A 288,358-nucleotide genomic window follows, 5' to 3' on the forward strand; every position below is an offset into this window, starting at 1 on the left:
TATTCTTTGACACAGGGTCTCTCACAGAACCTGAAGCCCTCTGTTCCTGCTACGTTGATTGGCCAGTGAGCTCTTGGGATCTACCCCTCCTCCACTTCCCAATGTTGGGGTTACAGGCTATCTTAGAGTTTCTGTTGCTGTGAAGAGACACGATGACAACAGCAATGCTTATAAAGGATCACATTTAATTGTGGTGGCTCTCAAGTACAGTTCAGAGGTTTAGTGCATTATTGTCATGGTAGGAAGCATGGTGGTATGCAGGCAGACATGGTGCTAGAGAAGGAGCTGAGAGTTCTTACATCTCAACTCACAGGCAACAGGAAGTGGTCTGAGACACTGGGTGGTATCTTGAGCATATATGAGACCTCAAAGCCTGCCTCCATAGTGAAATACTTCCTCCAACAAGACCAAATCTACTCCAACTGGGCCATACCTAATAATGCCATTCTCTATGGGGGCCATTTTCTTTTAAACCACCACACAGGCCATGCAAAGTTTTTATGTCAGTGCTGGAGATTTGATCTCATGTCCTCTTGCTTTCCCAGCAAGTATTCTGAGGTATCTTTCCAATCCAGATTTTACAGATTCTAAATGACTGGAGAACTTAGTGCTTTCTGTGAACCTAATATTCCATGTTATGTAAAAATTACATGAAATTATTGGAACATAGCTATACTATGTGCTTTCTTTTTGATTTTCTTTTGGGTTGATTTCTTTGTTTGAGACTGGCTCTAATTAAGCATAACTTAAAATATCTCTTGCTGCTGTTTGGTACAGATCTGTAATTCCAGTACTTGGCAGGAAGATTAAGATCAGCTTCAGCTACAGAGTCTTGTCTCAAAAAGGAAAAAAAATACCTCTTGGTAATTCTTTAAAAATATGACCATTTTGGTTTCTCTGGTCATGATAGAGCTAAAACAAGTGTGTAAGCTCAGAACGACAAAAAATGTAAAGAAATAATCTTCAAAAGGTTCTTGTGAAGGCTGGGGAGATGGATCAGTGGGTAAAGTATTTGCCACACAAACATGAGGACCCACATAGAAAAGCTGGGCATGATGGCACACATCTGTAACTCCAGCACCGGGGATGCGGAGACAGGAGGATCTCTGGAGCTCGCTGGTCAGAATCTAGCTGAATCAGTGATATCCAGTTTCACTGAGAGACCCCGTCTCCAAAGAAATAAGGTGAAGAGTGACTTGGGAAATACTGAAAATCAATCCCTGGCTGCTACATGTGTGTACACATATACAGAAACAAACACATATACACACACACACAAAACCAAACCCCTACAATAGGGCTTATTTAATGTTACTCAGCCTTATAAACATGTCTACGTTTCTAGTTTCTACGTTCTTACTTGTGTTTATTTTGAGGTTTCCTAACTATTTCTCCTATTTAGAAAATTATTGTAGAAATAAAGTACAATACTTGACATTCTTAGAAAAATATGTTTAACATGAAAGTCTCATTATGTAGCCCAGGCTGGCCTAAAAATCTATATCTTTCTGCCTTAGCCAGTGCTGGGGGTACGGTCATGAGCCACTGTGTTTGGCTTAGTAAAAACATTTTTTTTTTTTGGTTTTTCGAGACAGGGTTTCTCTGTGTAGCTTTGGTGCCTTCCTGGATCTCACTCTGTAGACCAGGCTGGCCTCGAACTCACAGATATCTGCCTGGTTCTGCCTCCTGAGTGCTGGGATCAAAGGTATGCGCCACTACCGCCCAGCTGGACCCTGTCTTAATTAGAGTTTCTTTTGCTGTTAAGAGACTCTATGACCATGGCAACTTTTTTTTTAACTTTTTATTAATTCTTTGTGAATTCCATATCATGTATACCAATCCCATTCATCTCCCTGTCCCTTTGGTATCCACCCTCTGCCCTTGCAAACTTGCCTCCCAAAATAAAAGAAAAGAAAATTTAAAAGAAAAAAAAAGAAATCTCGTTATGGAAGTTGTAATGTGACACAGCAAGTCACACAGTACGCCCTTTAGTCTATACATCTTTACTTGCAAGTGTTCACTGCAATGAGTCATTGGTCTGGCTCGAGGCCTCTGGTTTCTGCTACACCATCAATAATGGGCCCTCACTAGGACTCCTCTTGGCTCTCCAGTTGTTGCTCTGTGTTGTGGAAATTCTGCAGCTGTGGATTTGCAGTACTAGCCCCTTCACATGCTCTAGTAGTTCATAGATGGGTTGGATGCTAGGGTGAGCCAACTCATAGCCCTGGTTCTGGGCCTGGGTGGTAGCTGGATTGGGCAGTCTACTAGCTCTCCTGACCACGGCAACTCTTATAAAGGAAAACTTTTAATGGGGGCTGGCTTACAGTTGTAGAGGTTTAGTCCATTATTGTCATGGAGGGACATGGTGGCATGCAGGCAGACATGGTGCTAGAGAAGCAGCTGAGAGTCTTACATCTTGATCCACAGGCAGCAGAAGGAGAGACTATATGTTCTGGGCATAGCTTGAGCATATATGAGACCTCAAAGCCTGCCTTCACAGAACCACACTTCCTCCAACCAGGCCACATCTATTCTGACAAGATCACACCTCCTATGCACCACTCCCTATGGGCCAAGCATTCAAACATATGACTCTATAGGGATCATACCTATTCAAACTACTGCAGACTCCTTCTGATTGTGTCCCCTGGACGTTGTTGACCAGGATCTTTCTTGTATCCTGGAGGCTTGCATCAGAGGCTTCTCTCCCATTCTTTCCTCACTTATTACTTTCTTGGTGGCAAGTCTCTGGTGTGCCTACCTTTCTCAGGATAACACTTTCTCTCCCTTCCCTCCATTGTCCTTTCAATTTACTCTTCCCAGTTCTACTCAGTCTCAGAAAACACCCATTGTCTTGTGGAGCCTTCTTGGTTTAGCGCTGGTTTAGCATTTTTCTAATTTCCAAACTCCCACAGTACTTAGCCCGGGGTACATGATTTAGCACTTAATTATATATTGTCTCTTATTTATTTTTGTTTGTTGTGCTAGTTTTTGCCTTTTCTAGTGAGGTTGTTGACTTCTTGAAAGCAACGTATCTTGTATTTTTTTTAAAATTCCTTGAAGCATTCCAGCACACACACTTCCTGCCCTACCAATAAATGCTGATTGTTGGGGCTGGAGAGATGGCTCAGCGGTTAAGAGCACTGGCTGCTCTTCCAGAGGTCCTGAGTTCAATTCCCAGCAACTACATGGTGGCTCACAACCATCTGTAATGAGACCTGGTGCTCTCTTCTGGCCTGCAGGCATACCTATCATTTATAATGGGGTTCTGAGGCCCTGTTCTGTCTGATGCCCTGTTCTGTCATTTAGAATATGCAAATAGAGCACTCATATGCATACATAAATAAATCTTAAAAAATTACTGATTGTTTCACTCATAGATTGATAGGCACAGATGTGAGACTGCCAACTTATGCAGTATCTGCTGCTTGATAAATATTTGTCAGCTTTATTAAATTGGCTTCAATAATGAAGGAAATGAACTTCAAATGTGGTATCCAGTTGGGCAAATCATACCAGCTTTACATTCATTCTTTTTTTTTTTTTTTTTTGGTTTTTCGAGACAGGGTTTCTCTGTGTAGCTTTGCGCCTCTCCTGGAACTCGGTAGCCCAGGCTGGCCTCGAACTCACAGAGATCCGCCTGGCTCTGCCTCCCGAGTGCTGGGATTAAAGGCGTGCGCCACCACCGCCCGGCTCATTCTTTTTTTTTAATCTGTAAAATGAAGCTAAAAACGTCTTCTTGCTGGTCATAGTGACTGTATTAGTTATTTCTCTGTAGCTGTTATAAAAATACCATGGCCCAAAGCAGCTTACCAAGGAAAGAGTTTATTTTGACCGACAGTTCTAGGGGGATAAGAGTTCATCATGGCAGGGAGGCATGGAAGCAAATGGCAGGCAAGGCAGTAGGAGCCAGAAGCTGAGGGCTCACAACTTCAACCACAAACATGAAGTAGATAGTGAACTAGAGGTGGCGTGCAGCTCTAAACTCTCAAAGTCTGTCCCCAGTGATATACCTCCTCCTGCAAGGCCACACCTCCTAAACCTCTCCAAATAGTGCCACCAACAGGAAGCCAAATGTTTAAATATGTGAGCCTATGGGAGGCCTGTCTTATTCAAACCACTACAGTGGCACATACCTGTAATCCTAGCATTTGAGAGGTAGGGGCAGGAGGATCACAAACTTGAGGTTAGCCTGGTCTACAAAGTGAGACCTTTCATCTCAAGAAAATGTCTTCCTGCCTCGATGTGGTATTGCATGCCTGTAATCCCAGAACTGAGCAAGTGGAGACAGGAGGATCAGGAGTTCAAGGCCAGCCTGTGCTGCATGAGACCCTGTCTAAAACAAACAAACAAATAACATGTATGTATGTATGTATGTATGTATGTATGTATGTATCTATCTATCTATCTATCTATCTATCTATCTATCTTTTTTTGTTGGTTTTTCGAGACAGGGTTTCTCTGTGTAGCTTTGAGCTTCTCCTGGAACTCACTTGGTAGCCCAGGCTGGCCTTGAACTCACAGAGATCCACCTGGCTCTGCCTCCTGAGTGCTGGGATTAAAGGTGTACACCACCACCACCCAGCGCTATCTATCTATCTATCTATCTATCTATCTATCTATCTATCTATCTATCTCCCTAATCTACCTTAGAGTTATGGTGAGGCTCATATGAGATAGTGTGCACAAAAATATCATGTAAAGCTTTTTTTTATCTCGCCTATCCCCTATATTTGTTTTTACAGGAGTCCTGGGGGAAATGGAGTTTGTTTCCTATCACACAGAGTGGACTACTCTGTTACAGAGCTACTCTCCAGGAAAGCTAAGAACAATTGGAAACGTAGGAAGAGAATTACCTATCTCTTGGCGCCCATGTTCCTGAGAAGGTCCAATAGTCATGGAAAGTGTGATGGGATTTTGGAGTAGAAATTCTCTATAGCTGGACGGTCTCTGCTGTCTCTCTACTTCCTTCTTTCTGTATTGATGCCATCTTCCCTCCCAGCAGTTATGAAGCAAAATGTGGAATAAGGAATCAAAGCTTTGAAGAGAGAAATTTCTGTCTTTGTAACCAAACCTGGGTTCACCTCTTGGGGAGTGCAAAGCTAAGACAACAAGGGCAGGGCAGGACATAAGAGTGGCCAAATGTTAATAACTGTACCGGGTAAGGAGAGCCTGGGAGTTATGGCAAAAGCAAGACCTTCTGTGAACAAAGGAAGCATGGGCATTTTATTCTGTGAGCAGACACACATGCATATGGGAAAGCCCTTTAAGGGTGGGCACATTCCTGAGCATGCTCAGTAAAAGGTGCTAGTCCAAGGAGAAGAAGAGACACATTTCTGGGTATACTTAGCTCAATGTCATTTAGCCAGTTTTCAAAAAGCTACAAAAGGCAGACAGCACTTGTGGACTTGCTCAGTTTGCATTATAAAGATAACAGGAATGCCTCTGTGCATGTTCAAATTTCATGTTGACGTTTCATGAAACCTGAAAAGAAAAAAAAATGACAGGACATCTTGAAGGCATATTACATAAGAGATTGTCTAAAAGTTCACTGCCTCACTTAGCTGCTAATGTGTTTGGGCTGAATCTTCTGTACTTTTCCTTCTCTGGTACTTGGTACTGGAGGCCATACTTGTGCTTGGTGCATGCAAGGCAAATGCTCTGCTACTGAGTCATATCCCCACCATGGGTCTTCTGTATTTGATTTCTCCAGAGTCCAAAAGGGAAGTATAACTCTGGCCATCATTGAGGTTAACACATTTCTTTTTTCTTCCATGCATCTCTTTCTTCCCCTTTCCTTTTTTAGTTTTCCCCATCTCGTGACTTCTTCCCTCTTCCCCCCTTCTTCCTTCCATTGGTCCTTATTTTAGATGACTATAATATCAAAGTGTATTTGTTATCATGGATAGTATTTCTCATGTTGTCTTTGGTTTTTGCTTTTTTTGTGTTGTTACTGTTCTTTTTCTTTCTTTCTTTCTTTTTTTTTTTTTGAGACAGGGTTTCTCTGTGTAGCTTTGCGCCTTTTCTGGAACTCACACTGTAGGCCAGGCTGGCCTCGAACTCACAGAGATCCACCTGCCTCTGCCTCCCAAGTCCTGGGATTAAAGGTGTGCGCCACCACCGCCTGGTGTTGTTACTGTCCTTGACAGTGGGTCTTGCCACTGCCTCTGGAGTGCCAGAATTCCAGGCATGTGCCACATCTGGCGGCTTCATGTGTTTTAATTAAAATCAAACTATTTGGGATGGAATATTCCTCTCTCTCTATATATGTATGTATATAAATAAAACTATATGTACACACACATATATATTTCTCTCTCTCTTCATGTGTTTTTCTTAAGACAGTGTCTCACTATGTAGCACTAGCTGAAATGAAACTCACTATGTAGTCAAGCTGGTCTCAAACTCACAGAGATCTGTCTGCCTCTGCCTCTTGAGTTCTGGGTTTAAGAAGGTGTGTGCCACCAGTTCCAGCTCTAACATGCCCTTTTATTAGTATTTAACCATGAACAGTTTTCCCCTTTTTGGGTTAGTGTTTTGCAGTGAGGCATGTATGTATAATGGGTACATTTGTGCAACTCTTTTCAAGAACAACAGCACTTAAGATTTTTCTTTTGGAGCCCAGGATGGTGGCACATGCCTTTATCCTAGCACTTGGGAGGCAGACAGGGAGATCTCTGTGAATTGGAGGCCAGCCTGGTCTGCACAGTGAGTTCCAAGACAGCCAGGGCTATGTAGAGAGAGATCCTGTCTCAAAAACAGAGATTTTTCTTTCGGAAAAAATGCAGCTGTACAATACTGATGCTGAATTTTGCAGTGTTGTTGTGGGGCAGACCTTTTTCTTCTAGTATATTATTTTGCAGACATTTTTTTCTTTTTGCAGACTTGCTTGGAACTCACCATGTAACCTAGAGTAACTTCAAAATTTCAGGGATTCTCCTGCCCCAGCCTCTTAGTGAAGCAGCAGCCACCACACTTAGCATAGACTTTCTCTTCATAGAGGCTTGACTAGAGAGCAATAGCCCTAGGGGAGGAAGCCCATTTGAAAAAAAAAAAACACATGGGCTTTGTAAAGTTCTGGGTTCTAGTGTTAACTTTTTTGGTAGGAACTTGAAAACTTTTGTATTAAAAATGTGCTTGTTTTCCTGCCAAAAGAAGTATTTCAGAGCCAGATGTCTTAAGGAAAGAGCTTGTCTGAAAAAACAAACAAACAAACAAACAAACAAACAAACCAACCATCTTTTCAGAAGGCGCGGATTCTGTGTTTCAGAGGTCAGTACTTTCAGGACTTAATAAGCATACATTTTCCACATAGTGCCTTGCAACTGTTTCCCAGATTTCAGTAGAGCACTGAGCAGAATGGACCTCACATCTGCAAAACAAGCACCCCACCTTTCCTCTAGGATTTAAGAGTAACTTCTGGCATTTCTTAGTAAGGCTCAAATCCAGATCCGAGCCATACCTGAGAAAGTGGCCTAACCCCAACACCATCTTCAAAGTTGTGGAGAGGCGCTGGGACCTCATTCGTAAGAACATCTCTGTTATTTAGCTTTTTAGGACACAGGCGATACTATTATAGAGGAAGAGAAACCTAACTTTTCGTGCCTGGTCCCTTTTCTAAGTGGACACCACTTCTGTTCCGGACTCCAAAAGAGAAAACATCTCAGTTTACCCCATCCCCTGAAAAGCCCTCTTGTTCTTGTGTGTGTGTGTCCAGATGTTCCCTTGCCAGCCAGGGTGGAGAGCCCGAGATACCCCTCAGGAGCTGTGTGGACTTGGAGTGGCTTTGGCAGCCACTCGCCGCCGGGTCTGACCTCCCCCTCGGAGCAGGTGAAAGGCTTGGGAGGGCAGCTGCTGGAGTTGTACTCCTTACCTGGCCAAGGGGCGGGGCGAGGCGGCCATCGGGGGTGGGGCCCAGGTGGGGTCCCGGGCTCTGATTGGTCGGCGCCGCGCCTGTCTCCATGTGCCGCGCAGCCGAGGCACAACATTCAAGCCCGGGGGGCGGGGCTGGCGCGCGCTTGGAGGAAGCGGCGGCGCTGCAGCTGCGGGGCGTGGGGGCGGCGGCTTCGGAGGCCGAGGCGGTGGTGGTGGCCCTGGCTGAGACACCGGCACCTCGACTGGGGAAAGCGCTCGGCCGGGACCCCACAGAAGGCCCTATGGAGGTGGCTGCGGGTGGAGGCTGCGGCGCGGCACCGCCGTTGCTGCTGAGCGATAGCGAGCAGCAGTGCTACTCTGAGCTCTTTGCGCGCTGTGCGGGCGCTGCAAGCGGGGGCCCGGGACCTGGACCTCCCGAGGCTACTAGGGTCGCCCCCGGCACTGCCACTGCGGCCGCCGGTCCAGTGGCCGATCTGTTCCGAGCGTCGCAGCTGCCACCGGAGACGTTGCACCAGGTATGTCTCTGCGCTCTTTTATCCCTCGCGGGTCTGTGGGGACAGTGTCTGTGGAAGAATGGGGCGACGACGACTATTCCTGGGGATCTGGAGGGCGGCGGTCAGGGCGGCAAAAAAGGGGGGGCTGTGCAGCCGAGGATGGCGGCGACGCCCTTGTCCCCAGGGACACCAGCCTCCTCTGCAGCTCATCTCCTCCTCGCCCAGTGCTTGGGTGCTGCCTTCGTCCCTTGAGAGACTCTAACGCCCCTGTTGTTCCTGGGGGTTCTACAGCCTCCCAGACCCAAAGTTTGCCCTGTTCTGGAAGTGATGTTTGTTTTGGCTGCTGTCTGCTTTAACCTCTGTTCCTTGCTCCTGCCCCTCCCTTTGTTGACTGCACACTCAGGGTGCCTTGCTGGGATTTGAACTTGAAGGGTGTGTACGTGTGTGTCTGTATGGCTCTTGGCCTAGGACTACATGTTGTCCTCTCTTTATATTTGTGATATGTATCTGCTACATACATCTGTTCACGTATTTCTGATTATTAGTATGAAACTGGAAAAATCTTAATGCCCAGTTGTAGAACAGGGTCTCGGGGCTGCAGGAAAAGAGCATTGGTCAAGTCCAAAGTTAAGTTCCCCATCTGGGTCCAGGGGTGGACTTAGAAGTCTACAGCTGTAGTTTCCTATTTTATTGTTCCTTGACTTTGACATGGAGTTATGAAACAAAGGGTGTCTGTCATAGCTTCTTTCTGCCTGCCCCGTACCTGGAAAGGAGGAAGGGATGGTTCGCAGCAGGTGCTGGTTTTGTTTTGTGCTTTCCTTGACGCTTGGAGAAAGACTGCTTGTTAAGCCTTTTGTCTGTCATTTGTTGTCACCAGCAGTAACTGGTGATACAATTGTTAATATAAAGCCCCAAATATGAATCTTTACTTAAAAAGCACTAGTGTGAAGGTCATTAACACCAACTGAATAGTTACAGTGACGATCAATGCTTTAAAATGTAGTTCCTAGGGAGTACTGAGGGCTTTATGGTTCACTTGCCAGATCATTGCCTTTGTGGGAGTTTTCTTTTTTCTTTTTTTGTCCCTGGAGACTGTTTTATACTGCTGGAGTATACATATATGCTCATATATTTGAGTGTAATTTTAGCCACTTGGGTCACCTTTTCGAATTTAGGATTTCTGAACATGATTAGTAGTCACAGAATTTAGCATGGCTGTTTGTTCCTGTAGAATTCCTTGATGAGAAGATAGCTCGGCCACTGCTGCTAAGCAGTTGAGTTGCACAAGGTGATAAGGAAGTCAGTGTTCTGAAACAAACTGTAGCTATTACAAGAACCTCAGGATACTCCTGAGCATAATGAATTTACTAAAATGTCTGAGGCAATGCACCAAATAAGTGGGCTGGGTATCTGGCAGAGATTATTTTGTGGTCAGTAATACATCAAATGTGATAAGAGGAAGGGGCATATGAAAATTGCTTGAGGTTTCCTCAGGAATTGGTGAGGGGGCTTTCCTGTGTGATAACAGATGCTTCCTTGAAGTACACATAATTTTTAAAAGAACTCAAGGCACAGGGACTTAGGGTGGAAAACTGCAGGCAAAAGACCATTTCAGCTGTTAGCAAAAGGGGCCATTCCTAGATTGCTTGTAGTAAGTCTGAGCTTTACGTTCTCTTCTTAAACTCGGAGAAATAAAATACACCCATTAACTTAGTAAAATTAGAATAGCCCACTACTCTTTGTACAGGTAAAAATTAACATGGAACTGGGGAAGGTAATCAAAGTTGGCATCTAGTGGCCATATAAGTTTTATCCATCACTGGTGATATGTGTGTGCTCAGTCTGATTTCATTTGTTTCTCCTCATTAGTGTATTAACTTTTTAAAAAAAATGTAGAAAATTCCCCCTTTCCCTTCTAAACAGGAACTTGTAAGTTTAGATTTAACTGGCCCAACAGGTATGACTGCTCAAATCATTGAGATAATAACCAGATCTGGTAGTTTCTATGATTAATGGCCAGGTTTTCCTCTTAATAAGCATACGATTAAGATTATTGTAATCTAGGGCTGAGGATTTGGCTCAGTTGGGAGAGTGCTTGCCTAGCATGCACATAATATTGGGTTTAGTTCCCAGCACTGCATAAAATCAGGTATGGTGGCACATGCCTAAAATCTCAGCACTCAGGAAGTAGAGGCAGAAGGGTCACAAGTTAAAGGTCATACTCAGCTACATAGTTAATTTGAGGCCAGCCTGGGTAAATGAAACCTTGTCTTAAAAATGATTATTATTATCTACTAAGAAGGAGGAGAATTTTACCAGGAATAAATGCCCTATAAAAATATATAATTTTGCTGGGTGGTGGTGGCACATACCATTAATTCTAGCACCCAGGAGGCAGAGGCAGGTAGGTCTCTGAGTTTGAGGCCAGCCTGGTCTACAGAGTGAGTTATAGGACAGCCAGGGCTGTTACACAGAGAAACTCTGTCTCAAAAAAATGAAACAAACAAACAAAAACCATAATTTTATTTTCTTTTTGGAGCATAAATAAACCACTGCATCTATTATTTAGTTTTGGAAGTAAGCCTACAAAGTTATTGTAGGGTTTTTCTCCAGTTGATTTAGAAGTATTTGTATATACTTATAAATTATATGCATAAAATTATATATATGGGATTTATATACCTATACTCTTATAAATTATCTATAAAAATATCAACACTTGCTATGGTTTGGCTAAGAGTCTCCTAAAGGTCCACACATTAAAGGGTTGGTTTTCAGGATGCTATCTCTGGGAGGTGATTGTGACCTTGAGTGGGCATAGTAGGAGGTCATTAAATCATTGGGAGAATTGTAGCATACAATCGCTACCTCCAAATGACAAAGTTTATATTTGACTCAATGAATTAACAAACATGTAGACTACTTTATAATGTCGACTTTTTAGATGATATCACTCTCTAGAGATGCTGTGCATGTTTCAGGCTATAGTTATAATTGATTTTCAGTTTTATGGTAGGCCACTCTTGGACATCAATATTAGTTATAAAATGCTGTTCAATCTATATTATCAGGAGAAATCATTGAATTGGGGGAAAGCCTAATAATTAATATCTGATTGTCAGATTATGGTAAAGAAGCATGTCCAGGCTGTGAGAAGTTGTTTTTGTTATTTTATTATTTTATATGTATAAGAATTTTTTCTGTATGCATGTATGTGTACCATGTGTGTTCCTGGTGCCCACCAAGGTCAGAAAAGGGCATCAGATCCTCTTCAGTCTGTAGTTACAGACAGTTATGAGCTGCCATGTGGGTGCTGGGGATTGAACGCTGGTCCTTTGCAAGAGCAGCAAGTGCTCTTAAACATTGAGCCAACTCTCCAGCTCAGTTGGGGATGTTTTTAAAATCTCTGTTCACAATCTCTTCTCTGAGAGGTTGTTAAAAATTTCAACTCAAGGTCTCTGATAGCCCAAGCTGGCCTCAAATTCACTATGTTGCAAAAGTTGACCTTGAGCTCCTGCCCCTACCTCCCAAGTGCTGAGATTACAGATGTGTGCTACCACAAGCCACTCATTTAAAAATTAAAAAAAAAGTCTTTGAAGAAACTGCTTAGTCATTAAGGAAATCAACAAAATCCGTATCGGGAAGATTTTCCTGTTATGAGTGAGATTATTAGCCGGAACTATTTATTTCTTTTAATTTTAAAATTATTTTTATTTTTGGGGTAATATAATTACATTATTTCCCTCTTCTTTTTCCTCTGTTCAAAACCTCCCATATACTACTCCTTGCTCTCTTTCAAATTCAGGGCCTCTCTTTAAATTCATTGTTGTTGCATGCGTATATGTATTATTTATATATACATATATCTTCCTAAATATAGCCTGCTTAGTCTGTATAATGTTACTTGTACGTATGTTTTCAAGGCTGACCATTTGGTATTGGATAACCAATTGGTGTGCTCTTCTCCAGGGAAGACTCCACTCAGCATCCCTCAGTTGCTTTAGTTCTTTGTATAGGGTTTAGGTCTCTTGGACTCTTCCCTCATCTGTGTATATTGCTGTTGTCTTTGATCAGCTCCTGTTGAGGTAGTCATGGTGATGTAGCTTTGGAGAATATTAGGAGACACACTCTCACAGTAAACTCCCTGGACCTCTGGTTCTTAGAATCTTCCCACTCCCTCGTCCACAACGATCCCCAAGTGTTAGGCATTGGGGTGTTTTATCGATGTATTCATTGGGACTGGGCTCCACAACTCAGAACAATGATTTGTGGTTTTCTGTAATGGTCTCTATCTGTTGCAAAGAGAAGTTTCTTTGATGAGGGATGAGAACTGCACTTGTCTGTGGGTGTAAGGAAAATTACTTAGAATGTAGTTAGGGATTATGCTAGCTTAGTAAAGTAGGGGTTGTAGGCTTTCATCTAAGATCCATGACTTGAGGTAGTTGTTTGGTTAGGTTTCCAGTACCAGGCATGATTTTCTTCTTGTTGAGTAGTTCAATTAGAGACTTGTTTTGGTTACCTCTAAGGTATGGCTATCACTACTGCACCTTTGGGGTCATTGTGCCATGCTGGTTATTATTGTGGTTCATAGCTAGCCAGAACTAATTTTTAAAAATGTAAACAAGGGGCTGGACAGCTGGTTCAGCAGGTAAGAACTGTTTAGTTCTCAGCACCCATATTGGGTGGCTCATGACCCCCTATAACTACAATTCTATTGGATCTTATGTCCTCTTCTGGCTTCTGTGGGTACTATATTAATGTGCACCCTCACATATATACCTACTGTAAATTAAAATAAAATCTTTAAAATGTAAATGAAACAATTTATTCCTTTTGGTTCTTTTAGATCATGCTGTTTTATAGCTAGCATGCATTTTTTTGAGACAAGTTTTCATTAGTAGTAGCTAGCCCTGACTAGCCCAGAAGCTAGCCTTTAGCTTGCATCAACTCTCCTGTCTCAGGCTCTGGAGCTCTGGGATACAGTTGTGTGTCACTGTAACATATACTTGAGGGAGGTAAGAGGGGAACACACTAAAAACGTAATGTTATAGTACTGTTTAAGAATACTGTTTGAACTAGTGTTCATTGGATTTTGAGACAAGGTCTCATGTGGCCAAAGCTGGTCTCAAACTTACTATGTAGCTGAAGATAACTTTGAACTCCCAGTCCTTCTCCCTCTACTTCCCAGGGTCTGGGATTATAAGCATGTATTACCATGCCAAGTTAATTTTTTAAATACTGCATCAGCAGATATAATAAGTACCAGGGATTCAATACCAGATTCAAGGCACTGTCTGGTTAAAAGGATATTTGAAGTATGGTGCAGGTGGAGGCATGCCTGTAACGCCAGCTCTGGGGAGGCTGAGGCAGGCTAGCAAATTTGAAGTCAACTTGATCTGCATAGTGAGACTATACTTAAGTATGCATGATTTAAAATTATTTTCTATTTTTGTTATATACATAGGTATGATATATATGATAAATAAAATAAAATATTTTTATGTTATTTCAGTTTCAGATGAGACATATTGCATTCTACACAACCTTCTGCAACTTGTTTTTCCTCTCATTGTTATTTTTTTTGGAATTTGTCCTTGTTGACACATGTACTGTCAGTTCATTTATTTCCTTTTGAAAACTTTATTGCCCGCTCCCCGTCAGTTCATTTATTTCCTTTTGAAAACTTTATTGCCCGCTCTTACAGTGAGTCATCATTGCCATGTTGTAGAGATCTTTATGCCAAAGGAAAGTAAGTGACCTTCCTGATTTATGCACAATGTCACACAACTGGGTCATTGTTCTAAACACACATGAACATTAACAATACCCCATAGGTAGTAGAATGCACATTGATATTCTTGAGGGTCACAGTGGCTTTTTAATCTAACTAGCCTTCCTTTTTTTCTATTATTTAGAGAATACTCTATTAGTTTCTGTGATCAAACTCACATCAATAAGACTTTACATATTTAATTCAGTATATTACCCCTACATAAATGGAAAAACCTCTAAGTTTAACATTTCTAGACCAATAGGGCTATTAATTTCTGTACAATGCTAATTCAACATGGCAAACTGGGGTACTTTTTTCCGTAGTTGATAGTACAACTAAAGTTTCTAAAAATTCAGTTTCACACATGTGCACACTTATGCATATATATGACTAGTAATATTAGTATGTTATGCATCAGTAGCAGCAGCAACAGCTTTTCCGGGTTATTCAGTTATCTGAACAAAATTGTAGAGACATCCAGTACATTCCAGTAAGAAAAAAGAAATGTAGTGATGCATGCCTTCAATCCCAGTACTCAAGAGGCAGAGGCAGGCAGATCTCTGAGTTCAAAGTCAGCTTGATCTACATAGTGAGTTCCAGGCCAGCTGAGGCTGCACACCAAGACACTTGTCTCAAAAACAAAAACAAAAACAAAAACAAACCACACGCACGCACACAGCATAGTTCTGTTACTGTTGTGGTATATGGCATTTTGTTTTTGTTTTTGTTTTTGTTTTTTGAGACAGGGTTTCTCTGTGTAGCTTTGCGCCTTTCCTGGAACTCAATTGGTAGCCCAGGCTGGCCTCGAACTCACAGAGATCCGCCTGGCTCTGCCTCCCGAGTGCTGGGATTAAAGGCGTGCGCCACCACCGCCCGGCTGGTATATGGCATTTTTATTTATTTTTAAAATTTATGTCATTTCCATCCCCCTCTTCAACTCCTTCCATATTACCCCTTCTTTTCAAATTCATGAGACCTCTTCTTTATTATTGTTTTACACACACACACACACACACACACACACACACACACACACACATACACACACCCCTGAGGGAATTAGTGTTGCCCATATGTACATGTGTTTAGGGCTGACCACTTGGGATTGGATAACCTATCGGGGGCTCGTCCCTGGAGAAGACTGACTGTAGCTCTCCTCCTTGCTTTTGCTCTCACTGTTGACCTCTCTCAACAGCCATTACTTGCTTGTAGCTCTCTATCTAGAGGTGGGGCCTTGTGGAATTTCTGCCATCCACATTAGAATGTCAATTGGTGTCATTACTCAGGTCTTGTTTATGCAACCAAAATCTTGAGATTTCATAGTGCAGTTCCTCTCTCACGTAGAAGAGAGTGTCAGCAGGTGTCCCGATCCTCTCTCTGGCCCTTTCAATCTTTTCATCCCTTCTTCCTTAATTTTCCTTGCACCTTAGGTGTGGCATTTGTGTTATAGTCATACCAATTGGAGTTGGCACCTTGTAGTCATTTATTCTCTGCATTTTGGCCAGTTGCAGATCTCTGTAGTATATTCTCTGTCCTACAAAAAGCAGCTACTTTGCTGAGGTGTGAGAGCTACACTTATCTGTAGGCAGGCGGTAAGCATTTGGAAGACAGCTAGAAATTATATTGGTTGAGGAAAAATGGCAGTAGTAGGTTGTCCCCCAGGATCTGTGACTTCTTCAGCCATGGATAGTTGGCTAGGTTTACAGTACCACACATGAAATCCTTCATATTGAGCATCCCTTAAGTCCAATTAGACAGTGTTGTTAGCCCCAATCTAAAAGTGCTGTTATTGCACCTTTGGTGAAATCTTGCTGGGCCAGTCATTGTGGTTGGGAGGCTTTACAGCTGGCTAGGACTATTGATCGCTTACCTAGCACCTTCTGATACTATGAAAGCTAGTCTTGGTGGGGGAGGGGGAGGCTTTCTGGTAAAATCCAGCTCAGGTGTTCGGCAATGGGGATTTATCTTCAACTTCTGGGAGGCAACCAAGGGCAATAGCAATAGCTTATGTTGTTCAGGTAGTCTCTTGGATTTCCCTGACCAACAACTAGAAGTAAGATTTTTCATGCCTGATACTGGGGTTTTTGTTAGATATCTATGGCTCTTGCAGGGAACATTATCACTCCATGTAGCACAACTCCATCTAAATGTTCTCTCTGTCTCTGTCTATCTGTCTGTCTGTCTTTCTGTATGTACCTGCATACACACATATCAATATAAGTTATATATTTTAAGTAGGCTTATAAAATGTTTCCTTATGGCTTTTTATAATTTTTTTTTGAGACAGGGTTTTTCTGTGTATTCCTGGCTGTCCTGTAACTTGCTCTGTAGACCAGGCTGGCCTCGAACTCACAGAGATCCACCTGCCTCTGCCTCCTGAGTGCTGGGATTAAAGGCATGTGCCACCACCGCCTGGCTCCTTAAAGTTTTTAAAAACATCCTTAGTGTTATTTATTTCCTGCTTCCCTGCTCCTCTGTATTACTTTCCTTCCTCCATCCCTAGTTAGACCCCCCCCCCCATTTTTCTCTTTCCCCCTTCATAGCAACTGTGTCCTACTTTCCCCTATATGGAGCTCCTTCCCCGCTCCTCTCATGGTCCCTTTCTATTTTCTTGGTTTCTGCAGTTACTTCAGGTTATATACTCAGATCTAAAGATTTGGAGTTAAGATACACATATAAGAGAGAATATTCGATATTTGTCCTTCTGGGTTTGGGCTCCAGTTATATCCATTTAACCTGAAATTTCCATATTTCTTTACTGCTGAATAGAATTCCATTGTGTATGTCACATTTTTAAAAACCCCAAATCTTGCTTGTTGTGGTGGGGCCTGCTAGTAGGCAAATTCTGAAAAGGATGCGAGGCATGAGGATTATGAGTTTCAGGACTGCCTGGTCTACATCTTTTCCTTTTTTGTTCTTTATTTCTTTTTCGCTGCAGGACCTCTTGCCAAATAGGAGTCAGCAGATACACACAACCCCAAACAACAACAAACCCTACAACAAACCCTACAAATCTCAAACAGATAGATACAATAATATAGTAGACCTCAGTGGTACTTAATGACTAAAGATCAGCACCATTAATTACATTTCTAACTTTGGTCCCTTCTTCCTATTATTGTAAAGCAAGTCTCAGACATATATTTGATAAGTTTTATCTTCAAGAAATGAACCTGGGAGTGGGCAGGAGGAGATGGGAGCATACAGTGGTTTAAGATGGGTAGAAAACATACCTATAGCCTGTGGTTAAATGGTAACACTGGCAATGGTTTTCTACATCAAGCTATTGGATGTGGGGTAATGGTGCTTGAGAACTGATTTGTAATAGTTGGGGACATATAGGCAAAGACCTCAAGTCAGAACACCACAGAGCTAATTACACATTTGTGTATACTGCTGTACTGTTCACAATAGCCAGGAACTGGAACCAGCCTAGGTGCCCACCTACAGATGGATAGATAAAGAAAATGTGTTATATATACACAATGGATGGAACTGGAAATCAGTGTGGTAAGAGAAATATGCCAGACTGAGAAAGAGAATATGTGTTTTCTTTCCTGTAGAATCTAGATTTTTTTTTTTGTGTGTGTGTAGGGACCAAGAAGGGGTAAAAAGAAAGTAATGGAATATATGTGGCATGAAAGCAGAAGAAATGTAATCTGTGAGGAACAAGGAGACCAATAGGATGTGGGCAGGGGTGATAGAGGAGGACATTGGGGAAAGGGGATGACTAAGAACAAAGTATCTTTTTATACATATCTATGAAACATGCAGTAATGAAGCCAATTCCCTTGTATGGTTACTTGAAAAATTAATAAAGAAGCAGAAAACCTTGGAGAAAGGAACAGGGAGATGAAAAAGTAACCAAGTGAAGTCCAGAAATAAAAGAGCTTTGAAACTGTCCCAGTTCCACACTCCTGATTTGGGGCTGGCCTGCTTTAAGGGCATAGGAAATTGGTTTGGAGGGAATCATGGGTTAGTTTGCTAATTATTGAAATTTCCACAAGCTAGTTTTGTTCGTTTCTAGCACCCCCCGCCCCAAATCCTAGTTTTCTATAGTCAAGTACCCTATATTTTCTATTTATAGAATTCTGTTCTTTTTGCACGTCTACTGGCAGGCAACTGGTCAGCCTAAGCCACTCAGGACTGGGGGGCTTCCTGCTTCTGGAACTTAGGGACTTCATCCAACCTCCCATAGCTGTTAGTAGAATGCAGTTGCTGGTGATTTGAAAGTTACTTTCAGTACTTGGGATGGAACCCAGAGCCTTATCCATGCTAGGCAAGTCCCCACCGCTGAGCCACAGTCTCAGCCTGCTCCTCAAGAGGATTGGCATGGCCTTCTCTCTATGTAATTCACAGCACAGCTGTTTGCTTCTCCAAGGCTGGCAGGAGACTGTCTCTCCAGCCAGCTAGGATAAATGATGTCCCATTACCTTTGATGGTAGAAGCAAGCCACAGGTTCTGTCAGTACTCGGGAGAATACTACCAATAGGAAATGAGAATTTTGGGGGGATACCTTAAGGTCTTTGTACTATGCTTGCTTTCTATGTTTTATCTGAAATAGAACACTATTCTTGTGATTAGCTTTTTATTAAAAAAAAAGTATTTTTGAATCAGGGTTTCCCAGTGTAGCCTAGGCTGGCCTGTGTAGCTCAAGGTATATTCAAATTCATAGTCTTCTCTTAGACTCTCCACATGTTAGGGTTTCAGGCATGTTCTAAGTTATTCAGCCCGGCTAGCTTTTTTGGACCTATCTCAAACACACACACACACACACACACACACACACACACACACACACTATTTAGTAACTATATTAGAATTCATCTTTTTTTTTTTTAGACGACGTTTCTCTGTGTAGTTTTGGTGCCTGTCCTGGATTTCACTCTGTAGACCAGGCTGGCCTCGAACTCACAGAGATCTACCTGGCTCTGCTTCCAAGTGCTGGTATTAAAGGTGTGTGCCACTACCGCCCGGTTTTATCTTTTTTTAAAAAAAACTCTGCCAGGCATAATTGCTTAAAAAAAAAAAGGAGGGAAGGAAGGAAGAAAGAAAGAAAGGGAGGTTGATTCCCCCCACCCTTTTTGACAAGATCTAGTGTAACTCAGGCTGTTAATGAACTAACTATGGCACTGAGGATAGCCTCTTCTTCCTGAGTGCTGGGTTGTTTTTCATATATAATTGTTTTTTTAATCCCAAGTAGAACTGGTAAGTCTATATTCCTAGATATTTTCCGTTTTACTCTTTAGGTCAGTTGTTTTTCCTCTTAACTCAAAGGAGGTAGGAAAAAGAAGTAGAAAAACATATGTTGGTACAGAGAATGCTACTCAATGGTTGAGTACTTTCGTTAGCGTGTGAGAGGTGGGTTTGACCTCTGCAAAAAATTAAAAAGCAAAACTTTGGGTCCAATTCAAGACTTTGTCAATTTGGATGTTGAAAATAGTACATATTTTGAGACACAGTCTTGCTGTGCTGTCTTGACTGGCTGTATGTAGTCATGGCCAGGCTGATACTGTCTCTATAGCTCAGGCTGGAGCCAAAGTTAAGGTAATTCTCTTGCTTCAACCTCTCAAGTGCTCAGATCATAGGTTTGTACCACTGTTCTGGCAACTCCCCCACATCTTTATTTTTATCAGCCTCCCCAACGGAAATTGAGCATTTTGTTATGCATATGGCCAACATATCATAATAATGTCAGTACTTTTATAGAAGTAGGATGCTTAACTGTGTTTGGTGGCTCATATATTTTATAAGCACATAGAAGGCTGAGGCAGGGAATTGCCATGAGTTTGGAAACTGCCTGGGTGACACAGTTAGACCCTGTCTTAGGGAAATGGAAAGAATTTTAGATTATGCATTTATCAGGGATATATCAGGAATGGATTATAGTAGATAGACATTGGCTGATCTTTTAAAAAACTAATTTATTTAACTTTATTTTATGTGCGTTGGTATGAAGGTGTCAGATCCCCTGGAACTGGAGTTAGAGACAATTGTGAGCTGCTATGTGGGTGCTGGGAATTGAACCTGGGTCCTCTGGGAGAGCAGCCAGTGCTCTTAACCACTGAGCCATCTCTCCAGCCCCAACATTGGCTGATCTTATTCATTGTGGTAAAAACATGTATTCTTACCACATATTTGGTTTTTATTGTTTTGATGGTTTATATTTCAATATAGTTTTCATTGTATTATATGTTTCATTGTAAGTGTTTTATGCATTTAAAACGTTATTTTTAAAAGACATCTACATACCACACATGAAAGTATCTAGGGAAAACATTAAACATTTCAAAAATACTGCCTTTAAATAAATTTTTGATGCAAAATTAAGAAGCCTTGCTCTGAAGAGTTACATGGTATTAGGTGTAGAAATATCTGTTCTTTCCAGCTTACTGTTGTCCAAGTTGGGAGCGAGGTTCTGCAAGGCTGTTGTGGTCCTCCTGCTTCCAGGCTCTCCTGCAGGAAGCTTAGACTGAATGGATGCTCAGCTGCTTCCTCAGGTCCCTGGCAGTCATTGCAATCCCATCTCTGAGTTGTGCTCCTTACCTTTTGTCGAGCCCTCTCAGATGGCTTCATTGTGCAGGGTGAAGGACAAAAGAGTTAGGACAGACTGTGGAGAGCCACTCTGGAGCAAGTGCCAGCTGCTTGCTGGGCTTATTTTCTTTATGCTCTCTATGTGAGAGCCCTTAGCTCTAACAGACTGGAAGGCAAAAATCATTTTGACAGGTTTGAGAAACTCGCCTATCCTCTGCATCAGTGGTTCTCAACCTTCCTAATGCTGTGATCCTTTAATACAGTTCCTCATGTTGTGGTGACCCCCAACCATAACATTATTTTTGTTGCTACTTCATAACTGCAATTTTGCTACTGTGATGAATTGTAATGGAAATATCTGTGTTTTTGGATGGTGTTAGGTGACCCTGTGAAAGGGTCACATCTGATATGTGACCTCTGTGAAAGGGCTAGTCATCTCCAAAGGGGTTTTGACCCACAGGTTGAGAACCACTGCTCTACATCACTGTCATTCAGGACCAGGAGAGACTCTTAACTTGAAGCTACTGGGAGGTGTTTGTTTTGACTTAATTCGTTGGTAGCATTTTGCTGTTGTTTTGGAGAGAATAGTTTGGTTGTCAGCTTGGGGTTCCACCTGCATGAATTTCCTGAATAACTAAAGTAAACCCCATAAATCATCAAGATTTGTTTAATGAGCCGGGCGGTGGTGGCGCACACCTTTAATCCCAGCACTCAGGAGGCAGAGCCAGGCAGATCTCTGTGAGTTCGAGGCCAGCCTGGGCTACAGAACGAGTTCCAGGAAAGGTGCAAAGCTACACAGAGAAACCCTGTCTTGAAAAACCAAACCAAACCAAACAAAACCAAACAAAACACAAACAAACAAGAAGATTAGTTTATTCCTGGGCAGTAGTGGCACAAACCTTTAATCTCAGCACTCAGGAGGCAGAAGCAGGTGGTTCTCTGTGAGTTCGAGGCCAGGCTGGTCTACAGTGTGAGTTCCAGGACAGCCAGAGCTACACAGAGAAACCCTGTCTTGAGAAACAAACAGGAAGGATTTGTTTATTAATCGAGGCCTGGTAGTACAGATATAATCTTGTAACTTGGGGCATTGAGGTTGGAGGATGGTAAAGTCAAGGCCTCCATTGGCTACATAGTTTAGGTTAGCCTGAACAACTTAGGGAAATTTTGTCTCAAACATTCAAAATAATTTTTTTAAATAGTAGGGGTATAGCTCAAGGGTAGAGTGTTTGTCTAGCATGTGCGAGGTCCTGGGTTCAGTCCCCTGTATTGCAAAAAATTGATTTAAAGGCACTCTTTTTGCAATGTGTATGTTTGCTCCAGATGCTTTCAAAAGGACATACTTAACACAGTGATCTCTTTGTCTCTCCTAGTTCAGAGTCAGTCTTGTGAAAAACAGATGTCAGTATGCCTGCAGCTTTTGGCTATCAGAGGCATTTGGTATGCTCTGTTTTTTGAGTTTATCTTTGGAATTATATTATTTTTCCTCTTTGAAATTTGTATATATATATATCTGTATCCACACACAATATATATTGTGTGTGTGTAGGGTCAAAGGATAACTTAAGGAACCAGTTCTCTCTTTCCATCACATGAGTCCTGGGGATTGAACTCTGAATGTTAGGCTTCTCAGTAAGTTCCTTTACCCACTGAGCCATACCACTTGCCCTGATTCTAGTTTTTTTTTCCAGGCAGAGTTTCACGTAGTTCATGTTGACCCTGAGTTGGCCTTGGAGTGGAGGATGATCTTAAATTTCTGGTCTTCTAGTCTCTTCTCTCCATCTTATAAATGTAAGCACCACCACACTCAACTTGGAAATGTTTTATCATCTCTCCTTTGCACATATTCTTGTACTTTCATAGTTCTAATATTGAGAGATGGCAATAAGAATATTCTATGTAAATTTCAGTGTGTGGATGTTTTAGCTTCTTAAATTATTCTTTGTTCCAAGATCAAGGTTTGTAAATCTCAGCTCTCCAGACACTTTTGGTCTGAGAAGTTGTTGTGAGGGGTTGAGAGGGCTGTCTTGTGCCTGTAGAATGTCTGGCATCTCTGATTTCTTTCCACTTGATGTCGTTCCTGATATTGTCTTAGAGGAGGAGTTATTGTTTTCATATCGATTCTGTAGATGTTGGATTTCTTGCTTAAAGGCATGATTACATGTGTGTATCTCAGTAAAGGCTGTGACCTGTCTCTCTCTTCCCCTCCCTTCTTCCTTCCTTCATTATGTTTTAGAGACAGCATCTCATTCTGTAGCTCCAACTGGCTAGAAACTTCCTGTGTATACCAGGCTGGGCTTGAACTCATGGTAGTTCTCCTGTTTCAGCCTCCCAAGTGTTGGGATTATAGGCATGAACCACCATATCCTTTTGGACCATTTACTTTGTTTTCCTGTTTGCTTGAGACATGGTGTTCACTCTGGACTTAAATTCACGTTGCAGTCCAAGCTGGACTTGAACTTGCTGCCTCAGCCTCTTGAGTAGCTGAAATTACTGGCAAGTACCATGATGCCTATTTCTAATTCTTTCTTGTTTTTGTTTTTTTGAGACAGGGTTTCTCTGTGTAGCTTTGGAGCCGTCCTGGAATTTGCTTTGTAGCCCAGGCTGGCCTCAAACTCACAGAGATCCACCTGGCTCTGCCTCTTGAGTGCTGGGATTAAAGGCATGTGCCGGGCATGCTCTAATCCTTTTTAAACTCTTCTAAAATAGAAGTAAAAGGAGTACTCTCAAGCTCATTTTCCTGGGTCATTGTCACTCTGATACCAAAGTCAGATGCAGGTACCACAAGAAAAGAAAACTAAAGGTCAATATCTCTCATGAACACATACACAGAAATCTTCACTGAAACACTACCCACTGAATCTAATGACATATTCAAAGAATCATAAACTGTAAACAAGTGAGGTTTATGTTGAAATACAGGCTTTCTGTAAATACACAAAACAATGCAATACACTATACTAACAGAATGAAAGGTAAAAGGGTAAATAGCAATTTCGGTAGATGTTTAAAAAGCATTTGACAAAGTTCCACATCCTTCCTGATAAAAATTCACAACAAAATAAGTATGGAAGAAAAATTTCAACATAATAAAGGACATTGATGGAAAAATGTCTACAGCTAATATCAAAATCAGTGTTGAAAACTGAAAGCTTCCCTTTTAAGATTCTATTCAAGGCAAGGATACCCATTCGGTGGTGGTGCATGCCTCTAATCCCAGCACTCAAGAGTCAGAGGCAGGTGATCTCTGAGAGTTCGAGGCCAGCCTGGTCTACAGAGTGAGTTCCAGGACAGTCAAGGCTGTTACGTAGAGAAACCCTGTATTGAAAAACCAAAAACTGGACGGGCAGTGGAGGTGCACGCCTTTATCCCGGCACTCGAGAGGCAGAGGCAGGCAGATCTTTGTGAGTTTAAGGCCAGTCTGGTCTACAGAGTGAGATCCAGGAAAGGAGCAAAGCTACACAGAGAAACCCTGTCTCGGAAAAACAAATAAAACAAAACAAAACAAAACAAAACAAAAAACCCCCCCAAAACAAACAAACAAACAAACAAACAAAAAAACAACCAACCAACCAACCAGTCAAAAACTACAGTATGGAAAATTACTAGCAAGAAAAGTAAGGCAAGTCAGGGGTGATGGTCAAGCCTGTAACTCTGGTGCTTGGAAGGTAAAGGCAATAGGATCATAATTTCAAAGTATTGTTCAACTATATAGCAAGTTAGAGGCTAGCCTGGGCTATATAAGATCCCATTAAAAAATAGGAGTGGGCTGGGGAGATGGCTCCATAGTTAAGAGCACTGGCTGTTCTTCCAGAGGATCCAGGTTCAATTCCGAGTACCTAAATGGCAGCTCACAACCATCTGTAACTTCCAGGGGATCCAGGGCCCTCTTCTTGTCTCCTTGGGTACTACATACATGTGGTACACAGACATACACAGGCAAAACAGTCATGCACATAAAACAAAAATGGAAAACATTAAAAAAGAGCAATAAGGGGAAAGAAAGAGATATAAAAGGCATGTAAATTTGAGAGGAAGAAGTAAAATTGCCCCAATTTTCAGATGACATTATTTTCATTATTTTCAGATGACTTTTTAGAACTAATAAATGAATCTGATAAAGTTGCTAAATACCAAATTAACCCACAAACTCAGTTGCACTTTTTTGAAGCAGTGCTGGAGGTCAAGCCCAGAGCCTTAGGAATGCTGGGTAAGTGCTCTTTCTACCACTGAGCTATATCTCCAATTTTTTTGAGACAGGGTCTCTCTATGTGACCATGACTGGCCTGGAACTCACTATGTAGACCAGGCTGGCCTCAAACTCACAGAGATCTCCCTGTCTCTGCCTCCCTAGCGCTGGGATTAAAGGCATGGGCCACCATGCCTGATTTATATATAGTTCTACTTATGATAATCTTAAAAAGAAAGAAAAATCAGGAATGAATTTCCCTGGGGAAGTGAAAGATGTAGCTGCTGAAAACAATAACTATTGATGAAAAATTAAGAAGACATGTAAGTAGAAAGATATTCTGTGCTTTTAGATGGGGAGAATTACTATTGTTAAAATGTCCACATTAGCAGGGCCTGTATGCCCAGTATTCAAGAGGTGGAAGCAGAAGGATCAGGAGTTCAAGGGCATTCTTATTTGCATAATTAGTTTAGGGCTAGCCTCAGCTTCATGAAAGCCCTTCCCCAACAGAAAATCCAAATAAAATGTCCATACTATCCAATGTGATTTATATATTTAATGTAATCCTATAAAAATTTCAAAGACTTGTTGACAGAAGTAGAAAAAAACAACTCTAAAATTCATGTGCTGTATATGAAGACCCAGAATAGCCAACAGAGTCTTCAGAAAGGAAAGCAACTACTCTTATGTTTTTCAAATTATATTAGAAGGAAACAGGTAATCAGAATGGCATAAAAACAGACTTGTAAGTCAACTGAGTAGACTAGCAGGTCCAGAAATGAATTCAAGTATATATCGTTAAGTTTTGACAAGGCCACCAAGGATGTATATATAATGAAAAGGAATATTTATCAGTAAATTATGGCAAAAATGAATATTTACATGTATTATAAAGAAGGAAACCAGACCCTCATTTTATAACATATATAAAAATCATTTTTTATATTCAAAAAAACAATCAAAGTGGATAAAAACTTACAGAAGAAAACATGGGAGGAAGGATATTTGATACTGGCTTTGGCTATTTGTGTTTGATACTAGAGTCTTACTGTGTAACCCAGGCTGCCTCAAACTCTAGACCCTTCTTTTTCTGTCTCTGGAGTACAAAAATTATGGGTGTATATCACCACATCTGGCTCTATTCCTTTTTATATAAAAATATTTTTCTTTTTGTAGTATCAGGGATTGAACCAAGGACTTCTCATATACTAGATAAGGTTTCAACCACTGAGCTATATATCCTTAGCCTAACAGTGATCCTTTTGCATATCATGACCAATGCACATACAACAGAAGCAAAAATAACAAGTTTTGTTGGTGCTGGAGAGATGGTTCAGTGGTTAAGAGCACTTGCTGCTCCTCCAAAGGACCTGGGTTCAATTTCTAGCATCTACATGGTAGCTCACAACCACCTGTAGCTCTAGTTCTAGGGGATCTGATGACCTCTTCTGGTATCTGCAGGTACAAGGCATGAATGTGGTGCATATACCTACAGGCAGATTAATAATTCCATAGATATGAAATAAAGATAAATCTTTTAAAAAACAACAAGTTGCTCTTCTCCACCTAAAGGACTTCCTTACTACAGAACAACAAAATAGACAGTTTATGAGGCCGGATATGGTGGCACATGCCTTTAATTCTGGCACTGGGGAGGCAGAGGCAGATGGATCTCTGTGAGTTAGAGTTCGAAGCCAGCCTGGTCTATATAGTGAATTCTAGGACAGCCACAGCTACATAGTAGAGAGACTCTATCTTAAAAAAAAAAGAGAAAAGAAAAAGACAGCCTGTGAATAGGGAGAACATATTTATTTATGAACCGTTTATATGATAAGAAGTTCATATAAAAAAACGAGGACTCATACAACTTACTACCAGGAAAACAAGCCAATTAGAAAAACAGACAAGGGTCTTGAGTAAACAATTTTCCCCCAGACAACATACAAATGGCCAATAGGGATGTGAAAAAGCATTCAGCTTTAGTAATCATTAGCAAAATGAAAACCACAGTGAGAAATCACTTCACAACTGTTCTGAAGGGTAATTATCAAAAAGACAAGTGATAACACATTGGCAAGGATGTGTCGAAAAGGCAACCTTGGTAGATTGTTGCTGAGAGAGTAGGTTAGGATAGCTGTTATGGCAAGGAATATGGGGCTTCCTGAAGAAAACAAGAAAGGAGATAAGAAAATGGGGCTGGTGGTGTAGCTCAGGGGGACAGCACTTCCTTAGCAAATACAGGGCCCTGAGTTTGATGTCCAATACAATACATATGCACACACATGCACGTGCGTGCGCGCACACACGAACTGCCACATGATTCATCAATTTCTCTTCTTTGTGTTTAAGAGAAATCTGCTCTCAAATGTTCCTGCAGTTTTTTCACAATGGCTGAAATACGGAAGCAACTTAAGTGTCTGTTAGATGAATAGACGAAGAAATTATGGCACACACACACATATATATGTACACAATGGACGATAATTTAGTCTTTCAAAAGGTTATGTTATTTGTGACAATATTGGTGAATCAGAAGGACATTAAGCTAAGTGAAATGAAATTATCTAGACACAGAAAGAAACCTACTACATGATCTCATTTATATGTAGAATCTGAAAAAGCTGAGTACATAGAAACAGACTACAACCACGGCTAGCAGAGCCAGGGAAAGGTAGGGAATAGGGAAGAGTTTAGGTCAAAGGGTGCCACAAGCTTGAATTTATGTACGATAAATAAGGCTCTAAGTCTAACATACAGCAGGATTTTGGTTAAGAATGTGTTGTGCATTGAAAATTTACTGAGAGCATAAATTTTTTTTTTTCAAGACGGGGTTTCTCTGTGTAGCTTGGAGCCTTTCCTGGAACTCGCTCTGTAGACCATGCTGACCTCGAACTCACAGAGATTTGCCTGGCTCTGCCTCCCGAGTGCTGGGATTAAAGGCGTGCGCCACCACCGCCCAGCCGAGAGCGTAGATTTTTAGGCATTTCCACCGTATACACTTATCTATGTGCGTGCACACATACCAGCATGCACACATGCTACCACACACAATTGTAACAATGAAAGCTGATGGAAATGTTAAGTTACTTGACTCTAGTTATAATTTCAGTATGGATATGCATGCCAAAACATCATCTCATATGCCTTTAATTTATACAATAAAAATATCTGTAAATGTGTATGTATATACTGAGGATTTCTTTTTATCTTCCTTAAGCCCACTAAGGCCCCAATGTCACATCTTCATATATTTTAAAAGCAAATGCAAAGAAATAGCTTTGTTCTCTTTTGCATTTTTTACAGATTAACATATCTTCTGGAAAACTTGTTGTTGCCATGGCAACAAGTTTTATCTATCTCTGTAGTGTACTGCATAAAAATAGCCCTTTGTGTTGGAGAATGATGCTAGTGACAGGTGGCTGGGTGAATGTATAGCAGGATGCTTTGTCAGGAGCAGTTTCCCAACATTCCATTGTTTAAAGTTGTGAAATCAAAATGAGTATTGATTTTTTCCCCTCTCAAAATGTAACTTTATCTAGCAAATGCAGGAGCTGGTGCACTGGCACTCTGTTTAATTATGAATTACAAGCCTTTCTTTGTAGGTCAGGTCAATATGATGATTGAAGCTACCCCATGGTGATGAGTAACCGCTTTCCCCTTCTTTTGTTGGTGATATAGGGTGTGGAACATAAGGTTGCTGTAGAGGGCCAGGAGGGGCAATTTTTTCCCTCGAGAAGGCAGCTTCTTAGATAGTAAGTCGCAGCCCTGGATGGGGCTGTGTAACTGAATGTGCAGTAACCCAAAATTAATTCAGAATCAAATATGCAGCGAGTCGTAGGTATTTTTGGCAGCCTTCACTGCAGTCCGGGTTCTGACCACACAGTGTGCACCTTGTACTCTCTAGCCCATCACACAGCCCTAACGAGTGCTGCCTGGAGCACTTTGGCTCAGATTTGAGACCTGCATGTCATGAATTGTGGTGGATTCCCCACTGTAAGTACAAAGTGCTCCGTGCTTCTAGAAACAGTAGTTTAATTATGGAAAACAAAGATTTAAAAAAATATTTTCCTACTACCATTACTGGGCATGTAAGTATCAAATTAATATAACTTTGGGTTGTATTGTGTTAGAATGTTTGACATTTAAGCATGGAGCAGTGGCTCATGCCTGCAATCATAACACTTGGGAAGTAGAGGAAGTAGGATCAGAAATTCAAGGTCATGTCATTCTTGGCTACATAGCAAATTAAGAGACCAGCCTGGCTACATGAGATCGATTTCTCTCTCTCTCTCTCTCTCTCTCTCTCTCTCTCTCTCTCTCTCTCTCTCTCTCTCACACACACACACACACACACACATATGAAACATATGAATGAATGTTGATTTTAGAAATCGAATTGCCACTTTGAATTGCATAAAAAAATTGTCCAATGAATTTTGGCTTGGATTAGGGTAGAATTTTTAAAAATTTAAAATTAAAAAAAATTCTGAAATTTCTTTAACATACCTTTTCCATGTTGTATTACATTTTTATGTATTCTGCATTCTCAGAATTGACAATAATCATCTCTGTAAAGTGTTAAGGTGCTCTATGTCCTATAGTATCAAATATTCCTCCAGAATTTAATTTTTATGTAAAAACAAGTATATCCATTGCATTAGTTTGCTAATTTGCTTTTGTCTTGAACAAATGGTAGAATTATGAGTATACAAATAACTATTTTAAATTAAGATTACTTGTGATTTATTATCAGTGAATCTTTGAATTGTAATACTATTTAGTATACCTATATATTTGGGGTTATGTAAACATTTCTTGGGCAAAAAGGTCATAAGTGGCAAAAGTTCAAGAAGCCCTGCTCTAAGAACACAGGGTTCTGCCTAAGCACTTTGCACTTCTAAACCAAGAAGTAGGAACTGTTCAGGTGGGACAGATGTGCTTTGAGATGTTATCAAGCAGTAACTTCCGTGGCTTCTGACATGGAAGAGCTCCTTTGGAAAGGTCAGCTCTCCCTGATGATTTTAGTATTGGCTTCACACATTCAGCCAAGGTTGGAATCTGATCCTAATCTTATTTTTTCTTAAAAAAAAATCCTTTGGGCAAATTCTTAGAGTAGCACCATGCGAACAATTTGGCATTTTCTTATCTTTCTTTTAGAAATTTGTCTTATATGTAAACAACAGCTTCCTGGTACTGAAATAAAATGTACTACAGTTTTGAGAATTTTAGAGACCTTCTGGAGAAAATGCCAAAGATGGGAGTTTTGCACTAAAAGAAGCAGCTCTAGTTCTTATATGCACTGCATGACTACAGAGAGAATCACCCCTTTTGTCTTTTCTGTTAGAGTCAGTACACATAATGCTTTGTTGTTAAGAATATAGAACATGGGGTAGGAGTAGGGCTGGAGAGATGACTTAGGGGATAAGAGCACTTGCTGCTACTGCAAAAGACCTGGGTTCGTCGATTCTCAGCACTTACAACCATCTATAATCCCTATTCCAGGGGCACTAAGCATGCACATGAAATGCATATGTACATGCAGACGAAACATTCATATACATAAAATAAAAATAAATAGATCTCAAAAATAACATCAGAAAATTGGTTGACTGGCTTTCTGTGTATGCCATACTACTCTTAGGACTCGTGTGTATTGTCATTAATTCTTATAAACATTTCGTCAGTATTTCCTGAAGGAGACATCCTTGCTGTTTTGGGTAAGTTTTTTTTTTTTGAGTAAGTAGTTTTGTGCAGTGTAAGACTTGGTTGTGTTGAAGTGTTTGTTATACTGAAAGTCTAAAAATATTCTTCTATCAGGAGTTGGAGAAATACTGTCTGTGGGCCAAATTCATCTGCCACTTATTTTTCCATAGTGGTCTGTGAGTCAAGAGTAGGTCTTACATCTTAAAATGATTCTTTTAAAAAATAGTTTTAAAATATTTTTTAAATACTTTATTTTTATTTTATGTGCATGGTGTTTTGCCTACACATATATGTCTGTGTGAGGATGCCAGATCCCCTGAACTGGAGTTACAGACATTATGAGCTTCCATGTTGCGACTGGGAATTGAACCTGGGTCCTCAGGAAGAGCAGTCAGTGATCTTAATTTCTGAGCCATCTCTCCTGCCCCTTAAAATTGTTTTTAAATTTTGTAAGCAAAGTAATTTGTGGCATGTGGCAATTAGATGAAATCTAGATTTCAGCTTTTATTTGCAAAGTGTTATGGGAACATAACCACACTCATCTGTTTCCATATAGCTCACGGCTGCTTTTGTATGATTGTGGCAGAGTTGAGTAACTGTGGCAGAGACCAGAAAGCTAGCAGGGCCTGAAGTGCTTTCGGGAAAAGTTTGCTGCTCCTACTTGGTAATCTCCATCTAGAATGGGAGGTTGTACTGAAGAGTCAAACAGATGATGTGCATTTCATAAGTACATACGTTCTCATTTGGTCCATTTTTCCCTTTCGTCCAATAAACTTAGTTCTGTGTACTATGGCCTATCTCAAATAGGCTTGGTTTCACTTTTCTTTCTGTATCCATATTAGCTTTTAATCATAAATCTTCACTACCCTCCCCAGTGAGGCTGAGAGTAATGCACTTTATCATCTCGCTAGTTAATATGCTTCTTTTGTTAGAACAGTAATTGTAATCTCTTCACCTCTTTTTATTTCTAACCATATTGCTTTCTGCTTTTGAGCTTTCAACCAGCATATAAACATTGACAGTTTAATAATCTGAATTAAGCCACCTGGACTGAGGTGAATTTTTAATTTAATAAATCACACACATGATTAAGATGACATACTTCCCACTCATCAGATTGAACTTAATTTGCTTGACCTAATTAAATTTGGAACATCTATGCAATTTAAAATATTTTTCTCATTTTCCATTGAAAAATAACAATGCTATTTTGAGTTGTAACCCCTATCTCATAAAACTTGCACATTTAAAGTATACAAGTCAATGGTTTTACTATAGTCACAGAGTTGTACAGCTGTAACTACTATTTAATTCTAGAATAATTCCATCACTCCCAAAAGAATTCCCAGAGTCCTTAGTGGTGACCTCCAATCCTACTGTCCTAGACAGCCACAGAGGCTATTTAAGTGTCTATGTATTTGCCTATTCTGGACATCTTATAGAAATGAAATCATAAAGTTGAGCAAAATGGTGAAGTCATGATCTCAGCACATGGGAGACTGAGGCAGAAGCATCATTACAAGTTTGAGGTTAATCTGGGGTACATAGTGATTTCAAGTCCTTTTGGGGATGTAGAGCAAAAGTCTGTTTTAAGAAAAACAAACAAAAAGAAATGCAGTCACATAATATATAGTTATTTGACACTGACCAGCTCCATGTAGCCTGTTTTCAAGGTTCATCTATGTTGTAGCATGTATTAGTATTTTGTATGACCCAGTCATATTTCCTTGTTATAGATATATTACATTTTATTTGTTGATTCATCAATTGATGGACATTTGTTTTAGTTTTACCTTTTGGTTGTTGTGAATAGTGCTGCTGTGAACATTTGTGTGTGTTTTTGTGTAGACATGTTGTTTTGAAATTATACATGGAGTAGAGTTATATCACATTCTACCTCTGTGGATACTCTTTTGAGGAACTCCCAGACTCTTTTGCAAAGCTGCTGTAGCGTCTTAATTCTCACCACTCGTGTGAAGCTTCTCATTTCTCATTTCTCCACATCCTTGTTAATAGTTGTTATTGTCTGTTTTGAATTTAGCTAGCCTACTCTGTGTGTAATGGTAGGTCATTGTGCTTAATGGTTTTGGAACAATGTACCTCTTTTGTAGACCAGGCTAGCCTAGAACTTGCAGTGATATTCTTGCTTCTGCTTCCTGAGTGTTGGGATTATAAGCATGCACCACCATTCCTGACTCATACTGTCCCTAGATGGCTTCCATTCCTCTTTCACTTAGTTGTTTTGAGACAGAGTGCTGTGGGATGGTCTGTATGTCAAGTGTGCTGCTGATTGGTCAATAAATAAATCACTGATTGGCCAGTGGCCAGGCAGGAAGTATAGGCGGGACAAGGAGGAGAATAAAGCTGGGAAGTGGAAGGCTGAGTCAGAGAGACACTGCCAGCCGCCACGATGACAAACAGCATGTGAAGATGTCGGTAAGCCACGAGCCACGTGGCAAGGTATAGATTTATGGAAATGGATTAATTTAAGCTGTAGAACAGTTAGCAAGACCTGCCATGGCCATACAGTTTGTAACCAATGTAAGTCTCTGTGTTTACTTGGTCGGGTCTGAGTGGCTGTGGGACTGGCAGGTGAGAGAGATTTGTCCTGACTGTGGGCCAGGAAGAAAAACTCTAGCTACAACAGAGTTTCATAGTGTAGCCCATACTGGTCTAGAAGTCACTATGTACCTTGGGCTGTCCTTGAACTCACAGTAATACTCCTACCTCGGCCTCCTGGGTCCTGGGATTACAGGTGTATATCACCATACCTAGCCTTGAGGGTCTCCTCATATACTTACTGGCTACTTATATATGTTCACTTTTTTTTTTAAGACAAGGTTTCTCTGTGTAGCTTTGTGCCTTTCCTGAAACTCGCTTCATAGACCAGGCTGGCCTCGAACTCACAGAGATCCGTTTGCCTGTGCCTCCTGGGATTAAAGGCGTGTGCCACCACTGCCCAGCCATATGTTCACTTTTTTTGAGATAGTGTCTTATGTCTTCCAGGCTGGTCTCTAAAGCTAGCTGTAGTAGAAGATGGTCTCAAATTTGTGATCCTCCTGCTTATACCTCCCAAGTGCTGGGATTTCAGGTGTGCACCATCACATCCGATTTATGTGGTTCTGAGGATGGAACCCAGGGCTTTGTGTGTTCTTGGAAAGCACTGACTGAGCTACATCCCCAGCCTTGTATGCATCTTCTTTAGACATCTATGTATTCAGATTGCTTGTCCATTTGAACAATTGTATTGCTTTTCTTTATTGCTTGAATTGTAAGGCTTGTAAAATATATTCAGATAAATGATTTGTAAATTTTTTCTCCCATTCTTTAGTTTGACCTTTTCTTTCTTTCTGGTGTCCTTTGAAATAAGAAAGTTTTAAGTTTTGATGAGGACTTAAAATTGTTTCTTGTTGGGGTTAGGGATTTAGCTCAGTGGTAGAGTGCTTTCCTAGCAAGCATAAGGCTCTGGGTTCGGTTCTCAGCTCTGGAAAAAAAAAAGAAAAATTGTTTCTTGTCCTCCGTGTTTTTAGTGTCTTCCTTAAAAACTTTCTTTCTTTCAGGCTGGAGAGGTAGCTCAGTGGTTAAGAGCACTGACTGATCTTCCAGAAGTCCTGAGTTCAATTTCCAGCAACCACATGGTGGCTCACAACCATCTGTAATGAGATCTGGTGCTCTCTTCTAGCCTGCAGGTATACATGCAGACAGAATACTGTATACATAATAAACCTTAAAAAAGTTTAATAAAAAACTGCCTTTCTTTCTTTTTCTTTTTTCTTTTTCTTTTTTTTTTTTTTGATTTTCAGGACAGGGTTTCTCTGTGTAACAGTCCTAGCTGTCCTGGATTTCACTCCGTAGACCAGACTGGCCTTGAACTCACAGAGGTCGCTTGCCTCTGCCTCCCAAGTGCTGAGATTAAAGGCATGCGCCACCACTGCCTGGCTCTTAAAAGCTTTCTTAAAAACACTTAAACTCTTAAATGTACCAGTCATTCTTTTGGGCCACCAACTAGCTCTCAAATCATGACACGGAGACTTCTTATTAGTTATGAATGCTCAGCCTTAGCTCTATTTTTAATTTGTTTCCCATCATCTAAGTTTTGCCTTGGGGCTTTTTACCTTTTCTTTCTGTATGTCTTACTTTGTGTCTGCTGGCTGGCAGCTGCCTGGCTGGCCCTGGGAATCTCCCTCTCTTTCTCCCCTGTTCTCTTCGTTCTTCTTCTTGAGCCTAGATTTCTCCTCCTATTTATTCTTTCTGTCCACCAGCCCTGTCTATCCTTCTCCTGCCTAGCTATTGGATGTTCAGCTTTTTGTTAGACCAATCAGGTGCCTTAGGCAGGCAAGGTGAAACAGCAACACGTCTGTATATAATTAAACAAATGCAACACATCTTTACATTGTTAACAAAGGCAGCAGAAACAAATGTAATACACCTTCACATAGTTAAAGTAATATTCAGCAGCATAAACAAATGTAACACATCTTTGCCTAGTTAAAATAATATTCCACAACACTTAAAGAATTTAAATTATATTTATTTATTTGAGTGTTGGGAAGGGTACACATGCAGAGATCTGCTGTGGGATGGTTTTTCTGTATACTATGAACATATGTTGCTTCCATTGGTTAATAAATAAAGCTGCTTTGGCCTATAGTAAAGCAGGATAAGAGCCAGGTGGGAAATCCAAACAGAGGGACAGGGAGAAAAGAAGGGCAAAAGAAGGGTGGAGTCATGGGCAGATGCCATCCAGCTGCCAAGGAACAAGATGCCAGCAGACTAGTAATGCCATGGCCACATGGCAAAATATAGATTAATAGAAATGGGTTAATTTAAAGTGTCAGAGCTAGCTACCAATAAGCCTGAGCCATAGACCGAACTGTTTGTAATTAATAATAAGCCTCTGTGTGTTTGTTTGGGACCAAGTGGCTGCGGGACACAGGAAAACTTCCGGCTATAGAGAACAGAGGACAATTTTCAGGAATTGGTTCTCTCTTTCTCTCATGTGGGTCCTGGGGATCAAACTCAAATTTTTAGGCTTGGTGGCAAGCACCTTTACACACTGACCCATCATCTCACTGGCCTTTGGTATTATGTTTAAGAAACCATTGCCTAATCTGTGGTCACAAAGATTTACATCTACTTTTTTTTCTGTGTGTTTGTAGTTCATGTGTTGAAGTTTTTTTTTTAAATCCATTTTGAGTTAAATTGTCTATATTCTGTGAAGTAATGGTTCAGATTTATTCTTTTGTACATGGCCCTGTAATTGTCTTAGGACCATTTGTTGACTTTGTTATTCTGAATCTCATGTATCCCAGGCTAGCCTTGAACTTGCTTTGTAGCTAAGGATGACCTTAAACTTCTGATCCTCTAGCTGCCGCCTCCCCAGTGCTGGGACTTGAGAATGTACCACCACCCCTTGTTCTATCATGTTCTTTTGGAACCCTGTCTACAATCAGTTGTAAATGTAAGTGTATATATTTGACTGTGAGTTCTATCTCATTGAGATATATTTCTGCCATCATTTGAGTACCATAATGTTGTGATTTGTTTCATTTATTTATTTTTGAGAAAGAGTTTCAGTATACAGTCCCAGCCCACCTGCAACTCACTGTTTAGAACAGATTAGCCTTGAACTCATAGAGATCCACTTAATGAGGTGGATGTTACAGAGGACAGAACTGCCACATCTGGAAATTGCCCATTGTGCATCCAAAAGGTGGGCAGATGTCTGATTATAAATGTGAATTTAGAGTTGTAGGAAACCTTGAACACTTAGTTTTGCTTATTTCCCTTTTAGTGCTTGGGTGCTAAATGCTAGGATTAAAGGTGTGTGTACTAACATGCATGTCCTATTTTATCTATTCAAAATTTCTTCAAATTTTGAGGCTTTGAGGATTGATCCCAGGGTCTTGCACAAACTAGGCAAATGCTCTGCCTCTGATTTATTATCTCCAGCTTGGTTCATCTCTGAATCTTGTTAGCTCATTTCCCTCCTTTTGTTGAAAATAGATTTTTTTTTTATCAAACAGTATACTGGTTATAACTTCCCCTCCTTCTCCTCCCAGTTCCTCCCCACCTCCCCTCCCCTCCTGATGCACTCCCTTTCTCCCTCTCATTAGAAAAGATAAAATATAATGAGATAAAACAAAGTGGATCTCTGTTCTTGTGCCTTCTCTTGGGCTCTGTTCCTTCTGTTAGTGTGATTTTGAGACAGGATCATAGAATGTAGCCCGAGGCTGGCCTCAGACTTGGGCAGCCCTCTTACTTCTGCCTTAGAAGTCCTGGATTTACAGGCATTTGCCACCAGACCTGATAGTGTCACCCATTTTGAATGCAGCCTGCCTCTCTACAATTAGGATGTTTCCTGATTTATGATATCTTAATTGGCATTGAAGCTTTCAGACTGGCTGTTAGTGGCTTGAGAAAAGATAGCAGCCAAGGGTCTGGGTGTATGGGGAGTGGGGATTGAATTATCAAGGTCCAAAGCAGATGTCAAAACAGGCTAGCTTTACATAACTGTAGAGCTGAATACTGACAGTTCCAGTTGCTGGTTATGGATGCTGTTAAGAAGTGCTGTGTCACCCACTCAATGAGGTGGATGGCAGGAGGACAGCACGGCCAAGTGTGGACATTGACCACTCCGCATCCAAAAGGTGGACAGATGTCTGGTTCTAAACACGAAGCATTGCTAGGAAACCTTCAACACTTAGTTGGCCTTATTTGCTTTTTAATGTTTGAGTGAAAAGGGAAAATCTAAGCCTAAAGTGGCTCCTTTAGTAAGAGTAAGAGATTTGCTAAGTGGTAGTGGGGCTGTGTTCCCAGAATGCTACCTAAAATACTGATGTCTTAGGTTCATCCTTCTGCCTCCAACTCTAACTACCCCTCAGAGAGGTCTGGATACTCCCCCCATTGTGTTGTATGAATTAATCATCTTCCTGTCACCTTTATATGTTAGTTTCCCAGCCATATAATTTGCTCTCTGTTTCCTTCTCTTATGCTTCTAGGTTTAAGATTTTTTTTTTTTTAAAGAAAGAGCCCTGTATTACTATTTCTAGTGGAGTTCTGAGTGAGGGTACAGATGAACATTCATGTATTCACTTAGTCACTTAAGAGATGAGTTTAAAGGAAATGACCTATAGAAAAGTTGTAGTTTAATCCACACTTTACTTCCTTAGTGTCAGTTCTGTATATAAACATAGCACCATTATCAAGAATGAAAGAATTGAGGGGCAGGAGAGATAGCTTAGCTGTTAAGAATGCTTACTTCTGGGAGGCAGAGCCAGGCGGATCTCTGTGAGTTCGAGGGCAGCCTGGGCTACCAAGTGAGTTCCAGGAAAGGCACCAAAGCTACACAGAGAAACCTTGTCTCGAAAAAAAACAAAAACAAAAACAAAACAAAACAAAAAAAGAGTGCTTACTTCTCTTGTAGAGGCCCTAGGTTTGAATCCCACCACATATATCAGTTGGCTCACAACCACCTATAGTTCTAGTTTCAGGGGATCCAATATCCTCTGGCCTCTAAGGGCATCTGCACACATGGCACACAGGCACACATATATACACACAAGTACATAAAAATGAATCTTTAAAAAAGAGTAGCAGATTGAACTTGTCTTAGTTACTTTTTACTGCTGTGACAAAGCTATGACCAAGGCAATTTACAGAGGAAAACATTTAGTTGTCTACAATTTGAGAGGGTGAATCCATGACCAACATGGCAGAGAGCATGGCAGCAGGCAGGCAGGCATGTCACTAGAGCAATGGCTGAGAGTTTACATGTTGAGGCAACAACCCAGGAGGCAGACAGAAAGCTCACTGGAATGGTGTGGGGCTTTTTTTTTCCCCAAGATAGGGTTTCTCTGTGTAGCTTTGTGCCTTTCCTGGATCTCGCTCTGTAGACCAGGCTGGCCTTGAACTCACAAAGATCCGCCTGCCTCTGCCTCTCGAGTGCTGGGATTAAAGACATGCACCACTACCACCCAGCTTGGGCTTTTTTTAATTAAGAGATTTATTTATTTATTTTATATACCAATCACAGATCCTCCTCTTTCCTCCTCCCACCCCACCAGCCTTCCCCTACCTACCCACCCCCATTCCCTTCTACAAGAAGGTAAGGGGCCCCCTGGCAGTAGGATCAGAATCTATCCCTGGTGCATGAGCTGGCTCTTTGGAGCCCACTATCTAGGGTGGGACACCTCGCACAGCCTTGAGGCAGTGGGAGGGGCTTTGACCTGTCCCTACCAAATGGACCAGGCTCTGGTGTGGGCTTTTAAAACCTTAAAGCTAACGCCCAGTGGCACACTTCCTCCAGTAAGGCCACACCTCCTAATCCTTGGCGAACAATTCCACCAAATGCAGACTAATCTTTTAAATATATGAGTCTGTGGAGCCATTCTTATTCAAACTACAGCAGAGCTCAAGGCAAGGTAGTGCATGCTTGGAATCTCAGTACTCAAGAAACAAGGACAGGTAGATCACTTCAAGTCTGAGGCCGTCCTGCATGGTGAAACCCTAATAACTTATCTCAAACAAAAAAACAAAGCAAAACTGGAAGAAAAAATAGCAGTTGGGGTGGCATTGGTTCATTACTACATAACTGCATTTGAATTTCATCAGTTTGTCTTCCTTCCTTCCTTCTTTTTTTTTTTTTTAAATTCTTTTTAAACAGGATCTTTCTATACAGCCCTTGCCTGTCCTGGAACCCACAGTGTAGACCAGGCAGAGCTCTTTCTGTCTCTTCTTCCTATGTGCTGGGACTAAAGGCATGTGCCACCACACTTGACTTCATCAAATTTTTCTACTGGTCGTCTATTTCTGATGCAGGATCCTGTCTGGAATTATTGCATTTAGTTTTAATTTGTATTTAGTCTTGCCCAGTCTGTAACAATTTAATTTTGTATTTCATGGTATTTTTGAAAAATATGGGCCATTTATTTTTTTAGAATGTCTCTCAATTTGAGTTTGTCTGATTTTTTTTTTTTTACATAGTCTGACTCATGTAGCCCATGCTGGCCTCAAACTCACTATGTAGTTGAGGATGACCTTGAATTCTTGATCTTCCTACCCCCACCCCCTGAATGCTGGACTTACAGTTACAAGCCACCATATCTGGCTTTGTTTGATTTTTTTTTTGTGGTTCAAATAAAATTGTGCATTTTGGGGCAAGAATAGTAAAAAATGATGATGCATATTTTTTAGCATATTATTGGGGATATGATTTTGGTAGGTCTTATTACTGGACATATACCTTGATTCCTTGTTTAAATTGGAATCTACAGTTTCTTTACTGTCAAATTGCTACTTCTCCCTTTATAGTTAAAGTATATTAGGAGAGATGCTTTGAGACAATGCACATATTCTATTTCTCCTTGAAATTTGCTCATTCATTTTAGGGTTCATTTGTGGTTCACCCCACCTCACTTTGTAGAGTATTTATGATAAATATTTGACTAAGATAAATAGAGCCATGCCCTACTAAAAATGATCAATTATGACTCTGGCCACTGTGTTCCCTAACTTTCAGGGATCAATACAGGCACTTTTTTTTTTCTTCCCAGTATGAGCATTTCTGGTTATATAAGTGGTGTCTGCCATGTAGTGACTAAAAGCTTCAGGCTAACATTTTACTTTGAAGTAATTTCAAGCTTGTAGGAAATAGCAATAACACCAAGATGTCTTATATGCCCTTTGACCTAGGTTTACTTAACATTTGTCACAGTGGCCCTGTTTCTCCCCAGCCCCTTCTCTTGTCTCTGTCTCTGTCCTTCCCCACTCCTCTGTTTTTTCGAGACAAGGTTTCTCTGAATAGCTTTGTGCCTTTCCTGGAACTTTCTCTGTAGACCAAGCTGGACTCGAACTCACAGAGATCCGCCTGGCTCTGCCTCCCGAGTGCTGGGATTAAAGGCGTGCACCACCATGTCTGGCCATCTCCTCTCTTATTTTATATACTTGTATTTATATAACTGTTTCTCTCTACAAACACATTTGAAATTAAGTTGCATATATCATATTGCACCTTAATATATAAACCTAACAATATGTTCACCTGTCCAATTCTAGTATATACATGAGGTAGTTTGAGAGTTGCAAACCCAGACTTTTTCAAGAAGTATGTTCATAAACTAGATTATAGCATTTATATGCAGCTCTTTTTTCTTTAGCTCTATAATATCTAGTGAAGATATGATTTTCACAGTTTTCCACTGAAGCTTTAAGTTTGAAACCTATATATGTATATTGTTATTCAAATATAGGAAATTTGGCCTGGTGGTATAGCTTAGTGGTAGAGTACTTGTCCAGTATGCAACAACAAAAAAGAGGAAATTTAATATTAATGCAATACTTTAGTGTCTGATCTGTATTTCAAATTCATTAGTTATTCCTAAAACAGTCTTTGTTGGAGTAGTTATTCCCTGTTGTAGGCCATAGCCAAGATGACATATTGAATTTATTTGTCATAGCTCTTTCATTTCCTTTGATCTGGAATAGTTCCCATAAGCCTTTCTCTGCTCTGTCCTTTTCTTCTATTCTGAGACAGAGTCTCACTACAGAGTCCTGGCTGATCTGGAACTTGCTTTATAGACTCTACTGGCCTCTAACTTGTGGCAATTGTCTTGCTTTTGCTTCCCAAGTACTGGGATTCTGGGCATGTGCCATCATGTTTAGATTTTTTTCTTTGATCACATAGACATTTTGAAGAAGATATATCATATCATGGCATTATTTTATAGAATGTGCCAAGTTTTTTTTCTGTCTAAATTACCGGGTAAGTGATGTACATATCCACAAGGTGTCTTATTGCCTCTTATTGATAATTGTAATTTTGATCATTTGGTCAAAGTATTATTTAGATCTGTAGTATTTTTAGATATGATATACTGGAATGAACAATACCATGGAGCCCCTTACATTAATGTTTTAGACTGATAAATTATGACCAAAAAGTTTTCAAAACTGTTCAGATCTAAAGCTAGGACTGGTGGTACTGGCCTGTCATCCCAGATACTTTGGTGGAGACAAGTGGATTACAAATTCAGAGCTTGATTGGGCTACAGAGTGAATTCAAACATAGCCTAGGAAATTTGTGGAGCTACTATTTAAAAAATTTAAATAAACAGAAAGTGAGGGCTAGGGATAAAGCTGTGCAGTGCCTGCGCATGAACATGGCTCTAGATTTGCTTTCTAGTATGTCAAACAGATAGACAGACAGACAGATTGAATATACCTAACATGAATTCTTCTTTTGCACTATAGAAATGTGAATGTACAATTTAGTCAACTGACTCTCCTTCCTTCCCCCTCTTTATTTCCTTTGTTTTCATTTTTTCCTTTATGGTCTTTTTGTCCTCCTTTCTTTGAATCTTTTTATTTTGTTTTATTTGCATTTTTGAGACAGGGTCTCACCATGTGACTCTGGCTGGCCTGGAACTTGCTGTGTAGATCATTCTGGCCTTGAACTCACAGAGATCCACTTGTCTCTGCCTCCTGAGTGCTGGGTTTTCTCTGAACCTTTCTTTCTCCCTCACTTTCTCTCTCTTCCTTCCCTATCTTCTATTCTACCTTTCTTTCTTCTTTTCATAGTTTCATGTAGTCCAGGTTGACCATGAACTTGCTATACAGCTGTGGCTTAGACTAGCTATACAGCAGCACCTTCCCATGTGTTATGATTAAGGACTATGCCATTACACCTGGCTCTATTTTATTTCCTTATGCAGGCATTTGTCTTCATAAAGATTTTTTTAAATTTCCAGATCTTTTTTCTCATATCTTAACTAAATGTTTTAAATAAGTCTTTTTATTATAGTAAAATATATATTGAATTGCCATTTTAATCATTTTAAGCCTACAGTTCAATATTAAACATACTGAAAGTATTACACAATCATCACTAGCATCTATTGGCACCTGGATATTCTTTTTTCTTTTATATCTTTTTTGATGTAATTTTTTCTCTTTTTTCATTTTTTTTAAATTAAATTTATTCATTTATTTTACAGCCAAACACCCTAATTGTCATGCTAGAAACCTCATCCAACCACTGAGGGATCTGGATGCAGAGATCCATGACTAGGCCCCAGGTGGATCTCTGGGAGTCCAATTAGTGAGAATGAGGAGGGTTTATATGAGCGAGAATTGTTGAGACCAAGGTTGGATAAAGCACAGGGACAAATAGCCAAACGAACGGAAACACATGAACTATGAACCAATGGCTGAGGGGTCACCAACTGGATCAGGCCCTCTGAGTGGGTGAGACAGTTGATTGGCCTGATCTGTTTGGGAGGCATCCAGGCAGTGGGACCGGGTCCTGTGCTCATTGCATGAGTCGGCTGTTTGAAACCTGGGGCCTATGCAGAGTCGCTTGGCTTGGCCTGGGAGGAGGGGACTGGACCTACCTGGATTGAGTCCACCAGGTTGATCTCAGTCTGCGGGGAAGGCTTTGCCCTGGAGGAGATGGGAATGGGGGGCGGGCTGGGGGGGGGAAGGTGAGGGGGCGGGAGGGGGGAGAACAAGGGAATCCGTGGCTGATATGTAGAATTGAATTGTATTGCAAAATAAAAATTAAAAAAAATTAAATTTATTCATTTATTTTACAGCCTGACCACAGTTTCCCCTCTCTCCTCTCCTCCCATTCCCTCCCCACCTACCCTCTGCCTCCACAATCCACTCCTCCTCTGTTTCTGTTCAGAAAGGGGCAGCCTCCCATGGGTGTCAACAAAGCATGCCATATCAAGTTTCTGTGGGACTAAGTTCCTCCCCTCATATTAAGGCTTGGTAAGGCAACCTAGTATGGAATAGGTTCCCAAAAGCTGTCCAAAGTCTCAGGGACAGGCCCTGCTCCCACTGCTAGAAGTCCCACAAGTAGACCAAATTATACAAATGTCACATATATGTAGAGGGCCTAGATCGGTCCCATGCAGGCTCCCTAGCTGTCGGTTCAGAGTCTGTGAGCTCCTATGACCCCAGGTTAGTTGTTTCTGTGGGTTCCCTTGTGATGACCTTGACCCCTCTGTCATTAGTGTTTTTGATCTTAGCCATTCTGACAGGTGTAAGACGGAATTTCAGAGTTGTTTTGATTTGCATTTCCCTGATGACTGAGGTTGTTGAACAATTCTTTAAGTGTCTTTCAGCTATTTGAGATTCTTCTGTTGAGAATTCTCTATTTAGATCTGTACCCCATTTAAAAATTGGATTTTTTTGATGTCTAGTTTCTTGGAATTCTTTATATAGTTTGGAGATCAGTCCTCTGTCAGATGTGGGGTTGGTGAAGATATTTTCCCATTTTGTAGGCAGATGATTTGTCTTATTGGCAATGTCTTTGCCTTACAGAAGCTTTTTAGTTTCATGGGGTCCCATTTATTAATTGTTGCTCTCAGTGTCTGTGCTACTGGTGTTATATTTAGGAAGTGGTCTCCTGTGCCACTGTGTTCAAGGCTAGTTCCCACTTTTTTTTCTATCAAGTTCAGTGTATCTGGATTTATGTTGAGGTCTTTGATCCACTTGGACTTGAGTTTTGTGTATGGCGACAGATATGGATCTGTTTGCATTCTTCTACGTGTTGACATCCAGTTATGCCAGCACCATTTGTTGAAGATGCTTTCTTTTTTCCATTGTACAATTTTGGCTTCTTTGTCAAAAATCAGGTGTTTATAGGTTGCAGATTAATGTCAGGGTCTTCAATTTGATTCCATTGATCCACGTGTCTGTTTTTCTTACTATAGCTGTATAGTAGAGCTTGAAGTCAGGGATGGTGGTGCCTCTGGAAGTTCCTTTATTGTACAGGATTTTTTTAGGTATCCTTTTCTTTCCATATGAAATTGAGTTTTGATCTTTTGAGGTCTGTAAATAATTCTTTTGGGATTTTTGATGGGGATTGCATTGAATCTGTAGATTGCTTTTGGTAAGATGGCCATTTTACTATGTTAATCCTACTGATGATCCATGAGCATGGGAGATCTTTCCATCTTTTAATATCTTCTCAAATTTCTTTCTTCAAAGATGTAAAGCTCTTGTCATACAGGTCTTTCACTTGCTTTGTTAGAGTTACACCAAGATATTTTATATTATTTGTGGCTATTGTGAAGGGTGTTGTTTCCCTGATTTCAGTCTCAGCCTGTTTACTGTTTGTATATAGGAGGGCTACTGATTTTTTTTGAGTTAATATTGTATCCAGCCACATCACTGAAGTTGTTTATCAGCTGTAGGAGTTCCCTGGTGAAACAAGCAGCGGTAAACCTCTCATCCCCTGTAACAGCATCGCTGCCATCAACACGATGAAAAACAGCCACCACCTCCATGGTCCCTATTTGTATATTGCCCTGGCCACAGCTTCTCCTCAGCAAGCATTCTAGGCTGGCCTTGAACTCGGGATCCTTCTTCCTTGGCCTCCTTCAGCAAATCCTACTAGCATGTGCCACCACAACTGGCAGCTTGGGCCTGAGCTGGGGACTGCAAGGCCACAGGCAAGCAGCATGATCTTGATCTCCTTTTGTTGTCTTATTGTTCTAGCTAGAACTTCAAGTAATTCAAGTACAGGGCTGGAGTGATGGCTCAGTGGTCAAGAGTACCAACTGTTCTACCAGAGGACCCGGGTTCAACTCCCAGCACCCACATGGCAGCTAACAACTGTCTGTCACTCTAAAATCTGACACAGACATACATGCATACACCAATGCACATAAAAAATAAAGATAATAAATTGTTAAAAAAAAGAACTTCAAGTACCATATTGAATAGGTATGGAGAGAGTGGACAGCCTTGTCTTGTTCCTGGTTTTAGTGGAATTGCTTTGAGTTTCTCTCCATTTAATTTGATGTTGGCTGTTGGCTTTCTGTAAATTGCCTTCATTATGTTTAGGTATGTTCCTTGTATCCCTAATCTTTCCAAGAATGTTATCATAAAGGGGTGTTGGATTTTGTCAAAGGTTTTTTCAGCATGTAACTAGATAATCATGTGTTTTTTTTCTTTCAGTTTGTTTATATGGTGGTTTACATTGACTGAGTTTTGTATGTTGAACCATCCCTGCATCTCTGGGATGAAGCCTACTTGGTCATGGTGGATGATCTTTTTGATGTATTCTTGGATTGGGTTTGCCGGTGTTTTATTGAGTATTTTTGCATCAGTGTTCATGAGGGAAATTGGTCTCTTTCTTTGTTGGGTCTTTGAGTGGTTTGGGTATCAGGGTGACTGTGGCCTCATAGAATGAATTTGGCAGTGTTCCTTCTGTTTCTTTTTTGTGGAATAATTTCAAGTGCATTGGTATTGGCTCTTCTTTGAAAGTCTGGTAGAATTCTGCACTAAAACGGTCTGGCCCTGGGCTTTTTTTGGTTGGGAGACTTTTAATTACTGCTTCTATTTCCTTAGGGGTTATTGGTCTATTTAAATTGTTTATCTGATCTTGATTTAACTTAGGTAAGTGGTATCTTGGGTGTGAGGCTTCCCTGGAGTATGATCAACCTACCAGGTGTCATACCTTTAAAGAAAACTGACCTTTCTTCTCCCAGTAACTAATAATTGCCATTAGCTCCACAGCTAGGGCTGGAACATCCTTCCCACCCCCACCCCTGGCTCCATGCTGGGATTTTGACTGTCTTGAGCTTGTGCATGCTGTCAGAATTGCTGTGAGTTCTTATGTGCAACTGTCCTGTTGTGTCCAGAAAGCACTATTTCATTTTATTCATCCACCACTTTTAACTCTTACAACTTTTCTGCCCCATCTTCTTCAAACATCCCTGGGCCTTGGGGGGAAATGAGTATGATATAAACATCCTATGTAGGGTTGAGTACTCTGTAGTCTCTTATTCTTTGCACATTGATTAGTTGTGAGTCTTTGTTTTAATTGCCATCTGTTGCAATAAAAAGCTTCTCTGATGAGAGTTAAGAGATGCACTAATCTGTGGATATAGCAACACATCATTTTAGAAGTCGTTTTAGTACTGTGTCCATTTAGCAGAATAATACTAGGTTTCCCATGGGTCCTGTGACCTATCTAATCATGGGTTCTTGGCTCTGATAATGGTGTCAGATATGGGTTCCATCTCATACAGCAGTCTTTAAAGTTGTTGGTTACTCCTATAACATCCATGCCACCATTGTACTAGTGGGCAAATCTTGCCAAGACAGTCATTGTTGTAGCTCATAGCTTCACAGCTGGGTAAGACTGATGATTATTTTTCTCATATGTTAGCATGCATAGAGCTTCTAGCACTATGAAAGCTAGCCAGTAGGTATAAAGCTTCCAGATCAGTACTCATCTGAGTTCTCTGTTTTGTGACTCAGTATGTAGTATGTTCAGCAATAGGCTCTCCTATCAACTTCTGGAGGATAACCAAGAACAATGACAATAGCCTGTAATATTTGGGAGTCAATTGGATCCACTAGCCAACAAGTCCAAAAGAGGTATCCTATTCCTGGTACTGGGGTATTAGTTTGCTAGCATATGGTGTCTAGTTGGGATATTGTTTCCCTGTTATTTGGTAACCCCATTTAAATTATTTTATATATGTGTATATATATGCATTTCAAAGACCTTCTCCAGTAGTAGGTTTCCATGACTTTTTAAAAAAGCCTTTAGTGTGAATTATCTCTCTCCATATTCCTTCTTCTTTCCCGTCCTTCCTTCCTCCACCCCATTTAACTCTTCCTGTTCTGTCCCTTTCTTCCTTTATATTACTTTATTGCATATCCCCTCCCTTGAAAGCCCACCCATGGCCCCTTACTAATTTTCTAACATCTATGGGTACTCCCCAACTTCATTTCATTTAAAAAATAATCCACTGATTCCAATTTGTGCTTCCCATATACTCATAGGTATGGGGCTATCCACTTGAGTGTGGTTGACCTACCAGGATCCACACTTTAAAGAAATCTATCCCTCTCCCAGAAGTAATCAATTGTCCAAAGCTCTCAGTTAGGGGTGGGAGCTTGTAAGCCCTTCCCTATTCCATGCTAGCTTGTTGACTGGCTTGATCTTGTGTAGGACTTGTGTAGGCAACCACAACTGCTCTGAATTGATGAATGCAGGGGTCTTGTCATGATCAGGAGACATTGTTTCACCTCTGCCTTCCCCAGTTTCTGGCTCTTATAGTCTTTCCACCTTTCCGTCAGTGGTCTCTGGGCCGTGTGTGTGTGTGTGTGTGTGTGTGTGTGTGTGTGTGTGTGTATGTGTGTGTACACGTGCGTGTGCGCATGCACGCATATGCATGATATAGATCTCCCATTTGTGGCTGAGCACTCCACAGACACTTGTCATTTTCTTTTGTTATAAACCAGTCAGGATAAAAACCTAAAGGAAAGAAGAGTGCTTTACCTTCTCTGCTGTCTGTGTGGATGACGCGTTGTTCAAATAGCAGGGGCTCAACTTTTGGCTTGTTTTGGATTACTGAGCACCATCCTTCAGAAACAATTTCCTTATGCTCTCTCAGTCATCTGGCATGAACACAGATCTTTTACTCAATAAAAACAAGCTAATAATAATAACAAGCTGAGAGATCTTTATAATAAATACATTTGTACAGCTTTTCAAATCCTAGGTTATTGAAATTCTGTCAGCTTTGGCTGGTTTCCATGTTCCTTCTGCCCTTGTGTTTTCTTTCTTTCTTCCTTTTTTTCCCCTTGAGCTATTCCCGCTGACTGTAGAAGGATGCTTGGCACTCTAACAGGAAGAGTGGCATTGCTGGGTGCAAAGTGGTAAGGGTAAGGTCACATTTGATTATGCTAATCCTCCTGAGGTTTTGGTAGAAGAGTGCCATGCCATCTTAATGTATGTTTTACAGGTAAGGCAGAAATATAAAAACATAAAGATAAAATGGCCTCTTAAAGGTCAGTGTCTGATTCTCTACCTTCCCCACCCTAGTAACAATTGATAATATAAAACAGATGTTCCTAAGACAAGAGCGAAATAGTAGAGCTGGATCTTTTATGACTGTGTGTTTATTATTTGTAGTGGTGGGTTTTTTGAATCGGAAAAGTGATGCTGGTTCTAATTAGAAATTGTGAGGAATTTAAAATGTGAGGCAAAATTATCAGGAAAGGTAAGAAACAAGTGATTCATAGTTTCCAGCACCCTCTCTTCTATGGGGTAAATTAATAAATAGTTTTTGCTGTCATGAAAGTGCAAATTTCTGATAGGCTTTGTCCAACTTCATACCATTTACACAACAGACAAACTACTAAATTTACAAAGTGTTTAATCACATCACAGATCAGGGTTTTGAGTGCCTGGAAGCAATTCCCTAGAATTATTTTGAATGGTCAGATTAGAAGGTTTCTGCCATGACATATATTGTATTATCTCGTGTTTCAAAATTCTTTATATGGTGTTAAATATGTGGGAGGATTTAAATAAATTCTCCTCAGTGCTTCATGGGATGAGATGATCCAATGGGAGCTGACTGTTTTCAATTAGGATGTTTCCATGGATACCATTAAGCATGCCAAAATTCATAGCCACAGGAGGTTTTTACATCTTTCAATATTGATTAAGAAATCTGAGAACAATTTCAAGAAATGTGGGATGTAGGTGGAGGCTAAATTCTGAGGATAGTATAAAATTTGCCTTTTCTCCCCTGGTTAAATGATAGTCCAAAAATACTCTAGGCAGTCAGCCAAAGTCTAACAACAGGTTTCCAACAAGAGTTAGTCCAGAAGAAAATGGAACGTAAGTTACTTCTTTATTCATTAACATTTAGTTAGTTATTTATCACTTATTTATTAACATTAGCTTTCTTATATGGCAGGCATGACACAAACAAGAATTGCAACCCTTTGTATGTATATTGTTTGTGAAAAACACATCCTAGATAGTGTTAGCAGATGTCTTCACATTTATATCTGTCTTGGAAAGATTTATATCTTAAAATACTTTTTAAAAAAGACAATAGTTCTTCACTTTAATTTTCATTTCTCTAAGGATCTATGGAATGGAGTTCAAGGGGCCTCTGACTTTGAATGGAGAAAAAAAATATCATTTTGAGTAACTATGGCTGTTCTGTGTTTTCATCAGTCAGTGTAGTCAGCAAAGGATAGTGCATAGCTCTAGCTGTGCCTTTGTCATAGTAAATGTGGTTTGAATGAAAATGGTCCCCATAAGCCTATAGGGAGTGGCACTATTAGGAGGTGTGGCTTTGTTGGAGTAGGTGTGGCCTTGTTGGAAGTGTATCACTGGGGGTGGGCTTTGAGGTTTCAAATGCTCAAGCCAGGTCCAATGTCACTCTCTCTTCCTGCTGCTTGCGGATCCCACTGTAAACTCTCAGCTTCTCCAGCACCATGTCTGTCTGTATGCCACCATGGTTTCTGCCATGACAGTAATGGACTTAACCTCTGAATCTGTGAGCCAACCCCAATTAAATGCTTTTTAAAAATAAGAGTTGCCATGGTCATGGTGTCTCTTCACAGCAATAGAACAACACTAAGTCAGTAAACCACGGATATTTTCATATTGCACCACAGCTTCTGCAGATAAGGTTTTGAGACACATATTCTTTTTTTTTCTTGTTCTGTAGTGCAAGCTAGCTTGGACCTTGCATCCTCCTCCTCCTCCTCAGCTTCCCAAGTGTGTATTATAGACATGTGCCACCATGCCCAACTCTGCGGTAGATACCTTCAGTTATCATTTTTGCTAATCATTACTTTGAAGATTTGGAAGTTATTACATTAGAATTATTGGTAAATCTTGATTCTATTTTTTTTGTTTTTGTTTATGAGGCAAGGTCTCTCTGTGTAACTCTAACTGGCTCTGGACTTGCGGTGATCCTCTTGTCTCTGCCTCCCATAGTTTTTAATTGTCATAATAAAGAACACATTACTGTATCATCAACTAGTATTTTATAATATTTTAATGAGTATTTTAATATAATTTGCTTCTTTGAAATCCTATTTTTTGTATTTTGAGACAACATTCAGAAATTTTTTTGGTATGTATTCATTTGTCTGTGTGTGTATGTACATATAGGCCAGAGGTCAATCATGAGTATTGTCCCTCAGGAACCATGCACTTGTGTTTTTGAGACAGGGTGTCTCACTGGGACCTGGGGCTCACTGATTAGGTTGGGATTGCTGGTCAGTGAGCCCCAAGGACCCTTCTGTTTCTGCCTCCCCAGCACTAGGACTATAAAATGTGCCACAACACATCTGGCTTTTTTTTTTCTGTGTGTGAAATAAGTACTTTATTGATTGTCACCCTGCATGTAGAAACGTTTTTTAAAAGAACTCTAACAGCTTAAGGGAGTTCTTTTCTGCTGTGTGGGTCCCACCAAGAAATGCCTTGCAGTCTCCACACTTGACTTTCCTCTGAGAATTTGTCTTAGGTGGGTATTATTACCCTGAATAGAAATGTAAGGATAAAAGATATCCAAGTCTATAATGGGTGGCATTCAGCAAGATGCTGTAAAGTGCATAGGACGAAGAAAAGCTCTGTTTGGTTTCATGTGGTAGAGGTCTGCCACTCTCACAGAGTTTCTTCAGGCACTGTCACTTGCTACTCCCTTTCCTCTGCCACACTACTCTATGGAGCAGATGTGGGGGACTGACTGTCTCACAGACATTGGAACTCCCAACTTCTTCTTGTAGAGCCATTCTTTAGCTTAGCCTGATGGGAACTCATCTGAGGTTTCTCTGTGAAACCACGAGTGTTCATGGAAGGAACTGAGAATGCAGAAAACAGGCAAACTAATCACAGAGGACGAAATGTCCTACCTGGCTTTCTCCCAACACATTGTTTTGTAAAAGGTAGCAAGTGCTTTGCTGTGATGTGAGAGTATCTTTCTGGTCTGTTAATTAACGGAGTACACTTTAAAGTAATCTTAGTAGAGTTTTTTTCTTAGCAGCCTTTTTATTTTTTTTGAAATTTACACACACACACACACACACACACACACACACACACACACACACACATATAATTTTTCTCCCTTCCCCTTCCTTCCTTTTAATGTTTGCTGGTGGAATGCTGAAAGAGTACATACTACATAATTGGTATTTAGTTCTGCAATAGTTACGAGTTATTTTATAAACTGGTATTTTTTGGTGAAATTAAAAATTTGTTTTTGTTTCTTACAAGGTTTATGAATCCACGTGTTTCATTTTCTTTTGTTTCTGATTACATTTTCTTCTTCCTGTTGAGGTGTAGGTCTTCAAAGTATGGGCAAGCATTATAGCTAAAACCTAATTGTTTTTGCTGGGAGTCAAGAATCATGTCTTGTAGATTTTACAGAGATCTGGGCTGACAATATGATATACACATTTATTTCTATTTTGGCAACTCTTTTGTTAATTATTTTATCACCAAACAAGTCAAATTCCACTGTTCAAAGGATTAATTCAGGGATTTTTAGTCTAATTACAAAATTGTGTTGCTGTCAGTGCAGCCAAATTGAGAACATTTTCCTTACCCTAACAAGAAGCCCCATACCTCTTAATGGTCATGCGTCAGTCTCACCCAGTTTCCTAATGTGAGATTCTGGCAACCACTAATCTATTTTCTGTATATGAGGCTTTGTCTCTTCTAAGTGTTTCATATAAACGGAAACATATAATATGTAGTGTGATTGGCTTCTTTCATTTAGCACAAATATATATTCAAAGCTAGAGTCTTCCACATGCTAGGCATGTATTCTGCCATTGAGTTATAATCCTAGCCCTAAAAAAAAGTGTGTGTGTGTGTGTGTGTGTGTGTGTGTGTGTGTGTGTGTGTGTGTTGTTTGAGACAGGGTTTCTCTGTATAACCTTGGCTGTCCTTGAATTCACCCTGTTGACCAGGCTGACCTCAAACTCACAGAGATCTACTTGCCTCTGCCTCCTGAGTGCTGGGATTAAAGGCATGCACCACCATTGCCCAGTAGCCTCTCAATATTTTTAAGGTCCATTCATATAACAATATGTATCAATATTTTATTCATTTTCATGGCCAAATGACATCATGCATTCTGGATATACTATATTTTGTTATATTTGAGTTGTCTCACTTTGAAGCTATTATGAATTATACATAGACATTTGTGTTGTTTCAATTTTAAGCTATCTTGAATGATGCTTCTATGAATATTCATGTATAAATTTTTTCTGGACATATTTTCCATTCTCTTGAGTACACTCACAGAAACAGTATTAAATACTATTTTAAAATTATTATTTTATATGTATAAGTGTTTTGCCTGCATATGTGTGCATGTAGCAAGTACATGCCTGGTGCCAGAGGAGGCTAAAAGAGGGAATCAGATGCTCTGGAACTGGAGTTACAGATAGTTGTGAGCCACCATGTGGATGGATGATGATGATTGAACCCTGGTTCTTGGCAAGTGCTTTTAATTTCTGAGCCCGCTTTCCAGTCCCCTAAATACATTTTTTAAAGCCTAAAATATTGTTTGAATTAAAAAAATTTGGAATTGCTGAAGCACTTTTAGAAATTGCTTACATCTCTGGAACCCAAACTAGTGTTGAAGTGGAGAGAGTAGTTTTGTGTGTGTTGGGTAGATAGGAATTGGATTCTTGGTTTATAATGTGTGACACATATTACCAGTTTTCTTCATGTTTGAAATGTTCATGCCTCTGGATTTTTCAAGGGTGGCTAGACTGCACTGCTCCTTAAAAATCACCTGTCCCATCTTACTACTTGCTTTGGCTATGGCTTTGCCTTAGCACGTGGCCTGTGAAGGCTAAAGGTGTTTGTCTTCTTCCAGGCAGAAGCTTTTCTTCTTCAGTGCTGGGGATGCAACTCTGGCCTCATGCATGCTAGACAAGTGTCTAACTGTGAGCTACTTTCTCAGCCCTAGGCTACAGCTTTAAGCAAGTGTTTATTTCTCTTCCTTTCTGCTATGACAACTGGTGATGTTGCAGGTGGACACAACTCCATCAGTTTGGGTACCAGAATGATAGTGATGTTAGTCAGAACCCCAGTAAGTTTTGTAGTGTGAGCAAGTACATGATGTTATTTTAAGCCTTTAAGATTTGGTGACTATTTGATGTTTTAACATGGTAGTCCCCAAGCAGAGACTGTTTAGTCCCATATACATTGAGACATATGAGACTGTCTGCTGATATATTTTTTGGATATCACAATTAGGGAAGTGACACATATGTAATGAGCAGAAAGTCCAGGGCAGTTAGTTCCCCAAATAAAGAATTATTTAACTCCAGGTGTCAGTAGTGGTAAGGTTGAGAAACCCTGCATTAATGTAACTTAGTTAATAATGCAAGGGTGTTGAAAAGATCAAATGGAATAAATTATATAAAGCTTTTTAGCACATGGGGTGGCCTTTTGTTTTATAACTGTGTGGCAGAGCCTGGCAACAGCTTTGAGGTCTTCCCTTGCTTTTATGGAAAATTGATCTTTTTAGACTCTCCTAAGGATTAATATTATTTAAACACAGTTCTTGTGTTTATAAACCAAGGCTCTTAAAAAAAAGAGAAGTCACTTATCCATCTTAAAGACTGAGGGAATTGGCTGGGCATGATGATGCTTACCTATATCTAAGCCCTTAGGCAGGAGGATCAGGTAGTGCGTTTTTGGCCATCCTGGGCTATGTAGTAAGTTCCAGGACAGCCTGAAAAGGAGAGAGGGAAGAAGTGTATGTGTGCCTGCATGTGTGCTGTGTGCTGGATGCATGGGGGCGGGGAGAAGCGGTAGAGAGGGAGGAGAGAGGGAAGAAGTGTATGTGTGCCTGCATGTGTGCTGTGTGCTGGATGCATGGGGGCTGGGAGAAGCGGTAGAGAGAGAGGAGGGAGGGAAGAAGTGTATGTGTGCCTGCATGTGTGCTGGATGCATGGGGGCGAGGAGAAGTGGTAGAGAGGGAGGAGGGAGGGAAGAAGTGTATGTGTGCCTGCATGTGTGCTGGATGCATGGGGGCGGGGAGAAGCGGTAGAGAGGAGGGAGGGAGGGACACTAAAGTGAAATGTTTTAGTAACAGGTTCTTTGTGTATAGCTTGAATTTTTTTTGCAAAGCTCTTTGAAATTGGGTATTCTCATTTCTACCTTGTTTTTGTTAAGGAAATAGGAGACACTTGCAGAGCTTATGTTTGGTTGGCCTAGGATTTGAAGTGTATTTGTCTGCCTCCAGATACCTATTCTTGCCATGCTGTACACTACATTGGTTTCAACAATTATGGCAACATTGATTTGTAACAGTTGCATGTTGTCTTAGTAAGAAGTTACCTTAAAGTTTATAGGCTTAAAAGAATGAACAGTTATTATCTCACATCATTTCTGTGAATCAGGACAGGAGAAGATAATCTGGGGTTGCAATCAAGTTGTGTTCTAGGGCTGCAGCTATCTGAAGGTCTGATTGGAGGTTGAGGTTTCATCCACTTCTGTGATGACTCAGTCATATGGTACTTGGCAACAGGCCTCAGTTCATCACCATATGGGCCTTTTCTTATGGCTGCTTGAGCGTCTTCAGTCATTATGACATGACTGCTGTCTGCCCCCAGAGTGAGGAATCTGAGAGAGATAGTAGGGCAGAAGTTCCAATTATCTTTTATGATTTAACGTCAGAACTCATATGTCATGACTTCTGCCCTCTTCTATTGGTCACATTCCTGACATAATGTATCATGAATATCAGGAGATAGAGATCACTGGGCTCTATGTTAAGATCCTTCTTGCCACTATTATCAAAACACAAATTGTATTTCATTTTTACGTTCTATAATTCCAAACACTTATTCTATGCTTTAAAACATTCAGATTGGTCAGGTGTAGTGGCACACACCTTTAATCCCAGCACTGGAGGTGGGGGAGCAGAGGCAGGCAGATCACTGTGACTTTGAGGCCAGCCTGGTCCACACAGAGAGTTCCAGGACAGCCAGGGCTACATAGAGAGATCCTGTTTCAAAATATTCAGATTATTTAAAATATGAGTGAAAATATAAATTAGTTTTGTAAATATTTAGCAAATGGGGAAAGTAAAATATTTAATATAAAATTTATGGTTAAAATACTTCATTTGTGGGATTTAAAATATATATATTTGTTTTAAGTTGAAACATACGCAGTGTTACCTCAGTACATATATATAGTGTGTAATGACAAGATCATAGTTGTTGATGGGTCTGACATATTTATCATTTCTTTGTGTTAGGAGCATTCAGAATTCTCTCTCTAGCTATTTTGAGATGAACACTTAATCACCAACAGTTATAGTTACTCTACTTGACTCAAACATTGGAAGTTATGACTTTGGTGCAGCTGCATCTCCAGACTGATCAACCATTCCCACTCTGGTACAGGATTCAATGAGGTGTTAGTAGCACAGCCATTGAAAATGAAGCTAGGTTTTGCTGTGTAGTCCTGACTGATTTCAAACTCTTGGCATTTCTCCTGTATCAGCCTCCCAGGTGCTGGTATTACAGTTGTTTACTACTATGCCCAGTTTTATGTGGTCTGGGGATTGAACCTAAGGTTTTGTGCATGCCAAATACTCTACCAACTGAATTATATTCCTAGCCCTTTTTACTGCTGATTTGACGTGCACTAATGCCAACCAAAGTATAAGGTGATTTGTAGATGCAAGGCTGGGAGGCATCCACTTCTAGTTAATGTGTGCTGTCTGTTAGTTCAAGTGGCTCTTGGAAAAGGACTTTGAACAATTAGTACTGAAATTTTCCCTATATAGCTTGGAGATTAAATTATGTTTTTCTGAAAATTGAGAATGACAACTGGTACTTTTCCTGACTCAGCTGAGCTACACTTTTGTTTAATATACTTGGTTTTGAGCTGACAGGAAATGGAGAGCTCTAACAGGGTGCAAGGCATATGGATTTACTGTGTCTGATCATGCACCCACAAAATAAAAAGGTTTCTGCTTTAGGAATAAACAGGTTGCTTCCAACCATTGGGCAACGCAGTGGCTTAAAACTTTTTGCTTCCTTCAAGCATTTTCCTTTCCAAATTGTGTTCAGTTGGCCGTGACCAATTTTCCCCGGGCTCTGGCTCTCTCGCTTACCTTCTTGACTCCTGCTGTCCCAATGTCTTTTTTTCATTTACACAGTGATAGCTTTTCTTGATTTTTATTCTTGGTTTGACACCCTGTGTGTCATATTTCCTTGCTTAGACATAGGGGAGATTGAAAAAAACTCCATGATTTGAAGAAAACTTGCAAAAGCAATAAGCACTGTGAAAGACAGTTTTGATTTTAATTTTCCCTGTAGCTAGAAAGGTGAGTTCCTGATGGGAAGACCTGCTTTCTCATTTCACACTCTCTAGTGTGGGTGGCCAGAGCAATCATTGTCAAGCAGGATGCCAATACCTCTTTTGTTTTAAGTGTAGCTGGGTCCAACATGCTTACTATAATTCATATAGGTTAGAGTAAAAACAAGATATAATAACGTAGTTGTCTATGTAGATTAGTGGTGTAGGAATAGAGTTGGTGCCCAAAATTTGAAAATTGGGAAGCTAGAGGATTTTATAATTTAAAATTATTTATTAATCAATCTTAAGAATATTTTTGGTCATCTTAAACACTTGGCCAATGCTCTTTTCTGATACTGAGGTTTTATGGGCAGTCTTTTTGAAATGAGCTAGGATGAGGATAAAAATTAATTATGAACATCCATTTGAAATGCTGAAAATGTTCTATCCCAGAAAATTGACTGCATATACTGTCTTTTTCCTTTGCAGAGTACCATTCTTTTTTTTTTTTTTTTTTTTTTTTTTGGTTTTTCGAGACAGGGTTTCTCTGTGTAGCTTTGTGCCTTTCCTGGATCTCGCTCTGTAGACCAGGCTGGCCTCGAACTCAGAAAGATTCACCTGCCTCTGCCTCCCGAGTGCTGGGATTAAAGGCGTGCGCCACCACCGCCCGGCGTAGAGTACCATTCTTAAGAGCTGACTTTTGCCTGGCAGTGGTGGCACATGCCTTTAATTCCAGCACTCAGGAGGCAGAGGCAGGCAGATCTCTGAGTTCGAGGCCAGTCTGATCCACAGAGTGAGTTCCAGGACAGCCAGGACTGTTACACAGAGAAACCCTGTCTTGAAAAACCAAACCAAGCCCACCCGCCCCCAAAGCTGACTTTTATTTTGGGCTTTCTGATGTGTGTAAATATGGCAGTTCATAATCGTGTGTGTGTGTGTGTGTGTGTGTGTGTGTGTGTGTGTGTGTGTGTGTATACTGTTATGTTGGGAACTGGGTGGAATATAAATCTTTTATTGGCCTAAATCTGAGTCTAATCCTTTGAATGGCTTTGGGAGAAAATCAATTTCCTCTGCTCTGTCAAGATTTTTCAGGTCAGCGCTCTTTGGAAGTCTCCCAATTCTCTTAGATTAAAATAGATTTTGTTTCTGTGCTACATACTGGTATCGGTTTGTAGGACACTGGGATCTAAAAAATGAGAAAACAGAGCCTGACAAGGTATATGTGCACTCTTGTATTTCAGCTAACTTTTTGACACTTCACCTTGGAGGAGCCAAGGAATGTATGTGCTTTCAAAGACCCCATTTGGGAAAAAGTTGTTATTGCCGCTTGGTAGGTGGGAGGCTCAGCACTTGAATGAGTTCTGCTTGGTGACTTGCTCACTTGCTTGCTAGAATTGACTTGCTCACTAGAACTAACCTGTTCACCAGAAGTGAATGGCATAGGATCTCACTAGTATGGCCTTTTGGAAGTAAGAGGACCAAATCGAACTTTTATAGTTTCAGCTCTGCAAATTCCATCTCTCAGGACCCTAGCCCCCAGTTACAAGCAAACTAGCATGGTGTGACCCCACTTGCAATGGAAAGCAAAGGGTGGATGGTTTTGTACTGGTGAGTACCCTCGTGGATGTTTTGAAGAGGGATTTATCATAGATATGTAGTTCCTTGCTGTCTAGTTGTGCTACAGGGTGAGTGATTTTGTTGTGATTTGACTTAAAAAACAAACAAACAAACCTAAGACCATATATTTAGGGGATATTTTGGTAAAAACAAAAGTATTAGCACTAATTTTTATCTTTTTTCTGGAGAATGCAAGGATATCCCCCCATCCCCAGTGCTGGGTGGGTATTGAGCATAGGGCCTCTCCCACATGATAGCCAAGCACTCTATCACTGAGCTGTATTTCCCCTGAATTAGGGTCTCATGTAGCCCAGACAGATTTTTCATTGTGTAATTGAGGATGACCTTGAACAACTGATCCTCCTGTGTCTACCGTGCAAGTGCTGGGGTTATAGGTGTTCATCACCATGCCCAGCTCTCCCCTTTTTTGAAACGATGATCTCACTATGTTGTCTAGGCTGAGTTTGAATCTTCTGATCCTTGTCTCTGACTCCCAAGTAGCTGGGATTACAAGAATGGGTCACCACGCCCAGCTCACAGGGACTGTTAACTTTACCTATCCTTTCTACTCAAGTTATTTGATTTTTGTCTTATATTTAGTACTCAATATGACATTATTATTTTGTGCAGGCATTTTTCTTTAGACTAGAGTTTAGCATTTTTTTTTCTGTAAAGGCCAGATGGTAAATATTTAGTCTCTGCAGGCCATATGGTCTGTCACAACTGTTCAACTCCACTATTGTAGTGCCAAAGTGGCCATGGAAAATATGCAAATGAGTTTGCATGCCAATTGTCAGTGAAACTTATTTATACAAACAGACGGTAGGGCAGATTTGGCCCATAGGACAATTCCTAATTTAAAGTCATTGATCTTTTTTCCTTTCCTTTTCTTTTTCCTTCTTGTTTCCCCTTACTTCTCCCTTTTATCCTTTCCTTTCCCCCTTCTCCCCTTTAGGCTGACCTTGAACTTGCTCTGTAGTGCAAGCTGTCCTTGAACTCCTGTCCTCCTTGCTCTTCCTCTCAGGTGCTAGGATTACAGATGCATTCCACTACACATGGCTCTTGTCCTTTATTTGTTGCTACACATTTGAATTTCTTTCTAGGATCTTTTATTTTGGTACTTAGGATTAATTCAGATTCTCACATATACTGAGAACATGCTTTACCACTGAGTTACATCTCCAGCCCCTGGAATAATTTTTCAGGCAAGAGTATCTGTTCTCATCATTGTTTTTCAACATTATGTTGTGATTCCTAGCCAGTTATGATAATAAGGCAAGGGAAATAGAAGGCATACAGATTAGAAGGATAAAACAACTCTCCCTATTTACAGATTATCTATGTAAAGAAACACATGAAATCCATAAAAGAATTCCTCGAACTAATAAGTGTACCCAGCAAGGTGTGAGATGCAAGATAAATGTTTAAAATAAATATATTATATACTAGCTATGAACACATAAACACTAAAGTTGAAAAAAATATACTACTTGGGCTGAGGGTATGGTTCAATGTACTATCTTAGCATGTATGATGCCCTAGGTTCCACAATCAAAATACATATAATACCACTTACCATCAGTCAAAAAGTACTGAAAAGTAAATCTAGCAAAGTAGTTGCTGGACATGTGTTGAAAACCACACTGATGAAATAAATCTTAATAAATGAAAAGACATATCATAGTAATGATTACAAGACTCAGAATAATTAGAGTTTCAGTTCTCTACAGATTGAGAAACAGGTTTAAGATAATATTATAAATATTCTAGCAAGATTACTTTAATATATATAAATTGTGGGAGGCCAGCTCCCACCTTTTAAAAGGGTTCCTGTGAGGAGGAGAGAGGTATAAGAAACTTTTAGATAGAAAGATAGTGAAGAGGAAAAAGACAGAATCACAGGATAGCTTCAGGAAGATCTGGATCAAAACCCCATGGTCCCTTCTGCCTCTTAAAAGGGGCCTTTTATAACAATGCCAGGGGGTGGGGCGAAAGACTTCCATCTTACTAGATCAAAGCACACTGCACAGCCAAGTGTAGACCCTTCCAAACACCTGGTAACCATGCCCATGGTCAAATCATCCCCTTATGCAGCCCTGCTGGGTAAAGCAAGCTCAGATTCTCGGACCCTGAGTAAGTTCTCACTAGGAAACCTCTGTGAGTCTCTACAATAAATATTATTTTTTAAATTTTTATTTATTTATATTTTGTGTATGAGTGCTCTGCATGTATGTCTGCATGTCAGAAGAGGGCATCAGATCTTATTATAGATGGTTGTGAGCCACCATGTGGTTGCTGGGAATTGAACTCAGGACCTCTGGAAGTACAGCTAGTTCTTCAGCTGAGGCATCTCTCCAGTACCAAGTATTTTTTATCTTAAAGCATATATAGGCCACAACAATAAGATCTATATGAAGCGACAAAGGATGTGAACACCTAATGGTATTTTACAAAAGAAGTATAAAGCAGGAGGAATTAGTCACATGGTTTCAAAATGTACTGCATAACTACAGCAATCAAGACTGTTGCAATGGCTGAACACAGATAAATGGAACAAGACAAAGAACCTAGAAATAGGCCCAATTATTTTGATTTCTTGGATGCTGGTGCTGGACTGTTATCCCACTGCCTTGTGCTTGCTAGGCAAGCACTCTACCATGGAGTCCTCACCACCTTTATTTATTAATTTATTTTTGAAATGAATTCTCATGTTGCTAAGTATGGTCTTGAATTCCTGGGCTTAAGATATTTCCTTTCTAAGCTTTTTGAGTAGCTGATACTACAGGCACACACCATATTACAAGGCTCTTTTAACTTTTTATTAACACATTTTTTTTTCGAGACAGGGTTTCTCTGTGTAGTTTTGCGCCTTTCCTGGAACTCACTTGGTAGCCCAGGCTGGCCTCGAACTCACAGAGATCCGCCTGGCTCTGCCTCCCGAGTGCTGGGATTAAAGGCATGCACCACCACCGCCTGGCTATTAACACATTTTAATTGTATATATTAGTGAAGCTCAGTGGTGTGTGTGTGTGTGTGTGTGTGTGTGTGTGTGTGTGTGTGTGTGTGTACTGTGAATTGATCAAGTCTAACCACTCCGTTTCCACCACATCCCCACTATATAGTAATTCCTATTATATTTTCAAGTTGACTTTAGTGTCTATGAAAGGAAAAACATGCAATGCTTGTCCTTCTCTCTGACTCATTTTACTTACTATAATGGCCCTCCAGTTCTGTTGTAGTTACTTTTTGTCACTATAATAATAAAATACCATAACCAAAAACAACTTAGGGGAGGTAAGGGTTTATTCCAGCTTATAATTCCAGGTAACAGTATGTCACAGAGAGAAGTCAGGGCAGGAACTCAAGTAGTACGTGAAGCAGAAACCATGGAGGATTGCTGCTTACTGGCTTGTGCTTTCTCTCTATCTCTCTCCCTCCCTCCCTTCCTCCCTTTCCCCTCCCTCCACCCTCTCTTGCTTTTTAAGACAGGATTTTTCTGTGTAGGCCTGGTTGTCTTAGAACTCACTCTGTAGACCAGGCTGGCCTTGAACCCAGAGATTTGCCTTCCTCTGTTTTAGGGAGGATTAAAGGCATGCGCCACCATACTTGGCTTCTGGCTTACTCTCTTATACAGCCCAGATCCACCGGCCTAGGGATAGTGCTATCACTAATCAAGACAGTGTCCTACAGATATAGTCATGAACCAGTCTGATCTAGCCATTTTGATGCTTTGCCCATTTTAAATTAGAGTATTTTGTTGTTGTTGTTGTTGTTAGTTCTTTGAGTTCTTTATATATTCTAGATTGTCTCAAAATGTAGTCAAGACTGGCTTGGAACTTACTGCGTATTTTAGGCTAGCCTCAAAACTCATGATCCTGAGTGCTGAGATTGTTGGTGTGAGTCACTGTGCCCAGCTTGTGCTCTGGATATTAACTTGGTACCAGATGAATAGCTGGCAAATATTTTCTCCGATTCTGTAGATTTTATTTTTGCTATTTTGATGGTTTTCTGTGCTATTCATAACCTTTTAAAGATTTTGAACAAATTTGAAAAGCAATTTTAAATAGAGAAGAAGATAGCCTTTTTAACAATTGGTCCTCATTAACTGAACATCAGCAGTAAAACCAAAACCAAAAGCCTTTGACTTGAACTTCATGTTTTACAGCAAAAACAACAAACAAACAACCCCTCAACCCCCAATCAAAAACCAACCAAAAATGAGTCACAAACTTAAACGTAAAGCTTAAAACTTAATAAATAAAATGGTATGGAGATGTGGCTCAATACCCAGAATAGGAAGGAAAAAGTAAATCCTCAGGACATCGGTTTGGGCATCTCTTAGATCTGATGCTAAAGCTATAATTCCAAAAAGGAGGAAATAGGCCTCAAACCAAAACCAAAACCAAAAACACACCACTTACGTTGAGAAAGTCCTCCTCAGAAGATGAAAGACAATTACAAAGTGAAAGAAAATATTTGCAAGCCACATATCTAGAGTATAAAAGAACTTTAAAAAAAATTCAACGGTGAAAACTGATGCAGTTCAATTAGGAAATAGGCTAGAAATACAAAGGGATATTACATTGAGTACAATATATAGAGGGTGAAGAAGCACATGGGAGGATGCTCAACATCTTAGCATTTAAGGAAATGAAAATTCAAGTCACAATGAGATACAGTTGCATATTCTGACACATACCAATTTGAATGGCTAAAATGAAAAGTAGAGACATTATGAAATATATTGAAATATATATACACACATATCTATCTATCTATCTATATCTATATATGCATCTATCTATATCTATATCTATATATCTATATCTATATATCCCCTTCAAAAACAGCTCAACAGTTTCTACAAAACAAACATGCTACTAGCATATAATTCAACAGTTGCACTTCTGGGAATTTATCTCAGAGAGAGGAACATTTTTGTTTATATAGTAGAAAGTTTATAGAATCTTTATCTATAATAATGTATAAGTGGGAGCTAGAGAAATGGCTCAGCAGTTAAAAGTACTTGCTACTCTTGCACAGGACCAGGTTCAATTCCCAGCACCCACATGGTGGCTCACAACTTGTAGCAGGCTTTGTTTGGGCCACCAACCAGCTCCCAAATCATGACATGGAGACTTAATATTAGTTATGAATACTCATCCTTAGCTTATGCTCATTTCTGGCTAGCTTTTTTCTTTAACTTAAATTAACCTGTTTTTCTTCATCTATGTTTTGCCTTGGGCTTTTTACCTTTCTTTCATTCTGTATGTCCTACTCTGTGTCTGGATGTCTCACAGCTGCCTGGCTGGCTGCCCTGAGCATCTCCCTCTTCTTTTTCCTCATTCTCTCTTCTCCTCCTTTCTCTTTCTGAGCCTAGATTTCTCCTCCTACTTATTCTCTGTGTACAATATTATTTTAAGATGTGTAACATTTGTTTATGCTATGGAACATTTGTTTCATGATGCAAAGATGTGTTGCATTCTTTTATGTTGCATTTGTTTAACTCTGTGAAGCTGTATTGCTTTGTCTGTCTAAAACACCTCATGGTCTAATAAAAGAGCTGAATGGCCAATAGCGAGGCAGGAGAAAGGATAGGCGGGGCTGTCAGGCAGAGAGAAATCTGGGAGAAAAGGAAGAACGAATAAGAGAACAAGGAGAGGAGGACATCAGGGACCAGCCACCCAGCTACCCAGCTACACATCCAGACATGGAGTAAGAAGGAAAGAAAAGGTATACAGGAACAGAGAAAGACAAAAGCCCCAAGACCAAAGATAGATGGCATAATTTAAGTTAAGAAAAGCTGGCTAGAAACAAGCCAAGCTAAGGCGAGGCCTTTATAATTAATAATAAGCCTCCATGTGTGATTTATTTGGGAGCTGGGTGGTGGGCCTCCAAAAAGAGTAAAATATAACCAACTACAATTCTCTCTGCTGGCCAGCCCCAACTATCCCTCTACTGTCTAGCTATTGGATGTTCAGCTTTTTATTAAACCAATCAGGTGCCTTAGGCAGGCAAAGCAACACATCTTTACATCATTAAACAAATGCAGCATAAACAAATGCAACACACTTTTACATAGTTAAAGTAATATTCTTCAATATAAACAAATGTCACACATCTTTACATAGTTAAAGTAATATTCCATACCAACAACTGCCTATAACTCTAGTTCAAGGGGATCCAATGCCCTTTTCTGCTCTTCAGGTACAAGACATGCATATAGTGGACAGACATACATGCAAATAAAACACCCATATATAAGCTTAAGAAAAAGCTCATGATTCAAAACACAGATTTTTTTTAATGGGTGAGTGGATGAACTGGCACCTCCATAGCAGGGAATAGTACACAACAATAAAAATAGAATTAACTATTAATACATGCAACAAACAGGATGGATCTCCAGAGAATTATGCTAAGGAAAGCCAATTTTGAATAGTTACATTCTGTATGATTTTGTTTATTAAACATTTATTTACTTATTTATTTTATGTGTATGTGTGTGAGCCTGCATGAGTATATGTGTGCAGGAACTCAGGGAAGTCAGATGATGAGGTTGGATCTCCTGTGACTTAAGTTACAGGTAATTGTGTGCTGTCATGTGGGTGCCAGGAACTGAACCTGGGTCCTCTATGAGAACAATAAGCACCCTGAACCACTGAGCCATCTCACCATGTAGCCCTGGCTGGCCTGGAGCTCACTATGTAGACCAGGCTGGCCTTGAATTTACAAAGGTCTACCCAACTCTGCCTCCTGAGTACTAGGATTAGATGTGTGCTACCACACCTGGCTTATTTAACATTTTATTTTATTTTATTTTATTTATTTTTGTTTATAAAAGAAATCATTTAATTGGGAACTTGCTTACAATTTCAGAAGGTGAGTCTATGACCATCATGGCAGTGACCATGGAGGCAGCCAGCAGACAAGTTTAACACTAGACAGTATATAAGAAGTTATAGATTGATCTGCAAGTTAGAGGCAGAAAGAGATAGAGCCTGACATGGGTTTTTGAAACCTCAAATCCCACCTCCAGTTACACACCTCTTCCAACAGGGATACACCTCCTAATTCTTCCCAAACAGTTCCACCAACTAGGTACCAAGCATTCAAATATATGAGCCTATTGGAGCCATTCTTCAAACCACCATATTCCACTCCCTGGCCCTGATAGGCTTGGAGCTATATCATAATGCAAAAGGCATTCAGGCCAACTTCAAAAGTCCCTGTAGTCTTTCACAGTCTCAAGACTGTTTAAAAGTTCAAAGTCCAAAATGTCTTTGGAAACTCATGCAATCTTGTAACTCTAACCCCAGGATATGGTATGTACAGTCCAACAATGGCCATCTCACACTGGAAAGGCCAAGAATCTGGTAGTTGTTTAGTCCAGGAGGCTAGCTGTTTCTTGGAAGTCCCAATCTAGTGCTGAAGGCCTGGAGGATTCCTTGAGAGCTCCTGGTCTTCAGTCTACTTTGGAATCTTGAAGAAGTAGATTCTGACATCAGTGAAGGAATGTAGCAGCAACAGGATAGATGGATTTGCCAGGGAAAGTGAGGGCAAGCAGGCAAAAAGCAAAGTTTCCTTCTTCCATGTCCTTTTGTTTTCTATTTAATGTTTTAAAAACTATAGGCATACCAAGTTGGGACAGGACTATAAGTTCCTCCGCCCTGCATCAAGGCTGAGTAAGGCATCCCACCATATGGAATGGGCTCTAAAAAGTCATTTCATGTACCTGGGATAGGTCCTGGTCTCATTGCCAGGGGCTAGCCTGTGTTGACTACCCAAGGGAGGTCTTACCGCTATGAGGAGTGAATGGGGGATGAGGTGGAGGGGAGGTGGAGGGAATGCGAGAAGGGGAGGGAGGGGGAACAGTGGTTGGTATATAAAATGAAAAAAAATTAAAAAAAATTATAGGCATGGTGAACATATTAGTGTTGACAGGGGCTGAGTGGCCAAAGGCAGAAGGGAATGAGTAGCTAAAAGTGGGCATATTGAGGTGTTCATGTGATGGGAATAGTCTGTTCATGAGTGTATCAATGTCAGTACTGTGGCTGTGATACTGTACAGTAGCATAGTAAATTATCATTCAGAGAAAAGTAATAAAGAGTACAAAGTCTCTCTGGATCATCTCTTATAACTGTATGTGAACATATACTTCACAATGAAAAAATTAACTAAGGAAGCATGTACAGAAACAAAAGATCCTTGGATCTGCAAGGATTAGAGTGTGAGAAGTGCAGATACTAAGGGGTATCACTTTTATATCTGATCATATTCCAAATCTCTGGCTCAGTATTTTTATGAGACAGAGCCATGTGGGTTCATGTTATTCCATGTGCATAGGTGACTTCCTTAAACACTGCATATTTGGGGGACTCTTCCTTATGTGTCCATTGTCTCTTGCTTCTTGATTTTTTGTTAGACCTAAAACAGATTGCTTCGTTTCAGTTCCAGGATCTTTCTTAAGTATGGGAAACTTGTCATGTCATGATTAACTGTCATGATTTCCCTTTTGCAGTAAGTTTTCATCAAAGAGTCAGAGTTATTTTTTCTGGGTGATTTTCTTTGTTGCTTGTGTGATAGAGATTTCTGGTTGTCCCCTGACTTTCATTCCCTTCCCTTTTAAACAGAATTTCCCGTTTTGAGTTTGGCCTATGACTGCCCATAGTAAAGGTTGTACTGCCCAGGTTTCATTGTAGCTATGTGTGAGTCTCTGATCAAGTAAAGACATTCTATTTTGATTGAGCTCCAAAATAAATGGAGCTATCAATTTACTTAAAAACAACAGTTGTGAATAGATCAATAAAATACTTTCTGTAAATGTGGTGTGTTCTGTATTGAATTGTGTCTCTCAAAAGATATGCTGATATCTTAACTCTAGCGTCTAAGAATTTGGTCTTCTTTGGAAATAGGGTCTTTGCAGAAGTAATCTAGTTAAGATGCACTCATATTGAAGTAGGACAAGTATAATCCATTGTGAGTGGTGTTCTATGACAGTCACACAAAGACCGATTCAGGGAGTGTGCACGTGATGCATCTAAGCCAGTGGTTCTTAACTTGTGGGTCGTGACCCCTTCAGGAGGATTGAATGACCCTTTCACAGGGATTGCTTAAGACCCTCTACATATCATATAGTTACATTATGATTCATAACAGTAGCAAAATTACAGTTATGAAGTAACAATGAAATAATGTTATGGTTGGGGGTCACCACAGCATGAGGAACTGTATTAAAGGGTCACAGCATTAGGAAGGGTGAGAACCACTGGACTGAGCACCAAGGAACATCTGGGGCTAGTGAAGCTAATGGGAGGCATGGAACAGATGCTAGCTTAGAGCCCTCTGGAGGGAGGAGCCCTGCTTGCTGATACCTCAGTGTTTGGCTCCAGCCTCCAGAACTGTAAGACAATAAATAGGGGTCTCTTAAGCCATGTAATGTGCATGGTTATAACAGACCTATGAAAGTAGTACAATGCTTTCACAGTTCTTTGGGGGTGCTTTGTTCTTAAGTGTGTATTATTAGGTGATTAGGTCATGAGGATGCAGCCGTCATGAATGGGTTTAGTATCCCTATTAATGAGACTGAAGGGAGCTTGTTTGCCCTTTCTACTGTGGCAGCAAGGAAGTACCATCTATGTAGGGGAGGAGTGAAGAAGGTATAGGAGGAGAGAGAAATACCCCTGCCCCTCATACCCCTTACCAAATACTCAATCTGAATCTGCTGGCATCTTGATCTTACTTAGATTCCAGAACTGGGAGAAATAAATTTCTAACCTTAATGCATTACCCAGTCCAAGGTAGCTTATTGTTAAAGCCCAAATGGATTAAGTCGGGGTGTATTTAAAAATGGGCTGGCCATGCAAAGATTTCTTAATTTGAGTCCTGAGACATTTGGACTGGCTGTACCTTGTGTTTCTTAGGAAAATCTCACTGTACCAAACATGGAAATTGTTCGTTGCTTAAAAGCCCTCTCTTCCAGCTTATGTATGCTTTTACCAGTGATTTGATGTGCTTGAATGCCAGGCAAAGTGTAAAGTGAATGGTAGATGCAAGGCCTGGGTGGTTTCCATGGAGACCTCCCATCCTTTGTTCAGCAGTTGTCAGGGAAACATTTAGTTTCAGTTTGTGGGGTCTACCTATTTCCACAGCTCTTGGAAGAGGTTTTGGTTAAATCTCTCAACAGCCTAATGAATTTGGAGCAGAATTTGTTTAGTTCCTTTAGAATTATATTACATTATCCCGCAACCCATGGATGTTAACTAATTTTCTGTCTGAAGTGATCAGACTGCTCATTTATGCATATGCAATAAATGTTTTTTTTGAGCTTTGGGAGAGAAAACCGAGGTTCATAGACAGAGAAGCTAACTCCAGAAAATCGATGCCACGTGGTTCTAGTCCATGTGGGTTGTTTTTGAGACAGGATCTCACACTAGCCTTGAGTGGCTTTGAACTTTATATATGTAACCAAGCTGGCTTCAAACTTACAGTAATCCTCCTGTCTCAGCCTTAAAAGTTCTAGGATTTACATGTACTAGCCATTGTGCCCCCTAGTCCATGTGCTTTAACTTTCCCTATGGTATGAGAGAGCTGCATAAAACTGTTTACAGGCTGTTAAAAATGGCTAGCTCAGCATGTGTGTTTATTGGTTTTAGTTAGCTCTTGAATCAGTAGCTGGAGCTGGTAGTGGTGAGTGGAAATGCTGGTGACAGCACAAATTCTAGGCATCACCAATTCAAATAAATGAAAGTTTTCTAGAGGGTTATCACTATTGTGACAACTTCCCCATTGTTTTCTTTCCAAATCAGTCAGATGAGGTAGATTGCAAAATGTCTTCCAATGCTTTGCAACTCTTTCCTTCAAGAGGTGGAGCCCATTTCCTAATCGTTAGCATCTTGACTGGCCTTGTAACTTGGGTTGACCATAGACTACAGTAAAAGTGACCTTGTGCGGGCTTTGAGCCCAGGCACAAAGAATAACTACAGTTTACTGCTTTGGGAACTCTGCCACTGTGTGGAAAAACCACAGGCGTGGGCTGCAGGAAGGGAGTCCATGTGAAGGAAAATAGTGGTACCAAGCCAACCAAATAGCATAAATGCAGAAGCCTATGTAAGCCCACCTGAGATCAGTGGCATTTGGCCCATATCAGTATAGTTGCCTAGCTGAACTCAGCCCAAATTACCAAGCCCCAGAATTTTGAACTGAAGTATTGCTTTAAGTCACTTAACTTTGGGGGTGATTTGTTATCCAGTGATTGATAATTGATATAGCCAGGTTTGGAAGCTTTTGAATGATCAAGGCTCACCTGTAACCTATTTTCTGTTACTCCCAAAATCCTTACTAACAGCATCTAGAAATAATTGTGGCTAATTGAAGGAGAAAAGATGCTATTAGCAGGAATTTCAGTAGTTCCACCTCTTTCTAGGAAAGCTTCAGAGGAGATTCGAAAGATTCACAGGCAGAGGGCAGTAGGGCCAGAACTACTACAGCCTGATCACACCATAGAATTGGCCCAGTGAGGGTACTGGTATTCTAGATACTGAAGATTGGATGCCCTAACTACAACACAAACATTTCCTTTATTACACAGGTATTCGACTGTCCTTGGATCTGGGTGTTGCAGTTATCCACTCTTCATACTTTGCATCAAAGATTCAAATGCCCATATCTATTCAAATCCTATCAAGTTGACAGTCAAGATTGACTACCACAGTGGCAGAGTGCTTCTCTAGTAGGCATAAGGCCCTAGGCCCTATCCTCCCAGCACCACAAACCAAACAGAAAAGAAAAACAACTGTCACATGAACCAAGTTCATTGTACAGCTAGTCAACCTATAGGTTCACTAAGGTATGGGTGATATCTGGCCAAGGTTAGTCCTGTGCCCAGACCTTGACTTTGCAGAAATCAGGAAAGTATTTGTTTGGATTGAGGATGTGGCTTGGTGGTAGAGTGCTTGCCTAGCATGCAGAGGGCTGTGGATTCTATTCCCTAGCACCACACACACAAAAGAAAGTATCTGACATTTGTAGCTTATTTAATTGAAAGTAGGTGGACAACTTCATGAATATTGATAGGATTCTGATGCTGGGAAGCGAAAAGAAAAATGGCAAATGTTCGTTAGTTCTATCCTGTATGCTTGCTGTTCAACTCAATTCCTTACCACACAGGATGAAGCCAGATTTTTAGTTTGTTTCCATATTGTATTGAGAGGAAACAGTTCTGTACCCCAGCCTTTGTTCCCTTTCATAGATGTATGCTTGTGGGCATTTGGAGCTACTGGGACCAAAATTGCATATACCTCTGGCTACTGAGGTATGAACAGCACATCTTTCAGTTGCTGGGCCCAAAGATTCTCCATTCATTCCATAGTGTCCTACCCATGGGAATTGAATGATTGATACCTTAGTGAGCCTATAGGTTGACTTGGTTCATGTGACACTTGTTTTTCTTTTCTGTTTGTTTTGTGGTGCTGGGAGGATAGGGCCTAGGGCCTTATGCCTACTAGGGAAGCACTCTGCCACTGTGGTGGTCGTTCTTGACTGTCAGCTTGATAGAATTTAGAATCGCCCAGGCAATTCCTGCTTTCATCTAGCCCTGCTTCCTGACCATGCAGGCAGTGTGACCAGTTGCCTCACATTCCTTTAGAAAAGGACTCCCTGCCACAATGGATTGCACCCTCAAATTCAAGCTCCAAGAAACCCTTCCTGGAGTTGCTTTTGTCAGAGTATTTTGTCATAGCAATGAGACAAATAATAGATGAATTTAATGGCCACATTACACTGACTAATCTCTCAGTCAATAACCAAGCCAATTCCATAACCAAATCCCCTGTGGCTTTGCTCTCCTTTGTCTATGTGTCCTGCACCTCACGCTTAGCTGACACTTCCCTGGTGACCACCTCCCTAAGATTAGATCTCATGCCACTGAGCTACACAAATCCATGTGGCTATGTCCTGGTGCTAGAGAGGACTGGAGTATACTGCTTGTCATGAAAGAGACCCTGCTGTTGGGGGAATGACCCTGAATATGGAAGGGTTCTTATCCAGATTCAGTGCCCTGGAGTAGGTAGCTTTGGGTGCCGCTGGGCTCTTCAAGGGGGAGGTAGCCAGGATGGCAGGAAGTTTGAGAGGTGTGTTTGTTATTTTAACTACTGGATAAGGTCTTCATTGGAACTTGACAAAGAAACCAAATAATCAAAGTCAGATTGCTTAGTTCACCCAAGGTGGGTGTTTCTGGAATAAGTTTAGCTCCGTTCTAGAAGCCTCCAGTCTATTTAGATTTTGAATCTAGAGTAGAACTCCAGTATGATCTAGGCTGAACTTTCATTTATTCATTCCCCCAGCATGCCAAAGACCTTTGTATAATACTAGTGGTCCACTTAGTAGAAATGCCCTGGTTCGCCCCATTGTTATAAAGGTATTAGTTTCTTTAAAAAAGAAACGTGTGCCTAAAATATTCTGCACAAATATAGAACATACTGAAATCAACTCAGGAAAATTCTAAATAACCTGAAACTATAGTTTTACCCTTTTTGATTTATTATTTCAAGACAGGGTCCCATTATGTGGCTCTGGCTGTCCTAGAACTCATTTTGTAGACTAGGCTGGCCTTGAACTCACAGAGCTCCATCTGCCTCTGCCTCCAGTGCTGGAAATTAAATTAAAGGTGTATGCCACCATTTTTGTTTATCTTTTGAGACAGAACCTTATTCTGTAGCTTAGGCTACCCTGAAATTTACTTTGTAGCCCAAGCTGGCCTCCAAATTGTGGTGATCCTCCTATCTTAGCTTCCTGAGTGCTAACTAAAGGCATGCACCACAGGCCTGGCTTTTGCTTTCGAAAAGCACTAAAAATGTCAGAAAACGAACTATCGGCAAAGCTAATCTTTTGGCTTGTGAGTTAAATCTGAGTTGCCAGAACCAGCAGAAGCTTTATATAATTCTGGCAGTTCATTTGTGTTCACCTGAGGTTTCTCTGCTTCCAGCTGCACAGAACTTCTGTGATTTACAAAGCCCTGAAACTTGGGCCAGAATCCTGAAAGTAATTTTCTCCTATAATCTGTGCTGTAATTGCATTTTAATTCAGTTCTAGTGTCAAGACTGCTTGTGTGTATGTGTCGTGTTTCCTTCATTTCATTAGTTTCTGCTATTTAGGCCAGTGCCTGGCACAGTCTAGCCTTAGTAAATTTGACTTCTTACTGTGGAGCCTGTTCTTCTTTTCTTCTAAATGGATGGAGAGGGCCCTTTGTGACTTGGCAGTTCACTTCATGGCCCACCTCCTCTCTGCTGACCTTTGTGGTTTTGGATCCCTGTTTCTTCTCAGGCATGTGCCAGCTCTGAGGAACCCTTGAACCTGTGGTGATGAATACCCACATGATTGCAGCCATCTGGGCAGCTTGGAAAGCCATGACATTGGCTTGTCAAAGAAGGCCTAGTTGAAAAAAGTCACAAGAGATCAGCATCATCAATGAAATCATCACACCAGTACTAATTCTCCTCAAATTTAGGTGCATAATAAAAAAAATTACCATGGAGTCAAGCATGGTAGCTCACATCTGCAATCCCAGAACACGAGAGGGAGATGAAGGCAGGAGTTTCAGAAATTCAAGCCAGCCTTGGCTACATGAGACCATGTGACTGTCTCAAAGACTGTATTGGATAAGTGCCTGGTGTCCACCGTAGCTGTCTTCACTTTAGTAGCTTCCTTGCTTTGTATACCAGGGACGTTTGCTAGCCTTGCTTAGCTTTGTAGTCTGTGAGCTGTGCAGGTTCTCTCCATCCTTCCACGACCCCCTTGCTAGTGTCTCCCTGAAGTAGCTAGTATCTTGCTGTGGAGGGTCTTCCAAGGATGTTGGGAGTGTGGGGGGTGATCACTGCAATGAGATCTACAGAGAAGGGGAGCTGTCTTCTTACTTTCAAGAACTTGTAATATTAGCCAAGCTGCTGGTGGATGCAGTTCAGAGTTCTTAGGTTCTACAGCAGCAAGTAGCAGATACTTGGCTCCAGAGCTTGATCCACCTGCTGACTTCAGACTCATGAGTATCAAGCTGCAGTATTATTCTCAGTTGATGGAATCTGCTCTTGGCTCTGAAGGTGAGGGTTGTGCACTTCACAGCTGAGCTAAACCTCATGCAGCCTGGACTTTTAGCTTGTTGACATATGGTCCTCTAACTCCCTATAACCACTTGTGGTCTCTCTCTCTTACCCCAGGGATGTGATAGGCTAAATTTGGGGTGTCTGACTTGTTATTTTCCATTTTTTTTAAAATATCCCTCCAGGGTAGCGAAATTTTAATCGGAATGTTCTCTCTCAAGATGGCACCTGGCTACATTGCCTTCCAAATCATATAGAGTACAAAATAGGATAGAGTACAAATCCTATAAGGTTCAAAATAGGATTCCTCTCCATTACCGACCCATCTGCTGAAAGAACCAGTTTCATCAAAACCTACAACTAGACTTGAGGCTTGTAACTTGTCCTATGGGTAGGACTGCCAACTTCTTTTCCCCAAGGGCACCTCCACCTGACTTACTTGTGGATGAGGCTTCTGCTTCCCATCCCCTGACATGGGAGCCATTTGATTGGAGCTGTGGAGCTTTTTTTTTTTGGTGGGGGGTTATGTTATTTGCAATGTTTACCTTTCCCATCCAGATAGCTAAGAATAACCTTGACCTCCTGATCCTCCTGTCCCCACCTCCTGAGTGCTGGGATTAAAGGGAGATACAACTCTCGGCTTGCCTGTCGCTCTTGTACTTTCCTGTTACTCTAGCACTGCCTTTGTGAATTTCTATAGCTCTTTAAAGCTTCCTTTGAAAATAGAATTTATATTTTCTTTATAATCTATGATCAGGCAGGATTCCAGATCCTTTAGACTATAGAAAATTTGTTTGTAAATCAATTCAAAATTTGTTAAAGACTTTTTTTTTTTCAAGATAGGGTTTCTTTGTGTAGTTTTGGTACCTCTCCTGCATCTTACTTGGTAGACCAGGCTGGCCTTGAACTCACAGAGATCCTCCTGGCTTTGCCTCCTGAGTGCTGGGATTAAAGGCTTGTGCTACCACCACCGCCCGGCTCAAAATTTGTTAAAGACTTTAATGTGTAAGACCTGAAACTGCACCTGGGCTTGGTGGTGCACACCTTTAATCTCAGCATTTGGGAGGTAGAGGCAGGCGGATCTCTGTGAATTTGAGGCCAGCCTGGGCTACAGAGTGAGTTCCAGGATAGCCAGGGCTATATAGAGAGACCCTGTATCAACAAACAAACACCCCCCCCCCCATATATCCCAACCAACCAACCAACCAACCAACCAACCAAACGAACAACCCTGAAACTCTGGGAATGCTGGAAGCAAACATTTGAAGACAGAGGCAGACATATGTGTTTTCTGAAAAGCACTTCAGTAGCCTAGGGTATAAGAACAAGAGTTGACAAAGGGATTGTATGAAATTAAAAAGCTTCTGCAAAGCAAAGAAAATAATCCGCAGAATGAAGAGACAGCCTACAGAATGGAAAACAATCTTTTCTAACTATACACCTGACAGGAGATTAATTTCTAGAATCTATAAACACTTCCAAAAATTAAACACCAAACTACCCAAATCATTGAATCAGCAAATAGGCAAGTAAATAGGTAGTTATCAAAGGAAGAAACACAAGTGAATAAAATAAAAAAAGTATTCAAATGGAAACATTGAGATTCCATCTCACAGCAGTCAGAGAGGTAATAAAGAAAACAAATGATAATACATTCTGGAAAGGATGTGGTAAGAGGAACTCTTATTTACTACTGGAGGGAGTGTAAATTGGTGGTGCCACTACTGTGGAAGTCAGTGTGGAGGTTCCTTAAAAAGCTAAACATGCTTTCTAATCTGCCATCTGCAGTGGATTTCATAAAGAACCTCATGTGGGAGGACTGTAATGCTCAATGTTGAACCCTCAGACCCTATAGAAAATATAAAGGCCAAGGTTCAGGATGAGAAATGTATTCCTTCTGATCAGCTAAGGTTGTTCTTTGCTGGCCAGCAGCTGGAGGATGTTGCACTTTGTCTGACTACAATACTCAAAAGGAGTCTATCCTTCATTCTGTGTTAAGACTTCATGGTGGTGCTGAGGAGAGGAAGAAGTCTCACACCACTCCTAAGAAGAATGAGCAGAAGAGAAGTTAAGTTGGCTGTGCTGAAATACTATAAGGTGGATGAAAATGGCAAAATGAGTTGCCTTTGTTGAGAGTGTCCTTCTGGTGAATGTGGTGCTGGAGTTTTCATAGCCAGCCACTTTAATGGACATTACTGTGGCAAGTGTTGTTCGACTTCAACAAACTGGAAGACAAGTAATTGGGTATGAGTTAATGAAACAATAGGAACTGAAAGAAAACTATGCACTCCAAGGAATCTAAGTCAGTGTTTATTGCTGAACTATTCACAATAGCCAAGATATGTAATCAGCCCAAATGTATATCAGCCATCAGCAGGTAAATGGATAAAGAAAATTTTTTTTAGCCATAAAGAAGAATCAAATTATGACATTTGTAGGATGGAACTGGCAATCATGTTAAATGATCCAAGCCAAACTTAGAAAGACAATATGTTTTTTCTCATATGTAGAATCTTGATTTAAACACACACACACAAACACACACACACACACACACACACACACACACACACACACACACGATAAAACAGGAGGGACTATTTTGGAGGTGGTAGGACACCAGCAAGGTGGAGGGAGGAGGTATGGAGGAGGGGACTGAGGGCAAGTAAGAACAAGATACAATGATACAGATATATGGAAACGTCATAATCAAAAACCATTCTTTTATATACTAAGTAAAAAGCTTAATAAAATATAACTTCTAATTATATAAGTTACAAAAAAGGAAAATTTATTTATTTGATTAGGTCGATAGTCATACAGTTCACTATCCAGAGATTCAAAACACCATATATTGGGTTTTTCATGCCATGAAGAATTAAAAATGCAGTTAGTATATTTATTTGGTGAGCCAGACAAATTAATGGTATGAATACTTTGGGGAAGGGAAAGATGATTTTAAAATGCAAGACATGGGGACAGGAAGGTGTTTCACTGAATAAAATCACTTAATGAATAAGACTGATGACCTGAATTCAGTTCCCAGAACCCTCATAAGGGACTGGATGCAGTGCCAAGCATCTATATTCCCAGCATTCTTAAATGGAGATGGGAGGTAGCAACAGGAGAATTGGCCAGAAGGCCAGCTAGTCTGGAGGATCCAGTGCAATGCAGAAGCAACAAGAGAGACTCTGCCTCAGAAAAAAGTGGAGGTGAGAATCAACTCCTGAAAGTTGTTCTCTTACCTCTGCAAGATACACGTGCATACACACAAAAAAACCAATTAAAGAGACTTCCATCCTTGTAACAGATGTACTGAGATGCACAACACAAGGTGGAGGCAGTAAGTACCAGAACAAAAGGTTGAAACCATCCTTTTAGATTATACTCATGGGCATAGAATGTTTGGGGAACTGGACAAAGCCTTACAATCCATCTAGTGTGAATGCTTTGTTCCAATAGATGAGATCTGAACCCACAGGACATCAGATGCCTCCTCTACAGTCACCTGGCTAGTTAGTCTTTAGTAAAGGCTGTTGCTTTGCTCTGTGTTGGTAGTTCAGAGAAAAGAGCCCCATGTTTGTGAGTTAAGTCTGGGCTTGGTGTGTGGGAACCCTTGAAGCTTTGTCCTGTTGGACACTTGGTTCTGAAATTGCACTTAATACCAGATGGAATGGCAATGTTTCTGGTGTACATCTATACCGTTTCTTGCTGACATGATGTGTAGCTGTGTCTCTTGCTCTTTATACTTGACTAAATTGTGAAAATGCGACCCAGAACTGTATAAGATATGAAATAATACACAGTAAATTGCTGTTTCCTCCTGTGCTCTTGTTTCTAGAGGCAGTCAGCAGGTTTGTAAGCTTCAATTTCCAGAGATGGCTTATCTCTAAACTATGTGTATTCACACCCTGCAAGGGAATGATACCCACTGCACGGGAATGTCACCTGCTGAACACCATGGTTTTTTTCATTTTCTCAGTTCATCCTGAGGTAAACTGAGGATCCTGAGTACTTCCTCATTCCTTGTTAATTGGTGGTCTTTTACAGAAAACAACAGAATCATTCTAGGGCAAGCCAAAAGGGGTTGAGGGTTTAAGGTAAGTCACAGGATCATTTGGAGAGCTGGAGAAACAGGGTGGGTGGGTTCTGACTTGTTGGAAGCAAAGCTGGGAGCCGCACATACTACTCATGGCAAGTAGAAACCGTATGTCCTGATGCCTTGATGACCTGCATACACCAGGGATCTGACTGATGATGACTGTTTCTTTCCCCACTCCTCTACCAGAAAGGCAAAAGTAGAAGCTCTAAGCAGAGTCCTTTCCTTCCATGTCTCTCTTCAAAGCAGATTATTGTGGAAATGTCACTAATGGAGCCTAGGTGGCCTGTTTATATCTCAGCTACATGGGAATCAGAACATTTGATTTTCAGCTTTGGAGCTGGGAAGTGAAACTTGTAATTTGTGAATTTCCCTCAAACTGTGTGTGGGGTGTGAATGTGCCTGTGTGCATGTGGAGTCCAGAGGTTGATGTCTGTGTGTCCTCTCGTTCAGATGTCTTCCTTGATCACTGTCTATGTATTTACTGAGGCCACATCTCCCCTGAATTTGAAGTTCTCCATTTGGCTATTCTATAACTATATGGGCCTGAGAACCCCCTGTCTCTGCTGTCTGAGCGCTGGAATTACAGGCAGGTCATTTACATGGGTGCTAAAGATCTGAACTCGGCTTCTCAGGCTTGCAGAGCAGGCGTTTTATCCACTGTGCTATCTCCCTACCCACTGAATAGGTTCCATTCACATTTGCAGTATGACATGTACTTGTTCCAGTTGGTTTCTGTGGAAGTTAATAGTATATAGAGGTCTCTACTTAAAAACTTATGAAAATGTAAAGTAAATGTATAATGAATGAATGAATGAATGAATGGATGAAAATTGGGGTCTGAAGAAGAGGGTGAATGCATGTATTTTCTATGAATGAAAGTGTTCACAATTTAAGGGGCATTCACTTAGTGTAACTGATTAATTCAAGAAAATCCCCTCTCCACATGGCTATTGAGAGTACATGAAAGGATGTAAAATACAGCTGATTGAGGCACTGTGTTGTTATGTATGGGCTTGATATTCCTTTCTGTAAAGGACCAGATGGTAAGTATTTTGGGATTTTTGGACTAAGTGGCAAAATAAGGCTATTATATAGGTGCTTGTATAACAAGGGAGAAAGGAACTTCCAAAAAGTGTTTATTGACAAATTTTAAAAGATTAAACTTTTTTTTTAGTTTTTGTGATAGGATCTTATATAGCACAGACTAGCCTTGAACTCACTGTGTATCCCAAGATGACTTTGAGCTTTCAGTTCTTTGCCTTTGCCTCCATCTCGTGAATGCTAGGATTACAGGCATATGCTAACACACACACAGGGTTTTTTTTTATTTTTTTTATTTTTTTCAAGACAGGATTTCTCTGTGCAACAGCCCTAGCTGTCCTGGATCTCACTATGTAGTCCAGGCTGGCCTCAAACTCACAGAAATCTGCCTGCCTCTGCCTCCTGAGTGCTGAGATTAAAGGCATGGACCACCACGTCTGGCTACCACACACAGTTTTATGTGGTACTGGGTATCTAATCCGAGCTTTTTCATGCAGACTGCCAACTCTACCCATAAAGCTGCATCCTCATTCAAAACTACTTCAGAAAAATAATTCACATCTATTTGTAAGAAGAATAGAATTAATGTTTCAGGGATAACATTTTCCTTAGCAATATTCTAAGTATTTTCTTTCATCAAATGAATTGCAAAATGTTCATCTGTAAAGACCATTTTCAGCTTGTGGGCCATAGACAACCAGGCAGTGGCTAGTGTTGACCTAAGGGCAGTAGTTTTCCAGCCTCTGATATAATGGACAGAAGATGAACTTTGAGCCTTATCACATGCAGTTTGATACTGTCTTTGAATTTGGGACCTGGAATATCTTAATTAACTTTTTTTATTAATTGATTTATTTTACATCCTGACCACAATCTCTCCTCCCTCCTTTTCTCCCACTCCCTTTTCCCCTTCCCCCCAATCCACCCCTCCTCTGTGTTCACTCAGAAAGGGGCAGGCCTCCAGTGGGCATCAGCAAAGCATGGCAAATCAAGCTGCCATAAGACTAAGCACCTCTCCCTGTATTCAGGCTGGGCAAGGCAATCCAGCATAACGAATAGGTTCCCAAGAGCCAGCCAAAGCACTGGGGACAACCCTGCTCCCATTACCAGGAGTCCAACAAATAGACCAAGCTACACAACTGTCACATATATGCAGAGGGCCTAGGTAGGTGCCATGCAGTCTCCCTGGTTGTTGGTTCAGACTCTGTGAATTCCCATGAGCCAGGCTAGCCATTTCTGTGGGTTTTCCTCTGATGTCCCTGATCCCCCTGGCTCCTACAATCCCTCCTCTCTTTCCTCAGCAGGACTCCCTGAGCTCAGCCCAATGTTTGGCTGTGGATCTCTGAATCTGCCTCTGGATGAAGATTCTCTGATGACAAGCTGGGGTAGTCATGGGGGATAGCCAGTTCAAGCTATGCTTCTCCTGCTGCCATCTTACCAAAAGCAACCTACAGATTCAATGTAACCTCCATCAAAATCCCAACTCAGTTAACTTTTTGACCTGGGAGCTTTATTTGTGTATACCTAGGGAACATTCTATTATAGTGTTACTCAGTGAACATTTTATTGCTATGCATAAAGTATAGAAAAAGATCTGCTGTGTGGTATCACACCTAAGCCCTGCACGTCTGCTTTCTCTTTAGTGAGGTGGTTTGGTTTAGGCGTATACTACAGTATGGCAGACATATTGAGCAATACCATAATAGGTGTTTATCTTTTCTTGAGTGGCTGGCTGAAATGACATTAGAAGTTTAAATGAATGGAAAAGGGAAAGCCAGCCTGTAGTTGACTTGCCTCTTCATTTGTTTCCTAAGGGGTTGGGGTACAGCTTATGAGTGTGTCTTTCAAATTCTCTTCCATATTGTTATTGTTGAGTGTGCCAACTGACATCTGCTGGGATATGCTGGACACAAGAAGGCAGGTCTGTAGAGTGGCAAGGCATCACTGAGTTACTCTGCGTTCTGAATCTCAGGGCTAGGATGAATAATGGTGAACAGTTAGGTTTGAAGCAGTATTCTCCTGGCTGAATAGGGGGAATGGAAGAGTTCACAATCTCTTATATTCTTGTAGGAACTTTTGGCTATATGGTGTGATAAGGCTAAAGCTAATTTAGCAGCTACTCATAAAAGTAATCGCAACACGAGAGAGAACTCTACAGGCTGTGAAAACTAACCCAGTAGACGTTCATTGAACAGTAAAAGTGTCGATGAACCATCATGATGTATGACTCCTAGCAAACAGTCCTGACAAAACCATGCCATTGACTTGTGCTGGGCACTGAGGACATGGAGGATGAGATGCGATGGGATGGGATGCAATGGAAAGAGTTAACAGTACCAGTTGTGCAGTCCCCCTTTTGCTTCTTCCTTGCCAGGAAGTGAGATGCTCTGCCTGCCCGATAGCACTCTTGCCCTGACATACTGTCCAAACTGGATTGAAATCACTGAAGCTGAGTGAAAGAAGTCTCCCCCGACCCAAGTTGTCCATGTCAGGTATTTGTCACATCGATGACAAGTCTAGCATAGTGTCATGGAATTGCATAAGGTTTTGGAGGTAGCATCAGTCCTTGGGTAACGTGAAGAACAAGCCTGGCAGGTGAAGAAACAAGGACACATTTGGCTTCTATGTAGAGGACTCTGTAATGGGTGTTGAGAAAGAACCTGGTGTCTGCTGTGCCTAGAGTCTTAGTTAGCTTCCGGGTGGGGATTGTTGGAAGGGTGGATCAGCTGGAAGGGTCTCAAAAGCCATTCTCAGGACAGAGTTTTACTGGAAGGACATGAACCTGGGAAGCGCTTTGGAACTGAAAAGGGGCCTGGTTCTAATAAGAGACTGTGGGAGGAAGGCTTGTGAGGCACAGTCTAAAGCAGGACTTGAACCTGGTAAGGGAGAGCAGAGTCTGAACTTACCAGCTGCACGAGAGAGCGGGGAGTGGGAGGGAGGGAGGAATTTCTTGGAGAATTCTTCTAGCCCCTCCTAACTAAGAGTTTAAACTTTTTAGACAATTCTGTGGAGGCCTTTAAAAATACTTGAAAGAGAGAAGCATATTCAAACCTTTGAACTAGTCTAACAATTTATTACCTTTCAGCTAGGAGAGAAAGTATTATTTCAGGCAAACTGGGGCATGTATGGACTGATTACTTAGCACAGTCACTTAATCTTAAAGAATTATGTAGGAGGGAAGCTTTTTAGTGGCCTTCAGCCTCCTTCTGGAACCCTGTCAGATTCCTCCCAAAAGACCAGGGAATTTTTCTGACTTGTAGCCAATGTCCAGTTTAGTGCACATCTGTAAGTTGTAAGAAGTTGATTTCATCCATTCCTTTTTTCCATCTCCTGCTTCCCACCTGAGAAAACAAACCCTAGCCCGTAGGTTCTCATTCTATACTGGAAATCTGCAGAGTATGTAATCGAAGATGGAGCCATCAGAGCGTGTTACACATTTGGAGTAAACTAAAGCAGAGGAGTGAAGGAGCCAGCTTAGGAAATACCTCCTGCTAACTGAGTAGCTGGGTGTATCACTTTCTTCTTTAGATGTCATTAAAATATTTCTACCCACACCTTAGAACTTTTCCATGGAGATCTTTTTTTTTGGGGGGGGGGTTCTTTTCAAGACAAGGTTTCTCTGTGTAATATTCCTGGCTGTCCCAAAACTCACTTTATAGACCAGGCTGGCCTCAAACTCAGAGATCCACCTGCCTCTGCCCCCTGAGTGTTGGGATTAAAGGCATGTGCCACCACCGCCTGGCTTCCATGGAGAATTTAACCAGAAAATACTTTGAGCTTTAATGAATGAAAACAAAAACAAACAAATAAACAAACAAAACCCCAACCAACCAACAAGCGAACAAAAACTAAAAATAGCCTGCCTTTTGGATTGAGAAATCTCAGGCTGATGGGCACTGTTCCATAGGTAAAATCCAAAGGTTTTGAATTATTTTCTCTTCCTTGAAGTTTATGTATTTCAGAAAGTTCTTGGCATATCTCTGAGAGGTTTGGAGCACAAAGACATATGACATAAGGGCTTACTGTACTTATATGTGTCTATTCTTCTCTGGCTAAAATGCAGAGATTCTAGCACTATACATAAAAATATAGAAACAAATGTAAACAAGTTGGTTTTCTGATGTCAGATAGGGTGAGTCTTAAAGTACCATGAGGAATGTTTTCCCAGCAACTTCAGTTACCTGTTGTAAAACACTTCCCAGTTTGAGGTAGTAGTTATAGTAAAGGAATAATTCAAAGTCAATTTGGTAATAAATTCACACTTTTTAAACAGTTTTTTATTGCATTTTGTTTATTTGTTTCATGTGTGGATGCATATGCCATGGATGCCTGTGTCATGGTGTGTAAGTGTGGTGATCAGAGAACAGCCTGTAGAGGTTGGTTCTCTCATTTCTTCATGTAGGGCCTGGAGATAAGACTGTGGTGGTCAGGCTTTGCAGCAGGCATCCCTATCTGCTGAAACCCTAAATTCACACTTTTTCAAACATTATTGTTTACTTTATGAAGTATAGTTCATTTGTTCACATGCCAAGGACTATAATTTCTTTATATTAGGAATTATCCTGTAAGACAACTACCTTCATACTGAAACGACACAGGTGCTGTTGGCCATGTTCTCCATGTACAGCCTTATCTATAACTTAGGGTGTGTGATTTACGTATTCATAGTAGTGGACGTACTAGAAAACTCAGTTGCATTTTATTTAAGTTGATTGAGAATTGGGTGTCTATTCTGTGTTAGGAGGGAAAAGAAAGTTGCCTCTGGTCTTGAAGAGAATTTGTGTTAGTGGGAAGCAGAGCAAAACAGAGAACTAAGGTAGAATGTGGTAAATGCTGCAAGGGACAGTATAGAAATTTGAATTTGGAGAATGAACCACTATGACCCTCACTCACTTCAACCATTATTAACTCTTGGTTATGCCCGATTTCCCCCACATGCTTAGTATTCTCTCCCTCTCTTTTTTGAAGCACATCCAAGACAATGTATCATGGGATAGGGATTTTTAGATATTTGAATAGACTGCTTTCAGAATGCACTCTGAAAATAAACTATTATTCCCAAGATTTTAGGAAGGATCTGTCTAGATGTGGAGGAATATGTTCTAATTATAGGTGACAGAATGGGACCAACAGTTACTGCAGTGTTAAGTATTTATGTGCATAGTGTGTTTTTGTTGTTTCTCTGAACAACTCTGAAGTGGGTACCTGAAGTATATTTACTAAAAAGTGACTTTGCCTGAGAACTTTAGGGCTTTGTTCATGGTAGGCAAGTGTGCTACCACTGAGTTCATCCCTAGCTCTTGACTAATTCACGTTCAAGTTTGGTAAACCAGGATAATGCATAAGTAGTGTAATGACTAATCTGTTCTCTTTTCACTCCAATGACTTTCTAGACTTTGTACATTAGAATCTACCCCCCCCAAAGGCATCCCTTCTTTTACAAGCAGAGTAACAGCCATCGTTTGTCAACTTTATTTTTGTCTTCAAAGGAGGAAGAATAATCAGTTCTGAAACATTGTGAGTAGGTAGAAATTCATGATTTGAATAAAAAAACCTCTCTTTAAATCAGAGGAGGGGGAACCCTCAACCATTGCATACATGTAGGTTCCCAAGGGACTTTTTGGTTAGTTATCCTGTGAAATCCTCAAGGTTTCATGATATAGCTTTGTCTTTTTTTTTTTTCTGTTATGGAGTGGGGTTTTCAGTATCATTTATTTTTCTTGTCTCTTTCAGATCACAGAACTGTGTGGTGCAAAGCGGGTTGGTTATTTTGGTCCAACCCAGTTTTACACGGCCCTGAAATTGATTGCTGCAGCACAGTCAGGCCTCCCTGTTCGGACGGAGAGTATTAAATGTGGTGAGCAGCTCACATTTATATGTTTTATTGTCTATAACAGGTTTCTTATTTGTGTGAACTCTTTTTGGTGTGTCTAAGGGCTTTCCTGTAAGCTTTTGTGGAATTTCTCCTAGCTTTCTCTACCTTCATGTTAAGGAAAATAGGAAAACTCATCAGGTAGCTTTGGTTTCTTTTTCTTTTTCAAATGGGGAAAAATTCATAGAGTGAACTAGGATTAGTTCCCTTTAACTGGTGGTTAAGATAGCTTTTGTTCTTTAGTGAGACGAGACTGGGGCAAGAATTCTCTAGCTTGTGGCAAAATAATACCATTCAGTTTAATTTTCCACTTGAGGTAGCAGTAATATCATTCAAGGCTCTGTTAGGGATTAGGATGGCACACTGAAAGAGTTACATGGAACTGATTGTCCCTCTCACTCTCCCATTCCTATCTGCTCATCTTTTAATTCCGTGTTCCGGAATGAACTGTTCTGATGACTTGGGGGTTACCAAGATTTTGGCAGAATAAATGTATCTTTTCAAGAGTTCTGCACTGTTTTTTTTTTGTCCTTTCCCATGTTGGGATGGAACCTAGGGCATCCTGTGCATATGAGACAAGGCTTCCACCACTGAGCTATATCATTAGCCTTCCTGGAGTTCTCAAGATTCAGGCGGTGGCACATGGGGAAGGCATCTTAATCAGTTGTCATTCTAAACTAAATCAATCAGAATTCAGATTCTCTGGAAACTCCTGAGGAAATTTTGCGGAAGTCCTTCTGGGCTGCTTATCACCCATCTCAGTTCCCTTGAGAATCACCTGGAGGGCTTTAAACACAAAGTGAAAATATGGGACATTTATATTTAATTAACCTGGTGTCCAATCAGAGCAGTAGGATTTTTGAGAGCTTTTTTGATTTTTGAGTGATTCTTACATGAAGCCAAGGTGATAACTTCTCATGAAAGTCATGTGAAACATTTCCAAGAACTTTGCTTACAGTACAAATATATGTTTTACTATGTTGGCACATATGGCACCTCATTTATGGGAACACTTAATATCAGTATTGTTTAAGTGCTAAATATGCATTTCCATGACCCTACCAGTTAATGCCTCCCTAATGTTGGTGCTAAGCTTTTTGGTATCCTTATCCTGGTTGCACCTGGAGGTAAATGAGTAGCTGAACAGTTTAAGGGGTGGCTGGGAAAACAACTTATGGAACAGAGAGAATTCCTGCTATCTTTCTTTCTGGGGACTGAACTTGAGCATGTATGAGGGCTAAGGGAGAGTTAGACAGGATGCAGGGTTGGGTTCTTAACCATTTTGTGAATGCCATGAACCATTTTGGCAAATTGAATCCTTCTTGGGCTTATTTTTCTTTTAGGGTCCTCAAAATCAAATCCAGGGCCTTGGGCATATTAAGCATATGCTTTTCTACTGAGCTCTACCCCAGCCTAGAACAATGTTTCAGATGTGTACAAAGGCATAGGATTATAAAGGAAACCAATTATATTAGCATATTCATAACAATATACATACTCCTTTATTAAATGCATTAAATAAAAGATCCCACAGTGGTTGAAGCAGCTGCCATACCTGTAGAGCAGTAATGAGCATGTATAATAAATACACCAAGCTGTTTACAAGTATAATGACATAAACAACTGGAAAGTTGCAAGTATTACAATGATGCCATCGGGGCTGGCTGCCTCCATACTTACTGGAAAGAAAGCCTTTAACTGCAGTTAGGGGAGAGGAAACACAGTTGTGGGTTTTCCTGCTCTTTCCCAGGTAACAGACCTCTTGATTTCTTTTCTACAGTCCTCTTGAGATCTCTGCGCTCCAAAAGTACAATGGTGTGTTTCCTGCTGTCTTCAGGATTGTTTCTCCAAAATGGCTCATGCTCTGTTTGTAGTCCGGCACTATTTGCAATGGAAGGAGAGAGAACTAGGAGGAAAGAGGAGTTATTTATAGCATGAATATGTTTAATTCTAAAAGTTTTCCCCCTGTTGTTAGGTGTCCTTTTAGAAAACTTCTAATGAATTATGGTTTTGGGTAAAATTCTTCATTGTTGTATTTTGAGGCTGGTTCTCACATTGTATCCCAAACCAGCCTTGAACCACGGCTAGCCAACTGTTTCAGACTCCCAAATGACACCAGGCTTAAAATTCTTGGCAAAGTAAAAATTTGGCAACTTTATGTTGGTCCGTGGTGAAATGGTATTTTTACTGTTCTGTGAAATCACAAGATGTGTGAGCCATGTTATAATTTCCAGCCTACCACTGCAAAGGTTCTTAGGCAAACCATTTTACTCCCTGGTTCCTTGCTGGAAAGTGGCCATTCTCAACCCAGGGGGCTTTGTACCTTCAGGAGATATTAGCCAGTGTATGCCAACATTTTTGGTTGTCAGAACTGTAGAGAGGGTGCTCTAGGCATCTAGTGGGTAGAGAGCAGGGATGGTACTAAATGTCCTGCACTGTATGGAACAGGGCCCCTTCCCCGACAACAAAAACCTGTCCAGTCGACTCTGCTGCGATGAGGTGCCGACACTGAGAGAGCTGTGCTGCCTGTAGGATGAGAATCAAGCCTTCTTAGGCACAGTGGAAATGCTAACCCTGCCACCTCCCTAGATCCTAGCATTTCAGTGCCTTTCTCCTCCTCAAACAAGAATTATCTTATCCAAGAAAAATAGAAGCAGAGATTCTCTGGTCAGACTGAAAGGGTTGGGGAGGTGCGATCTCTGTGCCCTGCTTATTTGGCAAGCCTTCTTTATCTTTAAAAGTTGGAGGATAAATCTTCTGAGTGGGACAAGCAGGTTGGTGCCTTGTAGAAAAGACAACTCCTTAGGGTGGGTGGGATAGGATGGCCACAGGTGGAGTAAGAATCCCAGGAGGTACAGGTGTGGCCAAGTGAGGCTGGTGTGTGTGTAATTCCTTCCGGGAGCAGAGATGGACATTTGAATACTGAACATTATGTTGGGATTTCCCATTAAGCCTTTCTACCTAATATTCATCTCAATTCTTTTCCTTTTTAAAATTCAGTGGCCCTGCCGGGCGGTGGTGGCACACGCCTTTAATCCTAGCACTTGGGAGGCAGAGCCAGGAGGATCTCTGTGAGTTCGAGGCCAGCCTGGTCTACAGAGCTAGTTCCAGGACAGGCATCAAAAAACTACACAGAGAAACCCTGTCTCGATAAAACAAACAAACAAACAAAAATTTCAGTGGTCCTTTTAGCAGCTTCCTTCATACCTTCTCCCTTTCTCAGCCTTCCTATGGGGAGCTAGAGCTGCTTTGGACAGATGCCCCACTGTATGGCTGATCAGTTCTGTGTTCTAGGCATTCCACCTCTCCACACATACCTGTGGTCCTCAGCTCTTGTGTTGCTTCCTCCATCCCTAAGGTTGTCTTCAACCTTATGAGCAGTGCTCTTCACATTTATTTATTTATGATTGTTATAGGATTCTTTGACAGAATCTTTGATCTTTTTAAAAATAAAATTACATTTAGTGTGTGTGTGTGTGTGTGTGTGTGTGTGTGTGTGTGTGTGTGCTTGTGCATACATGCCAAAGTATTTGTATAGAGGTCAGAGGACAACTTCTGGGAGTTGGTTCTTTCTTTCTAGCACATGAGTCCCATGGATCAAACTCAGGTTGTAACAGACTTGATGACAAGCATCTTTATACACTGAGCCATCTTGCTGGCCTATCTTTGATTCTTTTATCTAGCAAAAGCTCTGGATCTTACCAGGAGACTACACATTGACAGTGGGGGAAAGGAGGAAGGGGAATGGAAAAGAACATGAAAGAAAATTTGATATTCTAATTTATATATTGCTTTTCCCTCCCCACCCTATCTCTGACATACACACACATACATGCAAATCAATACTCTAGAAATGATCTGTGTAAAGTATACCTACATACAAAATATCATTTGATTATTTAAGGAAGACTCACTTGCTGCCATTTAACATTATAGTAGTTCTTAGTAAGATACAGATTTCTGAACACAGTGACCCATATTTCCTTGGGGCTTATCTATTCCAGTATGGTGGCCAATAGCTGTGTGTGTCTGCTGAACACTTACAGTGTGTGTTGTGGTATGCATTGAGAGTAAAATATACAAAAGAGTTCCAAGAGTTTTCACTAAAAACAAGTGTAAACTATTTCATTGATATATGTGTATATTTTGGCTGTGTTCGGAATCAAACCTAGGGATTTGAGCATGCTAGGCAGAGTGCTTATGCCCCTGCCGTGTTACCTCAACATCCTTCATAATTTTATGTCATATGTTGAAATGATATGGGATTAAAATAGTTAAAATTAATTTGATTTTTTTCAAGACAAGGTTTCTCTCTCGCCCTGGCTGTCCTGGAAGTTGATCTATAGATCTGTAGACCAGGCTGGCCTCAAAGTCACAGAGATTTGCTTGCCTCTGCCTTCCAAGTTCTAGGATTAAAGGCATGTACCACCATTGCCCGGCTTAATTTGACCTCTAAAAATTTCAACTAAAATTAAAAAATTCTTGTTATAAAATTCATATAGCACACAAGTTCCCATCTTAACCATTTTATGTGTGAAATTCAGTAGTGTTAGGTCTATTCATTTTGGTATACATGCATTTTCTAGTAATTCGCACCTCATGTTGTAAAATTGAAAGTCTGATTAAACAACTACCCATTTCCCCTCATTCCTTATCTCTGGCAATCCCTCTTTATCTTTCTACTTGTATGCATTTTACTATTCTTTTTTTTTTTTGTTTTTTGTTTTTGGTTTTTCGAGACAGGGTTTCTCTGTGTAGCTTTGGTGCCTTTCCTGGATCTTGCTCTGTAGATCAGGCTGGCCTTGAACTCACAAAGATCTGCCTGGCTCTGCCTCCTGAGTGCTGGGATTAAAGGCATGCGCCACCACCGCCCGGTGCATTTCACTACTCTTGATGTAAGTGGAATCATATGATATTTGTCTCCTGTGACCAACTTATTTCACTTTAATGTTTTTCTTTTTTGTGCTCTCTCTTCCTGTGTATGTGTGTTGCATGTATGAAGTGTCTGTGTGTGCATACTTAAACATGTGTAAGTGGAGGTCCATGCCATCTGTCATTTTCTATCGCTGTCCACTTTATTGATCTGAGACAGGGTCTCTCATTAAACTGGAAAATGCTTGCTCTTTCGGCTAGACAGCTGGCCAGCAATTTATTAGGATACTTCTGTCTCCTTCCATAGTGCTGGAGTTACAGGCACACACAGCCATGCCCAGGATTTTACATAGGTTCTGGGGATTAGAAATAATTCTGGAGAAGTGCCCATAACCAAGGTTGGGGAATGTGTGGAGTGACAGGATCCTTAAAGGTATCTGGGAGTCCTGGTACAGCTGTTAACATTTGTAATGTTACACTCATTCGTATTCCATTGTTCTCTGGACCAAGTGCCAGCAAAGCACTGGCCAGGGAGATTAGAAATACCAAGAATCTCTTGGCTTTTTTTCCTGAAGAAATCCTTGAAGTAGAGCTATGTTTTTATGGTTGGACCAAGGTAGAAAGTGTTTTGTATATTCTTTTTCCTATGTTTTAGGCCCATTTTGCAGACTGAGTTGAAAGACAGAGCTTTAGTCACAGGATTGGCTTCTGTGTGTTCACTAAGGCCCTGGAGTTCTTCTTTACCTTTTTGCTCAGGTCCTCATTGATTGCAGAGAAAGTGCCCTTAACCCATTGAGCAATCTCCCCAGCTTATCACTTAAAAAAAATGCTAGGGGGCTGGAGAGATGACTCAGCAGTTAAGAACAGTTTCTGCTCTTAATTTGTTTCCCATGTGTTAATTTAATTAAGTTTTGGAGCCAAGCTTCTAAGCAGCTACTACAAAAGGACCTCCTGTGATTGTTAGGGAAGGGCAGCTCAGCCTCCCCGCTCCCCACAAGCTGGAGATTAGGGTAGGGGTGGAGTATGCCAGTCATATCCTGTAATAGGTAGGGGCTGAGGGGTGCAGGGAGAACCTGAAGGCCATCATCTGCTTTGATATGTTCAATAGGCACCTCAGCCATTTGGCCTGGGTTTGAGACCTAACAGAAATCACTGTGTCTTAGGGTTTCTGCTGCTGCGACAAAACAATGACCAAAAACAAGTTGGAGAGGTAAGGGTTTATTTATCTTACACTTCCACATCATAGTTCATCATCAAAGTAAGTCAGGACAGGAACTCAAGCAGGGCAGGAACCTGGAGGCAGGAGCTGATGTAGAGACCATGGAAGGGAGCGGCTTGCTCCTCATGGCTTGTTATGCTAACCTTCTTATAGAACCCAGGACCACCAGCCCAGGATGGCACCGCCCACCATGGGCGGGGCTCTCCCATCAATCACTAAGAAAATGCCCTAAAGCTGGATCTCATGGAGGCATTTCCTCAACTGAGGCTCCCTCCTTTCTGAAGACTCTAGCTTGTGTCAAGTTGATTTCACCATCGAATTCTGTGTACAGATAACAAAGAAAATTATTGAGACCAAAGACTTAAAGACTTTTACTTTTTTAATAGCTTGTAGCAGCTTCAGGGAGATGATACTGTCATGATAAGAGATGGTTACAATTCTAAGTGAGAGCTGTTTAAAAATCATAGGACTGAAGAAAGTACAGGAAGAATTCAGCTGTATTTTGTCTTTCACTGTTTGGTGTCCATCTGGAGGCAAACGCTTGTTTCCTAGGCAAATGATTCTGGAGAAATGCCATAACCAAAGTGGAAGAATGTGTGGAGTGACAGGATCCTTACGGGTATCTGGGAGTCTTGGTACAGCTGCTAACCTTCGTAATGCTACACTTGTATTCCATTGTTCTCTGGACCAAATGCCAGCAAAGCACTGGCTGGGGAGATTAGAAACTGATTTTTTTCTTGAAGAAGTACTTTAAGTAGACTAATAGTCTCATGGTCAGGCCAGAGTAGAAAAAGTATTTTGTATGCTCTTGTCCTATATTTCTAGATCTATTTGTCAGACCCCGTTGAAAGAGATATTTCTGTGAACAGCGCCACAGGACTGGCTTCTGTGTGACTCACTAAGACTCTGGAGTTTCTTTTACCTTTTTCCCTTTGAAATCCATTTCTGCCTTCAGTGCTGGAGAGCTGCCCATGGCTGGGAAACATTAAAACATTAAAAATGGTGACCATCTTTCTTTAGAGAGGAATCTCGATTTAAGTTTTCAGATTGATTTATCTCTTTATGACTCTTGGGCCCTTAGCTGATTGATCCCACAGGGATTTGTCATAATTGCCCCCTTCTTTGAATCAAATGTGGACATAGCAACTAAAAATAAACATGTGGATATTAGAGAACCAGGGGCCTTCTTTGCCCAGGGAATAGCATACTTGCTGTTGCTAAGATGTTTCCTGGCTTTAGCACAGCATCCATCATTGGAAGCACAGCTGTGTTTTTGGAGTGGAGGGATGACAGAAGTGCAAAGACACACTGGGAATTATCCTGAACAATGGCTCCAGATGCAAATCATTATGCCTAATCCACAATATTATCCTTATTTGTGTCGATCTTTGTGTCATGTGCTTATGTGTGACTTGCTGTTTCCAGAATAGTTCTGTCAGAATTTGAAAGATAAGGAAATATGCCAGACAGATCTCTGTCACACTGTGAGTGGCCAATGGTTTTGTCTTGAATCTGTGTAAATGTTAGAGCAATTGATCTGACTTCATAACACTTTCCTCATTATGTTATCAACAGGCAACCAGAGATTGAGTGTGAAAACTCATAAGAGAATTATATTGAGTAGGAAACTATTCAACCCAGTAAGTTGCCCCCAGGAAGGGGGTGGACATTAGTGTAGGGCGCTCTTAAGAACCAGTTTGCTTGGGTTCAAACCGTGTCTTACCCAGAGATTAGTTGTGTGGTCCTGGGGGACATTATGTAGCTTTCCCACACCAGTTTCTACAGCTGTAAAGGGAGTTGCTAATGCTAGTTTATCTTATAGAATTGCCGTGAAGATAGATGGGTTGGTATTTGCAGGCCCCTAACCCTGCATCTGGTGTATTTAAGCATTTATAAACTTTGCTGGCTATCATTGCCTCTTGTTTTGATAAAATTCACATCCTTTTTCTGCAGGATCAAGTGGGAGATAGTCCCAAACCTGAATTTGTTCTGTGGTGATTGTTCAGTATGGAAAATGTTAAGCTGGAATATCTTGGTTAAGCATTACAGTTTTTCCTCATGACATTATTATAGGCGTCTGCATTGTGCCTGAACTAAAATTTAAACTATATTTAGTGCTCTGAAATTTTCCCTCAAAAATTGATTTCTTTTTGGCCATTGAGCTCCCCTTTTTGCAGTTTTAAGATATAGCCTCACTTAAGCCTTTCTGCCTCTGCTTCTAAAGAACTGCCTCTGCCTCGCTTTGTGATGTCAAAGAGTGATGGTGAGATACGGTTTGGGAACCCAGCTGAGCTGCACGGAAAGAAGGTTCAGATTCCATACTTAACCACCGAGAAAAATTCCCTCAAAAGAATGGACGATGAGGATAAACAGGTGAGAGTGTGATTCGGCATGTTCAGTCAATTCTGACCGTGAAGCCTCATGGAGTACAGCTTCTGGTCTGTTGCCAAACTCCCAGCAAATCTTGCCATCTGGAACACAATTACAGATTTGGAAGTGAGCCAGGAAAGTTTTCTTGTAGCAAGAAGCTGACACATAGGAATTACTGCTAGCCACCCACTGGCCCTTTAGAATCTGCCTTAGTATAGAATTGTGCCTCAAACAATGCTGTTGATTTAATACACTTATTTGATTTCTCTAGGTCAATGGTTTTCTAAATAGGTTCGTTGACATGTAACTTCTAAAACAACATGGAAACAAACAACAAAGCTAAAACCAAAGAGAAGAAGCGTAACTTCTAGAAGTTAGCAAGTGTTCCCTTCCAAAAAGAATCCCCAAACAATTCTCTGATTAAACATGTTTGGAAAGTATGTCCTCATGTCCCATTCATAGGGGAAAGACTAAGTCATCAGCCTTGGAAATTAAGAGTGCATATCGACAGGCAGGTTCTATTGTAAAGAGACCTGGAGATCTGTTTACCAAACTCTTTTTTACCAGGGAATCCTTTCTTGGGAAACATGTGGAATGGCATCTCAGTAAATGCTATTACCCACTTAGCAGGCTTGGAACCAGAAATGGAGGATGGACTTTTAAAATCAGGCCACTGATTGCAGTCATCAGGTGGTGATTAATAAAGACAAAACGATGCCATTAGAGTGGGCCTTTTAGGAAGAGACAAACAGTTTTCATATTAGGAAATCCCAAGGACATCATGAGATAACTCATGCTTCTGATAAAAGAGCCTTAGAGAGAAGTTGGATTATATTTAATATTATCTTCTGTAAGGTAAAGGAACATGCTGTATTTTAGGAAGAATTGAATCAAGATGTTTTTAAAATGCAGTAAATATTAAAGGGTTATACTAGAAAATAACTTACATGGTTTGCTTTGATGGTCTTGGATATTCAAGGTTGCAGGTTTATTTTTTATTTTTATTTTTTGACACAGGGTTTCTCTGTAAAGCCCAGGCTGGCATCAGACTTACATGGTCTTCCTGCTTTCTGAATGCTGGGATTATAGGTGTGCTTCATTATGCCTGGCCTGAGTTTTATGTTTATAGTTGAAAGAGGCATAGCTCATTTTGTTAACTCCATGTAATGTTGCTTTAGTCATTTAAGTGGTGTGTTAGAGAGACATAGGAATTTGTACTAAGTATACTTTGGTATGTGTTTACACCAGCATTTAGAGAGGGCTGAGGATTCACTGTCCCACAGTGGCAGATTTTCTGGAAGATTCCAAGTCTAGTCTCTTTTTTTTTTTTTTTTTCTGAGACAGGGTTTCCCTGTGTAGCTTTGCGCCTTTCCTGGAACTCACTAGGTAGCCCAGGCTGGCCTCGAACTCACAAAGATCCGCCTGGCTCTGCCTCCCAAGTGCTGGGATTAAAGGCGTGCGCCACCACCGCCCGGCCCAAGTCTAGTCTCTTATCTCAGATTGAATGTTTGTTTTTAAATTAAAGAAACCGATATAGTCTCTGTGTTAGAAAAGCACCATTTCCTTGTTTTTTGGGTACCCTATACTTACAGTCTATTGGTAGTGGAAAAAAAAAAAAGGACAAAAGGCAGTAGCAGGCTCAGGCTGTTATTTGCCCTAGAGTCCTGTATCAGGTTCATAGTTTTACCTATGAAGACTTCATCTTAGTATTTTGTAGTATACTAGATGGGATGGCTATGTTCTGAAGTCTTTGCATATGAAACAAGCAACTTCCCCAAGATTTAATTTTGTATAGTAAGCGCCAAGAATACCCACTATTAAACATTGAAAATATACATTATATCGCATATTCTGGATTTATACTTGGTGAATATAAATTCAATAAATAGGAGTCTTAGAGGAAGACTCATTAATTCATTAATTGAATGAAAACAGAATCGGTCCACATTTGAGGGCTATAAATATTCTCTTATGTGATCAGTGCCTTTCATTTCTCAAAGGAAAATACTGTTGGACTAACTGAAAGCATTTCAGGCTGGTATTAGTAATTTAGATAGCACAGAACTAATGATTTTAAATCCTCAATACTACTCTTTTGCTATGCTGCATTTTTGAGGAAACCTTTCTACCCGGTTGTTAAATCAGCCAGGTCACCAGCCGCAGAGTCACATTTTGCTTCTTAAACTGCAGCTCAGAATGCCAGGTTTCTCCAGTGGTTGCCTCTGAACTCTGCTCTGGTTCTTTGAAGCAGGAAACACAGTCTCCCACGATGTCACCCCTCGCCTCCCCTCCTTCTTCCCCGCCTCATTATCAGAGGGTGTCCTTGAGCCATGGCTACAGCAAACTGCGGATCGGCACAGAACAGATGCATTCAGGTAAGAGGCGACCAGGGGCCAGCTGTCATAGGCAATGTCTTAGAGTCTCCTTAATCTACCAGGCAGCAGTGCCACCAGCTGCTTAATTTCCTGATTTAATTACTCTTGTCTTTAGAAACATGGCTCAATTTCATTTTATATTCTCAAGCAAAGTTTTTTTTAAAAAATGAAATTAAGCATATCTCAGCAATGCTTTGTTTCTTAGCCTGGAAACTGGTTGGTCTTTAGACTTGTAAACAACTATTTAAATGATTTAATATTTCATACACAAATTTCATTAAAGGAGTGTAGCATGCTAAGGGTTTGCATTTTTTTTTGAGAATCGTTATTCCCTTCTGCAAGAACACTAAACATATTTACTCAATAATTGCTTTTATGAAAATTCTTTAAAATATAACTATGCAAAAGCAAGAGAGCTGATCCAATCTTTAAAGGCCAGAGACAGAAATGAAAATATTGAGCTTTTATGTTTTAGGATAAGGCTAAGGGAAATGCTTGGGGTAGCGTTTTGCTGAGAATCATGCAGCATGCACAGTTATGGGGCTGTCTGCTTGCTCATATCTATGCTCTTCTGGTCATTTCAGGGGTAAAATATGAGAGTTGGTTCTCAGGATGACTTGCAGAGTTGCCTGCCCAGACTGCAATGTGTGAGGCTCCATAAATCCACTGCAGCACCTTGCCTTCTGTGCTTCCCACTTCTAGTTTCGGATATGACAAGTCTAATGGATTCTAGAGTGCAATGGCCTCTAGCCCCCTGCCCATTTTGTGGGATGTGGTGGAAATGACCCAGTTTCTGCAGGATTCTGCTGCATTGAAAAAAGATGGTGACTTCTAGAGGGTCACAGAAATACAAAGATATGCTAGGCTGAACTAAAGAGGGCTGTCCTTCTGCCGAGAGAAGCAGGTCGGACGTGATGAAAAGAGGTTCGGGTTAGAACCAGAGGTTGGCTTCGGGAGGACCCTGCATGACCTTAGGCAAGCCATTGAGCTTCTCTGAACCACAGTTTTTCTTTTAAAGCAATGATGAGGGTGTTAGAAGGATTCAGTGGGAAAAGGAGTGTAAACTCATTTGGAAATTACGTTCTATGCAATGCAAGTTGGTGTTCCTAATAGATAGTTAAAAAAAGATCATTCTGAAAATTGGCTATCTCATTGGTGTCTGAAACTACACAGAGTTGAGAAGGCTTCATTCTCCTCTTGTAGTTTTTGTTGTATAATTTGCCTTTTTAAAAGAAGGGGAATTGTTTCTTCTATTTCAAATCTAATTTGGGCTTGGAAATTAATGCTTAGTTCATAGGTAAATGTATTTGTGGTCTATTAAGTCAGCCTATCACTAAGTTCTACCTTTGATAGTCCTTGTTTGTGTCCTCTGTTTCTTGCCCCACCCTCTCTCATCATATCCTAAGTGGGCTGCCATCCCTGCAGCACTGAAGAGACTGCCCGTTTCCCTCTTTTCTGGACTCCGAGGAGTCGATGCCCAGGCTCTGTATGCCCTCGTTCCTTTTCATACTTGTTTTAAAGTGGCAACATCTAGGTATGATGAAATGCACATATTTTAAGTAGTTTTGAATTTTAACAAATGGATATACTCATTTAGCTATCCCTGAGATAAAAAACATTCCCTCGTACTGCAGATGCCTCTTCCCAGCTACTTCCTGCCCTGAAAGGTAGCACTGTAATGATTTTTATCATTGTTGATCAGTTTTATTTCTTCTAGAACTTCATGCAAAAGGAAACATGCAGAATAATTGTACTTGTATCTGCTGTCTTCCCCTCAATATAAGAGTCAAAATTTGTATCATTGTATTAGCAGTTCCTTTTATTTTATTATTCAGTAGGTTTCATTGCATGAATAATCATGGATTAATAACCATTAATCTTCTGTTCATGAACATTTGGGTAATGTGTAGTGTTTGGCTATTATGAATAAGGATACCGTAAATATTTGTTCATGAATATCTTTGTGACTTAGGTTGTCATTTCTCTGACACTTTGGAGTAGAATTTTTGGGTAGGTATGTAAAAACAGTCACAGTTCCACTTTGATACTGAACTTCAGAGTGATGAAATCTTTAGGGTTTTAAAAAAAATAATCTTCTCCTTGGAGAAAGATGATGTGTCTGCTTCCATATGAAACCTCTTGTAAAGGAATTGAAGGGTTCTTTGGTTTGTGTATTTGGGTTTTATTTGGGAAGGAAGAGAGTTAAACAATAAGTAATGTACCCTTTTTCTGAGTGTAGATTCAGTTGAGGAGCAAGCTAGAGATCAGATTGATGCTAGCCTAATTATCAGCTGTTGCTCATATAGCTAAACTGATCACACCTCTTAGATATATGACTGATTTAGATACCCACTTATTCAGTCACAGGCAGCCTTGGCCAGCCCAGCCTTTCCCCATAGTAGGAGAGGAAAATCTGCCTCTCCAATGTAAGCTCCTGTGTAGCTGAGTTTCCATTGAAGCCTGGCTGGTGAAATACCTCTGTCTCTCCATGTTAAGACCCCTGTAGGTGAGGGATTTGAGCTGGAGGGTCTCCTCTGGGTGGTAGACACACCCTCTCTCTTACGGGAAGCCCAAGTCCATGGGTTTCATTAGAGCTCATGAAGCTCACTAGGATCCTAGCCATGCTTCAGCTTACTGTGCTTAAAACCTTTTGGTAAGGTTCAGTTGGTATGAAGAGTTTAATGTGGTTCTATCAACATGGAATGATTATTAAAAAATCATATGAGAGGACAATGCCTGCCCACAATTTGAAAAATTACTTTTGAAGACTTGGGTTACATGCTCTCTATGAATTTTTCTTTTGTGGTATTTACATTTGTATCTATTCCTAGTAGGTTCTGAAATGCACTAAATGCGTTGCTAGGCAATCTTTTAGATATTTTAATGTGTTATAATTTTGTGTTCTAGTTGCTAGGAAGAAACATAAAATAGATGTGAGTCTGAATGCTTCCTTCCTTCCTTCCTTCCTTCCTCCCTTCCTTCCTTCCTCCCTCTCTTTCTTTCTCTCTCAGGGTCTCATGAGCAGCGGTCTGGCCTCCTGCCTGCTAAGCTTACAGGTGTGTGCCACAATGTCTGGCCAGTTTGGTGTTCTTGACATGCTATTGCTGTACCTTCTCTATTTGAAAAAGATCAAACTATGCTAAAGATGGCTCTGTAACAGTCGCCTCTGCTCTCTACCCAATTTGATTTAGAAGTAGGCTACAGAAAGAAGAAGCAGTTTATATATTTATATATTTTAAATCCTCAAAGTTTTAGTCCACAGAGATGAGAAATGGTTTCATTTTGGGTGATAATTTCTCCTTTCTGTTGGAGCTGGTTATATTTATCTGTCTTATTTAACTGTCTTGCTACCATATTGGTGAGGTCATTATTATGTGTTCTGGAAATAGAAGGAGTGAAGAATAGCATTCCTGTTTTTGTGACTTGGAAACTTATTTTACAGATAGTAAAATCATTTAAAAATATTTTGGTTATTGATTAATAGAATAATAAATATGCAATACATTTACTCATTTTTTATATACTTGTTTTTGGCATTCTGTAGAATAAAGAAGATAATTTATTTTTATAATAATGTTGAATTTTAGTGTTCAGAGTTCATATTAATTTTCTTTGGGGTTATATTATGAATTGGATACATTTAAATAGGGAAGCATATATAAATTATAACTAGATTTGTCATCTAAAATAATTAGAAGACATTTTAAAAAAAGATTTATTTATTATGTATACAGTGTTCTGCTTGTATGTATCCCTGCATATCAGAAGAGGGCACCAGATCTCATTACAGGTTGTAAGCCACCATGTGGTTGCTGGGAATTGAACTCAGGACCTCTGGAAGAGCAGCCAATGCTCTTAACCTCTGAGCCATCTCTCCAGCCCGAAGACGTATTTTTTATTAAAAAATAAAATAAAAATCTTTATTTTTAGTTTATGTGTGTAAGTATTTTGCCTGTATGTATCTGCACCAAATATATGCAGTGTGGGTGGAGGCCAGAAGAGAGCATCAGATCTCCTGGGACTGGAGTTATAGGTGGTTGTGATCTACCATGTGGGTGCTGGGAATTGTGTGGGAGTCTGCTGGAGTCCAGCTCTGACCTGTTCCCACCTATCGAAGGGTTCTTGGGTGGAGCAGAGAGGAATGAGGAAATATTAGATAGAAAGACCTAGACTACAAGGAGGAAGACAGGGACACAGGATGGCTTTGGGAGGGCCCTCGGTCCATACCCAGCTGCTGCCCAGTACTTTATTCAAAAGGGCTGTTTGTAATATGCCAAGAGGAGCAGCAAAAAACCTCCCCCTTGCAAGATCAAAGCACACTGTACAGCCAAGTGCAGACCCTTCCAAACACCTGGTAACCATGTCTATGGCCAAATCATCTCATTATGCAGCCCTGCTGGGTAAAGCAAGCTCAGATTCTCTGACCCTGAGTGATTTGGGCTCCCACAGAATTGAACCTGAGTCTTCTTAAAAAGGAACCAGTACTCTTAACCACTAAGTCACCTCTCCAGCCTTCAGAAAACTTAAGTTTTAAAAAATCTTCAATGCAAAATAAAAATTTGAGGAAATTCTTTTCTTTTCCTACTGAAAGAGTTCATAAATATGGACTGCAGAGAAAGTTTTTTATTTAAAATGATACCTTTTGCTGGGCAGTGGTGGCACATGCCTTTAGTCCCAGCACTCGGGAGGCAGAGGCAGGCGGATCTCTGTGAGTTCGAGGCCCGCCTGGGCTACAGAGTGAGTTCCTGGAAAGACGCAAAGCTACACAGAGAAACCCTGTCTCGAAAAAACAAACAAACAAACAAACAAAAATGATACCTTTTGGGTTTGGAGAGATTACACATTGGTTTAGAGTACTAACTGTTGTTCTAGCAGACCTAGGTTCAGTTCCCAGTACCCACACTGCAGCTTACAACTGTCCATAACTCCAGTTCTGGGGCATCCAGTGTCCTTTTCTGGTCTCAGTGGGTACCATGCATACACATGTTATAGAGACAAACATGCAGGTAAAACATCCAAACATTTAAAATAAAATGATACCTTTTAATAGGTATAGATGATGTATATAAGCATTAGGCCAACTTCAAATAGGCAGTGCACTCTCCAGCCCTTCCAAAATGTATAGTGTAGTTCCTGTACTTAATTGGGAGGGATGAAATGTACACATTCAACCAGGGGAAAAACTGTTCTGGATATCTGAGTTTTCTACTTGATGCACAGTTGAGTTTTTCCTTTGCTAATTCATTTGGTTTTTAATCCAAGGCTATGGTTCCCTTTTACGTTTCTCTCCCCAAATGAATGTAAATTTGGTTTGAATATAGCATGAAATTAGTAAGGAGAAACTGCTATTTGAATTCATTGCTTTTTAAGTGATAGAAGTTTCAATGGGAATAATCCACAGCATGCTTCCGTTTTGATCCCACAAAAGAAAAGATGAAGGAAGTCAAAAGAGCCCACCAGGCAAAGTACCACCATTTCCTAGATGCAGTTTATATGGCTAGAGCTGCTGATTATTCAAATTAGGCCTTTGTTTAATTCTGACCTACAGCCAGTATTGATTCTAGGCTAAAGTCACATCCTTCAAAACCACGAAGGAACACAAAAATGAGCCCCGCCACTTCAGAGCATGGTCCAAAATATCACAAGAAGCAGGAGTAAAAATGAATACTTGTAATGTGGCACATTTCTAGCTATTGATTCACTCTTTCTAAATTTCATTGAGGCTCTCACTGTTTTACTCTCTCATTTTATTCCTAATCTTAACCTGATTTGAGTTTTTTTTTAGTCTTGTCATGATATTGGCTAGATGTCTTTAGACTGTTTAGTGAAATTATGGAGGCAAGCAGATCAGGATTTGTGAGTCTCAGGTAGCTCTTGGAGTATACACTCCAGTTCCTTTTTTACCTTTTCCTTGAAAAGCACATGCTACATCAGTTTGAATGTGAAATAATAATTTTGGAGTAGAATATTTGTGTACCCTGCTAGCATTCTCTCTTGTTTTTCAGGTCCTTATGAAACTAGACAGCCCATTGGCCAGCCTGAAGGATCCTCATCAGAGGCTCCAGTATCCAAACCACTTCGTCGTCAGGCATCTCTTATTCGGGTAAGTGATGATGTGGACCTACGTCAGTGACAGAACTTGGAGAAAATTTGTACTGTAGAAATATGGCATTTAGGGATGGAGATATGGCTCAGCAGTTAAGAGCATTTACTGCTCTTGCAGAGGATCAGTGTTCTTGTCCTAGTATCCACATTAGGCAGCGCACAACCACCTGTAACTCCAGCTCCAGGGAGTCCAACACCCTCTTATGGCTTCCTTAGGTACCTGCATGCATGTTCATATACCCACACACAGACACACATGCATACACATACTTAAAAATAAAAACAACTCTTATAAAGAAAGTCCTGGAAGAAAAATGGCATTTAAAATTATTATTTTACAGCTAGCATACAAAATAATGGGCTTAATTTTAACATTTTTTTCTTTTTTTGGTTGGGTGAGACAGGGTCTCACCATAGTGTGTACTCCCTGTGTACCTGAGGCTGATCCTTTTGTCTCCACCTTCTAAGAGCTGAGATTGCAGGCATGGGTCATTATGCCTGGCTTCACTGTTAACATTTCATATATATACCGTACTTTGTATCTCCTCCATGACCCTTTCCTGTCGCCCACATCCTTACATACTGATTGTCTTCTTCCTCCTAAGTCATCCATCCTTCTGCTCTCCTGTCAGATGTATTTCATTGTCTTCTATTGAGGAGCATGGCTTTTTGATCACTCTCTATTTTGTTTCGAGAAAGGTATAAAACTACCTCATCATTCAAACATTACACTTTTCTCTTTTGCTTGGATATTTTCTTAAATCTTCCCTGTTTCTATCTCCTTTCAGTCTCTAGAATAAAGCAGAGGTTGGCTCTTGATCCTCAGTGTGTCTAAAGCATCCCCACCCCTTCATCTATTTAATCATGGAGCACCTTTTCCAGGAGACCTTCACATTTCCTAGAACAGCTTGTCTCGTGTTTGCCTTCCTCTTTATTATTATTCATTTAATGCCTAATTAACTGTTTTCTATTTGCTGTGTGTCTCCAATTATGTGGTAAGCGTTTGGAAGGCTGCACTTGTTCTGTATTCTCTCGGTGCCCCAGACAATGCCATATGGATAGCAATTGGTCTGTAACTATAAGCAACTACTACTTTTTGCATGTAATAGATACAAAATATTATGGCACAGGTATAATGATAATCAGTTTCTTCTGGTCACACCATAGCTTAGATAGTTTCAGCTTCTAATTCTCCAGTGTTTTCCTTTGGATAAAGAGCTCTGATTTTTTTCCTCTGTCCATAGCTGTTGTCTTGTATAGTATCTCTAAATTCCTTTGTCGGGAAAGTATATTATTAAAGACAGGCCAGCGGTGGTGGCGCACGCCTTTAATCCCAGCACTCGGGAGGCAGAGCCAGGCGGACCTCTGTGAGTTTGAGGCCAGCCTGGTTTACTGAGCGAGATCCAGGACAGGCACCAAAACTACACAGAGAAACCCTGTCTCGAAAAACCAAAATAAATAAATAAAAATTAAAAAAAAAAGACAGGTGTGTGTGTGTGTGTGTGTGTGTGTGTGTGTGTGTGTGTGTACATGTACATGAGAGAAACTATCAAAAAGTTAGGTTTATTCTTTAACATGAAAGACAAAAGGAAGTGGGTGGGAGTTTGTATAACATTTCAATTGTGGAACTCAGGAAGAAGGACCATTTCTGCACAGGCAGATCTACTCAAAATAGAAGATTGGACTCAGATACTCCCACAAAGAAGTGGGCTGCTAGTTTGGAAGAGAATAAACAGTCTGAAGAGGATCCTGCAGTTCATTCAGTGGATGCCTTTTGGGCATAGGACACTGTTAGACATGGCACAGAACTTGATCTTAAAGCAGTGCTCTGTTTACAAAGAACTCTCTAAAAGATAGTAATTAAACCATATATGATATATGTAATATTTTCTATAACCATAAGCTCTAGGCACTGCTGTCTCTATTAGTATAGATGGATGGCTCTAGGCACTACTGAGGTCAAGCATCAAGTCTAAGATTTCATTCATACTTAGTATGTGACAGAACCTGAATTTGAGTCTAGTAAAGTTCAGTGTCAGAGTCTGCATATTAAACACTTAGCTCAACATTAGAGTCCCATATTACAAGAAGGCTAGATTGTATCATGAACATTAGATGTTATAACCCTCCCTCCTCTGTGTGTGTGTGTGTGTGTGTGTGTGTGTGTGTGTGTGTGTGTGTGTATTTGAGTGCATATTTGGTGCTTGGGGATGGACTCCATGGCTTTGCCCATGTCAGGCAAGGACTCTACTACTCCACTACATACTCATCCCAAAACTATTCTTGAAAGTCTGTTATTTGCGGAACATACTGGCAGGAGTGTCGAGTTTAAGGTCATTTTTGCATACATAGTGAGTTCAAGGTCAACTTCTAAAACTCAAGTCCCTAACTCAAAAAAAAAAAAAAAAAAGAAAAGAAAAAGAAAAAGACATTCTCTTTTACAGTCAGTACAGATCAGTTTTACCCTCAAGTTGGAATGGAAGGTTGTTTCTTCAGCTGAGCCCCAGATGTAGTACTTGGCTGTGTTTTAGAGATCCCATGGTATAAAAATATGTGCCTTTAAACACTAGAATCACACAAATTTGGGAGGCATGTTTGCATTAGGGGAGGGATTGAAGGGATTCCTCTCAAAGCTCTCTAAGGTGTGGACTGCAGGTTCCTGCAAAGTATGTTCTGTTTCTGTAGAGATGAAATCTTGAGTGGGTAGAAACACTGGTCAAATTAGCAGTGAATCTTTGACTTCTGAGCGGTAGGGTGAGGCTTATGGGACCCTTTCTACCAAGATCCCTGGAAGCAAGGCCATGAACTCTCATTTGTATTGGTGTCCTGTGATTTTTCTTCTGCTGAGAAGCACGTTTCTTGAACCCTTCAGTTGGCAAATACTTAGTGAATGAATACCTGTAAAGTACCTGATACTATGTTAAATGAGATATGCCATGACTAGATCCCACCCTCATGGAACTTTCAGACTATTTTAGGAGATGACTATTAACCAAGCCATCCCAAAGTCAACATATGGGTATAGTATACGATGTGAATGAAAATTATGCTGTACTTTAGAGGTTAACCAAGGAAGGCTTCTTTGGGGAGTAACATAACATTTGAAGTGTGAAGAGATGGAGATGTTAGCCAGGTAAAGGGGTAAGGATGGGGATCAGGTAAGAAAGCAGACAGAGCTACATGTACAAAAACATTCTTGTACTTACTGTTTTGTGCATATTAACTCAGTGCTCACAACTGCCTTTGGGGGTAACACTATAACCTCCATTTTAGATGACAAAGCCTGAGGTGTATATGCTTTATTGAGTTTTCCCAAGATCACAGCTGGAAATGGAATGGACTAGAATTCAAACACTGGACACATTCCTCAAGCTACTGGCCTGGGAACTGGATGGGAGATGATGATTTCATCTTAAGCAAGCAAGCACTGGACAAAAAGTGGTGCTGAGGAAAAATCTGGTGCTGTGAGTTCAGTGTTGAATATCACGAATGGAGCTTTTGAGATAGCCTAGAGGAGATGAACAAGAGTTCTGTGTTTGTATGTGTTTGGAGTTTTGGGAAGACCGGAGGCTAGGTATGGGTGTTTGACAACAATTGACTATTGGAAAGCACAGGAAAAAAAACAGGTTCTGCCCAGGTCCAGCTTGACATGGCCTGGAGCAAGTTCTTTCTCTTTTTTGTTGCATTACCATCTTGGTGTGGACTTAGCAATCTATCCCAGCAGTGTGCCAGTCTGATTCTCTTAATGTTTGTTTGTTCTCCTAGCACCTGTTTGAAGCATGGCCTTCTGTTCAGGATGACAGCAAGGGGCCTTTCTTGCCCAGGATGGCAGTCTGCTCTTCGTGGTTGCTGTATTTTCTTTTCTTCAGCTCCTAGGTTTCCTTCTTATGCCTGTCAGCTTGCTTTGGCTGGACTCCATGTTACAGAAAGCAAAATGCCAATTTGAATTAGTCATGGAGATTAGGGGATTGGAAGTGAAGGTTCTTGGTGGTGGGGGATTAATATTTATTTGGTACAGTGCTAAGCTTGTTGGAGTGACTAATTCCCCTCATGGTGCCATGTTCCTGTGCTGATGGCAGTTTATTCTCTTTGTTCTAGCTTCATTTGTGGTCTTCTATTCAGACCTTTCTTTCCTGCTTAATTACAGTGGGAGGTTGAAGCTGTAGTGCAGTGGGTAAAATGCCAGACCAGCATAGCAAGAACCGGTGCTTGAGTCCACAGCACTTCCTAAACTGGGAACAGTAGTGGGCAGCAGGAAGATCGGGAGTTCAGGGGTATCCCAGCCTTAGCCAGCATACCCTGACTCCAAATCACTGCCACCACCATGGAAAAGTTAGAAGGGGACATGAATTCTGGGTCCTAGGGGAGGCCCTTAGGACCCATGGCCAGTGCTATTGTAGCCCATGGGCTTGGCATTTTGGAGGTGTTTATGTCAAATTAAGGTTCCAAAATTTGGAATGGTCAGTATTTTTTCCTTAATATTTTTGTTTAAATAATAGATTTTTTTCCTCATTAAAATTTCAGACACCTATTTTGGTGGATGATTGATGGGAGTTTTCAAAGAAATTGAAAGTCTTCTTTTCTGTTTTACCTGTTATCAGGTCTTCAGAGGCCATTTGTGTTTTTCATGTTTCATAAGCTATTTTGGACATCTTGCATGTAGAGTCTGATTCTGCCCGCATAGCATCTCCAGCTATACCTTCTGCTCCCACTTGTCTCTGCAGTCTGTGTCTCACCAGGATTGTTGGAAGCTATGTTGGGTCAAGTCCTCATCTTACTGAATTTCTTGGCTGTTTTTTGTCACTGCTCTTCTTGGAATGTTCTCATTATCGGTGTGCATGATACCCTACCCTCCTGGTTCTGTGGCTACTTTTGCTGCAATTTCTTTGCAGTCTTCTTCTGCCTACTCCTAATGCAGTGGTCCTTGAAATCATTTCTCACGCTGTTGTTCTTTAGCTCATAGAATCTGGTGGTGATGTGTCTCTATCTGCCAGACAGTCTTACTTTGATGACCCACTGTCACTTTGAATTGATGGTTCTTTATCACAGTACCAGCTCTCCTGGGTCCATCACCCATTACCATGAACCAGAAAGTTGGTCATTGTCTTTGACACTTCCTTCATCCCTTATTCCCATTCACTTACCAATTCCTGACCATTTTATGTGCCAGACTCTTATCTGTCTGTTCTGCCTTACTTCTCAGTTCAGGCAATTATCTCCTGCCACTGAATCTGTGATATTAACCCATAACCTGCCTTCTTCTAGCTGACATCCTCTTGCAGACAAAACTGGATTTTTTTTTTTTATCGAGACAGGCTCTCACCATATAGCCATGGCTGGGCTGGAATTTGCTATATAGGCCAGGCTGGCCAAGGACTCAGTGATCTGCTTGCCCTTGTCTCCCAAGTATTGAGATTAAAGGCACTGATGCCATGCTTGGCAACAAAAGAGATTTTAAAAACACTAACAGGCAAGAGATTTAAATATTATGCAGTGTGTACATGTGTTGAAACACCACATAGCACTCATTATTATGTACAAATTTTATGTTTTTAAGTTCAGCTAAAAATAAATGTAGTTATCTCTCCCCTAGCTACGCATCCTGTACTGACTTAGAATTTGTCACTCTGCTCCTCGTTCTTACCATATATATCATGCACATTTTTGAACATGGCTCCTGGGCTCTCATGTCATTTGGTCTCTGCTTTCCTGTTCGGCCACAACAGCTCACTGCTTCACCCTCGCCACACTGGTCGTTTCTCAGGTGGTCAGCATTCTCTAGTAGAAACTTTACTCTTTATCTCACTTTTGCCTCCTTTGTCTGAATTCATCTCTGCTTTCTCCCTCCAGAACAGCAGGAAGTATGAGAGTTTTCCTACTGTGCTCATGTATATGTGATGCTTGCAGTTTTCCATACTTAAAAAAAAACAGTTTATTGCTCAATTGTATATTTATTAGTGAAACTTAATCAGACTAATGGGAATCTGATCATTATGTATTTCCATCTTCAAGGCAACTAGAATTTTTTTATAATGTTCCCAGAACATTTTATGCAGACCCAAACAAATAGAATGTGTGTGTGTGTCTACATGTGCACTTGAATTCATTCATTCATAATACCCCTCTCGCATTTTATTTTATTTTATTTTATTTATTTATTTATTTTTATTTTGCAATACAATTCAGTTCTACATATCAGCCACAGATTCCCTTGTTCTCCCCCCTCCCGCCCCTAATCAGCTGTCTCACCCATTCAGAGGGCCTGATCCAGTTGGTGACCCCTCAGCCATTGGTTCATAGTTCATGTGTTTCCATCCGTTTGGCTATTTGTCCCTGTGCTTTATCCAACCTTGGTCTCAACAATTCTCACTCATATAAACCCTCCTCATTCTCACTAATTGGACTCCCAGAGATCCACCCGGGGCCTAGCCATGGATCTCTGCATCCAGATCCCTCAGTCGTTGGATGGGGTTTCTAGCACGACAATTAGGGTGTTTGGCCATTTATTTTTTAAACCCAACTTTAGGGATGCTGGTTTGGCAAATGAAATTTCCTTGCAACTACATCTGATGAAAACACAATGATCTTCTATTTGAACTCCCCCCACCCCCACTTTTGAAACCCTAACCAAGCTTGCTGTACAGTGTCTTTTTCTGGAGGGATGAGCATAACAGTGCTGTGGAGCACATTCTGATCACCATTCTTCTTAGATAAACGATGGCAACAGAACTTGGAGTCTTTTAGAAGCCTGCCATTGCATTTGGGTTTTGGAGCTATTATTTTTGTTGCAAATTTTGTGTCAAACTGGTACAGAAGCAAATTTTAGCAGCATGCTCATGTAAGTTTGTGAACTGAAAAGCATTTATTACATGTAGCTGTATATTTGTTTCCCACTCAGTCTCAATTTTTTTTTTTACCATGTTTCTCCCTAACACCCTGAGAGTTCACTTTAGATACTCAGGGCCAGAAACAAATTCTCCCTAGTCCTTGAGCCCTTGTGGAATAGTTCTCACGAGAAAAAGCAAACATGTAAGGATGATAAAAGAAAGAAACACTCATGAATCTCTGTTAGAATGTTGTTGGCGTAGGTCAGGAGAGAATTGCTTGTGCCACAGGTAAATTGTTCCTGTAATACTTTTGATGGGAACAAAAAGAAATAGTCTTTTGGGGAGGCCAGTGTGGCACTGAGATAATCGTTTTTTCTTTTCTTGTGTGCTATGAAAGTTATTTGTGGGTGGATTGGATCAGGATTCTGGCAAAATAAGTAGAGCAGAGTGTAGACAATGGCTGAAAGATTAGGACGGGGCCAGCCGGAGTGATTACAGTGGCCTCATGAGAGAGCTGGTGCTCTGAGCCGGGAAAAAGAGCAAAGCAAGTCACCACATAAAGACAACAAGCTAAGCACTGTCTCGGCCACCGGTTAGCTTCGGAAGTGGCCTACAAGGCAGCTTAGGACCACCAGAGCTCACCCAGGGTTTCAGGAACTCATTTTGAGGCATCATTAGGTCTCTCTCTCTCTCTCTCTCTCTCTCTCTCTCTCTCTCTCTCTCTCTCTCTCTCTCTCTCTCTCTCTCTGTGTGTGTGTCCCACACACACATGCACATGTTGATTTAGACCTTTCTTTTGAATCTTTCCCCCTCCCCCTTGTCTAAGAACGCTCGTCCTGACTATTGAAGAGCCCCAGTGGCTACTTCAGCATAGTGTTATCTCTACATTTAGTTCTTGTGTTTTCTTGTACTTTCCATTAAGTCAGGATGATATGCTTGCTTATGAATGACTGAAGTTAAACTTATGTAAGGACAAATGAACTACTTCATGATTAGTTTACTCCTAACAGGGCCATGGGGAAGGAAGTCTACAGTTTAGGTTGTTTCATATTACACAGTGAGCAGTATACTGCAAATGTTATTTTGTGGATGTGTGTTGTGAGCTCTTAAGATGCTTATTCCTTGGAGCCTAAACATTTTTACAAAGTCAAATATTGAAAAGGATGCTGAGTAAAAAGTGACCCTCTCACTCCTAACTTCTAAGCACCCATCACAGAAACAACTATGACGCATGTCTTTTGTATAACTGTATACAAAATACTTATTATTATATATGACTCTAATTCAAATACATATATAATTATATGTAGTATAATCAAAGTTTGTAGTTCAGCCATGTGGTAAGTAACCCATTATACATCTGTTATATACTCAGCATTTTTCTTTAGCAGTAACCTTACTGACATTCTGTGGCAATACACAAAGACTCTATCTTTTTGTGTTTTTCTTACACAACTCTTGGGATTTTGTTGTATGCATTTTCTATAAGCCATTTATTTAAGCAGCCCCTTCTTGCTGACATCTAGCTCTTGCAAGCATAGCATTGTTTGCAGTTGTATGGGTTCAATTCCTAGGTATAGATCTCTTTAGTGAAAATGTCTACACTTTGGTAATTTTTATAGAAATTTTCAGATTGTAAGCTACACCAATGAACACATTTGACATAATGTAGAAAATATATCTTTTTTGGTACCTTTGTAAATATAACATGTTAACAAACTTATAGACCGTTGTCATCCTCCTATGTGAAAATGCTAACCTTTGTATATTAATTAGCATATATATCAGTGAATTGGAATATTTTAAAGTTATGAAGTTCTTCCCTATGTGTCCTTTACTATGGATTGCTTCTTCATATTCTAGTCCTTTTAAAAATTATGCCTGATCTATTTATGACTTTGTACTGATTTGACATTGTTAAGCCTGAAACCATAAACTGACACTTTAGACCTACGAGATTCTACAAGGTGTGTGGAAAACTGCTCCTTATGTGTACAAATATAGATTGTGGGCACTTGAGGTACTTGAAGGAGGTTAGGGACCCAAGTTTCTTTTCTGCTTCATAGAACATCAGGTCTGTGGGTAATGAGAATCTCTTGTTTATATGATTATGACAACAAACTTGAATCACTTAGTGTCTTAGTCAGTGTTCTATTGCTGTATAAAGGAAAGTATTTAATCGAGGTTTAGTCCATGGGAAGCATAGTGGCACACAGGCAGATATGTGCTGGAGAAGTAGCTGAGAGTATCAGGATCCACAGCCAGCAGGAAGGCCAGACTGGACTTGGAATGGGCTTTTTGAAACCTCAGAGCCCACCCCTGGTGACACACTTCCTCCAACAAGGCAGACCTCCTAATCCTTTCAAATAGTGCCACTCTCTGGGGACCAAGTATTCAGATCTGTGAATAAGGGGACATGCTTATTCAAATCAGCACATTTAGTTTATGGGTATAGATTGGGTAAAAGGTCATTTGTTCTTAGAGATAGTAGGTGTAGCCTCTCTGTTTTGTTTATTTGGTAAAGAGGTAGAACTGTCTTGATTCTTTTTTTATATATATACCCATTCTTGACTTGAGATAATGTTTACCAGATCCATTCTCCATTTTACTTCAAACCCTATCTGGATTTTTATACCATTTCCTAATGAATAAAAAGGCTTATGTAGACTGTCTAATGTGTATTTTACCCCACTGTGTCTTGTAGGCAGTAGTTTTCCTGTCCTGACCGCCCACTCCTCATCCTGGTAGCTGCTTCCAAATTACCACACAGACTTAGTATTATTTGTAAATGCTCAGTCAATAGCTCAGGCTTGTTACTAGCTAACTCTTACATTTAAATTAACCCATTTCTATTAATCTATGTATTGCTATGGGGCTCATGGCTTTACCTGTCCTCTAGCATGTCTTGCTTCCTGGGAAGCTGGCTGGCAACTCTCTGATTCCGCCCTCCTTCCCATCATTCTCAGTTTGGTTTTCCTCCATGGCTACTGGCCTGTCAGCTTTTTTTTTTTCAAGACAGGGTTTCTCTGTGTAGCTTTGCGCCTTTCCTGGGACTCACTTGGTAGCCCAGACTGGCCTCGAACTCACAGAGATCCGCCTGGCTCTGCCTCCCGAGTGCTGGGATTAAAGGTGTGCGCCACCACCACCCGACACCTGTCAGCTTTTTTATTAACCAATGAGAGTAATACATAATCACAGTGTGCAGATGGATTATTCCACAGCATTGTCACTGTAAAATCCATAGGTAGTTGAATGGCACTGTGACCACATGTATGACCTGTTTTTTTGTAGTATCAAGCCTCCTGTCTTTTTGTTGCCTTTGCTTGTTTATAGTTCTTTTTCTATTTTTCTAGCTATTATTCTTGGGGAAAGAAATATTTCACTTCAAGTGATAGTGAAGTTTATTTTTTCTCAGGTGAAAGCTTTTTAAAAAATCATTGATTGTATTCCTCAGTAAGTGCTCACTATGTGGCCATACTTCTTGAAAATTAGAAAGGCTATTTGCTTTTTTTCTTTGCTGGTAGTTACCTCTCAAATAAAAAGCAAAAAGTTTTTTTTTAATTCTACGATGCTAATACTGAAGAAATATTGGTTTACTGAATGAAAACTCCAGGGAAGTACATATCTGGGAGAGAAGGTGAAGGATATTTGTAGGAATAAGATATTAATTCAACAATTATCATAACTGGTCAGAGTGTTGCCTGAAGGCCTGAAAGCATTTATATTTAGAAGTAGTGGGTATTGAGAGAATGGTGATAAATAGCCATAGATTTAATGGCATTACAACTGGGTAGTTAGACTACAAATAAATGCAAATGAATGCATTCTATTTCTGGCATTAGTGCTCTCACACAAGGTGTGAGGCATTGCACTGAATGAAGGCTTATTGTAGCCAGAACTTTCTGAGGTATAGTTAGGGTGCACATTGATCTGATAGATAGAAGCTTCTTTGATTTGGTGTTTTAGATTTAGCTGAAAACACCTGCCTGAATACAGGATCTTAGACAACACTTTGTAAAAGTAGAACTAAGAGTGGTGTTTGTTTCTGATTTACTCTCCAGGACTCTTTGGTCTTAGTTGTAGACTAGGCTGTTAACATGTAAGCTGCCTTTATAAGGACACTATTTTAGCCCTTGGCTCATCAGTATTTTTCTTGATGTGAGGTGAGCAGTAGTATCATGGCTTTTCTCCAACAACAGTAGTGACTACTGATTGATTGTATATTTAGTCTCAATGCTGTGATTGGCCCTTTCAGTCTTTCCAACAGTCTTGCCCAGTAGATATTACATCCATCCATTTGGAAATCTTAGTAAGTAGCTTTCATGAGTCAGCAACCATTCCAGTGTTACATTGAGGACTGCAAACTTGTTCTCAAGGTACTTGTAGGCAAGTTGTGGAGACAAGTTCAAGTCATACAATCTCATTTATGTATGTAGAATTGAAAACTGAGAATCACTGCAAAGATAAGGGAGTGTTTTAGTGGCATGAAACAGAAAAATGCAACATAGGGCTGCAAAGTGGCTACAAAGTGAGGGAAGACTTCCCCAAAGAAGTGATGCTCAGGTTGAGCTGTGAAGCATGAGGTAGGACTTAAGTTGACCAGGCAAGGATGGAGCTGCAAGGTGGGGATAGGAATCTTTGATGTTGTGGCAAGAGCCTCAACGAGGCATTCACTTGGCAGGTTCTTAATTGTGGACAGCAGGAACTCCTTTGACTAATTTAGCAAAAGTGCTCTATAGCAGTGCTATATAGTATGGATAACCTAGTAAATCTTCAAAAGACCTGAAGAAATTCTAAGCCAATAGGAACAACACCTCAAATCTCACAGATAAGCCTGGCTTCAAAGGGAACTTTGCCTCCGCCACAGTCAGAAAGCTACAGGATTGGGAAATGCTGCCATTGTTTCAGCTCTACTTCCGCACTGTGTGTGCCCTCATGAAGGCACTTGAAGACCTTGTTTACTGCTCCTTTCACCCTGTAACTTGGATCTGAATCAGGCTTCCATTGGGTGTATTTGTTTAGTGGAACCCATGTCCCATCTGGAATTTGAGCACTAAGTGTTTGGGCAGTGCAATTGTTTTTTTACCTCAGCAGCTCATGCAGCACAAGGAGTTATGCTAAGACAGGGTAAAATATATTTTGAGTGAGCCAGTCTGCCACATAGCACATAGAGAACAGACACACTTGAACTAAAGGAAGGCTGGTGTGACGAGCCTGAAGTGGGAGGGAAATGAAGCTGGAGATCAAGATAGGGCCCTATGAACTTTCGGATTGCTTTTTAGGTGTGGGAACCAGGTGGCTTAGAAATTAGCATGTTAAGAAGGGGCCACCCCAAATTTGCACGCCAATCTGTGTGTTTCTGGAACCTGCACTTTATTGGTACTTTCAGTCTGTAGCCTAAATCTCAGAAGTATTTCTTGTTTTCAGCCTGGATTCTTGGAGCATCTGTTTCCCATCTGGTCTTAGGCTATCTTGAGTGTGAAAGGGAGAACATCCTGGCAGAGACAGGCAGCCTTGACCTGACCTACAAGGCTTCAAGGATAGGGATGGAACATTGTTACTGTATTTTTGAGTCTGTAGCCTTAACAAAGTCTCTTCTTACTGCTGACTTCTTATTTTTTCCTGCTTCTTTTCGAAGCAACAAGAAAAAACCCTGACAATGCAAAAGATACCTCTCCTTCTGGAGTAGAAGACCTTGGCTTCTCATGGAAGAATTGGAGACAGTGGTTATTAAAGAAATGTTTATGTCCATCGAAGTAGTGTCAGGGTTACATATGAGAATGACAGTAAATTAATGACTGATTGACTGCATGCGTTGTAGCCTAACTCAATTCTTTAAACAGTGAAAACATGCCAACTGCTGCTCTCATACAACAACTATGTGCTTAAGAAGAGGTTTCCTGGATAATCTAATAGTCTACCAGTTGTAATCTGAAGCTGTATCAGATGATGGGGGAGCATATAAATCTAACAGTCCTTCACATCCCAAGAGAAGATCCTTGACCTACAAAATTGATTTAGGTATTGCCATTAGGTCCTTTCTGAAAATGAAACAATTCTTTATTACAGAATGGATGGATAGGTAGAAAGAGATAACCATAGAGCTTAATGACAAAAAAAAAAGTCATGTTCTGCCTCTTTTATTTTCTAGGCATGTGGTCTTGGTATATTACTTACATTACCTAATCATCAGTTTCTTGTTTTGCCAATGGGAAACAATGGGACCTACTTTGTAAAGTTATTACAAGGATGAAAATAGGTATATTAGATACTTATAGTACCTGTCATTTAGTAGAGTAGTGAATGCATGTTACCAAACATTCATTTATGTTCGTGGGGATAGCTTTCTTTTGTCTGAGAATTTAATATGCATATAATGTATTTTGATAAAATCATCCCCTTTCCATCCCCTCCAGCGTCTCCCTATGTCCCTACCACTATTTCTTACCAGCTCCGTATACTCTTAAAAATTCCATTGAATTCACATATATGCATGGGTGAAGGACAGTCTACTGAAGCATGGGTATCCAAGAAAACCGACTCTCCCTCCCACAGCAGCCAGCACTTGCCAATAGCTCCTCAGCTAGAGGTGGGGTTTCATGAGCCCCTCCCCCGAATATGCTGGGATTTTAGCTGGCTCAATTTTGTAGTCACATGTGTCTTCATGTAGTCACAGTTGCCATGATTTCATGTGTGCAATGACACTGTCATGCCATGTCAAACATAATTTCATTTCAGATAGTTACTACCTTTGGCTCTTACATTCTTTCTACTATTCTCTTCCATGATGGTCTTTGAGCCTTGGGAACAGAGGGCGTTCTGTAGTTAGCCATCTAGAGCTGAGCACTCCATAGTCTTATATTTTTCATACATTGTCCATTGTGAGCCTCTGTACTAATCACTGTCTACTGCAGCAAGAAGCTTCTCTGATGAAAGTTTAGAGATAGACTAATCTAGGGGGTTATAGTAGAATATTATTTTAAGGTGTGTTACTTTTGTTTATGCTGCATTTGTTTAACTCCGAAGCTGTATAACTGTGCCTGTCTAAAACACCTGATGGTCTAATAAAGAGCTGGCCAATAGCAAGGCAGGACAAAGGATAGGCGGGGCTGGCAGGCAGAGAGAATACATAGAAGGAGAAATCTGGGAGGAGAGGATCTAGCAGCCAGAGAAGGAGGAGGACTCCACGGGCCAGCCATTTAGCTACACCACAAGCCACGGAGTAAGATTTACAGAAGCAAGAGAACAGGAAAAGCCCAAAGGCAAAAGGGAGACGGGATAATTTAAGGTAAGGAAAGCTGGCAAGAAACAAGTCAAGCTAAGGCTGGGCATTCATAAGTAAGAATAAGCCTCTGTGTGTGATTTATTTGGGAGCTGGATGGCGGGCCCCCCAAAGAACCAAAATACAAACAACAACAGGGGGTAGTTTACTACTGTATTCATTTAGCATAATAATAATAATAATAATAATAATAATAGTTTTAGGTTCTCTCCTAGGGAATATGACCTAGCTAGCCATGGGTTTTTGGCCCAGTTAACTGTACCAGGCATGAGCTCTGTCTTATGGAGTAGCCTTTAAATCCAACCAGAAAGTGGTTGGCTACTCCTATAACATTCTTGCCTCTATTACACCAGTGGGCATATCGTTCCAGACTAGTCATTGCTGTGAAAATTTAGATTATCTTTAGAGCTAGCAACTGTGTGTGGCACATTAGGCTCAGAGAGATTTCTACAGTTTAACATTGACCTGAGATGGTGAAATTAGAGCCCTAAATTACTTTGGAAAACTATGGCTAAAAGTAGTTTTTGTATTGTTTTTGCTAAAACTTGAAAAGGACTTTAGTCTAAAATCATTCTACTTTCATGGGTGAGATGGCTGAACTCTAAGGCAGCAGCATTTATAGGAGCCTTCAGGGTAGTCTTGTTGTCTAAGCAGAACTGTTCTATGGATGAAAGAGTATACATACCCTTTAGACATTCTGTTGGACAGTACTTCCTTGTAATTCGTATTATTCACCTTTGTGTGATTTTTAAGGTACTCTGAGGGTGAACTTCACCTTTGGGGATTTTATTACTAGTATTACTTGTTAATGAGTCTTTTGATGTCTCTTTCATTACAAACAGCACATTTTCCCTAGAGATAATAACTTGCAGCACCAAATATTTGCATTTCATTTGAAACAGAATCAAGGAGTTGAATATTTTAAATACAAGCAAATCTAATTCTCCTGTGTCTAGAGAAACTGTATAATGAGCCATATGTTTGTAGATTATGTAGACAGATGTGGAAGAATTCTTTCTCCTCATGTTCTTTTTTGTTTTTCTTTTTAGACAGTGTCTCATGTAGCTCAGTCTGACCTCAAACTATGTAGCCAAGGCTTGCTTTAAACTCCTGGTCTTCTTTGCATCTACCTCCGGAGTGCTGGGATTATAGATATGTACCACCACACTTGGCTACTCAGATATTTTTTCTTAAAAATACTGGCAGAGCTCAAAATTGGCGTCAAGTAGCAAATATCTCTGCCCAGCTAATAAAACCAATAGAGCTAGGGTTGAACTAGGCAGGCTTGTCAGGATGTGTTTGAAGGCAGAGCCTTTCCTGGTTCTGGTTTCTGCTTGGGTGGCTGAGTCTCCACAGAACATTCACTCCCACTCCTCGGTGCTCTCAGCCTTTGCTATTTTCTTTTAAGTGACGGACTTTCCAGCTCTTTTATTCAAAATACTCTGTTGATTGCTATGACTGATTGGGATTACCTCAGAGGTGATGGATGGTTCTGTGTGCCTGAGTCCTGCAGTGAGATGTCCCTTAGTCACTGATAAAGTGACACTGATTTGCCATTTCAGTTCTGGAGTGGGCCTTCTGTGCTGATGGCTGTGTGGGCTTTGTTCTCCTCCATTTCTCTTTTAGCTCTCCTTACCTGTAAATCACATTTGTCTCTGGCTTCAGTTGCTTAAATGGTTGTAAATGTTCTTCCTGTCTTCAGTCTTCGCTGAGTCATTTTCTTTTCCTTCCTTCCTTCCTTCCTTCCTTCCTTCCTTCCTTCCTTCCTTCCTTCCTTCCTTCCTCCCTCCCTCCCTCCCTCCCTCCCTCCCTCCCTCCCTCCCTGCCTCCCTTTCTTTCTTTCTTTTTCCTGAGACAGAATTTCACTGTATAGCCCTGGCTGTCCTGGAACTCACTCTGTAGACCAGGCTGGTCTCTAATTCACAGAGATCCGCCTGAGTCTGCCTCCCAAGTGCTGAGATTAAAGGTATGTGCCACCACCGCCCGGCTCCCCTGAGTCATTTTCAATGAAAGGATCCTTTTATGCTTGAATCTGATTATCTCATTGTCCTGTTGAATATTATCTGTGGCTCCCTAGTATCTTCTAGATACACTCTAAGTCTGTTAACTATGAGCTCTGCTTTCTACGTGAACCATATTGAGGCAACTCCACCCATGTCTCTGTTGAACTAGAGGTATTTATGTCACTCAAAATGGAGCTGCTTCTAGGATATGGCCACTTTCTCTGTTTTGATGTCTTTGTGAATGCCACTCTCTTTGCTTGCCTTGCCCTGAATGTACTGTGGCTTTGCCTCTTATACTTGAAGTCCTTTTGAATCATCAAAGGGTTAAATCTAGTCCTGAGTTCTATTCACAGACTGTCTGATTCATTAGGAGATTGTGGTTAGAACTTAGAACTTGCATTTCTAACAAGTCCCCTACTCATGCTGATATGTGTGGGGACCAGAGTTTGAGTAGGAAAGACCGGGCTACCTCATATTATTAAAACACTTTCCTTACTGTTTTGAGATTGCCTGTGTGCCTTTCTTTCTTACTGGGCACTAAGCTTTCTGAGAAAGAGAATTTGTTTGTCTGTCAGTATGTTTCTAGCAGTCTTGGTCTGGGTTTGTTGGTATTCAATAAGTGTCTGTTGATGTGAGAATGAACACGTCTCTGTTCGTGCAATGAAGTTTAACTTATTTTGCTTCTTCTAATGGGTCAGTTCTGGGGACTATTTTTATCTTCATGAAGTGTGAGGAGTCATTTCTTCCTCCATATGCCATTATCTATCTGTTCTTGAAGTAACTCAGTAGATACAGGACACATAAACTCCCACAAAGATTAGACTGCAAGTGAAGAACAGAAAGACAGAGCTCATACTTGTAGAGCTCAAACTTTAAAAGATCAAACAGACCCAGAGATTTTCCTCTTTTATTTTAAACTTTTCTTTGTTTTTGAGGATTTCATACATGTATACAACAAAATGATCACAACTCCCTCCCATTTCTTCCTGCAGTTCCCTCACACTTCCTAAAACCCAGTTCATTGTAGTGTAATTTTTATTTTTTTGAGAATTTCGTAGGAGTACTGTCTTTATGTCATTTCTTCCCTCCTCCCTCCATCTCTTCCCATGTCCCCCCACTCTCTCTCAAATTCAGCCTCGTTTTCTTTAATTGCTATTGTTACACACACACACACACACACACGTATATATGTGTGTATATATATATATATATATATATATATATATAATTTCAGTGTATAACCTGTTTAATTCATTTAGTGTTGCTCTAATATGTATGTTTTTGTGGATGACCATTTGGGTTGGATAGCCAATGAGGGAGCTTCTCCCTGGGGAACACTGATTCTACCTCTCTTCGCAGTCATTCATTATCTATAGCTCTTTATCTAGGGGTGAGGGCTTATGAGATCTCCCTAGTTCACATTGGCATGCCAAATGGTGTTGTCATTGTTCAGGTCTTCTTTGTACCACCATATGGTTGAGATTTCATGATGGGCACAGGTGACTGAAGGACCACAGTGTTCCGATGCCCTCCCTTTGTTGTAAGACCTTTTGGGTCCTAGGAACTAAGAATGTTCCTTGCTACCTTATGCTTCCTTAGAAATGAGGGGTTTGGGTTCTCATGGGAAGAAAAAAAGAGAGATTGGGAGTAGAGTGTCTCAGTGTTTTTTTCTTTAAGAATTGTTAAATTTAAGTGTGTGTGTCCATGTCACAGTGCATATGTAGAGGTCGGAGTACAACTTGAAACCATTAGTTTGCTTCCTTTCTTTTACTGTGTTGCTCCTGAGGATCAAACTCTGGTTGTCAGGCATGACAGCATGCACCTTTACCACACCAAGCCATCTTGACAGCCCTGGAGTTCCTTTTTAACATCTATTTAAGTATGTGTGTATGTGTGAGGGCATGTGTGTGGAGTCAGAGGACAACTTCTGGCCACCAGTCCTGTCCTTCTACCATTTGGGCCCTGGGGACCAAACTGAGGTTGTCAGCCTTACTTGCTGTCAGCTCTTACTTGCGGAAGCACCTTGCCAGGTTGTTTTTATTTATTCTGTAGCCATTTTGAATGGTCATGGCCTGGGAATATGGAGTACAGATTTATGTTACCCCAAATTCCATGTTCTAACAGTGAAACAATTGCATGTTTTTTTTTTTTTATAGTTTTACAGAACAAAGAAAGTCATAAATAAAGAGACAAGTTTAAAATCCATTAGTGGGTACTAGGTCCTAGAGGCAGTTTCAGCAAGATGGAGGAAGCTTTTCTGTAGGCTCAAGATGCTATCTGTTGACAGGTTTAGCTTTTGGATTGGTAGAAACTAGTGGTCTGCTAAGTTAATAGATTCCAAAAGGGTTTTAACTATTAGTCACGAGATGTCAGTTCTGACACAAAGCTGGTGAGCAAGGGATGGCTATTCTGGAGGGCTAGAACTTAGCCCAAGATAAGGTAACTAGCCTCTGGACCTGCACCATTCCAGTCTCTCCACAGTCCTGCACTTCTAATCAGTTAGCCTTTGCAGACACAGCTTCTCTTCCTTGCTCTTCATACTCCTTCTTCCATTACAGGTCCTTTAGACCCTTTTTGTGCCACTGCTTGGCTCACTTGTCTTTCAGCTCCTAACAACCTCGTTACTCTTTTATCTTTTACTCTTATTTTTTGAGATACAGTATTACCATGTAGAACTTGAATTCTCTCTGCAGCCAAGCTTGGCCTTGGACTCATGATCCCCTGAGTCAGCCTCCTGGTTTGCAGGGATTATAGGCGTGCACTCACTCCTTTCTCTATATCACTTCTGCCCCAATCTCAAGATTCTTATGGCTTTTTCATAGCTTTAAATTGCACCTGGCCCTCACTGTGGATCATGGCCTGGCTATGTGTATGTCCAGGTTTTGCTTTTTCTTCTTGTTGGTCTGTATATTTGTTATTTATATCTTTAAGAATGAACATCTTACAAAAGTTGTTCTTTCAAGAAAAGAACTTTCTATGCCAAAGCATCTCAGAGGCCAATGTGTTGTGTGCCCACCCACTGTTATTCCGACTTAGCCACATGATACCAGGTATGAGTCAGGTCATTCATCCACACATGGCTGCTGACCTTACCTTTTTAATAGACTGTGTTGGGGTAAGAAATGACCTGTGTTATGGGTGTGGGCATGGTAGAGATATAGAGATGGTCCTTTGGAGCAGAAGGCTGTGCGAAAAGGGAGGATTTGGCACCAGAGGAAGAGCTTCCTGGGAAGAAGAGTTAAGTTTGGTCCATCAGACATGTGAGCCCATGGGCAGTTGGAAACCTGCCAAGTGAGCAAAGAGTAGCTTGGATTTTAAGAGTCCCGAGGGCTGGGTAGAAGAGGTGGACTATTTTGATAAGCAACAGATGATCTCATAGACTTGTTTTTTGGCCTGGAGATTGATTCAAGGGTCACATACATGATGGATAAGTCCTTTACCTTAGCAGAAGGATTACCTTCATGCTGAGTGTTTGTAGACTTTTACGTTGAGGGATCAAACACCTTTTCCTGCCTACACAGAGAAAACCTGTCTCAAAAAACCAAAAAAAAAAAAAAGTTCCTAACATTACCCAGATAGGAAATAAAGTAGCTGCTTTTGAGATTGGAGAAAGAGCAACCATGGCTAACATGAGCAGCAATTAGCTAGGGTGGCTTCATTCTCAGGAGAGAAGGAACACACTCCAGGGGAGCAGGAGCTTCCGTTTAGTACCAGGCGATGTAGCAGTTTGGCAATGAGCATGGATCTGTCTGTGCAGTGAGAACCTCTATTTCCCCTAGTTTCCTTTTGCCTTCCCTGTGGCCATGTCTTGGTTCCATGGACATGGCTATTGGTAAAAATATGTGTTCTTGCTGTAGATGGGAGGGATGGAGCAAAGCCCCAGATGTTTCTCTCTGCACTTCCATTTTGCTTCTGTCTCCAAATCCTAGTATACCTTTTGTTTTCTTCTGTATTGGGTCTCTGGACTTCTGAGCTCTGAAATCTTCAAATTTGGCATGCCTGCCCTCTAGCGGCAGGTTTGATGCACTCTCTTGTTACCCTGCTGATGGCAATACCATGATAGTTCTCACTACTCGCTTTGTATTTAGTAAATATTCCCAACTCATACATGTGAAGGACAGATTCAGTGATACTGACTTGCCACTCAAGTAGGACCCAGAGACATAGGGTTGACTTGGAAATTTTGACTCCTGGATTTATATAATGTAAATGCAACAGGAATAAAGAAAAGATTAACCCCCTTATTATAGCTCACACCTATAACCCCAGCACCCAGGAGTATGAGGCAGGATTACAGAAAATCCAACACCAACTTTGGCTACATATTAAGTTCTAGGCAATCATGGGTTACAGTATGAGATCCAGTCTCAAAAAAAAAAAAAAAAAAGAAGACAAGAAAAAAACCCCAAAAGATTATGTGGTAATAGTTGCAGCTGTATGTTCTGTGCAGCGCAGAAGAGACTGTGAAGCTAGGAAGATGCTCAGTAGGTAAAGCACTTGCTATGCAAACACGAGGACCAGAGTTCAGATCCCCAGAACCCATTTAATGTCTGCTGGGCATGGTAGCTTGCCTGCAGTTCTAGTGCTTGGAATGTGGAGACCTGAATCAAGCTGGCCAGTGAGCCTAGCCGTAGCAGAGAGCTCAAGGATCAGTTGAGAGACCCTGTCTCAATACATGAGGTGGTAACCAATTGAGGAAGACACCTGATCAGCTTTGGGCTGCCACATACATGTGCCACCACACACACTTGTGAAGAAGCATATTATTTTGTTGTCTACTTAGCTAATCTAAAAGGATCAAAATATGATGACTAGCTGAAGATAAGAATGGCTGTCTTTAAAAACCCATCTTTTAACACATTGGAAAAATTTCATCATTCTTTAACTGTTGAGTATTTCATGTTTAGTCATGTTAACTTTGAAGATACGAGAGAGCATAAAGCCTGATATCTACTTTATGTCATAGTTTATGTTTTGGTTCAATTCTTATAATGAGGCAGTTATGTTTATTCCCTTGAGGAAAAGTGAAGAGAAATATAAAATAACTTTCATTGCTATTTAACTCTTATCCGTCATCTCATGAAAGGAAGGTTCTGTGAGCACTGTTTTTAAAGTCCTTTTCAGTGGAGAGAGAACTGCAGGATAACAACAGTAATTACCCAGATGAGCCCTGGAGGATAACAGAAGAACAGCGGGAGTACTATGTCAATCAGTTTCGGTCCCTCCAGCCAGACCCGAGTTCCTTCATTTCAGGTGAGAGAACATGGTGCCCATGTGAATAATGGGGAACATCTTGAGAACCAGTTGTTACAAAATGAATATCATAGCCTTCTCTGATTCCAATTTATATTCCTCTAAGGTGGAATTTCTTATCAAATGTAAGTCATGCAGAAAAGAAATGCTAATGATCCTGGGAGAATTATACTGCCATTGCAGAGGGCTTAAATGGGAATTTGGGGGAACTTGGTCCAGACCCTGCACCTTTTCAGCCAAACCACTTGGAACAGTAGATGATAGTGCCAAGGGACATTTTAAATTGCTTACTCATTGTATTAGAGCAAAGACAAAGATAGCCTTCCAGCACAGGTCTCCTTGTGTTTTATGCTCCCTAGAAGTTTTGGGTCATGCTCATTTCTTTGGCGCAAGTCTTTCTTCCCTGGTTTTTAAAATTAGGATGTGAGAGGAAAACTGGCCAGTATTTGTCTCAATGTCAGTTCTTCTGGATTATCTTCAGATACCTGCATTCCTGTTGTACCCTCATGTAAAATTCAAGCTGAGAGGGATTGATTTTTTTTTTCGAGACAGGGTTTCTCTGTGTAGCTTTGCTCCTTTCCTGGAACTCACTTTGTAGACCAGGCTGGCCTCGAACTCTCAGAGATCCGCCTGGCTCTGCCTCCCGAGTGCTGGGATTAAAGGCGTGAGCCACCACCGCCTAGGGATTGATTTAATTCCCGTGTGCCTACATTTTACCAGGCTAAACAAGCAGCGAAATAGTGGAGTCTGGAAGAAAACTTGATAAAACTTTCATCTTACACTTCAATTTTAAAGAATAAGTGTGTTTTTGATCATTCTAAACTAACAGTGAAGCATGGATTAAGACTAATTTCTCTGAATAAGGTATATAATTGATACAGTCTTGTATATGTAAAGGCAAACATCATTTTGGTGATTGATGGTAATGGTGTTACGGAAGGTAGAATAGTATAGAAATAAAGAATGAATTTTACTGTCATGATTTAGAAAAGACAAGCAGAAATCTAGATAATATGTATTGACAATGGAGTAAACTTACCTCTTGCTCAACTAAGCCTTTTTACAATATATGCAGATATTTAGCTAAATATGAATAAGTAGTTGTTAGAAGTGTTTTTTATTTTCTTTCAACCTTTTTATTTTTGCAAAATTTCAAGCATAGATACAACTTGACTTGCCAGTATAATAAATCCCCATGGACAAGTAAGTGTCAGCAATCTTTGTTCCTTCTCAGCCAAGATGATTTTGTAATATAATTGCCAGAACATTTGATTTGAAAAATATTATAGGATATATCTTTGGTTCTCTTATAAAAATAACAGAACTCATTGTTATATGTGAGAAAAAATCACGGATTCTTTAATACAATCAAGACTTCGTTGTTCAATTTTTTCTGATTATCTTCTAAGTTCCTCTATTTATTTATTTATTTATTTATTTATTTATTTATTTATTTATTTATTTATTTATTTCGGAGCTGAGGACTGAACCCAGGGCCTTGTGCTTGCTAGGCAAGTGCTCTACCACTGAGCTAAATCCCCAACCCCCTAAGTTCCTTTAAAATGTTTAGCTTGATCACAATGAAGGGGTTCATAAATGACAGTTAGTCAATGGCTTTAAAAATAAACATCTTAATTGAGATATAATTCATATACCATAAAACTTACCATTTAAACTGTGCAATTCAGTGATTTTTGTTCGTTCTTGGACTAGATTCATAACCTGAATTTAGAACCTTTCTATCACCCCTCTATAATCCACCCACTTAGTAGCAGTTACTCCCTACTCCTGCCTTCTCCACCTCCTGGTCCTAGGACACTATTAACGTCCTTTTCTCTCTCTCTAGATTTGTATATTCTGGGCTTTTTATATAAATGGAGTCTCTTTTTCTGGTAACTTGATGGTGGAGCTGGGGTGAAAGTACATGAGTATGTCTCACTTGGTGTACTCAAAGGAGAGAGCACTCACGCTTTCTCCTTAGCTCCCTTCTTTAGCTGGTGGCATCTGGGACATAGTTGAACTTGATAGCTGTCAGCTTCCCAGTGCCTTCCACCTAATGTTTCCGAGACTCTATGGTACAAGTCTCCTATGTGAAAGCCAGCACTAGCTAGTAGGTGGGATCTACTGTGCTTTGAAGAGAGAGGGTTCAGCAGAAAAAGACTTGGAGGAGAGGAGAATGTTTTTATGTCTTGGTTAATAAAGAATAGTTGGTAAATAGGCTGACAAGTTCTGTCTGTCAAGTGGCACAAGGTTGTTGGTTGCATTGGTAGCCAAGAGTCATGTGTTAGCATTATTGACAGGGTGCTTTTGGAGAGAAGGCTCATTAGTTTATTGATACTTTGCTTTTGATCCTTCATAATTTATCAGAAGAAAGTAAGTATTGCTTTAGGATCTATTATAATCCTTTTTAAAATTTATTTTATTTTGTTTATTCTTGAGACAGTGTCTTACTGTGTAACCCTTGCTGTTCTGGAACTCGCTCTGTAGACCAGGCTGGCCTCGAACTCACAGAGACCTGCCTGCCTCTGTCTACTGAGTGCTGGGATTAAAGATGTGCAGGCCATGCCTGGCCTGCTTTTTGTTTGTTTTTGTAGTGCTGGGGCATGGATTCCAGAGCTTTGCATATGGCAGTCAAGTACTCTGCCACCAACTGCATTCCCACCTCTTCCTATTGTTTAAGGCCAATTAGAAAACTTGTAATTGCACTTGAGACTTTTACCTTAGCTTAGAACAACTTGGTGCTTTAATGCTCTCTGGTTTTAGAAATGAGGCTTTTGAGTTGTGAAGCTGCTGAGAGCTGGAAGCATGAAAGAGCTCAGTGAAGGCTAACATTTCAAGTACAGCCAGGACAATGGGATGATAGCTCAAATTTAACTGACATAGGCAAATTTACAATGCAAAGAGTCCTGGATGGATTCTTCAAAGCACCCTCAAGAGGTAGTAAATCTCATCAAGAAGATTTCTCAAGATGTCTCTCTTGTTTCTGGTGGGATTAATGTACCATTTTTTTCTTTTTGCTCATCATTTTGCCATGCTCTGCATTGCTTTTCTATTCTTTAAGTATAAAACTCAACATATTTCTTACTTAAGTAATTTTGAAAGTATTCTTAGGAATTCTTAGTAAAAATGTGCAGTTTTGGTAGAAGCAAAGCAGGAATTTATATGGTTAGTATTTATCATTGCTTCTTTTTACGTATGTTATATTCCTTTTATTTGTATTTTTCTCATGTTTGCAACAACACAGAACAGTCTTTGGCTAGGCAAGCCCCATGCTGCTCTTGCTAAAGTCCTGTGACTTGTTGTTGCTTGTAGAATGCATGTATTTGTGGTTGTTTAGAGAGAGTGCTGAATGAAAAAGTGCTGATTGGCTTGCACATCAAATCTGCCGCAGACAAGGAACTAATGGCTTGTTTAAACAATGGCTTTTGACAGGGTCTGTGGCCAAGAACTTCTTCACCAAATCAAAGCTCTCCATCCCAGAACTCTCTTATATCTGGTGAGTACCATTACTGCCAAGTGGTATCATATGTTCTTCTTTTAGCACTTTTGAAAATCTTAGTTGTTTAAGATGTGATTTTTGTTTGCTTTGAGACAAAGTTTCACTCGGTAGCCCAGGCTGACCTGTAACTCACTGTGTAGCCCAGGCTGGCCTCAGACTTGCAGCAAGTGCTATGCCTCAGCCTCTCAAGTAAGTTTTGTTTTTTTAATTTTTTTTGGTGGTGGTAAGGTTTGAACCCAGGGCATCACACATGTTAGATAAGTGTTCCACTGCTGAGCCACACTCCCAGCCCTGAAAAGTTTATTTTTTGAATGATTTTAAAAAACATTGAGAGTGAATAGAACTCAGGGTTTTGTTGCTATGAAGATTAAATAAAATCATATGAAAACACAATGAACAGTATCAGGTGTGCACTATGAACCCTAAGTATTAGCTACTAGTTTAAAAGTAATTTCCTCAGGCTGGAGAGATGACTCTTCTTCTAGAGGAAGAGATTTTGGTTCCCATGGTACTCTGGACTGCTGTAACTCCAGCCCCAGGGCATTCAACACTCTCTTCTGGCCTCCTAGGGCACTGTACTCATATGGCATACACACACAGACGTGTGTGTGTGTGTGTGTGTGTGTGTGTGTGTGTGTGTGTGTGTGTGTGTGTGTAAAGGTAATTTCCTACTTAGGATTCTTTTCTCATCTGGATTTCAGTCTAGGCAGTTGTGCACATGTGAGACACTATGTCATATATTTGATTTTTATAATTTTTTTTTTACTTAGTGTGAGGCAAGGAGCCAGGGGACCTTGAAAAGCCATTCTTCATAATATTTTATAAGGTAGGGTGAACAGAAGGTCCAAGAACATTTTGGAACGAAGTGAAATTTGTCTATTCTAGATGCCTGTGAACTTTGTAAATCTGGCAGGTGTTTCACAGCTGGGGCCTAATTCAGCGTGTGCAGCTGCAGTGTCGGCTCTGCCTTGCTGCTGAGGCCTGCCACAGTTGTAGCTCCAGGAGGGCTGTGCTGCAATGGTCCAGATGGTTCTCTTTGCATCTATGAAAGTGCTCAGGACCATAAACTCCTGCCTTTGTGGATCATGCTGTTATAAATATATATTAAAACATTGGAATATTTATGTAAAGCTTTTTCATGAGGCATTACAAAATTATGATAGAATTTAGAATTGCACACTATGTATTGTGTAATCTTATTGAAAAACTATTCCAGTCATACCGTGCATGCCAGCGTAGCTAGGATTTTGAGCTGGATTTAGGTTCTTCAGCCATATACATATAGTCTGAGTTTTTTTTTCCTTTTTTTTTTTTGCAACAAGCCTTATGTTAGATTTTAAGGGTAGAAAAAAAATGACCATTTTAAAAAGAATATAGTCGGTTTTGGCAGGACTCCCAGGCTTAACATTACCCTGTGAGGCTTCCTGTCTTTTTGTTGAGATAAATGTAGGAAGGCTAAATGGCATACTCTCCATCCAGCATCTGAAGCCGTTCCCAGACGCCTCACCCCGGGGAGCAGCTGTTTCAGGGCTGGTGCATTTTGAATTAGAGCAAGAGTCTCATGGGGAATAAGAGGATGCGAATGGTCCAAAGCAAAGTTACAGACCTTCCCTTAGAAATGTTTTTTTTTTAATATTTTTCCAATAGCAGCATCTTTTTAGTACAGTTTTACACGAGTCTTATCTCTATACTTGTCCTAATACAAGTATACTTGTGTCTGTACACCACAGAGATGTTGGTGCTTAAGGGGTCTTAGTTCTTTTGGCAAATAGGTTTCTTTTGTGCTCAGTGAAGAAGTCTGGGTCTTTTAGTGAGAAATGGTGACTGAAGTGAAGACAAGTCTTTTCAAGATTCTTCTTCGTGTTTGTCTTTTCCATTTCCAGCCTTTTCTAGTTGGTACTTTTAGAATATTTCTTGAACCTATTTGTATTTCTATACACACTCTCTCTCTTGCTCTCTTGCTCTCTCTGTCCCCTCTTCGCTCTCATCCTTCTTGCTCTCTTACTTTCTCTGTCCCCTCTTCCCTTCCATCTCCTTCCTCTTTCTTCTTCCCTTGCCCCATCCTGTCTCTTCTCTCTGTATTCAAACAGGGTTCCATGGACTTCAGGCTGGCTTTGAAATTACTATGTAGCCAAGGCTAGTCTTCAACTCCTGATCCTTCTGCCTTTGCTTCCCAAGTACTGGGCTTACAGGTATGTACCATCATGCCCAGCTCTCTATTCTCATGCAGAGACTAACTTGCTGCCAACATGTACACTGTTTGAAAACATTAAGGGAAAACCTTAGAACTGAAAAAATGAAGTGCCCATGTCCACGCTCTGAATGAACTCCCTTAGTGGCTGAGTCCCTACTTCCTTGGCTCTTTTCCAGCATTAAGTCCAGCACTCTTCACACTGTGCAGCCTGCACTTATTGAGTAACTGTCAGATAACTGCAGAACCCCAGACATCACTTTTTTTTCTCCCTGCAGTTTCCTATGCCTTGTCTCAGTGTTGAAAAGCAGACCTATCAGAGAGCCTGAAGAATTTCCATTTTCATTTACAAAGTGCCACTGATGATACTGCCAAAGATCAGCTTGTTTTCTTCCTCTGAGTGGCCCTCGGGATTTCACATTGGTTTGCCTAGGAAACTCGGAGGATACCACAGGCCATGGGCAGGAATTTGGGAGCTGTGTGTGTGTGTGTGCATGCTTGAGGATGATGCTGCATGACAGATACTCATGACATCTCTTATCTTTAGGGAACTCAGTGATGCTGACTGTGATGGAGCCCTGACCTTGCCTGAGTTTTGTGCTGCATTTCATCTCATTGTAGCACGGAAGAACGGCTACCCACTGCCAGAGGGCCTGCCTCCTACTCTGCAGCCAGAGTACTTGCAAGCAGGTAAGGCCTCATCATAGGCCATGAACCTTAGCTGTTTTTCGTGGAGGCCTAATAACAAACTCTTATTTCTTAAAATGATATCTGAACATCAGGGAGTCCTTGCCATCTGAAGATACTTTCTTTTCTTTTCTTTTCTTTTTTCGAGACAGAGTTTCTCCGTGTAGTTTTGAAGTCTATCCTGGAACTCACTCTGTAGACCAGGCTGGCCTCGAACTCACAGAGATCTGCCTGGCTCTGCCTCCCGAGTGCTGGGATTAAAGGCTTGCGCCACTGCTGCCCGGCTCTGAAGATACTTTCTTTAACGTTTGTCAGACTTTCACATGTTAGAACATGAGGTAAAGGGATGGTCTAGGGAAGTATGACATCTGTTCTTCTGTTTCTGGTGCCTTCTGGGTACCAGAAGCAATATTACTTCTCTTTTCATGACAGTTATGGACAGCAAATACTGAATCCCACTGTCGCTAGAAAGTACATCTTATAGCTCTAATTACAAGCTTGGCATCTTGAGACATATCCTAGTATCTCTAAGTGGTCTTGAGTAAGGTAATTCAGAACTATTGGGTTGTTTTTTAAATAAGGTGATAGGAATTTAATAAGGAGATAGGAAAATCAGATGCCATTTTACTTATAAGCATAGAGCTAATCCCTTTCCCCAAATTAGAGGACAGAATTGTAAGGTTACATATCATTGTTTGGTGTACTGACCATGAGCCCCTTTTGACACTTCCATGTCTGGGTGACTGGGTGGATTCCTGGAGAAAATTTTTGTTAAAATATTTTAAGTCTTTACTCTGTGAGAGGAGCTGTATTTTCTCCGTGATCTGGGAAGAGACGGGCAGCAGGTATGCTGAGAGGTGTTGAGAAGGGGTTTGGAATACCCAAGGGATGGAAACTTCAAGCCACAGTGCTTGGAGAGTATAGAACAAAGACGAGGCCAGGAGGAGGCTGAAGAGAAAAGCAGAAAACAAATCATGAGCAATAGCATTGGCCTGTGTTAGGCAGGAAGTGACAAAATTCGATTCCTTGTCTGCAATGATTCTATGGGTTGCCTACCACAGAGCAAGACTAGTCGAGAGCAGAGGAGGACTCAGCCTGGGGAGGTGACAGTGGACACAGAGACATAGAAGATAGGGTAGAGAGAGTTAGCTGTTCATTGTTGTCATTTGGAGTCTTTCAAAAGTGTTAGCTTCCTGCACAGGACTGTCTTCGACTGGCCCCCACATGGTAGTGGTACCTGAGCCAGCGCTTCAGTGCACAGCAGTGATGGGAAGATGAGTAAGGGCTAAAAACCAACTCCAGTTGCCGGGCGGTGGTGGCGCACGCCTTTAATCCCAGCACTCGGGAGGCAGAGGCAGGTGGATCTCTGTGAGTTCAAGGCTAGCCTATTATAAAAAGTGCATTCAAGGCTATCCAAAGCTACAAAATTAGACTCAAATAATCAAAATTAAATAAAAAAATATAGAACTGAGCTGGGCAGTGGTGGCACACAGCATTAATCCCGGCACTTGGAGGCAGAGGCAGGCAGATCTCTGTGAGTTCGAGGCCAGCTTGGTTTACACAGCAAGTTCCAGGACAGCCAGAGCTACACAGAGAAATCCTGTCTTGAAACTACCCCCACCTGCAAAAAAAATGCCAATCAAGTTTTTTACATTCAGTCCAGTTTTAAAAAGCATTTCATTAAAAATTGAATTCTAACTGTGTTTTGACAGATTTGATTTATAGCTTTTATTTATTATCTACCCCAGTCTGCTTTTCCTCTTTGTAATATTAGCAACTTCTAAAAGTCCTTGTGGTATTTCGTTCTTAATTACTTCATGACAGAGTAGTGAAGCAGAATCTGCTCCTAAGCAGTAACCTGGTGTTAGGTAATTAGCTTGTCAAATAGCATGCTTTCTTCCTCATGCCAAATTACTTAGCTTCCTCACTAACAGCTACTTTTGCTCCTGTACAGTGCAAGAGACCTGTAATACTATTTTATTTATTATTAGTCAGTAAGAATGTATGCTTTCATTTTTGTTATTCCTACTAACCAAAGACATAAATATTTCGTGAAATTATGTTTGGTATATATTATTTTAGTATCTTGCTCATTTCTAGAAATACTAAAAAGGAAGTATTTTCTAGTTAATGTTCATAGTACTCAAACGATCTTTATGATTACTGTATTTAAAAATTGTGTTTCATATGATTAAAACTTAACATATCATGATAGCCAACATGGCAAATCGCTACTATGTTATTTCTTTTTTTTTTTTTTTTTTTTTTTTGAGACAGGGTTTCTCTGTGTAGCTTTGCGCCTCTCCTGGAACTCAATTGGTAGCCCAGGCTGGCCTCAAACTCACAGAGATCTGCCTGGCTCTGCCTCCCAAGTGCTGGGATTAAAGGCATGCGCCACCACCACCCGGCAAATCGCTAACATGTTATAACATTCATTGCCAAGAGCAAGAACTCTTCAGCTGGACTGCCCAGTGTTCTGGTCTCTGCTGGTCACTAACCGGCTGTATGCCCTTGAGTAAGTTGTTTACCTTCCCTGTTCCTCAGTTTCTGCATGTATGAAATGGGAATGGCAATACTAGATTGTGTTTGTAAGGACCTTCAAATGCTCTCACCACAACTAGTGATGTGGGTAGTGCGTATGAGCGAGCTGACTTTGTTGTTATATTTAACAGCTAAGAAATTCCACTATGGCTATAGTAAATATTCTTACGTATTCTTTTTTCTTCCTTACTAGCTTTCCCGAAATCCAAGTGGGAGTGTGCAATATTTGATTCTTATTCTGAGTCAATGCCAGCAAACCAACAACCCTGTGACTTGAATCGGATGGAGGTAAAAAAAAGAAACACCCTCCCTCACAAAAAAAAAGAAAAGAAAAGAAAAAACCTTCCTATGTTAATCAGGATGTATGTAGAAGTAAATCATAGTTTATGTCTTCACAAATGCTGGAAAATGAGCTTTTATAGTGTTTCCTTTCATGCTTCATTTGAGGATTGGCCTTTCAAATATACACACTGAATAATGTGTATAATTCTTTTTTCTTCATAAAAGTAGAGTGTGTGAAATAATATCATTATCTCTTGACCTTCTGGATGTGAAATTATGTATAGCCAAACAAAGGCAGATAATGCTAGGCAAGTTGTTTACTTTAAGTAGGCTTTAAGTCCTTAGTAAATAATTTAAAAAATTTATTTATTTTTGTGTGTATAGGTGTTTTACCTCCATGCATATCTGTGCACCATGTGCGTGCCTGGTGCCCACAAAGGCCAGAAGAGGGTCTGTAGCTCCCTTGGACTCGAGTTACAGACAGCTTCAAGCTGCCATGTGGGTGCTGGTAATTGAACCTAGGTCCTCTGGAAGAACAGACAGTGCTCTTAACCTCTGAGCCAGTTCTCTAGCCTTGAGTAAATAATTTAAGTTGGAGTTTTAATTGATGGGCATTAGTAAGGTATAATGAACCTGAAAAAATTTGAGAAGAGGTTTGAGAACAATGTAAGGGGCCCTAAATCACATTTAAAGATACCTCAGGATTTTAAAGCTTTAAACTAAATGAGGATGATTCTCCCAAAGAAATTTGGCAAATTCCCATGATATTGGACCATTACTAGAAGGCTTATCTCTGTACTCAGTGATCTTTAGCTTTGGTTTAATATATACGAATTGATATGGTTATTGTCATTGTTATCACCACAATCATTATCATTATCACTGTTATGATTACTATGATGGCAATTTTTTCACTTTAAAATTTTTATTTTTTCTTTCCTTTCTTTCTTTCTTTCTTTTTTTTTTTTTTTGGTTTTTCGAGACAAGGTTTCTCTGTGTAGCTTTGGAGCCTATCTTGGAACTCACTCTGTAGCCCAGGCTGGCCTCGAACTCACAGAGATCTGCCTGCCTCTGCCTCCCAAGTGCTGGGATTAAAGGCGTGCGCCACCACCGCCTGGCCTATTTTTTCTTAATTAAACATTTTTATTACCATATAGTAATTATACATAATAGGTTTCATTATGCATATTTTGTATATTATATGATGTATGTTGATCATATTCACCACCATTACCCTCTCTTGCTGATTTCTGTCTTCCAGTCTTCCCAGCTGGTCCCTTTTCTACTTCCACATCTTTTCTTGGTGATCCAATAAGCTTAATTAGGGTTGCTTACACAAGCATGGGTAAGGAGTTATTTACAGGCTCATGAGTACCTTATCAATGGCTACACCATACACAATAATGGGATTCATCATATTTTCATACATAAATGCCTCTTCACTTAATATAATGATCTCCAGTTGCATCTATTTTCCTGAAAGTTGCCAGGATATCACTTTCTTATGACTTGAAACTTCATTGTGTATATGTACTGCATTTTCATTATTCATCCAATTATTGGTGGATATCTGGGCTGATTCCATGCCCTTGCTATTCCATCAATAAACATGGCTGGGAATGTTTGGATATATGCCCAGGAGTGGTACGTAGGAAACCCCCACACTGCTTTCCGTAGTGGCTACATAGGTTTACATTCCCATCAGCCCTGTATAAGGGAACTTCTTCCTCATGTTCTTCCTTGCCAGAATTTTTTTTTTGTCATCTGTTTTCCTTGAAGATAGTCATTCTGACTGGGGTGACATAGAATCCCAAAGCAATTTTAATTTGCATTTCTCTCATGGCTAAGGAGATTGAACACTCTCCCAAACGTTTATTGGCCATTTGTACTTTTTTTTAAATGCAAAGTCTAATGTCCCATGCATTGGCCTTAAACATGTTATGATGTAGCTAAGGATAACATTGAACTATTGATCTTCCTACCTCCACTTCCCACCACACCCAACTTTGTGTTTCTTCTTTTGAGGTCTGTTCAGCTCATTAGTCCACTTTTTGATTATTTTTTTGATGTTTAATTTTTGAAAAAATTTAAATAGATTTTAGATATTAGGTCCTTGTCTGATATATAGTTGGCAAATATTTTTTCCCAATCTGTTGGCTGTCTCTTCAGTTTGCTAATTCTCCATTGTTGTATAGAAGCTTTTTAATTTCACATAGTTCCACTTGTCAATTCTTTTTTTTGTGATGCTGGATATTGAACTCAGGGCCCTGTCCATGCTAGGCAAGCACTCTACCACTGAGTTCTATTCCAGTCCCCATGTGTCAGCTCTTGGGATTAGTTTCTGTGTTATTATATGTTTTTCTCTAGCAGTTTCAAACCTTATATTAAGGTCTTTGATCCATTTTGAATTGATTTTGGACAGGTGAGAGATGGGGATCTAGTTTCATTTTTCTTTATGTGGATACCCAGTTTTTCCAGTACCATTTAATGAAGATGCTAACTTTTATCCAATATATGTTTTTGACACCTTTGCCAAAGAGTAGGTAGTTGTAACTGTCTGGCTTTATGTCTGGATGCTCTATTCAGTCCATTGCTCTCCATGTCTGCTTTTGTGTCAGCACCATGCTGTTTTATACTATGGCTCTAAGCTTTGTTTGTTTGTTTGTTGTTTTGTTTTTTTGAGACAGGGTTTCTTTGTGTTGTTTTGGTGGCTGTCCTGGATCTTGCTCTGTAGACCAGTCTGGACTCAAACTCACAGAGATCTGCCTGCCTCTGCCTCCCGAGTGCTGGGATTAAAGGCATGTGACACCACCACCCGGCTGGCTCTAAGCTTTTCTTGTGCCTCTTGTATAAATCTTTCTGCTTAGGATAGCTTTTTGGCTAATTGAGGGCTCTTATATGCTGCCACGTGAATTTTAGAAATTTCTTCTGCTTTTATGAAGAATATCATTGGAATTTTTATGGGGACTGAATTGAATATGAAGTATTGATGACCACTACATAAAAACATGTCAACCTCTGTATCCATTAAAGGAAATACAAATTAAAACTATATTGAAGTATGGGATGTACCTGAGTTGGTAGAGTGTTTTCCTGGCATGCACAAGGTCCTGAGTTTGATCCTCAGCATGCATAAACTGAATGGTATATGCACATGGTAGCACATACATGCAGTACTAGCACTTGAGAGGTAGTGGCAGTATGACCAGGACTTCGAGGCCTGCATCTGCTACATAGTGAGTCTGTGGCCAGGCTGGACTGCATAAAACCCTGTCACAAACCAAGCCAAGCAAAAAGCATTGCATTGATATTCTATCTCACCACAGTCAGAATGACTGTCATCGAGAAAACAAATAACACATGATGTCGAGGAGCTAGGGCAAAAGGAACCCCAAATTAGATTGGTGGTAAATTACTCCAGCCACTATGAAAATCAGTATACTGGTTTCTCAAAACCTGAAAAATAGAGCTACCATGTGATACATTTATAGCACTCAAAAGGATCAAAGGATAAACACTCAAAAGGATCAAAGTCAGCTGACTGTGGAGATTCTTGAAAACACGTTTATCACAGTACTACTCACAGTAGCTGTTACAGAATTAGCATAGATGCCCATGAATGGATAAAGAAAATGTGACATAAATACAATGAAGTGTTTTTAATTCAGCATAAAGTTGAACAAAATCTGGGTGTAGTGGTGCATGCCTTTAATCTCAGCACTCAGGCAGAGGCAGAAGGATCTTTGTGAGTTCCTCGCTAGCCAGATCTAGGGAGTCCCAGGCGAGTTAAAGTGACATAGTGAGATACTCCACTCACGATCCCCCAAAAGAATAAACGAATGAAATTGTGCCACTGCAGGAAAATGAATGTAACTAGAGATCATAATGTTAAATGAAATCAGTCTTCAAAAAACAAATATCACATGTTTTTTGTAAAATGTGATATTTAGGGAGGGAAGATAGAGCCATGCACATAAAAGGAAGACTATTAGGAATGTGGAAGGGGAAAAGGGTGAAGGAGGAGAGAGGATAAGAAAGGGTAATGAAGGGGGTGAGTAAGTTCAAAGCACATTATCGTGCATGTGTGGAAATAATGAAACCCAAGACTTTGTAGAATTAGTATATAGCAATAAAATCAATAAAAAAGTTTACATCATATTTTAATGGCTAGTGATTAAATATTTGATGTTCTTCTAAACTATTACTCATTGTTCTGTCTGAGAGTCTTAAATTTCTCAAACACATGGAATGTTAATAGAGTTTGGTGCCAGCTCTGTGGGCAACAACTCCAATATAGGTGTTTGTGTTATAAATAAACCTGTAGCTGATTGAAGCTTCAGATAACAATAAATTGTCTGAATAATACACTTTTCCAAAGACAGCAGGGCTGTAACTTTGTTTTGACTCTCATCAATAATCATGGGTTATGGAGCTGGAGAGATGGCTCAGTGCTTAAGAGCACTGGTTGTTCTTCCAGAGGACCTAGGTTTGATTCCCAGCACCCACATGGCAGCTCACAGCTGTCTATAACTCCAGGATCCAAGCACCCTCACACAGACATGCTTACAGGCAAAACACCAATGCACATAAAATAAATAAAAATTAAAAAAATTACAGATTATAATTTCAGGTATATTCCATGTTAGTATGTTAGATTACTGGATTTTTTTAAAAAAAATATCTTTATTGAGAACTACCATACCATGCCAATTTAAAGCATACAGTTCAGTTATTTTTACTATACTGATAGAGTTGTTCAACCATCAACATAGTCTAGTCATAGAACTTTTTAGTGAAGCAGTGAGTTTGTTGGGGTTCCTTACAGGAATATAGTGGGGAGTTACAGAGTATAGATGGTTCAAAGGCAGCTATATCACTAAAAAGCCCACCACAGCATGGGCGATGACTCATGATAGCTGCATCCCTGAAGTGTAGGCATAAAACATTTTTATCGCTCTGAATTAAAGTCGTTTTCATTAGCACCCATTTGCCATACTCCCCACCAGCATCCTCTGATGATCACTAGTCAAATTTCTTATTATATTCATTTATTTATTTGGGGGTGAGTGCACATGCCATGACATCAGCATGGAGGTCAGAGGACAGCTTGCAGAGTCAATTCTTTCTCTTTACCGTGTGGGGTCTGGGGATTGAATTTGGGTTTCCAGACTTGGCAACAAGTGATTTTACCCACTGACCCATCTCTCTGGCTCCCATTAACCTTTCTGTTTCTGGGTTAGTTATTCTGACCATTTCATATAAATAGGATAATAGTGTATTGTGGTTTGTAAGTGTATTTTTCACTTAATATAGTGTTTTGAAGGTAGTTCATTCATTGTATGGATATGCCACATTTTGTTTAGTTCTTTCTCCTTGTTGCGTATTTTGGCTATTATGAACCTATATGTGTAAGTTTTTGTGTGGACAAATATGATTGGTTCTCTTTTCAATATATTTACTAGTGGAACTGTTGGATTATAACATAGCTGTGTTAAACTTTTGAGGAACCACCAAACTGCTTCCCAAAGCAGCTGCATTATTTCACTTCTCCATCCAGAAACGTCTGAAGGCGCCAGTTTCTTCATATCCCTGCTAACTCTTGTTACATTTTAACCATCCTAGTGGTATGCAGGTATATCTTCTTATGGTTTCAATTGGAAAATGATCAGTGATGTTGAACATTTCTTTCTTCATGTGCTTGTTAGCTATTTATATATTTTCTTTGGTGAAATAGCTATTAAAGTCTTGTGTCCATTATTATTTGCCCTTTTGTTTGTTTTTGGTGTTTTGAGCAAGTGCTTTACCACTGAGCTATATCGTCAGCAAGATTTTTCAGTGATTTCTTTTGATCTGCATTTTTTTTTGTTCCTAGACCATTTTCTTTTCTAATGTGGTCCAGGTAGGAGAGGACAATAAAAGAAATTCACTATTGTCTGGCCACACTCCTATTGCCAGCTACTTGCTATGTTAAAACTGGAGGATTATAAGCCCAAGACCATTCTGGGCTAGGGAGTGATTTTTAAGGCTGGCCTGGGAAACTCAGTGAAAAACAGAAAAGTAGGTTGGGGATATGGTTTGGTGGTATAGCCACTTGCCTAGAATGCTATGAGACTCTAGGTTCAATCCTCAGCACTGTAAAAAAAAAAAAAGACTCATTCGGTAATTTACTGGAGATACTAGATGACAAACAGGAAATTCTTTCAGGGGGTTTCATTGTAGTGTGGAGAATCACCTATTAGGATAGGAATGCATGGCATGTCAAGCAAATTGAAAGACATGTTAGCTGCCCTTTCAGAAGGAATGGCTAAAATGGAGATGTGGACTATGGATTAGCCTACAGAAAGATGATACTGCATAAATCAAAAAGTGAGAGGGCCTTGTGAGATTTCCTCCTTCCACATTGGAATGTCAACTGGTGTTGTCATTGGCTTACCTCTAGATGAGGAACTACAGGAAATGAGTGACTAAGAGACGGAGAATCAGTCTTCTCTAGGGACAAGATCCCTGATAGGTTATCCAGTACCAAGCACTCAGCCCTAACCACATGTACATACAAGCAACACTAGATGATTTAGCAGGCTGTGTCATATATCCATATATCCATGTGTTCATAAAATAATTATGAAAAAAGAAGAGGTCATGAATTTGAAAGGGAGTGGGGGAGGAAATAGGAGGAATTGGAGGAGGAGAGCATGCAGTAGAAATGATAGAAACACAGCACTTATATATGAAATTCTCAAAATAAATTATAAATGAAGGGAAAGATTACTTGGAACTTCATGCACACAAAGAAAATCATGGCTATTTCAAGAAATTCAGCTAAAGTTTCTTCTGCATCCTAGAATTTAAACAATATCCACGAATGTATAATTTAGCTACTATTTGGTTTAAATGGACTTATTGGGATAGCCTGAGAAATGTTTTAATTTTTGCTATTTTTTTACACAGAAAATATTTTCCAGTTTGGCACATAACTCACTGGATATGGGAGCTGTCTGTGTAGTAATTTCTCTGCAGTTGTACATCAAATCTTTTTACTTTAAAATGAGTTAATATATACTACATTATGTTGTAAAAGCGATTTTTTTTTTCAAGACAAGGTTTCACTGTGTAACCTTGGCTGTCCTGGAACTTACTCTGTAGACTAGGCTGGCTTCAAACTCACAGAGATCCACCTGCCTCTGCTTCCAGAGTACTGGGATTAAAGGCCTGCACCACCACCATCTGGCCATAAAAGTAATATTAACACTTAAAGAATCACCTAGATGTGGATTATTAGACCTTTGATCAGGTTCCCACCAAGTAGTACTGCACTCTTTTATTTTGGAACAATTGAAAACCAGAAACATGGGTTATCTCTTCGTAGTTGTTTGAGTTTTGAGCTGCAAACTCAAGTTAGCCATTGGACACCAAATACCTCTATGAATTTGATCACCTTCATTTGCATTTTTAAATTGATCTCTAAGTTTGAAATATGTTTAAAATGTATGTAGTACCAAAGTGCATTGAGCGACAAGTCATCTTGTCACTTCTTTGTCTACCTACCTAGCTATTCATCTATTCTTAGATAACTTTACAGACCTTGCATATAAAGATAAAACAAATATGAATATATTATCCTCTAATCACAGCAGAGGCCTTAGAGTACATATTTTCTAGCTTTGAGGTAGACCAATATAATTGCACATGTTTATGGTGTTTTGATACATGTATAGAGACATACACACATTGTGAAACAATTACCATAGTCAAAGTCACATAGTTCCCCCAACACCTCACACAATGGCTTGATTTCAGCAGAGATTTAAGATCTGCCCCCTGGGCACTTTTTAAGCATAATATATTTCTAATACTATAGTTAGAGTACATATTGGAGGAGCTTATTGGAAATAAATTTATAGTTCGTTAACTTTAAACTATGTCAAAACAATTCATATGTGATCAGTTTGGATATTCAACTTTTTAGTATTCTGAGAACTTTTCTCATCTATGAGTTAGGGGTATATTTTTTGAGATAGGGTTTCTCTGTATTGTGCTGTGGGCCGCAGGAATATATCATAAGAACTCAGCTGGTTATGGCAAAGTCACTACCTGGAGAGATCAAGGATTTCCTCCAGAGGAAGCCAAATTCCAAGGAGCTTTTGGTGTTACTTGGCTTGTTATATATCAGCTGTATTCTGTTAATGAAAATCATGTGTGCCTTCATAGTTTTCCCAATTGACTTTTCCCTAAGAAGGGCTAACAGTGTGGACCGATCACTCTCTGGACATACACATTCCAGGTATTTGGAGAACAGCCTCAGGAAAGGCTTTCTCTGGAATCAGATATCTCCCTTAGACATTTTCAAGGACTAGCAGTAATAACAGCCCACATTCAAGTCTCCTGATTTAAGGTAAATTCCACAAGGAGACACCGCCTAGGTCAGGTGGACGTTAAGTAATAGCTTTACACAATTTAGCTCGGACCCTCCTTTCTTACAGCCTTACTAACTTTATAGACCTTTAACTCCTTATCTAACCACTTCTAGGAATGTTTAGATAACCTTCTGTGCCTACAGCTATGCTCAGCCAGAACCCCAGTTCAAGCTTCCCTGTAATTATCGTCATTGGCAGCATCCGGCCAGGTCCATTCCCAGATGGAGGAAAGTACCTTATCAGAGACACCTCTGTACTCTCTAAGTACAGACTTAAGCATCCAGGCTATCTGTTTGAGAAGGCCTGGCGGATGTGCCAATTAAACCTTACTTCCTCCTTTCCCAAACCTTACCTCTAGTTCCAGATCTCCCTTCAACTATCACCAGAGGCAACTAGCTGTACACAGGTTGCCTAGCGACTGAGCACACTTTCTCCCACCCTGCAGAAAAGTGGCAGATAGCTTGGACAGATAGGAGCCACAGGAAAAAAGAAGACAGTTTTATTTTCTCCCATTGACCTAGCAACTTATAGATTCTTAACATTTTCTACTAATCACATTTAGGAGTTTAATAGTTGAGCACATAAGATCCCTCTTCTTAGATATTACCCGAATTTAGCCTTTAGTTAATTCATTTCCCCATTGGTCACTTCCCTTTGGGGTTGCAAATGATAATTAACGGTTATTGCCTCTCAATGTGATTCTTATCACCCCTCCATTTGACCCTGGAAGCCTGGCTTTATATACCAGGACTTCCAGGGCACAGGGAGATGGAGAAGAGAAGAGAGAAGGAAAGAACTAGACGGGTAAGAACTTACGAGGAACAAACTGAGATGGGGAAGAACTAGATTGAAGGGCTAGAAGAGAGTAGTAGAGGAACGAGATGGAAGATGAGGAAGAGGCAGATGGGAAAGCCCTATCTGGGTAAGAACAAGCTGAAAAGGACCTAGATGAGGCAGAACTAAGATGAGAGAATTAAGATAGAACTTAAGAGGGAACAGTAGATAAACAGAGAGAAATCAGGCAAGAAAGGAGCTAGGCACGAGAACAGAACTGAAGCTGCGTATATAGGATGTTATGCCAGAGGAATTAAAGCAAGTGGACTATAGAGCTCAGTGTGCTGAGATTCTATTTCCTGAGAATAGTCCTCGCCATTAGTAGTTCTCTCTCCTGAGCCCCTGGGATGTATAATATTAAGGCTGGTCCCTCTAATATTATACAAGAGTATTGCTCTTGCTGTCCTGGAACTCGCTCTGTAAACCAGGCTGTCCTCAAACTCACAGAGTTCTGCCTGTCTCTGCCTCCTGAGTGCTGGGATTAAAGATATATGCCACTATGCCCAGCTTAAGGGGAAATTTTTGATTTGCCCATCAGTATTTTTTTTTTACTCTACCATAAGGAGGTTGATCCTGGCAAATACTTCTACTATAGGGTCATTATCAAATCCTCTCCCTGTTTGTGAAAAAGTTTATAAAGGCCAGGTTGGTGCTTGGCTGACTGGACAAATGTAAAAAAAAATCTCTGGTTGAATCTCACTCAGGATTCAAATTTAATGTAAGATTCACTAATATGCCTTAATTTGAATCTTTAAGTTTCCCAAATTTATTTCTTTGCTCTATGTATATAAATATTTTAGTACAAATTTACTTATATCTCATTAGGAAACCAAATTAATAAAATAGTATTAAATGTCAGAACTTACTGAAGACATAAATTTTGACATGAACTATAACCTTTAAAACGTATATTCATGTGTGCTTATCACTTAATTTTTATTTTAACCCATATAATTTTCTTTTCCAAGAAGACATCTGTTAAAGACATGGCTGACTTTCCTGTTCCTACTCAAGATGTGACTACTGGTGATGACAAACAAGGTATGGAAAGAATTTGTTTTATTCTTATAAGGACACCTTTCTATGTTTCCTCATCTATTTCTCTTGGAAGAGCTTCCAGATCATATGAGGACAATGCTCAGAATGTCCACTCATTTGGCTAGATAGTTTCAATTGTCAGACGCCTATAGTTCACAAAGTTGCAGTATGACCTTCGGTTTCTGAATCACCTTAATTCATTGGTTATTGTTAATCTTAGAGTACTTTGACACTGTACATTGGATTCTGATCCCATAGTTGGGAAATGGAAAGAACTGGAAGATTAATTTCTAGTGTTGCCGTAAACAATTTGAAAAAATAAACCATCATTAATATGCGTTTGTATACAGATCTAATCCATGAAGAAGTTCTTTCAGACAGTGTGTCAATTTCTAAAGCTTTATGTGTTTCTCATTGGTCCAGTGGTTATGGAGGTGTGATATGGAGGCTGATTTCAATGTCCTTGTTTTACTGGGTGGCTGAGAAGGCATGCAGCATAGTGTTCAGTGCTAGAGATACCCTCAGGCATGAGGATTAGTTGACTTGCAATATCCAGAAGTGCAGGCAAGACCCTCTCCTCTAAACCCTGTACTTTGTATGATCCTTTTAATAATTTATCAGGTCCTTCCTCATATACCGTCTTTTATACAGACCTCACAAAAACTAGTGCTTTTGAAATCACTTAACATTTAGAAATAAGCAACTGAGCTCAGGCAGCCAGGATGAATCATCTACTTGTACAAGAAGAAAAAGAACTGGGACAGGAACCAAGATTGTCTGTCTTAAGCCAGTACTCCATCTGTTATATCAATTCACCACTCACAAGTGGGAGAAGCCTGTCTGAAGGGAAGCCATTTCAGGTTTTATTGTGGAGCCCTGCCATTAATTCTGCCTCACAGAGACATTAAACATGAAAAAGAAGGCTTCCATTAAGCAACGGTGGTTTCAGGCTTTCTATTTAAATGTTTGTTTATGAGATTCAAGTGGAACTAGATATTACCTGCAGTTGATCACTCTTCTAACTTGTGAGTATTTGCCTTGACTGCAAAGCTCTAAAAACATTGAACCTTGGGTTTAAATACCATTCTCCTGTCATGGATCTGGCTGTTAGGAAGGAAAGTGGGAGAAATTTGGGATGCTTTTTGGTACTACACCTCCTAACCAATAGTGGCTGTCTCTCTAGAAAGTTGAAAATAGGCCTTCCTTCTGTAGGTGGAGACCCTGGTTTCATGCTTTATGAGGTTTCTATTGTTCTAGAAATGCTATAGCAGCTTTTAGAGGGTTTGTAATTCATGGATAGGAGCTATTTGTTTTAATGTCATATATCTCAAAAATAAAATTTCACAAGGCTTTTGTTTTCTTTTTCTTCTCCTTTCTCTTTCCTTAAACATGAAACAAAATACTACTAGCTTTGAAAAGTACTGTTAATGAACCCTTACCAAAGGACGTGTCTGAGGATACAGGTAGGAGAAAACCATTTTATTGTATTCTCTGTCTAATAATTTTTAAATTAAAAAGCCTCAGCAGTTTGGTGACTTGAAGATTTTTGTGTCTGTGATAGTGTGTCTTTTTGTCTTTAGATCTTTGGCTTGTGTTTTGTTGCAAGAAGCCTTAGATATCCTACCCTTTCTCTCTTTCAGAAGAACGTGACTTTAGATTTCACTCAGTTTGAATTTAGAAGTATAAAATCGGGACAGCGTAGAATTTCAGTGATTTAGATAAACTCATGTGCTTTCTTTGTAAAGTAAGGAACTCAGAAGGTGGATTAACCTGAGGCCCAGAGTTGATATTATCCATTGCCCAAGTGTCAGTCTTAAATATCTTTATAATTCTTCCCTATCCAGAAAGTGCTGCTTAAACATGGAGTAGATTCCAAGGAGAAAAAAAAGAGAAGCTGTGCTGGTCAGTTTCTTGGAGAAGTAGAAATGTCAGAGAAACCATAGAGAATGTCTGGGCCTGTGTTTTCAGCTCTTTCTTTAAAAACCTATTTGTTTGTTTGTTTGTTTGTTTGTTTATTTATTTATTTATTTATTTATTTATTTATTTATTTATTTATATGTATATGTGTGTGTGTGCCTGGGTATATGTGCATGCCTGATGTGTGTGCAGGGCCCATGGAAGTCAATAAGAGGTGTTGGATCCCCTGGAACTGGAATTACATATGGTTGTGAGCTGCCATGTGGGTGCTGGGAACTAAACGTAGGACCTCTGTAAGAACAGTAGGCCCTCTTAACTGCTGAGCCATCTCTCCAGCCTCCTTTAACTCTCTGAATGGAGCCATCATTGAAGCAAGATGAACCATGTTAAAAACAAGTGGCTCCAGAAAGCATTTCTATTTAGATCTTTGGTTATGGGATTTGAATGAAGTTTCTTTTTGTTCTTTATTATTATTGCTCTGGCATATTTAGAATGTAAATAATGTTTCTTATGATTGGCTACCTACCATGCTGATCTTATTTGTTTGAAATTGCAACAAAGAAATCACTAGACTGCTGAAGCTTATGCTGCTATAAATGTTTCCCAAACACTAAGGCCATTTGAAGTTCAAAAGCAAGAGCAGGATGGAGAAAGAGGAGGGAGAAGGAGATAGGGTGGACTGGACAGGAGAAATCACCAGCCCCCAGGGTGATTCTGGTATGCGGCCTGTTTGGAAACCACTACCTTCAAAAAAATGATGCTGCAAAATAAGAAGTCAAGATGGTAAATCAATCATGATTCCAAAATCCGTGGGAATTCTCAAGCTCGATTTTGGCTTTTGAGATATTTAGATCCATTCATCATAAGGGAAATGCTCCATTTGTATAGGCCAAACACCTGTGACCAATTCTTAGCTGCTCTGATTTCGGATGTTAAGGTGGATGCTTTGCAGTTTTTGTAAATTTTATGACATGGTATTAGTAAAAACTATTTCAATTTGGAGTGTTAAATTAATGCTTCTCCTATAAGCTTTGAGAATCCTAAATCTTTCTATTTGTTCCAGAGATTTCAGCATAAGATCAAGTGTTCTCTGAGGCATGAGCCTCGGTTCTCATTTTTAACATTCTTTGACCAGGACTTGGCACCACTAGATAAAACCTAACAGGTGTGCCACAGCACAAGAAGTATATCAAAATTTGTTTCCCACTGCCTGGAAACATGCTGTGTGTTTTTTGATTTAGTCTTCACACTGCTGCCCCCTTCTGGATGTGATTCGATCACTCATCTCAAACATACTTAACAGCCTGTTCCTGGGAAGACCCCACAGTCTTCCCCTGGGAGATAGGAGAATCACAAGGGTGGGTAATTAGATTCCTGAATGATAGTCAATGTACTGGAGACAGTTCCTCTCAGTTCTGTTGCAGCCTTTTAGAAGGTCAGTCATTAGGTCTATGTCCTCTTCCCTTTTCATTTCCTGGAAAGATGATGAAAAATGACATGCCTGGAGTGTTCCAGGAAGTTGTCATTTTCCCCTCTCTCGAGCTAAATGAGAAGCTGTGATCCATCCATTGGCTTTTGCTTGAGCTTGCAACGCAGTGTGCCCTTGCCATTTTTGCAGATACTCATATGAGGTATGAGTATCAACGGGGAGCTGAGGCCGGCTGTCAGGGTGGTAGATGGAAGCCTTAACTACACTAGTACTGTTGTGGCCTTTGTAGTCTGAAGCCTGAGTCCACTGCTAAGCTGTACCTTGGATACACTTTGCAGACAGAGGGAAAAGCATGTCTCTGCTCTGATTAGTATGCATGATGGTGATAATAATGATAACAGTGAGGGTGATATGGTGGATGATAGAGGAGGGGTACTAAGTCACCAGGGAGTGGAGAGTCCTTGTCAAACATTTCCCACATACTCTTCCCTTTTAGTTGTTGAATGGATATGTATTAGTGGGGTCTAAGAGGTTTCATACCCCATGTTCCATTCTAGCCTAATTCAACCACACAGTGCACAGTGGTAGTTTTCCTCTTGCTTTTGGGTCATGGCAAGGTGTACCTGCCCAGTGTGGTCTCCAGACTGTTGTGGGCAGTTCCAGGTGCTGTTCCATTGCTAGGGACCACCTCATGGTCCTTCTGCAGTGAATCAGTTTCCCCTTCTACTACCTGCTCCCATCTGTCTCTTTTTTTTTAATCTTGCAGGGAACTAAATTCAGAATCCAGACTTTCAGGCCTAGACTATTAGGAGCCTTAATTTATGTCTTTATAAAAGGAGCAGTTTGCAGTTCTGCAGGACATTCACTTTTCCTAGGACTCCAGCCTTCTTATTTGTCCCCGTGAGAGAGGGACTTGCTTAGTAGGTGAGGAAAGGCAAGCTCAGCTGTTTAGTAACATGGCTAGGAGCAGCACCTGGGGTCTCCGGACCCTCACCTTGCTCCCTGTTCCTTTCTCTGTTGCTCATCCACACCTCTACTCCATCTGTCTGCCTGCCTGTCTGTCTGTCTGTCTATCTCTCATTAGCAGAGCTCACCCTTCCTTCCACACCCATCCCTGCACCAGCACAAAGATAAAGATAAAGACAAATGACAAAGGAATTAACGGTTACCATGGTCTGGCCGTGTGGGAAACTGTTTTAACATGGCTAGGACTTTTGCTATCCAAATCTTTCTGGAAAGCAGTGAGGCCTGAAGGAGAGGAAGAACACAGAGGGGCAGTGGTGGGCTGACTCAGAGGCCTGCCTCCAGCACTGCCGTGAGTTTGGCCACATGTTGGCTTCCTAGCTCTAGGGCAATCTCTTTGGCTGAGAGCGAGGGGAGGCCACATATAGGTTGCCTTTCTTTGCTGCCTGGAGTTGGTAGGAGGTAGGGAGGTGTTGGTCCTTCTTTGCGCAGGTGTGGGTGCATGATGTGAACAAGGACAGTCTCGATCTTTTTGGCTTTTTCATATTTTCGTTGGTGGGGAGGGGGCTATGGCAGCATTTCAGTTGGAAGCTGAAACAAACATGCTTTTTCCTCACTACAGCAAGCCGAAATGCTTAGGTCAGGAGAAACGGCTCTTTTTTATGCAGCTGACCACATGGAAGGAGAGCCTCGCCCTCCCGGGACTTTGCTTTGTGCCTTGCTGGCATTCATGAGAATTTTCAGCTCCCTCTCTGCCTTGCTTGTCTGACCCCAGGGTTTTAATGATCATCATCAATCTAGGCTGCTTTCGATGAGAGGAGCCTTTTGTCTTTGGAGCAGTGTAAATGAGGATGGAATAGTGCAGCAAGACGCTTTCTTTTGGATAAATATGTGAAACAAAGAAACAAATTATATTCTCCCATAAGCAGTGCTCTTCCTGTGGCTTCTTGTGATGAAAACTTGCAGTGTTTGCAAAACCATAGCAGAGCCATGAGCTTCTAAAGGCACTTTCCACAAATGAGTGGAACACAAAAAGAGGACTGATGTTTCTGTAAGTGTCTCTAATGACTCCTCACGACTTCTGATGGGAAAGTGGGCTCCATGCGGCTTGGTAGTGAGCACATTAGCTTCTGAGTTAGGTTTGATGAGGAAAAGTATGGTTGAAACAGGTTTTAATGATTTAATTCCATAGTATTTGTCTGATTTGGTCACAGAGACAGGGCAACAAGAAATGTTTTCTCCTTTTTTTTTTTTTTTTTTTTTAATGGAGGGAGGTTTTGAGATAGGGTCTCACTCGGTAGCTTAGCCAGGCTATTCTGGAACTTGCTGTGTAGCCCAGGCTGCTCTGAAACCCATGGTGATCTCTCTGACTCAGCTTCCTGAGTGCTGGGATTAGGAGCCTGAGCAACCATACCTGGCTAGGGATATTTTCTTATAGGAAAGTGTCATATCTTTTAACTATTTTGTAAGAACTCAGCTTTCTTGTGACCATGGTGCTCTGTACACACACACACACACACACACACACACACACACACACACACACACAATTTTTTGAGACAGAGTTTCATTAATTAGCTTGGTTGGCCTAGAACTCAGTATGTAGACAAGGCTGGCCTTGAATTTGTGGCATTCCTCCTGCCTCTGTTTCTAGAATCCCAATACCAGGTATTAGCCACTACATCTAACTCTGGCAATATTATGTATTTAAAGAAAATATGCAGCTAGATATATTCCTTCCTAACCTTCATGGGAAACTGGTTTTAACTGGTTTTATCAAGAAGCCCTCAGGTGGGAATCTATCGTTACATAAAAAGATAACCTCTTAAGTTGTCTTTTTATCTTGGAATGTCTCCATTAATCCATTTAGACTTGAGAATGGCCTCTCAATATCTCAATGAAAGAAAACAAAACATGCTGGATTTCTCTCCTTTTCATTGTGCCTAAAATCAGGGAATTATCAAAGTGTGAAAGCCCTTGAGTTTTCCACATGGATACATCAACCTCAGTTTTACTTGTTGCTGTGTTCTGTACTAGCCAGGTGCTACTTACCACCCTGATTAACTGAGAAATGAAAACCCAAGCAACCAACAAGTAATCTTTTGTTTCAGCAACTTCTAAGGACTGCAACAGTCTCAAGGCAAGACCAAGATCCAGGTAGTGTTTGTTTAATTTCTCCTTCGATGCCTTTTGTGCCCTGTCCCTGCCTAGAAATCAATCCTGAACCCCACACCCACACCCAAATCACTGTCTGCTTTGCCTTTAGACTTGAATCTAAAGACACAGGCCATTTCACTCCTAGTGAGGGACCTGCCTTGATTATGTAGTGATACTGGAAAGCCTCTTAGTCTTTGTGGGCATTAGTGCTACAAGATGGTGGCTATTGTTATCTGGACCCCTGACAGGAAGTAGTTTATGTAAAATGACTGAGTTGGGGTAGGATGATAAGAAATAGGGGCATAGCTTTGTTAAGAGGAAAATAGGGTTCAGAGGTAACAACTGAAGTGTCCGTTTGAGCCATTCTTAGTGCCTCTTCTCAGCTTCACATTTTTAAAACAGCCGTTAATAAAGAAAGGACAACCCAGAAAGCAGAGCTGTGGCTGGGATCAGACCCAGGAAAGGAACAGAGGGGAATACAGAGACACGGAGTTAGTCCACTAAAGCCAGGACACAGTGCTGCCACTTTTAGGCAGTAGAACTGCAGGGTAAGATAGACTACCTTGTGGGTTTTTTTTTCAGTTTTGCTTTAACTCTTTGTGACTTTTTTCCTCCTTCAGCTTCAGCTCCTCTACCCCCACACCCCAAAGGTGGTTTTAAACCTTATCACATTTTATGCTCTTGAAATTTAAGGACATACTGTCGTAATGTACATCAAATAATTGATGTTTTGTTTTCTTGTTCATATAAACCACAGATACCTACATTCATATATAGTTTTAAACAATAATTCATTTGAGTAGGAGGAAAAGTATGGTCAGTCTTTCTATGGTGACCATATTTACTCTCTGCTTTTTTTTTTTAAGGATTGGAAGATGTTTTACGTACTAGTCTGTCCTAGCTTTGAGATATAGAAGTGATAATATTTACCAACTTTTATAATAAGAAAAGCCTTCCATAAATTCAAGAAATGAGCTGATATATACCATATTAGTCATAAATTGAGCTTTGTAAATATAGCTTCTGCTGAGTTCTTATCTCCTCAAAATGAATGAAATTATAAAATCTCAAAGGCACATGCTCCGTTAGTAATGGTCTGACAAATTTTATATATTATTATTTTAGAAGTTGGCCTCCTAGTCCAATTTGGATAATTTTATTTTCATTATTTCAAACTGGCTATTTACTGAGATGAAAAGTGTCAAACCATCTTCTTATTTTTTTCAAATGGTAAGGACTTGTAGAGGTAAAAGGGAAAGAGGAAAAATTAACACTCTGATAGTATGTGGTCCATCATTTTGCCAATTGCTTGTACAGTATGTTTTACTTGGTCACAGTCCTGCCATACAGTCTCACTTATTTGGTATTCAAGACTTTTCCATGTGAAAATATAAACATGAAGATCATATATAGAAAGGAGGTAGATGGTATGGGAAAGTGTGTATATGTATGTACAAGTATGTGCATACACATGTGCAAGTACACACAAACTATTACACCTATGTTAGTCTTTCTTCCTTGAGTAGAAGATGTCACCAAAACTGTATGTGTCATAGAAAGGTTTTTTTCTTAAATTTCTAGTTGGGGATTCCCAACTAAGTTTAAAAACTTAGTTGTCTTATTATGTTGATTCCCTTTGGTTCTGTTTGACGTTGTTAGAGAATTTTCCCCTTTGTTCTTGCCTGTGTTTGCCTCATCTGTCTCGCCAGATACGGTACTAGGACCAATCCAAGAGCATGTCCCATCCCATTTTTATGGTTGTCTTAAAGATTGTGTCCTTACAAGACAAACGAAGCCTTCAGTCACCACAGAGAGACCTTGAGAAACTTTTTTGCTTTTGGAAAATAAAGACCTTGCCTAGCAACAGTTAATTATGAATTGGACCTTATGGGATCCTGCCCTTCCCTGCTGAACTATTGGTTACTGATGGATTCTGGAGAAGGAGCAGTCATTGTGGTTGTGTACCCACTGAAGAGTTCACTAGACACCAATGCATGGTTCCGAGCCTACAGTCACACACATAAACTACAGTGGGTCTTATAAACAAAGAAGCAAAACAAAATAACAAGCCCCCTAAACCCTCATGAGTGTGGGAAGGAGACTTGAGAGGAAGAGGGGATAATAAGAATTGGAGGGAAATCAGAGAGGGGCTTGTAATAATCCGATGCACTTTAGACATGTATGAAGTGGTCAAAGAACAATCTTAATAACAATTAAAAACAAACAAAACTTTGCTTTGTCAAAAACAACTTTACCGAAACTAAAGGGGTTTAATAGCCATTGATCAACTCTAATTCAGGAAGAACTATTGTAATAGCCAAACACAGAAGCCAGTTTTCTGAAGATAATTTCTTTCTCAGATGTATCTATGATTCAGAGGTGATGTTCTCCTTTGACATGAAATCAGCTGAGAACCTGAATAGAAGAGATCCACTTTCTCCATGCTTTTCCTGGTCATCATATTGGGAACTTGTCCTTATCATGAGACAAAAGTATGGAGTTAAATTAATACAGAAAATAAGTAGGTTGTCAAAAAATATCCTAGCTGCTACTGCAGGAAGATATCATGAGCACTGAAACAACATCTTAAAAAATGAAACAGGGGCTGGAGAGATGGTTCAGCGGTTAAGAGCACTGACTGTTCTTCCAGAGGTCCTGAGTTCAATTCCCAGCAACCACATGGTGGCTCTCAACCATCTGTAATGAGAATATGTATATATAATAAATAGCTAAATCTTAAAAAAAAAAAAGAAACAGAAACAGACTGGAGTTTACATTCTATCTTTTCTTCCATTTTCTTTAAATGTAATTATTATAGTATCTGAAGTCACAAAGTTAGCTGTGCCTTGCTACACTTTAAAGAAGGTTAAAATTAAACCTTTGCTTCGAAAATTTCCATTAAACCCTTGTTTTGCAGGCAAGACTAGCTAATCCCCTGAAGCTGATTGATGTGTTTCTTTTTCCTAAGTGTTGTTTGTGGCATAACCCTTGCAACTGGGTTCTTAGTCACAGCATGGCTGTCCCCATTCCATATGTGCTTGCTACCACTTTGCAAGTAAACCAGTTTTTAAATCAATTAATACCATGAAGCCCTTTCCCTAAAATCCAGAAGTATGAATGCTGAAAGGCTTACACACCATTCTTATTAACAACTATGACAGAAACTGATTGGAATTAATACAGAACATTTTTGGAGAGAGTATAAATTTAGGCCTATGGCATAGTAAGGGCTAAAGATCCCAACTATGGCTGCATTTGGACAATTATTGTACACAGTGCCATTGAAGGGATGGTAGGATTTCTAGCTGCTTTTTTTTTTTCCTGTTCTCTGCATTCATTTTGACTTTGGGGTATTTTCTGTTTCAACCCAGCTTCAGGGAATACAGCTCTACTCTTTCCCCTCTGACCTTCCCTTATTTTGCTACAGATCTTACTCTAGCACCTCCATAGAAGAGACCATGAAAAGGGGTGAGGACCCTCCCACCCCGCCACCGCGGCCACAGAAAACCCATTCCAGAGCCTCCTCTTTGGATCTGAATAAAGTCTTCCAGCAGCCCAGTGTGCCAGGTGAAGTGCTGCCTTCCCACCCAAGTCCTTCCCTTTCCTGTGGGAGCCGGTATATGTCTCTGCTGCAAAGGCCTCTGTGTTAGGGAAAAGAGCAGACAGACCTGGCAGGTTTCCTGGCCATGCAACTCTTTATGTTGCTGTGATATTCTTGGGCAGGAAAAATCCCAGACAAATACATAGCATATGAATCTGGAGACTTGCCCACACTGCTGAGGATGAAGAATTACGAAGTTCTTCTTTACTAACAGAATAAAAATGCTTCAATTCCAGGCATCCCACGGTGTGCTTGGCTGCAGTCTTGTCCTCTGTATTATGGTAATTTGTAAATAAGATCACTGGCATTTTCTCGAGACACTGTGTGGTTCTTTAGGGTCAGAGCTCAGTGATCAGCACCTATCCAGAACCTTCTATGCCAGTTTATCCTTGTGTTCTTAGGGTTAATGCAGAAGACTCCAAATCTGACTAATGGTTGGGTGGGCTGCTCTGGGTTTCTGTTTTTTTTTTTTTTTTTTTTTTTTTTAAAGCCAAAAGCTGCACCAGGGCTGAGGGGTGTCAGAGAGGATTGCCTTTTCCCCTACTTCCTGTGTGGTAGGCTATGTCTTAGGAAAGCTAAGGAATAAAACGTAAGAGACATACCTTTGCTTCAGTACAGGTGACAGTGTAGATAGCACTGTCTCGGATGTCATTTGGGGAGCTGCAAGGGCCTTTCCACTGACGTATGTAGGTGAACTATCAGTATGATTTCCTGAAATGTTTTCTCAATCTGTGTGCAGTTTAAATCAAGGCAGACTTGGCTGCTAGTGATGTGTAGATTATTACCCTTTCTACTAAAGCAAAGAGTCTCATTGGCTCTAACATTAGCATGATCTCAGTGTCCTGGCAGTGCTCAGGATGTTTTGCTTATTCTAATAAAGTATTCTCCTCATAGTAAAGTTATAGATTATATTTTAATATACTCGAATCTGGAACTCTCTATGAAACTGAGTCTCTGTAATGAGTTCATCAGATAAAAATTTTCCCCCATACTTTGATCCAAATTCTGACATAATTTCATAGTGACTTGTCTCTAGGGTAAGAGTAGCCTGAGTGATGATGTTATGAAAATTTCCCTTGGTTATAGGATTAGGAACTAGAAGACTCTAGTATGTATGCAAGAAGATTAAAATAATCTGGGTAGCTGTGTCAGTGTTTCCCTTGCAAGGACTGAGAATGGAAATGTATGTGCATCTCTCAGTGTATTTGGAGCTTAGCGTTGCTGCTTTTTACCTGTTTGTTTTTTTCAGATACTGAGTAATCTTTGTGTGCCTCAGACTCTTTATCTTTAAAGTAAGGCCAATATATACCTCATGGGATTGTAAAGCTTTGGTTAGCTTATAAACATACTGCAAATATCACCCCATCTGCCTCAGACACCTTAATATGCACCCAAGGCTCATATTTTCATGGCTGGAAAGTTCTAGGAGCAGCCCTGATACTTTATTCTTGAGTGATGAGGATAAAGCCCCATGACTCCTTGATGTCAGTGAACAGTTCTGTAATTCTTTCTAGAATGTTTTTCAGAAGGCTTCCAGAAGGACCAGACTCTAGTTTAGTCTGTCATAGTACCCATTTGTTAGCAAACCTTATATTTTTCTTTCCTCCTGCTACATCTCACTTTGCCCACAGCCAGATGAAATACATTCTCAAGTTCCCATCTCCAGGATGCTTTAGGGAGACCCTGAATATAGGCAGTAATCTTTTAACACCTTCAATGTTGACATGTATTTCTTGATAAAAAATATTTTGGTTTGATAAATGTCTTGGAGAAAACCCTTGTGGTATGTTTAGATAAATCTAATAGTTGTATCAAAAAAATAGCTGAGTGGGTGCTGGAGAGATGACCCAATGGTTAAGAGCACTGGCTGCTATTCCAGAGGACCTAGGTTCAAGTCCCAGCACCCAAATGGATGCTCATAACCTGATGCAACTCTAGTTCCAGAGGATCCAACACCCTCTTCAAGCCTCTGTGGACACTGCATGTGTGTGGTTCACAGACCTACATGCAGCCAAAACACACCTACATGTCAAATAATCAATAAATCTAAAGAATAAAAAATAGCTTGGCAGAGAGATCTGCATTCGTAGTTTAATTCCACTGTCTTTTGAGAACAGGTTTACACAACTGAATTTTTTTTGTTTCCATGCAGGATCTTACTGTTTAGCCCAGGTTGGCCTCAGAATCACTATGTAGTCCCAGGCTGGTCTTGAATTTGTGGGGGAATCCTCCTGTACCAGTCTCTCAAGTGCTGGAGTTACAGGGGTGAGCCACTATCCCAAGCCTATACACAAGGCTTACAGAAATGAACTTTTGACAAACAGTTTAAATTATCTCATGAAGAATAGAATGTCTCTGTAGTCTAAAAATCAGGTGGGATCACCGTGTTTTCAGTTTCTGCTGCTGTGGTACAGCACGGTGACCAAGGCAACTTAGTGAGGGTTTGTAATTCCAGAGGAATAAGAAGAGGCCCTCACTGTGGTGGTGGAAGAGGATGGCAACTGGGGCAGCAAGCTGAGAGCTGGCAGCTCACCACTTAGACTGCAAGCAGGAAGCAGAGCAAACTGAAATGGCACAAGTGCTTAAGCTCTTAAAGCCTGTCCTCAATGATACACGTCTTCCATCAAGGCCACACTTCCCCAACAGGGCTACCAACTGAGTATTAAGTATTCAAATGCCCGAGAATGTGGAGGACATCTCATTCAACTGCCGCACATTGCAGCTACTTCATTTGTTTCTATGTTCCTTCTTACAGAAAAGTACAAAAGTTTTTCTGAATTATGCACAATTTTTATTATGTCCCATATTTCTAGAAAATAATAAAAAAGTGACAAACCAGAAAGGCCTAACGTGGAGACTAAACCTCCCAGAGGAGTCCACCTAAGAGAACTTCTGTGACCTTTTTCATTGCATTTGTCTTTAGACATCATTTTAGGTAAACGGGATCAGACTACACTTGCTGTTCTGTGTCCTGCCCTTTCCAGTTAGCCATTTTTTTCTATTTCATAGTGAAGAACTGTATCATTCCTTTTAATGCATGCGTGATATGGATGTACCATAGTTGATTATGTCTTGGTAGAGAATTTCCCACCAACAGACAAAAATATCCTTTTCCTCTTCCATAATCCTACCTTGCTCTTAGGTTACAAACAAGGCAAAAGTTATCAGTGATTTCAAATCCACACTTTTGTTCACTCATCTGATTATTTTCTTGTGCTAAATCCTAAATGTAGGAGTTTTGAGATAAAAAAAAAACTGTAGATGTTTCCTTTTTTGTTTGTTTTTTTTGAGACAGGGGTTCTCTCTGTTGCCTTGGCTGTCCTGGAACTCGCTCTGTAGACCAGGCTGGCCTCGAACTCACAGAGATCTGTCTGTCTCTGCTTCCCAAGTGCTGGGATTAAAGGTGTGTGCCACCAGCTCCCGGCTAGTTGTAGATGTTTAAAGTGTAGATGTATGTTGCTAGACAGCTGTAGAAAACTTACTTCATTTCTAGGACTGCCTGAGAGTGTTCCCTTACACTGTCACCATCATGGCTCAGTCTTCATCTTTTTGGATATACGCAAAACTTTCCTGATTCTTTGTAAGGTCAAGCATCCTTTCATATTAATATTGTCTATTATTTCTTCTTTTGTGACTCATCTGCTCACAAGGTTCACCCAGCTTCTGTTGACTAATCATAGATACTGCTTATTTTATCTTTCTATCTTGCCTGAGAACTTCTGTACTTCTTACATCCAAGGTGTGTAAGAATGTCAGCATCGGCAGCCTGTATTATTTGCTGCTCTGCTAGGTCCTTTTCCCTTCAGTCTCTCCTTCTGCTAATTTTGTCTATCTGGGCTGCTCTGTTTATAAAATCAAGACTAAGGGAAGGTATGGGAAAGCGGGGAAGATGGCCTGAGATGAAGCAAAATATTGACTTGAGTTGAAAAACAAAGCTAAAACAAAGCCTTCTTTTTAAAAAAAAATGGGACCCACAGGATGGTAGAAAGCAGTGTGTGCTGCCAAGTTGCTGAGAAATAGTAGCTTAAAATGTAATGATAATATGGAAAAGAAATTGAATGGAGAGAGAGATGGCATAGTAGCAAAGAGCACTGGCTGCTCTGTCCAGGACCCAGAACCCACATGGTTGCTCATGTAACTCCAATTCTAGAGGATCCAGCATCCTCTTTGGACTTCCATGGGCACTAGCCATGCATTTGGTGCACATATATACATGCAGGCAAAATACTCATATACATAAAATAAAGTAAATAAATCTAAAATAAAAATTAAGAAGCCAGGAGTAGTGGTATACTTCTTTAATACTAGCTCTTGAGAGGCAGAAGCAGGTGCATATCTGTGAGTTCAAGACCAGACTGGTCTACAAAGTGAGTTCAAGCCCATCCAGGGTTACAGTGAGAACATTTCTCAAATATCAACCACCAAAAAGAAAAAAGAAAGTAGAAAGAAATTGGATGGAGAAGAGTGTAAAGAATCGAGAGTGCGAGAGGAAATGAAGAGAAAGATGAGATAGTTAGGTCAGAGTAACATTTTATGCAACAAGAAGCAACAATCACCAGGCATGGTCACACACGTCTTTAATCCCAGCGCTCGGGAGGCATAGGCAGGCCGATCTCTGTGAGTTCAAGGCCAGCCTGGTCTACAGAGTAGTTCCAGGACAGCCAGGGCTCTTACACAGAGAAACCCTGTCTTGAAACTCCCACTCACCAAAAGAAGCAACAATCAATAAAAATGAACAAGGGCACCAGGTGGTGGCAGCACATGCCTTTAATCCCAGCACTCGGGAGGCAGAGGCAGGTGGATCTCTGTGATTTCAAGGCCAGCCTGGTCTACAAAATGAGTTCTAGGAAAGTCGCAAAGCTACACAGAGAAACCCTGTCTCATAAAACAAAACAAAACAAAAAAATGAACAAGGGCAAGTTTGGGAATGTAGGACAATAGGCTTCAACTTTGAGAGTTGAGGATGTGTAATTTATAGAAGGCCAGTAGGAACAGGCATCAAACAAAGTGTGGGCTTTCATTAGAGAAGGTGACATAATCTGATCATATAATTTGTTATAGCTAATCCTTGTCTTGAAGCCATCTACTCACCAGTCTTACACGCTGCTGTGTTTGAAAGATGATAGAAACGTGTGAGAGTGGGCCCACACACATGCACACACCAATACATAAATACATGTAGTAATTATGCGAGGAAGTCTAAATCAGGTGTGCTACAGATCTACAAAGCCTAGAGGTAGTCAAGCCTGGGGCCTGCTGGATGAGGATTTGGTTTTGTAGGTCTATTATTGTAGCCATGAAACATCTATTACTGAAATTCCTGTAAGAGAAATCATACAGTGAGGCCAGGCCTTTTTATAATTGAACTTGCCTTTCTCATTGCAATGATACATTTTCCCCATAAAATGTTTTATTTCCTCTTCTATTGGATGGAACTTCCCCTCCTTCCATTCTTGACCTCTTCTTCTAAAGCCATGTCTAAGGTTTGCAGCATGAGGTTTCTATGGTGATGGTAAAAAGCTTTAGTTCTGCTTTACCACAATGGCCCTATCTATTCCTGTTATTGAGAATCCTGGCAGAGCACAGAGATTGTGAGGAGTTATAGCTATTCCTTTAAAGATTCAGACTAGTGACTTCTACCACTTCCATTCTGACCAAGGGCACGAAAATCGGTCCCATGGATATATCTGAGAAACAGGATAGCTGTTTTCTAATGGCACCTTTTTGCTTTAAAAGAGGAGGGTAGATATTGATTGACAGCTTTTTCTACCATACTTCCTCTGACCACATCCATTAAGAGCCACACATTAAAACCATGTGATGGCTGAACAAAATACTTTCATAGGTAATGGCTTCCTATGAGTAGCAAATTTCCCACCAGTGATGGTTCCTGTTATGTGCCAACTAGACAAAATCTGGAACTACTGTGGAAGGGAGTCTCAGGGATTGTCTAGATTAGGTTGGCTTGTAGGCATGAGGTGGAAGGTCCTCTCTACTACGGAGGTACTATTCCCTGATTGGGATGTGGACTATGTGAATGAAGAGGAGGACTGGGCAGAGGCAGACATTTGTAGCTCTCCGCTTCTTGACTGGGGATGTGATGTGACCAGTTGCTTTAAACTTCCGTTGCTGCTGTGACTTCTCTGTTATGATGGACTGTAACCTGGAATTGTGAGCTAAGATAAACCCTTTCTCCCTTAAATTGCTTTTGTCAGAGTGTTTTTTTAAAATCACAGAAACAGAAAAGAAACTAAGATAATACCTTGCTTCAAAAATATTGATAATAAATTTCATTCCATAATTAAAATTACAATGCATCCATACCATAAGATCTTATGAATCTGTTCAAAAGAATGATGTCTGCGTACTTCTTAGAAAACATCTGAGATAAATTAAGCGAAAAAGACACATTGCAGAATATTTGTGCTTGTAAATGTATAGAAAATTCCCAGAAGAATACTTTTATTTATTTTTGAGATAAGGTCTCAAAACCTGTAACCAAATTTTATTTGCTTCCACCTTCCAAATACTAAGGTTATTATGCCTGGCTCAGGATGATTGGTAAGTGGTGGTTGCCTCTGGGGAAAGGAGCATTATGATCAGGGGCAGGAATGAAAGATTCCTACTTTCATTCATTCTTTTAAATATTGCCTCATATACATTTATTATCTATTATGCTGTAAGGTATAGCAATGGTACATGAAAATCCACAGGTATTTTTTTTCTGGCTCAATTCACCCATCTCAGAGTTACCTATCATCCCAGAGTATCTTTATAACCATCTGCTACCACCTCCTGGAATGCAGCTGAAATGACAGAATCATTCTGGAGCATTCTTCCGGGTGCTGCTGTATTCTTCAGATTACATTTCTCTTCCCCTTCAGTACAGGGGAATGAAGGACTTACCAAAGCCTCCATTGTGAGCTATGTGCTCAGATAAGGGCTCTGGCTTAACTTGGGAGGTGAGTGTTGTCTGCTCAGTGGTGAGCTGGGAGAAATCTGTCAGGGATTTTCTACATATGACTATTTCTCTCTGTAACTTGAGAAATAAGAAACTCCTTGGAAGTAAAAGATGCTTTGAAGGCTAGACTTTTTTTTCAAGTTCTCTGAAGGATACATTTGGTCAGCTCTGATTTGTAGATTGCCTCAGTCTCTTTCCTATAAGAGCTAGTTGTTTTTCTTTGAAATTTAGTAGAATTTAAAATTTTAGTAGGATTATGGGATTCCTGCTCCACATCTAATATTTGAGGCTCATGATACAAATCCAGTCTGAGCAGTTTTATTTTTATAAGTTGAAATATTATTAAGATATAATTCACACACTGTCTCTTACCTTTGAAAAGTATACAGTTCAGTGGCTTTTGTGTATATATAGTAATATACTATAAACATGCATCCACACTCTCTAATTTCAGAACACTTTCAACACTCCCAGAAGAAATCTTTATCCATTCCCAGCCATTTCTCATTCTACTCATTCTACTCCCTCCAGTCCCTGGTAACCACCAACCTACTTTATATTTCTATTTCTATGGATATGTGTGTTCTGAACATTCTGTATTAATAAAAAACATGCTCTTTGAGACTGCTTTCTTTCATTTAACTTACAGTTTTCAATGTTCATCCACATTGTAGCATGATAGATATACCACATCTGTTTTCATTGTTTATCTCTTGATGGGAGTTTGGGTTGTTTCTACTTTTGACAATTCTGGATAGTTCTTTGATCATTCATGTCCAAGTTTTCATGAAAACATGCTTTTGCTTGTCTTGGATATATACACAGGAGTAGAATATCTGGTTCATATGACAACATTATACTGAATATTTTGAGAGTTTTTTGAACTTTTTTCCAAAGCAGCTTTACCAGTTTACCACTTCACTAGTAATGCATAAGGATTCCAAATCCATTTACATCCTTGACATATTTGCTATAGCTTTATTTTATTTTAGCTTCCTAACAAGTGTGAATCTATTCTATATGTCATGTTGGAAGAAATATCCATAAGAATCCTTTCCCCATTTAAATTTTGGTGTTTTTGTTTTTTATTATTGATTTGTAAGTTTTTTATAAATGTATTGTAGATACAATTTTATTTTCTGATCTTTCATATACAAATATTTTCTCTTATTCTGTGTGTTTGTCTTTTGCAGTTTTCTTTTCTTTTTTTAATTGAAAATAGATTCTTCTCTCTAACAATACATCCAGACCAGTCTCCCTTCCGTTCACTCCTCCCAGGCCCCCTCCACCTCTCCTCTCTCTAGGTCCATGTCCCATCCGTTTCCCTTCAGAAATGAGCAAGCCTCCAAGAGACAACAACCACACATGGCAGAACAAGATTCAGTGAGACAAAGCAAAAGCCCTTATCGAGGCTAGACAGGACAACCCAATAGAAGGAAGAGTCTCAAGGCATGCAAAAGCCTCAAATACACCCGCTCCCATTGTTAGGAATACCACAAAAACACCAATAGTCATAACATACACACAGAGAACCTGGTGCAGACCCCTGCAGGCCCAGTGTGTGCTGCTCTGTGAGCCCATGTGAGCCCTGCTTAGTTGATTCAGTGGGCCATGTTCTCCTGGTGTCCTCCATCCCCTCTGACTCCTACAGTCTTTCCTCCCACTCTTCCATGGAATTCCTTGAGCTGGCGGTGAGTGGGTGGGTCAGATGGAGACCTACAATTTAGACATTCTCTTTGCATAGTGTCTAACTGTGGGTCTCTGCTTGATCCCATCTGCTGCTGGAGGAAGCCTCTCTGATGACGACTGGGCAGGACACTGATGTATGAGTATAGCAGAATATCAGTAGGAATCATTTCATTGAATTTTTTTTTTTTTTTTTTTTTTTTTTGCCAGTAGTGTTTGGTTCTACCATAGGTGTCTGGGCTATCCAGTCTGGGGTTCCTGGCCATCCAATCTGTATCGGGCATGGGCCCATTGTGGTGTGGGCCTCAAGTTAAACCAGACTTGGTTGGACATTCCCACAAGTTCTGAGCCACCATTGCCCTAGCACATCTTGCAGGCAGGACAGATTGTAGGTCAAAGGTTTCGTGGCTGGTTTAGTTTCCAGGTTTCTTTTTCAGTATCCTTCAGTGTTCTCATTTCTGATGCATATATGTTATGGTTGTGTAGCTTGGTCCTCTTGTGGGATTCCTAAGAGTAGGAACAGGGGCTATCTCCAACTCTTTTACTGGCTTTTAGGATCCTACTCCTTATACTGGGTCGCCTTGACCAGCTTTAATACAAGGGTAGGTGCTTAGGCTTACTGCAACTTGATATGCCATGTTTTATTGATAGTCATGGGAGGCCTGTCTTTTCCTGGATGGAGACGGAAGAGGAAGGGACTGGGGGTGGGGACAGGGGGGCTGGGGGACGGACTGGGAGCTGAGGATGGGATGTAAAATAAATAGATGAATAAAAAATAAAACCACATACATCTTTTGGCATGTAAAAAAAAGTATGCAGTATTAAAAAATGTTCAAAAGGAAAAGAAAGGATTTGGACTAATGGTCTAGTACTGCAATTCAAGGAGCTACCCAAAGAACAACACTAAACAACAATAACCCAGATCTCGCTGAGAGCAATAACAAAGAGCAGAACCTATACAAAAAAACCAGAGGATTTCAAAAATGAGGACAATCAGCGAAGAATTGTTTCATTAGAAAATGTTCAAATTAGCCGGGCGGTGGTGGTGCACGCCTTTAATCCCAGCACTCGGGAGGCAGAGCCAGGTGGATCTCTGTGAGTTCGAGGCCAGCTTGGGCTACCAAGTGAGTTCCAGGAAAGGCGCAAAGCTACACAGAGAAACCCTGTCTCGAAAAACCAAAAAAAAAAAAAAAAAAAAAAAAGAAAATGTTCAAATTTGAGCAGAGTCAACAAATCTTTATCTCCATGTCTTTTGCATTTTTGAAGGTATCCTTTGAATCTCAAACTTTTAAAGATTTCCTAGGGTTCAGTTTACCAGTTTTTGTTGCTTATACTTTCAGTATCCTAAGAAATCATTGCCTAGCTCAAGGCTACAAAAATTTACTCTTCTGCAAAAAGTTTCATGTTTGATTTTAAAATTTATCTCTATAGTCCATTTTAAGTTAATTTTTGCATATGAGTCAGAAGTCCAGTTTTATTTTTTTCCGTACGTTTATCCAGTTTTCCCAGTATCATTTGCTGAAGACTGTTAATTTTTGGATAATGTTATAGAAAGTCAATTACCCATACAAGTTTGTGTTTATTTCTAGAGTCTTAATTCTATTCCATTAACCTTTATGTCTACACTCAGTGAATATCACAGTGTCTTTGTAATTGTGTATTTGTACTTCTTTTGTTTTTAAAAATTATTTTTATATATGGATGGTTTGCCTGCAAGTGTGTCTGTGCACCATGTGAGTTCAGAAGGGTGATTATATCCACTGGAACTAGAGTTATGGACAGTTGTGAGGCACCATGTGGGTGTTGGGGATCGAACCCAGGTCCTTTGGCAGAGCAGCCAGAGCTCTTAGCTGCTGAGCCATCTCTCCAGCTTTTTGAAACATTTTTTAAGATTGTAATTTAATTACATTTCTCCCTTCCCGTTCCTCCCTTCAAACCCTCCCCTCTACCCCTCCCCGCTCTCCTTCAAAGTCAGAGCTCTTGTAGTATGTTTTGGTTTCGGGAACTACAAGACCTTCTACTTTATTCTTTTTTAGTATGTTTTCATTATTCTGATTCTCTAGCATTTCCATATGAAATTTAGGATTAGCTTGTCAGTTCCTGCAAAAAAAAAAATCTGATTGGTGTTTCAGTAGGGACTGCATGAATATATAGGTTAAGTTTGGTTACTATTATTGTCTTAATAATATTGTCTTCTACTGCCCAAATGCAGACTGGCTTTTTGTTCATTTAGGCCTTTAAATTGCTTTCAATAGTGTTTTATACTTTATAAACATACAGATCTTATACTTATCTTGTTAAATTTATTCCTAGGAACTTTGTTCTTTTTAAATTCAATTCTAAATAGAGTTTTTAAAGAAAAATTCATTTTCAAAGCCTTCAACTGATAGATAATGCATAGAAATATAGTTGGCTTTAGTTTATTTATCATGAATTCTGTAACCTCATCAAATTTTTGTCTGGACACATCTTATTATGAAGTTTACATAGTGAGGTGGGGTACATGCTTATTATTGGGCTCCTAACAGCTTAGCTAATAATCCTTTAACTACTCACAAATTAAAGATGAAATCCCTTTTAGTGTTTGGAAGACACTGGTAGGATCGTTATTGAATGCTATATTATTTCAGTTTAAATTTTTCTCTTGTGTATGAAATAATTGCTCTGGGACCATTTATCTAGTAATATATATGCTTTCTCTATGAAGTGGCCACTCTACCTTAAGTCAGCCTTCCTTCCCTATTTATACTTCTGAGTTTTCCACTTCCCTACTGCCTACCACCAGATATAATAGCTACGAGTGACAAGAATTTGTGTCTCACTTTATACAGAAGATACATTTAAATCATTTTGTGTGCATTATCTTCAATATTCACAGTAACCCTGCAAGGTAGGTACTGTTTCTTCCTCATTTTACAGATACAGAAATGCAAGTTAGTTTGTCCAAGGTCATTGAGTCAGTACCAGTTAAAACTAGGATCTTAATTATGTGGTCTAATGCTAGGAACCCGTTTTGCAATAGCAAATTCGCAATGTTTCTCTTCTGTCTCTTCCATTTGCCTTTCCCATTTCATCTGCTTAATCAAATATTTCATAGGGTTGTCTACTGAGCTTCCTCTGATGGAAGTGGTACAGAGCAGGAGACATCAAGCTGTTACTTCTTTTACTCATTTACCTCACATTGCTTTTCCAGCCAGCTGGATGAGAACTCCCCTTCACCGAGACTCAGGCCTTTAACTGTCAGTAGTCACCTGTCTTGGAAGGGCTAAGGGTCCCTTCTAGTTGTCCAGATTGGAGTCCTTGCTTTTAGAGCTGATCTTGCTTGCTCTAAGAAGTAACCCAACTGGAACTTAGGCTGACAGAGCATTAATGTATCTTTTTGAGGGTTTTAGTTCTTGAGAGATTATAAAAAGGGTTGGCTGCAGCATAGTGTTCCTTTGGCATGAGATTTGAAGTCTAGAAGTTCATATAAACAACGAGAAGTACATTTGGACATTGGCTTAGATGAAACTTTTCAGAGGTATGAGAATAGTCCAGGTTGTTTCCAAGCCGGGGTGTGCCAGGACTCAGCATGAACATCGAGATGAAAAGCAGTCTTCGCAAAGTGTGGGCTCTATCTGTCCTTGGCTTCTTTTGCCTTTTCTGGTTCCCATATGTCTTTATTTAGAAGAGCTTTCCTTTTCCAACAAATTCTATGCACCTTTCTTTATTAACAAAGTGCTGTGGTTTGGGCCTGTAGAAGGTAAAAGCCTGGGGATTTAACAATCTTTGCCAAGACAGGGGTTAAGCCAGTGCCGCTGCTGGGCGGGGTGCATTCTCTTGGTCCACTCTCCAGTTTTATGGAGATTCCTGGCTGGGGAATGCTTTTAGGAGGGCGTGTAGGGGAGCAACAGGACTATAATCTCTGGAGAATGAAGTAGGAATAGTTAGAGTGACTACCCTTTTGAAAACGTGTATAAAAACCTCATTTCAGTAGTAGACAAGTTCCTCCTTGTGTGGACAATTCAAACATGAGCCTTTCTCCTCCTCCTTTTTGGTTTTGTTTTGTTTTCCAGACAGGCTTTCTCTGTGTAATAGCCCTGACTGTCCTGGATCTCGCTCTGTAGACCAGGCTGGCCTCAAACTCAGAGATCTGCCTGCCTTTGCCTCCCGAGTGCTGGGATGTGCCACCACTGCCCGGCTCCATTTCTTGACGTCATTGCCCACCAAGTCCCATGTGCCGCCTCACCCCAGGCAGTGTCTCCTGACATTTGGTAGTGCATTTGTGAATGTATATGTGTCCCCATGAAATCAGCTTCAGGTTTTATGCCTTTAAAATACTTGAGACCGTATTATACATGTTCTCTTCATTACTTACTCATGATAATATAATTTCCTAAAGATATACTCGTGTCTATACTGAGAGTTTTGTTTTTCTTTTGTACACAGACTACTTTTTAAAAACTGTATTATGGAAAATTTCAAATTTAGTGAACCACTTCCATACATTATTTTGCTATAAATCCTTAATATTATATTAATCCCTATAAGGCTGTGTGTGTGAGAGAGGGGGGCTTTTATTTTTAATATTTTGTTGGTTGTTAAATTATTTTAAAATTTTTGGTGCTATGCAAATCAATGTGTTTCATTGACATTTTTGTCCATGCAAATCACTGTAATTTATTCATATTCTCCCCCACTACACTCTGTTGTCCTTCCTCTTCTCCCTCTAGTTATCTTCTATTCTCCTTCTACTTAATAAAATTAACAGTAGTTCCTAAGTACCAGTTACTGTTCAGCCAGTATCCTGATTTCTCCCAACTATGTCTTTTTGTATTGGTTTGTTCAAATCAAGATTGAGCCGGGCGGTGGTGGCGCATGCCTTTAATCCCAGCACTCGGGAGGCAGAGGCAGGTGGATCTCTGTGAGTTCAAGGCCAGCCTGGGCTACCAAGTGAGTTCCAGGAAAGGCGCAAAGCTACACAGAGAAACCCTGTCTCGAAAAACAAAAAAAAAAAAAAAAGATTGAAACATATAACTACATGTGCATTTGTTCTTGTTTTGAAAATTTGTTCCTTAACTGGTAAGTTTTTTCCTCAATCATTTTTTCCCTTTATAGTTGTTCATTCATTCATTTATCCATGCACTCATTTGTTCATAAAAAAATCATTCATTCCATTGATTCCATTTTCAGGGTTTTGGCTGGTTGCTTATTCTTGCATCTTCTGTATTTCCTATGAACTAGTAGGTATATCTAGGCTCGATTAGAATCAGATTTGTTCAACAAGAATACTTCCTAGTGATGCTGTGTGCTTCTCCTGTTCCATGTTAGGAGATTCTTGATGTTTAATGCCTTTCTAATTTGGATTGTTGGCTTCATTAATGAGTTCTTATAGTATCAGCCTGATTTATGTGATATGATAGAGATCCCCAACAAGCTTTCAAATAATGATTTTATCTGCCATCGGTCATTGTTGTCTACATGTAGCAATATACTGGTAAATGTTTAAAACCTGTCATTTGCCAAATTTTATTGTGTAAACACTCCTGCCCTGGATGCTTTCATGCCTAATGATGTGTCACTGAATATGGATCTGTGAACAGGTGCACACAGCAGGTTCTCACAAGCTTGCATGAGCACTTTCCAGAAAACTGCTGCTCAGGCCCACTATTTCACTGGTCATTGCAAAACTATGGTACTATATTCTATTAATTTGACCTTTATTAATTAAGACTTGTTCATTTAGCCATTTTCTTGTTGTTGAAAATTGCTATAACCTTTAGTGGTGGTGGTTAGTGCAAGTGTTGTATCCGTTCTATCAGTATTTAATGAGCACTTACTTCGTGCTTGGCATTGTGCAGAATACCAAGAGGAACATGGACATGACTCCAAACCCTCCCAGTTTATCTCATGTGACTTGTGATTGTGAGAAGGAAACTGAATGCGACCATTTGCTAATTAGAATGATCAGTAATGTGTAGGCAGAGGGAATGCAGGGCTTCTTGAAGTAGATGTCAAAACATAGATGGTAGTTTTGAAGTAAAATCTTATTGACTCTTTGTTAACATCTGCATTTGTTCATTTCTCATTACTAGTTGCCTGGGAGGCTACTATAAGTAGTTTCGAATCTCATTTGCTCTCCTGGAGCTACAGGATTCATTTTTTCCCAAGTGTATCCATGAGGTTGCTTTTCTACTTATCACCTTCAAGACCTGTTATGTCAACACCTAATTCCTGTTAATACTGAAATTAAAGTCACAAGTATATACAAATGCAGTAAGAGAACTGTATCATGGGCTGGCATTCCTGGGTTGGAATATATTATAGGAAGGAAGTAGAAACAAGAAGATTCCAGTCTGTTTCATGGTCAAGAAAAAAAAAATGATGATCAGGGAAGGAACATTTCTAAGGTCCTAAGTTTTAAAAGAAGAGCCCTGTTACTGGTAGGGTTAATCCCAGTGGCTATAGTTATGGTATAGATTAGTTGTCAACTCAGTTTGAAATGTTTAAGACTTACTTAGTCTGACTACTGTCAGATTTTTAAAATTTATAGTAGAAAAGAGAGGTCCAGATGATAGAAACTTTCCCCAGGCTGTCTCTATCTTTTTTTTTTTTTTTGGTCTGTCTCTGTTACTCAGCTATAATGAAAATATTGACTAAAAAAGTACAAGGGTTACAGGATGTGCTACTACACTTGGCCATAAGTTTGAATTTTGGTGAATTGTAGTTTTGTCAGTCTTTCCTTTTTATGGATCATATCTAAGAAATCTTTGTCTAACCCAAGGTCTTAAACATTTTGTCTATTTCCTTCTAAGTTTCATCATTTTAGCTCTTTTATTCAGATTCATAATTAATTTTGGCTTTATTTTTGCATAAAGTGTGAGTTAATCTCTTTATATTTGGATGTCCAGTTTCCCTAGAACCATTTGTCAAAGAAAATGTACTTCATTTTCTATTACCTTGCCTTGGAATGTTTGTTGAGTATCACCTGACTTCTAAGGGTTTCTTTTTAGACTCTCTTCTGTTGACCTCTATGCTTATTCTTATATCAATAATACATTGGATATATACTTTTAAAGATTTATTCTATTTTATTAATTTATATATGTGTCTGTATAAGTGCAAGTACCAGCAGAGGCCAGAAGAGGTTCCCAGTTCCTGGGAACTGGAGTTATAGACAGTTGTGAGCTGCCATGTGGGTTCTGGGACTCGAACTTGGGACTGGTGAATCCATTTAATCATATGATGAAATGCTTGTATTAATAGCATTTTTATTTTATTAGAATTAAAATTTTTGAACTGAATGTATTATTTGCCATTTTCATACATGTGCATTCTAACCATTCTCACCCCACCCTTTATCATCTCCATCCCACTTCTGTCAACCCCACATCTTTCCTACAAATTCCTTTCCCAAATCTATGCCTTTTGTTTTGTCTTGTGTCACATTGAGCTTAATCAGGGCCATCTGTGTGACCAGGACTTTTGAGCTATTCATTGGAGCTTGGTGGGCTCACTAGTGGGCACACAATTGAAGACAATTGTGTCTCTTCCCAGAATCTTCAGTAGTCAGTAATTCAGCTTGAAGTAAGGCTCCATGAGTCCTCCTCCATCAGTGGCTGATTGTTGACAGAGCCAAGTCTTGAGAAAGACTCAGTGTAGGTAAACTTAGATGCTGAGTTCATCACACAGCAATGACTGTGTTGTGCCTAGAAGATGACATAGCCCTCCTCCCTATCCTTGGCTCTTAAATTCTCTAACCCTTCTTCTGTGATGTTTCTTGAGTCTGAGAGGAGATGGTATAGCATCTTGTTTAGGGATAGCCAAATCATCACGTTTTCTCTGAACAGCTGTGCGTCTCTATATTAATGGCCATTCACTGTAAAGAGAAGCTTCTTTGGTTAAAGATTTGCCTATGAATATAAAGATAATTTTAGAAGGTATAAGGTATTTTGACATCATATATGTCAGTTTAACTCAACATTAGTCCCTCCCTTGACACCAGGCCTAGATTTTCCTATGTGTTTTTAGCTGGGTTTGTAGTACCAAGCATGGGTTCCTTCTTGTGAAGCAGACCTTTTAAATATATTTATTCATATTCTCTCTCTCTCTCTCTCTCTCTCTCTCTCTCTCTCTCTCTCTCTCTCTCTCTCTCTCCCTCTCTCTCTCTCTCTTTCTCTCTCTCTCGGTGTGTGTATACCATGTCATATGTATGGAGGTCAGAGGACAACTTGGGGGAATGGGGGTGTCAGTTCTCTCCTTCCACCTTTATGTGGGTCTCAGGGATCAAACTGAGGTTATCCACTGAATCATCTCACTGGCCCTTAGTTTGCTTTAAATTAAAATAATTATTTTAATCATTGTTGCTGTGTGTATAATGTGCATGGGCTTGCATGCAGTGGCTTGTGTGTCTGACCTTCCACCTTTATGTGAGTTCTGGGGTTGAACTCAGATTGCCAAACTTATATGGCAAGTACTTTTACCCACTCAACCATATCACTAGCTTATTTTCAGTTTTGAGTCTGTTTATAGAATGATCAGGAGCATCCCTTTACTATGACATGACATCTTCTTGCTCTGAGGCCTTTTGAAATGCTCATTCTTTGTGTTTAGATTTCCCCACCCCCATCTACCTACTTATTATTATCTCCCTGAACGTTTCTGCTCTATCTGCTCCTGTCTCGAAGGCTCAAAATGTGAAATCGATTACTGTTCCATAGTGGTAGTAAACTTGACATTATCCTTTTATTTCCCCAGGCCTTAATATTCTCATCTGCAAAGTAGATGAATTGAATTTGACCTTATTACTTTTCCAAACTTAGTCATTAATATTATCCTTATTGAATAAAGCACATGTAAATTTATCTCTTTTTTTTTTTGAGACAGAATTTCTCCGTGTAGTTTTGGTGCCTGTCCTGGATCTCGCTCTGTAGACCAGGCTGGCCTCGAACTCACAGAGATCCACCTGCCTCTGCTTCCTGAGTGCTGGGATTAAAGGCGTGCGCCACCACTGCCCGGCAAATTTATCTCTTTTAATTGATAGCAAAATTGTGTACCATTTGATGTAGAATTTAATAGGCTTGTATTTTGGGGATATGTGCCTATGGACAACCAACAGAAATAGAGGTAGGGATTATTAGGAAGGCGCTCCTGGCAATCCTTTTGTTAAGTACATAGGTACAGCTGTGTCATCACAGTATATGACTGAGTCATCAGGGGATGGATATAAGGTCACAAATACTTTTGTGACTAGAAAGAAAATAATGAACAGTTTCTATTACTGTGAAATAACCACTTTTTGAAACTGTCAAGAAGAAAAAAGGTCCCTCCTGATGAGACCCGTGAAGCTTTTTATATGGCTGACTCTGTACTTGATTGATGCTTAAAAGTCTAGGTCTTCTTGGCAGACTCATTTTAACATTCCCCCTCCTTTAACTGCCCCCCCTTGGAGTTTGAATGCTTTTATTCTCTTCATAAACTATTCTTAGTGAGGGGGATCAGAGCTCTTTTCCATACCTGAAGTTATTCCAAGTTTCACTCCCCTTAGAATTGTCCTTCTGTTCTTCAAGCTTTCCGTCACCACATCTGCTGCTTTATTTTCCCTAAGTTAGAACATGTGTTCCTTTATCTGATGGTTTGGACCTTGTACAAATCTGAAGGAAATTAGTAAATAGTGATGTTTATGACCGCTGTTTTTCTGAGACTATTCTTTTGGAACAAGCTCTCAATCCTGTAGATCAGGCTATCTCAGAGCTCATTATATAGCCCAGGTTAGTCTCTAGAGTTCTGGGATTATAAACATGAACTACTATATTTAGCTTGTCTGGAAATTTCTATGTATAATGATGTAAGAGGATAAAAAACATTAGAGGTTAGTGTTTTGGGTGCAATCCAGAGGATCAGGCTTAATAAATTTGAGAAACAATTTTATATTTTTGGTTGTAAGCCTAGCCTTTAACACTCCAGCACAAGAAAATAATTTTAAACAAGGAGGCTTATTAACATGTTATGTGAATTTAGTATTAAATGGCAAATTCTTTACCTGAACTTTTCAATCTGGCTTTTACGATTTGAGTATTATTTTTTTTCTGATTGCTCTTACAAAGATTTTTGCCTTAAAAAAGCCTTGCTGATAGTTGATGTTTCACCTTAACTGGAAGCAACCTGCAATTGCTTCGAGAAGATGGTAACTTGTACATAGAAAAGCATTTTCCCCTTCTCTTCTTATCTCCTTTTCCATTCTAGGGATGGCACCATTACTATTAGCAGGTAAATTGTAATCATTGGCAAATGTGCAAAAGGTTATTCAGTAGACGTATTTTTAAAATTGCACTTTTTGTGAAGGCGTATGTGTTGTTTTGACTGATTGAAATATATAGGATAAAATGCTTGAATTTAATTTTAAGTCAAAACCAGATTACAAATATAAGAGAAGGCTCTTCACTAAGTTCAATTCTAGTTATTAAAACATTATGTGAGAGCTTGCTAAACTATGGCAATGTGCTTAGGTGCTGTGGGAGGCAGATGGATTAGATATAAAATTGATAGAACGAGACTTGATAAATACCTCACATCATGAAATGAAATGAACAGAGAACCATAAACATAAGGAAAAGTTTTTTTTCCACAGCAACCAAAGACCTGTGTCATTTATGTGTGGTGGGGGAGGACCGACGAGAGATCTGGGCATACTCATATATTCCTGACTTTCTGTTTCCTTGCAAAAAGCATATGTGCTAGTAGACAAGTCTTGTGGTTTCTCATTTAGATCCCAAATCTGGAACAAAGAAAAATGAATGCATATTCTTAATTTCCCTTCTTTTGATTGATGGTAGTGGAAATGACTTTTGGAAGAGAAGGAGGAAGCTTGTAAGATAACCATAGCTTACATCTTGACACAGTAGAGGGAATGGCCTAGAAGTTCCATGCTAAACTAAGGAATAGAAAAAAGTCTATGTAATTCTTCCTAGGCTACTGAAATGCCTCTCCAAACTTAAGGGAATACATTCTACTGTAAGATTGTTAATGTTGATTGTATTGCTATTTCTTCCTACACATTTCTAAGTAATAGAATCTGTTCTTGACCTTTCAGTATTTGTTATCATCACCTGTCTTTTCTAAGTCTTCAGTATAGCTATATTCTAATTTGTATTAGAATACATATTTAGTATTTATATTATGGCCATTAAACCATATAGAAAATTTACCTTTTGTGCTTGTACAGGTTTTAATGCATCTTAGAGTGAATAATAAAACTTGTTTTTTTCCAATGCACTTTCCCCTAATTCAACCACAGACTCCATCAGGTTTCTATAGTTCTTATGAACTTCTCACATATCACATATTCTATAAATTTTACATTTTCAGAGAAATATAAACCTCTGATCCTAAGTGCCTGTTATATATTTTTTTCATCATGCTATCTCTCCATATGGTCATTGCTAGATTTTTTTTTTATTCAACCATGTTAGTTTTCTTTTGCCCTTTTATTCAACCATGTTAGTTTTCTTTTGTTTTACTCTTTCATTGTTTCCTCTCTTGTTTTGACAGAACACACCCTTAAGTGGCTTCCCGGGAAGGGATACACACAGAGAGCTCTTTTTAATTATACTGGTGTTCAGGCTGCTAGTTTGGGTAGTGCATGAGTTACTTGTTTCATCACTGTAACCAAATACCCGACAAACTATGTAAGGGAGGAGAGGTTTGTCTTGGCTCTCAGTTTGAGAGGATATGGTCCATTGTGGTGGTGGTGGTGGGGAAGGCATAGTGGAATTCACGGTCACTAGAGCATATAGTTGATACACCTCACATCATTTCCAGATGAGGAAACAGAGTTCAAGGGGTAAGGGGCAAGCTATAAAATCTTGAGGTGCACCCCAGTGACCAACTTCTAGTGAGACATTACCTCCTAGAGTTTCCACAGCATCTTAAAACAATGCTACCGCCCAGAGACCAAGAGTTCAAACATATGAACCTGTGAGGAGCATTTCATTTTCAAACTACAATATTCCACTCCTGATACCCACAGTTTCATGGTCATCTCATAATATAAAATGCATTCAGTTCAACTTAGTCTCCATGACCTTAGCAATTTCAGCACTGTTCCAAAGTTCAAAATTTCTTCTGAGATGCAAAGCAGTCCCTCAACTTTGAGCCTCTGTAAAATAAAAATAGAACGTTATCTATATTTCCAATACACAATGACATATAGTAAATATTCCCATTCCACAAGGGAGGAATGAGACACATCAAGGAAAGATCAGACCAAAGAAGATCTAAATGTAGCAGCATAAACACAATCCTGCATCTCCATGTTTGGTAACCTGGGCTCATTAGGGCACTATTTGTGCTCCAGTGGGTTTGTATAGCCCTACCTCTCTAGTTCTGTTGCCCACAGCACAGGTAGTAACTCTGTTGGATAGGGTACACTTGGTGTCTTGGAATTGATGTTTGGCATGTTTTATTAATCTGGCATCTCTACAGTACCCTGGGATCTCCATTACAATGTATGCTTTACTTTCACAGCTGCACACACAGCTGTCTTAGGAATGCCACAGTACAGAACCTTGGTGCAAGCCTCCATGACCCTCTAACTCTTGACATTCACATGCCTACAAACCAGCAGCATGTGGATAATGCCAAAGTCTGCAGTCTGGCTCCCACACATAATAGCTGCAGTGGCCTCCATGACTCTTTTTGGATGAACCTGGGAAAACCTGTCCTTAGATGGCAGTTTTTCTGCAGAGAACTTTGAAGACTCTATCTGTTTAGGCATTCTCCTTTCAAGGGAAAGTTGTCAACTGAGTTTACATTATTTCCATTGGAGCCTTTGATGGGTGGGGTCTTACTCTCCAGGTACTTTTTCTGTTATCTCACTGCAAACTCCAGGTTTCTCTTTAATGATATTAAATTTTTGAATAACTATAGTCACTTTCCTCTCAATCTCCCCGTTCTCAGCTTTACTTGAGTTAAAGTTCCTTCCCTCATCAAACTTTACATTTCTTTCCATGACTTTAATGAGGTTTATGTTCCTTTCCTCACCAAATTGCACATTTTCCATTTCTTTAAGCTCCACTTTATTTTCGCTCTCACTATAAATCTGGATCCATGTAACATGCAGTAAACATGCCACAGCCTGAATGTTAACTTTTTTGAAATTTTCTCCATCCAATAAATGAATCCATTATAGTTTAATTCAGCCTAACTCAAGTTTCCAGAATGCAACCAGATTTTTTTTTTTTTACCATAAGGCGATATGAATGGCCTCTAGCTCAGGTCCCAGTAGAACTCTTCTTTCCCTCTGAAGCCTCATGAACCTAGTCTTTACAGTCTGTATGTCTACTGGAATTCCAGTCTTATGATTCCCTGGCAGAATGGCTCAGTAAGCCTTGACTATACAATCCAAGAGCGTCTCTAGTCCACAGTTCTAGACTTTTGCATATTCTTACTGAAAATATTTCCAAAAGCAGTTTAATGGACGAGGACAGTTTTATTTCAGCTCATGGTTTTTAGAAGGCTCAGGCAATATTATGGTGGGAAAGGCATGGTGAAGTTTATCATCACATGGAGATGGACCAGGAAGCAAAGAGAGTTCAGGAAGTGAGGCTGGGTTGTAAAATCTCAAGGCCTGCCCTAGTGACCTACTTTCTGTAGCAAGGCTTCAGTTTCTCCAAACTTCACCATCAGTTTGACAGTTTGAGACAGAGTGTTCCAACACAGGAGCCTATGGATGGACATTCACATTCAAACTGCAAGTATCTAGCCATCATCTAAATTTTCTTTAGAATTCTAATAGAATTGTTTCAATGAATTCTAGGCTCTAAAGGTACACAAAAACTCTAAACCTTTTAGATATCTGTTACTTTGTGTGTGGCCTGCCCTCTTTTCCTGTTCCCTGCCAAAAACATGTGGACGTTTTCTAATTCCAGTATTTTGTGATGATGTGTCTTGCCATACTTCTGTTTTCTTCCCTTGTCCTGGGTGCTCAGTGGGCCCTTTTAATTTAGAAGCTTATACTGTTCATTTCTGGAAAATTGTATTAAACCGTCTAATTGATTCCTTTCTTCATATTTTCTGTCTCTATGGAACTTTTATCTGAATATTACCCTACTTTCTGGGAAATTTCCTGAGATTATCTCTGAAACTTTCTATTGAGCTTTCACTTTTTGCTATCATATTTTAATTTCTGAGTGCTTTTTAATTGTCTGAATGTTCTTTTTTTCAATAGCTTCCAATTGTCTCATCTTTATAAACAGTGCCTCTTCTTGCAACTTTACATGATCACTCTGCTTAAGGTTTCGTCTCTCACCCTCTATCTTTAGAAGTTTTATAAGGATAAAGTTCTCCAGCCCCTGCCTCCCCCAAGCAATGCCTAGTACATAGTAATTATTTCAATATTCCTGGAACAAGCTAATGATCAATCTTAGGATACTAATAACATATAATTTAAAGTGTTCTCTTAGTACAGGTCTAGTCTCTTTGAAATCATTTTTCCTATTATTATTTATTCTGGACTGTTAATTCCACTGATTGAGAATAAGACCACTACCACAGTTTAAAGCCAAATTTGAAGCAAGCTTTAATTAAATACTGGCCAGGTGGATGGGCTCTGGCCAGGTCCATACCCAGGTTCCAGAGAAAATGGCCCAGAATCACAGTTTTTAGTGGCTTAAGAAGGAAACCCATAATTTATTGCATTTTCCATCAGGTCCAATCAGGGACAAGCATATATCCTGACATACTTCCAGCCTGTGAAACTCCCGCCCACATGTGATCAAGCACATCTGGTGCAGATGGGTCAAACAAACTTGTTTTAGGGGAGTGAAAACATGTGGCTTGTTATCTCCCATAAACAATAGCCTTCAGCATTTCAGGAACTATCTGTCCTTGGGTGAGGGACTTGAAGATCAGAAGCATTTTTGTTTCATGGATCTCATAGGTATAGTAATTAAAACTTAAAAAATGTAACTTTGGCTCTCATAGTACCTTATGTTAGAATATTTTCTGCAGATACCTAGTAAAACTTAATCACCTGGTTATATTTAAGAATGAGAGATATGTTGACTTAGAATATATGAACAAATGGATGGGACTTGCCAAATGTGGGCATAATGGTAGAGGGATCTGGCAAGGTTATATTGTTAGTGGTCCCTTTCTGTCAGTACCTTTTGATCTATTTTCTTGGTTGATCAGATTCCTTGGAAAACATTCTTTTAGTCTTTGGATATCATTCACAGGGAATAGAAGGGAAGAGGTCTGAAAGGCTATTAACATCTAGAGCATATACATTTTTTGCTTGCTCAACTGCCTTCTCAAACTTATATAGTAACCTACCCATCATTTTTCTAATTTCCCAGCTCCAAATTTAAAGGACATTTAGATCACTCCCTTCTCTTTTGTATTAATGAGTTGAGAGTGAGATTAGTTGCATATATTCAAACTGCTATCTGTACTAAAAAATATTAGTATATGTTTGGGTCAGACAACAGAAGCTAGGAATTAATCTCACTTCTCCCTCAGGTTGGTAATACCCTTAGGTATCTGGCAGAAACAAAGAGAGATGAGGGACCCATTTTGTACCCAGACCTCACGTATTACCACAGGCAAAGTTCCAAAGGTTGCCAGCCACATTAGGAAATGAAACACACTGAGAACCAGAAGAAGCAACAAATAGTAGGAAATACAAAGGATTCAGATAACAGAATTATTAAGTATATTTAGTATGTTAAAAGCAGCAGTCAGGTGTCATGGCACGTGCATGGAATTCCAGCACTTAGGAAACTGAGGCATGAAAAATGGAATGCTTGAGACTAGCTTGTGCTACAAAGTGTGTTCCAGCTTGGACTATATAGGATTGTGTCTCAAAATATTATCAAAACAAATAAAAAACCCAAGAATATAACAAAACAAACTACTTAGTATCTATAATTCAGGTACTAGAGTCACAGAGTAATAAGTATAGCTGAAGAGACAATTGCATAATTGGACAAGAAATCTCAGAAAATTATCTCAAACATCACAGTTAGACAAAGCTCTTGAAGAAATAAGAAAAAAATGTAGGAAGACAATATTCAAAGAAACACTGAGGACTGGCCAAAGTTAATTTAGGATACCACATAGTTCAGAAGTTCCATAAAATCTCAGGTAAGAAAGGAACAAGATCTAATATTATATGTGCAGATACAGGGAAGTTTGATATTTTAGAGTATCAAAAAGAGAGTTCTTCAAAACAATCAGAGAGAAAACTAATAACTAATGAAGTCTAATGATTTGATTGACAGTTGACTTTTCAACAATAATAATGGAAGTCAAAAGACAGTGAAATTCTATCATCAACACGTTATGAAAAAAATAGCATGTCAGTAACCAAATTTGCTATTAATAGATATTCAATAAAGAAAACTCAGGACTCAGTCAAGATAGAAGGTAACATCATAAAAGAAATCAGAATGGGCATTAAGTTTTTAAACACTAATGATAACATCACATACTTATGAGATTTTAATAAAGTAGTTAAAATAAAATTTATAATCTTATCTTACATTATAAAAGGAGAAAAACTACAAACCAATAATCTAAACAATCGATTCAAGGTAGAACAAGACAAGCCCAAAGCATGTAAATAGAAGATTAATGAAATATAAAAGAAGTATACAATATAGAAGATTGTCGTATTAGTTATGGTTCTCTAGAGTAACAACTTATAGAATGAATCTCTCTCTATATATATAGAAAGGGGGAATCTATCAGAATGACTTATAGGCTGTAGCCCAGCTAATTTAACAATGGCCGCCTACGAACAGAAAGTCCAAGAGTCCAGTAGTTACTCAGTCTATGAGACTGGATGTTTCAGCTGGTCTTCAGTATATGCTGGAATCCAGAAGTAGACTCTAATGCCAGTGAAGGAATGGACTTTCTAGCAAGGCGAGAGCAAGCAGGCAAAGAGCAAAAGGTTCCTTCTTCCATGTCCTTATATAGGCTTCCAGCAGACAGTGTGACTCAGATTAAAAGTGTGTCTTCCCACCTCAAGATTTGAATTAAAGGTGTATCTTCCCAGCTCAAAATATCAGGATTAAAGGTGTGTCTTCCTACCTCAAAGATTGGATTAGAAGTGGATCTTCCAGCTGGAGATGGTGGCCAACGCCTTTAATTCCAGCACTTGGGAGGCAGAGGCTCTCTGAGTAGACTAGTCTATCTGAGTAGACTAGTTTACAGAGCGAGTTTCAGGACAACCAGGGCTGTTATACAAAGAAACCCTGTCTCAGAAAACAAAACAAACAACCAAAAAAACAAAACAAGACAGAAAACCACCCCAAACAACAACAACAACAGAAGTGGATTTTCTACCTCAAATTAAGCAAAAATCCCTCCCAGGTATGCCTCCATTTTGTGGATTTTAGTTAATTCTAGATGTAGTCAAGTTAACATACAGGAATAGCCACTGCAATTGTAAAAGTTAAAAATTGGTGTTTTGAAAAAAGCAATATAGTAAATAGTTGATATCAGAAGAGATTAATGAAGGAAAACTATGGCAGTGATACAGATAATATGAGGAGTGGGAAAAGATAGTTACATGTGCAGAGATTAAGGTGATCATAACATGATCAATTGCCATGTCAATAAATATGAAAATTTAAGCAAACTGTAAAAAATACCCAGGAAAACCCATTTTCCAGAAATGACTTAAAAATTAGAAAGCCTGAATAGTCCTATAACAAATCAATGGAACCATTAACTATAAATCTCCCAGGTGTTTCTACTAGAAAGTTTTAACTTGATATTTGAGAAAAAAAATCTTACTCTATACAGCCTGTTCTAAGCATAACCAAGGGTCATATAGAAAGGAAAATCATGACTGTCATTGTCACCGATGAATATGGTTGCAAACTAGCCTAAACAAAATAGTAGCCAACGCTACCTAGGAGACAGAAAAATCTGAGCAATTTGAATTAGGTCTTGCTTTCATGTTAGAACATTTATAATGCTAGTTAGCACATTATCATATTATAATAAATCATACCATCATGTGAGTGGATGCAACTGTAGTACTAGTTAAAATTCGCCATTAAATTATCATGGGAAAATATCAAAATAAGAATAGATGGTAATTTTCATAATCTATTAAAGGTTATTTACAGTAAACCTATGGAAAACACTGTTGAGTGAACCCATAGATATTTCTCTTTGAAGGAAACAGAATGATATGCCCATTATCACCATTTTAAAAATTATTTATTTGGTTTTGAGACAGGGTTTTGCTGTATAAGCTAGGTTGCCCTTGAACTTAAGATCCTACTGTACTAGCCTTCCCAGTGCTGTGATCATAGGTGTGAGGCGGCACTGCCCAGCTCCCATTATCACCATTTAAATTCTGCCTTGGGGTTGGAGAGATAGCTCAGTTGTTAAGAGTACTGGCTGTTATGTCCGAGGACCTGGGACCGATCCCCAAAACTTAAATGGTGGCTCACAACAGTCTATAACTCCAATCCCAGGGGATTGACACCCTCTTCTGGCTTCCATAGGCACTGCATTCATATATGTAGGAAAAACAGCAATGCACATAAAATAAAAATAAACATTAAAAATAAATTCAGCTTTATAGTATGTGTATTACGTAAGTATGCATGACTAGAAAAAAGCAGTACAGGTACTGAAAAGAGGAAACAAATCTGTTAATATTTTTGATATAGTATATTTGGTTTCTTTTAATCTTAGTATTTACTAAGAAATATAACTAATACCTTCTCTTAAAAGATTCAGAATGAAGAGTGTACACAAACTCATGCTACTGTCTTGCTGCTTGAAGTTTAGTTGTGAGAAACTGCATTATGGCTGGCTGGCGCTTTCTCTCTCTCTCTCTCTCTCTCTCTCTCTCTCTCTCTCTCTCTCTCTCTCTCTCTCTCTCTCTCTCTCTCTCTCCTTTTGAATCTCCTTATAGACTGATTTTCATTCAAGGTATCAGATAGTCATGAGGGCAAGAGTTAGGGAGACCATGGTACTGAGGAAGTCAGATTCCCACAGATGTGCTGGCATCTTCCTGTTCTCTCAGGGCCTCTGGAATCTCCTGCTGCACAACTGTAATGGATAGGTGGGGCTTTCTCTCTCTGTCTCTCTCTCTGTGTCTCTGTCTCTGTCTCTCTCTCTGTGTCACTCTCTGTCTCTCTCTGTCTCTGTCTCTGTCTCTGTCTCTGTCTCTGTCTCTGTCTCTCTCGCTCTCTCTCTCTCTCTCTGTGTGTGTGTGTGTGTGTGTGTGTGTGTGTGTGTGTGTGTGACTGAGACAAGGCTTCATTATCAGTATCCCAGGCCGGCTTCAGACTTGTGGCACACTTCTTGCTTTAGCTCCTGAGTGCTAGGATTATAGATGTGTACCCACGTTCATTTTAGGATTCCATTTTAAATGATCTTAGTGTTTTACAACTTAAAATTATTTCTTCATATTTGGGGCCATTTTCCCAGTGAAACCAATCAATAAAATTGAATAATTATTTTTAGAAAATAGTAATTGGACCTGGATATGGGTTTCCGTTATTTCTCTAGCAGCTCTCAAGAGAGTGAGTGGGGTCAGTCATAGGCCCTCCTTTACTTGTTGTCTGTCTCTCAGAGCTCACCCTCTTTGTTGCCTCAGTTTCTTGTGTTTCAAAACCTCTTCTTACACGCCTTTAATCCCAGCACTCGGGAAGCAGAGGCAGGCAGATCTCTGTGAGTTCGAGGCCAGCCTGGTCTACAGTGTGAGTTCCAGGACAGGCACCAAAGCTACACAGAGAAACTCTGTCTCGAAAAACCAAAGAGAAAAAAAAACCTCTTCTTATATGTTTTGTCCCAGTATCGTGGGAATTGTTGTTTCTTATGTTTTTCTAGGTTTGATTTCTTCAGCTGGGTTGAGGACATGTGGTCTTCATTACTCCATCTTGGCTGGAAGTTGAGTCAGTTTATTTAAATGGTTTATCATTTCTTAGCAGTCCTTTTTTTTTTTTTTTGATAGTTGCCCTGTTTATTCTTGTACAGTTGTTTGTCATTTTCTTTAGAAAGGTGCACAAATTTTGCTTGTCTGTCTGTTTGGTTTTAAAAGTAACTGGTAGTAATTTAAAGGTCTAGCCTGTGAGGACCTGTACATTAGGGGCCCTGAGATGGGTTATCCTTACTGCTGTGAACATTCTCTTCTGCTACATGCTATTACTGATGCCTGTTCAGCCTGTGGAGTTATGAGCCACTGATGTGTTTTAAAAACTGTAATGAAAAGCAGATCCTAGGTTGACACACTTGGTTTTACTATATCCATGCACTAGCCAAGAATAAACATTTCTGTGATGTGATTCTGAGTTACATCTGTGGAAAGCACCAAGCTCCATCTTTATGCTTGTCTGATCCAGAAAGGCCAAATTAGTATGAAATTACAAGAATATCCATGCTCTTGATATATTACTATTATTTGTTTTTAAAAAAAGTTAGTCCTTTTATTAATTCTATGAGAATTTCATTCAGTGTGTTTTGATCATATTTATTCTCACTCTTCTCTGATCTCTCACCCACATTCTCACTCCCCCAACTTCATGCACCCCCCTTTGATAACCTGCTGAGTTTAATTTGTGTTTCCCCAATACTTCTGGCTTTAGGGCCATCCACTGGAGCATGGTGGACCTACCAAGGCCCCATAGTAATGGAAACTGACTCTCTGACCTCCAGAAGCCATCTACTGTCAGCTGGTCTTCCGAAGCTGCTTCTCCCTCCATGCTGGGATGGTGACTGGCTTGGCCTTGGCAACCCCAGCTGCTGTGACTCCTGAGTGCAGCAGCCCTGTCAAGGATAGAAGACACCCTTTTGCTTCAGTTCTCCCCAACCCCTGGTTCTTACAGTCTTTTCTCCCCTCTCTTCCATGATGGTCCTTGGACCTTGTGGGGGCTACTTGCTTTTACAGCACAGAATATTGTCTAATTTAGCACAGTTACCACAGACTTCTGAATAAACTATGTACAGTTACATAGATACTATGTTTTCAGAAGACTTTGTAAAGAATGTGGTTTAACTTGTCAGTGTATGGTTCTAAGCTTATTTCTGGTGTGTGATCATGAATTTTATTTATAATTACATAGCTGCTGTTTATTTGCGTTGTTAAGTTAGAATTTAGATGTTCTTGGCTTCCTCAGATATTCTTTGTATCTTGTAAAATTAAAGAAAATGTTAGACTTCAATTTTCTTTCGAAAGATTCTTTAAAAGTGGTCAGATTATTTTGAAACATATTTAGTTATCCTTGATAGTACCAATCAGAGAGAGAAAAGGAAAGAGAAATCTTTGAAATAAGTAAAGTCAGTCCATTGTTTTCGGTTTCTTCTACTGCTGGGCACCCCACTTCTTCACAGGAAGTGAAGCTGCTGAATCCAAGCCCTCTTCCTTTTCTGTAGTCTATGTACTAAATTAATGAGCAGTAATGGCTGAAAGCTAGTGAGAAATTGGAAAACCCAAAGAAGATTCTTTCTGGCCCCGTTTATTTGAACCTGGTTTATTTAAAACTGAGTAATTAACATCAGAATAAGGACTTGACCACATTTTCCATGCTAAATCTAGTCTTTTGTTAAAAAAATATGTTTTCCTTACTGTTTTATCCTGTCTTAATCACTCCCAGTTATGTAAATACTTGAATTCTGGGTAAGATGAAAAGAGCATTGGAAATACCACGCACTCTTTTTTTTTTGATTGCGTATATTCATCATATGTTAATTTCTTTCTTCCAAGTGTAGCATGTGCTTTGGCCAAGCTCACCGTCCTCTTCTCTCCTGTTAGTCCCCTCCTTCCCTTTTACCCTTCCTGGTGGGTCTGCTCTCTTCCTTTAGCTTCCCTTCCACTTCCATGACTTTGTGGACCTATGTACAATCGAGGATCCATAAAGGAGAAAAAAAAAAATCACATGGTATCTGTCTTTCTGCGTCTGACTTATTTCACTTCACATGATGGTTTTCCAGCACATGACATAATTTCATTCTTCTTTATTACCGAGTAGGACTACATTGTGTATATATGACACAGTTTCTTTATCCATCTATCTGTTATAACATAATTTTGCTATTATGAATAGTATATACTTAGAAAAATTAAGCTTTAAAGGGATTTAATAAACTTAAACATGTTAAATGCCATCACTGTTATTAGTTGAGTACATCTTTTTGTCTTTTTAGGGGGAGGTGGTTCTTAACAGTCTATTTTTCTTCTTTTCAGCTACTAACTCAGGATTGTTACCCCCACCACCGGCACTTCCTCCAAGACCTTGTCCAACACAGGTAGGTGACATATTTGATTTCTGCAAACTGTTGTCCTACCACTATGCTGCTTTGCAAGGATTAATCACCACATTGGAGTCGCCAGATAATTTCTAGATTAAGAAAATAGAGAGCAACTAATTTGTCGTAATTCTGGTAGCTTTCACAGCCTCATGTGGGATTTCTTTAGTATGCTACCAGCCATACTTTCAGTTCCGGTTCTTGACGGTTGTATGTGATTTTTCTACACAAAGAGAAGTAGAAGGAGTGTGTCTGTAATTGGGGTCAGGCTACATGGTTGTTCTGTATTGTACTCGCCGCCTGGGTAATCAAATGTTCAACAGCAGTTTAGGAGCTGTGTTAATTCCACATATACTGAAAAGTGACCCTTAGCATGGGGTTAGTGCTATGGTTTGGGCCTATAGTACTTTCTTAAGGATGCTCTTTCCACTCAGATTAGTAAACTGAAGCAGCTGGAGAGGGAGAGTGTGTTTTACCTGTAAACTAATTGTCACCTTTGCCTGTGCTACCATGGCCTTCCCCATCAAGATTTGAAAATGAAAATGGGCAGCACATCCATGGAGTCATGTACATAGTGCTGTAGATCACTCATTACTGCTACCAAGGAAACTTCCATCTTTAACGAGCCCTTCAAGCTGTTGGTGGAAAATATCGGGAATTGCTCTACACAGAGTGCAGTTTTTATTTTGCTGCTCTGTGTGGATCATAGCATACCTTTCTGTGTGGCAAGTCTCAGGAGCAGTCTTGGAAACCATTTGTAACATTTGCTTGTCCTTTCTTCAGACAGTTACATGGTCTTTAGCAGCCGCTCAATCAGGAGATGTAAATACCATGAGGTATTGGCTTCTTGCTTCAGTCTGAAGGGTTATAGAGAAGTACAGTTCTTCCTGATCTGCATATAAACAAGTGGGAACTCTTAAAGCTTTAAGAGAAATTGATTTGTTAAGAAGTGGTAATTGAGTCCCTGCTGTTTGTCTAACATCAAACCTTAGTTCTGCCCCAAGTGTTTCCTTTGTTATACTTGTGCTCATTCAAAATTATTAGTTGTGTTAATTGGTTATCAGCATCAGACCAGACACTGCACTAATCACTTTTAATGTATAATTTTATCTTCCCCCAAAGCCTTATGAAATAGGTACTAATATTCTTCTTTTTTATTGGCAAGGAAATTGGAGCATTCCAGGTTTAAGCAAGTTACCAAGGGGCCATTGCTAATAAATAGTAGAGCCCCTCCCAAACTGAAGTCTTTACTCCCATTCTCTCAATACTGGGAGTCTACGTATATCTACATCAAGACAGACAGTAGATCTATTGTGCTCGACTGTAACTGAGACTTTCTGCACACCCTCCTGCGGAAGGCCTGGAGAAGTTGAGACTCCCACTTTGCACCAACAGCAGACCCGGACTCGGTCACAATAACATTAGCAGGCATTCTGGGATGCTCATCTGGAAAGCACTGCTACTACCAGCTGTCCTTATCTGAGCTGGTTGCCTGGAGCATCTTGCCTGTTTGGGACTTAATGATGGAGGATTTGACAGGGAGACTGGGGATTCTCAAGTCAGCATTAATGAATAAGTCTACTTCCTTGTCTACCAGATTTCCCAGCATTCAGCCCCAGCTTCCAGATTTCAGACTACAGGAGCAGGTGTGTGAGGAATGTAGACAGAAAATCCCCAGGCTTCTTCCCTCCTCTTGCTCTCCTTTGCTCACTGTAAATGGGAGACATCTATTTAACATATAATAAACATGTGGTTGTGTTTAGTTTTGTGCCACGCCAAACTAGGAACAGCTAAATAGCCACCTGCATGTGACATCAGAGTGTTTCCAAAACTACTTGGGATGAAACAATCTGGTATATATTAATAGGGCTCTGTGGTAAGACGAATTTGCAAACCACTTTGCCTAACCCCCCCTAGGAGATTGACAGTGCACACAGACCCACTGAAGGCTTTGAAGTCCTGTGGCAAAACAGAAAATAAGGGTCAGTTTTGTTGAAGCTGACAGTTTCCTAGCTTGTGCAACCATCTTTTTATTTCTAAAACACTTATTACTGTTCCAAGGGCTTAGTGGTTAGGAAATACTAGAACACCCACCTTAAAGTCCTGCTTTGAATGTTACCAAATTGCTCTCATCTGCTCCCTCATTTCTGCGTTATGTGATTAAAGCTACATTCGATGTGTTACAGTAATAGCCTCTCTTGAAGAGTTGAAAGTAAAAGCTGATTGCATAGGCAGTGCCTTGGACTTCAGATTGTCCAGGTTTTCAGTCTGTTTCATTTCCTGCTTCACTCCTTTGCTCCTTCTTGTTCACTGTCTCGTGAGATCATTTTTATCGTCTCATGGCAGACTTTATTATAGAGAACTTAAACATTTCTGAATTCTTCTTTTGCTCTGTTAAATGGTTTTGAATTTTTCTTTGCTGTATGTGGACCATCAACCTGACCTTGGAAATATACCTGTAACTATGGAAATATATCCATAGAGACTTTTATGAGGTTTAGATTTCAGTAGCACCACCGGGCACCTAGAAGAGAAACCAATGAAGTACAATTAAAATGATTCTATTTGTTAGTAGCGATAAAAGAGACTTAAAAATTTTCTAGATTTTTTTTGGATTTAAAAATTTCATGTTATGTAATATAAATGAGTAAGACAGATTGTAGTAAATAAGAAAATGTTTTATTTTCTACAAAGGACTACTATCTTTAAAAGCATGTAACCAGTCAATAGTGACATGCTTCCATGTTCTCAGTATGTTCTACCAACAACAGAAGTATGTCTAGGGCTGAGGATGTAGCTCAGTGGTGGAGCACTTGGTCAGCATGTATAAAGATCTTAGAGTCTATCCTCAGCACTGCAAAACAAAAGTCAACTCAAAATAAAGCAAAAAACTGAGTGTACTTTTGTCATTTGAGAGAGATGAGGCACAGTTTTCAGCATAAAGTACAATTTATCTAGCTCCTCTTACATCAAGTACCACGGTGATATGAACATCTGGATTAGGTTATGCATATGGGGCTCCAAAGTCAGGAAAGGGAGTAAATTCAAAGAAGCACATCTTCTCTTTCCCCAGTATAGGTAAGATTTGGGAGTACTAAGTGAAGAAAGAGTCAGGTGCTTTGGTTCCTCATTTGTCAGAAACCAGGGTATGACTCAGTCCAGAGGAGGTGATTTTTTTCTATTTAAATGACTTATTCATAGCATAGGCAACCAAAAGGCAATTAGAGTAAACCACTTCATATAGATCAGTGTTAAGAGTGAAATTTGTAAGTTCACATATAAACTAAGGGAAACTCCATCCACAGAGTCTGCATTTCCCCTATAGGTCAGTACTCTGCTAAGGGATTATCATTTTTTCTTTTTAACCTTAGGGATTGTCTGATACTTGAATAGCTAAGTCCCTTTAATAGTATTGATTTTTATGCCAAATTTATTATGGAAGTTGTGATAGATTCATGGCTTTTACATGACTGTGTTTAATAAAGAAAAAGTTGGTATGTGTGTCAAAATATTATCTTTCAAGTTTTCTATCAGTATTATAGTTGATGAATTGGGGCTTCCTCTATGAATGTGCCCAGGATCTTCCTATTTATAATCCTCATTCGCTGCTTCCCACAGCAAGTGCTCCCCATGGCAGGGTTTTGATTACTAAAATAGCACTGGAAGCGAAGGTAGGAGGGAAGAACCTCCATCTTAATACCTTTCGCCTCCAGACTAAGAAGACTCATGCAGTGAGCCGGGTGACTAGTGAAGAGACCTTTTTTGTTTTGTTTTGTTTTGTTTTTGGTTTTTTGGTTTTTCGAGAAGCTTTTAAAAATATCCTTATTTTATTTTATCTCTCCTCCCTTCCTTTCCTTATGTATTGTATTCCATCATCCCCACCCACTTAAGGCCCCTCCCTTACCTTTTTTCCTCATTTTTCCCTTCTTAGAACTAGTATCTGTTCCCTCTGTAGAGCTTCTCCCACAGGGTCTCTCTGTGTAGCTTTGCACCTTTCCTGGAACTCACTCTGTAGACCAGGCTGGCCTTGAACTCACAAAGATCCGCCTGCCTCTGCCTCCAGAGTGCTGGGATTAAAGGCGTGCGCCACCACCACCCGGCTAGTGAAGAGACTTTTAAAGAAACAAAAGAACCTTTCTTTTTAAGATGGCTGAAGGATACAGAGTTTTACTGTAGAGGAAAAGCCTGATGCAAAGAAACAGCTGTGCAGGAGGTCCTGGGACACTCAAGGAACCATAATTCAGGAAGTTAGGCATCAGTGAAGAGAGTTGGAGTGAGTATTATGGAGGGGGCAGTGAGGAGCAGTCCCAGTGCTTATAGAGCTGTGTGAAATTAGTAGTCCCCAAGAAGAGAGTTCTCTCTGGACACAGTAGGGGAGAGCCTGCTGTTGTAATTTGGTTAAGTGAACCCATCTTTAGCAATGCCAGAATCAAAGGGAATAATATGGGGCTGGGGTTATAGTTCAGTGGTAGAGCACTTGTTTAATCTGTCCAAGCCCTTGGTAACATCCCACCAACATTAAAAAACAAAAACGAGGTATTATCTCACTGGTAACTTTCAAATATCTGTGATGATGAAATAACAAGAAAAGTTTTTTTAACATGGGGAGTACAGAATGTTGCTAATTTTAAATTTTCATGAATTTTTTCTTTATAAATTAAAAAATAGTGAAACAAAATTTTGAGACCTTTTGCTATAACATATTTAGATATGTAACATATTTAACTTTGTGCAGTGCACAGAAGACTGACTCATACTGCCTGTGTCTGTTTGACATATGAGCTTTCTGTATTTCTTTTTTCAGTATATATATATATATATATATATATGTCAAACACACACACATATATATATGTCTGTGTGTGTATGCATGTATGTTATTGTAACTTGTGTATCACAGAGAAAATCAAGTTTAAATCTTTATTATTATGTGTATCTATCTATATACGGGTTTGTGCATGTGAGTGCAGGTGCCAACAGAGGTGAGAACAGGGTGTGGGATCCTCTAGAGCTGAAGTTACAGAAGGTTGTGAATTGCAATGTGTGTGCTGGGGCCTGACCCTGGGTCCTCTGCAAGAATAGTATACATACTCTTAACCACTGAGCCGTCTCTTCAACCCACCCATAAAAATCCAGTTTTTAAAAACCAGTTAGCTCAATCCAAACCTGCTACTTCAGAATGAGTAGCTTCTTTGAAGGTACAGTAACCATTAAGTATGATTAAGATTTGAATGCAGATGTTTGATTGGTTAGAAAGCTAAGTAAACATTCAGCCTGTTTAGCTACAATTACCAAAGACAAAGCTATGTTTTATATTGATACAGTATGCTGGAATCACCAGCACTGGATGGCTGTAATGAATGGCGTCCTGAGATAATATAAGGAATCCAGGTATCCTTAGCCTATCTTCTGTTGCCTTTTCTTCCTAGTCAGAGATTGGTGGATATGTGGGGTGACACACCAGCAGCAATTGTAATCGTGATGAGCGTCCTAATTGTTCATCTCTGCAAATAGCAAGTTGTAAGTGATGCATGGTAATACACGTTACCTTTGGGGATATTTCCTGCCGGTGTGATCCCCTCTGTGGAGAGTTAGTCCAGGATGGCTGCTCTGTGTACTGCAGCAGTTGCACCCACACAGGCATGGGTGCTTGTCAGAGATTTCAGATGTCCTTGAATACCACCCACAGACAACTTCAGGCTGGCAGGTTGAAAGCAGGAATCGCCTTTGCCTTGGGTTTTTCAGAGTCCTTCTCAGCCTCACCAGCAGCCATTCAAATTCTGCTGAAGCTGGAACAAGAGAGAAAAGGCTACACAGCAAGACAGCACCGCCTACTCCTTCCTTGCAGCACTACTCAAACTGACATATTTAGTGCTTTCAAAAGTACATTCCACTTTTTAATTTTTAGTTCTCAACATATAAATTTAATGTGCATCAAGAGGTGTTTTTTATTCAACAGTTTGAAAGGATGCTTTTCATGCCTGTCACTGGGGTTTTTTGTTAGATGGTTTATGGCTTCTTGGGAGAGCATTGTCATCCCAAGTGGTGTAACTTCATCTAAAACACACACACACACACACACACACACACACACACACACACAATGTGTGTATACATATATTTACAAATAAAATGGGTATTTTTTTTTCGAGACAGGATCTCTTTGTATATAGCCCTGGTTGTCCTGGAACTTGCTCTGTAGATCAGGCTGGCCTTGAACTCACAGAGATCTGTCTGCCTCTGCCTCCCGAGTGCTGGGATTAAAGATGTGTGCCACTACTGCCCGGCCTAAAATAGATATTTTTAAATAAATATGAAATAATATGATTCCCTAAGGCTTTTAAAAGTATCCTTATTTTATTTTATCTCTCCTCCCTTCCTTTCCTTATATATTGTATTCCATCATCCCCACCCAGTTAAGGCCCCTCCCTTACCTTTTTTTCCTCATTTCTCCCTTCTTAGAACTAGTATCCCACTGTTCCCTCTGTAGAGCTTCTCCCCCATCCCCATTGCCCCCTTTTACTTTCCTTGTATTTGCAGTTACTCTAGCTTATATACTCACATCTAAAGATATGGAGCTAGGATCCACAAAGAAGAGGGAATGTACAGTGTTTGGCTTTCATTCTGGGTTATTAAATGAAGTATAATATTTTATAGACTTTCAAAGCAATATAGGCTATTGCTATTATCCTTGGTTGCCTCCCAGAAATTGAAGGTAAAACACTATTACTGAAGACACCATTTACTTTGGACATAGAACTTAGAGAAATTTATCTGGATCTGACCTGGAAGCCTCCTCCCTAAGGAATAGCTTTCATAGTACTAGAAACTGCCAAGGAGGAAAACAGATCAGTAGTCCTACCTATCTGTAATGCCTATAGACCACAACAATGACCAGAATGACAAAATATCCTGAAAGATGCAATAGTGGCATTTACTGGAGGTAACCAACAGCTGTCCAATTGGACTTAAGGCCTTCTCAGTAAAAGGGAGTTCATGCCTGATATTTTAAACCTACCCTACTATCTGGTTGTGGTTGGTGAGGCTATGGAACCTAGAGAACTTACTACTGCCACATTCCTAAACCAGTGTAATTTCTAACTGCATTCTAAATACTTACCCTTTTAGCCACGGATAAGTATAGTTCTCACCTCTCATCAAAGTAGGTTTTTTTTTTTTTTAAATGTCAGATGGAGACCATTATGGAAAGCCACAGCTAGTTAAATACAGAGAATGACTGTGTGATATCCAATCCTAATTGGTACACCTACAGTAAAACTTCCACACTTAAGACTGGGGGAACATTGAGGAAGTAGGAGAAGGACCATTGTAAGAGCCAGAGGGCCAGGATATCTGCTACATGGTAGTGTTTTCTATCGATGAGAGGGAAGCTGCACCCTTGAAATCTCAGCAGTATATTTGCCTAAACAAGACCTGAGGAATGACAGCACCAGTTGACATGCCATTGTGGGTGGAGGAAATCTCATATGTCCCTATCCCTAGATGTACTACAGGTATAGGCAATTAATGGCTTCTGAGAGAGAGAGAGAGAGAGAGAGAGAGAGAGAGAGAGAGAGAGAGAGAGAGAGAGAGAGAGAGAGAGAGATTGAGAGATTGAGATTGATTGATTCAGTCTTCTCCAGAGATGAGCCCCCTGATAGGTTATCCAGTCCCAAGTGGTCATCCCTAAACACATGTATATATGAGCACTTTAAAGGTATGGGGGCCCAAATTACTCAGGGTCAGAGAATCTGAGCTTACTTTACTCAGCAGGGCTGCATAGTGGGATGGTTTGGCCATGGGCGTAGTTATCAGGTGTTTTGACCGGTCTACACTTGGCTATGTGATGTACTTTGATCTTACAAGGGGGAGGTCTTTTGTCTCACCCCTTGATAGTATATAAAAAGTCCTTTGGAATAAACCTTGAGGTGACTGGGTATTGACCCAGGGCCCTCCTGAAGCTATCCTGTGTCTCTGACTTTCTTACCGTCAATCTATCATTTCCTCATTCCTCTCTCCTCCCTGCAAGAACCCTTCGACAGGCTGGAGCTGGACTCCAACATAAAGGGACTCAGCAAATTGTATTTATAAGTTTCTATGTGTGTGTGTGTGTGTGTGCACGCACACATATGTAATAATAAAGAATAAGAGGCCATGAATTTGACAATTAGGGAGAATAGGAGGGGTTAGAAGGACAAGAAGGGAGAATGTTACATATGAAACTTTGACAAAATTTAAAAAGAGATATCTCTTATTTATGAGATACTTAAATTATTCTGAAGTGAATTTACAAAATTTGTCACCTAGGATGCCGCTTTTCATTTTCTTTCCAAGTGTGACTGTTTTGTGCTACAGTGTAGGCTAGCAGTATGTTAATGAGCATTTAAGTAATTAGGGAAAGAAGATATAAACGAGGGACTTATCTTTATGTAGGCGGATGCTATACAACACTGTCAAATGGGCTAACGTGAGGGGGTTCATCCATCTGTGGGCTATTCTTAGCTCTCCTGCTATGTAACTCTGTGACCTTGGATGGACTTGCAAATTATGTCCTTGGACCTATTTCTTCTGCAAAATGAGAGGATTGAATGGGGTTGGATCCTAGTGTGAAGCCTTTGAGTCTGTGTTGCATTAAGAAATGTAGATGATTAAGACCTCTTCCCTCCTTCAATAAACAGCATTCGGCATTAAAAATAAATAAATAAATAAATAAATAAATAAATAAATAAATAAATAAATGAATAAGATAAGGGGGCTACTTTTCCTCACCTATATTAATATAATAAATTCTATTAGTGAGTTCTGTAATGTTAATACACATTTAGACTCCTGGAAGAAGTCTCTCTTAAAAATGTACCATAATTTTACAAACTTCTTTTTGTTCTCACTACCAGGGCTGTATGTAGAAATATTTTATGTGTATGAATGAGATTCAAGCATAGTTTCCCTTTGTTCTACCAAACTTGTCTGGGTGTGGATTTGGTTATACCAGACACTTAACACCAAGTTGTACAACCATCCCTGTGGTTCATTTCTTTGAAGTGTTCAGCACTGTATTCATGATGTCTGATTCCTGAATACGTCTGTGAAATCACTGTGGGCCTAACATTTTCTTGGCAAGAGGACTGTTCATCAGTGATTCAGTTGCTAAACGGAAGAATAAAGTCACTAAATGAAAAAAAAAAAACTAACAAGTTAAAGTGCTCCCAGACTGCAAAAAAAAAAAAAAAAAAAAAAAGAAATGTAGATGAAAAGTCATAGCACAGTTGAGGAAAATGGCTTAAGCCAGTTTGCCTTGCTTTCACCTGCTCTGTACACCTATAGCCCTGGACAGAAACAGCTCTTCTGTTCTCTGTTAAGCATTTGGAGGCACAGCATGGAGGAATTGGTAGAAGCCTAAGTAGCTGTTGTGGTGACAGAAATGCACTTTTAAGAAAAATGCCTTTTTTTATAATCAGAGATTGAAGAGAAGAGGGGAAAAAAGCCCTCTGATATGATATCTAGAATTTTAAAAAGTCATTTAGAGCTTTGCCAGAATAAAATGACAGTTGGAAGCTACTTTTAGAGAGCATGCTCTGAGAAAAGGAGACATTGTGTAATCACTTAGTTACAGTAATTCTAGCAGTTGTTGGGTTCAAATAAGCAGTTTTTGGAAACAGATCATACAGTTGTTCTCATCCACGTCCCTAGGTAGGTAAACTCAGTGCCTGCACTCCTAAGTGCTAGTTTTGCTGTGCTTGCGATTCTAGCCTGTAGGTTATCCCCCTCAGCGTTTAGAATGCATCACCTCCTCCTTATCTACCGTTTATTGGGCTACTGCTATAGAGTCCACTGCCAATCTATTTTTGGTTCCCTTGGAGTGACTTTGCCTTTTCTCTGAGGTAGCTTGTAAAACTGTAATTTTGATGTTCTGTTTCAATGTCACTGTTATGGGAATAGTCAAAGATTTAAATTTATTTATGTCAGGTGACAGTGTACATTTTCCATCTGGAAAATCATGTGTTTAATTTTAGAACACTCTGAGCCATATCTGCATGGGTTTTGCTCTTCTATTTATTTCTTCCTGAATACCACTTGACTATATTGTTCTATGTCTTTCAGCACACCTATTATGCTGGTCCCAGATGAAGTAGTTATCTTTTAATTTAATTTCTCTGAATAATTTCGTACAGCCTAGAATTTTTAAAAGATTTATTTTTATTTTTAAATTATGTGTATAAGTACCTGCATGGGGCTATGCGCAAGTGAGTTCAGTAGCCTTTAGAGGCCAGAAGAGGGCATCTGGTCCCCAGAGACTGCAGGTACAGGAGCCTGCAAGCCACCAAATGTGGGTGCTGGGATCTGAATTCAGGCCTTTTGCAAGAGCAATATACATTTGTAATTGCTGAGCCATCTTTCCAGCTCTAGCCTAAAAGGTTTTGATTTTGATTTAAACTTCTATCAATATTCTTTGATTTTAGGTTGCTTGTGGGGTTTTTGTTGTTTAGAGGACAGAGTCTTACTATTCCAAGCTGGCTTTGAACTTGATATGTAGCCTAGGCTGGACTCAAGATCTGTCCATTAACATCTGTATCCTAAGTCTGGGATTACATGCCTGCACTGCCACACACAGATTGATTTCATGTTTTATAGTCCATTCTTTTTTTTTTATATCTACCTATTTTTTATTTTTCTTTCACAAGTTACCTACTTTTATCTTGGAGAGTTGTAGGCATAATTGTGCATTTTAAATTTGTTCTGTTTTAATTTTATCAGGAGTGAAATGATTTTCTTTTGCTAATCGTCTTAGCATTAATATTAGGTTTTGTCTCCTCTGCTTTTGATTTTGTCTTGTGGGTTTCTTTTGAGCTTTGAGTTTAGATTTCATTCTCAGTCTCTGAGCTCTTCCTTTCCAGCACGTTGGGGCTATCACAAACCCATACCTGTGGCCTTCAATGTGGAGCCAGTTCTTAGACTGGAGGTATAACATTTCTACCTGATGTGGCTATCAAGAGTTCTCAAAGATGGTGCCAGATGGTGGCTTAGTGCAGTACCATGCTGTGATATTCTACAAACGCTCCTTGATTTATGATAAGATTTTAGCTCCCCAAACTCATTGTAAGTTGAAAATAGTATAAATTAAAAATACATTTAATATTATGACCTATTGAACATTATAACTTAGCCTAATCTGTCTCATATGTATTCAGAATACCTGTATTAGGCTACAGGGGCCCCAAACCATTTAGCACAAACCTGTTTTGAATAAAGTATTGACTTTCTCATGTAGTTTAGATTACTGAAAGTGAAAAGCAGAATTCAGTTACTGGGATGCTTTTGAACACTTGTAAACTTGACAAATCCTAAGTTAAAGCATTGTTAAGTCAGGGACTGTATATTTGTTTACCAATTCTATTCCTAAATACACAGCCTGAGCACTTCCACATACTATCCTAGTTTTGTATTACAACAGGTAGGAAAGCACTGCTGTAGCCTCTGGCTTCAAGGGATGAACTTGGTATCACTTCCCTGCCTTGCATGGACTCTTTTATTATTGTGTGTGTATGATGTGTGTGTGTGTGTGTGTGTGTGTGTGTGTGTGTGTGTGTGTGTGTGCACGTGCACACACATATGCCACAGTGTCTGTGTGCATGTAGGCCAGATGACAGATTTGGGGAGTTGGTTCTGCCCTTCCACCATGGGTTCCAATAAGTGAACTCAGGTCATCAGACTCGTACAGCAAACACGTCTACCCATCGAGCCATCATGTTGTCGCCCATACAAGGCACTTTAATCTGTGTTATTGTGCTATACACAAATGTGCAGCTGCCTCTATTCACATCAGAAACCCTAATTTGTCTTACCAAGTTGTGATTTAGCCCAGAAGAGCCTTTCGCTTGCTCCTGCATATGTCCCAATTCTACTTCATGTGAACACTTTCAAGATCGTGCTTTTGTGCATCATTTCATATCATTTTGCCACAAAGGAAATTGAGGTTTAGCAATTGGAAGTGAGCTACTTATAACCTCTTGGCTAGTAGGGGACAGAGCCTGCTCCTATAGACAAGGAGAGCTGGAAAAAATTTCCAGAGAAAGTGTTAGAAATTTTATGATGAATGTTTAGATGGAGATAACATAATTTGCTGTGTGCCACTAATTAACTAGAGGTCTGTTAAGCAAAATCTGAAAACAATTTCCAGTCCCTGCTACCAGTCATTTTCTAAATGTGAAGTTTTTTTCTCTGTTCATCTAAATGATTAAACTACCTTCTCTGGAACTTATAAAACCATCTTGCCCCCACCCCAAAGCCTCTAATGCTGATCTGTGACACATATTTATTGTAAGAAAAGGCCAGGTATAACCTTTATTGCGCTTTCCAAAGGGAGAAAAAAAGATACAACTTCTGTATGATAAATACATATTCTGTGCACACAATTGATTGGAGAAGTCTACAAACCATAGAGAGCCTGTGAACCTTCCTTACTTCATTCATTTATGAAGTACTTAGTGCTTATGTGGCAATGCTTTTTGAAGTTCTTTACAGATGCTAACCCATTTGATTCTTCTAATGGTCATGGCTGTGATAAAATACCCCGACCAAAAGCGACTTAGGGAGGAAAGAGTTTATTTTAGCTTATGATTCCAGAGGGTTAGAGTCCATAATGGTGGGGGAGGGCATGGTACAGACAGGCATGGTGGCAATCCACACAGAGGGAGGGAGAGGAGGAGAGGGGCAAGGCTGTAAAATTTCAAAGCCCACCCCCATGACATACTTCTTTTAGCAAGGCTAGACATTCTGAAGGTTCCATAACCTTCCCAAACAACTTCCAACTGGGGACCAAGTGTTCAAACACATGGGCCTATGTAGGACATTTCTCATTCAAACCACCATATTGTGAACCCATGTCATAGTTATTTTCTTAACAACCAACCAGACACATCAGAAATATATTTTATTTTTAAAAATTTTTAAAATGAAGTACGTCTACCCCACTACTAGTGATTTTTTAAAAAAATTAGCCCTCCCTTTTTTTTTATTATGCTCCTGATAGTGTTGTGTTGTATAAATCTTACTTTGCTGAAATGTTTTTTCTGGTTAGTCCCATCTGTTTGTGTAATAACTTTGTCATGTTTTAATGGAATGGCCACACTTTGCTAAGAATATGGGAGCACAAAGATAGGGGTAATAACCCTATTCTGTAGCGCCTTCACAGTTCCTTATTCTCAGAAGGTAGTCCTGCCCCAAACCATGTGTTTTGTAGTTTGTCATGGTACCTTTATGTAACTCTCCTGTTCCATGTGTCTCATATATGCCCATCTCCTCATGCTTCACTGCTAAGGATTATAGGCAGTAGCTAGCCACTATTTTCCCTTTCAGTAATAAGGTAGCTCACTTTTCCCGCAGGATGGCTGAGTTACAGTTGATTTCTAGGTTCCTGAAGTCCTTATTTCTCTTCTTCATCCTCATTCCTCATCACTAAATAGTGACAGAAAACAGGAAGCAGTCCTAAATATACAGAGTACAAAAATGTACTCTGGCCTTAATGGGCAATGGCAGTGGTAGACAGTAGGGATTGAGCTCAGGGATGCAGCTAGAGAAAGGAACTAAAAATGTGGGCTTGGGTTTTGAATCTGTCTCTTACTGGCTTTGTGATTTTGGGCAAGGTACTTAGTATCTCCATGCCTCAATTTTATCATCTCCCCAAAATTGACATAGTAGGAGTATCTATTTTGATAACTAAAAGACTGAAAATCTATAGATCACTTAGTGTCTGACATATGACCGAAACATTCATATACATACATATCACATACACACATATATGTACAGATGACTTACATAAATTCAATAATCATTCATATATATACATATGAATATATATACATTCAATAGGAGCTATTATAATTATCATTCCTGACATATACATTCAATAGGAGCTGTTAAAATTATTATCATTCAAGGCCAAGCGAAACAAAAGGGATGACATCTAGTTGAAAAATGCAGAAAACTTAGGATAGCCAGAAATTAGTGGTCACAAGCCCATAATGAGTGCTGGACTGGAGCATGTGACCACTTATAATAGAATTAGTTACGTTTCTTTCTTTCCTCTTTTTTTTTTTTGTGGTAATGAAGAGGGTCAAACCCAGGGCTTCACACATGCTAGGCCAGTGTTTTACCCTTGAGCCTCTTTACCAACCTTTTTTTTGTGGCAGTTTTGTTACGTAGCCCAGACTAACCTCTAACTTGTGATCCTCCTGTCTTAACCTCCCTGGTGCTGGGATTACAGGTGCTGGCAGCACACCTACTTTTTTTTTTATTAAGAAACTTTTTATTCATTTTACATACCAATCACAGATCCCCCTGTTCCCTCCTCTTACCCTTCCAGACTCTCTGCCTACCCCCCCATTCCCTCCTACAAGAAGGTAAGGCCTCCCATGGGGAGTCAGCAGAGCCTGGTACATTCAGTAGAGGCAGGTCCAAGCCCTTCCCCCTGCCTCAAGGCTGTGCAAGGTGTCCCACCATAGGTAGTGGGCTCCAAAAAACCAGCTCATGCACCAGGGATGGATTCTGATCCCACTGCCAGGGGGCCCTTAAGCAGATCAAGCTACACAACTGTCTTGCTATGCAGAGGGCCTAGTCCAGTCCCATGCAGGCTCCACAGGTGTTGGTCTAAATTTCATGAGTTCCCACTCGTTTGGTTTCGTTGTATCTGTAAGTTTCCCCATCATGATCTTGATGCCCCTTGCTCATAGAATCCCTCTTCTCTCTCTCCGACTGGACTCCTGGAGCTTGGCCTGGTACTTGACTGTGGATCTCTGTTTCTACTTCCATCAGTTACTGGAGAAAGGCTCTATGATGACAGTTAGGGTATTCACTGACCTGATTACTGGGCTAAGCCAGTTCAGGCATCCTCTCCACTATTGCTAGTAGTCTAAGCTGGGGTCATCCTTGGGGATTCCTGGGAACTTCCCTAGAACCTGGTTTCTCCCTATCCCCATGATGTCTTCCTCTATCATGGTGTCTCTTTCATCAACACACCTACTTTAAAATCACTTTCTTATTCATGTCTGTGACCCTCTATGAGCTTGTCTTCTACCTGTATCATTCCCAATCCAGATCATCACCAGTTTCTGTTCATAATAGAAATGGGAAGGAGGAGAATCTGTTGGCCAGAGGCATGTGGAGGCCATTTTTCTTCAACCTCTCATGGAGAACACAAGTCTAAAGGGAATTTTTATGTAAATGAAGCTAATGTAAATGAGATGCATGAGTGGAAAGTAGGGCGGACCATCCATCCTATCCCTCTTTGACCTACAGTCTCCTAACTCGGGGGCGGGGGATATCATGATGCCTGTGTGTATGATTTGTAGATTTCTTTTTTCTTGAAGGCTTGTGTCTGACTAAGATGCACCATCTTTCAGACCTAACCAGCAAAAGTCTTGATAAATATCTTTTATTCAGCTGGCAGCTTCAAAGACTTGCTGTCTTGAGGAAGAGCTAAACGAGGCTGCCCAGAGAAAACAGAAAAAGCAGGTTTTCTTCTCCCTTTGAGGTGCCCCACTCTGTTGCCAGCCTAATGGCATGTTGCTCCCCACTCTCAATGGAGGATGCAGGGGAAACCTCAGTTATTGGCCTTCAGTGCTGTTAGTTTTGTAATATTCCAACACTTCCACCTTGCATATCAAAGGCAGAGCTGGGGAGAGGTGTGCATCATCAGCTCACTGGTACCAACATGCTGTGTGCTGGAGCTTGACTTGCCTCTGACTCCTTGCTGGGGATTCTATACATCAGGCAACATGAGCATCCACCCCTTGGGATCACAATAGCGATTTTGCTGTAGGGCACTGTTTTAACCCAGTTCTTGTACATCTGTTGAAACAGAGCAGTTCCTTTGCAGTTGCTTGAGATGAAACGTCTCTTTTGTATACATTTAGCTAGTGCCACTAGGTGGCACTTTAGGGACATTGCAGGAAATTGGCTCTACTGGATTTATGCTTTAAAGTTTTTATTGATGTATAATGTAGGAATATCGAAAGGTGTACATTGAATGTGCAACTCCGTGAATTTTAAAAAGATGAATAATACACACATAAAACAAGAATATAATCAACACTCCTGAAGTCCCCTCCACCCCATTCTGTTTTCCTATAATTATCTCCTATTTTTAGGATTAGCACTGCTGTGACTTCTGACAGTATAGATTTACTCTGTTTTTTCTGCTTTATGTAAGTTAAATTGTGTGCTATGTACTCTTGTCTGACTTCTATTACTTAAGGGATGTTTGGAATATCATATGTGATCATTGCTGTATAGTATTCTACTACATATGCCAATATCTTATATCTTAGCTTGCTCTTGTTGATGGATATTGGGTAGTTTTCAGATTTTGACAGTGATGAATATTGTCACTCTGCACCATCATGCCCAAGGTGTTGAGTGGTTGTTTTTTTTATTTCTTTTGGGTATAAAGAGTAGAATTTTCTGGATCATAAGCTAGGCATATGTTTAGCTTTCATAGATACTACAAAACAGTTTTACAAGTTGTTAGTTCAGGCATACTTCATTGGTGGCCATCCATTTCTACTGGCACATTCTCTTTATTTTCAAATTTATTTATTTTTGACTTTTGGAGACAGATCTCACTATGTAGCCCTGGCTGGCCTGGAACTTGCTATGTAGATCAGGCTGGCCTTGAACTTGCAGAGATCCACCTACCTCTGCCTGCTGAGTCCTGAGATTAAAGGCATGCATCACCATACCCAACACAATTTATGTATTTTATTTTTATGTATCTGAGTATGGCTAGCATGTATGTCTTTGTAGCATGCTTGTGCCTGGTGTCTGTGGATTTCAGAAGAGGGTGATGAATCCCCTGGGACTAGAGTTGTAGATGATTGTGAGCCACACATGTGGGTGCTAGGACTCCAACCCAGGTCCTCTGCAAGAGCAACAAGTGTTTTTACCTGCTGTGCACACTCTCTCCAGCTCCCCTTGATTTCACATTCTCATCAGTGCTAACTTATTTTATAGTTGCTTCCCAACTCTTCCATAGTTTTTTTTGTAGTTCCTTGTTGGTAAGCTATTCCTAATTGAAATTTTAAAGCCATATATCTCTCATAGATAAAGCTCATCCAGAAAGGGCTGTGTCAGCCCAACTATGAACATTTAATAGTAAAGATTATTAATAGCTATTAAATAGACATTTCATAGTAATAGCTTGACTGTGAACTAAAAGTAGTTAGAGATGATACTATTTTAATACTCCACCACCCAGAGACAGCCATGGGGGAGAAACAAAGAGGCTTTCCCGAGGTCTCATCATGAGATGCTTTTGAATTGGGTGCCTGTTTGTGCAGGCAAGAAGCTTGCATAAAGCATCTTTATTCAACTTTAGGCAGTTCAACTCTCCCAAGAAGCCTGTCAAGGACAACTGTGTTGTGGATTCCACTATAGGTGTGTGATAGAGAGAATGATGTGCAGACTCAGCTCAGACTCTGTTCTGTCAACAGAAAATGCAAACAGAAGAAACCAAACCTTAGTCATGGTAAAAAACACTGGCTTTTTTTTAATCCCCAAGTAAAGCTCCCCCTCTTAGTTGTAAGAACAAGTTTGTTTCATGGATATTGTCCACAATTCAGTGGGTTTCCACAGTCCCCAAGAGGTTTGACCATGTGACTGCTGGACCCAGGGTTTAGTTTATAGTTGTTGATTTTAGCTGTCACTGAAGTGTGTCGGGGGACCTTGGCAGTGTTTTCCCTGGTGTCCCCCATGTTGGATTGGTCTGCGTGAGGAAGGGGTGCAAACTGCCTGAGATGACTGTGGTGGAGGTAGCCATGAAGTCTGAAGGTTTACAGCAATTGTAGTTTTTAGCTTCTCCCCTCTGGTACTGATAGGAATAATATCCAGGGACAGATTCAGGTTGTGGATAGTTTGTCACTTTACACTGGAGCCAGCATGTTCTTGCTGTAGGTTTTCATCTGTTCAGTGAGGGAGAAAATGTCCCTTACATTGAACTGACTGTTATTGTAAATAACAGAAACTATGCCTGAGAAATCAATTGTACTTTTAGATTTATTATAATAGTAGCTGCCATTATTGGACAGTTATTATGTAATTGTGCTTAGCATTCTGGACAAGATATTCTGCTTAATCCTCACAGTGCTTTGAATTAGATAGATTATCCTCATTTTGCTGATGGAGAAATTACAGCTTAGAGAGGTCAAGTATGTGACCAGCTTATGCACCTAGTAAGGGCACAGACTAGATTGGACTCCATAGTGTGTACCCAGTACCTGCTGTGTTCTGCTATTCCAGTGGCCTCTTGTTCAGTGGCACACAAAATAGTGTTGAGTTTGTTGCTGTCTCATTCCCTTGTTGATTACAATACTCCCTGTTTGATGGCAAGTAGATTAGGCACTGGGAAAATGATAACAAAGGAAGGCACACATTGTGCTTTCCAGGGGCTTACAGTTCAGTTCTGTTTCTCTATTTTGCAGGTGACTTGGGTTGTGGATTCTAGCAAACATTCTTGCAGAGAATTGAGTGCTTAGGATGCTCTGGAAACTGGTATTGGAATGACAAGGTTTGCTGTGGCTAGGGTGCTGCTGGCTGTTGATTTTTGTCTTGTATGTCTAGGTTTCATCGCATGGCTTTCTGGTGGGGCCTTGCTGAGCAAAAATGTGCCCAGGTGAAAATCAGGCACTCACTGACATTTAGGATGCTGACAATCACCAGAAGGCTGCTGCAGGGTTGTCCAGTTATCTCTCTGGAATTTAGCTCTTGCTTCTGGGCTCTTCAGTATTAAACAAAGCTTGAGATTCATTTTCTAACCCACCAATAGCATGAATATTGCAGAATTTTAAAAGTCACCAATTATCTATACCTTGGCAAAGTTCTGCAGTTAAACTTAAAAAATGAAATGGGATGATTTTGTTCCAAAATCGACTTTCAAACCAAATCTTACTGCTAATTGCATTTATAGAGTTTTATGACTTACTTTCCCATTCCATACATAAGTAGCTGAGCAAGCAATTCGGAAGCTAGTCAGTCATTGCTAGAGCACTTGTGGCCTGGTCCTGACTAGCATCTTGGAGACTTGATTTACTCATCTCTTAAATGAAGAATTTGGTCCATCAGTGCCCCCCAGTTGGTCTGGGCTGGCTGCATAAAAATCACACAGGGGCTTGTTAAAAATCTAAGTTTCTAATGCTGTACTCCTAGGAGAATTCCAATGAGGAAAGTCTGCAGAACTGTCTTGATATCTGTAGTTTATTAAACTTCCCTAGATAATTCTCTTCTGCCAGCTATATTTGGGAACCACTGGGCTGGAAGATTTGGAATGTAACTATACCCAAAGCAGGCTCTCTATGGTTGAATGAAACTGGTTATGAGTCAGATGATGGAAAACCTCTGCCTGGTAGAGGAGTTGTGTTGTGTGTAGCAAACCTTGGGGTCCCACTATATGGCTTTGAGTTACGATGAGATGTAAGATGAATTACTCCATGCAGGATGCACTGGTCTGGATAAAAAAATTAAAGGCTGGGGGAAAATCTGCTCAAGTTTTTGCAGTATCCCAAGTGGGAAATGTGATGAGCATCTAGGCTCAGATCTGGGACTAGGACTTTTGTTAAGCCAGCTTGCCTCAGTGGAACAAGAATTTGATTGTGTTGTATTGTTATTTTTAAATCCATAATTTATAATGCCATAGATTGCTTCTCTGTTTTAAAGTTTATTTTTTCCATTTATGTACATGAGTGTGAGTGCACATATATGCTTGTACGTGCATGCCCTACGTTGCACAAATAGAGGTCAGGGGACAACTTTTGGAAGTTGGTTCTCTCCTTCTATCATGTAGGTTCTGTGGATTGAACTCAGATCATCAAGCTTGGTGGCAGGAACTTTTACTGGCTAAGCCATCTTGAAGGTCTCTATTATGTTTTTGACTAAGGATGGACTATAGGTATCTATGTTAGGATTTCTATTGCTGTGATGAAACATCATGACTAAAAGCAACTTGGGGAGGAAATCGTTTATTTTGCTTTATAGTGGTTTGAATGAGAATGACTCCTCTGGGTTCATATATTTGAATGCTTGGTCCCTAGTTGGTAGAACTGTTTGGGGAAGGACTAGGGAGTGTGGCTTTGTTGGAGGACATACATCATTGGGGGTGGACTTTGAGGTTTCAAAAGCCCATGCTGAGTCTCAGTCTCACTTTGTCCAGCATTTGTGGATAAGAATTAAGGTCTCAGTTACTGCTCCAACACCCTCTCTGGCTGTCTGTTGCCATTCTTCCTGCCATGATGGTTATGGATTTAACCTCTGAAACTGTAAGCAAACCCCCTAGTTAAAAGCTTTTTAAAACAAGTTGCCTTTGTCATGGTATCTCTTCATATCAATAGAAAAGTAACTGAGACACTATTCATTATTGAAAGAAGTCAGAGCAGGAACCTGGAGGCAGGAGCTGATGCAGAAGCAATGAAGGAGTGCTGCTTTTTGGCTTGCTCCTTATGGCTTGCTCAGCCTCCTTCTTATAGACCTAAGACCACCAGCCTAGGAGTGTTCCCACCCACAATCAGCTGGGCCCTCCCACTTCAATCATCAATTAAGAAAATGCCCTACAGGCTTGCCTGCAGCCCAATCTTATGGAGGCATTTTCCAAATTGAGGTTCCTTCCTCTTAGATGACTCTAGCTTGTGTCACGTTGACATAAAAACTAGCCAGCACAGTGGGCCATGACATTGAAGTCAAATGGTATGTTCTTCATTCCAGTAACACCCAGTCTCAGTGTTCTCAAAGTATATTCTGTAGAGCATTGCTTCTGCTGGATGCTAATAGGAGTAACAGGAAAGGAAGTAAATGAAGACAGTGAGTCTAAGAAGTACTGTGGTTAAGCAAAAGCAAATGGTTTCCTTTCCCTCACAGCATTTCAGAGCATGGAATGTATAATGTGTTCTATGGAGTTTTAAGAAGAGATAGGCAAGGTGGTGCTTTCCAACCTGGTCTTCATACATTTTCCTTTTATATCAAGGCCTGGCAAACTATAATCTATGGCCAAGTCTATCCATCATCAATTTTTGTAATCAGATTTCTCAGAACACTGCTATGTCTATTCATTGTATTATCTGTGACAAAGTTATAGTAGAGACTGCCTCCCAAACCTAAAATATTTACTGTATGTCCCTTTATGGAAAAAGCTTGCCTGTCCCTGCTCTAGACAATTCATGGATTAATCTTCCCTAGGTAGCTGCATTAGAGAGTTACTGCCACAGGGAATTATGTGGCTTATTTTAGCACTGTGTTGTGATGCACCTGCTTAATTATATTCAGTTTCTGTATGCCCATAATTTTTTCTGCTTGCTTTGAGCTATTTTCTCTCTTAACTATTTACCCATCATCCAAGGTCAAAACTGGAGATTCTTATCTTTGTTTTTTTTTTCTTTCACTTAACCATATTTCATCAGTCACCAAGCATGTATCTAGTTTCTAGTCTAAATTGCACTCATAACTGCCTGTTCCCATTCTTGTCAACCTGGTTTATTTTATTTACTTATTCGTATATTTTAGTTTCTCGAGACAGGGTCTTGGTAGATAGCCCAGGCTGACTTTGACCTTGCAGTTCCCCCTGCCTCTGTCTCTGGAGGACTGAGATCACAGGTGTGCACTACATGCCTGGCTGTAACTCTGTTTACATAACACTTACCTCTTGTCTCATTTTCTTCTTCAGAATTATAATGGAATTTCCTTCGCTCAGTATGGATTGCTTCCAGTGCTTTCCACTCATTGGATCCAGAATAATCTTTTGAAAATGCATAGCAAATCAGGTCACTCTCTACATAAAGTCTGTCAGTAGCTCCAGTGCCCTCAGGCTAAACTACAAATTCTCAACATTCACATTTATGGGGCTAAGTCTGGCCAGGAGAACAGGAAGTGCTATGCTATTTCTTAGTGGAAGAAATGTAATTTAAGGAATTAAGAATTTACCAAAAAGATTAGCCATTCCCACGCTTCTACCTGCTGCAGTGTAGAACAAAGCATAGAAGTGGAAAATAGTGTCACATATGTTTTAGACAGTGCAGGTCCATGTTTCATCACCGCCAGCATTTTTCTCCCCATCCTTTCTCCTTGCTCTGCCCTAACCAGATCCCAAACTCTGGAACGTCAGAGTGCCTTCACAAAAGAAAACTCGACCAACTAACATGTGTAATTGTCTCTGGCTGGGGAATTTGGGAGGGAGTTGGCTAATGGTTCTGACTCACAGTCTCCCTTGAAGTTATTGTCAAGATACCAAAGAGGGAAGGTCAATTGGGCTGGAGGATCCTCTGCTGACATGGTTATTGACAGGAGCCTCGCTTCCTTGCTTAGATCCCATGTTAGGACTGCTACACAGACACACATGCAGGCAAAACACCAATGTACATAAACTACAAATAAATAAATAGTTTTTTTTTAAAGGACTGCTTGGGTGTCCTTTATAAAATGACAACTGGCTTTCTGCAAGACAAGTACTACAAGAGACAGAAAGATACACACAGGCAAAAATGAACTCCAGAGGAAAGTGTATAAGAACACTTGAAGTCCCCTCTTCTGGAGCATGTTATGTGTGCCTCAGTCAGCTTCCCTAGAAGCAGGGCCTGAGGTGAACAGTCTTAGAAAGTGACTTATTAAGGGAGTGCTCTTCAGGAAAAAAATCAGAAAGAGGAGAGGGAAGCATGATGAAGGACAAAGAGCTAAGTCTGATCTACACAGGAAGATTTTGGTACATAAGTTACATCTCAGAGTTATCCCCTTTGAGGCAAGAACCTTGCCTTTATATCCATCTCCAAGTGAGCCGTTCTCTGTGGACTGATGAGGGTGGGGTCGGGAGGCAGGCTTCCTCCATTGAGAAGATAGCAGCTGTGAGACCTTAGTAGCTAGCACTCAGAGCAGCTAGTGGATGGGTGTACCATCTACATAAAGGTTATCTAAGCGGGACACCATAGAACCTTTGACTGCTATTCGCCTCCTTCCTATATCCCATACTTTTACCGTTGTCCTTGGCATGCCAGAGACAAAAAACAATCTCTGTAACTGAATAAATGAATGTACGGAAATGCTTAGCCTCTTTGGGCCTATGGCTGTGTCTGGTAAGCCAACTGAGCAAAGGCTATATTGTCTCATTGGCCACGGTAATACACAAAGTACCAGGTTAATTTTTCACATCCAGAGTAATATCACCTTGTTATCTAATGAGGCTTTTTCATTGAAAAATTAGAATGAAAATATTTTCATTTGTATTAGAGGAAGAGGAATATTAACATTAAAACATTGTATATATGTGGTCAAAAGCCAGTGGCTGCGAAGGTGGTAAGCCCCATTAGGGAAGCTACTGCTGTTCCTTTGTTTAATGGACATGATGTACCTGTCGTATTGCCTGATAAGAAATGTTTATGGCCATAGATTAGTGCTACTGTCAGCTTTGGTCAAAGAAGCTACTTTTTACAGTAGGTGGTGATTAATACAGAGATTCATAACTGGTCAAAGTATTGAAAATAAGTGACTGTTGAATGTGCAATCCTAAATGGGACCTCTACAGCACCCCCTAGAGGGCTAATGAAACATCACAGAAGAGAGGGTGGAAAGAATGTAAGAGCTGGAGGAAGTGGGAGAGTGGTGTGGAATGCTGACTTCAGACAGGACATGGTCATTGTACTTTTGAACTCACAGACTTGTAATTACCTGCACAAGATAAGTACATAATTGGGCCCATCAAAATCTGACACGGGAGGGGAAAGAGCTCATGAAGCCCCACTAGAATTGAGCATCTATAGGCAGTTAATAGTGGCTAGAGGTGGAAGAGATTTTCTTCAGTGGCTAGCCACTAATAAGGCACCCACATTCCTATAAAGAACCCCCTTGTAAGAATTCTGTCCTTAATTACATCACCAGCCTGTGATGGCATCCCAGCCTAAAAAGCGGGTGGGCCCTCTGTGCGTTCCTTTTCTCTCTTTTCGCTCTCTCTCCTTCCATCTGTTCTCTCTCTCTCTCTCTCTCTCTCTCTCTCTCTCTCTCTCTCTCTCTCTCTCTCTCTCTCACTCTCTCTCTCTCCCCTCTCTCCATCTCTCCCTCCCCTCTCTCCCTCCCCTCTCTCCCTCTCTCTCCCAATAAAGCTGAAAAGGTAACTATGGCTCGTGACTCTTCCGTCACCGATACATCCAGCACTCTCCTCTGTCGGCATGGCTGGCACAGGCGGCGACCAGCCAAGAGCGCCGCAGCTTAACCAACACCCCTCACCTGTGCTTTTATAAGCAACCCTAATGAAACTCATTGGGCCACCAAAAATGTCATAATGAAACCTGTTATGTACAAGTAATATAAACTAAAAAGTGATGAAATAAAACATGTTATATGTATCTATATCTATTTATTCATATCTCTATCTATCTATCTATCTATCTATCTATCTATCTATCTATCTATCTAAAATATATATTTTGAACCTTAGCTTGAGTTTCAGTGACCTGGTTCTCTGCATCCTGACTGAGTATATGTTGCTTTACATGGAGCCATGAAAGCAAGACTGCTGTTTGTAATATCAGTCAGAAATCAAATATCTGCTCCTTTCCTTGGAGTTGTAGTTCAGCTCATACAGCCAGGACTTTGGGACAAGGCCGTACTGCTGTGGGAGGAGATCTTTCCTGCCTCCACTTTCTTGAATCCACAGAGGAAGAAGGCAGCTACTGAGGCCTTCCTGCTTTCATGCGTCATCCTTCTAAAACTCATCATTTATAGCAGCGTGAAGAGATGGCAAAGGAACCTCCCTAGTTTATTCTGCCACCCAGCTGCTAAGCCTGATGGGAGGCTCATGCCATTTTCATGAAGGAAGGTAGGATAGCTTATTGAGATGAGGCAGTTTTTCATGTCTAAATCTCATCTTCAGTTTTTCTTTTTTAAAAAGATTTATTTATCTATTTTATGTGTATGAGTTCTCTATCTGCATGTAATGCCTGCAGGCCAGAAGAGGGCATCAGATCCCATTATAGATGGCTGTGAGCCACCATGTGGATGCTGGGAATTGAACTCAGGACCTCTGGTTACCGCTGAGCCATCTCTCCAGCCCCCATCCTCAATTTTTCTTACCACAGAGCTAGTTTTCTTTCCCTGTGCCACTTTCTGCATCCCCTCCCCGATTCCTGTGTTGCATCCTTTGTGAGAGTCATTCCTTTGGCTACTCAGTAGATGAACCCATTTTAGATCAATTGTGGGGTAACAGAAGGTGGTGGGGAGGTCCTGACCTAATATTATGCAGTTGTTTATTCTCAGTCATAGAGCAAGAACACCCAGGCCACTGCATACAATTTCAGGAAGGTATACTTGTAAATGGAAAAGTACCACCTCAAGCAAGTCTTTCCACTGCCTCCTCAGCTCTCTCCCTGATTGCTGCTTATTTTTAGGTGGCAGTAACAAAGGCAGTCTAGTACTTTGGCTGTGCTCATAATCCTCATTTATGTTGAAAAGGTCAGCTCGTCGTCGTCGTCGTCGTCGTCTTCCTCAGTATTTCCACAGGGAATCAGTGGAAGACATAGTTCTCCGCCTGCTGTGTAATGGGAGAGAACTGGCAAATCAAAAGGCAGCATACCTGGGCCTGCCACTCCTCCTCCTCTGCCGGCCTGCCTGTCTGCCTGCCTGCCGGGATTTTCCCTGCACACCTGTGGTCCCTGCAGGGGCATGCATGCATAGACTTGGGCCAGAGCATATACCTTCTAAGTAATAGATTGCAGGTGACAGGCAGGATGGGACCTCAGGTTCTCAATGGATTCTTCACCAGAAGCCCTGTATTTGAGTGGGTGGTGAGCTCAGCTGCTCAGAAAACTGACATTTGACTCATGGATCTTGGAGTGTGACTCAAAACTCCCAGGGACAAGGAGGTGAATGCTACACACTTTACAGACTGCTGAAAATGTGTGGCTCCTGGGGTGCCTCACATGAACTTGACATACATGAAAACAAGCTATCCCCGTTCCTGCTTGTGGTGGTTTGAATAAGAATGGCTGAGGGGTCACCAACTGGATCAGGCCCTCTGAGTGGGTGAGACAGTTGATTGGCCTGATCTGTTTGGGAGGCATCCAGGCAGTGGCACTGGGTCCTGTGCTCATTGCATGAGTCGGCTGTTTGAAACCTGGGGCCTATGCAGGGTCGCTTGGCTCGGCCTGGGAGGAGGGGACTGGACCTACCTGGACTGAGTCCACCAGATTGATCTCAGTCTGTGGGGAAGGCTTTGCCCTGGAGGAGATTGGAATGGGGGGCGGGCTGGGGGGAAAGTGAGGGGGGCGGGAGGGGGGAGAACAAGGGAATCTGTGCCTGTATGTAGAACTTAATTGTATTGCAAAATAAAAATTAAAAATAAATAAATAAATAAATAAATAAAAATAAAAATAAAAATACTATGAAAAAAAGTAAAAAAAAAAAAAAAGAATGGTCCCCATAGACTCACATATTTGAATGTTTAGGCTGTGGCATTAGGAGATGTGGCCTTGTTGGAGTAGGTGTGGTCTTGCTGGAGGAACTATGTCCCTGGGGGTGGGCTTTGGAGTTTCAAATGGCCAAGCCAGGCCCAGTGGCTCTCTCTGTCTCTGTCTGTCTCTGTCTGTCTCTCTGTCTCTGTCTCTCTGTCTCTGTCTCTCTCTGTCTCTCTGTCTCTCTCTCTCTCTCTCTCTCTCTCTCTCTCTCTCTCTCTCTCTCTCTCTCTCTCCCTCCCTCCTGCCTACTGATGCAGATATAGCACTCTAGGCTCCTTCTCTACCACCACGTCTGCCTGTGTACCTCCATGGTTCCCACCATGATGATAATGGACTAAACCCCTGAAACTGTAAGTGAGCCCCAATTAAATGTCTTTCTTTTGTAAGAGTTGCTGTGGTCATGGTGTCTCTTCACAGCAATAGAAACCCTAACTACAATACTGTTTTTTCTAAACTTCCTGTCTGAGAGACTGACCTTCACCTTCTGTGGTATTCCAAGTTAATATTCTGGTTGTCTGAGTATATATAGGCCTTTGTGAGTTTACTTTGGACCTCCCTCTGTCATCATCCACACATATAGCTCTTTTAGCTGACTGCATCCTACATGTCACTCAGACCTCAGCTGAAGTGTTACATACTAGGTCTTAACTGTCCTACAAGAATGAGTGCTTCTATAATCCCCACTCTTCTTCTCTACCACACTGCATTGAAACATGCATCTTTGATTATATATTTGCTTCTTCCACTGGACTCCCAGATGGTTGTAAGTAGAGGTGGTGCTTTGTTCATCCGTGAATGCCAGCATAGCAAGCCAGCAGTAGCTGTCTGGTAAATAATGCTCATGAACGACATTGAGGCCTACGAGGGCCTGAGGCTGTATTGCACTGTGGTAACAAGCCTAGCTTTAGAACTTGAGACCATGGTAACAAGCCTAGCTTTGGAACTTAGAACTGGTCTCAGACCCTGTTATTTGTATGATCTTTGGGTGAATTTCTTGACTTCTTTATCTTTAATTTTGTCATCAATAGTCTGGGGATACGCACCACTTCTTAAGGCTGTGATGATGTGACATAATTCATGCAATTTATGATGCATCCGTAGAGTTCAGTTTGTCAGAGTCTAATCAGAGCAACAGCAGCAGCATGAATAACACAGCCATCCCTAATGGAAGGAGAAGCTGTCAGAAATACATGGGACTCAAAACCAGGCAGCTTGAATGCTTGTATATAGATTTAAAAGAGGTAGAGAGTTCTTTAGGATAACATGCAGGAACAAGGGCTGGAGATACCGGGTAAAAGAGCTTGCCTCCTATGTGTGAAGCCTTAGGTTCAATCTCTAGTACCATTGAATAAATAAATAAATAAATAAATAAATAAATAAATAAATAAATAAGCCAGTGAGGTGGTGCAGTGGGTAAAGGTGGTTGCTGCCGAGCCTTGCAGCCTGAGCAGAATCCCTGGGATCCACATCTTGGAAAGAAAGAACTGATTCCCACAAGAGGTCCTCTATGACCTCCACATGTGTACCATGGCACACAGGTACATGTGCATGCACACACAATAAATTAATGAATGAATGAAAAATAAATAAGTAAAATTCAGGAGTAGAGGGGATGATCCTGGGAAAGAATGAACAAGGGAAGGAAACCAGCGCAGGGAAACAGAAGACAGAGAACCCCAAGAAAGTCCGCATTTCAGGGTGAAGAGCAGTCAGAGCAGAAGAGGGAGAGAGGGAGAGTAATTACAATTAGGAGATTGTCACTTCTCAGCCACCTGAAATCACCAAGGGTGCTATTTTAGAAGGAAGAAGGGTGAGGAGAATACAAGAAGTGGCCAGAATCTGCTGATGTTAGCTCCCTGGGAGCCAGCCTGTTCAGTAGTGCCACAGGAAAGAAGGCACACTGCAGGAGGCTAGAGACGGCCATGTAAGGGGCAGTGGCAGTTGGTTGTGCTACAATCTGGTTTTGTGGTGTGAGTTAGTTTTGGGGTAAATGAAGTACGGATACCACTGAAATGTAAAAGTCAATTTGCTCCTAAGTAGCTGGTTTTCTCATCATAATATTTTGCAGCACTGGTTAATAACAGCCAAAAGCAAAGTACTCTAACACAGCTGAAGATAGCAAGCCTTGGGGACACAGGGAGCCTTATATAAGGCCCATTTACCCCATGTTCCATTTGTCTATGTTCTGTGTCCTGAAAGGCTTGGGGGTACCCCTCATCAGTCTTTGTGCAGTCAATAGCCAGCCTTTCTGATTACTACACCCATTACATCCCTCCTTCCCTTTAAAAGGTAAATGGCTATATTTATTAGAGCATTTAGTTTTTAAAAGATTTTATTTATTTATTTATTTATTTATTTATTTATTTATTTATTTATTTATTTAGTGTGTGTGTGTGTGTGTGTGTGTGTGTGTGTGTGTGTGTGTGTGCACGCGCGCGCCTGCTGAGGCCAGAAGAGGACATCTGCTCTCCTGGAGCTGGAGTTATAGGTGATTGTGAGCTACCTGGTGTGGGTGCTGAGAATCTAACTTCAGTCCTCTGGAAATGTAGCTCTTAACTGCTGAGTCATCTCTCCAGCCCATGCAGTATTTCTTTTTTAGCAATTGAATATTAAAAATTATGAGTCTTTTATGGTGCTGATGGTTTTTCTCAGTGCTCCTTAAGTCCTTTCTTATCCTTTTCTCCTCTGATAATTTTTATAGTTTTTGTAAATTGTTAGTTTTTAAGAAATCTGTATGTGAAAATATATGAGATGGCTATGGTTCCTTTTCTTGAATGACACTGGCGGGAGACATGGAAGGGAATAGCAAGGCCTATGGTGGAGGGTTTTTCCCAAGCATCAACAGACTTGTGCTTGCCTGCAGCTTAGTCTAGACCAGTGTGACTTGGTCTTCCTGAGTGACTCTTTGACAGTGTTCTTTGTCCTCTGTTTACATGGTTGGGTTCTTTTGCATTTATACCTTCTCTTTGATCTTGCTGCAGTCTGAGCCAGTATCTGAAGCTGACTTACACCCTCAACTGAACAGAGCTCCTTCTCAAGCTGCAGAAAGCAGTCCAGCAAAGAAGGTAAGAGCAGCAGACAGACCCCTGGCCTTCTTACAACTCTTTCAGGTTTCCACCAAGATGACTGTGACTGATCCATGGCTCCGAAGTGTGAACTCTTTCTGAAAATTAGGTTCCTGGAGGTTCTGGGGCTGGACTGTGGATGTCCCTGGCAGTTTGGATTCTCCTGAATCTTCCAGCTAAACAGCCCTGTTTTCCGCAAGATCAAAAAAATGTTGTGGAGAGGCAGGAGAGATGGCTCAGAGGTTAAGAGTGCTCACTGGATTCAGTTCTCAGCACCCATATGGTGGCTCACTACTTTCTGACCTCTGTGGGCACTGCACACATATAGTGCATATACATACACTTGGGCACATACATATAAAATATAAAAATAAGTAAATACTTTTAAAATGTGAGAAGAGCTAAATAGCTTTAGTAAGACTTCATACGTCTGCTAGTGAATCAGGTGAGTATAGGAATAGCTTAGCAACTTTGGACTCCACTTGGTTTTGGATATGCACGTCCCACTCTCCTAACAGTGCACCCAGCAACCTAGGGCTCTTACTTGCATCAAGTTTCATGCATACCCCACTTCAAACAACAGCATAAATTACTCCTGCTTTGTCATCTACTTAGTAGTTACTCTTTTTGTGGTCAATTTCCTTTGAAAAATGCCCCAGAGCACATTTGGCCTGAAATAGTATTGGATACATGTGCATTAAGGCAAACTGTGTCTTCAGCATGAACTTTTAAGGAAAACCTCCTATTTACTATCTTATGTCTATGCATGATTGGGCATGCATACAAGTCAAATCAGATGCATCATAGGAAAAGGCATGCACAGTGAGAAAAAAGGCTAATATAATTCAAGCCTGCCAATCAAATAGAATCTTCCATATTACACCCCTTAGCAACCAACTTCTCCTTCTCTTGAACCCCATTAAAGAAAGCCCCAAAGAACAGCCTGCTGTTCCTGGGTACTCTAACTCAAGTAGCACAGTGATTTCTTCAGTGATTCCCTTATTTTCCATTTATGAGACTGATTTGTTGCCTACTGTGCTTTAAATCTCTTTAAATCAAGATTTTTCACTGCTTTGCCATTCCTGTGATCCTTTTAAAATTCTTTGAATAAGACACTAGGAATCTGGGACCATCTAGTTCAGACAGTGACCCTTGTAACATTAAAGACCCAGTTAGCACCTCCTGTGGATGGGACAGTCTTCCCTTCTTGGTACCATGATGTCTTTCTTTTCTTGCTTTTTGTTGTTGTTGTTTTATTAGTTTTTAAAATTATCATGCAGAGCAGTAAGTTTCTCTATCACATTTCCATATGCATTTGTCTTTCTTGGTCCTTCTCTCCTTGTTCTCCGCCTGCTGATGTCAGGATTTTTTTCTATCATCTTGGCACCTTTCTTTTTGCCTGGCCATGCCATTGGGCCCCTGTTCTTTGCACAGCTAGCACTACTCACTAAGTATCATGTTCCCACTTACTTTCTCACCCTCTTCTTGTTCTTCAGCATTGTCTCCTAGGTTATCTCGTAGCAAAGAGAGTGGACCCTGGGCTTGGAAGGTGACATGAGCAGGCCAACTGTTTCCTTGAGCACATTGGCTTTTTTGTTTGACTTCATGTAGGAATCAAGAGTAGGAGAATGACGAACACATGACTAAGACCATTATAGACTTTGAAACTTATTCTCCAAAAAGCCCCAGAGTGAGGCAGGAGTCAGTTTTGTCTTCAATTAGAAAAGACTTCATGGTTGCATAAAGTCTATGTGAGTTTAAATGACAAGAAAGTATAGATGGTTTACAACATTAAAAAAGGAAAAGAGTAAGGCCACTAGAATCTTATTTTGATGTCCTTCTTGATGATGACAGAAAGGGGGAGTAGATTCCCAGGTTTTTATTTATTTATTTATGTATTTATGTATGTATGTATGTATGTATGTATGTATTTATTTATTTTACATCCTTACCGCAGTTTTTCCTCCCTCCTTTCCTCCAAGTCCCTCCCCCCACCTTTCCTCTGCCCCCCCCCATCCACTACTTCTTTCTCTTCAGAAAAGGGCAGGGCTCCCATGGATATCAGCCAGCCATGGTATATCAAGTTGCAGTAAGACTAGACACCTCCTCTCCTATTAAGGCTGGACTAGGCAATCCAGTAGGAGGAAAGGGTCCCCAAAGCAGATATCAGAGTCAGAGACAGCCCCTGCTCCCACTGTTAGGAGTCCCACAAGAGGACCAAGCTACACAACTATAACATAGATGCAGAGGGATGGAGAGATCATTAAAACGCCTTTTTGAGCACTTTGGATTTATTTTTTTTAATCCACAGGATGCACCACATGGTCAACCTCCATCAAAGCCTATTCGCAGGAAATTCAGACCTGAAAATCAAACTACAGAAAACCAAGAGCCTGCTGCCGCTGCTGCTCCTCCTGCCGCTGCTCCTCCTCCTCCTGCTGCTGCTGCTGCTGCTGCTGTTGGAGGGGCAGCTTCTGCAGCAATGGTGAAACCCCATCCAACAGTACAAAAGTAAGTGGCCCAGACTAGTAAAAAGATGGTGGTGAACTTCCTCCTACATCTGCATGCATATGTATTTGTTTATGTGTTTGCATTTATTTTCCTAGGCACAGGGTTTTATGGTTGTCATAGTCATCTCTGCCATGGTGATGGTGGTGGCATTAAAGCCTCCCAACCTGATAGGACACTTTATAATCCATAGGACTTAGCGTGACCCAAAGGAGCAGGCAAGTCCTAGACCACTGTTTGGTTTGGTTTCTTGCCCTTCTATTTTCTTTCTTTCCTTTTTGGTGTTGGTCCAGATTTTGCTATGAAGGGAACAGTATGGTGAGGGCATTTCCCCCTCATTTCTTGTCTGATACCAAGTTCTTTTAGTGCACGTGACTAGCTCCGTGATCATAGACCCAACTTTCAGTAGAAGTGGGGTATGATTTAGAAAACATGTAGCTTCTTGGTATTGGCCACCTCAGTACTGAATGGCACAGGCTGATCCTCCGTAATACCTCCTTTACCATCTGGAACAGATACTGGAGGGCTTGAGACACAGTGGACAGGGCCAAGGGTGGGGAAAATGGTGCTCTGAACAAACTGTCCTTATCTAGAAGACTGTCTTGGAGAAGATTGTTACTCAACTCAGTCTTTCTGCAGTAACATTAAGTGAGATATTGAGGGCAAAATCCTGCTACTGTCACTTGACTTGAAGTGAACCTCAACTGGCCAGTATTGCAGATACTTAATTAAGATCCCTTGTGATACTTCTGTAGAGGCCCTTCAGGTCTCAGGAGCTCTGTAGCTTGCCTGCTGCTACAGTATTGTGGAAAGAACAGCAACAGGTTCTGTGGGTGATGTTACCAGCTTGCCTGGAAGCTGGGTCCCATTTAGATTCTTTGTATCCTTCTTCAGTGGATTTTTCTTTCTCCAAATAGATAGTTCCCTGAAGATATCAGCTAGTACAGGAAGGGATTTTCTTCATCATTGTCACCTTCCTAACCCAAGGGATAGATTTCTGTCAGGCACAAAGATGGCTGGTTTTTGTCCTCCTTAATTTCAGCTTCGTGTTAATTCTAGTCAGTCAGTGGTGGCCACCTTGCTCTCCAAAGTAGATGGCAGGGCAACTGGTGAACTTCACACAGGGAACTGTTGCTTTCCATTTTTTTTTTAAATGAGCTCTGTTGAAATATAATTTGCATAGCATACACTTCAGTGGCTTTTAGTATTCACAAAGCATTGTGAGCATTGCCACAGTATAATTTTGCAACATTTTTATTATCTCCAAAAGAATCTCCATGCCCAGTGGAAGTTGCTCCCTACTTTCCCTTCCCTTCCCAGCTCCTGGAAACCACTAATTTACTCTCTGTCTCTACTTGGCTTATATTTTTACATAGATGTAGTCGTGTATCATGTGGTTCTTTGTGCTTGGCTACCTTTTACCTTTTTGGTGTTTGCAAGGTTCATCCATGTTGTAGCATGCATTATAAACTAATTTTTTTATGTGGAATACTATTCTTTTCTATTAATGTTCCACATAATATTCAGGGATTCATTAGACTTTGGGGTTATTTGAACTTTTTGCATATTAATAATAATGCTGTAGAGTTATCTGTGTTCATGTTTCTGTGTGGACTGTATTTTTGTTTCTCTTGGGAATGCACATATGGGTAAAATGGAGTTACATGGTAATGCTATGTTTAACACATTGAAGATGCGCCAAATTGTTTTTCACAGTGACCACTCCACTTTACATCTTCAATAATGTACGAGGGTTCTAGTTCTCTATCTCTTCATCAATACTTATCTAGTATTAGATAATACTATGTATTACATAGTAATTATGTAGTAATTACAATTACATAGTAATATGTAAAAGTATTTTTTATTTTTTGAGATTATAATATAATTACATCATTCCTCCCCTCCCCTTCCTTTCCTCCCTCCAAACCTTTCCATGTACTCTCCCTTGCTCTCTTTCAAATTCATAGCCTCATTTTATATTAATTGTTACACATATATAGAATTCTTAAATAGAACATGTTCAGTCTGTATAATATTACTTTTATGTGTATGTTTACAGAGCTGACCATTTGGTATTGGATAATCAATTGATATGCTCTTCCCTAGGGAAGATTGTTTCTCTTGTTGTTAGCATTTCTTAATTGCCTGTAGTTCTTTCTGTAGGGTTGAGGCCTTGTGATCTTTTCCCTGGCCATGTTAGCTTGTCTATTGATATCAGCTTTTTTTCAGGTTGTGTTTAGACAGTCCTAGGGACTATAACGTGGTATCTCATTGTGTTTTTGATTTTCATTTCCTTAATGATTAATAGTGTTGATCATCTTTTCTCGTGCTTATTGGTCATTTGAATCCACTTTTGGATAAATATCTACTCATTCTTTGCCTACTTATAATTGAGTTATGGGTTCTTTATCTAGTCTGCATACAGCTCCTTTGTTAGATACACAATTTTCAAGTATTTTCTCCTATTCTGTTGGTTGTGTTTTCACTTTCTTTGTTGGTGTACTTTGAAGTACCAAGTTTAAATTGTGTGTGTGTGTGTGTGTGTGTGTGTGTGTGTGTGTGTGTGTGTGTTTGAGACAGGATCTCACTGTGTGGCCCTGAAAGACCTGTGACTTTATTTGTAGACCAGGCTAACTTTGAACTCACAAAAATCCACCTGCCTCTCTGCCTCCTGAATTCTGGGATTGAAGGTGTGCACCTCCATGTCTAGCTTGTCACTTATATTTTTAGTGTCATATTTAAGAAACCATTGCCTACTCCAAGTTCACAAAGATTGTTCACTTGTAAAAGTCTTGTCACTTTATACCTGCTATTGACATCTATGGTCTATTTTGAACTCATTTTGTGCATCATATGAAGATGGGGTTCAACTTCATTCTTTGACATGGCAATTATACAGTTGTCCCTGCAGTGTTTATCGAAATAGTATTTTCTACCTTTCATTTGTTCTGTGAATGTCCTTCAGCATGCTACTCTGATGCTAGTGAGATGACCATGTGATATTTAGCTGAGAGACTAACGCACAGATCACAATGTGAATAGTCAGGGCCTAAGCTTTCACATCAGAGTATTTTATACAGCTTCTTGTTTTAGTTCCAAGACTAGCTTATTTTGGCACGATAGGAAGGAATTTAGCATTTATAATTTTTAAAGGCAGGGAGCAAAAGATAGAAAATACAAAATGGTTGGCCTACAGTTCTTTCCCAGCCAGAGTTTTGAGAGAGAGAGAGAACCTCAGATTCCTTTAGACATGTGTTATATAGAGTTGTTACCCCCTCCCCTACTTCTCTCTCATTTACAGTGTTAGTTGCTATGTACTATCTTTGGGAAAAATGAGAAAAAGAGCCACAATCATTTTCTGTAAGCCTTAATTCTCCAACACAACACTGAGAAAGGCTAAAAATAAAGTAGACTAGCTGTAAAACTGTCATCAGCTTTTATAGAAATTAACATAAAAAATGAACCATTGTCAGAAACAAATTCAGCTTTTGATATTGCCATTGTCCACAAAAAGAAATTAGTAAGTTTGCCCAAGTCAACTGCTGAGCCAAGTTATGTGCAGTAAACATTTCATAATGTGCCATCATTAATAAGGACAGATGTGAATTTGGCTTAGAAACACTTTGGTTTAGTTGTTTCTTTGCTGCATCTTTACTGTCTATTAAAGATGAACCTTTGGAAAATAGGATTCTTCATGCAGTGTAGAGACAGAGGATACCATATGACAGTACCATGGCTCTGTGCCAACCTCTATAACCTCTATTATTCCCCATAACTCCAGAGTGTTCTAGCTCTAGTATAGACTATTTGCTTACCTTCATGATGTTCTCAATGTGGCTCTAAGTTTTTCTTTCCTTCCTCATGCTTGATGTATTGGGATTGTCTGTGGGATTAATGGCTTGAATCTCTGATGGAAGGCTTCCATTTCTAACTGTAGAAAAGACAATACAAGTTTGGGACTTAGAAGGTGCACCCAGTTTCCTTGGGAGAAATCAAGGCCTGGGAAATGGCGAATGGCTAAGATTTGTCCTTTTCTTTTTTTAAATATTTTTATTTTATAATTAATTTAATTTTACATATCAGCCACGGATTCCCCTGTCCTCCCTCCTCCCACCCCTCAATCTCCCCCCCCCACTCACCCCCCATTCCCACCTCCTCCAAGGCAAGGTCTACCCTGATGAGTCAGCCAATCCTGGTAGATTCAGTTGAGGCAGGTCCAGTCCCCTCCTCCCTACACCAAGGCTGAGCAAAAAGGCAGGATCTCATGTAGTCATGGTGGGCTCTCTATGTAGCTGAGGATGATGAACTCCTGATTCAACTGTTTCACCACCCAAATGTTAGGATGATAGGTACAAGGCACCATACCCAGCCTAATATTTTCTCATTTAGAGAATCTCATCGATACTCTTTCTGGGAAGGATTTTTTTTTGAGATAGGATCTCACACTGTAGCACAGGTTTGCCAGGAACTCACCATGTAGCCTAGGGTGGCCCCAAACTCATGAAAATCCTCTTGACTCAGCCTTCTGAGTCCTGGTATCATAGGCATGAGTCACTATGCCTAGTTTATGTCCTTTAAAACATAATAAAAATATATTGTATACATGTATGAGATTGTCAAAGAATAAATAAAAAATACATTTTTCAAAATTTGAGTTTGCCACTTGAACAGAAAATAAACTTCAGAAGGGTAGGATTTCTGGGTCCTCGAAGCTGGGCATATTGTCTTCCTGTTCTGGATTTCTTTGGGATTTGCCTTTATTCATATAGATAATGGCAACTTGTCACCAACATATTTATTTTTCAGGTCACATAGAAAGAGAGAAAGAACAAATGGGGAAAAGGCAGCTTATTGCTAAGATCTTTCTGGTCTTACTGGCTCAAAACTTAGTCACATGTTTTCACCCACCAAGGCAACAGAGAAACAATTATTTACTGAACAGTTAGGTGCACATTTTCCTCCATTGAAACTGGGCCAGTTGTAGCCCAGATTGGAACACAGAGTAAAAGGCTAGGGGAATTTGTAGGTGTAAACTTCAGAAGCAATTAAGAGGCAAGATAAACACCTTTCCTGAACTGTTAACAGGTGACCTGGCCCTAACATTGTGTCTGATTTGGGACCTAATCTTTGCTTTACCTAGAACTCCTTTGGTTGCGAATGTGCGGGGGTGGGGGTGGGGTACTTAGAATATCTTAGCATATTCTTTCTTTAAGGAACCATATTCATTGTGAAGATGTAGGGGTTGGCTTGTAGAAAATAGTGACAGAAACAGATCATAAAAGGGGGCTGCAAACCTTTGGACTCCTGACATTTGTCTAGTCTTCTAAAGGATATTTGTTAGTTTTCTCTGTGAAGAAGTCTACCACCTTCAGCTCTGTAGTTTGATTGACTTGCTCTGCAGGGCCAAGGCTGAGGCTGAACTGGACTCGTAACTATCACCCCACATACCTGAGAGAGAGAGAGAAGCTGCCTAGGTCACTGTGCCCCAGCATCCATTCAAGTTTGAGACTGGAAGTGAGGGTTTCATCAGACAAACATGACTACAGGGCATCTGCCCATGCAGGTGGAGGGAGGTGATGGAGACAGTTCTTGGAGAAGAAGCTGTTCTAAGCTGACTCACATAGCATAGTGGTAGTTTAAGGATAAAGAGACATCTAGTTCTGATTGACGTCTTCCCGTAAACTTTAAATTTTGAACTATATAGATCACAGAAACTAACAAAAATAATACCAAGCAAGCTTGTTTATCTTTCATGTAGTTTGTCCCAGTGATTACATTTTACCTAACTAGAGTCAGGATAATTCTACACCATTTTATCACATGTTATCATAGTGTATAGATTTGTGTAGTTCATCATTATAATCAACATTCTGGAGTCATAACTACCTCCTGTTCTCTGACATTCATAACCCCTAGCAAACACTTGTCTAATTTTCTTTTCCTATAATTTTGTCACTTCAAGAATGTTATATAAATGGAATCATGTAGCACGCAACCTTTTGGATTTGACATTTTTTTCTCAGCATACATTTAGTACATAATAAAACAAAATCACATTCCAGGACACTTATCCCAAAGAAAGGAGAACTTTCATCCCTTAACATCCATCCAAGTAGATAGATGTGTGTATCATCCAACACTGTGAAGCAGAATCCTATGGCATGGATATACCAATTTGTTTAGACATTCTCCTATTAAGCAATTTTTTGGCTTTGTGGAGTTGTTGAAGATCACAAATAAAGTTGCTGTAATCATCTCTGCACAGGTTTTTATCTGTAAATATATTTTCCTTTGTTTGGGATGAGCATCCTGAACTGTGATTTTTTTGGATTGTTTGCTAAGTATATGTGTAGTTTGAAAAGAAACTATTAAGTTATCTTCCAGAATGGAGGTACCATGGCATATTCCCACCAGCAATGTAACGAGATACTAAATTTCTTCATGCCTTTGCAGTGTTTGGTGGTGTTCCTTTTTAAATTTTAGTGGGTATGTAACTCGGTGTCATTTTCATCTTAGTTTGTATTTCTCTAAAGGCCAGTGATGTTGAAAAGCTTTTCTTTTGTGTGTTTGGCATCAAGCACACTCTTTGGTGATCCATCTCTTCCTCTCCTTTGCTGATTTTCTAGTTCTTTTTTTTAACCGTTGCATTTTGAGTTTGTTTTTATTTTAAGGGAAGAAGGGTTCATGTTGGCTCACAGTTTGAAGAGCTGCAGTGTAACATGGTAGGGGAGGCATGGCAGTGAGCACATAAGGCTGCACTGGCAGATACACAGTCAGAAGCAGAGAGACAAATGCTAGTGCTCTGAGTTTTGAGAGCCTTCTGTGCTCTGAGTAGAAACCCATGGTCAGATTTGTTGTTCTCATACATCTTGTCCCTCTCTGAAACTTGTCCTCTTTACAGGCCGTTGTGGTTTTCTATTTCTCTTTCTTTTTTTGTATGTTCTTCTACTTGTTGCCATTCAGTGTAATCTTCATACATATATTGACTATTACCCTGGAGCATTTATTGCCTTACCAGAAATGTTAGTAACGAATGTTCTTTCAAGTAGAAAGACAGTTTTGAGTTTGTATACTTCAACAATAGCGCTGTGTTCCTGCAGGGAGGAAGGGTGAGTTTTTACTTCATCCCAGTTTATTAAAAACCCACAATTGAAATAAATTTCATTTCAAGGATCAACAGTTTTAGAACGTGAGACAGTACTTGTTCAGAAGTAGATGCTACTCAAGATGTTACCAGAATAGCAAGATCTGTAGATGTGCCATTGAAACCAAATCTATGTACTTGAACAAATGTCTGAATGTCAAATATCTCAAAGTCAAAGAAAAAGTCTTCTAGAACGTTATTGCTTTTGGAAAAAGCACTAAAATTGGACAGAAGCACAGTTTTTCTCTAATAGACATTTAAATGTAAGTTTGTTGTAATGCAAAGGAACGCATCGTGTATCAAAATTCAAGCATTCTTATGCATATTTGTTATATTGGTTTTATTTTCAAAATTGTACTTTGTAGTGTTAGTTTACTTTTATTGTATTCTGGCATATATTATTCATTCAGTAAAGGAGTTATGAATTAAAAAATTTACTCTTCTATGTGGAACCTAGATAACTCTCTCTCTCCCTCTCTTTTCACACACACACACACACACTCCTATATGTGCAACACTAGAATAAAAACAGGGCATTTGTGAAGAGGATGGAACCTAGTGGGAGAGGAAGGACAGAAAAGGGTATTGAATAGTGAATACTGGCCAAAGTGCATGACATATTTGAATGAAAATGTCATTATGAAACCTTTTACTTTGCACAATGAATACATGCTAATGAAATTATTTTCTTAAAAAGTAGAGGAGATTGATCAGTAGGTAAAGCACTTGGCTTTACCAGATTTGAATCCCAGAATTAAAACTGTAAGTACAACCTCTGTGTTTTAAAAATAGCAGACTTTCTTGCTTCTATATGGCTGAAACAACTAGCCTTTAAACTTAGTGCAGAAGGGACTATGTCTTCTGCAGATTAGCAGGGTGGCTAGCATAGCGTATCCCTTCAGGAAATAGTCATCATATGTGTATGGTAGATCTGGACTAGGACCCATTTCCCAGTGATTGAAAATACGGTTGTTTTCCTAGGAGAGTATGAATCACCTTTTTAATATGTTTCTTGCTATGGGATAAGAGTTTGTAAGTTATACTTGTGGTGACCATGTTGATTTATCATTCCCACCACAGAGTTTAGAAAATTAGGAGACTTATGGCCAAACAGTGTAAGTGAAGACTTTAATAGACCCAAGTGTAACACATGATCGCCCTAGTTACACATGATCACTTCAGTTACACATGATCTTCTCAGTTACACATGATCCCCCTAGTTACACATGATCTCCCTAGTTACACATGATCGCCCCAGTTACACATGATTGCCCCAGTTACACATGATCTCCCTAACTACACATGATAGCCCCAGTTACACATGATCTCCCCAGTTACACATGATTTCCCCAGTTGCACATGGTCACCTCAGTTACACATGATTGCCCCAGTTACACATGGTCACCTTAGTTACACATGATCTCCCTAGCTACACATGATCTTCCCAGTTACACATGATCTCCCTAGTTACACATGATCTCCCCAGTTACACATGATCTCTCCAGTCACACATGATCTCCCCAGTTACACATGATCTCCCTAGTTACACATGGTTGCCCCAGTTACACATGGTCACCTCAGTTACACATGATCTCCCTAGTTACACATGGTCGCCCCAGTTACACATGATCACCCTAGTTACACCTATTCTTTGAGTTTAGTACTGACTTAGCTGGTACAAAAGCATTCTCCATTTTCTTCAGGTGCCTCAGATATATTCTGGTACATATTAAAATTCATATTCTCTCTCTCCCTGTCCTTCCCCCTCCCTCCTTCCCTACTTTCCTCCCTCCCTTCTAAAGAAATAAAGGAGAATTAGGCGGTTTTGCTAAATTAATGTAGACTTTTTTCTTAAGAGAATGTTCTGTTCTTTTCCACCAGTCTTGTCCACTGAAGTAGATTCCATTAATGCTTCCACAAAAGGGCCATTGAGCTAATAGGAATTACAAGAAAAAAATGCTTATTAAAATGTCTTGGAATAACTGGAACACAAATGGTTGAAAAGGCCCAATCACAGCCTTTATTCGAGTTGTAAAATGGGGTATAAATCATCCATCCTGACCAATTTTGGTGTGGGCCTGCCTGCCTGCTGGCTTGCTGGCCTGGGAATATGAGATATTATTTTTGGAGGCCTGGGATGTTACCCTTTGTCAGTTTAGCACGTCTCATGAATCTGAGTTCTTACTTGCAAGGAAGACTCCAGACCTCTAAGTCTCTTTTCATCAAGATGTTTATACTGTTTTACAGGCAGTCTTCCAAACAGAAGAAGGCAATCCAGACTGCCATCCGCAAAAATAAAGAGGCCAATGCAGTGCTGGCCCGCTTGAACAGTGAGCTTCAGCAGCAGCTGAAGGTAAGAGTAGCTCCCCATTTGGACTCCTTCACTTGACTCTGGCTTTGTGTTTTGATCATCATCTCTCCATTCCTTTCGCTAAGACCCACTTTTGTTCTCAAAGCTTTTCTAGTTGGTAGAGAATGAGTGTATTTAAGTTTCAAGGGTTGGCTCTTGAATGCTTAGAATAAGATTAGTAACTTCAATATGGAGGCTGTATATCGTATAGTAAATAAAGCCACTTACAAACTGTATTCTTTGTTGTCCAAAGCTTCTGAGTAAGATCATAATTGTTTAGATCTTCTATGAATGATTCTACACGTTGGTGGAAGTAGGCAGCCTTAGTTAACCCCTTTTCTGGTACCTTGGAAAGGCTCCATTTCACGTTCTCAAGGACAATAGCCCTGTTTTTCTCACTCATTTCTCTCCATCATTTCTCCTCTACATCAGTTTCTCAGGCTGCTCTAACTATGTACCATAAATTAGGTGACTTACTACAGTAGTGCTTTATTCTGTCATGGCTCTGGAGTTTGAAATCAAGGTGTCATCAGAGCCATGCTGTCTCTGAAGGCTTTAGAGATGACTCCTTTTTTTGCTTCGCAACTCCAGGTAGTTTCTGGCAATCCTTGCTATTCCTTCACCTGTACATAAAAAGTTCCAATCATCTCCACTGTCACATGGCATTTTTCTGGTGTCTTGCCTGTTATCTGTTTTTATTGTACTTTTGATTAAGAGCCCAACCTAATCTAGCACGGTGCCATCCTCACATGATTCTGTTCACATGTAAAATCATGTTTACAGGTCCTGGGAGTTAGGCCTTGAGCATGTTTTGGTGGGACATGATTTTCCTGGTTCATTCTTAACCCACACATAAACAACTCCAGCATTAGCAATTCTCATTAGGTAGTTACTGCTCTGTTTCTCTGGTCTCCTTCATGTGAATTTTCTTAGAAATTATTCTCACTCACGGTTTTTACTTTCTGTTTTCTCTCTCTCCCACCTTAGTGTTGTCTTGCTCTCTTCCCACATTCCTCTTATGGCCAAATCCAATGGGCTTTGGTTTGTTTAATTAATTAATTAACTAATTAAGGTTTTAGAAGAATCGACATAAATGGCCATGCTTTCCTCTAAAATTACTTTTCTTTCTTTCTTTCTTTCTTTCTTTCTTTCTTTCTTTCTTTCTTTCTTTCTTTCTTTCTTTCTTTCTTTCTTTCTTATTTTACTTTTTTTTTGTTTTTTTTCAAGACAAGGTTTCTCTGTGTAGCCTTGGATGTCCTGGAACTCGCTCTGTAGACCAGGCTGGCCTCGAACTCACAGAGATCCGCCTGGCTCTGCCTCCCAGTGCTGGGATTAAAGGTATGCACCACCACCACTGCTGCCTGGCTTGCTTTTCATTTTTTTTAAAAGATGGGGCCTTGATAAGCAGCTCAGGCTGTCTTAGAACTCAAAATCCTCCTGCCTCAACCTCCCGAGCTCTGGGATGACAGGTCTGCAGCATTGTGCCCATCTGGAAAGAGTATTTGTGACTGAGATACTGTGCTTTTCTCCTTTGCCTTCTACCCCACGGGTGCTGCTTTAACGTTCTCTATCCCCTTCCATCCCTGACTTTTGTGTGCCCCCCACCTCTGCCAAGATATTTTATTACTGAACTTTTAAAGACAGAAAGTTTGGAAGAATTGTACAGTGAATATGTGTACAATCATTGCTTTAGTTCTGTTATTAAAATTTTATTATACTTGTTTTTTATGCATGTGTCAGTTTGTCTGTCTCCTCTATTCACCAGTTTATTTAATTTTTGACACATATTCAAATAAATTACCAACATTCTCTAAATACTTCAGCATGCATATTGTTAGCTAGTGTTGAAGTTTTTGAGACAGGGTCTCTCTACATCGTCCCTTCTGTCCTGGAACTCATTATGTATGCAGAACAGGCTAGCCTCGTAGAGTTCAATTTTTTATGGGTTTTTCTTATGATGTGAAATTTAACATATGCAAATCTTAGCTGTATATTTGGCGATCTTGTAACAAATGTATATAGAAGGCAAACTCTATGGATTTGGAGACCATTGCTGTCACCATAGGAAGCTTCCTCACTTTCCCTCCCATTTCAATTCTACCCCACCACAGGGCAGCCACCATTCGGATTATTTTATACTGTAGTTTTGCCTGTTCTGTAACTGTATATGATGGTATCCTAAAGCAAATACTTTTGCATCAAGTTTTTGAGATTCATTTATTTTGTTGAATGCATGAAGACTTCGCTCCTTTCATTGCTTTCTAATACCGCACTGAGTAAATATGCCACAGTTCCATTATCAGCTCTCTTGATGGAAACTTGAGCTGTTAACAGTTTAGAACATTGTGAGTAAAGCTGCATCATTGAACATGTTTCTTTAATAACATACTTTTTCTTACTCTGGGAATTTCATGCAATGTGTTTGGATCATATTCACCCTTCTCCTCCCTCATATCTGTTTTTAATAACCCACTGAGTCAGACTTGTGCTGTCCCTATATTTGTGAGTGTGGGGTCATCCACTGCAGCTAGCTGGTCAACCTAAAAGGGACCATACCCCTAAAGAAAACCGACTCTCCCTTGGGTAGCAACCATAGACTGCCAATAGTTCCTCTGCCTACAGGTGGGGCTTCTGGGCTCTCGCCATCCATGCTTGAGTGTTCACTGACTTGATCTTGAGCAAGCAATCATAACTTCTGTGAGTTCATGAGTGCAGTGGGCCTGTCATGCTCAGAAAGTATTATTTTGCCCTAGTCCTCTTTACAACCTGTGGCTCTGATATTCTTTATGCCTCCTCTCCAAAAATGTGCCATGAAACTTGCAGTGAGGGGTGATGTATATGTTCTGTTTATGACAGAACACTCCACAGAAACTTTGGACATGTTTTTGTGTGGAGATATATTCTCATTTATCCTAACAGAATAAGTTGGTATCAACTAACAGGATTAGTTGATAAGTGTTTTAGTTAGTTTTCTATTGCTGTGAAGAAACAACATGGCCATGGAAACTTATAAAAGGAAGCATTTAATTGCATCCGCTTACTGCAGTTTCAGAGGATGTGTCCATGGCCATTATGGTGGGGAGCATGGCAGCAGGCAGAAAGGCATGGTGCTGGAGCAGTAGCTGAGAGCCTACATTTTATCTGCAAGTTTCAGGCAGAGAGAGGGATTGGGTCTGGGGAGTACTTTTTAAAGCTCAGAGCCTTCCCCCCCAGTGACACACCTCCTCCAACAAGGCCATATCTCCTACTCCTTCCCAAATAGTTCTACCAACTGGAGACTCAAATATATGAGTCTATAGAGGGCCATTCCTATTCAAAGTACCATAGTAAGTATATGTAGCTGATTTTATTAGAAATTGTACCTTTTAAAAGTGTGTTTATAGCATTTTATATTCTGCCCATTAATGTGTGAGAATTTTAAATTTTTGCCAACATTTGGTTTTATTTTTGTTGATTTTAGTCTGGCCTGGGATAAAGTAACTTTTTCTATTTCCTTGATGACTAATTATGTCCTTGATGACTAATTATGTCATTTACTTTTTTTATGTGACTATTAGCCTTTAATATATCTTATGAAGTATATTTTCAAGTGTGTTGACCAGAGGACTTTTTTGTTATTTTTTTTTAAGATTTATTTATTTACTATATATACAGTGTTCTGCCTGCCAGAAGAGGGCACCAGATCTCATCACAAATGGTTGTGAGTCACCATGTGGTTGCTGGGAATCGAACTCAGGACCTCTGGAAGAACAGCCAGTGTGCTCTTAACCGCTGAGCCATCTCTCCAGCCCTGTGTTATTTGTTTTTGAGACAAGGTCTCCCTGTGTAGTCCAGGCTGGCCTTGAATTCAGGATCCTCCTATCTCAGTCTCTTGAGTGTTGGGATTATATGTATATGCACCCACATCTGAATTTTTTTTGGTCAATTTTTACATTGAGATTCTTATCTACCCTGACTCCCATTGAGCTGTGGGCAGATATCTTTTTACATATTTTGATTGTTAATAATATTAGATATGTTTGTCAATATTTCCTTGTAGTTTTTGTATCACCTATTTATGTAATAACTATATACTTTTATGAGTAGATACTTCAAATTTTGATAGAATCCAAACTTGTCTTTTTTTAAACTTATTACTTTCTATGTAAGGAAACTCTGCATATTTCTAGGTTATAAAATAATTCTCACACATTTTCTTCTAGCAACTTTATTGCTTCTTCTTTTACATTTTTAAATTAAATTTGTACATGATGTGGCATTAGGGTTAAGGTTCATTTCCCCCATTTTAGTATTTCCTTAATCCAGTACCATTTGATGTACAGACTTTTCCTCCCTTGGCTCACTTTGGTGTCATTATCCTAACTCTAATGACCTATAATTGGAGGTTCAGTTCTGGCTTCTTACTCTGTTCCATTAGTTTTTCTGTGGCTCCTTATGCTACTATCACACAGTCTTGATTGCTGTTGCCTTATACTGTCTTGAAATGTGGCAATATAAAAATTTCAACATGTCCTTTTCCATGATTCCATTGGATATTGTAACCTTTTTGTCTCATGCAAATTTGAGAATGGGTAGGAAAGTACTACAAAATAAAAACTCGTTAGCAGTATGGTTCAATTTGCATTGAACCTATCAATCAATTTAAGGAGAGCTGGCATGTAAACCATGTTGATTTTGCTAATCTGAAAGTAGAGGAGTCTCTACAACTATTTCTCTTCTAAATTTCTCCTGAGGGGTTCTGAAATTTGAGTATATAAGTCTTGCATATCTTTTGACAAATTGTCCAAAATTTTTGTGACATTATTGCAAATTGGATTTTAAAAATAATTCCATTGTTCAGTTGAATTTGTGAAGGTCCCAAGATATAGGATCAATACACAAAATAATCAGTCATGGTCTTGTATATAAGTCATAAATAATTGGTAATGGAATTTTCTTAAAGTACCACTTCACAGTATCTGGCCTCTTCCCCCAAATGAAGTACTTAGGTACAAATCTATCAGAACACACATAAGATTTGTACGCTGGAAACTAAAAAAAAAAAATGCTTCTGAGAGAAACTCAGGGAGACCTAAAGGTACAGATAGGCTTTATTTGTATATTTGGAAGATTCAATAGAATAGAGTTGTCATATTTCTCTCCAGTGATCTTTGGATTCATGACAATACCAATTAAGATCCCAGCAGGAATTTTTTATGAATACAAACAAGCTGATCCAAAACTTTGTATCTGAGGGCCGAGGAACTTGGAATTGCTAAAGCAGTGTGAAAAGGAAAGGCAAATGAAGAAATCATTGTCAGGCTGCTGTCATCAAGGCAGTATGGTGCTGAGAGCAGTGTATAGATCCGAATCCTGAAATAGATCACATAAATAAAGCCATTTGATGAAGGACAATGATGCAAAATCAACCCAACAAAAACCTGGTCCCCCACCATGTTTAACAGTTGGTCGTCTGTATGTAACAGATAGGGAATCTTGATCGAAGTCTCACTCCTAAAGATTAACTGAAAATGGCTCCCCCGTGTAAATGGAAAGCGTAACTATAAGATGTTTAGGAGGAAGCAAAGGAAACAACCTTCATGACCTGAGGTTAGACATGACCTTAGTATAAAAAAATGACTAAAAGCATAATCTCTAAGAAAATAACTTAGTTTATTGGCCTTCATTAAAGTTAAACACTTTTGTTCTGCCAAAAACACTAGAAAATGAAGATACAAGTTACAGATGGGAAAGAAATATTTTTAAACTACAAATTTGACAGAGAACTTGTTTGCTGATTAAAAAAATCACTTTTTAAACTCAAAAGTAAGTCTAGGGGGAAAACCTACAGCTATCATTCTGCTAAAGGAACACAGCAATGAAATGACTAATAATGACATTTTATCATACCCATAGATCACTGTCTCACTCAGCCCTCATCAGAGAAGCTTCTTCTTGCAGCAGATGGGAACTAACAGAGACCCACAACTAGACAGTGTACAGAAAGTGAGAGGCTTTGGAGCACTCAGTCTTAAATGGGATGTCTTCATCAAGCTCCTCCCCTCCAGGGCTCAGGAATCTATGTAGAAGGGGAGGTGGGAAGAGTATACGAGCTAGAAGTGGTGGGTAACTCCAAGGAAATAGCATTTTCCAGATGTAACAAGACTGATGCATGCATGAACTCACAGAGTCTATGATAGCATACACAGGGCCTGCGCATGTCCAAGCTTGACAAAACTTCCAGCATGGAGAAGGGGGAAGTGGACACAAACTCCCACCTCTAATTAAGAAGCAATTTGCAATTGATGCCTGCTGGGAAAGTGAAAATCAGCTTTCTCCAATGAAACCTCACTGGTATAGTGATAGTGACCATACTCCAGGGAAGGCCCCATACCCAGGATTAGTTGCCCAATACAAAATGAATATCCTACCTTCCCCCTTTCCTCCCCCCTTCCTCCCCACTCTCTATGCCTTTTGTTTTGTTTTGGTATTTTTGTCTTATTAATTTTCTTTCTTTCAACTTGTTTGTCTGTTTTGACTTTAATTTTTTTTTTGGTCTTTTTTCCTTTTTTTTTTTGAGAGAGTAAGAAAGAACATGAAGTGGGTGGATAGGGAAGTAGGGAGGATCTGAAATGAGTTGGGGGAGTGTAAGGAATATGATCAAAATATATTGTATGAAAAAAATTTAAATAAAACTTTAAAAAAGAATAAGAACTCTAAAAAACCAAACATTTCAATTTAAAAATTGGCAAAGGACTGGAACAGATATTTCACCAAGGAGCATGTAGGATGACATAAATACACAGGAGATGGTATTCTACATCATTAGCCACTTGGGAAATGACAGTTTATGCTAGGGTTACATACTACTATACACTTACTAGGACTGTTGAAACAGAACATGACACCATCAGAGGAAGGTGACTGGAACCTCATGCATTGGCGGTTGGGCTACAAAATGGTACCCTCACCCTGGAAAGTCATTCAGTACTCTCTTGAAGTGATTTGTATTGTTATCTCATTTTTACTTCACTAACTTCATTTGTATTTCATTTGGCTTTATCCCCTCATCTCTCCTTCTGCTTTTGGGTAGATCAGCTTCATCCACTGTTCTTTTTTTTTCTTTTCAGTTTTGTTTTATTGAGAGAGGATCTCATATAGTTCAGGCTGACATTAAATTCACTAATGGATGCCAGGTTGGCCTTGAACTCCTTTTAATTATCCTTCTTTTACATCTTAAGTGCTGAAATTCCAGGCACATGCCACTGTGACCTGTGCATGTGGTTCTGGGGATAGAACTCTTTAAGGCAAGCATTCTAGCAACTGAACTCCATTCTTTTTGTATATCACATTCACAAAACTCATTGGCTCCCTTGGAGCCTTTGAAGTTGTCATTTAGTCACCCTGCGTATCTTCACCCCACATGTTTAAGTAGCTTCCTTCCAGCTTCATTCATGTCTCTGCTCAAGTTGCATTATCTCTAGGCAACCTTCCCTAGTCACACTTTCTCCCCCCATCTGTTGCTCTCCAGTGCATCGTCTTCTTTATTTCCTCTGAAATCTGTCGTCTTCGCTCATTTCATTGTCTCGCCATCCATTTGAATAGAAGCCCTATAAGGGCAATGGCCTGCTCTTTCTTGGGTTTTGCTCACACCATCATAGCTAGAGCTATGATGACCTAGAGCTGATAGAGATAGAAGATGGGTTCCTGGGAGTATGAATGAATGAACACTTGTTGAGTTCTGTACATTGGTTTTCCAATATATGTTGGCTTTCTGGAACATCTCAGAATTGAGCCTTTACATAAGAATTCTTTCCCACCTTGGCCAATTCTACATGAGTGTGTTTATGTATCCTTTTTTTCTCTGAAAAATCTGTTTTAAGACTAAAAGTTTGTTAGGAGCAGGGTCTATCCCTAACACTGACTGCTTTTGGGAAACTATTGCTCATACTGAGTTGCCTTATCAAGCCTTAATGTGAGGGGAGGAGCTTAGTCCTACCTCAACTTGATGTGCCATGCTTTGTTGACACGGGAGGCCTGCCCTTTTCTGAACAGAAACAGAGGAGGAGTGGATGGGGTGGTCGTGCACAGAGGGAGTGAGAGGAAAGGAGGGAGGGAAAGCTTCAGTCAGGATGTAAAATAAATAAATAAATGTAGTAAAAGAAAAAAGACATAGTTTGAATTTCCGAATAGCAGACTACTGTCTGTTTCTTCTTCCTTTTACCCAGAAATTACTTTAAGTTAGCTGAATTATGTGCAAGAGCCTGGAAAAGAGACTTTGATGGAAGGATGGCCAGTGTATCTTTTTATTCTTCATCCCTAGCTAAGTATTGTGCCAGAAAAGAAGCCAGAGGTTGCAACTAGAAACTTAGTTGAAGTGACTCAGAGTTCTGTACTGGGAGTCGCTTTCTCCTTTAGTTCTCCCCTATTGGCTTTTTAATATTTCATGTCATTCTCTGCTGCCTTCTGAGCCCATCAACACAGAGTAAGGCTAAGGCAGGCTTGCAAAGAAAAGTTGAGCAGTTGCATTTCATCATCTTTAGAAAAGCATTGAAAGGTTAGTGATTGTGAATCTTTGTCTAATCACCAGCATTGAAAATGGTGCCTTCCAGACCACATGTCCCTGAGTGTCTGTCGGTCCAGTTCTGCATTTCCTTTGACTGTATAAAGAAATAGGGATGAACCTGAGAAATGATGCCTTTTCCTTTTATTTCCCCTGTTTTGTACATTTTAGGAGGTTCATCAAGAACGGATTGCATTGGAAAACCAATTGGAACAACTTCGTCCAGTCACAGTGTTGTGACATCCTCAAGTCTTGAGTGACAGTGGATGACCTTGTCTGCCAAGATCTTTGTTTTGTTTGAGCCCAACCACTTGTCATAGATGTCTGAATGTCAAAAGCTGTGAGCAGCACAATATATTCTGTATGATTTTCTCTTTTTCACTACTCTTGTGTATTTTACAGTGGTGGTAAAAATGTCTTCAACTGATTATTGTACTTAAAATCTTAATTATCAGCTACTTGGGAGGCTGAAGCAGGAGGGTCACAAGTTCAAGGCCATCTTGAGAAGCTTATTGAGACACCGTCTGAAATAAAATGTAAAAAGAGAGCTAAGGATATAGCTCAGTGGTAGAGTGCTTGCCTGATATGCAGAAAACCCCAAGTTTAATCCTCAGTACCATTTAAAAACTTCCCTTATCAGTGGAATTTATCTTCCGTTTTAACCACTTTTAAATATTTCTCCTTATTAAAATTGGTCTTCTATCAGATATCTCAGAGCATTATTTATAATTTTTACAGAACCTAATAATGAAGTACTAGCAGGATGCTCATTTTATTCTTGTGTGTTTCATACAGTAGGTTGGTTTCCTGAATAATGTGGATTCCAACTGGATAGTCTTAGGCATGGTTACAATAAAAACAAAAGCTGAAATACAATTAAAGCATCAGATTTACACTGGCATTGTGCCCTCTACCACTATATGCCAAAAAACGCTTCTCTAGTGCCATTTTGATATTATATCAGGTATAAATAATACATGACTATTGTTTTCTATTAAATATCAGAATGGGTCTTTACACCTATGTGAAGTAGAGACTTTGGCAATGAACTGTTCAACTTGGCCAATCTCAGCCATCAACCTAGATAACTCAATCCTTTTCATGTAAGTTTTTGGGAAAGCACAATCTATTTTAATTGCCTTGCCTAATCAAATTAAATAGTTTCCAGATCACTGCTTTTATCCTGCATGAGGATAACATCTCTGTAAATGCATGATCTTGGAAACTACCCATCAAACATGAGTAGCTGGATAGCTACCTATTTGTTGTTGAACCCAGGTATCCAGGCTGAGAAGGGAAGGGTAATGGCTACCAACTCTCCAACAATCCCTGGTTGTTGTCTTTATTTTAGCCTGGATTTCAAATGTGTTGGGTCTGAAGACATAATGAAAGAATGTAATCTTCACACTGGCTTTGTGACTATTTGTTCTCTGTAAAGTGTGCCCTTGGGAAGTATTGACTTTATATACAGTTCAGAGGATCTCAGCTAACTCTAGTAGAAGTGATATAAAGCAAGCTCAAATTGCAGAAAGCCAGTATCCTGTAGAAATGTAGTAGTATAGCCCAATTGAAAGTAGGAAATGACTGACCTATAGGGTCACAGGGTCCCTAGTTCACCAATCTTCAGCAGGGCATTCCAATGTTAACATTACTTTGGGAGACTTATAGCATGACATACTGTCTCTTGTGCATTTTGACAACCTACCCATTCTTTGCATAGTGGGATGTGGTGTGCACAGGGTACTTTTTGAAATGGTTTTGGAAAGATTTATAATATGTAAGATTAGGCTGTTGATTTCAATAGCGCTGAGAGCGTTTAGTAAAAATAGGCGTTTATTTAATACTTCCCTGTTCCTTTGGCAAGCTTTATCAGTAGCTTAATAACAGAAGAGAAGGGTTCAAACAGATGATGTTTTTCCAAAGAAAAACAAATTGTTGAATCTCTTCCATGCATATTTAAGGATTTGAAACTGATTCGATTTGGAAAGTCAAGAAACTTGAACTATTTCTGCATTTCCTTTTCTCCCTTGGCTGCCTTTTGTTGTTGTTCTTGTGGGGAGGGCTCGGGAATGAGTTTAAGCCCCCTAAGATTATGAATGGGTCAGTGCAAATTCGTAGGTGACTTCTTTTTTCCTTATGCTGGGATGTGGGGGCTGTGACAAATTTTCAACAGTGTTCTGATTGCAGCTGTTTCACAGCATGTTTGGTGTTTGGTACATTCAATACAGGAAAGACCAACATATGCACTTTATCTCAAAATCATCCAGTGCATATGCCCTCACTTGGGGTAGCACTTCAAATCTACCAACCAGATACAACCTAAGGAACGTTAGTCTAACTGTGCATTTAACAACACTGACTTGCTGTTTCCATGTGAAGTAAATGACCCAGGGAACTGGGTAGAGATTGGGATTTTATTTAGTTGGCTTTTTTTCTCTTAAAGGATAAGACTTGCATTGGACAATCAAGGCCCTCTGAGTGTCACAGCCTCACCAATATATTTCTTGTGGAGCTAGGGATGAAACCCAGGACATCATGCATTCTAGGCAAACTCTGGGTCATACCTCCAACCCATCACCAATATTTTAATTTAGGCATTGCATTAAACACCTACCAATAATACACACACACACACACACACACACACACACACAGAGAGAGAGAGAGAGAGAGAGAGAGAGAGAGAGAGAGAGAGAGAGAGAGAGAGAGAGAGAGAGAGAGAGAGAGAATATTCTTAGCTGGACCCAATTTTGCATTTTTGAAAGGAAATATTTGTGTTTCTATCTAAGTATATATTATTATATGACTAGTATTCATTCTTTATTTCTGTGTTTTCTTAGAATGTACACTTTTAGGGTTACAATACCTGATACTGTTTTTTAGAGTCTTTAATATGATATAGGAAGGCAAGCACACTGAAATCACCTATGAAACTGCTCTGGAATTAATCGCCATCTGTTGTAAAAAGAAGCTTCTCTGATGAGGGATGAGAGATGCAGACTTGCTACTTGGACAGAATTCTACAGAATGAAGGTTAACACTGCTTCCATTCATAGGGGTTTAATTGCCTTGTTGCTCAGTTGTCTTACTGCATGGGGATCCTCCAGTCCTACAGATGAAAGCACAGTAGGAACTGATCTTGGGCTTATTGGGGTCTTTAGCATCTCTTGTAAGTGGCATACAGCATGTGGCCTCCTTTCTATCCATAGACCTAAAGCAAAACTCAAATGGTAAATAGAAAAAAAATGGATGTATAATGTGATAACCAAGGCAGATATTTGCTCTAGTTGGAAAGATCTAAGCACTTTATAAGTACAGACAAGTGCTTGGGACTAATTGAGAAAGGAGTCAGCTTAGCTGGAAGCTGTGCCCGTATGAATGTTATGGCAGGGCCAGTGTTTCTCTCCTATAGCTAGCATGGGAAAAGTACAACCCTAAGAACTGGGAGCTCTTTGCCCAGGAATCCACAAAAATAGATAGCTAGTGGTAGAGTTGGGATGCTAGCCTGATTTTATAGATTCCAACTTCGTCCTCTGTCAATCCTAAAAATAGATTAGAAAGCCTTTTCTGTTTATCATGTTGAAATGTATTGACTTAATTGGTCTTTAAATATGAAAACATCTTCTAAGGAGTTTTAGGTCTAGACGTTTCTCTCAAATTTAAGTAAAAAATAAAATTTGAGGGAAAATAATATTATTAAACTGTTCTAATGCCTCACCTTTGATGATGCAGTACATTACTTTAAATCTTGGCAGAACTTTGGACAGCTATTGCTTTGAATAGATTCCAGTCCCATATTCCCGTGGGCACTTGCTTTCTCAAATAGACTACTGTGATAAAAATGAACTCAATATGTAGTAGCTTATAGTTTTCTCCAGTGTATCTTTGGTCACTTGGGTCACAAATGGTCCATTTTAGCACATTTTAGGGATAGATAAGTAATCTAAACACATGAACATTTCTTTTGACTTCCTACCAATGTCTGAACTATTGTAAAATATTTTTTCTTTAACTGTGGTTGACTGTATAGTATTTCTAAACACTTGTCTGTGTCCTGAATGGTCTCATAACCGTGGACATAATAGATACATAATTAGAATATCACTTAGACAATATCTGGAATTGATGTGATTCTTGCAATCAAAAAAGACATTTGCAAATGTCTTTTTCTAAGCAGTAGTTAGAAAGAGCTCAATTATAGTATTAGCATCTTAAAGCTAAGTAAGACATTTGTTCAACACATACTACAATCACACCTCTGACTAGATATCATCAAGGGAATGAGGTCTTACAAATGTAAAAACAATTTTCCATCTCATCACAAGCAGATGACCCCATGTGACCACCAAGCAGGTTCACTGGGTTGTGGTGTGAACATTGTGGGTGTGAAGAAAAAGGAGGAGTGGTTAAAGAAATCTCCCCCTCACTAAATACAATGTGAGTGGCTTTGCTCTTTCCAGCAGATTACTTCTGCTTCGAGTGTTCCCTTAAAACTCAGACTTCAACAGCTAGTTGACTTTCCACTCTAGTTATAGGTGTTACAGCTTTTTTGTATCATGACTCAGTGTGATTCAAGTCCCTAGTAAGAAGGGATGATCTGGATGTGTACAGTTCTCAGCCTGCACATCTTGCTTCTCTTTCAGCATGGGCTGATGGAAACATTCCACTAGCACAGACAGGTTGATCACTGATGGCAATTTGAATACATATTACTGTGGGCCATTCTGCTTTGCCTGTTTGTGAAGAGAAATGCATTTAATTATATGAACCTCTCAAGAATAGCAGACAAGGAGGACCAGACTTGAAAAACAAAGCATACAGGTTTTGAGAGCTGCTGCTCAGCCCCAAACAGACTTTCAGAGGAAGTCATAAATATATTTGAAGCAACCACTGTGTGATTATGAGCTGGGCAGCCCAGGTACAGTTAGTTTTAGGCTTGTAGGATTGCTTCCTATTTTGACTATGGTGGTAAAGGACACATGGAAAACACTGCATGTTGCAGTTGTTGGTACTTGCTCAGTCTGCAGAAGCCTAGCTTTGCTGACAACTGTTGGAGAAGGCTTAGTTTGCATGTCTTGTGATTTCTCCTGTCAGCTAATATCGTGGCTGTGGGGAGTTAATGACACTAGGGTTATGACTCTGTAGACCAGAGGACAGCAGGCTTTAAGAGGGCTTAAACTGGAGTTTGAGGACCACAGTAAGGACACCCTCAGGTACCAGGTTCATAGCAGTCTGGGATGATAAGACTAGATCGTAAAGTTCTTTCAGGGAGCTCTGTCATGAGACTGAACACAGTACCCATCATACGCCGCTTTGATTAATAAATTGTAGTTTCTGTTGCAAGTCACCTTGTGTGCCAGCTTCCACTGCACCTATCTTGGGAAGCAGGGATACCCTCTTCTTTAGAGCTAGACCTGCCATTCTTTTCATCTTCAGCACAAGTAAGGTATTTAAGTGAGCCAGAGGCAAAAAGAGCCCTTTTAGTCTTCGTAGTTATCGGCTAGGAGAGATAATGAGCTGACTGTCTATTTTAACCTCGGAGGTAAAAATGTATATTATATTTTTTCACTATAGGTACATGTAACAGTAAAAAGTGTAACAGCAAAGTATATATTTGATGCTTTCTGTCTTTTCATGATATTGTGCTAACAAGTTGTGTTAATATGTAACTCAGCCAGAGTCTCATTCATTTGCTAAGCATTGGGAACATTCTATGTATTTACCTTAAACATAAATAAATCCCTGAGAGTGTCCTATATTTGGATTGTGATTTGTAGACTCATGCTAACTTTACTGCCTCTTTTTCACACTTGTTGAAAAATCTGTGAAGAACATAGTAAGTTAGGATTTCCAACTTGGAAAATGTACATGATGTGAAACTGGGGTGTTAGGTTAAAAATAAATGTATGATAACTAAGTTGTTTTTATGGTGTCTTAGTGTCAGTATTTCTGGTTTCCCTTTGGTCTTATGTGCACTTAAATCTGGCAATGTGAAATGAGTGGGAGGTCCTTTCCATTGAAATCAAAGTTGGAGGTTTAGTTGTTTTACTTCCTGGTAATTTAAGAGAGGTTCTTCAATATCTGTAAACAGTAAGCACTTAGCAGTCATGGGACATCAGGACAGACTCAGTGTGGACTTTAAAGATCTACGGACTGGAAACTGGACTTAATGTGGGGCCAGGTTACTTGCTTTATCTACTCAATGTTCTTTTAGTTTGTGAGTATTCCTAAGCTGGGTATATTCCTGTAATCCCACCACTTTAGAGGCTGAGGCAGGAGGATCACAAGTTATTGACCAGCCTGAGCTACATAGTGGGTTAAAGGCCAGTGTAGGTAGGTTATATAGTGAAGCTATGTCTCAAAACCCAAACCAAACCAAAACAATAAAAAAATAACAACAAAGAGTGTTCCCATCATGATGACCTTAGCTAGAAAGGAAATTGTCTTTTCTCTTTTGCTGTGATAAAATACCTTGACAAAGCGCTGGGCGGTGGTGGTGCACACCTCAGAGGCAGGCAGATCTCTGTGAGTTCGAGGCCAGCCTGGGCTACAGAGTGAGTTCCAGGACAGGCTCCAAAGACACACAGAGAAACCCTGATTCGAAGAGAGAGAGAGAGAGAGAGAGAGAGAGAGAGAGAGAGAGAGAGAGAGAGAGAGAGAGAGAAGGAAAGAAGAAAAGAAACCTTGGCAAAAGCAATTTAAGAGAGAAAGGGTCTGTTCGTTGCTCATAGCCTTTCATGGCAGAGAAATCAGTGTGGCAGGCCCTTGGAGCTATTGGTCACATTGCATCCACAGATGAATGTATGCTGCTGCTCACTTCCCTTTTTCTGTTCATACAGTTCGGGATCCTATCCAGGGAATGGTACCATCCACAGAGGAGGGTTCTTCCCACTGCAATTAATGTAATCAAGATAATTCCCTAGATACGCCCAGAGACCCATCTCCCGGGTGATTCTAGGTTTTGCCAAGTTAACAATACTAACCATCACAAGAGTGATGAAGAATAATGAGGAACAGTTGTCCCCAAATCCTGACCAAATTCTCAGTTGCAACTTCTCATCTTTAAAAATGTGTATAATTTTAGGAGACACAAGTCTTCTATTGTCTGGATTTTCTGCTGTGTTGTAGTATCCATCTATTATGGTTTGGGCATTGCGGGGCATTTACCCACCAACCCCACAGTTCCCCAGAGTTTTCTTGAGTGTGAGCAGTAGGAACTATTAGATAGAAGGATTTAGATTGTGGAGATAAACAGATAGCAAATAAAGGATAGCCTCGAGAGGGCCTGGAACCTATTCCAACGAGTCCTGACTGTCTCTGCCCTAGGGTATTTATAGAGACGCCAAGGGGATGGAGCAAAAGACCTCCCCCGCCCCCCAGCACAGCCAAATGCAGACCATTTCAGACACCTGCATTCAGAACTGTGGTCCTAATCATCTTCTATGTGGACCTGCTGGGTAAAGCCACAAGGAACCCGAAAACAGGTTCCCACAGGCATGTAATTAAAGGCTTGATCCCAGGCCATTGGTATCATTTTTGGAAGATTCAGAGGACTTTAGGAAGGGGTATGTCCTTGAGGGCTTATATTAGTTACGGTTTATGTTGCTGTGAAGAGACACCATGACCACAACAACTCTTATAAAAGAAAGCGTTTAATTGGGGCTGGCTTACAGTTCAGAGGTTTAGTCCATTATCATCATGGCAGGAAGCATGGTGGCATGCAGACAGACATGGTTTTAAAGGAGCTGAGAGTTCTACATCTGGATCCACAGACAACAGGAAGAGACTGATACCTCAAAGCCCACCCCCAGTGACACACTTCCTCCAACAACTCCACACCTACTCCAAGGCCACACCTTCCAATAGTACCAGTCACTATGAGCCTGTGGGGACAGGTATTATTCAAACCACCACAGAGCTGTAATCTGTCCCAGGCGGTTCTCTGTTTCCCTGTTTTCTACTTGCCAAAATGTGAGCTATTTTTATCACATCCTCCTTTCCATGAAGCACTGAAAATGTCTGTAACTGTAAGTCAAAATCTTTCTTCTGTTTATGTAAGGCGATTTTTGTCAGTGACAAAAGTCTACCACACTGTCCATGAATTTGTTTTGTGTGCTGACCTGCCTTCTCTAGATCATTTACTATGCCCTTATTGTACAGTCAAGTGCTGGCTCAGGAGCTGGAAATGAGACCAATATGACAAGCCTGTTGTTTCAAGAAGCTCACAGATCATTAGGATGGAGAAGTATAGATGAGCAGAGTGCTCATATTCAGGGAGTGACTTGTGATTCCTCCATTTTCTGCTCTCTGTAGAGGAAGTACTTTACTCAAAGACTGCAAACTAATATTTCTAACATGACTAACCTGCTAGTTTAATTCATTATATATATTCTGGTGTGTGTTCTGGCAAAGTACCAGAGTCCAAGACACAAGAGAATAAACCTTTTGTAGGCAGAAATCCTATGGGGCAATATGAGATTTGTTTTGTTCCATCCTCAACCCCTTTATGAAGGTGGTGCTATTAGGGGCCTGTGATGGTTGGTGACTGTAGAGCTCTCTTTTTGTCAAGAAGACTATCAATGTGCAGAAATAAAGTGTTGGGAAATGAAGTTGAAATATTGTTACTTTTGAATAAGAGTGCTTAGTAAGTTTATTTAACAATTTGAAGAAATCCCCAAGCTTATCCCAGAAAATGCTCCAAGTAGAATGTCTCCATGGTCCAAGAGTCCTGTCATATTGTTTTCCAGCTGTGAGATGTTCTAGGAGTGGGGACAGTGGTATTTATGGGCATCTGAGGGATATTTTCCTCATAGCATTTTCCTTTTAAACCCAGAAGGGAAGGTATTAAACCATACCCCACACAGACCTTCCTTTGCTTTCCCTAAAGTTCTCTTAGCAGAGTATATAGAAGGAATTGGCACAGAAACTGGAAAATTTTGAAGATTCAGCTGTGAGGCTTCTGTGGCATCATCAGTAGAGTAGTTGTTTACAGCATAGACCAGCAAGAATGCTTTGGAGAGACGGACGGGTATGTGATCATTGATGTTTGGAATCATGAAAGACTTCATGTTGATAAGAACAGCTGGCTTTTAGTCTGTTTCATTACTTTTAAGTTTTCTAAAGAGAATTGCCTCATATTCCTATATCTTGGGCTGACTACTTCCATCTTTGGTACAGCATTAGAGAGCAGACTACATGCCTTCACTCTTGTATTGGACTTAATCAAAACGACAAGGCTGCAGGAAAGCCAAGGGGAAGAAAGATAATGCTTATGGAATGGAATAAAAGAAAGCAAACAAATTAAATGCAGACACAGAGAACTGTGATGCAGATTCTTTGATATTCAAATGAAATTGGCTTGAACTTCACCCCATGTGTGCTGGGAGCCTGTATACTGGTCTCCCTGGAGTTTCTGAGACACAGGTGATGGTGGAGAGATTACTGCATTTCTCCCTGTTGCTTCTGGCTCTTAGTGGCATGCTAGAAATTAGTTTCATAGATTATCTAGCCCCACCTCACACATCATATACACTGGGCATTAGTGTGTATGTGGAGGATGAAGCAAAATAGAAAAGAGGCAGCATTTATAGAATATTTAGGGTTATAACATACAGGCTGATCATACTGTACAACTCCAGCACATATTGTTCATGTTTTTGTCTATATGAAAGATACCCCTTAGAGTTTGTGATGCACTGGGCTTTGAAGAGACTCTAGTAGGTCTGAGCATGGTAAACATGGCTCTGGCAGGTCTCGCCCTTCTCCCCCATTCCCTCTGCCTTGCTGAAAACCATTAGATTACACTCCTAAAGCTATCCACCAAGGTCTAGTCCCTTATATGATCACTACTTCCTCTTGAGGTTGACTACCAAGGTCCAGCTGTCAAAGTATTGGAGTCCAGCAATCAAAAGTCCCCCTTTGTCTGCCCTAATTAACCTGTCTAATCAAAATATACCACCACATCCTAACAAGGGGTTTTGTAGTGAGTAGCCATTACAGCTTTGGTCTGGAAGTTGCAACCCCCATTGAGGCACGCCTACATGGTGGGATCAAGGGAGAGCCCTGAAAACCCCAGATCAGAATGCGCTGCACTCTCTTCCTGTTTGGACGCTGGACGCTAGAGGTAGACCGAGGAGAGTTCTCCAGAGAACACCTCCAGACTGCGCTGTGTCTTTCCCAGAACCCACCACCTACCTATCCTTTCATTTGTAAGTTACGCTATTAAATAAATCTCCCTTTTAACTATGTGGAGTGGCCTTAATAATTTCACCAATAGGGTTTCTCCTTTTACCTTTATAAACTGCCATTTGCCTATGGGCCACATCTGTGTCTTCTTTTTCCAGAGGCAGTCCTTTGTCCCTTTGGGACTAGTATCCCTCCTATTACCTTCTCCTTCTCCCTCATCCTCTATCTCCTGTCTTTGTCTCTTATTCCCTGCCCTTTGTCCCTCTGGGGCAAATAAATCTCCTTTGTGCTGAGAACTTGGTCTTGGAGTGTCTTTTGCTGACTTCAAGGTCCCTACAGGCCTCTCCACACCTCTATGCTGCACAGTTCACTCTTACCATTACCAAACTACATACCCTTTCCCTTTCTGTAGATCTGCTTGCTGTTCTGATATTGCTGGCTGAGGGAAGGGGGGGGGGCGTGCCAGCACTTCTAAACCAGTGCTTCTACTCCTGAACAGATCTTCTTCACCACCCTGTTTGTACATCTGGCCTAATAGTTCTCAGCTGGACGTAATTCTGCCTCTGGCTCCCCAGGGGGACATTTGGCAATGTCTAGAGATGTTTTAGTGGTCATAACCAAGGGATGCTACTGGCATATAGTGGATATAGTGTGGGGATTGGTTAAACATCCTACAATGTACAGGATACTCTGCCCTCCTCAACAACAAAGAGTGACCTGGCCTCAAATATGAGCAGTGCTGAAATTGAGAAATCCTGTTCAGAGGAGCCCATTGAGGCTCTCTCCGTTTCCTACTATGATCTAGAACAAATTAGATCCCTCCTCACCACTGCTGTGGATGCTTCCTCAAACAGCCAAACTTACATTAAAAGGCTATGTTAAGGTAGTTCATTAATTCAAATATAAAGGAGTGAAATGAATCTGATAAAATGAGAAGCAGCACTGGTCCATCTGTGGTGGGGCCAATGGTGGTGCAGCTGTCTACCCTGTCCATGGACAGTACCAGTGTTATTTATTGCCATACAGGTTGCCATGCCACTACATTTCTGAGTCCTGAAGAGACTCAACATCTCATCTCCTTCATCCCCTAGCAAGTCCTTTTGTGGTAATTTAATCTTTTGATGAGTTATAACTTATAGGCACAAATTTGAAGTGTTCAGGCCAATGAAGCAGGGTAATCATGAAGACTGGCTGCTAGAGAACTTAGACCATCTGACTTTAACATTTACTCTAAACTACAGCAAGGAAGGTATTGACCCACACCTGGATGGAAATGATAAGCAGATAATTGGAAAGAATACAGATCTCCACACAGTACAGTCCCTTGATTTATAATTTTAAAAGCCATCATAATTCAGTGATGGAAAAGAGTTTCTTTTCAATAAATGGTAGTGGAACAATTGAATATCCAGATGAGAAGAAATGAATCCCCACCACGCACACAATTTATTATATCTTTTATTCTTTAAAATAATTTTTAAATTTAAATATATTTTGATTATATTCTTACCCTTCCCCAAGATATTCCAGATTCTCTCCCCACCCTACCCACACAACTTTTTCTCTTCTCAACAAACAAAAACTCAGTACAACATCAGCCCCCTCAAACCAAGAAACCAAAATAAAACACCCCACAAAAAACAGAACAAAACAACAAAAAGCCCCCACGAAACTGTAACCAAATAAAAGCACACACACACACATACACACACACACACACACACACACACACACACACAGAGACAGACAAACAAAAAAACTGTGGAGTTCATTATATGTTGGACAACTACTCCTGAACATGAGGCCTGTCCTGGAGTGGTTGATATACCCAGTATCACTCCGGAGATTGGAGAAAACTGATTTACACTCTCCCAGCAGATATAAATGACAGTTCAGTTGTTAACCTTTACTCTAGTCACTAGGGTTTCATTCATTCATTCATTCATTCATTCATTCATTTAAAATATAACTAAATAAATATAAGATAAAATAAATCCTATCACATCCAATTGGAGAAGACAAACCAACAGAAGAAAAAAGCCCAAGAGAAGGCACAAGAGACAGAGACCCACTCATTCACACACTCAGGAATCCCATAAAAACACTAGACTGGAAGCCATGATATAAGCTGAGAGGACCTGGTGCAGACCAGTGCAGGCCCTGTGCCATGCTCACAATTTAATTCAATATGTAGTCTGGGTCTGAATATAAAAGGCCAAACAAATCTCTAGAAGAAAGTATATGATAATATCTTCATGAATTTTGTAAAAGGACTTTAAAAACAGAGTTTGCAAAGTGTACTACCTGTGAAGGAAAAGATTGATAAATTGGACTTCATTAAAGCTGAGGATTTTGTTTACCAGAACCGATGACTAAGAGCATTTTGGTAAGCATCAACATAGAAGAACGTCTTCACAATACATCTGTCAAAGGATACTTGCTTATTTTTTTCTGTGTTGGCAACTATTTCTAATTTAAAACATTGAGGGGAGCGAAACCTCTGTGCAGGCTGACATTCTGCAGGCCAAACAAAACAAGCCTGTGAGCCAACTCTGGCCCACACATTGCCAGTTTGCAGTCTCACCTTGAGTAGCGCTGGAGAATGTAGATGTTTTACATTTTCCATATTTTCTTATTCTTTCCTTGAGCAGCCTCTCTGAAAAGGAAGAAACAAGGGGGACATCTAGTTCTCAGCAGCAAGAGTCTCCTCCCCATTGGATGGCACAATGGCTGTTATAGGTAGTGAGTGTAGGTTGTAAATAAATAGCACCTTCCTGCTGATAGACACAGAGATGAAGGAAAACATGACTTTAATCTACTTTTCTTCATTAGCTTGATGGAAACTACAGCTGATTTCCTTGTCTCCTTACTTTCTGGGACTCTAGAATTCTCAGTATCCATATCCATGCATGATAGTTTAGAGAACTGGAAAGTCAGCTTCATGCTGCTCTGAGACAGAAAAGATGCGAGAGACTGATGTTAAACGTACAGCGTTCTGAGCCCATTAGTGTCCGACTTCTTTACTTTCTACTTTCCAAACCATGAGTTTCATTTCCTCCTTTCTTCTTTCCAACACTACTCTTCCTCAATTCGATTGGAGGTTGGAGGGGGGAATCTTTCTCTTGTCATCATCGTCTTCCAGCATCATTGAGTAAGGGGAGGTGGTTTGATGGATGGTGCGCTCCTAGCATTGCATCTTAGTTAAGAGTGTAGGAGCCCGACTTAGAGTTCATGGATTTCAATCCTGCCTTTAATCTTTTGCAGTCTTGGGCAAATTCTTTTCTACCCTCTGCTTCAATCCCTCATCTATAAGTCACTAATAATAGTGTATGTGTATCGGTTGCAATGGTGCCAAGCAATTGCTAAACTTGTTCGCTAAAGTGAAAACTGACTGTTGGCTGGTTGGCTGTCAGGTCTTGTTATTGTGCCAAGCCTTGGGAAACAGAATACAAAGGGGCCCTTGTCTCAGAGACCACCAGCCCACTCTTGATTTCAAGAGAGGCGAACAGCTTGACCAAAATAACCCTTCTCCTTCCTTGAACTGGCTAACGTGGGGCTGCTGGCTGCATTGATGGCATTCTTCTTATAGAACATGGTCATGGCTAAAATCCAAAGCCACTCAGAAGATTAAAATCATTTGGGGAGTATAGATTCTCTTAAAAGTTGAAACTAGAATTACAGTGTTGATGAGGAAACCTTGATACCCAAGAAGTGAACTACTTTATTCATGACATGGCAGTATGCTAAAAAAAAGTCATTAAATGAGAGCTCATAAAGCTTGAGGAGAATTATAAATCAGCTCAGAGAAAAGTCTGACAAAGAAACAGTAGAGATGTTTGGGAACCGCTGCTGAGAAGTATGAAACCTCTTTTTAGAAAGGAGTGAAGGTGTGGTGGACAACCTGGAAGAACTGTGGTGGAGTGCTGGGGAAAGCTGGGCTTCTGAGAGACCCACTGGAAGGCTTAGCTGAGGAGATTTCCAAATACAATGTTGAAAGTCCTACTTGATTTCTTCTTCTTAGTAGAAAATGTGAGTGGACCAGTGGAAATTGAGGGAATAATCATTAAGCAAAAAGGAACCCAATGACGTGGGAAATTCTAACCCCTTCTAGACTACAGAGGTCAGTACCCTCACTCAAAGGCTCTGAAGAGATGAAGGGCGTGATTCACAGGGACCGTTCAGAAAGAGGAAGGGCACTGTTCTTCAGCCATTTAGCAGAAGCTAAAAATGGAAAACAGACTAGATGAGAAATGTTTGTGGACTCGGCTTCTAATAGAGTGGCCCATGACATTTTCAGGAGATTTCACAGAGTTCTAGACAATTTCACATGAGCAGAGACACTGAAATGAAAAAGGCTGTTAGAGTCTTCAGGTTCCGTGGGCAAGAATCAAGCTGATGCTCAGGCATAAACATGGAAGGATGACATCAGAAGAGAACCATGAGTCCAGAGAGAGCCTGGAAGGTAAGATGAAAGCCAACACCAACTGAGGCCTCCTCCCAAACCTTGAAACATAATGGAATCTGGCTGGATTTTAAAATGTTTTGGAACGATGATTCACTTTTCACTGTTCACGTCTCCGTTTTTTGAAGCATAATTGTCCACAGATTTTGTGCTTTGCCCAACCTTCCTTCATGTATTGAAAACAGGGGATGTGTTTCTTTAGTTCTCCAGATCCACAGATGGAGAAGAATTACATCCTGAAGTTGAGCCTTAGCTGTACCTGATTCAGATGATACAAATGAGGAGACGTGGTACTTTTGAATTAGTAAGATTCAAAAGAGACTTCTGGATTTTTTGGTATTAAAAGGAATGAGGTCTCTGGGAACCTTAGGATGGGGTAAATATGTTGTACGTAGGGAATGGATTGGAATCATCGGGTGCTCCATGGGATAGACTGTGGTGAGCAGAATTTGTGCTTTCCTAATCTCTACTCTTATATTGTGTTCTTATGGCAAAGGGACTTCACAGATATAATTGAAGTCAGTGATCATTTAACTTTAAAATTGGGAGATTATCCTGGGTTAGTAGGTATAATCACATGAGCCTTTAAAAGAGAGAGATGGGAAGGATGGAAGCCTGAGAAGACAGGAAGGCAGTGTGATGAGGGATGCAGGGCAGCCATAAAGAACAGAGACTTTCCTAGTTGACAGCAAGAAAGGAAGGGGGACCTGAGCCCCATAGCCACAAATAACTGAGTTCTGTCAATCACCTGATTGTTGATTGCATAGAAGCAGGTTCACCCCAAAGCCTCCAGAAATGATTGTGTCCTTGTCAACACCTTGATCTTTGTTTTTGTTTGTTTGCTTGTTTTTTTTTTTTTTTGAGAAACTGGGCAGGGACTCAATTGAGCCACGTTTCACATGTGAAACTATTAAGACTAAATTTCTATTCTTTAAGGCTCTCTGTTTTGGTAGTTTGTTATAACAGCAATAGAAAACTAATCAGCTAATAGAAAGTTTCAGTTTTAGTTTCCAACGTTGTGTCTACCAAGAATTTGCTGGGGCTGGAATAGGAAGGGGCAGGGGAAAGGCCAAAAGATAAAAGGCCCTTTTTGACCTCTATGAGCATGCATGGTTTTCATGAAAGATTGTCTTTTGGAAAATGAAAAAATGTCAAGGAGGTACAATGAGTGCTTCTGGTGGGTTTGTAGAGGACATTCTGTTCTTTGCTATATTCATCCTGCAAAGCAATTATTTCCTCCCCAGTTTATGAGCCTAGTCATGAAAGCAACCTTTGTAGAACAGTTACAGAGAGATGCTATACTGATGAGGTTAGGAAAAGGAGAGAGCCAGCCTGGACTGTGAGTGTGGGGGTGGAGTAGAGAGTCTTTTAGAGGAGGAGCATGGAGGCTAACTGCTGCCAGCTGGGTCCCAGATGTCCACAACAGAACAGAAAGATAAGAGCAATCGACGTGGGTTGAGAAGGCCTGGACTTCAGTCTTGGGTGCTGCTTTCTAAGCTTTGGCTCTGTAAACATCATTCCTCTTAACTTCTCCTTGATATCCTATCATTAAGGATGGATAAGGAGGAAGACCCATATTGAGGAATTGCAATTCTAATTCAATAATAAGCTGTACATGGAGGCATCTTGCCGACTGTGCAGCATCCATTAAGTCATAGCTGGAATTTGTTATGCCTAGTGCAAATTAAATCAGCCAATATTGACTGAATTCTTCATACAAAATACCTTCAAGAATGCAAAGGATAGCTCTTGTCCTGGCTCCTGCTGGACAGCAGGTTGTGGTTGCTCACTTGGGACCCCTAGCTCTCAACCATGGATCAAGTGTTCCTAGGGATTTCTACCACCTTCATAGCTGTAGCGTTCAGGAGGAGCTGGATGTGGCACACTGCTTTTCTGCCTCCTTCCCATGTCCATCTGGGTAGTTTTCCTGGAAGATGCATCAGAGAAGGCTGAAGTACAATTATGTTGAGTAATTTAGGGCATTAAGACTTCTGAATGATTTTTACCATTAAAAGAAACAGGCTGTTTAAGAACATGTCACAAGGCCGGGCGGTGGTGGCGCACGCCTTTAATCCCAGCACTCGGGAGGCAGAGCCAGGCGGATCTCTGTGAGTTCGAGGCCAGACTGGACTACCAAGTGAGTCCCAGGAAAGGCGCAAAGCTACACAGAGAAACCCTGTCTCGAAAAACCAAAAAAAAAAAAAAAAAAAAAAAGAACATGTCACAAGGTGTGCACGTGTTTATGTGCATGTGTGTGAGTACACATCTTTATATGCCCTACATTTGGTAGTAGAATGGGAAAAGGCTTCCAATAACATATTAAACATTAAAATGAACTACAGTACTCTATTCCATTGAGACTCAGGTCCCTTCTGTTTGTGGAATCTCAAATACATATGGGTCATAAATAAGATGTGGAGAGAATGTAGCTCTTTTCTTTCCTGTTCATTTATGGAAGATCTGGAATATTTAGGTCCTGCAAATAAAAAGATTCACAGGGTCTGGCTTTTATAACATCAAGAGTGATACTTGTTTGCTCTCTGCCAAGTTGGTAGGTTTTTTGTTTTGTTTTGTATTTTAATTTTATTTATTTATTTATATTTTTATTGAAAACAGATTCTTCTCTCATACAATACATCCCAACCACAGTTAGCCCTCCCTCTACTCCTCCTAGCTCCCCCCACCTCTCTGTCCCAGATATACTCCCCCTCATTTTTCTCTTCAAAAAAGAGCAGTACTCCAAGAGATGACAACCAAACAGGGCAAAACAAGATACATAATAAGATAAGGCTAAAGCCCTTGCACTGAAGCTGGATAAGGTAACCCAATAAGAGGAAAAGGGACCCAAGAGCAGGCGAAAGAATCAGAGACACTCCCACTGTTAGGGGTTTCACAAAAACACCAAGCTAACAACCATAACATACATGCAGAGGACATAGGTCAGACCCATGCAGGCTCCATGATTGCCATATCAGTGTCTGTGAGCACCTATGAGACCTGCTTAGTTGATTCAGTGGGCCATGTTCTCTTGGTATCCTTCATCCCTTCTGACTGATAGGAGTGTTTTTTAAAGGCTATACCTGAATTTTTTAAGAAAACTATCTGGAATCATTGAGAGAAACTTGCAGAAACCCAAAAGGTTTCAAGAAGTAAAAATAAATAAAAAGAAAATAGAAAAGCATCTGACAAACCACCCTTCTCTAAGGCTTCTTAATAAGACATTATCCTACAAAACAATCAGGGCTGGAGGTGGGGTAGCTCAATGGTAGAGTAGGTGGCTTAGCATGTGCAAGGTCCTAGGCTTACTCCTTAACACAAAGAGGCTTACGAAGAGTGGCTTGTATTCAACTGAATGAAATGGTTTGACAACCTGTCTAGAATCTAGGTGACTTCTATCTTTTTGCACTGCTGTCTTATGAAGAAATGTAAAGTTTGGTATATGAGAGCTACTTTCCAATATCCATCTGAGTTTTCAGTCATTCAAATGGGTGCAAGAAAAAGTGATTTGTAATGTGTCAGTTGGTACATTTCCCACGGTTCCTGTCTATATTTTAGCTTAGACTGGTCACAGGAGAGATGGCCAGAGGGTTGAATTAGGAGTAAAGCAGTGAGGAGTCACTTTGCTCTTAGGAGGTCAGGGCAGATCAATCCTTGTTATAGCTTGTGTACATTTTAAAGGTCTGCTGGTAATTCTTTTGGAGGACTACCAGACAGGCTTATAGTTTGAGTTCACGCAAGATTTCTTTCTTTACCTGCAAATCCTAGACCAAGTGTGAATGTGGCTTTATGACAGAAGTTGCATCTCTTGCAAGTCCTCCAAAGCAGCAGGGCTCGAGGCTGGGAGATGGGCGGCCAATTCAAGTTCTAGCTTGTACCAGGTTCCAGTTGTCCCAAGTTCTCATCCACTCCTTGCCTATCTAACCTCAAGCTTGGCACCAGACACTGAAGAAACAACCAAACCAAGACTAAACAACTGCACTTACCAGTCTCTGTCATTTCTGGAGGTTAAATCCCTATCTTTATCAGTGTTCTATTCTACAGCATTCCCGACGATTCTATTTGACTCTGCCAGAATGCTGTGTAACCAACAACTGAAAAACTCAGTGGCTTAAGATAGTAAGTATAAATTTAGCCAATGTGTCTGGAGGGTGATGATTCAAGCTGAGCTCAGCTGGACAGTAATGTAAGCAGTCCCCACTCTCCCAGGACCATTCACACATCTGGTAGTCAGTTATCCATGGCAGCTGATCTAGGATATTGTTGGCTAAAATGAGTGGGGTGACTTGGTTCTGCCTTACAAGTCTTTTTTTCTCTGTCAGACCATCTTAAACCCTGTTGTTCTGGAAATGGTGGAGGGTGAGAATGATCTAGTGTAATCATAGAAGCACCTTTCAAACCTCTGTTATCTTCTGTTACTTCCTGTCCTAAACAAGCCACATGGCTGAGCCCAGGGTGGCAGAAGGACACTGTAAAGGTCCATGGTAAGTGGGTTGTGGTTACAGGGAGAAGCAAAGAATTGGGGCCATTTTTGCAATCTCTCACACTAACACTTTTCACAGAGGTGATAAGTAGCCGTGTCAACTGATGCTATTTTCAGAGTCATTTCATTCCCAATATCTAGATTTCTTTTAGCTTTTAATTGCCATGTTTATGTGACCCAAATCATTCATTGTCAACTTATTGTGTTCAAGTCTCGAGCTCAGCATCCCCTCTCATTAGAACAAATAATTACCTAATAAAGCTGCAATTTTGTGCGATGAGCTTGCCATTCTCCTTTCTTTTCAGATATGAAAACAAAGAAGGGATAGCAGAAACCAAAACTCCAGGGGATGGGGAGTTGCTGAACACTGACAAATAGACACATCCTAGTTGAGACTGAACTGAGTCAGGACAAAGATTGGATTACCCATCAGAAATGTTGAAATAAAAATAAATTCCAAGTCAGTCACATATATTGTTGCTTACTTTTATTTACTTTTATATTCTCTTAGATTTAAAATTTTTTATGTGTATGAATGTTGGGTCTGCATGTATGTCTATGCAACATTTGTGTTCCTGATTCCCATGAAGGTCAGAAGGCTTTAGATCCCCCAGAACTGGAGTTTCTTGCTGTGGGATGGTCTGTATGTATGTCAAATGCTCTGATTGGTCAATAAATAAAACACTGATTGGCCAGTGGCCAGGCAGGAAGTATAGGTGGGACTAACAGAGAGGAGAATTGAGAGAACAGGAAGGTGGGAGGAGACACTGCCAGCTGCCGCCATGACAAGCAGCATGTGAAGACACCGGTAAGCCACAAGCCACGTGTCAAGGTATAGATTTATAGAAATGGATTAATTTAAGATGTAAGAACTGCATAGCTAGAAGCCTGAGCCATTAGGCCAAACAGTTCAAACAATATAAGTCTGTATGTGTTTACTCGGTTGGGTCTGAGTGGCTGTGGGACTGGCGGGTGAGAGAGATTTGTCCTGACTGTGGACCAGGCAGGACTGGAGAAAACTCCAGCTACAGTTTCTGATGGTTGTGAGTGTTGGGAACCAAACCCAGGTCCTCTGCAAGAGCAACAAGTACTCTTAACTCTGAGCCACATCTTCAGGCCATATTTATTTTTATGTATGTGTAGGTGTGGGTGTCTCTGTGTATATGCCATGTGTATGTAGGTGCCTGCAGAGTTCAGAAAGCATATCAGATCCCTTAGATCTGGAGTTACAGGCAGATGTGAGCCTCAAGATGTGGGTAACTTGGAAGAGAAGGAAGCACTCTTAGCCACTGAGCACTCTCTCCAGCTTCTCTTGCTTGTTTGTAAGTGCTACTGGTTTTATAGACAGTAGTGTTACAGAATAGAGGGTTAAGAAACAGATGAGCCGGATGTTGTTGGAGCATGCCTTTAATCTAGCACTCAGGAGGCAGAGGCAGATGGATGTCTGTGAGTTGGAGGCCAGCCTGGTCTACATAGTGAGTTCCAGGACAGCCAAGGCTACATAGAGAAACCCTGTCTCAAAAAAACAAAAGAAAAAGAAAGAAAGAAAGGAAGGAAGGAAGGAAGGAAGAAAGAAAGAAAGAAAGAAAGAAAGAAAGAAAGAAAGAAAGAAAGAAAGAAAGAAAGAAAAGAAAAGAAAAGCAACAGATGATTAGGTTCTTGCAATTCTCAGTCATTTTCGATTTGAGGGGAGTATGTTTCTTAACAACAATTTTCCTAGAGATGCTCATTTGCTCATTTTATTCACAAAGGTGCCCAGTATGTATTTGTCTTAGGGATCCCCAGAAGCCAACTCTGAGCCAAGGAGTCAAGTGCAAGTAGTTTATTTCGAAGTAATGGAAAGACCAGTGAAGCTGTGAGAAGTGGATGTAAAAGAAACCAATAATGAGCATATTATCTGCCTGGTTAGCTCAGAGGACAACTGAAGGGCACAATGCTGTTGGAAAGATTATAAATCATGTGTTTCATAGTTACTTAAATAAAAGTGGGAAGAACCTGGGGTATTTATTCACCAGTCAACCTCCAGCAGCTCCTTGTTGATAGCAGTTCTTCTAGGGGCATCAATCCTCTGGTACTTGTTGCCTGAAAAATAGATGTGCAGCATGGGCTTTAGCAATTAGAGAAATCCTTCAGGTAAATACAGTTGGCATCTGAACGAAGTTGGGCCGTCTAATTCTGCCTGCCAAGCAAACATTTGTGCTTGCTTTGCTCTTTCGTACTCAAAAAGGTATGCTTCTCTTTCACTAGAGAATCAGCAACTCTTTGATGTGCATAAGCCTCATTTGAAGGGGCATGTAGAAGTAACACATGTTTCAAGATTAAGGACCTGAGCATCAAACAGGGAAGTTGTAGGTTTGTACTTCCCACATATGTGCATTTCTTCAACACCTCACAGCACAACCCTTATGCCTAGAAAAGAATGAAATAATCCTAAAATACTGACTTCATTCCAGTAATCAGTAAACAGCATGATTAACATCACCAGTAAATAAGAGTTAACCTAGCAAAACAATAGTCAGCAATAAAGTACAGTGAAAATCAGTTTGACAGTTTCATATATTTGGAGAATGAATTTTCATGTCTTCACCCCCATTTTTCCCTGTCACCCTCCTCCATCTTCTACTGGAAACCTTAATAAATTCCCCTCATACGGGCATGTCTTCTTTTTGTGTATGGTCCAGGAAGTTTAATTATAATTCCTGGCCCAAGTATCAGTTGGAAGTTATTTACTGAGGCAAGGGCCACTTAATGGTGGCTACAGCACTGAAGAAAACGACTCCCCTTCCACACAATCCATTCTTTTGGTGAGACTTTGCATGGAACTTTTTATTTGACTCACTATGTTTCTCATTACCATCATCATTTCAGTTGGATTTTCCTTCAGTATTTCTTCTTATTGAATTCAATTTTCATATCTTAAACCTACTTCCTTATTTCCTCCAGATGTTTGTGTTTCCTTCTAATGTATTTGTGCCCTCTTAAGTTGTTTAAGCATATTTATAATTATTCTTTTGAGTTGTGTGCCTGGAATTTTGTTTGGATGATTTTCATTGGGAGCCATTACTGTGGAATTGCTAATTTTGGGAGGAGATAAATTGTCTTTGTTTTGCACGCTCCTGGTGGTTCTGTACTGGGAACCACTTTATTGGGGTTAGATTGTTGATGAAGATTTTTGTAGTTTTTAGAATTCAGGTCACCTTTGTACTTTTAGTGGAAGTATCTGGAGTGTTCAGGAAAGACTAGCTTGCAGTTGGGTTGAGGTGATGTTTTCCTCTTTTAGACTGCAGTTCAGGGCACCAGCTTCTATCTTCAGGCATCCACTGCAAATAAAAGACTGTCTGCAACTATAGTCATTGCCCAGCAGTAAGCCCACTGAGAAAATAGAATACCAGTTGACTACAAAATAGCCATAAAACCCATTGTTTGGGGGAGTAAAGGAATAGTAATACTACTGTATGAAGTAGTATACTAGTTATTGTGTGGATGAGTAGAAAATAAAAAGAAAGAAAAAAGCAATCATGTGGGGTTAGTGATTAGTATTAGGCTGCTACATAGGAAGGAGAGGGGGACACACATAGAAGGAGGTATGGTAGGAGCAAAGAAAAAAGATTGGGGGAGAAAATGGGGTTTTAGTTAAGGGTGTATTGAAAAGAGAGGGGTAAGATACACACTGAAACAATATAGAACAGTTTCTTCTTTCAGGAGGGTGAGTCACAGAGACTGTAAACTAGGGCAGCCTGTGTTCTTTCAAAGAGGTAAAAGGATATGTAGATAAGAGGGGGGAAAGCCAGGCAGTGGTGGCACATGCCCTTAATCTCAGCACTCGGGAGGCAGAGGCAAGTGAACCTCTGACTTCGAGGCCAGCCTGGTCTACAGAATGCGTTCTAGGATAGCCAAGGCTGTACAGAGAAACCCTGTCTCAAAAAGCAACCAAACAAAAAGAGAGAAAAAAGAGACCTGAGCAGTGAGGGATGGAGTTGGTCTGTTACTTGACCTTGAATATTATATAAATAAGGAAGAGCTGTAGAGGGAAACTGAGAGATGGGTGAAGACTGGGTGTGGGGTTAGGATCCTGGCTGACTGACTCTCAGACCTTGTAGGGCAATCTAGCATGGGTTCAAAGTCTTGGTGCACTTCAAAGCCTCAATGATAACCAAGAGTTGGTGCTGAAGCATGGGCATGTCACATGGTAAACAAGAGCTAGGAGTACATTAAAACATCCGCAAACCATGGTTGGTGTGTAAGATAAATTAAAATAATGTTAATTCAATCAATCAACAATCCATAAAGTTTACCAAGTAACTACTAATCCCACCAGCTGAGAATAAGACCACTACCACAATTTTGAGCCAAATTTGAAGCAAGCTTTAATTAAATACTGACCAGGTGGATGGGCTCTGGCTAGGACCATCTGGGATTCCCAGGAAATGGCAACAAGTCACATTTTACTGAGGCTTATAAAGGCATACCCATAAGGCCATTCCACTATATTTCCCATCAGGTCCAATCAGGGACAAGCATATATTCTGTTGTACTTTTTACCTACATACCTCCTGCCCACATGTGATCAGCACATCCAGTGCAGTTGAGTCGAACAATCTTGTTTAGGGAAGTGGAAACATGTGGCTTGTTATCTTATATGAACAACAGCCTCCAACATGCCAGGAAGTACCTGCCCTTGGGTACAGGTTAGAGGTATTTTTGTTTCATGGATCTCTTAGGCATAGTAATTAAAACTTAAAATGTAACTTTAGCTCTCCTATAACTCCACATCTAATCTCTCACATAGCTTACTCATAGTCTACCAGTTTTCAATTCCAAGAACCTACAAACAGTTGAGAGAATTTTGACCAGAAAGATGTTGAGACATAAATATTCCCTACAAATCAAGTCATAAAATCAGAAGAGTGAGATCTCATTTCAAACTGCCTGGGAAGAAACACTTGGTTTTCTGGAGGAGAATCCTTATGATGAAAATCACAATTTCCATTATAGCTTTTCATGTTGTAAATTATTTCACCCAGGAGAAGACAGATCATTTTTTTAAGAAAAAGCACTTGGTCATTTGACCTTGAATTTTTACTATCTGAATTATAATTTGCTAGACACTTGCTCAAAAGGGAGATACTGGCTTGAGTGTGTTCAGTTTAATAGTATAGTTTGTTATTTTGTGTATTTGTTACCCATTCTATTACTGATGAAATTCTAAAGTGACATTCTAAAGCCAGAGAAAGAAAGACAAAATCTTTCATTTGTTAAGAGGGAGAGAAGGAAGTAACTATAACACAAATGGTACAATCATTTGAGGGTTGGGTTTTAGAAAAGGCGGACTCTGTAAGAGTAATCAAATAGCATGTGTTGTATCATTCATCTATCAGCACAGTAATATCCTATGAAAAACAATCTCAAAATCCAGTTGCTTAAATCATTTTTATACACCTTCCCCAACCATGAATTAGCTGACATTTGGATGCTATAACTTGAAGGTAGCTCAACTTGGCTGTAAGCTGTAGGTTGGGACTAGATTGGCCCCTTGTGACTCTCTCCCCTTTTGGAACTGTAGACTAGATAGCCATATTCTCATGTCGATGGCATAAAGACAAAGGGCATTTGTGGAAATACCAACTGCTTTAAGGTCCAAATTCAGAACCGACACACCCATTTTTCCACACTCTACTTGGTCAAAGAAAGTCACTTGCCAAGAAACATCTTCAGTGAACTAGGGAAATGTACTTCACTTCTGTATGGAAGAACTCCAATGCCACAAGACAGAAGGCACAGCTAAAAGAATGGGTGATTAATTGGAAACAATAGTTCAATGCCTACTGAGAAGCAAATGCCATATGCCTACACTAGCAGCTAATCCATCTTCTTCCTGCCCAAGACAAGCCACAAACTGTATGGGAGGAATGTCATTGGGAGAGCCAGAAATCCTCTTTTCAATACAAGTGAAAAAGCCTTGGCAACTCTGGCCCAAACAAACTGTTTAGAGCTCTAGAAATCAACCAAAAGCTTACAACAATCCGGAGGGATGTTTGTTAATGACTAAATATCAGTAATAACAGCCTGATATTCAAGCCTTTTCTCTTCCCCTGGTCCCATCTTCCTCTTTTCAATTCTGTGTCTTGAAAACTACTTGCAATCGTAGTGGCAGCCAGCAGCCTCGCAGCTGCAGAATGGGTCAGAAGAGAGCTGGAGCTCTCTCCAAACCCCATTCTCAGAAAACTGTCATTATTTGACCTATTTTACAGTTCTTTACAAAATCCCACTCACAAAGACTTGTCTTTATTTGACTTGACTCAGAGCTCAACCCGTGTGAAAAGCCTTCTCCTCAAGGGCATTTGTCAAAACCAATCAGGAGCAATTGTTTAATATCCCAGCTGCCCGAGGCAGTGGTAAAGGCTGGGACAAACAGCACGCTAAGTACAAAACTTGAGTGGGAAAAACTCAAGTATGAGATGTTCATAGATGTTTTGGAAAGGATGTGGCATATTCTTAGAGTTCTAGAAGGCTATCCAAGAAGGGCTGAGTTCATCATCAGGGGTGCATACATACTCAAAAAAGAACCGAGGATGCCCTAAGCTTGTTCTTCTGGCCAGTGTTAGGTTTCTGCACAAGCATAAAGGGAAGGCTGAGGCAGAATTCTAATCTTGTTCTGTAAATTAACCAACAGTTTATAACGACTCAAAAGAAATGGCTGGGTGGGGGTGGGGTCAAGGTCATCACAAGGGAACCCACAGAGACAGCTAACCTGGGTTCATAGGAGCTCACAGACACTGGACTGACAGCTAAGGAGCCACATGGGACTGACCTAGGCCCTCTACATATGTGAGACATTTGTATAGCTTGGTGTGCTTGTAGGATTCCTACCAGTGGGAGTGGGGCCTGTCCTTGAGGCCTTGGCAGGCTTTGGGGAACCTATTCCTCATACTGGGTTGCCTTATCAAGCCTTATATGAGGGGAGGAGCTTAGTCCTACCTCAACTTGATATGTCATGCTTTGTTGACACCCATGGGAGGCTGCACCTTTCTGAACAGAAACAGAGGAGGAGTGGATTGTGTAGAGTGAGATGGGAGAGAATAGAAGGAGAGGCGGGAGGGGAAACTGCAGTCAGGATGTAAAATAAATGAACAAATTTAATTTAAAAAGGGAAAAATTACATAAAAAAGAAATGGCTGAATGTAGACGAGAAAGCAGTGAGGCAATTCAGATTGCCTGTTAATGAGTATTCCAACACGCACATTGAAGCCCTCTGCAAGACTCAGTGTCTTAATGGTTTGGGTCATGGAAGGAAATGTCTGTTTGATTATTAGCTGACTACTAATTTGCTGAGTAGAGACTTCAGTGGCTACAAAGAATACTGACTTAACCTAATTAGTTTAGGAATGTCGTTAAGCAATGGGCAATAGCAACAAAGACAAAAAAAAAAAAGTCCACGAGGAGAAATCCAGTTTTTAGACTTCTAGAGTGTGTTACAGAAAGTGTTCAGTTCAAGGGCTAAGGAGTGTAGCTCAGTGGTAGAGTACTTGCCTGGGATATAGGAGGCTTTGGGTTCAATCCCAGCACCACAGAAATGTCTAGTGTAAAAGAAAATATATACAGCATGCAAAGCCACAAATGTATAGCACATATATAAGAGCAAAAGTGACAAATAGAAAAAATTCCCGAGGAAGCCAAGATGTTGGACTTATTGAACAAATAATTTAAATCAGCTATTTTACATACATTCAAAGAGCTAAAAGAAACCACATCTTCAGGACCAAAGGAGAATATGTATCATCAAATAGAAAACAATACTAATCAGAGTTTGAGGCCAGACCGGGCTACCTTGTGAGAACCTGTCTCAGAAAAAAGAGGAAGGACTGAGAACTGGAGTACCCACACATGAAGCTGAGCATCCCTCACACTTGTGTAAGTGACCCTAGCACCGAGGAGAGAGGGGCAGAGACAATAGGATAACTAGTGTTTGCTGGTCTCCAGCCTAGCTGGAGAAAAAGAAAATACACATGAGCTCCCAGTTTTGGGAGAGACCTTGCCTCAAAGGAATGAGAGGAGAGTGCTAGAGGATACTTGATACCCTTCTATGGCCTCCAACACCCCCATACACACATGTGCACATATAATATGCACACATACACACAGATACTTATACATACACACAAAGAGAACTTAAATGTGACTATACTACTAATATTTAACAAAATAGACTCTAAAACAGAAATTGTTACTAGAGACAAAAGGGCATTTTACAGTGTTAAAACAATCATTTCTTTAGGAAAATATTACCATATAATGTGTTTACTTAATAAAATAATCCAAAAATATATAAAGCAAAAGCTAACACAATTGAAGGAAGGCATGGGTAAAATTTATAGAATGCAGTTAAAGTGTGGAGGTCAAAATTACTCAGGGTCAGAGAATCTGAGTTTGCTTTACCCAGCCGGGCTGCATAAGGGGATGATTTGGCTATGGGCATGGTTACCAGGTGTTTGGAAGGGTCTACACTTGGCTGTGCAGTGTGCTTTGATTTAGCAAGGGGGAAGTCTTTTGCCCCACCCCTTGGCATTGTTATAAAAAGCCCTTTTGAAAAAATGGAAAAGGCCATTGGGTATTGACCCAGGCCCTTCTGAAGCCATCCTGTGTTTCTGTCTTTCTTCTTTTCAACTAGGTCTCTCTTTCCACCTGATATTTTCTTATCCCTCTCTCCTCAAGAGTATCCAGGGTAAAGTGGGGGCAGGTCCCCCACATTAAAGTAGTGCTTATAGTGCAAATTATAGTTGCAAGTCCCTTCATTACAAAGAAGAAGGCTTTCTCATTCATAGCCTAAATTCCCACCTTAATAAACTTAGGAAGCAAGAAGAAGCTAAATTACAGAGATAAGTTAGGGAGTGACAGAGCCAGGTATGGTGGGTGACACACATCTGAAATCTCAGCACCCTGGAAGCTGAAGTAGGAGAATCAAGAGTTTGAGGAAAGCTAAACCAAACTAAAACAAAAAATTCCACTTGTTTTCTGTAGTTACTCCATGTTTTATACCCACATCTGAGGATTTGGAAGTAGGAACCACAGATAAGAGAGAACATGCAGTGTTGGTCTTTCTGGGTCTGGGTTATTTCATTCAGTATAATCTTTTCTAGGTCCATCCATTTATCTGCAAGTTTTATGATTTCACTTTTCTTTACAGCTGAATAGTATTCCATAGTGTATGTGTACCACCTTTACATTATACATTCATCCATTGAAATAAATTTAAGTTGTTCTCATTTCCTAGAAATTGTAAATAGGGCAGATATGAACACTGCTGGGCAGGTGTCTGTGGATTGGGATGTCAACTCCTTTGGGCATATGCCAGGGAGTGGTAAAGCTGAGTTGTATGGTGGATTTCTTTGTAGTTTATTGAAGAATCTCCATACGGATTTTCCAGAGTGGCTGCACCAGTTTGCATTCCCACCAACAGTGAATGAGGGTTCCTCTTTTTCCACAACCTCACTAGCATTTGTTGTCAAGTTGTTTGATACTCAAGGAATCATATTATTTTATATTTACCTAAAACTATAATAATGCATATATGTATACATACACACACACACACACACACACACACACACACACACACACACACACACTCCACTTGGCCTAACAATGCTCACCACAAGAACCACAGACTAACATAACAAAAATCCCTGTACCGGGCACAAGAAACCTCCTTTTAAATGATAGGTCAAGGTAGCCCAAGTGACTCCCAAAACAATATAGATTATTGATACAGCATTTGGTTCTCTCAGAGGTGGAGGGTAGGCTCCTATTGCTGGAGAAGGCACACAGTTAGGATACAGGACTCAGATGATTTGAGCTGGATCTAACCTGAAAGCCTCCTTCCTGTGATGTAGCGTCCATGATTCCAGAAAATGCTATGCACACTGCCAAAGGAGGGAAGCAATTAACCAGTCCTGCTCAGATGTAGTGCCTATGAAACACAACAGTGACTAGCATGGGAAGATATACATAAAGGTGCAATAAGTGGCGCTCACATGTTGGTGGCAACCATCAGCTGTGCAGTTGGACTTAAGGCCCACTCAACAGGAGGGGAATCATGCCTGGTACTGGAAACGTAGCCAGCTTTCTGAGGCTAAGGAGGCCATGAACGTTAGGAAAGGATCTACTATGACTACTTTGCTAGACCGACATAATTCCTTATTCCAATATTCCAAATCTATACTTATAACCACAGATAAGTGTCGCCACCACCCCTCATCAAAGAAGCCTCTCTTTACAGCAAATGGAGACCACCACAGAAAACCACAACTGGACACGATGCGGAGATCGACAGATTGTGAGGAACTCATCCTCAACAGATACATCTGTATCACAGCTCCTGCATCTGTAGGTCAGGGAAGATCACAGAAGGGGGCTGGAAAGATTGTAACTGACTGTGAACAATCAGTTGAGATAACTCACTACCTTCGGACCAGCCAAGGGCTGGAAAGATTGTAAGAGCGAGAATACTAGGAAGTCTGCTGTGAAGCAGTCTCTCATAGAAATGGCTGCATAATGGTATTGTAATGGAACAATGACATTATCAATGGACACATTAACATGGAACAGGGAGATTTTATTCAGAGTTTCATCCATAGTCAACAAACTGCAGGCAATTAATGACAGTTTGGAGAAAGAGAATTAGCCTCTTCCAGGGACGAGCCCCCTTCAGCATTGAAACCATATACTCACAAGCAAGAAAGATGAAGCAATTTGTGTATGTATAGTTGTGCATATATATATATATAAAACTATATATACATACTCATATACATATGTATGTAGCAATAATAAAGAAAAAGAGACTATTAATGAGAATGGGAGACATGGAGGGACTAAAGGAAGGGTAGCTGGAAAGACTGGAGGGAAGAAAGGGGGGAAAGTAATGTAATTCTAGTTCAATTAAAAACATTTTAAAAATAAAAGTCACAATGTGAAAAGAAACCATCAAACTAACTACAGTAAGATAAAAGGAACTAGGAAAATAGCAAAGACGTAAAGAATAGAATGGTAATTACGGAAATAGAAAACAAATATCAATGAAACCAACATCTGGATCTTAGAAAAGATTTCAAAAATTTGACCAACCTTTATTGAACCAGTTCTGTGGTGTGTTTTAAACAGTTGGTTAGTTTTTACATCCGTAGCTTACTTTCTCCAGTTTTCTGGAGGGGGTGTTTCTAACCTCTACGCTCTTTAACTTTGTCCCCTGCTTTATCCCCCATACAAGGATGTGCCTACATGAGACTCCCTGCCAACCCTCTCTCTCACACTGCCCTCCGTTCTGAATGCATAGGAAATGGGTGTGTCATTTTCATAGAGGAAGCAGAACCCATCATACAGGAAATTCTTCGACCTAAGGCCATCACACTTACCCAACGGTCCCAGTTTATTCCACATCCGAGGAGTGAGACTGTGAGATCTAAGTTTTAGAGACAAACTGCACATTTGAGTGAGTGATGGGCAAACCTTTTTGGATAAAGTAAGGGAACATGGACCTTTTCCCATTACCACAACCTTCTGGTTGCATTTCTTAGCATGTACTTGGTGATAAAGCTGGTAAGAGACCCTTGTTCTTCCCTTGGGCATTTAAACTGGATCCAGCTGTTTTTCTTTTAATATATTTTAAGTAAAATAGAGTTACATTACTTTCCCCCTTCCCTTTCTGCTCCCAGACCCCCTCGGGTACCCGAGATCCGACATTTTCATGTGGTGTCCCTTTGGTTCTGTTTTAAGGGGCACTTGTGAGGAATCTGAAGGTGAAGTCGTCTTCATTCCAGCTAGCTGTTTGAGGGAGGACCAGGCTGTTGTTGAACAGACTGCTTTTGAAAGTGACTTGGAGTCTGGGTTTTGGAATGCCCTGGCCTAATGTTGGAGTACCATGTCAAGCCGGTTGTTATTCATTACTCATTTCTATGCATGAGATGTATGAGAATAATTAAGGGAGAAGAGATTGAGGGAAGAACAAGAAAAAGAACAGCCTGGTCGGCCCATAGCATTTGTTAGGTCCCGTCTTCATATCTCCCTATTCTCTCCTTCTCCCCCTTCCCTTCCCCCTCCCTCCATCTCCCTCTCACTGTTCACATGCATGTGCACACACATGTGGAGGAAGTCAAAGATGAGCATCAGCTCTTCCTCTATCACTCCACCTTGTGTTTTTGATACAAGGACTCTCACTGAAGCTGGAGCTCGTCATTTCAGCTATAGTGGCTGGCTGCTGAGTCCCAGGGGTTCCCTTGTCTCTGTCCCCTGTGGTGGGATTATAGACACATGGCTTTTACATAGTTTCTGGAGATCCAAATCCAGGTCCTCATGCTTATGCAGGAAGCATTTTATCCACTGAGTTATCTCCCTGTCCTTATTCTTGAAGGGTAAGTGTGTGTGTGTGTGTGTGTGTGTGTGTGTGGTGTATCTTTATACAAATAACCTGACCCCACCCTCTAAAAGTATGCTAGGTACTGAGATATATGTGAACATAAGAGATATTCTTGCATTTACAGGAAGAGAGGGAAAGAGGAAGGGAGGAGAGAGAAGAGTTGAGGAAAGAAGAGAGGGGGAGAGGGAGAGAGAGAGAGAGAGAGAGAGAGAGAGAGAGAGAGAGAGAGAGAGAGAGAGAGAAAAGAAAGAGTGAGAGAAGAGAGGGCGAGAGAAAAGAAAGAGTGAGAGAAGAGAGGGCGAGCTGAAAAAGGAAGAAGGGAAAGAGGGCATAGAGGGAGAAGATGGGGAAAGAGAAGCAAGTTGTGGCTCTTTCAAACGCGCTGTTTTTCACATTCTTTTAGGCCTTCATGGCTTCTATGCATGCTTTGTATAAAACTTTCTTGGATTTATTACAGGAGGGAGATGAAATAATTCTAGGCCTGTTTTTCGATGCTCTGATTCTCTTGCTCTCAGCATGGGTTGGCGATGGTGGTAGAGGGGTTGGAAATTGCTTGGGAAGAAGATGGGAGACATGTTGCTTTTGTTGCTACTAACAGAGTCCCCGGAGTCAGACCTGTCTTCCCTGGTGATGGGGAGGGGGTTGTGTTGTTAGTTGAGCCTAGAAAAAAAAAATCTCATCATCGTGGCTAACACAGGGAGAGTTGGATGCATCTGTGACTTCAGTGTTCACAGTCTGTTTCCCAGGAAGCATAGTTGCTTCATTTCTACTAATCCACAGCCTGCAGGTATAAATGAAAATAATAAATGAGCCCAGAATGTTATGTTAGGCTTTAGCTCATTGACTTAAAAGGCTGAGGTATAATTTCCCTCAGTTTTTTACAGTCACGAACATCTGCTCATAGGAGCCTGCAACATCTGCAGCATTTGTAGTCATTTTTTTGCAAAGGACCATAAAGTTTATAGAAAAAGGAACCCACCCAGACACAGAGGCAACCTGTCAGAACCAGCGTCCTGGCTAAGAAGTTGGTTATTTTGTTTCAGCTTGAGCTGCTATGCCTATACTTGAGGACATATGGAGGAAACCATCCTAAGATTTCTCCTTTGACCTTCTGTACACACAAATGTGCACTCTAGTCACGTAGGGAATCTCGACTCTATCACCTTCTTTAACTCTCGCCACTGGTAGTCATTACCTACGTAGGTAGTGTCTTAGTTACTGTTCTATTGCTCTGAAAGGACATCATGACCAAGGCAACTTATAAAAAAAAAACAATTAATTGGGGGTTTGCTTATTGTTTCAGAGGGTGAGTCCATGATCATCACTGTGGGAAGTATGACAGCAGGCAGGCAGGCAGGCATGTTGCTGGAGCAGTAGTGAGAGCTTATATCTGATCCCAAAGTTAGAGGCAGAAGCAGGAGACTGAGTTTGGTGTTTTGAAACCTCAAAGCCCACCTTCAGTGACACACCTTATCCAACAGAGCCACACCTTCTAATCATTCCTCAAAACAGTTCCACCAATGAGGGACCAAGCATTCAAACATATGAGCCTATGGGGGCCATTCTCGTTCAAACCACCATAGGGAGATAGACAAGTTAAGGTGTGCCTACTCAAGTAGGAAGGTTTAAGCACTGAATATAAGTTTCTGAAGTCTGGGTTCACAATTATCCATTGACTAAGAAGAGATGTAAATAAGGTAAATAGAGGTAGCAGCTTCATAAACTGGATTGAGGATAGAAGACCTCCATTGTGGTCTCAGCTCTGAAGTTCTTATAAATTATTTGCTTTCTTTTGGGGATGCTTTTTCCTCATGGTATTTTGTCATAGCAACAGAAATAAAACTAATACAGCCCCACATTGTCTCCTCCTTTAGGTAGAACCATGTGGTAGCCGGACCAATATAACATCTCTATGAAATGTTCTCTATTTGACTACTGACTTCTCTGACCACTCCTCTGAATCTGATTTATATATGCTTACTTCCATTGGGTCTCTTGAAACATTTTGGTGTGCATGAGTTTGAGTGTGTGTGTGTGTGTGTGTGTGTGTGTGTGTGTGTGTGTGTGGTTTATATTTACAACTGGATTAAAAACATCTCAAGATTGAGAAGTATGGATCTTCTGCTTTTTGTTGTCTATTTTAAATAACTTGTGGTGGTTTGAATGAGAATGGCCCCCATAGGCTCATATATTTGAACCCACCTTAAATCCATATCACTTGAGGTCACAAGACCCACTTTTAATCTGCACCATACCTTCTGATGGCAGCCTATCTAAAGGACAAGGAAGAAAGAAGCTTTTGCTCTCTGCCTGCTGCTTAAGGATCAGGAAGCAAAGCTCTCAGCTACTACTCCAGTACCATGTCTGCCTGCCTGCTGCCATACTTCCCACCATGATGACAATCTGAAACTGTAATCAAGCCCCCAAGTAAATTCTCTCAACTAGAACTGACTAGTTTTATGTCAACTGGACATAAGCTAGAGTCATCTGAGAGGAGGGAACTTCAATTAAGAAAATGCGTCCATAAGATCGGGCTGTAGCACTGAATGTACCAGGCTCTGCTGACTCCCCATGGGAAGCCTTACCTTTGTGTAGGAGGGAATGGGGGTAGGTTGGGGGGAAAGGCTGGAGGGGTATGAGGAGGGAAGAGGGGAATCTGTGATTGGTATGTAAAATGAATAAAAAATTTCTTACTAAAAAATATCAGGCTGTAGACAAGCATGTAGAGCATTTTCTTAATTAGTGATTGATGGGGGAGGGCCAAAACCATTGTGGGTGGTACCATCCCTGGGCTGGTGGTCCTGGGTTCTATAAGAAAGCAGGCTGAGCAAACCATGAGAAGCAAGTCAGTAAGCAGCACTCCTCCACAGCCTCTGTATCAGCTCCTGCCTCCAGGATCCTGCCCTGTTGGAGTTTCTGTCCTGACTTCCTTTGATGATGAATGGTGATATGGAAGTGTAAGTTGAATAAACAAACCCTTTTCTCCCCAGATTGATTTGGATTGATTTGGTCGTTGTGTTTCATCACACCAATAGAAATCCTAAGACAGGCAGGATGGAGCAAATAAGAGCAAAGTATAATGACAAATATGTATGAAAAATGTCACAGTGAATCTCATTACTTGGTATACTGACTTAGAAAATTAATGAAGAATGTATTTATTCCTGAGTTTATTTACTTATACCTGTTTGATTTTGGATTAGAGAACGGCTCCCAAACTTTCAGGACTTGGATTTTCACTCTTTGAGAATTTCATACATGTATACAATGTATATTAGTCATATACATGATACAATCCCTATTTCCCCTTTCCAACTCCCCTGGGACCTCCTAGCAGGTCTCCCTCCCAACTTCATGTCCTCTTTAAAGAAAAAAAAACATTTAGTCCAGTTCTGCTATCCATATGCCCATGAGTGTGGAGTCAGCCACTAGGGCATGGGCAACCTACCAGTATCCACCCCTCAAAGATGGACTCTCCCATTCCCAGCAGCCATCTACTTCCAAATCTTCACCAGTTAGAACTGTGGCTTCAGGATCTCCTCCCCTACCTATGCTAGATGTTTTTTATAGTTTAGTATATTTATTTCAACTCTTATTTTCAACATAACAAGGAGGATGGCATGCTGATTAATGATGGTGATAATAATACTAATAGCAAGAAAATATTGTGCAATTATCAAATATAAGACTTGTAAGATTATAAAATCAACCTTAAAATATAAACACAAAGCCGGGCGATGGTGGTGCATGCCTTTAATCCCAGCACTCAGGAGGCAGAGCCAGGTGGATCTCTGTGAGTTCGAGGCCAGCCTGGGCTACCAAGTGAATTCCAGGAAAGGCGCAAAGCTACACAGAGAAACCCTGTCTCAAAAAACCAAAAAATAACACAACACAAAACAAAACAAAACAAAACAAAAAACAAACAAACAAACAAAAAACCACAAACTAGAAGGCAAAGGGGAGAAAGAAGTCAAGGTGTGTGGTATAAACATGAAGTTTGAAGAGAGAAGAATAAGGTTACTGAGTTTCAATATTGCTAGTACCAGTCTACCTGAACCACATGCAGATATCCATCATGAAAGATAAGAGCATCGTTGTAAAATCACAGCTAATATAGCATTATTCAAAGCAAAGACTGCCTGTATTCTTATTTCTCTTCCTTCCAAATAGGTTGCTAATGAAACAAAAAAGCAAATTCTTTAATGAAAGGTTTCATATTAAAGTATAAGGGCAACATTTATCACTGATTTAGTAGTCTAGGTCTTCCAAAAGGCTATGAGAATATTCTGATTACGTTTCTAAAACTCCAGAAAAGAGAATTGTGATAAGCCATTAGAAATGATCAATCAGGGAAAGGAACTACAAGATATAAAAGCCTACCATACATTTTCAGTTTGATCTGATATAATAAAGTGTTGAACACAATTTCTAGACCCTATGTCAAACACAATTAAGTTTCATGCAATTATTACTATTTTCACCATTGCCAGCAGCACAATTATCATAAAATTTTGGTTATTTTCCTATTAATGATATTGTTCTATCTTATTGCCTCTTAATCATGATTGGTTAACAATCCTTTTTTTTTTTTTACAATCCATTTTCAAGGCAGTAAATGTGCCAACAGACACATTTGATCTGAAAAAAAAAAGCTTCATGATTTTTCTTCATTGCCAACTACAGTATTAGTAGGCAGAGTAAAACACAAGGACATCTTCAATGTCTTTAAAGCACACCAGCGTCAGAGACATCTGGTATACCATGATTGGGATCCCAGGATGAGAAGATACACACGTGTGGCTTTCCATTTCCATCTGTTCCATGTCCCACGCTAGGATTTTAACTGGCTTGGTCTTGTACATGTCTTGTGCAAGTCACCAAAGTTGTTGTGAGTTCATGTATACAATAGCCATGTCATGTCCAGCGGTCAGTATTTCACAGCACTCCTCATTCTTTGGTTCTTACATTCTTTCTGCCTCATCTTCTGCAATGTTCTCTGAGCCCCGAGGGAGGAAAGAGTTGATGTAAATGTCCAATCTACAGCTGAACATTCTCAGTAACTTATTCCTATCACTTTGAATAGTAATGAATCTCTGCATTAACTTCTACTCACTGCAGTAAGTAGCTTCTCTGACCATGACTGGAAATAGCCCAAATCTGTGAATATAAGAATGAACATTTATACAGCAGTTTAGCAACATAACAATTCAGTAGAACAGTATCAATAAGTTCTCCCCTTGTGCCTAGGATATCCCCACTCTTGAGTTTTGACCATGTTTATAGTACCAGTCATGAATTCCCTCCTGTGGAGCAGACTTCAAAATCAATGAAGAGAGTGGTTGGTTTCCCTCTGAAACTGTCTTGCCATAATTGCACCAGTGGGCATGTCTTGCCTGTTGGTTGCTATTGTAGTGTTCAAGCTGCAGTGCTGAGTACAATTACTGATGGCTTTTCTTCCTCATCAGTCTTCAAAGCACCTTACAGCACTATGAAAGATAGCTAGCTGGGCTAGAGTTTCCTGGTTGTTGCAAGAGGTCTTTATGTAACTGAAGTGTGTGATATCTATAGTAGGCAACCAATAGCGATAACCTGTATTGTTTTAGGTGCCTCTGGGACCTTCCTGACCAGTACGGAGGTAACCTGTGCCTGCCACTGAGATTTTTGTTTAATGTCTTCAGGGAGCAGCATTGTTCACCCATTAAGGAGTACTTCTGTTCAAACTCTCCTTTTCTTCGAATTGTGAGTGTTTTGTTTTCGTTGTTTTAGACAGGGTTTCCCTGTGTAGCTCTAGTTGTCCTGGAACTCGCTCTGTAGACCAGGCTGGCCTCCAACTCACAGAGATCCCCCTGCCTCTGCCTCCTGGCTTCTGGGATTAAAGGTGTGTGCCACCACTGTGCCACCACTGCCCTGCCTTAATTGTATTTTTAATTGGCTTACAAACCAGTGGAGTTTCATAACCCTTCTCTTATCCCTCTTTTTTTCTACCCTCTTGCCTCCATCAAGATTTGAATCTTAAAAACCTAGTTAGTTCTTCAAGCACATCTTCAAATAATGGTTTCATTTTTAAAATTATTGCACTTACTGACTTGTGTGTATGCATGTATATATGTGGGTAAACACATGCCTTGGTGCATATGTGGAGGTCAGCTTGCAGGAATCATTTCCTCCTTCCATCATGTGGGACTTCGGAATTGAACTCAAGCCACCAGGCTTGGTAGCAAGTGCTTTGAGCTGCTGGGTTGTCTCACCTGTCCCCAGACAGTTTGATTTTTAGTGGATAATGATAACAACAACAACAATAAAGATGATATCTGACCAATGAGATGGGTACTGACCCTTCCCTGAGTTCTGGACACTTGTTTCTTTCTCCTGTGCACCACTGAGACCCTAACTGAAACAAAATAGATGCTGTCATCCCACTGTTTTATTCTTCTTTGTGTGGATATAGGTCCTCCCCCAGGAAACCAGCAAGATCTTTTAGGAACTTTTCTTGGGGAAGGTTTAGGTGGATTTAATTTCTTTTTACTCTGGGAGTAATTCTAAAGATGTCTATGACAGTGTTTTGATTGTACATGCTCCTGAGAGAGACTTGTAACTTAGAATTGACTCTTGGGACACTGAGCCATCCTTGGCATCTCACAGTTGTGACACTGATACCAGTAGCTTTGTTTCTTTGCATCATTAATTGTCTTAGCCATGTCTCTTCCCACCATAAGCCAGACTTCAAGAGTATTTCAGTCCAAGACAGTGAAAGATTTCTGGTACATCTCTGACCCCAGCTGCGTGCCTGTCTGGGTATTTGCTTATTGCCTGTGGCCACACCAGCAAACACTCAGCCAACAGTTCCTCTAGCATTGGCTCCTCCCTTGCTCCAGTCTGTTTTTTCAAGTGCCCTTGACCCTGAAGCCCCGATTAAGGGCAGCTGTACTTCTTCAGCCGTACTTCATGGTGGCCTTGGAGTGCTTCCATCTCCCGCCTAGCTCCCGGAGGCCCTGGAATGGAGAGAGAGAGAGAGAGTGCTTTGACCTAGACCTGGCTCACCTCACACCATAACTAACATGCTTATTATAGCATGCAATAAACCTCAAACCAGCTTGACTCAGATTCTTAAAGGGCCAGTTCTAATCCATCCATAGCTCCCTAGCAGGCATAGTGTTAATTTTATGAGCATCTTTCTAGCATGTGAAAGGGAGATATGTGTCTTCCGTATCCCACAGCATTCACATGAGATCTTTCAAGGGATGTGAGATTCTCCTAATAGCTGAATTAACATGGCATATTTTAAATGCTTACATTTTCTTAAGTACTTGCTTAAAGGGCTGAATCTAAGAACAACACCAAGACTGAAATATTGGCCACTGTTATAATGGGACCTTGGTTGATAATGATGGTGGCTGTGGTGGTAATGATAGTGATGATGATAGCAACACTAACCAACATTTATTGAGTGAGTACTGCTTACATGTTTGGGCTCATTTAAATAAATGATGCAGGAGCTTAGTGAGCCCTTATCATACTTTTGCTCTGTAAGGCATATATTGTCCCATTTTATAGGCAAGGAAACAGAGTTACAAAGGTGAGATAATTTGCTAAATTTCAGAAAATATAATAGGGTAGACCACTTTAGAATCCAGAGCACGTGTTTATGCTGTTTGCTGTATGTTATCATTTTGTATCTCAGTGTGTGGAAGGCAGGGGTCCCTCCCCTACCTTAATTCAGTCTGGGGGAAATGGGGCAGGATTTTCTTTGATAATTGAAAAATACCACTGGAATCTATTTATTTATTCTTTTTAATTGTAGCAGTCTGTGTCAATTCTTCAAAAAAAGAATAATTAAAATAACCTTCTAGACTTCTAGAATACAAATTCAACCATAATTTTACCACCCAGGGATAACCATTGTTAACACTTGAATATTTTATCTAGTATTTTTCACATCGAACATTTCATTAACAACAAAAATGATTTTAGGAAGCACAGAAAATGAAAAAAAGAAACAAATGTCATTCTCAATTCGAGTCATTATTGGATTTCCAATAGTCTCTTCATGTGTGTTTGTACGTATGTCATATTGCTTTATAATCTGAGCTTTTGTTATTTAATACTATTTTATAAATGCCTTTCATCTAAAAGCATACCCTTCCATGATATGTCTCTTAGTTTTCTATTTCAGTGTAGCAAATTACTAAAAAAAATCAGCAGCTTAAAATAACACATATTCATTAACTCACAGTTTCCATAGGTCAGGAGGGTCAGGAGGGACCACTTTAGCTTAATTTTCTGCTCAGGGTCTCACAAGGATGTCATCATGATGTCGATTAGGGTCTGTTCTATCTGAAGGTTTAAGTCATGTTTAAGCTCCCCCAGGTTATTGACAAAATATAGTTTTTGAGACTGACTGGGGGCTGATAGCTATCATGAGACCCTAGAGCAATGGCTCTCAACCTGTGCATTGCAACCCCTCTGACAAACCTCTGTCTCCAAAATATTTATAGTACGATTCATAACACTAATAAAATTACAGTTATGAAGTTGTAACGAAAATCATTTTATGGTTGCGGGTCACCACAACATGAGGAACTGTATTAAAGGGTCTCAGCACTAGGAAGTGATAACCACTGCCCTAGAGGTTACCTATAATTCACTGTCATGAGCCCCTTTCCATGTATGATTTACAGTATGACAGTATGCCAGATTAAAGTATTCTATCTCTAGTTCCATTTGGTATAGGAATGATGCTCTAATACCTTTGCTATATTCTGTTTGTTAGAATCAAGTGCCAGGTCCCACTCACACTCAAGAAAAGGAGATTATTATACAGGTAGGGTAACTTTAAGGTCTATTTTACGTACACTATTTTAAACTGAAATGTGCCTTTTTGGCTTTTAAAAAAATCATGCTATTACTTCTCCAATGAATCACTTGTGTTTGAACCTTAGCCTTTCCATGTTTTTGTATTTATTAATAAAATAACAGTGATCACTGTATTGGTTAGATTTCTGCCAATATAATAAAATACTTGTAGATGTAACGGTCTTATTAAATAAGAAACACAGAGCCAAATGCAGAGTTAAAAGCCCAAGAGGTCAGAGCAGTAGCTAAGAGCTGAGACTAAAACCCTTTCTTACCACTCGCTGCCGTCCTTCCCCTAAGATAGAGGTCTACTTCCTGTGTGTCTGTCTTTTTATTGACTTTCTGTTCTGCCTTCTCATTGGTTGTAAACCCAACCACATGACCTCCTCATCACTGCCTGTCTATACAGACCTCCAGGTCTCTATGGTTGGTATTGAGATTAAAGGCATGTGTCTCCATGCTGGCTGTATCCTTGAACACACAGATTCTGCCTGCCATGTGATCAGATTAAAGGTGTGCGCCACCACCACCCGACTTCTGCTATGGCTTGCTGTTAGCTCTGACCCCCAGGCAACTTTATTTATTAACATACAAATAAAATCACATTTCAGCACAAATAAAATATCACCATAAATACTTGAGAAAATCTTAGAAAGATTAAACTTTATTTTGACTAACCTTTCAGAGCCTTGTCCATGATCAGTTGGCCATGTTGGTTTAGGCCTGTGGTAAGGCAGGAACTTCTGCCAGAGCAAACCTACTCACTTCATGGCCAGGAAACAGAAAGAGAGGAGGGGCTAGGATCCCACAATCCCTTTCAAGGGAGCTCAACAGTAATTTAGGGAGTTCCACTAAGCCCCACTTTCTGAAGGCTTTACTACCTCCCAACAGTGCTGCCCCAGGGATGAGGCCTTTCCAATCACATGAGTATGTGGTGGACGTTCAGCATCCGAACCACAGCTGTCACCTTGTGCTTTAATCTTCTCCCAGGCCCCTGCTTCACTTTCCTCAATGATAAGAAATAGTTGCTGGGCCAAAAGTTCATGTATTTTACAGGCAAGCGGGAGCAATGATATATGGGACACAGGAAGGTTTTCAATGAACTGAACTCAGTTAATATTTGCCAAATGCTTCAAACATATATTATATATTAATATATAATTATTATCTATTATAATGTAATATATAATTATTACACATAATATATTAGCATATGATTGTTGCATATGATATATATTTATATATAATTATTACAATAATATATTATATAATATATATAATAGTAGGCAAAATGAATGAAAATAAAAGTAAGTTGGAAGCTGGAGAGAGGCTTGGTGGTTAAGAGCTCTTGCAGAGGACCCAGGTTCGGTTCCCAGGACCCATGTGGCAACTCTCAATTGTCTGTAACTGCAATCCCACTGAATATTATGCCCTCTTCCGGCTTCCTTGGGTAACACACACACACACACACACACACACACACACACACACACACGTTACACAGAAATACATGCAGGCAAAACACTCATACATGTAAAATAACATTGAAGTTAAAAAGTAAATTGTTCTATCCTTCCAACCAATCTGTTTGGTAAGTGCAAACACTCTTCCCTGTTTATAGAAACTGAGGCCAGAGAGTAAGGAGAAAGATTCTCCAAGTGAAGAGGACGATCTGGGCCATGGATTAAACTCTCCCTTCATCAAGCAAACTGCTATAAGCAACTTTTGGGTCCTGTCTGGGTTTACTGTCTTCTATTCCACCACTTTGCTCATGTCAAGGGAGTTAGCACTGGGTCAAGGCCTTGGAAATGGGAGAGCAGTGATTCTTTCCTTTGGCTGTGCAGTAGAATCATTTTGGGAGCTTTAGAAATGAGAAATGCCTAGATCCTAGCTCTGGATATTTGTGATATAATTGCTTTGTGCCGTAGGATGGGCATCAGAAAGTTTTAAGGCTCCCAAGGGGAGTCTAATGAACAACCAGGGAGATCCCCACAATCAGAACTACCCACAACCAGAACTGCCCACAACCCAAACTGCCCACATGTGTGAGGGATTATTTTTGCATCGAGCTAAGGAAGCAGCATTGGTTGTTGCTGTCTGCTCTGAGCTGCCAGGAAGTGGCCTGCTAGGCTCAGGCTGAAGTCAAGCCTCTGCATTCAACTCCAGAGTCAACTCTGTCTGCAAAGTTAGTTCGGGGAAACCATAAATTACCTGCTGCCCTGCCTTCCTGTGTGGGTCCCTGGGAAGCAGGGCCGATGGTGGTGGTAGTGATGGCGGCGGCGGCGGCGGCGGCAGCAGCAGCAGCAGCAGCAGCAGGTCCCTTTGGAAAGCAGCTCTGCCAGCATGGCTGCTGCTGCTGCTGCTGCTGATTTCCCTCACATCACAGCCTCAGCATCCTGCTGCCTGTCAGTCAGCTTCACTGAGACAGAGGGACCAGATGCCTGGCTGCCTGCCACTGGAGCTGTGTAGCAGATTTGCTGAGGTGTCTTTGGGGCCAGTCCAGCCTTCCAGCTCACCATGAAGGCTGGGGATGAATTTTTCGAAGCAGCTAAATGTAGCTCAAAATGAATGTGATCAATCAACGGAATGAAAATGTCAGTCAAGTTGCCCCAGCGTGACAGAAAAAGCCAACACCAACTTCAGTCTTTTCATTGCGACTGGTCAACTTGGAAGAGTACGTGTGTTTGTCCTTCTCCCGAGATCGGCCACTACCTAGTGAGTATGGGGAAATGGTGATGGAGAGAAGATCCTAGGAAAGGCAAAGAAGAAATGCACCAAATGTCGAGTTCATGCTCCACGTGTGTGTAATCTAACTGAAGCGGAGCGTGACAGCAGCACAAGAATTACATGTGGTTATTGCCCCTTCCCAGACGAAGAAATTGAGAAAGGGGCCTTGTGAGGTCACATACCCAGTAAACGGCAAACCCAGAACACCTGCCTTGCCTGTTCAGCCCGCAAAAGTACTTGTTCTTGCTTTTGAAGTTGGAAAGGGAAAATTTGATCCCAGGAACTAATTTTACGTTAGTTACCTTCCTTCTCATTACGATTGTAGCCATCGTGACCTCTCTTTGGCACATTGTGAAACACTGAAGATTGCTTTTGTAATGGCCTATCTTCCTCCCATTGAATTAACTTAGTAATATTAAGGCTATAACAGACCCCCCCCCCCCGACTCTCAGAAGCCTAACACAATAGACATCTATTTCATGTCCACATAAAGTCCATGTCTGTATAGGGATGAGAATTTCATCATACAGGGGCCTGGGTTCTTTCTACCCAAGGTTCCACCTTCTAGGGCTTCAGTGTTGTTCACCAGGGCCTGTGCCTCTCTAAGGTGCATGGGGGAAAGGAGTGTAGAAGTTCCTAGAGGAGGTTCCACAGCCCAGGTGAGGGCGCCTATACTTCTATCCGGATCTCTGTAGGTACATCTCAGTCATATGAACACCTATGAGAAGGCATGCTGGAAACTATGGGCAAAGTTAGACAAAACTGAATTTGGGTGAACCTGTTATTAGTTGTGCCCACAACCGTGCCCATGCCCGTGAGGTTTCTTCATTTCTGAGGCCTCATCTTCTTGACCCTACCCACATCCTTTCCAGAAAGCTACTTTATGATTTGTTCCTATTCTCCTCTGATTAACAATGATCTTTTAACAAATTTCTGGCCATCGTGCCATGGCTGTGACAGGAGCTTCAGGCATACCTGGGAGTTCTCATGGAGCCATCTTTCACTCAAGTGGTACGGGGGTCACACATCATGGGCCTCTCAAAAGGTATCATCTGGCATCTGATGCCAGCCCTTCAGAACAGGAAGTCACTAATGCAGAGGTGGCTGGCCTTTGGCTCGGCTCTGTATTTGGCTAATGATGATGAATGTCTGTGTCTTGGCGTCCGAAAGACTGGGCTGCTTTGTGTGCAGTCTCTCCTCCTCAGGGTATTTCCTGTTTCATCAGCCCTGTGTCAGGCCCCAGGGAGGAGCTGGGTTTTACAGTGATGGGCGCTGAGAGTTTTCACACCTGCCAGTTCTGCTAATGAGTCTGCTAAGCCCCTACCTGTTTATGGCTGGACTAAAATGAAATGAAATGTAATGTCATTTATGATGATATAAAGGAATATTTTAGAAGATAGTCAGACTTTCATTTGATGAATACTTGTCTTTCAGCACTTCCTGGATTCCACAACGAAAAGGACTTAGGTTTCCTAGCCCTCTGTAGGTGCTATGCTCATATCTTTGGCTGGTATCGCCTGGGATGAGGCCTTTCTATTTATCTATTTATCTATTTATCTTGTGGCCATCTCAGAATGGTCATACCTTTCTTGGACTCCTTATGTGTCTGATACCTCTTGGTGTCTCTTGAGGCCTATTGAAAGTGATAATGTCATCCTGAAGTGAGCCTCTAGCAGGCCCTATAGCTCTTAATCCCTATGTCCCTGCAGGGACTAAAGGAAGCTTGGAAAGGACAGAGACTGCTCTGCTTGGTCCCACCGTGCCACCCAGTTGAGTTCAAGCTGACTGCTTCAGGTTTGTTGGGGTCCCTCCTGTTTCTACACATGGCTTGCATTTAGCCCAGAAAGGAGAGGTGGGACACATGAATACTATTGCTTCTCCATCCCATCCTCTCTTCTCCCACCCATAAAATCTTGGGTAAAAAGGGGATGGGCTTTCCTTCTTCTCCTTAATGAGAATTCCTTCTCTCTGGTTCCATGAGCATAATTTTGTTGGATGATGAAGAATGGGTACATGGAATTCCATTCAGGAGTGCACTACCAGCTGTGGGTGATGGATGGACTGCAGGATGGAAGGTGGAGATGGGGATTATGGGAATTCTTCTTCTTCTTCTTCTTCTTCTTCTTCTTCTTCTTCTTCTTCTTCTTCTTCTTCTTCTTCTTCTTCTTCTTCTTCTTCTTCTACCAGCTGTGGGTGATGGATGGACTGCAGGATAGAAGGTGGAGATGGGGATTATGGGAATTCTTCTTCTTCTTCTTCTTCTTCTTCTTCTTCTTCTTCTTCTTCTTCTTCTTCTTCTTCTTCTTCTTCTTCTTCTCCTCCTCCTTCTCCTTCTCCTTCTCCTTCTCCTTCTCCTTCTCCTTCTCCTTCTCCTTCTCCTTCTCCTTCTCCTTCTCCTTCTCCTTCTCCTTCTCCTTTTCTCCTTCTCCTTCTCCTTCTTCTTCTTCTTCTTCTTCTTCTTCTTCTTCTTCTTCTTCTTCTTCTTCTACCAGCTGTGGGTGATGGATGGACTGCAGGATGGAAGGTGGAGATGGGGATTATAGGAATTCTTCTTCTTCTTCTTCTTCTTCTTCTTCTTCTTCTTTTCTTGAGACAGGGTTTCTTTGTGCAGCTTTGGAGCCTGTCCTGGAACTCGCTCTGTAGACCAGGCTGGCCTTGAACTCACAGAAGTCTGCTTGCCTCTGCCTCCTGAGTGCTGGGATTAAAGGCATGTGCCATCACACCCGGCCTGGGAATTATTCTTTAGAGATAGATTGTGCACATCTTAGATAAGTACTAACCCCTTAGACACATCCACAGAGAAATGTCATGGCTTGTGTTGGTATATACACTAAGTATCTAAGTCAGCAATTCTCAACCTGTGCATTGTGACCCCTTGGGCAAACCTCTATTTCCAAAAATATTTACATTGCCATTCATAACAGTAGCAGAATTACGATTATAAAGTAGCGACGAAAATAATTTTATGGTTGGGGGTCACCACAACATGAGGAACTGTATTAGAAGGTTGCAGTATTAGGAAGGCTGAGAATCAGTGATTTAAGTGGAAGAAATAAGCAAGAAAAAACTCAAGGACAAACTCTAAAACTGTAATATTCTGAAATGATGACTGTGCCCATTTTGTACAGTAACATACTTAACTCTGAGGCTTTGTCTGACCATATAACCTTGTTCATTTATATGACTGATGGCTTTTCTGCCAAGACAAACTTTCATTCTTCCAGGCTCCCGAGTGAACTGTTCCATTCTGTCGAAACAAAAAGGCAAAAAGAAGAAAAGCATGGAACAAAAGGCAGAATTGGAATGTCTTCACCCCCCCCCCCCGCCATGATAATCTGACTGTGATGAGGCTGAATAATGGCTCCTTTGGGGGTAGGTGACAAATGAGAAAGAGGAGCAGAAGAGTCAGATGGACTTCCTTTGGAAGGGAATTGGTTGCCAAGGCTATCCAAAACTTCCAGAGACTCCCTAGTCTCCTTGTTCTTAAGACCAGAGAGGCGACTCACTGCCTGATACATTGAATTCCATATGGTTTAGTGCACAGTTGGCTTCCTGTTTAGTACGTCTTTGAGTTGATTTGGATACACCAAAACCAAATACCACCCCCCCCAATGACTCCACTCATGCACCAATGAAACAGTATCTCATTATGAATTGAGCAATAAGACAAAAAAAAGTTGAGATGTAATTTTATTGCTTACTAGCTACATGACCTTTGCATAGCAAGACTGTATTTTCCAAAGGTAGTTATAGTAGTATCTTCCATTTTGACTATTCTTCTAGAACCTTCCCTGTACTCTCAGAAAGTAGAATATAATTCTCCTCTTCTTGGATCTTGGTGGGTGTATTTGTGACTATTATAAGTAGAATGTGAGGAAAGTAATACTGCATGACTTCTGAAGTAATACTGCATGACTTCTGAAGTTAGCTGATAATGAGACCAGGCAACTTCTGCTTGATTCTTTTGAAATATTCACTAATAGGTTCCAGCTCCATGCCGTGAGGAAGCTCTAGTAACCCTTTAGAGTGGCCCAAGCAGAAGGAAACCAAGGCTACTGCCCCACGAGTCCCACTGAGTTCCCAGTCATCAGCTGACATTAACAATGTGGGTAAATCATCTTGGAGAGAAAATGTTCAGTCTCTGGTGGAGCTGCCAAAAAACAACCCCACTAAGATGAGGGGTGACACATCCCACCTGAGTCCTTGAATTGGAGACTTGGAGACAATAATAAACTATTATTCTTAAAAGTCACTAAGTTTTGTTTTATTGTGTAATAACAGAACACAGGAGTCTCGCATTCCAGAATATACTCTACAGGAATAAAATCACTGGTATATATGCAAGTATATTACAAGGATGTCTTTGTATCTTTTTCTGTATGAACTAGAAGTATATAAATTACCTTAAAGAAAGTCTATCATTTATTGTTAAGGTAGAATAAATGAGTTGCCAAGTAATTTATAATATAATCCATTTAAAAGAGAAGAAGAATAATCAACCCACTCTACACTTGTATATTTATGTTTATAGGAGTCTAGGGAATTGTGTGAGAAGATAGATGCCATGCTGATGACATTGGATAACTTAGCAAGATGATGGTGGGATAGATGGAGTCAAGCTCACAGTTGCCATATTAAGGAGGCTTGTGGGGGAAAAATAGCAACTTTGAACGTATTTGGGTGGTTTCACTTGGTACAGTGAGCATGTCTTTGAAACAAAAGCAATGCCATAAAGGAAAAGAAAATAGCGTACTAAATTGAAGAAAGAATGTTGCCACGTCCGGCACAGCTCCAGGGATTGACCTGATTGGGGTGGCCGGAGAATGAAGAAAAGACAAACACCAGGACAAAAGCTGAGCTGAATGGGCTGGGCTCTCAGATGGAGAAGTCAAAGCCATCCGGAAGCTCAGCATGTTTATTATATATAGTTGAACAGGAGTTGGGGTTATTATACACAAGCTGAGCAAGGAGGCAGTACTAGCTAATCTGAGCAAGAATAGTTTCTATAGGGGAGAGGTCTTGAGGCCATAAACATAGTGGGGGTTGGGGTGGGGCAAAGTATGCTGAACATTCTCTCTACTGTTTACATTCACACTTGGACCCTAGGAAGGCTTTACCATCCTTCTGAGCCTCTCCCAGGGAAGGCTTTGCTACTCCCATGGGGCTGAGTCATGGGGTCCTTAACATGGCCATGCCATGTCAAGAATACATTGACTTCATTCTTCATTCACTCCCTACAGAAAGGGCATGGAACTCAGAGTTTAACAGATGGAGATTTGAATGCTGGACATGCCACATACTAAATGATCTTAAGCAAGCTATCTGAGCTCTCTGGGCCTTTGTTCCCTCATCTGTAAAGGGGAATGGTGATGCTTATACTACAGATTGATTGCTAGGATTAGGTAAGAACACCATTTTGTGTGAGTAGCCTCATTAGAAACTTCAGGTCCACATGTCCAGTCCTTCAGGTGCGCTCTCTCTCTCTCTCTCTCTCTCTCTCTCTCTCTCTCTCTCTCTCTCTCTCTCTCTCTCTCTCCAAATGAATTGCCATAAAACTTTATTAAAATCCTCTCTCCTGCTATTTCCTCTCAGTGCAGAAACGATTAAGGTGCTGCTGCTGCTGCTGAGTAATGATGATTTGTTGATCCTTGATTCTATACCAGGAACTTTATGTCCAGACCAGCTGTATAGCTCCTGAGCTACAATGATCCCCCTGCCTCAGCCTCCTGAGTAACAGGAACTGTATAAAGTCCTGCATCATTATCCTGGGCTAAAACCAGCCTTAACCATACTGTTGAAAGCAGGGGAAAACTGAATGATCCCTTTAGACCTACCCCATTACAAACTTACCCTGCTGCGTGTGCTCTTAGTTAACTTCCAATCATGTTCCACCCTGCCTTAGCCAGTGATGTCCTCAAACCCTAGCTTCTGGCCCCCTTGTGAATCAACTCTTTTGTGGAGCCCATCCTTTTAGTTAGTAACACAAATGGTAAGAGTCAGCCAGTCAAAGTGTGGCATATGCTGGCTGTGGGAATGATGCCAATGGTCCTGGTTTAATTAGGGTGGCAGGTGAAATAAGCCAGATTCAGTAGCACTGTCTTTCAGTGTCTCCCCAAAATTTAATCTTTCTCTCCCTCTCAGATCCACAATATCTCAAGGTTTTACCTTGCCCATTTTGTGTTCAATTCTTGCTTGCCTCAAACTCTCCTGACTTCATTAAAGGGTGGATGTGACTCCTGGGCTTCTCCTCCTGGTTTTGTACCATATGGCCTGCTTTGGTATGATTAGAAGACACCAAGACTCCACATTCTTTGTGTCTTGCTCAACTACATGGAGAATAGGGAGTCTTTAGTCTTCAGTATGGTCTTCTTCTATTTTCCTCTAAGACATTCTTGTGGATAAGTTGGTTAGCAAAAATTGACAGCTTATACTATGGTGAGTCAAACTGTGGCCACAGTTTCCTCTGCTCCCTGTATTTACATTCTTGCAATATTTGTGTATCTAATATGGTCATGTGACTTGATTTAGCCAGTGGGACAATGGCAATCATGACTTAAGAAGAGACTTGAAAAGTGCCTTCATAATGGAGGCTTGGTACTCTAGGACCCCTTCATTCTAGGAAGCCTGGGATAGCCTGGTGGTGGATGAGAAAACAGGTAGAAGAGAACTGAGAAGCTTCAGTGGACTGCCAGCCAGCCTCTGACTGACCTGCTTGCTACTCATGATGTAAATTAAGCCCATTAATCAGTTAAACTAAACATGCATCAGAAAAGATTGGAGAACTGAATCCAAGTCAGATTGCCATCCCCAAGAATCAGGTGCCCAATAGTTGCTGATTTGAAGGTAGCTATGGTGATTTGAATAGGTATGCCCCCCATAGACTCATGTGTTTGAATGCTTGGCCTACAAGGAGTGGCACTAATAGGAGGTGTGGCCTTGTTGGAGTAGGTATGGCCTTATTGGAGGAAGTGTGTCACTGTGGAGGCGGGCTTTGAGGTCTTCTATGCTTAAGATACACCCAGTGTGGTACAGTCTCCTTCTGCTGCCTGCAGATCAAGATGTAGAACTCTCAGCTCCTTCTCTAACACCATGTCTGCCTGTGTGCCACCATGCCCTTCCTTGATGATAATGGACTGAACCCCTGAAACATCCCCAACTAAATGTTTTCCTTTATAAGGGTTGTCATGGTCATGGTGTCTCTTCACAGCAATAGAAACCCTAATTAAGATAGTAGCTTTTTGTAAAGTATACAGGGCCTAATTGGTGCTCAGCTTATGTGAGTTTCTGTCTTCCTCATTCCCTTGCCACATAAGCACAAACGTTTGTTTAAACTGATAAAAAGTATAGCCATTTGGAAAAGCTACAAATTAAACCAAGAGTGCTGTTATTTTATTCATGTATCATCTCCCTGACCAGCACATTTCACACTTTGCCTGAACTGGTTCTTCCCATTTGTGGCCAAGTATATCTTCCAAAATATAGCTATGCCATTTCTAAGTCCACATGCTTCTTCAGAACTTTTGCATCGCTTCCTTGAGAACACTGGGTTAGCCTTTGTGAAAGTCTTATTAGTTCACAATATTACTACTATGTCGCTTCAGTTGATGATAGGAAGAAGAAGCTTGCAGCCCCTTGCCTCCATTAAAAGGACAGGTTCTGTTACTGTCAGATAAGAAGTCTGGCTACCCCATGGCTGCCATGTTGGAGACACCACATAGAGAGAACACATGGAGATGCCCGGGGAGCCCTAGCTGTTTGTCTGAAACTGTTCCCATCTTCCCAGCTGAGATACAAGACCTGTAAGGGACTAAGGCAGCCAAATGACTTCAGCCCCATGTCCTATCTGATTGCAGCCACCCCAGTCACTAGGTTGCAACCTCTTAGGAAGCAACAGGCAATTTTCCACTTCAGTGGCAGACATGTAGCTAACATGTTTGTTCCCCTTACATAAGCCTTGAGCTGAGAAACTCAAAACTGTGCTGGCCAAAGGGACAGTGAACTTAAGAGGCAGTCACTGGTGACCAGGAAAAGCATAGTCAAAACTCAAAGAGACAGAAGATTAGGAAGAAAATTCTGTGTCAGTAAAAATCTGAGGTCCTAAGTTTTAGATTAAATTTTTTTTTTCCGGTTTTTCGAGGCAGGGTTTCTCTGTGTAGTTTTGCGCCTTTCCTGGAACTCACTTGGTAGCCCAGGCTGGCCTCGAACTCACAGAGATCCGCTTGGCTCTGCCTCCCGAGTGCTGGGATTAAAGGCGTACGCCACCACCGCCCGGCTAGATTAAATTTTAAATGAAATGATTATTTTCCACATTTCAAATAGTCATACAAGCAAAGAACTATAGCCCAGGGACTAACAGGTATCCTAAGCATATTGGATATTAATTAATAATAGCTAATGCTGGACACCTACTGTATACTATGGGCTGAGTAAGTTAATTATTGTACTATCATGTGGGAAATGTGTTATTAGCCATTAAAACATATTGTGTCAAAAGCCACACAAGTGAATTAGATCTAGCAGACTACCTCCCAAGCCATGGTTATTTATTTATTTTCTTTTTATTACATATAATTTATTTGTGTGTGTGTGTGTGTGTGTGTGCGTGTGTGTGTGTGTGTGTGTGTGTGTGTGTGTATACGTGTGTGTGTGTGTGTGTGTGTGTGTGTGTGTGTGCATGCCGCAGTGTATATGTGTGGAGGTCAGAGGACACCTTGTGGAAGAAGGATATGCCTTTCTATCATGTGGGTCTTGGGGATCGAACTGAGTTCATCAGGCTTGGCAGCTGAATTCTTTGCTGGCTGAGCCATGTCACCAGCTCGCCCAGGCTGACCTTATACTTGTGGCAGCCTTTCTCTTCCTCCCTTCTTCCTTTTGTGTTGCTGGGAATGGAGACCAGGGATTCATGTGTGCAAGCTGCAACCATCCTGTGCTGCTCCTTAACAATCATTTCCACACAAATATTTTTCAAGTGTAAGAAAAATACCATCAAATAGTAGATGATTTATAAGCAAACGTGGATGTCTGGGGACACTATTATGAAAATTTGAGTTAAAAATATTCAAAGTAGAGCCTGATTTGGGAAAATGTACTATGGAAAATTTCACAAAATTGTGAGATTAAGAGTTGTGGATCAGCCAGGCAGTAATGGCACATGCCTTTAGACACAGTACTTGGGAGGCAGAGGCAAGCAGATCTCTGAGAGTTCGAGGCCAGGCTGATCTACATAGTGAGTTCCAGGACAGCCAGAGCTACACAGAGAAACCCTGTCTCAAAAAACCAAACACCAAACCCAAAGAAAGAAAGAAAGAAAGAAAGAAAGAAAGAAAGAAAGAAAGAAAGAAAGAAAGAAAAAGAAAGAAAAAAGAATTGTGAATTTTAAAAAAGAATTGTGAATCAAATACTCTATTGTACATGTAATCAGATGCTTTAGCTGATTTTATAAGTGTGAGAAAAACCTCGTGCACCTATTACCAGTAAAACTTTTGTAAAAATCTGAGGCAATTATATCCCATCCACCACATTATACCCAATAAATATATACAACTACAGTTTGCCAATAAACATACAACAAAACAAAAAACCCTCAATGAAAATTTTAGAGTCAGCATTTTAAAGCAATACCAATGACCTAAATAAAGTTCATTAGACACATGGATAAAATAACAAAATTTGGGTTTAGGCCAGCATATGTGTTGTAAGGAGGCTTTTCCTCTAAACTAATTCCAGACTCTGGCCATCTCTCCTCCTTCCTGCAGCTGGAGTGAGCTTACAAGGTGGACACTGGATACAGCCTGGGCTCCACATACAACCCTCTACGAGTCTCTTCGTGCGCCGAGCCACCGCTCACTGAACTCCGGCCTTCATTCCGTGTCTTTTAAAAATGGGTCCATGCTGTGGGATGGTCTGTATGTCAAGTGTGTTGCTGATTGGTCAGTAAATAAATCACTGATTGGCCATTGGCTAGGCAGGAAGTATAGGCGGGACAAGAAAAAGAATTCTGGGAAGTGGAAGGCTGAGAGAGAGACACTGCCAGCCGCCACCATGACAAGCCGCATGGGAAGATCCCGGTAAGCCACGAGCCATGTGGCAAGGTATAGATTAATGGAAATGGATTAATTTAAGATATAAGAACAGTTAGCAAGAAGCCTGCCACGGCCATACAGTTTGTAACTAATGTAAGTCTCTGTGTTTACTTGATCGGGTCTGAGTGGCTGTGGGACTGGCGGGTGAGAGAGATTTGCCCTGACCATGGGCCAGGCAGGAAAACTCTAGCTACAGGTCCACTTTCACTGTCTGTAACTTGTAGTTTCTTTCATCTCAAGTCTTCACCTAACTGGCTTCTTCTCATCCTTTGGAGCCCAGCAAAAGTATCACTACCTCAGAGATGTTTTGCGACCCATAGTCCTTGTTTATCATCTTAGCCTCTTTGTGCCCTGAATGGAGCATGTCACAGTCATTTGTTTGGTGTCTTCTTTACTTTGTATCTCCTCCTAAATGACATAGTGTCCCTGGCATTAGATTGAGTATGTAATGATCTGCTCTAAAACCTAGAGGCCTTACCGTCACTTATTTAATTATTCATGATTTTGTGAGTTGTTCGTTTGGCCTAGGCTCCATTGTGTCGGGGTCTGTGCATGCATGTGCTATCAGCCTGGGTCAGCTGTGACTGGCTGCCTACTCATGGCCTCTGAGGGGTGGGTTGGATCATTGGGGCTTCTCTGCATGTTCTCTAGCCTTCTAGTAGATTCACCCAGGCATAGTCACATGGTAGCTAGTGTGTTCCCAGAGCTTGAGGAAAGAAGTCTGAAGGCTTCTTGAGCTCTAAGCAAGGAATTACAGTGTCACTTCTGCTGCATTCCATTGGCCAAACAAGTCCCAACACCAGCCAAACTTCAAGGGTACAGAAATAGACTCTCCCCTACCATTGGAGGAGTTAGCGTGTTGGTGGCCACCACTGCATGGTAGCTCTCTCTCCAGATCGTAAGGAACTCCATGGGGACAGGGCCTTGGCCCTGCTCCATGGACTGGTGTTTGGAAACTACTACTCCAAGGCCGGGACTGGGCTACATTCTGGTCAAGCTCATATTCTATCCTCACTTTGGCTTAAGTTATTCAAGATGTGGTAATTCTGCCTTTCACATTAACCTACTCTGGAATGCAACCACCAACTGAGAAACTGTCGCTTTAGAGAAAAATTACCCAAGCTGGAATGGCAGCAGGGGAAGGGGTAATATGAGAAACTTCAAATTAAAGAGTGAGGCCGAAAATCTGTCAAGTTCTGTAAGATAAAAATCTCCTCGAAAGGGCACATCTGCCAAGACTACATTTTCACAGGCAGTCCTGACTGGAAACGAGGTCAGCAGAATGCTCTTGTTCTCCCTCCCTGCCAGGCCTGGGGAGACAGTGGAGGGACTTTGACGAGAACTAAATTGGATCCCCAAAAGCTGAGGCTCTACATCCTATCTTAAAAAAAGAAAAGATAAAAAAAAAATCCCAAAACCAAAAAAACCTCTGTTAAGATGGCGAGCAGTTTTGGCAAGAGCAGCCTCATCCCTTCTGTGGACTTGGATTAGGCTGTGTGGAGTGATTCCTCTCCTCTTGCCTTGGCTGCTTCGAAGTCTACTCCACTGAGGTTTGCTCCGTGGTTCAGAAGTAAGTCACTAAATTAGCCTGTCCTTCAACAAGCATTTCGAGCCAATCTACTATATTTTAGTGTTGCGTGCTAGACGGCTTAGGGATACCAAAAAACGGAAGAGTGTTTCAGAAAACTTCTAAGGGACATACGGTCCCCGAGGGTGCTGACAGCCAATGCTGTCTGCCGGCAGTGTGCTCCACAGCTGCAGCCATGCAGCTTCTCTTGAGAGAGGGTGTGAGGAGTACCAGTCCATGTCTGTCACAACTAACCCTTATTGAGCAAGTCAAATATGGTGACATTCTGCTCAGCGCTTTCTTTTGGTGTGTGTGTGTGTGTGTGTGTGTGTGTGTGTGTGA

General features: G+C 40.4%; 1 protein-coding gene across 9 annotated transcripts; it reads left to right on the forward strand.

Moving 5' to 3' along the window:
• The first annotated feature begins 8,043 nt into the window (after positions 1–8,043).
• On the forward strand, positions 8,044–233,953 carry Reps2 (RALBP1 associated Eps domain containing 2). Of its 9 annotated transcripts, none has more exons than XM_059250895.1 (18): positions 8,044–8,390; positions 84,267–84,390; positions 92,721–92,869; positions 95,115–95,241; positions 101,247–101,344; positions 122,573–122,711; positions 126,144–126,207; positions 128,949–129,091; positions 131,823–131,917; positions 142,128–142,200; positions 143,607–143,660; positions 148,618–148,663; positions 152,091–152,230; positions 183,101–183,162; positions 212,618–212,701; positions 215,013–215,212; positions 224,604–224,709; positions 233,420–233,953. In XM_059250895.1, the coding sequence occupies exons 1-18, from the start codon at positions 8,157–8,159 to the stop codon at positions 233,486–233,488; spliced, it is 2,007 nt and encodes a 668-aa protein (XP_059106878.1). In that variant the 5' UTR covers positions 8,044–8,156; the 3' UTR covers positions 233,489–233,953. The 9 variants fall into 9 exon arrangements, with proteins under 9 accessions (XP_059106878.1, XP_059106885.1, XP_059106887.1 ...); XM_059250896.1 differs by having other exon boundaries at positions 8,045–8,390; positions 95,118–95,241; XM_059250897.1 differs by lacking the exons at positions 148,618–148,663; positions 152,091–152,230 and having other exon boundaries at positions 8,045–8,390.
• The last annotated feature ends 54,405 nt before the right edge of the window (positions 233,954–288,358 follow it).

This window comes from Peromyscus eremicus, chromosome X, assembly GCF_949786415.1.
Source record: "Peromyscus eremicus chromosome X, PerEre_H2_v1, whole genome shotgun sequence".
NCBI classification, from domain to species: domain Eukaryota; kingdom Metazoa; phylum Chordata; class Mammalia; order Rodentia; family Cricetidae; genus Peromyscus; species Peromyscus eremicus.

Coding starts and splice junctions, on each gene's coding strand:
- Reps2 (XM_059250895.1), top strand. CDS start 8,157: ATGGAGGTGGCTGCGGGTGGAGGCTGCGGCGCGGCACCGCCGTTGCTG. Junction 148,664..152,090: donor AAGGCAAGACCAAGATCCAG/GTAGTGTTTGTT, acceptor ATTTTGCTACAG/ATCTTACTCTAGCACCTCCA. Junction 215,213..224,603: donor CCCCATCCAACAGTACAAAA/GTAAGTGGCCCA, acceptor ACTGTTTTACAG/GCAGTCTTCCAAACAGAAGA.